We start from the raw sequence: 235,475 nt of genomic DNA on the forward strand, positions 1-235,475 counted from the left end.
TTAGGACCCCAGTGAGGTCTGCATAAAAAGTTGCAGGAAACATTTCATTCCAGCTAGTTAACAGTCTAGTGAGATTCCCTAGGAATAAATGACTTCTGCTGTGTTTTCCTGAGGACATAATTTGTCTCACAAGGAATCAGCAAATGTTGCTTTTCCTTCGTTGCTTGATAAGGTCAGGTTTGCAGAATTTCAATACTGGTCTCTGGCTACCAAAACCATCTTTCTTTGTAGCATGTTGCTGTGATTAATATATGGGACTGCTATGGAAAGACTCCAAATAAACTGGCAGGGGGCAGATTGAATGGTTCCTTTGCCTGAAAACAACTTGATTCTGTATTTGTTTTCCTAGTGTGTGTGCCTACTATTTCCCTCTGTCCTTGTCTTCCTGAATTCAATCATGGGCCATAAGGTAACATTTCAGTTTTTCTATCAATATTTGTTTTCTCTAGATAATTCTCAGGATAAACAGGATTCGATTGTGAGGTGTAGGGAACACCTATGCAAGATCTGAACAATTTACTCTGTAAAATTTCTAGAACGTGACCAGGAAGCTGGGGACCAGTGTACTATGGTTGGAGGCAGTCAGTAAGCACGACTTTTCTAAACTTTATCTGTGCTGTGATTAGAGCTGCTTGATGGTCTTTTGTTTCCAGGGTGGTTGTTGTGAATGGCAGACTGCCCAGGTCTTTGAGTTCTTCTATCCTGAAGCAAAAGACTGCGCCTAAATAACCGCCTAAAAATGTCCTTGGCCTCTCCCTCCTGCAGATGACTCACATTTGCAGCAGCTGCCCGTATTTTCAGGGCACTCCGGGCCCTGCTGGGTCCCTGAAGAGGCAGTTGCACATCTTGCTTCACAGGGCCTACCTTTGTGCAGCCGTTTCCTCCGCAGCAAAATGTTCTCAGCGGCACAAAAGCGGCCGCCAAAGGGAACAGCTCCTGGCAGAGTGAGCGCAGCTCGCGGGCTTGCGGCGCTCCTCTGCACCTTCGCCAGCGCTGACGACGTTGCTAACCCAGCTAGGAAACTAGTGGAGCGTCCCTAAGAAAGCCCAAGTCCAGCTTGGCTCTCCCCAGCTTTCTCCCCCACCTCGAGACCCCCAGGTGAGACTCAAACCAACCAACAAGCCCTGGGGGAAGCAGACGGCTCACTCAGCCTGCCCCTGAGAACTGAGGCTTGCAGCGGGCCGCGAATACCTGAATTCTTAGCATGTTTTGTTTTGTGGAAAGAAATGTTGTCACCATCGCTTTTCTTTGTTTCCCAGCACTTTTTATTTTCTGGTGATTCTGCAGGACATTTTCCTCTGGGATGGGGGAGATAAAAGGGTGCATTTTTTACAAGTGCAAAATACTTCGGCTTAATTCAGCTCCTTGAGACTTTAGAAATGCCTGGACTAACCAGGTTACCCCTGCCAGCCTTCCAACAGCCGCCGAAGAATGGTGGCTAAAAGCCAAGGGCACGAATGTGATGCCGCAGGTCCTGGGGATCTGTTTCAGCACTTATATTTAAATATATTTCCCTCGGATAATTTTTTAATTGGAGATTTCGCCTTGAGATACTCAGATAAATCAGCTAGGGAGCCAAACCGAGTTATTTCGCTTTGTAACCAAGCTTTATCTCAGGTCTTTCTTGCCCTGCCGCAGTTCTTGCCCCCAAGCGATCTGTAAAGCGAACCTACTCTGATACAGTTTGAAAAGTGCATTTTGTACTTGGCTCTTTCTTTGATCGAATTAATCTGGGCCTTTTTGTAGTTCTAAATGAGGCCTATGGGCTGACAATGTAGCTGTTTAAAGGGGATTTTAGGGGATAATAGCCAATGCAAATAGTGCCATGAGAATGGCAACTTGCTTTTGCACTTTCAATCACATAATAACAGCAAAGAAAGCTTTTAAAATGAATTGAAATTTTGTGGCATGCCATCTGGGATTATTTGGGGGAAACAGTTCTGAATACTGCAGTTGGGCTAAAGAATGGAGGTAGGGATTGCTCTTAAGCTGACATGTTTCAGATGGCAACCTTATGCTAACTGGTGCAAAGTTGGTTAGCATTTTTTTTTTCTTATTTTCTTTCTCTTGGATTATCTGCAAAAATTCTCTTTGATTGCTGGTATTTGGGTCTGAAAAACTTTTCTATTGTTGAAGAATTCAATTCAACCCCTGCAGCTGCTGATCCCGTTATTGTCCCCCCTCGTTATGTGTATGCGTCTCAGATGAATGTAGCCAAGCCTTTTAGTGCCTTAATAGGTGTCTACATAAAGGTCATTTCTTCTGCAGTACTTGTTTTAACAAAAGTTTATACACAAACAACAACCACAGCTAAAACATTCACATTAATCAATTTCCTACTGATGCAGAATGCAAAAACTGCCTCAGGCCATGGCTGGTACATGAAAAATGTTTGCTGTGTGTTATGTTGTAAAGCAGAAAAATAGATTAAGCAATTTCACCAAGGCCAGAACGCAATTGTTTCTGCACAGTTTTCAGCTGAGAGAGTTCGCCTTGGGGCTGGTGTGCGCACAGCCATACTCAGGTGAAGGTTGAGGGCAGCCAGGGGTTGAGGGTGGCAGTTGGTGAGGTTTTAGCTGTCTCCTAGATGTTTACCCTGGTTTGGGAGCTGTTCTGCAGGAACTTCTGGTGAGGGTGAGTGATTGAAGGTCTCCGCAGAAAAGGACAAAACAGTAACACCAGGAACTGGAGAAAGTTGCATTAGATGATACAACCAGGTATCTAGAATTTATTAAAAATTTTAAAATTTCCTCACAAGTATGAATTCCCATGTTAGATTAAACTGACTGCAGTCTTCTGTTTTGGTCTTCAAATCCTAGAGAAGGCTACTTTTAGGGTGAATTAAATAATGAAAATGATGGCCACTGATTGTAAGGGTATCAGTTGTGAGGAATGCTGGCATGCCAAATAAAATGCCAGATGGGAGAGAAGAGCAAGGATTTCTAAGGGACTGTTGGGAGGGGATTTCCCAGCACAGTGGACGTCATGTGGGAATTTCAAAACTCTGGCCACGTGGGGATGGGTGGGAGGGAGGAGGCCCACCCACCCTGCCTCCTGGGAGCAACCCCAAACTGCAGGCCTCAGCTGCTGGCTAATTCAGAGACACGGGCACACTATGTGATCCATTTTAGGATGATACCTTGTATTTGTTCTTGGGCCTGTCTTCCCTCAATCTTTCAGGAAATAAAACAAAGCATCTTCTATAGCAGTGGTGGCGAACCTTTGGCATGTGTTTTTTTTTTTTTGTTTGTTTTAAGACGATATTACTGTATGAGTTGTTTTATCTAATTCAGAGCTTCAATATTTGCTGTAGTATTAGCACTTGGTAATAAATAAGTGGGGCTGCGCATTCAGTCTCTGAAAGTTTAGTCACCACTGTAGACTGTAGTGTCTTTAGGTTGTCCTCCTCTGTTGTGTCTGTTTGCTTACTCATTCATCTTCCAAGGTCAAGGGTGGACTTGAGAAGCCTTAAAGTGCTTTGGGGTTTTGTGGAAGCTAACCTGCTCCATGACTTGACCTTTGTGTGGTCCCATTCTCCACTCACCCCCATCTGAGGGTCTCTTCCCTTTACATACTTGGGATGAGGACTGGGGGTGAGTGACAGCTTTCCTCCTTTCTGAAGATTGTCCCAAGAGCCATTTGATTCTCTCACATGATGACTTCTAGACCATTTTAGTTGGACAGGTGCTTCTCAAACTCCAGCGAGCACATGGATGACCTGGGGATCTTGTTACTGTGTATATTTTGATTTAGTTGGTCTGGTCTTGAAAAATCATTTCTAACAGCACCTTGGTGAGACTGAGGTTGTGAGGGACTCTAGATTCTGACTTACGTGGAGATAAAGTCCAGCTCTTACTGTCTAGGGCCAAAGTATTTACCTAAAAAATCACAGAAATAAAAATGCTCATTGATACAATCTTAACTTCTCAACTCCAACAGCTTTTTGGGAGATTACAAAGGGCTGGAGGGGACAGTGTTGTTTTACAGTCTTATCTTACATAAGGCGCTTGTTTGAAAATGAAGAATCAAATCAGGAGAGACAAATAATTTGATTGCAATCCTTGATTCTTTTTATATTATTTACTTGTTTAAAATATTACCACCTATATACAGATGCTCACTGTATGTGATCCTTGAGCTAGAACCCGTGGGTATAGGATCCACAAATCTCATCCGTGCCCTCCAACAGTTCATATGCCCAGAGCCTAGAACAGTGGGATGCAATGCCGGTTAACCATTGGTTACCTTGGGAGTTTTTACAATACTACATGCCTAGAATCTATTCCCGTCTTCCCAAATCAAATTTAGCCAGTTTGAGATGGGTCCCAGTCAATTAAACTTTAATTAAGTTTATTAGTATATTTTAGGCATACACAATGATCACAGTCATCATAGGGAATTTGTACCTGTATATCATATAACTTGATTCATGTTTCCCCCGTTGCTTTACTCTTCCTTCAACCCCTCTTCTCTTCCTTGTGTGTAAAGGTTTTGTTTCTATTTTTTCATTCTTTTCTCATTTTTTAAATTTTCCTTTCCTTTCTTCCTCCCTCCCCATTCCTAGTTTCCCTTCTTGTTTGAATATTTTCTTCCTATTTCACAGTATCTATTATATATTTTGGGCCTTATTTATACACTTGGTTTCTCATACCAGAGAAATGATGCAGTATTTACACATGTGTGTCTGATTTATTTCACTTAGGAGTATGATCTCAAGATGCATCCATTTACTTAGAAATCTCTGAAATTTATCTTTCTTTATGATTGAGTAGTACTCCATCACATAAAAAAGCATATCTTTTTTTCCATTCTGTGGTTGATGGGCATCTGATTGTTTCCAAAATTTAGGTATTATAAATTGTGCTGCTATAAACATGGGTGTGTATATATCACTGTAGTATGATTTTTTTTTTTTTTTTTTTTGTACCAGGAATCCAACTCATGACTGCAAGGCGGGTGCTTATGCCACTGAGCTAAATCTCTAGCTCCAGTATGATGTTTTTAATTCTTCCAGGAAGATATTAAGAAGGGGAATAGGTGGGTCCAATGAGACTTCCAGTCCTAGTTTTTGAGGCATCTCCCTGCTAATTTCCATAATGTTAGTCCCAGTGTATATTCCTGTCAAAAATGTAGAAGTGTTTCTTTTTTCTCAGTCTCTCCAGTATTTGTTATTGGTTGATTTCTTGATAATCACCATGTTTTCTGGAGTGACACAGAATCTCAGTGTTGTTTTAATTTGCATCTCTAGAATGACTTGTGCTGTTGAACATTGTTTCATATATTTTTTGCTGTTTCTACTTCTTCATCTGAGAAATGTCTGTTCATTTCAGATGCCATTTTTTTAATTTGGTTTTTATATTTGAGGGATCTGAGTTTTTCGAGTTCTTTATATATTCTAAAAAAAAAAAAGGCTTGAGGGATTTAGTTCAGTGGCATAAGGACCAGCCTGGCAAGTGCAAGGTCATAAGTTTGATTCCTGGTATCAAAAATAAACAAACAAATAAAAAACTAAAAAACCCTAAAGAACAAAAAACAAAACAAACAAAACAAAACAAACCACTACCAGCAACGAAAAAGTATATATATATACACTAGATAGCAGTCCTTTGAGACACCAGCTCACAAAATTTTTTTCCACACTGAGTTGTCTCTTCGTTCTGTTGGTGGTTTCTTTTGCTGTGTAAAGGTTTTTAATAAGTCATCATCATTTCTGAGGAGCTTCTTAGGGGATTTAGGTGCACAGTGAGCTCTGAGAACCCCTATCCCAAAGAATGAAAGTAGGTGTGGGAGGATGTGAGTGGGAATTGTGAGAAGAGCTGCCTCAGGTACAGACTCTAATGTAGGGGAAGATATTGGGGGCAGTTAGTAAGGGAAACTTTCTTTTCATGGCATTTTGTCTTTCTAAAACATCACACGTCATTAAAAGGAAGGGGGAATTGCCAAAGTTACCCTTGGTGCTCATCCTAACTCTCTACTGTCCCAACATGTATGCAATGATGTTATTTGTGGTTTTAAGTCACTCATTGTTATCATGGACTGATCAGGCTGCAACCTCCCACACAAGTGGACAGTGAAGATTTAAATAAAAGAGACAAGACTTCCAGGAGAACATGGCAGATAGATAACAGCAGCTATGGAGGCTGTCTGAGATTGCCAGCTTAGAATCCAGGAATGATGTGGTGCGAGGAGTCCTAAGCAAGGGGAGATATACCCTGCCGACCCAGGAATGAACTAAGCGGAGAGAAACCAACTGGAAATGCAATCCTGATGCTACAACAGGAACAGATAAAATCTCAGCGCAGAAGCTGGAACCCACGCCTCTGGAAGCCATGATTTGAATTTCCTGCTGCTGCTGCTGCGTCATGATTGGCACGGTAGGGAGAGAGACTCGCAAAAGCTCTGAGAGCGGGAATCGGTGAACCAAATGGAGTTGAGAGCGGGACTGGTGGGGAGCCCTGCATTGACCTGCGGTGAGTGAGAGGAACGGGGACCCTTTCATAGACTAGGAGGCTCCAACAGAGGACATTCTGGGACTGGGAAGACTACCTGGATCAGGATGCTGCAGTGACTTTAGTCACATATTCCCCTCTCTGGTGGGATTGGTGGGGAGTGCTTGGCCTGGTGACGCCATGGACTAAGATCCAGTAGGCTAGCCCAAACCAGGTCCTAGCACCTGGCAGTGTACCCTAGCAGTGAAGCCTTCAGTAGGTTGATCTGGAGGGCCCAGCAGAGGCCGCCCAGGTCTGTGTCTCCCTAGTACACTGCAGTAGCTGGCGGATTCAAACAAACTGTAACAGTCAAAGAGAAAAAAAAAAAAAAAAAAAAAAAAAAAACTGGGCCTCCTATATACGCTTGTATGGAAGGAACAAAAAGTATGGGAAAAGGGAGCAACAAGAAAGGGTCCTCAGTCCCTAATCCTGAGAACACTGATCCAGGAAAGGTAAATGCAAAAGAGAATGAAGACAGAAAACATGCAATATCAGAAACGGTACCAAAAGACATAAAGTGATATCTCTGGAGCCTCATAGACGAGTTCAAAAATGAAATATTTAATAAAATAAAGCAAGAAATAAGAACAATAGTTAGAGAAATGCTAAGCACCACCCAAGAAAAAACAGATGGTGGAATTGAAGAACAGAAAAAAAGGGGAGAATTGTTTGATGGAGAAAATAGAGAAAACATAGAATACGTGAAGCAGGTTCAAAGAGATTACCAGGAAACTAAAAACTCCATTGAAAGCTGGCATAACAGCTTGAAAGAAACTAAGGATAGATTATCAGAACTGGAGGACAAATTTGTAAGGTGGGAGTATGAAATGAAAAACTTCTTAAAAATAACAAGAAAACAAACAGCAACAATACAAAGGCTAGAAGATGATAAGAGGATCTATAACTTAAGAATTAAGAACATAAAAGAAGAAGTAGGGACACAAACAAATGGACTACAAAAGCTATTCACAGAAATGATCCAAGAGAATTTCCCTAATTTAGCAAAAGGTGTATGAGGCATACAGGACCGCAGCCACCTACAACCCAAACAGAGCTACACCCAGGCATATAATAATCAAAATTCCAGAAATCCAATATAAGAACAGAATATTAAAAGCCATCAGAGACAAGAAACAGATTACTTATAAGGGAACACCCATCAGAATTACAGCAGACTTCTCAGCACAAACCATCAAATCATGAAGAGCGTGGGGGGAAATAATTCAAGCTTTGAAAGATAATAACCTCCAGCCAAGATTGATATATCCTGCACAACTGTCCCTAGAAATTGATGGAAAAACAAGGTGCTTCCAGGATAAAGAGGAACTAGGGGAATTTGCAACCACCAATTCAACTCTACAGAGAATACTGCAGGACATTCTAAAAAAGAAAAATACCAAGATTCCAGAAACAGTGGCAGAGAGGCCACAATGAATGGAGCAGAAAGCGAAATGAAGAAGACAAACTGACAACTAATGACAGAAAAAGAGCTCAACAGAAATGAGGCAGAGAAGGTTGGATGGTAGGAACAGCTATTTTGGAGAAAACAAGACATCATAATAGGTAGTGCTGATTTAATATCCTCTTGTTTTAAAGTCCCATCAAGCTTTTGTTCTTCTGTCTCCATTGGTCTTAACATGTTGTATCTTATTGGATTTTATTATATGTGATAATATAAACAAAAACTTTTATAGACAAGGAGATTATACAGAAACCATTGTTCATTTTCTGTTAGTTGATTCTAAATACCCTGTAATACTGTCATTCTCTTGAATGGTTTTACATTGTCTTGATATGTTTGATGATACAGTATACAAAGTTATACTCAAAGACTTCAAGGAAAGAGACACTATGGTAACTACTTTTAAGTCGGGATTATCTTGTGGTGAAATACTATTTTGCTTAAATGGTTATGCTTTGACCTGCGCTGTTTTGTTGTTATGCCCTCTTTTATCTTAATCTCCTTTTTTATTATTTACTTTTTCATTTTTATCCTTTTAATTAAGGGAAAAATAAAAAAATAGCAGGATACATTATAGTAACCCACTTTGATTTGAAACCCTGTATTGCTTTCACCATCTTGTTTTGACTGATTTTCCTCTATTCTGTTTTGCTTGATAGTACCAGTTTGAAAGTATAGGCAACAACTATGAAGACAATAAGATTCATTGTGATGCCCATTCTGGTTGACTATTATCTTCTTCTGAAGTCCTCTACTGTCTCCAATGTTTTGGTTTTATTGGTTTTTTTTCTTTACTGTTTTGTTCAACTTTATTATAACTGATGATATAGGCAATTCTTTTTAAGATAGCAAGAGGCATTATGGTAACCATTGTTGATCACTTGTATTTTGTTTTTACATTATCTATTATGTCCATCCTTTTGATTTGACTGATCCTGTCCTGTTATGTCACATTTGGTTTTACTCTCTTCAAAAAAAAGTAATAAGAACAGTGGGAGTAATAAAACCCAAAATGTGTAATTGTCATTGTACAAAAGAGAGGAAAAGAAAGTGCTCTAAAGGACATAACTGCATACATATTTAAGTGTATAAGATAGGTAACCATATTACTGAGTTTTATTAGATCATTGAACAGAACTGTTTGCAGTCTCACTGTTTGTCTACTCTATATGCTTTAATTTTGTAACTTGAGCAACTATATCTAAGATGACAATATGTAATCCATTAACTAGTGACTTCCTACTGTTTATTTTTTCTGAAATTCTGTGTAACTTGTACCCTTTTTCTGTTTTTTTTTCCTTTTTTCTCCTTAAATAGAATTAAAAAAAAATAAAAGAGACAAGGGTATGATTTTAGGAGGATGAAAGCTGTCTAGCAGAATTTGAGATTTTCTGAAGGCTGTGACAAAGAACTTCTCTGGGAAGCCTGTATTTATTTGGTTTTCAAATAAAGGAAGAGGATACTGAGGAAAATGTAGACAATTAAATGTAGACAAATGTAGACCTTTGGAGACAGTTCAAAGACTTCCCTAAGTAGTAAATTATGCTAATTAGGAGAACTATCCTATCTCCAGGTAGACATTCACTGCAGGAGACACCTGCTGCTACAGTCTCTAATTGGGGTTTGTCTTGGTTACTTTTCTTTCATTGTTGAGACAAAATACCTGATGTCCAAAGTGAAGCAAGGAAAGGTTTATTTATCTTACAGTTTTTGGAGGTTTCAGTTCATACTCAGCTGGCTCCAAGACATGGCTGAAAGGCAGCTGTTCATGGCAGCTGCAAGTGACAAGAGCAAAAAGAGCAATAGGGGCAGGCACAAACTCCTTGCCTCCCTTACATTGTATGCTAGCTCTGCCCAAGAGCAGGTATAACACTCATACCGCCAAGCCCAGTGCTAGACAATGAACCAATGACAAATGCTAGTTTCAGCTGCTTCCATGACTGTGTGAGGCTTGAGGGCCATTTGAACATGAACCATAACAGGTTGGAGCTAAAAAGTCCTCAGCTGTGGGCTTATCATGTCCTTTGAGGGGTCACAGCATCATAGGCCTATAGGGCATCAGCCAAGACTAGTGGTACATAGCGATTCACTTACTATGAATCTGTTGCCCATCTCTAGACAAGGGTCCTAGTCCTGGGACAGATTCATATGTAAACACAGAAAGCCAATTGATTAATTTTAAATCCTCAGAGCTACTTCATAGTGGTCTTTATCATGACGTGGTGTTTCTCTGGCACTTAACCCCTTTATGTTTCCTCCGATGTTTCTATTGGAGCAAAAGAATTGCAGATGTCCAGTGGGTTATAGTTAGGATGATTAAGGATTAAGGAGTTTTACCAGGATTTGGACTTTTAGTGCTAAAATCAGACAAATACCAGGGAAACCTGGATAAACCAGTACCCTTGTTCTAGTGCAATGACTTTTAATGCAGAATTCTCAAATTTGACATCCAAAGCATGATTCAGAAAAGAAAAATTGATAAATTGGATCTTGTTGAGTTAAAAACTTTTGCTTTGAGGAAGTCTATGCAGATAGGTTGAAAATACAAGCTACAGGCTTGAGAGAAGCCATTTTCAAACCATATATATGTGATAAAGGAATAGTATCTAGACTATATCTGGACTTTAAAGTAATTATAGTAAAGAATCAAACCACCCAAATAGAAAATGTCCAAAAGACTTTGACACTTCATTGATAATTCTACGTAAATGGCAAATAAGCAAATGAAAAGATGTTCAGTATCACTAGTTGTTAAGTAAATGCAAATTAAAACCACAATGTGTTAGCAATGACAATGCCAAATGATAGTGAGGTGGAGAAAAATGCATTACTCATACATTGCTAGGAGAACATAAAAATGGTACAATAACTCTGGAAAAGAATTCAGCAGTTTCTCAAAAAGTAAACATGCTACTATCATACTCTGTAGCAGTGGCATTCTTCGACATTTATCCCAGAAAAGTGAGTATTATGAAAAATCTGTTAAAGAATATTTATAATAGTTTTATTTGTATGATAAATTTTATTGATTAAATAAGTAGTTAACAAAAACCTGTACTTCAGCAGATTAAGTCTTTTAAAACATGCAGTTTTTTTGAGCAAGAGAAAGGAGCCATGCAGGTGAAAATGTTGGAATCTACTATTCTGGTGCTTACTAGGTCTGCACTGGTTTTTGGGGTACTTTATTCAGGGATTAACCAGCCTGTGTGGAGATCTGGATAAAAATTGCATTCTCACAGAAAGACACAATAAGGTCCTTACTGCAGAGGCCATGAAAATGGAAAATAATAAAAGGTAGAAAACACACCAAATAAGAGATTTATTATATTAAAAAATACTTCAAGAATATAGTGGATACAGGTTTCAAGATGTTATCCTCCTGAATCTACATCTCTATAGTATAATGATAATTAATGTTCTTGATAGTAATTCTTAAGTATTATTGGATCTTGAAATGCTTTTTCAATTACCAAGTGTTTGGTAAATGACATTATAGGTAGATTCTACTGTATCACATTTTTCTGCAAAGTAGTGCTCCATGGGTGACCTACTAATGGTATATCTTAATTAATGTTTGATGACAGGGAGCACCCGTTCCTTTCCTCCAGATGTTTAGCAATTGAAACCACCTGGAATAAAGAGAACTCGTCTGCTAACTGAAGGGTTCTTTTGTTGGCTTTCCTCATAGCTTAGGTGTATCTTTGAATTTTAAGATCTTGCATGCCAAGCCAAAGGGCTGATTTGTGTTGGTCAAGCTAAGATGATACTTGATTGGAGCTCCCACTTTTGTACCACAGCTAACCTTATATATTTCTTACTATGTACTAGTCTAGGAAGTAGGTACCATTCCTCATTCCCATTTTACTGTTGGGCAAACTAAGACACAGAGAAGTTAGATTACCAGGATCAAAAGGCTTAACAGAATTCAATTCATCTGACTCTAGAGTCTTTCCTTTTTTTGAAAAGACACATAAATATTTAGCCTTTATAATAATCACCTATTAAATGCCAAATATTTATTTTGGTGTGTCCCAAATTTTCTGGAATTTATTTTGATTTTCTTTTCTGAATCAGTGTATTCATTGTGTGTCATATCATAAAGTCTGTGTACCTACATGCAATGTTTCAGTTTGATGATATAGTAAAGTCACAGTAGGATACATTAATTGCAGAATCTCACAGATGGCCAGACAAGATTAAGATGGAGTAATGTTATTCTAAACATCATTGTGCATCTCCTCTGTTTTGACTAGAACTTCGTAATTTACTGGCCCTATGGAATAATTTGTGGAATCGTATCATTTTTGTTTAATCAAGATTATGATTCAGCATACTGGGTCATTTATTCATATTCACTGGTTGTTATTTTCCCATGAGTACTTTTGAAGATGAAGGGCAAGCTTGCTTAGTCTCCCTAATATGTGTTAGAGGAACTAATCTGAAGTGCTATCTGTTTTCCCACTTTCCCAGGTTGGCAAATTAACTACAAGATAGCTGATGTATGAACCAGGACACTGTTTTATAGTATGTTCACGGACTTGGAGTGATTTGAAAGGCCCTAGATTGAGTCACATGCTGTTTTGTATCATATGTATTATTTAAAAATAAAGTGAGGTCTCATTATCCTATAGCTAGTTCTAAGGAAGTTTTCTTGCAAGAGTTTGTTGGTATTGTTGACATTATTATTATCATTACTGGGGCTTTCCTAAAGTCTTATTCTGAGACTTTTCTGAGAAAATTGGTAGTTGCACTAAAGGTAAGTGATACAATTTTCCTCTTTTCTTCCCTCTCCTCTTAGACTCTATGGGGGAGATAATGGTTGGTAATTAACTTCTGGATAAATTACTACTTGAAGGAAAGAGAAAACACCTCGAGAGCTAGAAGTCAGTCTGTCAAAACAGACTATGGAGACATCCCTGTAATTTTGTCATTTTGCAAATGAGGACAATAATGTTTGCTTGGCAATCTAAGAAATGGAATCTCAAGTACATGGGTATCAGATTAGCTGGGAAAATATCCTGAGCTATTATCAAAGTGTTTTCCTTCTAAGTCAGAACATAAGGGCAGCAAGAACAGAACCTGTCACTGTAGTTTGCCTTAGACTAGCATGTACACATATATCAATTTTGTGACCCACCACGGCAACCTTAAATATGATAAAGTCATGGCTCAAAATCTAGCCAGATTATAAAACATATTTGCATATTTATGAACAAGGGAACAACTAATCAAACTTTATGGACAATGTATTTTGTCTGAAAACTAGGCAACTAGCAAAAGATGAGAAAAAGACTGAGAATATATATTATTGTCATGGAAATGCTGTGCAGAATGGCCAGAGGACTTCTCCAACGTCTTATTATTTTAAGCTCTGTGTCATGTCAGTGTAAGCTATTATTCTATTTTCATTACTAATATGTAGTACTGAAATTATAATTCTATTAGACATCTCTGGGAATTTTAGAACTAGAAGGGGTCTTTGACATAATAGGTACAACTATACTATGCTTATTCCCCCCATTAATTGCTATATAGAATATTTCCTTCTCTATAATCTGTGAAGTGTGAGTATAATTACAGTGGATTAAATGAGGCCCAGTGAGGTTATATAACATGATGAAAGTCTCCCAACTGGAAGAGCTAGGATTAAAATAGTAGCCCTGCTGATACCAATGTATGTGCCTAAAGTCTGGGTTATGGCTCCTTTGGGGGAATATAATAGGAATCTGAGGTCAGGAGAAGCTAATTTATTTAAAGTAATGTAGACATGCTGCTAGTTTTCTGAATTAATGAGGAAAAACTAGGGCAAGGCCAGGGAAAAGGACCAAGTTCTCTTGGATGCAGCTCTATTCTTTCCTGGTTTTGTGACCATCTTCCCTCTGCTCTATGTGAAATCTCTATTTCTGAAAAGTTACTCATTAGAGTACAAACTCTTCCTACCAGTAAACATTCACAAAGATATAACAACCATATTTAGCTATAACTTGCATAGCCATAGTATTTAAAGTATACAATTTGGCCCTTTTTATATAGTCAGCATTGCATAGCCATGATCATTTTCTAATTCCAGAATATTTGAATCAAAACCTAAAAGAAACCCATATTCATTTATCCATTAGCTATGTTGATGTTTTAAAATTTGAATGATTTATGGATTTTTTTTTTTTTGGTACCAGGGATTGAACTCATGATCTCAAGCTTGCCAGGCAGGCGCTTACACTGCTGAGCTCCCTAGCTCATTTATGGATTTTTTTTTTTGTCTTTTTGAGACAGGGTCTCATTATGCGGTTCAGGCTGGCCTTGGGCTCACTTTGTAGTCCAGGCTGGTCTTGAACTTGTCACAATCCACCTGTCTCACCCTCCCAAGTGCTGGGATTACAGGTGTACCACCATGCCTGGTTCATTTATGGATTCTTGATGTTCTGTTTACTAAAGTGATATATTTTAAAAATATATAGTTAGTTACTTATAATTGTAGTTATCTATTAATCTGGTTATGAACAATATTGGAATTTTGGCTCCAAATTTAAGATTGAACATTGTCTTTTTCTAACTTCTAATTTTCTGAAAGCTAATGTTACTGTTTGTGTCTAGATGTCCCCTCACAGTCTCATGCAGTCATAGGAGTGGGCTTTTCAGAGATGGCTGAATGTACAGTTTGTGATTGATTCATGGTTTAATGCTGAGATTAAGAGTAGGGTGCCATACTCACCCTAAGGCAGGTAGCCTGCATACAATGTAAAGGACAGAAAGAGGCTTATTCTTCACCTTTTTGTGCTTGTTGTTTTTGCTGTCTTCTGCTGTCATGAACTGTTGTTCCTCTGCTATGTGCCACCCTGCCTCAGATCCAGCTGATTATGGACTGAACCTCCACAAACTGTGAGCTAACTAATTTTTATGTCCTTTAATTTTGGGTGTCAGGTAATTTGTCTCAGCAAGAAGAGAAAAGTAATTAAGACAGCAAACAATTGTAAAGTATCCTTTGACTTATATCTATTATTAATTCTTGGTCTTTTGGCTAAGACCAAATGTGATTCACTTCTATTAAACCATTATAATGGGGGCAGAAATAATTTTCAGTTTTAAGGAACTTTTGCTAACCTACAGAAAAAAATATTCAAAAGCCATAAGAATAAAATATAATTTTTTTTTTTTGGTCCTGGGGATCAAACTCATGACCTTGGGCTTTCCAGGCAGGTGGTTGTGCTGCTGAGCTAAATCTAAAATATAACTTTAATTATAATTTTGGAGAAAGTAGTAAGGATTTTTAAAAAGTTTAGCAGTGTAGTTTTTCACTTTAGGAATACTATTGTGCTGTTGTGTTATACAATGACCAACTGCTGAATAAAAGAAAAGGAAAGGATTGGAAGGCAAGAATGAAGTAAAATGAAGACAAGTGAGACACGGATGGTGAGGAGCACCCCACCCATAGGACTCGAGTAGCGTAGTGATCACAGGGCTTGGGAGGTGAGGCGTATGAGCAATAGGCAGTGGAGGTCTGTGGCAGAGGAGAGAAGGCTCATTCAAGTTATAACCTCCAGACATTCCTGTCAAAGACACAAAGTAGAATGGAAGTGGAAAAGTGAAAAAGATAGGAACACACACAAGAGTCAATGAAGAGAAAACCAACTTCATGAAGGAATGAGCATTTTGGGAGAATATGAGTAAGCCATTTTAAAGGTGGCTCCATTTATGTAATCAAAGTGTTATTAAAGGCATTCTATCTAGTTCTGTCACCGAGTAGGATGACATTGTTATGAACCATGTGCCACTCCATACTATGCCTTTATCCTAAGAAGGTCTCTGTTGCATCACAGCTGCACCACAGTGCATAATGGATGGCATTTCTTCCAGTGAGCTTTTAGACATCCTTATTGTTCTATATTATTTGCTTATTTAATATATTTCATCAGGGCAAGCACCTTATGTGCTTATTAAGGTCGTATGTAAATAATACCTTTTTGCTTTTAAGGAATTCATGGCTATAATGCAGGTCAATGGTAAAGAATTTAGGTCATCAGTAAAGCCTTAAACATGCAATATTATCTCTGTAAATAGTAAACTCACTAGAATTCAGTTGCACCGAACTGACATGGGCTACAGGCTCTGCAGCTTGTTCAAGGGGTTTGAAATGATTAAAATAAAATATTGATAAATAGCCAAAAATGTGAGACTCTATCAGTATATGACAAGTTTTTAATTTAAGAACATTACATTCTTTTGTATCAAGTCCTTTGATAATATTAATTTTCAAGAACATTAAATTCTGTCTGATGTACTGAAGCTGGTAATTATAATGCATAAAAATAGCTGAATAACCAGGGTAGTGCCAATTATTCTGTCACTCATGAGTAATCAATTATTTTTGTGCAGCACAATATAGATGATGCCTGCACACAAAGTAATAATGTACAGCACATAAATGAAAAATAATTTTCCAAAAGCAGGATGAGGTACGCCTGAAAGCTTTAACAAATTGACTAGCGAGCTCAGTCATGTCTCTTTGAGGAGGGCTAATGTGAGTGGTTTGAAAAAAATTTTAGTCCTAGGCAGGCCTGTGATTCAGGAATGCTGGGTGCATAGCTTGTTTGTGACCAAGACGCCCATGACAATTGGGCAGACCAAATGTCAGAACGGATGTCTAGACTGTAATGAGCAGAGCATGCGGAAGGATATGTTACAATGCTGACAGTGTAGTCCTATCAGGAAGAGGATTTCTCTGTAACTTCCCAGGAGCCACCCTACGTGGAATGAAGAGTCTTTCCTGAGTTGGATCCCTCTGGTGCCTCTCCTCCTCTTAAGCTGTTTTGGAATATTCACCAAACTGTAGAATATTTACTATGTTCTAGGCACTAATTTATTAGATATTACATCATTATTAATTGTTACTAATAATAATTATACTTTAGACCTAATTGGTTGTTTCATGCTTCCACAATCTGTTTTCCCTTTATGGAAAACTACCCAGCTACACAGAAAGTGATAGTAGAATGCTGTCTTTTTTGTAAATGCTGTATTTCATTTGAGGTACATGTAAAACTTCCACTAAAATCTCTCAAACTGAAGGATATTTAAAGAAAGGTTGGATCCAGAGGCATCCAGAGATGTTAGGTAGAATATTAAACAAAGGTAATTACTGGTTTTGGTGGGTGATGTTTATTGAGCATTCATCGAAGAGCTCTAATAAAGAGTGAGCCATGATTCTTCCTTAAGGAAATATGTAATACAGTAAGAAAGATGAAAATAATATGCAATGAACATGAAGGATTTATCATAAATGCAAGTAAAGGCTACAACAAGATAACTGTGTGTTAAAATTTAATTAGTCCTAAAAGAAGTCAATGAGAAACTTCTGGAAACTACAGTATAAGCAACTTGAAAGAAGAGTATGTTGGGAACTAAGAGGTGGGGGAGTCATCAGCAAAGAGGATTCAATTGAACTCTCTGTGAGTGACTGTGTGTGTGTGTGTGTGTGTGTGTGTGTGTGTGTGTGTGTGTGTAAGAGGGGCATTAGGTAATAAAAACCAAGAGTGGGGATCATGAGTGAGGGATAACTGGGAAGAAAAGATGCTAGTTATTTTTGTTGCTTACTAGAGACAGCCCTGTGTGATGGGTGACCCTGTAAGCAAGGATGAACTAAGCTCTGCTTAAATGAAATTAGCAAGTGGAGGGCATACAGCCAGGATCACAGAATCAGGAGGAGCCACTTGCAATAATGTACAGAAGAAAGGAAGGTGGCTGATCCAGGTGGTGGCAGAGAGTGTTTTACGTACTATGTCGGGTAAGACTTGACTTCCCTGTTGCTTGACATAATACAAGTTTTTGTCATGTTGTCACCCATGCTATGAGTATTCCTGATAGTCTTCCAAGTGCCTGTTCACCGATCCCCTTTACCTGATGGTCCTGGGGCCCCCAAAACTTAAGGCCCTTCAGTCCACTAGCAATCAAGAAAAGAGTCAGGGGAATGTACACTTGCTTCTTTAGTACTAAACAGTACAGATAACAGCAGCTTATACGCATGGTAAGTTATTGAGCTATTAATCTGCCCTCTTTTTTACCCCAGATGCTAGGGATTTGGTAAATATAATTTCTGACCAGACAATTCCACCCCAAATCTTAGGTTACATAGAGTTACCTAGGAGCCAAATCAGTTAAGCTTCTGTAATTGATTGGATATGGTACCAGAGGGACAGATAGGTATTATAGATGCTGCTCAGGATTTTATGTTGGACAGCAAAATCAGCGAATTTTCCATTTTCAGAGATAAGTTTGAGGGGAGGAGGCACATGTGGAGAAGAAACAGAAATTTGAAAGGGAAGGAACAAAAGTTTGATTTGGGATATGTGAATTTTCGGATATCTGGGGGTTATCCATGTGATGGTGACAAATGACTATTTGAATTATGTAGAGCTGACATTTAACTGAGAGGCCTGGGGTGGAGATGGGGGTTGGGGAGTCATCAGTACACAGAGTGACTGGTGTCATGTAAAAGGATGGATGCTGCATTATACTCGTTAAGAGAGAGGCAAAGGATTGAAGATCAGGACTCTCGTTGTAGGAATACACTGGGAATGTTGCTGAGCACAAAGAGGAGTCAATCACAGCATCCCTAAGAGGGCCAGGAAGACGATGCTGGAACAGAGGAACTGGAGAGGGATGATGATGCAGTGGGGAGATAATTCCTCAATTTTTAGGATGTGAAAGCTGCAGATATTGCTAGGGTATAAAAACTGCAATGGCAAAGAATAGATTCGGGTGATTTCTCTTATTCTATGTTTTTGAAACTTTAGGAGATACCAAGAAAGAGAAGGGAAGGTCAAGGCTGAAGGTTTTGATTTGTAAGTCTTATTTTATGTGACATTTAAAACATGCTTAGATACCGAGTGTTGAAAGACCTCCGAGGAGCTCAATAGGGAATGTTTGTGAATCCTCATAGTGATCAGAGGAAAAAGAGGAGAATAGCATTACAGAAAAGTGAAAAATACTCAATAGAGGATGGAATTCAAGAAAGGTGGGTTGAAGCAAGTCAAGGAAGAAAGCAGTCCAAGGTGTGAATGGCAGGAGACGTTCACCTGGGGGAAGGTGATGTGTCATAAACATGTTTTGTATAATCTCCTTATAATTTACATTTAAAAAATTTTTATCAGTAAAATGATAGCTCTTATTTGTATAGACTATGCCTGGACCAATGCAGCTGTTGTAAAAGGAGGCATTTGATTTTGGTTTAGAAAAAAAAGTGGCATTTCATAAGAGATAAAGGCTAACTGGAGAAACATCAGCCTGAGTTTGCAATCTATTAAGAGTGAAGAACATAACATAATGGTAAGAGATTAGATTTAGATGGAGCAATTCTTTAGCTACAGAGAAAGAAATCAGACCAGACAATGAAGATTCAGTATACTTGTAACCAACAGATGTCAGTGTTGTGATACAATACACAGTGAGGTTTGGGGATTCCTGTCATCCCATACTTTTGGCTTTGATTTAATGCATAAATGTTGCCACCTACCTTTCCCTCTTAAAAATAGTTATAACACAAATATATTACAATGAAAGCTTTTTCATATATGGAGAATAGCTTCTCGTACCTGGAAGCTTCATCTGATCAATGAAATGGAGGAGAGTTAATGTCATTTCAATGTATGTTTTGCAACATACTGTGAAGTGAAAACACTTGATGGTAACTGTCTCATTATGAGCTTCTCAGGGGGGTTATAATTCATATTAGAGAATAAACTGGCTCACTGTTAGCACTGATACAATCACTGGCTTTTCATTCCATATTTATTCTTCCATCAGCTCCATTATATCCTTTAAAAATTTGTGCTGATTTAGGAGACACGGCAGCTGTATGGACTTCCATCTTCATACTCAGGTGTTACAGAGACTTGAGCCCAGCTGTCATGTGGGGCTTAGGTGGCCGCAAGAGGACTAGGAGTGGAATAAGCAGTCATTTATTTCTTGTTCGGAGAGCCTGGTACTATAACCAAGAGCACATGTTATTAGAGGCTGGATTGCAGAACTCACAGAGGCTGCTCTTTTTTAGATCATTATCCAAAGTGGTGACTTGGATATTAAATTTTAATTGAATGAGGATAAGCTTGCAGACTGAATTCTTTTTGGCTTAGTCTAATTTCTCTTCAGCTTGGTTCCTGTGACCTGAAAGATTTACTGACAATGTAAGAAACTGGTGATAGCAGAGGTGAGGAGAGGGGATGGCCAAGGGTACAGAAGCTGCGTGGCTAAGCACCTGAAGAGGAGGTGGGGCTAACCCTCAGAATAGTAGTATGCTATTGGCAACAAATGCCTTTTACAATGTATCTATTGTTTTCTTTGGCAAATAAGAATTGTACGTATTTATATTGTACAGCATGATATAATGAAATATATACACTGTGGGATGGCTAAAACAGGCTAGTTAACATATGCATGAACTCGCATACTTAGCATTTTTAATGGTGAGACCACTTAAAATCTGCACTCAGTGATTTTTAAGTATGCAGTTCATTATTATTAACCTGTCACCATGTTGTACAATAGATCTCCTGAACCTGTTCGTATTGTTTAGCTGTAATTTTGTATCCTTTGTCCAATAGCTCTCTAATTGTCCTTTTCCCAGCTCTAGCAATAACTGTTATACTCTTTGCTTCTATGAGTTGGTCTTTTTTAGATTCCACATACTGTATACAGAATATATTTCTATGTCAGGCTTATTTTGATTATTTCAGTTAACATAAAATCTAATCATTCTTTTTCTGACCAAAATTTTGAGAGAATTATAGGTTCACATGAACTTATAAGAAATAGTAGAGAACCCATGAACTCTTTACCCAGTTTCCCCAATTGGTAGCATTCTATAGAACTAAAGTAGAATATCATGAGTAAGATTGATATTGATATATCTTTTAATTTAAAATTTCCCAGTTTTATTTGTATTTGTGTGTGTCTTGTTCTATATAGTTTTATCACAGGTTCATATAACTAATTCTACTCTCAAGATCTCGAGCAATTCATTCACTGTAGAGATTCTTTGCCATTTTATAACCGTACCTCTCACCTTCCCTTCTGCCTTAATCTGTTAGTTATCCATTTCTGTGATCTTTAATTTCAAGATGACACATAGAATTAATTCAGTTTGTAATCTTTGGAGATTTTTTCACCTAGTATAGTTCCCCTGAGTTTATTCAAGTTATTGCCTGTTATCTCTAGTTTATTCCCTTTTATTGCTGAATTGTAGTTTGTGGATACTACTATTTGCTTAGCCCACCTGTTAAAGGACATCTGGGTTGTTTTCAGTGTTTGACTATTATAAACGAGGCTAACACGACCATTGTGTACAAGTTTTTCTGCAAACATATATTTTTTATTTCTCTGGGTAAATGCCTAAGAGTACGCTCATTGTATTACAGATCAGTTGTATATATGGTTTGATAAGAAACTTCCTGTATTTCTTTCCTGTTGGTGCTTCAGAGTTAACAGTTCAAAACAACACAAATTCATTCTGGAGATCAGAAGTCTAAAATGAGTCTTACAGGATTGGTAGGGGGCTGACTGCTTTTGAAGCTCCAGGAAAGAATCTGTTTCTCTTCTTTATCTTTTGAAGGCTGATACTGGTCCCACCCTCCATGTTCAAAGGCATCCTCTTTTCTCTCTGACCCCCTGCCTTCTCCGTATCCCCATATTATACTCACCTATACAGTGTGGGATAATCTCCCCATTTCAATTTAAATCACATTTGCAAGGCCTGTTTTTCTGTGTACAGCAACATTTTAAAAGATGCTGGAGGATGACACGGGCATCTTTCAGGGTCATTATTTAATTCTATCACACTTTCAAGCTCCTTTCCTAGAGTAACAATACCATTTTACTTTCCTATGATCAGTGTATGAATAGCACATTTCTTTCTATACCTTCACCAGCATTTGATGTTACCTCTTTTTTTTTTTTTTTTCATTTTTAGCATTTCCGATGAGGTAAATAGGGATAGTTCACTGTGGTTGGTTCTAATTTGCATCTTCTAAATGATAACTTATATAGAATGCCTTTCATCTATTTATTTAGCACTGGTATATCTTTTCATTGAAATTGCCTTTCAAGTCCCTTGTTCATTTTTAATGAATTGCTCTTATTTTTATTTTACTGTTATATCCGGAGAAGTCTCTTTATTTTTTAGATCCTGTTTTTTTTTGGGTCAGATATAGTTTGCAGATATTTTCTTCTATCCTATAACTTATTTTTCATCTTCTTCATCTGGTCTCTTGTAAAGCAAAAGTTCTAAATTTGATGAGGCTCAATTTATCAAGTTTTTGTTGGATGAATCATGTTTTCCACATTATGTCTAGAACATTTTGCTTAACTCCAGTCTTAAAAGTTTCTCCTCTTTAAAAGAGTTTTATAGCTTGATGTTTACATTAAATTGCACGATCCATTTTGAGTTAGTTTTGTAGAAGGAATAGATGTTTTTAATAGGAAAAAAATTGGGTGATTTGAGCAGAATCCAGTGTCTTTTAGTGCTTGAAGATTGTGTTTATGATGTCACCCATTTAGTAAGACTATCAATTAGTGCCAAAATAGAAATCTACATTGCAGATTATTGTGTTTGATGGCAAGATTCAATAGCAAAAAGAAGTCTAAAATATTTCTGATTCTACTGCATGTACTCCTATGCTCTTTTTCATTTGTACATATAAAAGGAAATATCAAATTTTATAGTTATTTTCTCAAGAAACAGTGAAAAAAGATTATATGACATTTAAAATTTATATCACCTTATTCAATTTGTTTTGCTGTGGGCTTGAGTAACTGATACCTTGCATGAAAGAGTTCTATGATCAGATTTAATTTCCTTGATATTTTCGTTTCCTCTTTTGGCTTTGGAAGTGTGAAGTACTCTTTTCAGGGGTCAAACATCTAATGAAATCTCATGTTGTAGTGTTGGACTAGGGCTAGAGGGTACTGGTGATGTAAGTGACAGAGGGAGTTTTTGAGGGGAACTAACGGGAAACATAAAAGATTAAAGCGATCATCTTGATGGCTGGGACAAAATTATAAGATTTACATGAGTTAATCTGTATTAGTATTAATAGTAGATCATGCTGAGATATCAGTGAGGGGGAAAATCAGATGTCTTTGGTACCATAATACGTTATTTAGTAGGTTTGTATCTGCTTTGGAAACATTCAAGAGTTTTATTATCCTATTCAAATAACTCACTTTTGATTTCATTCATCATCAGTTCATGTAAGTCCTCATTTTGGTTTTTAAATTATAATTTTCATGATTTATTTCATCCTCTGCATTTGGAAAGACTAAGCCAGTAAAATATAATGTGTGAACTCTAAGTTTCAAAAAGTCAGGTTGGAGAGTGAAATGTCTTTTATAATATATATCGTAACTAAATTGGTAAAGATAATAATGGAGAGATTTTACTCTTGACCTTTGAAGATAGAGTCCACTAAAATCAATGAAATTACAAGCATGGGTCAAAGATAGAATGCTGATTAATTTTGCATGTCAAATTAAATCAATTCTGAAGCCAATAGTTACATGTACTAGCAGAGCTATTTAAAATATGTAATCAGATCTTTTTACTTTTGCAAAAATTGTTAGAGTTTGATCCTCCATACCAAAAAAATTATTAGTTTTAAAGAGAATGTTATATACATGTTATTTTGTTGTCAAGAATGTGATAAAACAATATGAATATTACCACTTCATACATATCTTGAAAATAATCAATGCATAACTTCAAGAACCTTGATGATGTATTTGATCCACAATTGTAGCTTGATGTAGATCCTCAAATAAATGAAAGAGACCTTAAAAGATAAAGACAATACTTTAAAATTTACTTAAATATTTTAAAGGATAGTCTATTATATATAAATTATATCTTCATAAATATGACTTAAAATAAGTTCATAGATCTCAAAAAAAAGCCAGAAAAATCAAGAATTTAAGCCTGTATAGCTAGAAAGAAAATTAAGAGGTTATCAACCTCCATGGAGACTGTCCTGCAGCTACCCCAAGCAAAGGTGCATCAGCTGACACCATTAACACAGTCCAATCAGCACCGGCCTCTACCATCATTTCTGCTCTAGATATTTATCTTGAGTTTCTGATTTTTATTTATTTGCATCCTTTTTTGTTCCCATAAGTTTTATCAAAGTTCTTTCAGTTTTATTATCCTACCCAAATAACTTACTTTTGATTTCATTTATCTTCTTTATCATCCTTGTTATCTGGTCCATTAATTTTTGCTCCTATCTCTAAGATAGGGGATTTGTACTGCTGTTTTTTTTCCAGCTCTATAGAAGTTCATTCTTTCCAGTTTTTAAAAAGTTTCCTCTTATTTAAAGGCACAAGTTTCTCTTTGACTTGTACTGCATGGTATGGAAGCTGCAAGCTGCATATGTCTATTTAACTTTAAATTAGTTAAAATTAAATTAAAATATAAAATATAGTTCCTCATATAAAGAACTGAAAAACATCAAGCCCCCCCCCCCAATTCAAAGACCCTCTCCAAAAATGGGCATTGGAGATGAACTCACAGTTCTCAGTTGAAGATACACAAATGGCAAATAAATACATGAAGAAATGTTCACCATCACTGGTCATTCAAGAAATGCAAATTAAAAGCATTGAGATTTCATCTCACCCCAGAAAGAATGGCTGCCATCAAGAAATCAATTGATAACAAATGGTGGGGATGCGGGGAACTCCATTGTTGGTGGTAGTGAAGACTGGTGCAACCATTGTGGAAATCAGTATGGAGATTCCTCAAAAAACTAGGATTGGAAATTCCATTCAATCCAGCTATTCCTATCCTGAATATTTTCCCAGAAAAATTAAAAACATCATGTCACAATGATATATGTGCACCCATGTTCATAGCAGCACAATTTGCGGTAGCTAAATCTTGGAAACAACCAAAATGCCCATCAACTGCAGAGTGGATGAAAAAGATGTGGTATTTTCATACAATGGAATACTACTCAGCTATAAAAAAGGATTATTTGAGGCCTTTATTTACCAATGGAGACAATTTGAAAATATCCTCATTAGTGAAATAAACAAAACTCACATGAGTAAATATCATATTGTCTCTCTAGTGTAAAAAACAATAAAAACTGACAGAATAATGGGATCCCAAAAGTATAATAGATATTGTAAATTTGAAAGGGAAGGAAAGTGCTCTAAAGAGTATGATATATGCATAGTGTGCAAGATAGATGACCATATTACTGAATTTCTGGTGGAAAACTGAACAGAAGGATTTGCACTGTCAATGTTTGAGTGTCTAGGCACTACTTGTGCTTTGATTTTGTGACTTTGGCAACTATTTTTTAAGATGACAATGAGTAATGTATCAACTAGTGATTCTATGATGATACTTTTTTTTCAACTTGGTATCGTTCTACCCTTCTTTTCTGTTTTTCTATTTTCTTTAATTTTCTTTTCTTTATTTGAAAAAAAGAGAACAATATGCAATATGACAACCATTGCTAAATTTCTTTCATTCTGTTTTGAAGACCTGTATTGTTAATGTTTTGAGTCTGCTGTTGTTTATCTCTTTTGCTTTTTGTTTTTCTTTTCTGACTTTTCTCTTTTTTTAAATAAAAAAATAAAATATAGCTCCTTTTTCATGCTAACAACATTTCAGGTGCTTAAAAGTGACATGGGGTTAGTGGCTACTGCATTGAACTGAGCCAAAAAGAACATTTTTGTAATGAAAATATGACAAAGTATACAGTACACTGTTCCTAACATTGCTTTAAAAATGTCCCTCAAAGATAATACTCAGTAATTAGTCATTTTTCTTTCAAGCAAAGAGGGAATCCAAGATACTAATGGAAAGCATAAACTTGGTTTGAGATAGCACTGTACAATAGGTTATTTCTTTTACTTGTTCTCAACTTGTGTGCTGGTTGTTTGTCCTCCTGAGTCTCAAAGAATGCATAGAAATGTCCCGGGGTACACAGATGTATTCATGTTACAACTTCCTTACATTCCACATCCAGATCTGGTGGGACATGATCATCCCTTCCAAACATCCTAGGACCTCCATTTAGAATTAGAGGCTCAATGTAAAATATTATGTGTGAGGCTATGTAAGCAAGATTTCTGCCTTTGTCTTTTTGGATAGCCCAACTGTATTTCCTGACCTTGCTTCACTCTCTTCTTTTTTTTAGACAGATAGGAATACCTGGTTGTTTTGGTTTTGTGTAGTTTATGAAGAGTTTATATTAATGAAGTAGGACCATCCCAATGATTGTGATAAATGTTCACTCTTCTCAAAAAAGCCCTTTTGGAGATTCATTCACATGCATGGCTTATTGGGCCATTTAATTGAGAGTGGCACTTGCTTCTCTGGCAATATCTTGCTTCTGTGAATTTCCTCAGCACTTTGATTGTCTTTCAGGGATTTTCTGACTTCTTACCTTTACGTAATAATTACCTATGCATCAGTGAAGTCTCTCAAAAGACCAGAAACCTCTATGCCTTGTAATAGTTACTTTTGAATCCTTGTAGATTATCTAGTTAGGTCCTGGAGCAGACTGTGCACAGGATAACAGTGGAGAGATTGTACTTATGATTTTCACATATTCTAAAGTCTGACTGAGGCAAATCTCAAGACAGAACCAATCTATATATTGTAGCATTTGAATGATGAGGCTTTTATTGGCCTGGACTATAGCTTCCAGATAAAGAATCTGATGTCTTTATGACCAAATTTTCTACATTTATGTTTTTAAAATAAGAAATAGCTATCTTCTTTCAATATGTTTTGATCTCCTAGGACATGAAACATGCACCTTTTGCTTTGAATGCACTTTAATGCCTTGAATTTATTTTGAGGGAGCTACTTGAGTATTTTTCTTTTTTTAATAGTAAGAAATCACTTGTTGATGAAATAGTTGTTCAAGTTACAAAATTAAAGCATACAAAGTGGACATTCAAACAATGAGACTGCAAACAGCTCTGTTCAATGATCCAACAAAAAGTAATATGGTTATCAATGTTACACACTTATACATGCAGTTATATCCTTTAGAGCACTTTCTTTTCTTCTCTGTTTTACAATAGCAATTACACATTTTGTGTTTTATACACCTACAGCTCTTATTACTTTTTACACTAGAGATACAATGTGATATTTATAAACATGATTCTTATTTATTTCACTTATAAGGATAGTCTCAAGTTGTCTCCATTTACCTATGAAGGCCTCAAGATCATCTTTTTTATAGCTGAGTAATATTACATTGTATAAAAATACCACATCTTTTTCATCCACTCTGCATTTTGGTTGTTTCCAAGAGTTAGCTATTACAAATTGTGCTGCTATAAACATAGATGCACATATATTACTATGATATGACCTTTTCAGTTTTCTGGGAAAATACCCAGGAGGGGAATAGCTGGATTGAATGGAGCTTCCAATCCTAGTCTTCTGAGAAATATTCATACTGGGCTGAGAATTTTTCTGAAAAAATAAAAAAAAAATAAAAACACAATCTCAATCCTTTTATTATTAATATTAGATGGTCCTTAGAAGCAACGTGTTGTATAGTAAGCATAAAGAAATAGCATATTCATACAAAGGAATTATCTTACATAAAAGAATGCCTCTAGTTTTCATGCACAAGTATAGAATATATGAAAAATATGGTTATTGTTTTATGCTTTAAAATGTTATTAAAAGTGGGTCTCTAAAGCCAGTAAGATTTGTGTTTTCCAAGAAAACAAGAAATAAATCTGATTTTGCTAGTTATATCTAGTAGAAAGCTGTTAATTTTCTCCCAATGATAAAATAAGATTGCAAATGGTTGTTTAAAAAATGTATTAAAATGGCAGTGTGCACGTAATTTAAATGAGCCAAGAGCTGCTAATTATTCTGGCCTGTGTTCATGTACTTTTGTACTGTTTTTCTCTAATGTAAACAAGAGAATTCCTACTAATTGCCTAAAATAGCTTTTAGTAGATGTTGCTTTTTTTCTATTTTTGTATGAAAATTGTACAGTTGGCACATTTAAGCACTAGGCACAATGTGTGATTATTTAGAATTTTTTCTAAAGGGAATGCACTATTACTTATATTTTTCAGCCTTTAAAATCAAATTAAGGTGCTAATTAAGCTATTCACTTAGCAGAGCGGAAAATAATTATACAGTGTGTATCTGGAGGAAAAAATAGCCTCATGTGCATCCAAATGAGCTAAAGTGGGCTTGGACATACTCATGTAGTGTGGTGCGTGAAATGCAACGCAGAATGAAGAAGACGGGGCTTCACTGCAGTGTACTTCATTCACCACAAGTGACACTGATTTATGGGTGCAACTACAGTATTACTCATTGTTCAAGGTTTTTGGTGTATGAACAAAAAATACTGCAACTTTAGTTTTAAGGGATGCAGGTACTTATGAAATTTGAATGAGTTAATTCTCATTAAGTTTACTAGAAACCTAAGAGTCTGTTAAGGCTCTTGCTTCCTCTAGGATGATAAACTCGGTATACAGACAGAACTTGGACAAAACATACTTACAATGAGTAACAGGATTGAATTTCTTCCCCTGCGTTTTGTCTGAAATACCAATATGATATCTACTGGAAAGAATGTGAAAATTTTGACAGCTCCATGACCTAGTAGTCAATGATATAGAAAAGGGTCAGTGCACAGAAAGAGAAAACATATTTAGTAGGGAGGATCTCTTTAGAGAAAAAGAGTGATATAAATTTCACTTATCCCTCTGTATGGAGATATGCTTCTCGTAAAACTTCTACTGAGAAGGACTTCTGTGGTGCCCGCAGAAATCGAATGTGTGTGTGGAATGGGATTTGACTTTGATGTTGGAAATCTAGAAGACATCAGAAGGCACTGACTAATAGTTTCCTTGGTAGATGTGGGAAGGGCTTGCATCTGAAAGGGGGAGGCTCCGGAGATAGAGGCTGGCTAGGTACCACTGTTATACAGAGACTACCTGAGAAATCATAAAGGATCATACAGTTATCAGTGCTTTTATGGGGGCTAGAAGTTGCAGGAGAAAGTTGTCTAATAATAGTAACCTTTGAAGAGCTCATTACCCTCAGATCATGAAGATGTTAATTCATGTAAGAATGTTTTGTTCCTTTCATTTTGCTGGCTCCTTCCTTTGACCCTAAGGACATCAAAACATCATCTGAGGAAAGGGGAAAGGAAGAGGGAGAAGAAAAACATATGGCAGTGCACCAGGGAAGGATCTAACAGCCCTGTTTCTGTAGACTTTCAGCTTGAAGCAGAACTGAGTTGGGAGGAGGGGGAGCAGATTTATTGCTAAGTCAGGCCAGGGTTAAAATTATTATCTGCAATTGGATGTTCTAGTTTCTGAGGCAGGACTGTTTTCACCCATGCTCAGAGTAATATTATCCATGCTACATCAAGGATAATGGAACAGAGGGAGGCAAAAATAAAGCTGTGCTTTGATTTTGTTGTGGTATTTGCTTAAGTAACGTTGCAATTTTATTTTTTTTATTTTTTGTTTTTTTAAATTTTATTTTGAAGTAATGAAATACAACAGAACAAGACAGAATAAAGCCAACTAAGATTGTACAGTGAAATTGGTACAGAACTTCACAGCAGGTTACCGGGATAACAGTAATAGGTATCACAGTATATTTCATTGTCTTTATAATAGTTGTTCTTTCAATCACGTATATCAAAATAAAATGAAATCAGAACATTATAGAACTTATCAGAACAGAATATTGAATAGAGCAGTACCATTAATCAGAATAGAGCAAAACAGTAATAAAAATATTTGCCCTCAAAGAGACGGTAGAAGGAAGTCCCCCTTATTTGCTATGGTCAACCTCCCAGGAGATGCTCAGATTTCTGGTTCCCATTTGCTAATGGGGGGACAGCAAAGGGGGTAGGGGAAGTAGGATGTTTGACTCTAGGCTGTGCCCCAGTAGGTTCACTACTGCTTAGCAGGGAGGCAGGCTGGTTGTTTGCTTTCCCAGCATCCTAAGTTCCAACATGGTGTGGATCTCAGAAGACACTGGTGGTTCTTCCCCTGGAGGGGCCGTAGTCTGCCACACTGCAGGCACTTACCAGGGAGGGGGGGGGCGGTGCTTGCTTCAACATTGCAATTCTAAATATGATGCTAGGTTTGTAGGCAGTGAGGGACGTGTTCAGGGCTTAAAAAGGATTTTGTTGGAATCTGAAGAATAGATGCAGTGGTTAGTAAGCCAGTTTGATCAGAAAGCTAAGCTTTGGGCTTGGTGCAAGGAAAGTGAATGGGGCACGGAAGTGGGAGACAGAAGGCTGCTCTGAGTCTGGAGCTCCTGGACCTTAGCAGAAGCAAAGGAAAATCCGTTCTGGAGGAAGGTAACCTCATGGTTCCTGAAGAGTAAGATCTGCTAAATAGAAACTCAAAAGCGAAGAGAACCAAAACTACTGAAGAAAAAAGCCTGTGTCTCACCAGGATGGCAGCCAGCAGAAACAATAAATGAAGGATTTAGAATCCTAATGAATTCAGATTTTGGAAGTATCAAATAATAAATATATGAAATGCTTCAAGAAATATCAAGGGGTTTCTCAGAAGTGAGACAGCAGTGGAAGTAACCAAAATATACATGATAAAGAAATCCAATAGATTACCAAAGTTGAAACAGGTGAGAAATTCTCTTTTGTATTGCTTCCTTGTAGTTTTGGGTTACAATAGGGAAATTTAAAAAACTCCATCCATAAATAATTTTTAGTTGTTTAGTCTATTGCCTAACCAACTATTTACTACTTAAAATTTCAACAGTTATACTTTGGTTTTCTAAAAATATCTGTTCACTGAGTTATATAGGTCATTATAGATGTGATTACACACATTAACATCATCACTGACTCATCTCATTAGAAAAGTCTGGGTACTATATTAGAAATCTGTTGAACTCACGGTGGCAAATACAAGTTTTCTAAAATTCTAATTTTTGCTTGAAAACTTGAAGGTTTTCATTGGCAACAAATTCTGCTAGTTGTTTTCCTTGAAGTAACAGGCTCGCTTAATTTGATTTTGAGAAAATGTCTGCCAATTATCCAAGTCTGAATAGGCATAGTTCATCTGTCAGTCACTCTTTCAAGTAAAGATGGTGTTGCCTGAAAAACTGGTGACATCAGCTTATAACTCACTCCCACAAGTGTTTTTGTTTGAGACAACCGTCATACTTTAGCATGCAGCAGACGTGTGTCTTGTACTTCCTGTTTGATTACAGAGAATATTAAAAAGACATTGCTCAAAGGTTAAGGTTTCATAAAATTAATATTTTTCCTGCTTTACCAAGCATATTGTTAAGTGAAAGTGACGTTTTAGAAATTTGCTGTGAGCGCGTGGTAGGGAAAAACACAGTCATTACTATCATCATCTGGTCGTGCCACTGCCTCGATTTGTGCAAAGACACCAGAAGTCTTACCAAAGTTTCACCATTGCATTTGCACCATCAGTGTATGTGTTAGTGCAGTGAAAAAGAGAAATAACATCTTGGTATTACTATGAAAGTAGTTTTGACTCCGTAGATTCCTGAAAGTGTCTTAGGGATGCTATAGGTTCATAAACTATCCTTTGAGAGTGCTTTTCTAGAGGAATAAGAAAAATACCTCCAGAAGTAAGATATGATACAGAAGGTCTGCTGAGCAAAGAAATTAGTAATTAGCAAATCTAACTTACATAATATAAGCAGGTCTTATTTGTGATAATTAAAGATTAGAGTGAAATTACAGACAACAGTAGCATATAAGTTGGGAAGGGTGGAAAGAACATGTAAGTTATCAAGAATGTTCTGAAGAGTCATGTTATTCATTAGAATTAAATTTAAATGTGAAAGAAAAGTTTTGAGAATGGGGAATGTTCATTTGAGATTATGAGTTGTATATATGCATTTCTTTTCTGCTCACCCCCTAGTCAACAAATTATAAGAAATGGACGTTTTTATAAGATATAAATTCATGTCCTTAAGAAATGGAGAGAAAGCTTTCTCAGGCAAACAAAACTGAAGGAGTGGATCACCACTAGACGTGTTTTACAAGAAAGCCAAAGGCAGTTCTTCAGGCTGAGAGAAAAGAATGCTAATTAGTAGTACAAAAACATATGAAAGTATAAAACTCACTTGTAAAAGCAAGTACCCAGTTAAATGCAGAATTCCCTAACACTACAATGGAAGTGTGTAAATCATTTATGATTTTAAGGTGAAGATTAAAAGACAAAATATTAAGATAATGATAGCTATAATAATTTAAGAGATGTACAATATAAAGGGATGTAAACTACAAGAACAAAAAAATCAAAATGGAGACAATGACATAAAAATGCAGTTTTAAAAAAATTCTGCAGTGCTAAGCATTGACCCCAGGACCTCATGCACACCAGGCAAGTGCTAGAGCCCTGAGCTTCACCTCCAGTGCTGTTTTTTTTCAACCAAGTTTAGATTATTATCACCTGAAATAACCCAGTATGACTTTAAGATGGTTATTTTGTGATAATAACAGCAAAGTAAAATGTTATGGTAGATGAATAAAAAGTAAAGAACCAACTAGTAGCAATAAAAAAAGTTACCTATTCACTAAGGGAGACATCAGGAACATCCACAAATGACTGGAAAACAACTGAAAACATGACAGTCATAAGTTATTATGTATCGAAATCATCTTAAATGTAAATGGGTTAAATCCTTCAATAAAAGGACACAGAGTAGCTGAATGAATTTTTTATTTTGTTTTGTTTTGAGACAGGGTCTTGCTATGAAGTTCAGGCTGTCCTTGAACTCACTATGCAGCCCCAGCTGGTTTCAAACTCAGGCAATTCTCCTGCCTCAGCCTCTCAAGTACTGGGATTACAGATGTGTGCCATCACACTTGGCTCCTGAATAGATTTTAAGAAAAGATCTTATATATGCTACCTTCAAGAGATTCCTTTTACTTTTAAAGCATATGCAGAGTGAAAGTAAAAAAAGATATATGGCAAAAGATATTCCATGTAGATGGAAGACAAATGATCAGAATACTAACTATACTTGATAAAAACAGACCTAGAATTGCAACCTTAAAACAAGACAAAGAAAGTCATTATATAATGCTAAGGAGGTAAATTCAACAAGAGGATTCAATATTTGTAAAAATATAGGTATCCAACATTAGAAAATCTAAATTTGTAAACTAAGTATTAATAGATCTGAGGAGTGAAACAAGCATAATATACCAATAACAGGGGACTTCAGTGTCCCACTTTCAGCCATGGATTGATTAGGTAGAAAATTAATAAGGAAACAACACCCTTACTTTGCACTCAAGGCTCAGTAGACCCAACAGATCTATTCCATTTAACAACATCAGGATGTAGATCTTCTCAAGTTCATACAGGACATTTTCAAGGATAGATCATATGTTAGGCTCCAAAACAAGTTTTAACAGATCAAAAAACTGAAATCATGTAAAGTAACTTTTTTATTACTAAAGCGATACAAAGCTAAAAATAATTAGCAAGAGGAACTTGGAAAACTTTCAAAATACATTGAAACTAAACCACATGTTCCTGACACCAAAACCTGAGAAGAACCCAATCATAAAAGAAAACTACAGGCCAATATCCTTACTAAACATAGGTACAAAAATCCTAAATGATACACTGGCAAACAAAATGCAGCAAATCATCAAGAAAATTATACACCGGCCATTTGGTAAATGGTGATCCATTTAAGCATCAGCTGAACTGAATCAGTGTGGTGCTGAGCGTGGATGGCCCGCTTGAGGACTGTTGCCAGCATAAAAGGAGACCTGGGGAGGAAGAGTGGCATTGTGGGTTCTCCTAAGTGTTGTTTGGAGCTGCTGGTCCTCCTGGAGGAGCTTGTCGTGCTGGCTCCCCTGTTATGAACTAGGCTGTTATCACTAAAGGAGCTCGGGACCTTGTTGCTGAGAATGGCTGCAGTTCACTTTGAGCATTGCCTGCTGGCTGCAGAGGGGAAGATGTATGCTGTTTAATCTGCAGGAGAAGTTTGTCACTCTGGCTTCCTGATAGGAACTCAACTGTTCTCACTGTCAGAGGAGCTCTGGACCTCAGTGTTGTTAAAGATGGCTGTGGTACTTTTCAGGGGGAGCCCTGGTTTTTATTTTGAGTGTTGCTTCCTGGCTCCGTACAGAACCCTCAACCTGCTGTCACAGATCCTTCACCCCACTGGCATAGATTTTCTAACTTCCACCCCTGACCTTTGGGCCTTCCCAGGGCAGATCCTTGTGATAGACTTGCATGGGTCACTGCTGTGGGCTCTAGGTTTTCAGCTGAACTCATGCAAGTTATTTCCATGAGATCCAGGCCCTCCACTGGATTTTCTAGGTCTACTGACTATTGTGAATTGTGCCACAATTATACATGAGTATGCAGTTATCCACAACCTTATATAGTATGCTGGCTTAATTTCTTGAAGTATATACCAAGGAGTGGTATAAATATGTCAAATGATAACTCTATTTTCAGTATTTGAGGAGGAACTTCCATACTGAGTTCCATAGTAATATAGTTCCTGTAGTAATTTACATCTTCACAAGTCATGCGGAAGTATTTTTACCCTCCTGCATCCTTATGGGGATTTATTATTCTTTGTATTCTTGATGATAGCCATTCTGATTGGGATGAAATGGAATCTCAATGTAATTTTGATTTTCATTTCCCTAATAGCTAAAAATGTGAAACCCTTTTCTCCCACATACTTACTGGCCATTTGTGCTTTTCTGAGAAGTGTCTGTTCAATTCATTTATCCATTGATCCATTTGAAATTTTGATGTTTTTTTGATTTCTTTACATATTCTCCATCACAAAAGTAGCTAGAAAACCTTTTCCCCCCCTATTTTATAGATTGTTTTTTCACTCTTTTAGCTGTTTCTCTTGCTGTGAAGTGTTGTCTTAATTCGATTTCTTTTTTTTTTTTTTTTTTTTTTGTACTGGGAATCAAACTCAGGACCTTGTGCTTATTAGGCAGGTGCTGTGCTGGTGAGCTGTATCCCCAGCACTAATATCTTAATTTGATATAGCCCTATTTGTCAGTGCTTGCTATCATTTCCTGTGCTATGGAAATCTTATTCAGGAAGTCTTTGCCTGTGTCTGTAGCTTCATGTGTTTCTCCTATTTCTTTTTTTCTAGCACTTTCAAAGTTTTAGGTCTTATACCCAGTGTTTGACCCATTTTGAATTGAAATTTTATACAGGATGAGAAATAGGAAACATACTTTTCTGTATTTGGATATTCAGTGTTCCCTAACAATTTGTTAGAGAAGCTGTCTTTGCTCCAGCGTATATTTTTGGCTTCTTTGTCAAGTTATAGTTGTGTGGACTTGTTTCTGTGTCATGTATTCTATTCCATTTGTCTGTCTGTTTTTGTGCCACTACCATATTGTTTTTGCTATTATTGTATAATTTTAAATTGGCTATTATATTGCTTCTCTCCTTATTCTTTCTGCCTGGGAGTGCTTTGGATGTTCTGGGTCTTTTTGGGTTTATATATACATTTTAGGACTGTTTTTTCTAGTTCTGTGAAAATAGCCTTGGAATTTTGGTGGGGGTTACATTGAATTTGTACTTCTTTTTTAGTAACATGGCCATTTAATGACATTAACTCTGCTGACCTATGAACATTGGCGGGCTTTCCATATTCTGGTATCTTCTTCAATTTGTTTCTTCAGTATTCTATAAATTTCATTGTAAAAAAGTTGATTTCTAGGTAGTTTTACCCTTTTTGAAGTTATCATGAGGGAAATTGTTTTCTTCATTTTTTTCTTAGTTTATTATTGGTATGTGGAAAATCTATTGTTTTTTTCTTAACATTGATTTTTACCTTGTAAAAACTTTCTTCTAGTACTTGGAACAAGACAAGGGTGCCCTCTCTTACCACTTGGACAAAATATAGTGCTGGAAGTACTAAAAAAGTAGGAAAGAAGAAGAAATGAAAGGCATTCAAGTTGGAAAGAAAGAAGTTAAATTGCCCTTTTTTGCAGACAATATGATTTTATAAATCAAATACCCTAAACAGTGCATCAAAAAGTCATTAGAGCTAATAAGTGAATAAAGTAAAGTTTTAGGGTAAAAAAATGAACATATAAAATTATCATTTCTATACACTAATAGCAAATTAATTTAAAAAATTTAAGCCCACTTATAATAGTTATAAAAGAGTAAAATTTTAGCAATAAATTTAAGAAAGTAGGTGAAAGATTTTTACATTAAAATCTATAAATATTTATGAAAGAAAGGTAAGGAAACACAAATAAATGAAAAGATACCCTTGTTCAGGGTTTGGAAGAATTAATATATATATTTTAGACTTAATCAAATGTTTATTAATTGCATACAGTATATTTATTAATTGCATATAGGAGTAGCATTAATAAAAATCCAAGTACTCACTTTGTTATTACTGTATAACACATCTTAAATGGAGATATATACACCCAAGTATGCACTATATGCAATAAAATATGGGACACTTCAGACTTTTTCAGATGTGAATATTGGAAAGAACATGCAATTTTTTATTTTAAAGACAAAAACAATAATAATGATACAGAATTTCAAAACAGGATAATGGGAGATAAACAATGGTTACTATATTACCTATGGTTATCTTTAAAGTAGTTGCTCAGATTATAAGACACAGGCATAGAAAATTGACCAAACAATATAAGCACAAACTGTTTTCAATGAACTAACAGAAATTAGTGCTATAATTATCTTAGCTATCTTGTGGTTTTTTCCCTCCCTTCTTTTCTCCTTTCCCTCATCCCAATTTTTCTTCCTTTTGAGCAGTTTCTTCCCCTTTCACAATATCTGTGCACATTTTGGACCTCATTGACCTCTTTCAGTTTCTTACACTAGGGAGACAGTGCGATGTTTAAACCTTTGAGTCATGTTTCCTGGGAATTTTTAGACTGTTTGTAAGGCTTCAATGCAAACTGTTATGAAACTGAATCTTCTGTTTTCTTTGTCTCTCTTTACTGTCTCCTCTTCTTTGAGTTAGAATGAAAAGGGATTTTATTGGGATAATGTCCAGATGAAAAGGAGTAAGGTAAGAAGCAGTATCCAAGGAGTATATATTGAGAAAAGGAAGAGAATAAATTTGGATTCCTTGGGTATGGAAGAGGCATGCAAAAGGCAAAAGGCATAAAAATCATTCATTCAACAAACCCCTATTTATTATCCATATTAGCAAATACCTCCATTTTCTAAGTACCATCAAACTTTTATAGTAGTTCACATCACTAAGTTCGCTGTTAATTTTAAATTCCTGCCTTTCTTCCTTACAGTTTTGGTAATTAATAGTCAAATGGTCAAAAACAGGGCTGGCCTGGAGAAAAGGTGGTGAATGAAGGTCCCCAGTAATACTCCAGGTTAGAGTAGGGAGTAACTTTATATTTCTATGGTTCTGGCTATGATTTAGTGTGAGCTTTCTGTCTTAAATGGTACAGTCCTAGTAAATGTCAAGGCATGCAGGCTGAAAATTAGTACAAATTTTATAAATGACCTTTTGTGAATTCTACTCTGGTTGGCATAGTTTTACTCATCTGATCACACACTCGACAGAGTGGAACTCTGAGAGGGAGCAAGTGAATTAAAAAGATACAAAGAGCATTGCTATCAACGAAGCCTTATGATTAAAGATGGAACTCTAGGATTTGAATAAGTTCAATTTCTGGAAGAAGCTGCTTTTGTATGCAACCTTATACGACAACGGAAGCATGAGAAATAGATGTCAGGCCAGAAAAAGTTGGGAGAGGTGGGGGATGCACATTTATAGGAAGCATAATGCTTAAATCTAAAATTTAACAATCTAAAGAAAAAAATACCTCTATTGTTGCAATTTCCATAGAAGTAAAGACTTTAAGATGAACTCTTTCTATTTTGAATATAGGATGCTCAAAATCCCTTAAAAATTGATAACTTGAGCAAAATGGTAAAGATATAAGTGTTCAGAGGGAACATCTGAGTTTCTCCTCAGCTAGAATCTGAACCTTCAAAGGATTTCTCCATGCTTAGAATTCTGTTAGGTAAAACAAATGTGTTATGTTGCCTTTTTCATCAAAGTAAATGGTACCAACAGGTCCCTGATATTCCAGATCCATGCACTGTGGTACTTTTAACTGACTATATATCTTCCTAATAGTTATTTTTCTAGAACTGTACTGCCCTTTACTATAGCCATTAGCTTTAGGCAGGTATTTAAATTAATTGAAATTAATAAAAATAAAATTTCAGTTTCTCAGTCATAGTAGTATTACAAATAAATATTCAATAGTCACCTGGCTAGTGGATGCTCTATTGGCTAGGACAGAAATAAAACATTTCCATCTTTGGAGGAAGTTCTATTGGACATAATGAAGAAGACATTTTTCAGATCTACTCTGAGTTTTTAGTTTTTTCTACCAATTAACATAGGTACTACCTGAATATGCCTAGGCTTGCAACAAGTGCCTTATGACCTTGTCTTTCTGATCTTCCTGTCCTTGCAATTTACTTTCATGCATCATCCAGAGTCTCAGCATTGTACCTGGGACTTGTCATCACTCACAAACACTTTGCCTCTGAATTGTTTAAATACAAGAACTAGTTGTAAGCTGTTTTGTTCTCTCTATTGCAGTGGCGCTGGGGATTGAACTCAGGACCTTGGCATTGAGTTACACAGCAGTCCTTTAAAATTTTTTTATTTAGTGTCTTATAAAGTTACTTTGTTGCCCAGGCTGGGCTTAAACTTGTACCTATCTGCCTCAGCCTCTCACAGTGTGGGAGTATAGGCATGCCCACCATGGCCAGCTGTGTTGCTCTCTTCTACCCAGCAGATCTGTCCTGCTGTTATACAGAGACCTCCAGTTTCTAGGTCTTCCCATTTGTTTGAATTTGCCTCTTGTTGTTCTCATTGAGCCTAATGTCCACATTTATATTCTCTTACTATTATCCTAGAGTATGCCAACTCTTATCCTTCTAATACAGCCTCCTTATTTCTTGGTCTCCATGTCACATAACTTCCAGGATTACATGATGTGTAAGTGGATTAGCAAAAGTGACAAAATTATATGTAACTGAGATCAGATGCTGTGTACTAGCAGTTTTTGGACATTGTACCATAACCCATTGATGAATCATGAACTAAATTTAGTAGATTTAAATAGTTGATATTATTTAAAGTGACAAATCATAATTGTATATATTTAAGAAATATTATGTGATATTTTGCTATATGTACACAAAGCAACTTGATTAAATGAAATTAATTAATACATCTATCACCTGGCTTGTCTCATTTTCTATGCTGAATGTTCAAAATTTATTTTCTTAGTTACTGTGAAATACAATGTATTTCATTGATTATAGTCACTTTGCTCTTACAGATCTCAAGACTTATTCCTCCTGTTTTTCTGAAACTTTGTATCTTTTAATCAACAACTTTTCATGCTCTCCCTCCTTATCCTCCTAATCTCTGGTAGCCATACTTTTATTTTCCACTTCTGAGTTCAGGTTTTATAGATTCTACATATAAATAAGATCATGTCGTACTTGTCTTTGTATTCCTGGCTTATTTTGCTTAGGGTGTCTTTGAGATTCATCTATGTTGTTGAAAATGGTAAGATTTCTTTCCTTTTAAAGTCTGAGTTGTATTCTATTCTCTCCCTCTCCTTCTCCTACTCCTTCTCCTTCTCCCTTTCCATCTCCTTGTCTCTCTCTCTCTCTCTCTCTCTCTCTCTCTCTCTCTCTCTCTCCCCCTTCCTCTCCTTCTGTCCCTCTCTCCCTGTCTCTGTATATATCACGTTCTCTTTATACATCATCTGTTGATGGACACTTAATTCCATTAACGTTGGATTCATGGAATTGATATCTAAAAATCAGGTGTTAATCAACTTTTCTTTACTATAACAAGTGTCTGAAGATAATTAACATATAAAGAGAAAAATTTTATTATTGCTCATGATTTTAGAGGTTTCAGTTCAAGATCAGTTCATCATTTTGCTTTAGGTCTGAGGCGAGGCAGTGTGTCATGGTGGTGATTACATGAATGTTGGAGCAAAACTGTTTACTTCATGGCTGAAAGAACTGGATGGGATTGGAAAAATAATGGGTCTTATAATCTAAGAGCACACTCTCCAATAATTGGAAGACCTTTAATTCATTCATCTCTGACAAGCCCCACCTAGGAGTGCATGCGGCTTTGGAGGCACATCTAGATACAAGCCATAAGTCCTGGTGTCAGTTCTTCCCTTTTACTGACACTGGTCTTGTCTCTTGCTAGTTACCTCCGTATCTTCTGGGTCTTGCTTTTCTTTTAGGTCATAGAAAGCCCTGTCAGTAATGTTCTCCTTTTCTAAATTCTTTGCCAGATTAACTACCGTGCTGTATTAGTTGGGGTTCTCTAAACAAAAAAATTATTGGAAAATATATGTATAATTATGAATTTGTTTTAGATAGTCTTACAGAATCAGAGTCAGGTGAATCATTGTAAGCTCAGAACCAGGAGAGTCCACAATATCCATCTGAACACTGGAGAAGCTGAGGATACAGTAGCTGTCTAAGTGAATTATACTGAAGACACAGAATAAGAGAGATCAAGGATGTAGTGCCAGTCTAGGGTCAAAGGCCTGAAAGCTCACTGGATAATCACCAGTGTGAATATGAAAAGGTGTAAAAACCAATCATCTGGAGACTGATTGCCAAAGGCAATGGCAGCAAAGGGTCCACCCACTCAAGAAGACTGGAGCCCTTGAAATGGGCACACTTCCTTCTTTTTCACCTTTTTATTTCACTCAGGTCACAAGCCTACGGGTTGGTGCCACCCACAGCATGTTAGGACTTCCCTTCTCAGCATTTAGGCCTACAAGTCAATCATCCATGGACATACCCACAAGTGTGCTTCATTAATCTGCTAGGCATTTCTGAATCTAGTAAAGTTGATGTATTATGCTTAATGATCACAGTCCACCTCTTTGCAACTTGACAACCAGACACATGTCCTTAAACCATACTTAATCTCCAAATTCAATAGCAAATTCCTTATTATGCCTTATGTGATACAACTATCTTGCATATGCATGGTAATACACTAATTCTCTTTCCAGCATAGGAAGCAAAGTTTTACTTTGGGTGATGCTTACTCTTGTCATGACATTCTGTAACTTAACTATTATAATGTAGCTTTAATAATATTTAAGCAGTAATATTGTCAATCAACTACTTTTATAAAGAAAGGAAACAAAGATATCTGCTAAGAACTAAGATTTTTATCACCCAGGTGACTTCAGTAGCCGCCCCTTTCTCTCACCCAGAAGAATTCAGCTGTGTATGGGAACCTTGGCCATCACTCTCCTTTACCCAGACATCTTCAGCAGCCGAGAGGGAGCTCGGCTGCCCCTTCCCCTCACCCAGAGGACCTCAGCTGAGGGGAGCTTTGGTTGTCTCTCCCCCACACCTAAACAACCTCAGCAGCAGAGGGGAGTCTTGGTCACCACTTCCCTAGACCCAGGAGACCTTAGCAGCTGGCGAGAGTATTGGCCACCCTTCAATCTAGACGACCTCAGCAGGCCATGGAAGGATCAGCAGCCACTTCTACCACTTGCCTCAGTGGGTGGGCAGGAGCCTTGCTGACCCCTCACCCCACCCAGAGGACCTTGGTGGGCTGGTAAAGTGCAGATACGCCATTCTTCCCCACAGAGAACCTTGGATGGGCTGGTGAGAGAACCAGTGAGGCCTATTCCCACCTGGATGGACCTGCAAGACCACAAGTGACACAGTAGGATCCTGCCTGGGGTATACATCATGGACAGGTGGGTCTGGTAACCAGACTCAGTCTGAAGCTGTAGTAAAAATAAAAGGTAAGGACTGGTTCACATCAATACTCCTAGGTTAGTCAGGCTAGCAACAATACAGGACTCACCCAACTGAGCCCATAGGAGGAATTCAGGTGACAGACCCCTCCCCTACACTGTAGGACCCAGCAGCTGGGTGAACATCAGCCACACGCTAGGACCTTAAGACGCACACAATGGACAGTTGAGATTAGCAGGTTTGAGAAGACCAAAATATTAATGAGGAGGTGAAAATGATACAGCAAAAGCAAAATACAGTGTCAAACTCCCAACCCACTGGGAACAAGTACAGAGGACACTGAAAGTCCTGAAGTTCTGAAAAGATAGCAAATGAAGTAAAGAAACAAATCCATGAAGCCATAGAGAAAATCAGATCAGAAATAATCTCTCACATGAAGAAAGAAATGACAGCTTTAATGAAAGAGGTGCTCATCGTAGTTAGAGAAGACATAGATAAGAAAGTACAGGAGCTTGGGAAAATGGTGGAAAATTTGAGTGAACCGTATAGGAAAGAAATAGAATGCATGGAAACAAAGGCAAAGAGATATCCAGGAAATTAAAAATTCCACTGAAAGCTGACAAAACCATTTGAATGAAACTGAAGATAGGTTTTCAGACTTTGAAGACACTATCATGGCTAGTGATCATCAAAGGAAAGAACTCTTAAAAGTAGCAAGTGGCCATGCAATAACAATTCAACAGCTCCAAGATGACGCAAAGAAAAACAATAAAGGAAAATTCAGGAGGCAATGCAAATGATATAAAAATCTATTTTCAGAACTAATAATAGGAAATTTTCCAAGCATGGGAAAAGAATCTGAAATACAGATAAGTGAGGCATATAGAACTCTAGACAGCCATAACCAAAATAAATCTACACCAAGATATGTAATACTCAAGATCTTAGAAACTCAGCATAAAAACGGCATACTAAAATCTGTTAGAGAAAAAAAATCACTTATCAAGGATAGCCCATTAGAATCACAGCTGATTTCTCCACAGAAACTCTCAAGTCAAAACAAGCTTGGAGTGAAGTATTTCAAGCACTGAAAGTACAACTTTCAACCCAGATTGATATACCCTTCAAAACTATCTTTCAAAATTAATGGAGAAATAAGATATTTTCATGACAAAGAACAACTGAAGAAATTCATGTCCACCAAACCAACCCTAGCAAGAGTACTGAAAGATATTCTAGATACAAATAAAAATAACCACAGTTACCAGAACACCAACAGAAACAAAACACTAGGCAGGGCAAGCAATTAAACAAAAGGGAAAAGCAGGGATTCAACAACAGGAAAACAACATAACAAAGATAAGCAAATATATATCAATCATAACTATCAATATAAATGAACTCAATTCACTAAATAAAAGAAATATATTTGCAGAATGGATCAAGAAACAAGGTCTAATAGTATGCTATATACAAGAAACACATATAACTCAAAAAGAAACTCATAGACAAAGTCAGTGGATGGAAAAGAATATTGTTATGTATATGTCCCAATTCTACACAAGGAGTATTAATATTGTATACTATATAAACATGTACTAATACAAATAAGTTTTAAAAAGATATCTGCTTAAAATGTGTATACATAAGTATATTAACTAAACAGAAAGCATACTTATAAAAATTACAGTTTTCTTATGTCTATAACTGATCATATAGTCATAGCTGATATTTATAACTATCTTACTCTGCTACTCATTTTGTATTCCTTTGGCCTCCAGCAAGCACTCAGTGAGTCTTGGGATATTTGTTATCCTCCCTGGTTTGGGTGGTGGTGATTTCTCAATGCCCTTAATAACAGGGCGTGATAATATTAGGAGATGCCCTAAGGAATGTCTTTCACTCCAGATGTATTCTTCCTTACCTCTATTGTGGAGTAGTAGACCAATTTCATCTTGGGTCACTCCCTTACAACTCTATAACTCCCTTTTTTAGCCTGTTGACTCTGATGCATGATCCCAAAATGGCTAGTGGGATATCTTAGCTTTCACTTCAATGGAATTATTGTTTCTTCTGATAGAAGTTTCCTCCACTCTGGAGCTATGACTTTTAGGCCAGAAGAGTATAATGTTTTGGGAACTGAAAGCAAAAATGTTGCTAATAGATCAGTAGTGATAATGGCGAATGGTACCATCCGTTTCTATTCCTTGATTCTTGGACCCATGAATGCTATCATACATTGGTCAATGATTCAGAGCATATATGCCTTCTAGAGAATCTTGGCCCAGTCAAGTGCAGGATATTGCCACCTAGCTGGCACTATAATTGCATCTTCAAACAACCAATCATAGTTCAATCAGTTTAGCTGGTTTTGAATGGTGAGGAACATGGTAGGGTCAGTGAATTCCATAAAGCATGAACTCATCTTTGAGCTTCTTTATCCATGAGGTGTATTAAATTTTTTTTTAGTTTATTAGCACATGTATAGTACATAATATTTACATTCTTTGTGGGAAGTTGGCACACATACATAACACGTCTTAATTTCTTTTATCATTTCCTTTCCCTTCCATCCCTCCCCATCCACCCCTCTCTTTTTCCCTTGCTCCCCCCATTTTTAGATATATATTTACAATACATAATGTTTGCTTGCCTTGTGTGGAGTTGCTACCTGTACATAACACACCCCAGTTCCTTTTTGTTCCCTACCCCTCCTCTCCTCCCTCTCTCCATCTCTTGATCGACTTTCCCTCTGAGAAACATCTAACTCCTACTTTTTATTCTCTCTTATTATGCGCTTCATAATTACTCTAAATTTCTCATATAAGAGAAACCATATATTGTGTGTCCAATTTATTTTATTTAGTTTTATGGTCTCATTTTCCTACAAATTACTCAAGTTTTCTTTATGGTAGAGTGACACCCCATTATATGAAAACATCACACTTTATTTATCAACTCATCTGCTGATAGACATATAGGTCACTTCCAAGATTTAGCTATTGTGACTTTAACTGTTTTGTGGGGACACTTATAAAGGGAATAACCAGGTCAAATGGAATTTCTAGTTTTAGTTTTTTTTTGAGGAACTTCCACATTGATTTCCAAAGTGGTTGTAGTAGTTTACATTCCCTCCAACAGTGCAGGATTCCTTTTTCTCCAAAGCCTTCCTAGCATTTGTTTGGTTTCTTGATGGCGATTGTTTCTAGGGGTAAGTTGGAATCTCTGAGTTGTTTTAATTTGCATTTCTCTAATGGCCAGTGGTGTCGAGCATTTCTGCATGTACTTACGGGCCATTTTTTCTTCTTCTGTGGTGTATCTATTCATTTTACTTCCCTATTTTTTTATTTGGTCTTTTATTTTGGTGGGCCTAATTTTTGGGTTTCCTTATATATTATGGATATGAGTCCTCTGTCTGAAGAATTGCTAGCAAAAGTTTTTCACTGTTGGTGTTTCTTTTGCATGCAGAAACTTTTTAATTTGATAAGTTTTCATTTATTGATTCTCAGAACTATTTCCTGTACAACTGAGGCTCTGGTCATAAAATTCTTCCCTGTACCTACGACTTTAAGAGTTTTACCTGTTTTATCTTACAGTAGGTTTACTGTTTCTGGTTTAACATTTAGTTCCTTGATCCTTTGATTCTAGTTTAGTACATGGTGAGAGATACAGGTCTAGATTCAATCTCCTGCATCTGGATTTCCAACTTTCCCCCATCATTTATTAAAGGGGTTATCTTTCTTCCAGTGTTTGTTTTTGGTCCCTTTGTTGAAGATCAAATAATTGAATCTTCTTGGGATTGTTTCTACATCCTCTATCTTGTTCCATTGATTCTCATGTTTGTTTTTGTGCTAGTACCACATGGTTTTTAAAAAATTACTGTAGCATTGTAATATAAATTCAGGTCAGGTATGGCAATGTCTCCTTCTTTGCTTTTTTTTAACCTAGGATTACTTTTGCTATCCAGAGTCTTTTCTGGCTTCATATATTTTATAGTTGTTTTCTCCAGTTCTGTAAGGAATGCTGTTGGAAGTTTGATTGGACTGTATTAAATCTGTATATCATTTTTGGAAGTATGGCTACTTTTACCATTTTAATTATGCTTATCCAAGAATAGGGAATATTCCTGCAGGGAAGTGAATTTCTTGATTAGAAGCAATGTTGTGTGGCATACCATGACAGCGTATAGGCATTGTATGAATCCATGTTAGTTTGGGCAGAATTAGTGCAGGGAAAGCAACTCTACCCAGGAAGACTGTATTCTGATGAGGACAAAGTGTTGCTCTTTCCAGGGGGAAGTAATACAGTATAATCAACCTGCCACCAGGACTCATTGTTAGTCTCTGTTTCTGGCAGACTGAGCATTTGACAGTGGCTATAGCTGGGTCAGCCTCCATAAGTAGAAGTTTATGTTGCTAAGTCCACGCATAATCTCCATCACTCCCACCATGACCATTTTGTTCATAAATCAGTGGGCAATGACAAGAGTGGCTGAGGGAAGAATTTGACTGCTGTCCACAGAATTAGTCTCCAATCCACTTGATTTTTAAATTTCTTTTCTGCTGAGATTGCTTTTCAATCATCATTTATGGGTCTTATGATGCATATACCACTTCCATTTTGCAATAGATTATTGCTATGCACATGCAGCTCTATGATTTGCTTGGTCAGGTAGCATCCAGTTCATGATAGGCAGCTCAGGTTGCATAATAAAATGGTATCTCATGGTGACACATTCAGTTTTCACTAAGGTGCAGTAGGACATTGCAGCTGTTCCTCAGAGAGGAGAGTAGTTGTCTAAAGGTAATGGTAGAACTTTGCTCTAAGATCCTAAGGGCCTCCAGTGTGATTCACTATGGGACCTTCCAGAGGCTCCAAACAGCATCTTTATCTAGGTGATACCTCAAGAACCAAAAATGCTCAAATGTATCATATAGAGTCACTACATTCCTTACATTTCATGAATGGTAAATTAATATAATCAAATGCATATACTTTGCATATTCCTTTAAACTATTTACACTGCAGACTATCAGTACTCTATATTATCAGAAGAAGAGATCATGACAACTTTAGGTACCATCAAATTATAGGTCCAACTGCAGGAACCACTAAACTGATTAGAGAAATCCATGTTTACATTTCTGTTTCTTTAAAACTACCCTTAGCACCAAAATCTTTATTAATTAGAGTTCTATATAGGAACAGAAGCAAGGAAAAAATATATATAATTATACAAGGGGATTTATTAGATACGCTTGCAGGATTAGAGACAGGATGGTTTACAATGACTGTGTGTTAGAGAATTGGCAGGTGCCTCTCCATTAGGAGATGGCTTAGTCCAAAAAGATAAAAGCCACAGAAAAAGAAATTAAGGATGCAGCACCAGTCTATGGCCAAAAGCCTAGAAGCTTACTTTGGAGTGCTTGGTACAATTTTGTGTTGGAGGACTGAAGAAATAAAAGACAGATGTCCACAGGTGATGGCAAAAACAAACGTTCTTCAAAATGGAGATACTTTCTTCTTATTTCCCTATAGATCAGGACTACCACAAGCAAGATGAATCCACCTCAGTTTGGTAGCCTACATGTCAATCATCCAAAGACACACCCAGAACTGTGTTCTGCTAATCTTTTAGGCATTTCTTAATCCTCACTCAAATCAACATATCATGATTAATGATCATATTTGTGTCCCCCTTTCCTTGATTTTTCTGTGATTTCCATAGTCATGCCTTTTCAGTCTTCCTTGTGGCTTCTTCCTCGAATCATTCCTGAAAACAGGCATCTTTGTGTGGTTTATATATAAATTGTCTCTCAAATTCTTACCTGTTTGGCAGGTGATTGGTTTATGGGAGAACTGTAGGTGACATGCCATTAGGAGATGGCATCTAGTCAAAAAAGTTAGGTCACAGTGGCATGAAATGAAAGACTGAATCTCCCTCCTGACTTTCTCTGCTTCTTGGGCACCATGAAGTGAGTTTTACTCCATCAGGTCCCGGTGCCATTCCATCTTGCCTGGGATCCAGAATACTATGTGCTGAAACATAAATCAAAAGAAACCTCTCTTCCCTTAAATTTTAGGTGTTGGGTATTTTGTCTGAGCCAGAACCCAACCTGATGTTGGTTCATGGCCTGTTAAGAACTGGACCACACAGCATGAGATGAGTGGGGGCGGTTAGCAAAGATTTAGCTGTCTTTGTAGTCACTCCTTATTGCTTGCACTACTGCCTCAGATCATTGCAGCATTAGATTGGCATAGGAGCATTAACCTTGCTGTGAACTATGCATACATGAGATTAGGTTGTGCATTCATTATGAGAATCTCAGGTACAGATGAGGAGTGATATACTAGTGTAAGAGGGCAGCTGCAAATATAGATTGACATTATCAGTAAAGATGGACTTCACGGAGACCGTAATAAGTCAATTGTTTGCAGACTGATGTGAAAATCCTATCAATGAGTTTTAATTGACAATTAAGTTGTGTTTGGTGGCAGGCTTTATAGTAGCAAGTGAGTTCATGTGCTGTAATTATACAGCTGTGTCTGGTGACAGGAACACAAGTTCAGAGCTTCCACTGATTCTATGGTGGGTTGTATAATTATGACGTATATTTCAATGTAATAATAATAAAGTACACAACAAATGTAATGATCTTGAATGATCCTGAAACCATCTTCCTACTCTGAGTCTGTGGAAAAGTTGTCTTGCCTGAATCTAGTCCCTGGTATCAAAAAGTTTGGAGACTACCACCATAAAGGTCAGTGTTTTTGTTTTCTCATCATTCTGCTGGATTTGTGCTTTTTCTCAATTACATGCAGTTCCTAGGGGATCTTATTTAGATCTGAGGCTTTAGGCACCTTCATGTATGGACTAGTTGTGTCTGTCTCCGCCTAATACCCAAGGAACACCTCCACTTCAGTGCCCCACAGCTCTGCAAAATATGCCTACACCTGAACTCATATTTTCTTTTCAGGCTGTCTGAGTAAATTGCACCTTCAGTCTAGAAAGTTGCTCCATAACTTGCATATCTTCCAATATTCCTTCCTCTTCATGCCCACATCTGAACAACCGTGAAGTCAACTTGCGCATCTCTCTTATAGCCATGCCTTCTTCATGGAAGGGTGCTGTCCACTCTGAGCTCGGTCCTAGTTCATACGATGACAGCACTTTCCTCACTCTTCTTTTCTCTGATGTTGGTCCTCTTTAATTTTTTTTCTACTTCATCATTGGAGTGCTTTTTTCTTTTTTTAAAATTGTAATGAATCATAGAAATAAACATTAGCACATTTTTGTTGTAAAATTTTAAAGCAAAACAGTGGAGTAGGAAATGAAACCCTCTTTTCCCAAACTCATCTTGTCTCCAAAGGTAACCTCTGAACAATTGGTGTTCACCTTTCTAGCTTTTTTCCTATACATTTAAACACGTACCTATAGGTTCATAAACAAAAATATAGGATTACATTTTTATATAAGTGAGGTAATACTGTTCACTGAACTTCACTTTTTCTTGTAATATATTTTAGTGTGTTTTCTATATCAGAATATACATGTCCAAAGTTTTTTCAAACTGTTGCATAACTTTACATAGTATGAGTTTAATTTTCTTTTCTTCTGTTCATAAACATTTAGATTATGTTTACTTTTTGACTATTACAGAAAATGCTGCCATAAAAATTTAGTGTGCATATTATATCATAGTTGACTATTTCTGTGGATAGATACTGAAAAGTGGAACTGCCAGGTCAAAGAGTATATGCTTTAACATTTCTTTGTTTTTTTTTTTTTTTAAATTTTATTTAAGGAGAAAAAAAAGCAGAGAAAGGGTACAAGTTATACAGATTTACAGAAAAAAATAAACAGTAGGAAATCACTAGTTAATGGATTACATATTGTCATCTTAGAAATAATTGTTCAAGTCACAAAATTAAAGCTTGTAAAGTGGACATTCCAACAGTGAGACTGCAAACAGTTCTGTTCAATGATCCAACAAAACTCAGTGATATCATTATCTATGTTATGCACTTATATATACATGCAGTTATATCGTTTAGAGCACTTGCTTTTCCTCTCTTTTGTACAATGACAATTACCCATTTTGGGTTTTGTTGCTCCCACAGTTCTTATTACTTTTTTGGAAGGGAGTAGAACCAAATGTGACATAACAGAACAGAGTCAATCCAATCAAAAGGATGGACACAATAGATAATGTAAAAGCATAATACAAGGTGATCAACAATGGTTACCATAATGCCTCCCGCTATCTCTAATAGAATTGCCTATATCATCAGTTATAATAAAATTGAGCAAAACAGTAAAGAGCAAAACCGACAAAACCAAAACATTGGAGACATTATTGGTCCTCAAAAGTAGATAATAGTCAACGAGAATGGGCGTTATAATGAATCTCACTATCTTCACAGCTGTTGCTTAAACTTTCGAACCTGGTACTATCAAGCAAAACAGAATAGGGGGACATCAGTCAAAAACAAGATGGTGAGAGTAATACAGGGCTTTAAATCAAGATAATGGAAAGTCAAAGTGGGTTACTATAATATATCCTGCTATTTTTAATTTATTTTTCCCTTAATTAAAAGGATAAAAATAAAAAAGTAAATAATGAAGTGGAGATTGAGATAAAAGAGGGCATAACAGCAAAACAGTGCAGATCAAAACATAACCATTTAAGCAGAATAGTGTTTCACCACAAGATAATCCTGACATAAAAGTAGTTACCATATTGTCTCTTTCCTTGAAATCTTTGAGTATAACTTCATATACTGTAGCATCAAATATATCAAAACAATGTAAAACCATTTAAGAGAATGACCGCATTACAGGGTATTTAGAATCAACCAACAGAAAACGGACAATGGTTTCTGTATAATCTCCTTGTCTTTAAAAGTTTTTGCTTATACTATCATACATAATAAAATCCAATAAGATACAACCTGTTTAGCCCAATGGAGACAGAAGAACAAAAGCTTGATGAGACTTCAAAACAAGATGATACTAAATCAGTATTACCTATTAAGACGTCATTTTCTCCAAAATAGCTGTTCCTATCATTCAATCTTCTCTGCCTCATTTCTGTTGAGCTCTTTTTCTGTCATTAGTTTTCAGTTTGTCTTCTTCATTTTGTTTTCTGCTCCATTCATTGTGGCCTCTCTGCCACTATTTCTGGATTCTTTGTATTTTTCTTTTTTAGAATATCCTGTAGTATTCTCTGTAGAGTTGAATTGGTGGTTGCATATTCCCCTAGTTCCTCTTTATCCTGGAAGCACCTTGTTTTTCCATCAATTTCCAGGGATAGTTGTGCAGGATATATCAATCTTGGCTGGAGATTATTATCTTTCAAAGCTTGAATTATTTCCCCCCATGCTCTTCATGATTTGATGGTTTGTGCAGAGAAATATGCTGTAATTCTGATGGGTGTTCCCTTGTAAGTGATCTGTTTCTTGTCTCTGACAGCTTTTAATATTCTGTTCTTGTATTGAATTTCTGGAATTTTAATTATTATATGCCTGGATGTTGCTCTGTTTGGGTTGTAGGTAGCTGGGGTCCTGTATGCTTCATACAACTGAGTATCTTCACCTTTTGCTAAATTAGGAAAATTCTTCTGGATTATTTCTGTGAGTAGCTTTTGTAGTTCATTTGTTTGTGTCCCTACTTCTTCTTTTATGTTCTTAATTCTTAAGTTATGGATCCTCTTATCATCTTCTTGTCTTTGTATTATTGCTGTTTGTTTCTTTGTTACTTTTAAGAAGTTTTTAATTTCATTCTCCCATATTACTAATCTGCCCTCCAGTTCAGATAGTCTGTCCTTAGTTTCTTTCAAGCTGTTATGCCAGTTTTCGATAGAGTTCTTAGTTTCCTGGTAGTCTCTTTGAACCTGCTTCACGTATTCTATGCTTTCTCTATTTTCTCCATCAAACAATTCTCCCCTCTTTTTCTGATTTTCCATTCCACCATCTGTTTTTTCTTGGGTGGTGCTTAGCATTTCTCTAACTATTCTGCTTATTTCTAGCTTCAGGTCATTAATAACTTCATTCCTGAACTGATCTATGAGGCTCTCTAGATGGTGCTTTATGTCTATTGGTGCGGTGTCCACTATTGCCTGTTTCTCAGGATTGGGGGCCGAAGGGCCTTTCTTGTTGTTGCTCCCTCTTCCCATATTCTTTGTTCCTTATATATGCAAGCGTATATAGGAGGCCCAGCTCCCTTTCCTGTCAGCCACAGTCTGATTGAATTGTGGCGGCTAGGGGTTCCCACCCACCGCAGCACACCAGGAAGTTGCAGATCAGGCAGCCTATGTGGGGCTTGGCCCTCCAGGTCACCCTCAGGCTCTGGGATCTGGGTTGTGCTAGCCCAGTGGGTCTCAGCCAGCAGTGTCACGTAGGCTAGGCACTTCCCACCAATCCCGCTTGAGAGGGGGGTATGTGGCTGAAGTTGCCGCAGCACCCTGCTCCCGCAAGTCTGCCCAGTCCCAGAATGTCCTCTATTGGAGTCTCCCAAACCGTGGGAAGAGTGTCAGTTTCTCTCACTCACCTCACTGCAACTCCGTTCGCCGATTCCCGTTCTCAGAGCGAGTCTCTCTCCCTGCCGAGCCGATGTAGACGCAGCCGCCACGTGGTGGGAAACCCAAATCGCGGCTTCCAATGGCGCGGGCTCCAGCTTCCACACTGAGGCTTTTCTGTTCCTGTTATAGCACCAGGATTGCACTCTAAGTTGGTTTCTCTCAGCCCAGTTCGTTCTTGGGTCAGCAGGGCATATCTCCACCTGCTCACGACTCCTTACTCCGCACCATTCCTGAATTCCAAGCTGGTTCTTTCAGAGAGCCTCCATAGCTGTTGCTATCTGTCCACCATGTTCTCCCAGAAGTCATGCTTTAACATTTCAATAGATATGTCAAACTGCCTTTCAAAAAGCTGTGGCTAATTTATATTTCAATAAAGAATGCTTCCTGACATTCTGCTACCAATATTGAAAGTTTAACACTTGTAATTATTATTCTTAAAAAATCCATCTGTTGTATTTTAGTTCCATTTGTCTGATCAGTAATAATACTAAGCATGTGTTTAGTCTAAAGAGTTTTGGTAAAATTATGTTCTTTTTGCCTATTTTAAGTTGTTTGTCTATATTTATTGATTTTTAAGAGCTGTTACAGATATTCAGTGTTTTAAAACATCTTTAAAGGCATTTTATACTGTATAAACATTTAACATTTTTGTATGGTCAATATGTATCCTTTGGGTCAATAAAAACCTTTCCCTAGATTATATGAAAATTATCTTGTATTTCCTTAGGATGCTTTTATAGTTTTGCTTTTACACTTCAGTTTTTACACAGAGTGTAATTTTGTAAAGCACAGCATGTAGGGATCTAATTTTGTTTCCAAATAGTCAGCCAGTTGTACTGGTGCCATTTGATCATAACAGTAATTAGAAATATGTGGCTGTTTCTAGAATTTCTCAGCCTCTGTTGACTATGTTACATATTTAATTTATTAAGGCTTTATGTTTTGAAAACCTGGTAAGCCAAAGGCTTCCTGGTTGTTCTTTTTCAAATGTGTTCTTACATATTTTCTCTTCTAGATGAACTTTGTAAACAGCTTGTATGTTCCCTAAAGAATCATATTTGCATCTTGATTGAGCTTATCCTGAATTTGTAGATTAACTAAGTGGTTTTACGATTTTGAGTTTTTCCATTCAGAAGCTTGGTATATTTGTTCACTTATTCAAGGTTTCTTAAGGTATCTTTTGGAAACACTTTGTATGTTCATTTACATAGGTTTTAGATATTTTCTTTTTAACAGGAAAATAGAAACATAAAAAATGAAATACATGCTTAAGGCAAGGCGGTATTAATTTAAAGAGGAACTACACATGTAGATCCTCATGTGGAGCTTAAGGGACAAGGACTGAGGCTTCTGGGGCTTCTGGGGAGCAGAGAGGCAACCCAGTCTTTGGGCCCAGTCTGTACAAATGGGTGTGTGTGCATAGTGAACAAGTGCTGTTCTGTTATGCAGATGAAGTCTCCTAAGTGTCAGCCACTTGCAGCAATTTCTATCGTGATTGAGGGGGCTGGTAACATACCAGATCCCCAAACCCTCTGCTTACTCTTTTTTTTCTTTTTGAGACAAGATCTTGCTATGGTGTTGAGATTGGCCTTGAACTCACTATTTATAGCCCAAATTGACTCAAACTCACGATGCTCTTGTCTCAGCCTCCAGAGTGCTGGGATCACAGGCATGCACTGACACACCTGGCTAAATTTTATTTTGTTTTGTTTCTAACCTCCAGGTTTATCAGGGCAATCGGTGGCACCAGATTGGTTCTGTTTGTCTCTAGACTGACACTGTGATGGGCATTGCCCTAACTGTAATTCTGAGCCTAGTTTTAGAAGACAGTGGTTTTATAAGCTAACTAATGTTCTGTTAATAAATTTCTTCATTGTTTAAGTTAGCCAGAGTTGATTTCTGTTACTTCCAGCTAAGAATTTTGATAGAGTACATGCTGTCATAGTTCATTTTTAAATAGTGTGTAATTGCATTTTTTAAAAATTTTATTTAAAAGGAAAAAGAAAAAACAAAACAAAACAAAGTGATGGTACAAGTAATACAGACTACAAAAAAAACAAACAAACAAACAGAAATCGCCAGTTAATAGATTACACATTATCGTCTTAGAGATAGTTGCCCAAGTCACAGTATCAAAGCATACAAAGTGGACATTCAAACAGTGAGACTGCAAACAGTTGTGTTCAATGATCCAACCAAAAACATTAATGTGGTCATCTATTTAACACCCCTAAACACACTTACAGTTGTATCCTTTAGAGCCCCTTTTTCCCTCTCTTTTTTACAACAAAATTTACACATTTTGGGTTTTATTACTCCTTAGTTCTTATTGCTTTTTTTTGGAAGAGTATAAAGTCAAATATGGTAAAACAAAGCTGTCAGTTAAAACCAAGGGTAGACATAGCACATGATGTAAAAACAGAGTACAAGGTTATCAACAATGGTTACCATAATGCCTCTTGCTTCCTTAAAAAGAATTGTCTATCTCATTAGGTACTACAAAGTTGAACTAAACAGTAAAGAACAAGACCAATAAAACCTAAACATTGTAAACATTACAGGACTTCCAAAGGAGATAATAGTCAAATCAGAATGGGCATCTTAGTGAATCTTATTGCCTTCTAAGTAGCTGCCTATACCCTCAAACTTGATACTATTAAACAGAACGGGACAGAGTCTAATCAGTCAAAACAAGATAGTGGGAGTATTACAGGACTTCAAATCAAGTTAATAGGAAATCAAAAAAGTTACTATAATATATCCTGCTAATTTTTTAAATTTTTCCCCTTAATTAAAAATCATAAAAAAATAATGAAATTTTTTTTAATGAATAAGGGAGAGATTGAGATAAAAGAGGACATAACAACATAACAATACAGGTCAAAGCATGACTGTTTCAGCAACCTAGTGCTTCACCACCAAATAACCTGACTTAATAGTAGTTAACATAGTGTCTGTCTTTTTCCTTGAAATATTTGAATATAACTTCATATACTATAGCTTCAAATATTTCCCTATCAAGCAGCCCAGAATAAATCCATTCCAATTAATAAGTGAAAACTTTGCAAGGCTTCAAGGCCACATAATGGGGAATAATGATTACCACATACTTTTATATATTTGAATCATTACTTACATTAGGGAAACTATTCAATATTCACACATGCGAGATTGATTTATTTCACTTATGAGTATGGTCTCAAGCTGCGCCCATTTATTGATAAATATCTCAATGTGATCCTTCTTTATAGCTGAGTAATACTCCATTGTATAGAGATACCACAACTTTTTTATCCATTCCTCAGTTGATGGACACTTAGGTTGTTTCCAAGATCTGGCAATTACAAATTGTGCTGCTATAAACATAGGTGCACATATATCACTGTGGTATGATGCTTTCAGTTCTTCTGGGAATATGCCTAGAAGTGGAATAGCTGGAACAAATGGGACTTCCAATCCCAGCTTTTTGAGAAATCTCCAGACTGACCTCCACAAAGGTTGTACCAGTCTACACTCCCACCAACAGTGTAGGAGAGTTCCTTTTTCCCCATAGCCTCTCCAGCATTTGTTGTTGTTGGTTTTCTTGATCCTGGCCATTCTTTCAGGAGTGAGATGGAATCTCAGTGTGGTTTTAATTTGCATTTCCCTAATGACCAATGATGATGAACATGTTTTCATGTATTTATTTGCCATTTGTATTTCTTCATCTGAGAAGTGCGTGTTCATCTCAGATGCCCATTTTTGGATTGGATCTTTGAATTTTGGGGGTCTGAGTTTTTTTTTAATTCTTTATATGTTTTAAACAAAAGTCCCTTGTCTGAGGGGGAGTTCACTAAGATCTTTTCCCAGTTTGTGGGTTTTCTTTTCACTATGCTGGAGATTTCTTTTGACATGCAGAAACTTTTAAATAAGAAATGGTCCCAGTTATTGATTCTGGGAAGTATTTCCCATGCGGTTTGAGTCCTGTTCATGAATTCTCTATCTACCCCCATGTCTTCAAGGTTTCTTCCCAATTTGTCTTCCAATAGATTTAGTGTTTCTGTTTTAATATTCAGATCTTTGATCCATTTAGATTTTAATTTAGTACATGGTGATAGACATGGGTCTAGCTTTCGTTTTCGGCAAATGGAGAGCCAGTTTTTCCAGTGCCATTTATTAAAGAGACTGTTGTTGTTCCAGTGAAACTGCTTGGCTCCTTTATCAAAGATAAGGTGTTTGAGTGTGTTTGTAGTTGTGGTTGTATCCTCTAATCTATTCCATTGATCTTTGTCCTTGTTTTGATTCCAGTACCATGTTGATTTTACCACTGTTGCTTTGTAGTATAACTTCAGGTCAGGGATTGTGATGCCTCCGGCCTTGCCTTTGCTGCTTAGAGTTGCCTTTGCTATTCTAGGTCTCTTCTGGTTCCAGATGAATTTTTGGAGTGATTTGTCTAGATTTACAAGATATGTTGATGGTATTTTTATCGGGATTGCATTAAATCTGTATAATAGTTTTGGGAGAATGGACATTTTTACAATGTTTGTTCTTCCTATCCATGAGCAAGGGATGTCTTTCCATTTTCTGAGATCATCTTCAATTTCTTTTTTCAGTGTATCATAATTTTCCCTGTATAGGTCTTTCACTTCTTTCGTAAGAGTAATTCCTAAATATTTCATTTTTTTGGTTGTTAGTGTGAAGAGTGTGTGATTATTTCCATCTGTGTGATTTTGTTGTTAGTGTATAGGAATGCTATTGATTTCTGAGTATTGATTTTGTATCCAGCTACATTACTGAATTTATTTATTATATCTAAGAGTCTTTCAATGGAGTTTAGGGGGTCTTCTATGTAGAGTATCATGTCATCTGCAAACAATGATAATTTAACTTCTTCTTTTCCTATCTTTACCCCTTTTATTTCTCTCTCTTGCCTAATTGCTCTGGCTAGTATTTCCAGTACTATATTAATAGGAGTGGTGATAAAGGACATCCTTGTCTTGTGCCTGATTTTAAAGTAAAGGCTTTCAATTTTTGGCCATTTGGTATGAGGCTGGCTGTTGGTTTGTCATAAACGGCCTTTATTATATTGAAGTAAAGACCATCTATTCCAATTTTCTGTAAAGTTCTTACCATGAATGAATGTTGGACCTTATCGAAGGCTTTTTCTGCATCTATAGAAATGATCAGGTGATTCTTACTTTTGGCTTTATTGATATGGTGGATTACATTTATTGATTTACATATGTTGAACCATCCCTGCATTCCTTGGATGAATCCCACTTGATCATGGTGTATAATCTTCTTGATGATTTGCTGCATCCTATTTGCCAATATTTTATTGAGGATTTTTGCATCTGTATTCATTAGGGAGATCGGTCTATAGTTCTCTTTTTTAGTTGGGTCTTTCTCAGGTTTTGGTACTAGAGTAATATTTGCTTCCAGGAATGACTTAGGAAGGATTGCTTCCCTTTCAATTTCATTGAATAGTTTGAGGAGTGTCGGCATTAGGTCTTCTTTGGATTTCTTGTAGAATTCTGCAGTGAATCCATCTGAGCCTGGGCTCTTCTTTGTAGGTAAGGACTTAATTACATTTTCAATTTCATTAAAAGAGATTGGGTTATTCAGCAGTTTTACATCCTCTTGATCTAGATTTGATACTTCATATGTATCTAAGAATCTGTCTATTTCTTCTGTGTTATCAAACCTTTGAGAGTAGAGGTTTTCGAAATAGGTGTTTATGATCTTCTGTATTTCTGTAGAGTCTGTAGTGATTTCACCTTTTTCATTTCTTATTGCATGAATTTGAACCAATGGCCCTCTTCTGCCTGTTTAGAACTTGGTAGTTCCAGATAAGCTGGGCTCCAGGGCCACTGTGCACCCGCCTGCTTGCTGGAGCTCCACAGTTCTTCAAGTGCAGCCAGAATGGGGTTGCGGGTGTAGATGCCTCAGACCCACTTAGCCACCTCACTGCACCTGGAAGCCTGGAGGGTCCCAAACAGTCTGGGCTTGGGGCAGAGTGCACTAGGCACTTACTGCAGGCCGCGGGGCCTCTGGAACTGGTGATGCTTTCCTGCTTGCTGAGATATCCACAGTCCTCCAGACACATGGGCAGGTGGATGCAGGTGCCCCAGATCTGCCCAGCTCTTCCTCTGCACCCAGACGGTGCAGGAGTCCCAAATAGGCTGGGCTCCAGGGATAGTGTGTGCCCACCTGCTTGCTGGAAGCTCCACCATGTAATTGCATTTTAAAAAATTGTTATTTAAAGTGAAAAAAAAAGCAAAACAGAAAAAAGGGTAGAAATAAACAGTAAGAAATCACTAGTTGATAAATTACATATTGTCATCTTAGGAACAGTTGTTCAAGTTACAAAATTAAAGCATACACAGTGGACATTCAAACAGTGAGACTGCAAATGGTTCTGTTCAACAATCCAACAAAAACTTAGTAATATGGTTATCTATCTTATACACTTAAACATACATGCAGGTATATCATTTAGAGCACTTTCTTTTCTTCCTTATAGCTCAGTAGTTTTCCATTGTATAAAAGTGTCATGTCTTTCCAACCAATTTCCAGCTGAAGCGTGAGCAACCCCCACTTTTTTCTGGTTCCCCTGTCACATAGAGCATTTTTGTTTATTTTAAAGAGATTAAGACCAAAGAGGACATAACAAAGCAGATCAGATCAGAACAATGCAAGCAACACAGCATTTTACCACAAGACAACCCATAATTAACAGTAACTACTATAATGTCTCTTTCTTTGAAATAGTTGAGCATAACTTCATATACAATAATATCAAACATAACAAAACAGTATAAAACTATTCAAGAGAATGAAAGCATTAGAGGGCTTTCAGAATCAAATAACAGAGAACAAACAATGGCTACTATGTTACCTCATTTTCCATAGAAAATTTGTTTGTACTATCACACATAATAATATCTGATAAGATATAACATGACTGAACCAAAGGAAACAGAAGAACAAAAACATAGTAGGACTTCAGAGTAAGATAATATTAAGTTATCACTGGCTATTCTAATGTCTTGTTTTCTTCAAAATAGCTTTTCATACTATCACAGATAATAAAATCAAACAAACCAGGGTAAAACCATTCCAACTAATGAATGCAAACATTATAAGGCTTCAAAGCAATGTAAAGGGGAATCATGATTCCCATCGTAAACTCTTATGTACTCTCACCATCTTACACTAGGGAGACTATATGGTATTTATACGTGTGAGTTTGATTTCTCTTATGAGTATGATCTCAAGTTGCATCCATTTATTTATAAATATATCAATGTGATCATTCTTTATAGCTGAGTAGTACTCCCTTATTTAAAAATACCACACCTTTTTTTAAAAAATCGATTCCTCATTGTAATTGTATTTTGATTTCCACTTTCTCCTAGGAGTTCTCTAGAAGGATGTTTCCAAGTTGATAAATATTTTGTTTTCTCTTCCTTGTTAATTTCTTTTTTGTGATGTGGCCAGTTAAACGTGACTTCTAAGGTTTCTGATTTTTGGAGTTGATTGAACTTTTTATTTTTGACCTAATATATGGCACATTTTATTACAGATCCAAAAATATATTTTTGATTTGTGAGTATGAAGTTTTCTCTCTGAATCTAACTATTCATGTTTTGTTAATTTTACTTTATATTTCAAAGTGTTACCAATATTCATGGTCAATTTTAACTTTTATTAGTGTAAAATGTTTTTTGTTCCGTTTACTGTTTTTAAACATTTTTCCTGCTTTAATATTATTACTATGTTTTTTTGTTAGCAAATATGCATTTCTGTATTGCTATTTAGATTTTTCTTTGTAAATGGTTTTCTTCTTCTGCATGAATTCTTTTTTTTTATTTAAAGGAAAAAGAAAAAAACCAAAACAAAACAGTATAAGGATACAAGTAATACAGAATTTCAAAAGAAAAAACAGTAAGAAATCACTAGTTAACAGATTACATATTGTTGTTTTAGATATAGTTACTCAAGTTATAGGATTAAAGTTACTCAAGTTATAGGATTAAAGCATACAAAGTGGATAATGAATTTCTGTCTTTTAGAAGAAGATGATTTAATGTATTTGTGTTTGCTATGATTTTGGATATGATTGATTATATCTCTATTTTATAAATACCATTATTTCTTGATATTTTGTTTTGAAATCTTTTGTTTGATTTGTCACTTTTTTATTCAAATTTTACTTTTATTAATTATTATCCTAGATATTTAAACAGACAAGTCCCTTCTACCTCTAGAGTAGCATTGTTCAATACAAATTTCTGTGATAAATGGAAATATTCTATATTTGTCACTGTCCACTGGCTACATGTGACTAAGTGCTTGAAATATGACTGGGGCTACCTAGAAACTACAGTTTTAATTTTATTTAAATAATGTAAGTTAGTCACACATAGCCCTGTTGACTACTACTGTATTAATGCCAGGGATGCCACAGCAAAACACCACAGGGTGGTTGGCTTAACAACATAAATGTATTTTTTCCCGCAGTTCTAGAGGTAGAAGTCTGAGATTGTGGTGTCAGCAGGTCTGGTTTCTTCTGAGATCTCTCCCCTTAACTTGCAGGTGGCTTCCTTCTCTCTGGGTCTTCACATAATCATATTTTGTGTGCTCATATCCTTGGTATCTTTTTCTAAGTCCTACTTTTTTCTTTAAGGACACTAATCAGATTAGATTAGGGCCCAGCCTAACAGCCTCATTTTAACTCAGTCACCTTTCCAAGTGTCCTATCTGCAAGTACAGTCTCATTCTGAGCTACTGCGGATTAGGATTCCAACATAAATTTAATGAGAACATAATATACCCTGAAATAATCACATTAGATGACATAGATGCATAGTTAATCCTTATTTAGTTTTTCCTCTTCAGATACATTGCTATTAACAGTAGGACATTTTAACTTTTCTTTTTCCTTTTCCTCACCATGATTTGCCATATTGTGAATTTTAGCTTACAATTTTTTCTTGAGTTTTCATTACCAATTATTAGACTGAAAATTTCCAGGTTTGTTTGTTCATCTTTTTTTCTTGTTTGCCATATATTTCTCTTTCTTGAATTCATTTCTCTGTCACAGTACTGCCTTCAAGTAATTCTTTAGAGAGGAGTTTAAGGACTAGATGTAGAATTTTAAGTTCAAAATCAGTAACTTGAAGACATTGTATTCACTGCTTGTGCCCCACTTAAACCCCCTGTGCCAGTAAAAATATTCATTCCTCAATTGTTGTGACCCTTGGCTGCCTATAGCTCACCACTGCCCAGCCCTCTGGAAACTGTCCCTACTCAAATGAACTCTAACTCTGCATAAATTACCTACCTCCCCAGTCTCCAACTGAATGCTGGCTGATGGGAGGGTACAAAGGGTGTTTCTCATTGTTTCAAGGTAGAAATGAATCTTTAGGGGAGCGCTCATGTTCCAGAATTTTCCATAGGATCAGGATGAAGCTAGATGCTTACTATTGCATCATCTCTTAGTTTCCTAACCCGAGTCTGTTTCCCATCTTTCTTCTCTTTGTAGAGCATTCCCTTAAAAAAGTCATGTTCTGTGCATGAAAAACCTTACCCAAGCTAATAGCATTTCAGTATTTTCCACTATTTCACATACTCATGCTTAGAACAGGACCCAGTGCCTACACAGTGTCAGAAAATATTCTCAAATTATCATCTGAAGTCATCTTCCTTGGGCAACATGCTGACCTCTTTACATGTTATCTCAAAACATAACTTGTAGTTTTGAAATTAAAACTCCTGATCTTGACTTTAAGGCTTAATTATTCTAATGGCTTCTTCACTTCACTCCTGTCTGCCTTTATTTATTACTATAATTAAAAAACTACTTTATGATCCCTAATACTTTTTATAACAATTAAATTTTATCCTAGTACTACATTACTTGTCCTTCTTGTTCTCTGGAGCAGAATTTTGTGGACTTATAGCTCTATATTATTCAATCACTAACTTTATATAATTTTGTATGGAAAGTTAAAAGGATTAGATTTGGACACAGATCTTTTCTTGGAAGTCTCTTCTCTCTTCATTATTGCAGAATCACTTAACCCTGTTTGGAATTAATTTCTAGTTCTGTAGCAATAGATTATTATAAAGTAAAGAAGATAATATGGTCTTTACTTTGAACAACTGTAACAAACGAGTTCTGAGAAGAAAACTTTTAATTGCAAAATTATGAATAAGGAATGAGTCATGCAGGGGGAAATAGGATGGAGAAAGATAAGTCATCTCTGAGTGCTAATAGTATTATTGTACATGAAAATGATTAAACTGGCCAACTGGATCCAGAAGCTTAAACATTAGTAATGTGCTAAACTTCAGAAGCTGAAGGCAAAAAGCATGAGGTCAGTCCCAGGAGTCTTTACTGGCTTCAGAGCCGTGCCCTCTGTTTGACCAGTGAGGGAAGGAGTCCAGAAGTGATTTCCTTAAGGATTTACAGTATCATTAAGTCTCCAATAAGCTTTTACCTGAGAGATGCCTGAGGTGACTTTTTCTTTAATTTGCAAAAAGTATTCGATATTTAAGTTGTAACAAATTGAAACTAATCAGCAAAGAAGGGAGAAAATAATGTAATAAAAAAAAAGCTTCTCTTTGGAGAATCTAAAGAAAGTGCAGGACAATCTTCAGCAGTTATATTCAATGAATATAAAACTTTATGGGACACATTTAAAAACTATGTTTGACATCATCAAACTGACTTTTGTCATGGAGCATGCTCACTTCATAAAGTGTAGATTTTTTTTTTTAATTAGAAAAAGGAATGCCAAAGACCATACCTAAAATTCAAAACTCAGCCTTGGGGGCACAAAGCAATGTGATTCAGGCTGAGGAAATACTGCAAAGCCAGTCCTGGGCTCTTTGGGTCTCAGTGACTACAGCTGTGAACTATGGAGATTAAGTAGTTACAATGATTATCTTTTAGGGACTGGACTCAGAAACCTCATAGTTCTCAATAAAAACAAAAGTTCTGATTATTCTCTATATTGCTAGTTGGAATTTTTCATATGCTGATTATTGTTTAAGTCAACTATTGTTCTTTATATATTCTAGATACTAGTCCTTTTGCTGGTTTTACATGTTTCAAATATCTTCTGCTCTATGGCTTGAATTTTCATTTGCTAATGCTGCTTTTTGAATATCAGAAGTTCTCATTCAAGGCAGTATTAGGAATTTTTCTTTGCCTTGAGGTCACATATATAGTCTCTTTTTCTTTATTTTTAAAGTTTGATGTTTTTCTTGTTACATTTAGATCTTTAATTTATCTGGGATTGATTTGTATATATGATGTGATAAAAGTTACAATTTAATTTTTCACTTGAATGTCAGTCTCAGACCTGTTCTGAATACTTGTATTTTCCTAATTGATCTGTTATGTTGCCTCTCCTCTCTATGAATTGTCCATTTGTGACGGTATCTTAACTGGACTCTCATTTGTTCTATTTGACTATTCCAAAACAAATAACTTATCATTTTATTTTCTTTGGCTTCATAATAGGTCTGTATCGGTTAGAACAAACTCTTGTGGTCCATTTTTTTTAGCCGTCAGGAATTAATGTTAAATTTTATCAAATGATTTTTTTTATTCTTCTTGGTGGTTTAGTAGTTAGGATCCCACACTCTTGTATGATTTTTTTATACCTGCTGAGACATTCAGATTGTTTTCTTTATTCTTGTTCACATAGTGCATTACACTCATCAGTTTTTCTAATGTTAAAATAAATTTTCATCCTGGAGGAATCTAGTTTTCTCAGCAACAATGGAGAAGGGTTCCTTTTCCTCACATTCCTATCAACATTTTTTACTATTTGGTGTCTTGATAATAGTTATTCTTTCTGGAGTGATATGGAACCTCAGTGATATTGAACATTTTTTTCATACATTTATTTTTCATTTTTATTTCTTCTTCTGAAAAGTGTTCATTTCAGATGCCCATTTTTAGATTGGGTCTTTAAATTTGGGAAGTCTCATTTTTCACTTCTTTATATGTTCTAGATTTTAGTCCTTTGAAGATCAAAGGAATAAAAATTTTTTCCACTCTGTAGGTTGTCTTTTCACTCTCTTGATAATTTCCTTTGACATGCAAAAGTTTTTCAATAAGATAAGATGCCAGTCATTCATTCTTTGTAGTATTTCTGGTGTAGTCGGGGTCTTGTTCAGAGTTTTACCTACCCCTATGTCTTCAAGACTTCTACCTATTTTCACTTGCAGCAGATTTAGTGTTTCTGTTTTAATATTTAGATCTTTAATCCATTTGATCTCAGTTTAGTGAACAGTGATAGACACGTCTGGATTTAGACTTAGGCATGTGGAAATTCAGTTTTTCTAGCACCATTTATTAAAAAGACTGTCATTCAAATGATTTACTAAAATGATTCTTGGCTTCAATTTTTGCAGCAGGAAAGTAACAATATGAAGTCATCAGCAGGACAAGAAGGAGCTGGGAATACTCTTATTCTCAATTAAGGGGTGCTGAACTTTAGTGTCTAGGTCAGCAAAGAAGATTTAGAGAGGACTAGGATCATTAATGACTATTAACTTATTGAATGGAAGTTGTTTGTATGCTGCTTCACGTGGTACTGAGATACTGAATTTGAGAACATAACTGAAGTTCTAATCCTTTTTCTGCTGTTTGGATAAATAATTGAATATTTCTGAAATTTGTATTCTTATTTCTGAATATTTTAGTTATGTCATTTGCATTGACTCCTGCATGTTTACTGATGCGTATTAGTCTTATGTTGTTTCTCTTGGCATCATCTTGAAACTGCTGGATTGTCATTTCATGCTGCTTTGTTATTTTTAAAAGTTCTGTCCTTTCACGATCACGAATTGTGATCCTGTCTTCAAAGTCTGAAATTTTATCCTCAGCTTCATTTGAAATGGTTTTGCCAGCTTTCAGTAGAATTTTTTATTTCTTAATGTCTCTTTGAGTTTGTTTCATGAATTCTGCTCATTTTCTATCTTGTTCATTCAAGGTTTCAATCAGTTTCCCATACTCCTGTACTTTTTTCTATTTTTTTCCCTAGTTGTACTGAGCAACTCCTTTAATAAGGTTGTTATTTCTGTCTTTACATGAGAGATTACTTCTAATTTGATTTCCTCTATAGCCTCATGGAGTTTTTTTTTTTTATTTCACTCGCTATCTTCTCAGAGATTTCCAATGTGTTACTTTTGAATTCCTCTACTTCAATATCTCCTGACTTGCTCCTGGTGGACTAGATGTTTGAGATTGCATTTTGCTTTTTTGTTTTGCCACTTTCCCCTTTTAGATTAATATTTGGTCCTTCAATCCCACTAGTGTCAACTGTTGGTAGTGTGTATCTTGGGGTCCTACTGTAAGGTTGATATTTGTCCATTTTTTGGCTCCCACAATGAAGAGGTGTTCAATTCACCTGAATTCCCCCTGAAGGGCCTGTTGGGTGAGTCCTATGTTCTTTCAAGGCTGAGAAGCCTAGGAGTATTGATAGAAATCAAATCCTAGTTCCTGCTGTTATTATGTCTTCAGGTTGTGCAGAGTCACCAGATCTCCCTGTTTATAGTGTTTGTCTCAGCTGGGATCCTACTGTGTCTCTGGGGGTACCACTGGCCCCCTTAATTTTCTCCAGATTTGGGGGAGGACTTATTGGCACCCTCCTCAACCTACCTGACATTCTCTGTTTGGAGGACTCAACCATGGACTTGCCAAGCTCACCTATGGCCTACTTCTGGAGGAGGCTTCTCTGCTGCTTCTGTTTACCCACTGAAGGTGGCAAACTCTATTCCTATTTTAGGGGCAAACTCACCTTACTGATACTGCATGGTTAACCCACTGCATTCCAAGGTTCTTGGGGGGAGGTATGGGAGCTGAAGATCAACAGCAATGCTAGGTCCAGGTGGCAGGGGGGTGGGGGTGGGTACCTGATGGCAGCAGTGGGACTGTGGGGGTGTGCATCATGGGTTGGAGTTCTTACATCCTGAGGTGGGTGGCCAGGACTGTGGGAATGGGAGGGGCCCAGTTCTGGCCTGGCTCTGTGTGCACCATTGGCTGGAGTTCCTGGGTCCCTTGAGGTGGTCTGCTGGCATGGCAGGAGTTGTGAGAGAAGACTGGGTCTAGCATGGCCCTGTGTATGCCACTGGCTGGAGTTCCCAGTCCTGTGAGGTTGTCTGTTGGGATGGTGAGAGTTGTGGGAGGGGCCCGGGTATAGCCCGGCCCTGTGCCCCTGTTGGCTGGAGTTCCTGGGTCCTGTGAGATTGTCTGAAATTTGTATTCTTAACTCATAAGAATAGTAATAATATTTCTCACAGTCACTCAGTGTGCCAGTTAGCTGTTGCTAAGTAACAAAAAATCCCAAAACTTAGGAGTTGAAGGTAGTAATTTATTTGCTCACAGTTTGGATTGGGTTCAGCCAGGCTGTTTTATTGGTCTTTCCTGAAGTTTATCCTGCAGAAATAGTGGTCAGGGGCTTGAATGGCTTTGGGTGATCCAAGACAGCCTTGTTTTCACATGGTGGTTAGCTGGGATGTCAGCAGAATATTTCAATTTTCTTTTTGGCTGCTTCAGCAACAGAGACTGGACTTTTTGTGTGGCAGTGACAATGATCCCAGGAAGGCAAGTCCCAGTGGGTTTCTGTTTTTGTTACTTTTGCTGATACCTTGTTGGCTAAAGCAAGCCCAAGGTCAGTGAGGAAAGGAAATATGCCAGGTGGAGAAGGCTTACATGGGACCATTAGTGTAACAATATACCCTTTCTGCCAGTCAAATGTCAACTGTGACAATGCTGGTTTTTAAAGTGTTATATCAGTGTCAATTTTGTATGGTGCATATACATGGGTATGGGTGGTAATAGTGGGGCAAGGCTTGGAGAGACATGTTTGAAAACTTTTAGTAGTCTTTGAATTTACTCTCATAGAAGTAATTAGTTATACCCCATCTTTGATTATCAAAGTGAAAGTATGCATTTCTGGTTTGTAAAAAAATAGTGTCCTGGAACTTGAGTAATGTGAATAATTGAGAGGGGAAGAGATTAGATCAGATGTGGAGCTGGGAGAAATGGACTCAGCTGCAAAGAACTGGTAGTTCAAATATCAGTGCTTCAAGAATATATGAAGCTTATGACTGACCCAGTCATTTATCAGTACAGATCTATTCTACATAGTTCAGCTCAAAATAAGAAAGGTAGTGATTAGCACCAGGAGAGCTTTTTACACATCTGAACTGTGGATGGAGATTCTTGAGATGACAATTTATCTGAGGTGTGGAAAATGGGAACTAGCCTAGAATCCAAGGGAATCAAAAGGGACCTAATGCAGAAGCATCTGATATAAATGTTTATTTCTCTTGACTAGACAAAAATGCAGTGGAAGAGGACAAATATGATATGAGATTGGAAATAATGTCACTCAGACAGGTTAGATATGCTAAGTTTTTTATATTTTAAAGATAATTAAAACAAAACAATAAAGCAAATTAGAACAGAACAATGTAAGTGATACAGGACTTCAAAACAAGACAACAGGAATTCAACAATGGCTACCATAATATTTCTTGTTTTCTTCAAAATAAGTGTCTATACCAGCACACATGATAAGATCAAACAAAACAAAATAGATTGAAACCAATCAAAACAAAAGAATGAAAGTATTACAGGACTTCAAAACAAGATAACAGGAAATCAATAATGGCTATCATAATGTCTCTTGTTTTCTTCAAAATGACTGTCCATATCGTCACACATGATAAAATCAAACAAAACAAAACAGAACAAAACCAGTCAAAACAAAAGAATGAAAGCATTACAGAGATTCAAAACAAGATAATAGGAAATGACTAATGGTTACTGTAATGTCTCTTGTTTTATTCAGAATAGCTGTCCATACCATCGCTCATAATAAAGTCAAACAAAACAAGACAGATTATAACCAGTCAAAATAAAAGAATAAAAGCATTATAGGACTTCAAAACAAGATAATAGGAAATCAACAGTGGTTACCATCATGCATCCCATAATCTTCAAGATTGCTGCCCATACCATCAGACACAGTAAAATCTAACAGAACAAGACAAAATAAAGCCAAACCTAAAAAAATTATGGAAACAAGAATTCTAAATAAGATAATGGAAATGAGCAGTGGTTATCACTTTTCCTTTTTAGGCATCTCCTCCACTATCACTTTCATAGTATCTGCTGTACTCTTTGGATACCACCAGCTCCTTCACTTTTTATGATAGGGAGATAACTCAGTGTTAACCCATAAGAGTCCAAACCATTTCACCCATGAGCCATGATGTCCAGTTGCATCTATTTACCAACAAGAGCTTTGAGATTATCCTACTTAATAGCTGGGTAGCTTTCCACTGCATGAAAATACCACATCTTTCTTATCCATTCTGAAGTTCTGAAGCAAATTACCTTTGCTTTTTTTCTGGTGTTCTGTCACATGGAACAATTGTTTTCTCTCCTTTGATTTTTCAGTTTATGGGTTTCCTTTCAACTTAAATGTGTTTCTTGTATACAGCATATTGATGGATCTTGTTTCTTGATTCACTCTCCCTGTGTTTCTTTTTATTGGTGAATTGAGGCCATCTACAATAATGGTTACAAAAGGCATGCATTGTTCATCTCTGCCATGCTATCCTCCTTGCTGTTGGCCCTCCACTTTTCTCCTTCATTCAGTTGCCTGTCTTGTTTGGTGATCCTCCTCTGTTCCTGGAACCATGGTCGTCTCTCTCTCTCTCTCTCTCTCTCTCTCTCTCTCTCTCTCTCTCTCTCTCTCGTATCCTGTAGGGTTGGGTTGGTGGTCATGAATTCCTTCAGTTGTTCTTTATCATGGAAGTGTCCATCAATTTTGAAAGATAGTTTTGCATGGTACATCAGTTTGGGTTGGAAACTGTTTTTTCTTTTTTCAGGATATGAAACATTTCATTTCAAACTCTTCTTGACTAGATGGTTTGTGTTGACAAGTTTGCTGTGATTCTCACTGGTTTTCCTTTAGAGATGATCTCTTTTCTGTAACAGCTTTTAATGTTCTTGTGCTGAATTTCTGGAATCTTGATTATTATATGTTTGGGCATAGGTTTATTTTGGTTATAGCTAGTTGAAATTCTATATGTATATGTATCACTTGTATGCCAGATCCTTCCCCCATGTTTGGGAAGTTTTCTGCTATTAATTTTGTAAATAGCCTTTGAATTTCATTTGTGTTGACCCCTTCTTTTTTGCTGATATCTATCACTCTTAAATTATTTTTCTTTGCATGATCTTGTTGCTGTTGAATTGTTATTTTCTGGCTCTTTGTTATTTTTAAGAGATCGTTCCTTTCACAATTTCTCTCTGTGAACCTGTCCTTAAGGTCTGAAAGTCTATCTTTAGTCTCTATCAAGTGGTTTTTTGGCTTTCAATTAACTTTTTAATTTCCTGGATATCTCTTTTAATCTGTTTCATGCATTGTAATTTCTTTCTATATTGTTCATTCAAGGTTTCTGTCATTTTCATATACTCCTACTTTTTATCTATGTCTTCTTTAGATGTGCTCAGTAATTCTTTCATTATGTTTATGATTTCTTTTTTTACCTGAGACATTATTTCTTATCTGATTACTTTTACAGTCTCATGAAATAGTTTCTTTACTTTAGTTGCTATCTTCTCAGAGATTTCAGGTGTGTGACTTCCATTTTTCTTCCATGACTGTATCTCCCAGACCTGTTCTGTGTGGGACAGAGGTCTGAGATGCCTTTCGTTCCTTTGTATTGACATTTTCCTGGGTTCCTCCCTCCAAGCCAGTTGTGGGGTCCTAGGAACTTCCCACATTGGCTGCCCCTCCACAGTATAGGGGAATGGGACAGGCACCTGGGTTTTCTGAACCTAGGTTCCCTGGGAGGTAGCAAAGCATTGGGTGGGATTCTACAGACCCTTGCAGCTACACTGAGGCTTCACTGCTGGCCATGTGTGTGCAGTGGTGGGACTGCTTCTTCTCTCACCCTGTATGTCTACAGTGGGACTTCCTCAAAAATGGTAGGCACACAGGGATGTGTTTGTCTGATTTTTTCAGTGGCCACTGGCTGCCCAAAAGAAGCAAGGGTCTCCAACAGTGGCCTGTAGGTGTGCTGGGTGTATCTGCCTGTGTGTCCCTGTCTGCACTGGCTGTTTGCAGGAAGCAGGCCTGCTGATGGTGGTAGCAGGCACGCAGAGGCAGATCTAGACACTTGCTTAGTGTTTACCTGTCATCGTTGCTCTTAAAGTTGGTCCTTAAAGTTGAGAAGCAACTTGGGATGCAGGAGTAGGTTGTGGAAACTGAGCAACCATCTTGAGTCTTAGATTTGACGAATGGCTCACAGTGAAATTGAGATTAAACTTGCCAAATCACAATCAGCTTGAGGACTGAAGTGAAAGTGACAGGTATCAGTGAGTCCAAGTGAGAAATTTCTGAAGGCTAACACCAACCCTCAGTAGGATGGTTCTCAGATGTCAGCAACTGCATGTATTTCCTGGTTAAAATACACATCCCTCGTCTCACCCTAGATATTGTGATCTTAATACAATTGGCATAATGCCTAGGAATGTGTATGTTCTATAAACAGTTTAGTACTGGTGATCTAACCTGTGCTTCCCAACAGAACACATACATATCTATTTAGATTTGGATTAGTTACATAAACTTAAATTTTGGTTGCTTATCTATTAGCCACATTTCAGGAACTTAATCTACCTATAGTTATGGATTATTATACTGAAAATTGCAGAATTATCATCATTGAGAAATTCTATTGGACAGTGTGTTGCTACATAACCTGTGATTCTTTTTCTTTTAAATATATGTGATTCTTCAAGACCTCCTTCATTTAGTGTCCCAGCCCAGTGCCATTACCACATTTGCTTCCCAGAAAGGCAACTCGGGGAGCGTAGTGCTTCAGGACCAAGGACAATGCCACACATGGCTGTCCATTCTTTCAAGTAGTTTTAGTTGCACTGAAGTTATTTTTATGCAGCTGAGTAGCCAGGACTGGTAGCTAAAGTAAGATAGCAAACTATGCTGACTCTAGAGACTTTGGCCTAGGCTAAAAATTTCTCTCCATAATCTGACAGCTCAGTTGTACTGACTTTGGCTCATCAGTACTCTGAAGAAGAAACCTTGCACTGCTATTTAGAATGTATCACTAACAAATATCATACATATTGAGGCAGGGCTCAGACCATGGAAAGAGTTATCCAGGATTAAATCCTGAGCTGCCTGTGATGGTCTCATGAAAATGTTATTGAATTTCTCAGAATCTTAGTTTTCTGACTTGTAAATTATCTATAATATTATGATGGCAATTTAATAATGCAAGTGATAGTAAAATATAAGTAAAGCACTTATCAAAACACATAGAATACAATTTTTTTATGTCTTTTTGAGACAAGGTCTTGTTATGCAGATCATGCCGACCTAGAGCTCCCTTTATAGGCCAGGCTGGTCTCGAACTTGAAATAATCCTTCTGCCTCGGCCTCCCTGAGTTCTAGGATTATGGGCATGTGCCACCACACCTGGCTTCCAATAAATATTTATTATTTTCATTCTTGTAAGTTCAGATTTATACTCCACAATATGACCAGCCCCAACTTATTGTCATCTACTTTCTGATGACAGAGTCTACATCTGAGTAGGGTATAGAAGAGCTATGGAAGTAAAGTACGCAGAAAAGCTTGAGCATATCTTCGAGATCTATTAAAAGAATTCTAAACGGTTATCTGGAGTTGGAAAGTGAGTAGAGTGTGCACCCCATCCCACTTCCTCTCTGACTTTTTTCCTTTCTCTGACTTATTCTTTCTTTTCTCCCTTTACCTCTTCCTCTTTACTTTCCTTTCCCTTTCATCTTTTTTTTCCATCTGCTGCAAAAACTGCAATATAAACAGAAACACGATCTTGTTACATACTGAAGGTTAGTGAGGTTTCTCAATTCAATAATTTGAAAACTTTAAATAATAACATGCTCATCAATTTGAGAATGTACTAATAGGCAGCCTGATAATTTTTCAAAGATTTTTATATTTGATTCTCTAGGTGTAAGCAGATCAGGACCAGTTTTAAATTATGCTTACATTCCTAGTAGATATGTAATCCCTTTACTGAATACTGCATTTCTAGTTGACTATTAGCAATTTATAAATATGTGCTGTCTAAAACATTTGCCTCTATCAATGTTAGTATTACTGAAAAGACAGCATCTATATAAGAGAAATCTATGTGCCAATTAAGTTTCAAATACCACAAAATACCTCTTTAGGGTAAAACATCTTAAAATGATGGTGTTAAAGGGAATATTAGAAATTGTCTCATTCAGAAGAGGCACTGCTGTGTTAAATCCATAACCTGTATTTTAATTGACTTCAGTATAATTATGTATAATAACACGAAAGTAGTGGAAAATCAGATTCAAATCCCCATCGACTTCCCAACAGTGCAGTGTTGAGTAAGTCTTTCAACTTCTCTGAGCCTCAGCATTCTCAGGCACCAAGTGGTGATAACACCAATCTTACATGGATGTTGTAGGACTTAGAGGCACTATGCAGTCGCTGGCACTAAAGTAGTGGACTTGATTTTACATTAGTTGTGTTTCCTCTTGTTTGGGAAAGATTCAAGGGATCTCATATAATCACAATGATAATGGATATCATTAGGGTTTCTATTAAATACTAATAGAAGTAAACATTAAACCCAGATAATATCATCTCAATTTCATTATTTATCTTAAAAATACTGACTTTAAGAATACATAAGAAAATACCACACAATTATGGACAAGATTATTATTTTGGGGGAGGTGGATTACTGGGAATCAACCTCAGTACCTTGTGCTTATCAGGCAGACACTTATGGTACTAAGCTATATCCTTGGCCCCAGATTATTTATAAAATTAAAAAGAACCTGGCCAGAGTGGCATGAACCAGAATTCCTATTATTCTGGAAGAATGAGGTAGGGAAATTGCTTGGTTGAGCCTCAGGAGTTTGAAATCAGCCTGAGAAGAAATATAGTAGGACTTTGTTTAAAAAAAAAACAAGTAAGTAAATGTATAAATAAAATTTAAAGATAAATATGTCAAATTATCAATTTTAAAGTTTTACAACTGGAGAAAAATCTTTTCCTTTCAAATTGCTCTAAGGATATAGTTTTTCTTAGCTTGCCATCTTTTTTTTTAATCTGGGAAAAATGTACCCACCAGAGAATATATTTTAATTTCCTTTGTTTTGACTTAATGTGTTACATGTTAAAGTAGTAGGATTGAATTTGATATGAAGGAGAAACAATTGTAATTTGAAGTTTTTCTTTTTTAGTTATTTTGACACTTACCATTAAAGAGAAAAAATGCCAAGAAGCCTTTATTTTCTTTTATGCCAACAAGCCGAAAGAAAATAGATTTCACTTGGATTTTTCTACTTATTATATTTATGTTTTGTGGGGGTGGAAAATCAATAATTTTAGAGATTTCTAAACTTTTTGTTCTAGCATATCTGTATAGAAAAACACAATGTATTACTTAAAAGTACTTCTTTTAAAATGATTTTGTCTTCTACCCTGGGGCTGTGGAATTTTCCTTCTTCAAGTGCAAACATATTCTTGTTGTCCTTTGCATATGATAAATAGAGACAATTGCTCACAATGGCAACTATGGTTACTCTTTCTATACAGGTGTTATGAATCTTTTGTTTCTAAAGTAATATATCTCCTTGGGGCATATGATAGTGATTTAAAAAATGAAATTCAAAGAAAAACTTGAGAAGTATAAAAAGTTAAGAATTACAAATATTTTTTGATAAATTAAAAATAACAATATTATTTCATGGAGTTATTAAAACAATAATACATCTTTTATATAACAGATTCTTTTTTTGGTCCCAGAGACTGAACTTACGAACTCATGCACTTGTACCACTGAACTAAATTCCTGGCTCTATATAATAGATTTTTGAGTGCTCATTAAAGCAGACCACCCAGGCATATTTATGGGCTTTCAGTGTTGGGAGGTCACTGTGGGAGCAGGATTAAAGAACCAACAAGTAACTGTAGCATGGCTGACTAACTTCCAGTACTGAAACATAGTAATACAATTGAGATGTTTATTTATGTTCATATGAATTTCTAGTGAGGAGAAAAATACAGAAAAAAAATCAATCACCCAAGTCCAAAAACCAGATTGCCATATTCTGGATGTTTCTTATGTGTTCCAATTAGATTAAATCCCTCTCCCTCCTGTTTAAATTTTCTGTTCTATTACCTTACTTCTTCAGAGTTTTATCCCCAGTGATACATTTTCACTAGCACATGTTTTTTCTCCTGCTTTTAAGATTTATATAAATGGAATTGATCAGGTTTTCACTTTTAGCTATCTCTTTGGATTGTTGCGGTTCATCTTTACTGATATATATTGTCCCCAAACTTACATTTTCATCACTACATATTATTCCAACATGGGAACACATTATTGCTTAGCTATTAGTGGTACTATTCATTCACATTTATGCTGTTTTATACTTTTTGGACTTGATACCAGAGTCATTATAAATATGTTTGTGTATGTCTCCTTGTGTACATGTTCATGAGTGTCCCTAGGGAATTTGAATAGTGATGGGATTACTGGGTCATATGAGATATGCTTCCTTTCTTTTCCTTTTCCTTCCCTTTCCTTTCCTTTGCTTTTTCTTTTGCTTTCCTTTCTTCCCTTTGTCTCTCTCTCTCTCAATACAGGGTAGGGTGTGTTGAACTTAGAGCCTTGTACTTGTTAGACAAGCACTATATCAGTGCATTACATCACCAGCTCTTTATGGTCTTGTTGAGTTACCTAGACTGCCTCTAAATATGCAGTCCCTCCTGCTTGAGCCTCCCAAGTAGGGATTTTAGGCAGGCATCCCTGGTCCTGATGGATTCACAGCTGAATTCTACAAGAAATTAAAAGAAAACTTAATGCCAACACTCCTCAAACTCTTAAATGAAATTGATAGGGAAAAATGCTCCCTAACTCATTCCTGGAAGTAAGTATTACCCTAATACCAAAACCAGAGAAAGCCGCAACCGAAAAAGAGAACTACAGGCCATTCTCCTTAATGAGCATAGATGCAAAATCCTCAATAAGACACTGGAAAACAGAATGCAGTAAATCATCCAGAAGATCATACACTATGAACAAATAGAATTCATCCCAAGAATGCAGGATGGTTCAACATATGCAAATCAATAAGCATAATACATCATATCAATAGAGCCAAAGATAAGAATCACATGATCTTCTCAATAGACACAGAAAAAGCTTTTTGATAAAGTCCAACACGCATTAATGATAAGAACCCTACAGAAAGTTGGAATAGATGGCTTGTACCTCAACCTGATAAAAGCCATCCACAAAAAACCAACAGCCAGCATCATATTAAATGGTAAAAACCTGAAAGCCCTTACTCTAAAATCAGGAACAGGGCAAGGCTGTCCACTATCACTATTCCTATTCAATATAGCTCTGGCAACATTAGCCAGAGCAGTCAGAGAAGAGAGAGAAATAAAAGGAATAAAGATAAAAGGAAGAAATTAAGCTATCTCTATTTGCAGATGACATGATGCTCTACATAGAAGACCCCAAAAACTCCACTGAAAGAATTCTAGATGTCGTAACAAAATTCAGTAATGTAGCCTGATACAAATTCAACACTCAAAAATCAATAGCATTCTTGTATACAAGTAACAAACCCACTAAGAGAAAAATAAAAGAAACCATATCTTTCACAATAACATCAAAATAAATGAAATATTTAGAAATCAATCTCACAAAGTTAGTAAAAGATCTATTCAGTGAAAATTACAGTACTCTGAAAAAAGAAATAGAAGAGGATCTCAGAAAATGGAAAGACACTCCTTGTTCTTGGAAGGAAGAACAAATTTTGTGAAAATGGTCATTTTCCCAAAATTATTATACAGATTTAATGCAATTCCAATCAAAATACCATTAGCATACCTCAAAGATCTAGAGAAATCATTCCTAAAATTTATCTAGAACCAGAAGAGACCTAGAATTGCACAAGCAATTCTGGGCAACAAAGGCAAGGCAGGAGGCATCACAATCCCTAACTTAAAGTCATACCACACAGCTACTGTGATAAAATCAGCATGGTACTGGAATAGAAACAGACATGGAGATCAGCAGAATAGATTAGAAGATACAACCACAACTATAAACATACACAGCCATCTTATCTTTGACAATGTGGCCCAACACATTCACTGGAAGAAAGACAGCCTCTTTAATAAGTGGTGCTGGAAAAACTGGCTTTCCATATGCTGGGAACTAAAACTAAACCTATGCTTATCACCATGCACTAAACTAAAGTCAAAATGGATCAAAGATCCAAATATTAAAACAGAAACAACAAATCTGCTGGAAGACAAAGTAGGTAAAAATCTTGAAGACATAGTGGTTGGCAGAGAATTCATGAACAAAAATCAAACTGCATGGGAAATACTTCCTAGAATCAACAACTGGGATCTCATCTTATTAAAAAGATTTTTGCTTGTCAAAAGAAATCTCCAAAAAAAAAAAAAAAAAAAGATTTCCAACAGAGTGAAAAGAAAACCCATGAATTGGGAAAAAAAATCTTAGTCAACTATCCCTCATACAAAGGACTTCTATCTAGAACGTGTAAAGAATTTTAAAAAAAATCAGATTCCCACAATTCAAAGACCCAGTCCAAAAATAGGCATCTGAAATGAATACACAGTTTGCAGCTGAAAAAAATACAAACGGCAAATAAATACATGAAAAAATATTCAACACCATTGAGAAATGCAAGTTTAAAACAACACTGACACTCCAACTCACTCCAGAAAGAATGTCCAGGTTCAAGAAAACCACCAATAACAAATTCTGGAGAGGTTGTTTGGAAAAAGGAATATTTCTGCACTGTTGGTGGGAGTATGGACTGGTGCAACCACTGTGGAAATCAGTGTGATGACTCCTTAAAAACTGGGATTTGAGGCCTCATTCATCTCAGCTATTCCCCTTTTGAATGTCTTCCTAGAAGATTTAAAAACATCATACACAGTGATATATGTTAACCCATGTTTATAACAGTACAATTTGTAAGAGCTAAATCTTGGAAACAACTGAAATGCCCGTATAATTCTCCCATAATGAGGGATAACCTTGGTTTATAGGTAAATGGATACAACTCGATATTATATTCATAAGTGAAATAAATCAGACCTACATGTATAAATATTGTCTTGTCTCACTAGTGTGAGAAATTGAATGAGTAAATAAGAACCAAAATGTTCAATAGATAATGTGAATTGGGAAGAAACTTCAAAAGAAAAGAGAAAATGTAATGGGAGGGATAAGAGAAAAGAAGTTAAAGGAAAAGGAAAAATATATACACAAGACAATATAGTTATACAGCTAGTTTGTCTTAGTTCATTGAAAAGAAAGATTTGAGCTAATATCTGGACAACATTTCATGCCTATATCTTGTACTCTGAGTGACTACTGTGAAGGTAACAATGTGCAATGAATTAATTACTGTTAGTCTCCTACTAGCCTGTTTTGATACTTTGCTTTATTTTTATCTTTTTGTCTTTAAAATAAAATAAAATAAAAACAAAATGTCTTCTAAACCTCTCCTCTTTTGTTTTTTAAAATTGTTTTTATTTTTAAAAGGCAAAACAGAAAAAGTGTAGAAATAATACAGAATTTAAAAAACAATAGTAAAAGAAATCAACACTAGTTAATATATTACCCATTGTTATCTTAGAAGTAATTGCTCAAGTTACAAAATTAAAGCATAAAAAATGAACAAATAATCAAGTAATGACAGCATAAACTATTCTTTTTGATGAACTAACAGAGAATTGGTAGTTTGGTCTTCCATATGGGTATTTTATTCCAGCAATGGGAAGATAACTAACACAAACAAGAAAGTTGAGCTACGTAAGACTGTTTATGTTTTTATTGAATATGCTTTTATTCCAGATAATTTCATTTCCTCAAAGGCAGAAAAAGACTGAGGTCATCTGAAGTAGACGAAAGCATATCTCAAGTTCTTTGACATTCTTCTTTGAGAGAATCATTTCTCTTCTCCTTGCAGCTGAGCTGGTCTGGATAGCTTTGGTTAAACAAGTACAGAGAAGTGACATGATGCCAGTGCTGAGGCTAGCCTTTAAGAGATCTGATAGTATCATCTGTTCTTGATACCCTGCTTAGAAGTCAGCCATCAGGTAAGAAGTCTAAATGTCCAACTCAGAAAACGTGAGATGACATAATGAAGGAGAGGGGCTTGGCTGATCCCAGTCTTCTGATCTTTACCCAGACTTTAACTATGTGCAAGAAACCATTTTGGAACATCCTGCCCAGTGCAGCTACCAGTGAAAAAGCACAAAGGAATTCAATTGATCCATCCTAGATTATATTTCTAAGCCTTCTTCAATGTGTGACCTCAAAACTCATGGAATACAACAAAATTAATGCCATTTTAAATCGTCAGGTTTGGGGATGAATTTTTTCATAGCACATTTTCAAGGATGGTAAGCTAAAGTGCAACAATGCTCTCTTATTCTTCTTCTAGATAAAATATATTCTTGTGTGTAACTCCAAAAATGGATACTTCTTGCAAATGTAAGGACTTACAGCCATTCTGACAGTGACTGACAGGTCTTAATAGCATCAGATGATCTGTCCCACTCAGCCTCTGAAATGACACCAATGAGTATATATTGTCTTTCTCCTTTTTTATCGGTACCAGGGATTGAACTCACGTCTGCCTGCTTGCAAGGCAGGCACTTATGCCGCTGAGCTAAATCCCCAGCCCCAATGAGTATATTTTAAAAACTTAAAGCCAGGGACTTAGCTCAGTGGTAAGCACGAGGTCATGAGTTTGATCCCTGGTAGCGTCAAAGAATTTAGTCTACTTTCTACAATGTATTTAGCCTGCTTTCCTATCTTTCTTTGAGTATATTTTATTGTTAGTGAGATCCTGCATTAGCATTTCCTGTTTTCAGCTAAAATATTCTTATAAAGTAATACATCCTTTCACTGGAATTAAAACTACACCTTTTAAGTTTTAAGCATTTTCTTCTAGTTCAAGTATCCTAAAACTCCGTATCTATGCCCTCTTTGAATTTATGGGCCTCGTTTCTTCTATATCATCATTTTTGATCTCCTGCTTTCATAGATTTTTTTTCATTGAATTTTTGGTAAAATAATTAGTTAACTTTCCCTGTTTTTTCTGTTTCCAATAAGAATTTTCCTGAGGCTTGGCAATTAATGTATAAGATAAAATAATTTTGTGTTCCATATTCTGTTTGATTCTTACATTCCCTTGGGTTTATATTTCAAAGTAGCCTGTTGAGATGATGGGGTGATTACAAATTTTCCCCAAATGATTTCTCATTGGCAGGAAAGCTTTTCCTTTCCCTCTCTTTTAGGGACAGAGAACTGTCTCTTAGGCTTCAGTTTCTGTCTGGTTCAAATAATACTGAACCAAGCTAGCTCAGAACCCCAAACCTTCACTCGCCAGACTTTGAATGTCATCTCTGCTGGGTGACACATGCTGAAGTCACCACCCAAGCAGATCAAATCCTCCACACAGGCCCTTGGCAGAGGGATAAGCACTCCTGATGTCTCAGCTGCCTTCCCCATTCCCTTGACTTGAAAATAACACTTATAGAAATGTTTTCAATTTCCCTCTTTTTTGGACCATGTAACAGAGTCTACGATAACTATAGGCCGAGCCCATGCAAGACAGGTTTTTTCCAAGAAACTTGGAAAAGGAATCAATCAAACAAAAAAAACCCATCTTTAATATGGAAATGTTCGAGCATACCCAAAATAAAGTGATGGAAAAAGTAACCCCTCTATATCCATCATTCAATTTCAATGATTGTCAGTACATATCCAATCCAATTTCTCTCTATATATAATTTCTACATATATAAATTATACATATAAATTAATATATGCAAATTATATAAAAATAAATTTTATATGTACATATAATTTCTAGTCATTCCTACTCCAACACTGCTGGATGCTTTTAGAGCTCACCCCAGATACCGTATCACTTTAAGTGCTTCAATATTTATCTCTAAAATTGTAACCACAATACCGTATCATAATTGCAATAGTTATCAATAATTTCAAGAAACAATTTAAAGTATCTCAAGAAAATTTGAACCCAAATACTATTATTAATATAGGTCTGAATTACTTTTCCTAAAATGTGTTACCTATACTTATTCATATAGTATAAAATCACTCAGCAATTCGTCTTCATTTACTTGACACAACCTATTGCATGAGGTTTAAAGCTCATCTACAGACTGCTTTCTATGCAGTCACTTTTTAATATTAACATTAAATAAGTTCAATTTGAGCATGAATATTTGGTGAAAGAAACCTTATTGATATGTATTCACTCAGAGAAAATTGTATTCATACCTACTTCTTCGTCTCCTAACTTTATGAATCCAACTCCCCATCAAAATAGTCTATCTAAATATTCATTTTATTTCCTATTTTAAAAGCGAAAAAGAAATTACCATTATCAAAAGAATTTTTAATCTACTTTATTGAGGTATATATTACATACAATAAAAATTTACTATTTTAAGTGAACAATTCAGTGAGATTTGAAAAATACATGTAATGATACAACAACCAGCAAAAAAAGCTATATAATAATTTCACCATGTGAAAAAGTTTCCACATAAAAATATAATAATTTCATCATGTGAAAAAGTCTCCACTAATCCTCTACTGTGTAGTCTATGACAATGACCATTGGTTTCTGTCACTACAGTTTTTTTCTAGAATATCACATAAATGGAATCTATTGTATCTGACTTCTTTCACTGAGCTTCATGCTTTTGTTATTCATTGCTTATGTCAGTGGTCTGTTCCTTTCTGTTGCTGAATATTATTCCATTGTACAAATATACCACATTTTGTTTATCCACTTATGAGATGATAAGTATCTGGGTTGTTTCCAATTTTGGGCTATTATGAATAAACCATTTACGGACATTTTTTGTATGCCTTTGTGTAGATATATTTTTATTTTTTTAGATAAATAAAGATAGAGGGATTAGGTTATATGGTATGTATTGAAAATTATAAGAAATTGCCAAACCATACAAAAACTTAGGTTTCCCAATATCCTCAACAATGATCTATATTTAACTTTAGCAGAGATTGTATAGCAGTATCTCATGATTTCCCTAATGAGTAATGGTATTGAGCATCTTTTTAGGTACTTACTTGGCTTATATATTTTATGAGTGTTGTGTTTGGATCTTTTGTTTGTTTATTATTTATTGGCACTGTTGCTTATTTAAAAAATTGTATTGTTGTCTTGTAGTTGAGTTATAAGAGTTATTTTTATTCTGGATAGTTTTTTTTAAGTTAGTGGCTTACTTTTTTATTTTCTCAATAGTAATTTTTAAAAAAAACATTTTCAATTTTTATGTGATCCAGTTGATAGATTTTTATTTATTTTTTTGTATTATTAAAAAATTCATTGCTTAATTTATGGTCACTAAGATTTTCTACATTTTCCTCTTGAAATGTTAGTTTCAGCTTTTACTGTTTGGTCTGTGATCCATTTAGAGTTCCTTTTTGTACATATATGATGTAATATGTATTGGACTAATCTATTCCTGAACATACACCCACATGACCCAGTCATCTCAAAGCCCTACCTAATGAGGCTTTGGGGGACATATAGATATAAACCTTATCAGGGCATGACTTGGACAGGTGTATTCTTGTTTCTGGTTTCTCTTTTCTTTCTTGTCTTCCAGATATCATCCAGTGAGCAGGTTTTCTTCTCCATACTATTTCTGCCCTGGAGCCAGTGACATGAACTGAATTTACTAAAACTGATCCAAACTAAATCTTTCTTCCTTTATGTCGTGGTGTCAGGTATTTTGCCCTAGGAAAATGACTAACACTTGATTACTAGTGACAATGAATATTTTGTTTAACTCTTTTGGTTATTTTTGTACTTATTTTGTGAACTATTTTTCTTTGTAAAGGAAATTGGATCAATTTGAAGAGTTTTATTTGTTTAGAAGTCACCATGTTAGTGAAGTATTTGGTCTTTTATCAAGAAATTTTATTTGTTGTGCTGCATTATGGTTCATGAAAGATACTTTAAATTTTTACTTTAAATACTAAATATTAAAGAATATTCAACTTTATGGGAAAGCCAGTAACTTCTAACATTTTACATTATAAAAAGCTCACAGCTAAACTAATTTGAACAAATAAAATTTTTCTGTCATTCTTTTTTCATATATCTTTGTTGTTTTAAAAAGTTTGTTACTAGGCAGAGAGTTGGTTTTCAAGTTGTTGATTTTGCTTCTTGTGTTTTATATTTATAAAATATGTATTTCTTATATGTTTGAGCATCATATATTTAACTGCTTTACCCTTCCTGTTCTTGGGAGCATCTGCTTCTATAATTTTTCACATTTAATTTTAACTTGAGAAATAAAAAATAAAACTAATAAGTTAGGGCTAAAAGAAGTGTACAGCTATGAAATGGAAAGCATTTACCATCTGTCACTAAACTGCTTTTTAAAAAAATAATGTCAGGATGTAGAAACATACTACATTGTTGTGTTCAAGGGCGAGGTTTAAGGATTGCTTCTTTACTTCCCAATGTAGTCCTCTGACAGAACCTTGAGTAAAATTTGAAAAAGCAGAGGGAGAAGGAAAAGAAAGAATTCAGAGAGGGAAAGCCAAAGAACTTTGGCAAATGCAGAGTGGGGTGTTCGTATAATACATTTGGCTTTAAGTGACAAGGGTGTGGGCACTGATGGAAGGCAAGGAAAAAGACTGGATGAGAAGGGGAAACCAGATCCCAGGAGCATTAGACGTCATGTCATGTTACAGTGATGCAAATTCTGTCTGTAGAAACTGATAGCAATGGAAGGATGTAAGTTGAGGAATAATGAAAATAATATAAATGATTTGTTGACGGCTCTTGTTTTATCCATAGCCAAGCTGTGAGGGTTCTTCAATATTTGAGTTAATCCTTTCCATGCCAGACCACTTATATTTGCTCTAATGCATTTGACCAAAATGAGAACATTTTCAAGTACCTATCACTGTTTCAAAAGCAGAGGGAGAATTAATGTTTTTAACAAAAAAAGATGCCTGTTACAGCCCAAAGCATTAGAGTAGCCCACAAAGGTGGACTCTAGTTTGTGGTGGCCTCAGTGAACTGTTAGTTATAAGCCTTGGTCACTTCTGTGTTACCAAAGCTGCACGATCCTTGTGGGTTTGCCTTCATCCTAAAAGTACAGAGAATTTAAAGCCCTGCTTTGATGATGTGGTGACAAGGACTTTGAACACCCTGTCGCCAGTGACTCTGAGTTTCTCAGATTCATTAAAAATTGGTCTATTCAGAATTAAGAGGTTTTAGAATCAGAAAATCCTTACTTAAAATAAAAGGATTCAACTATGTGACATACCTGTTTTTTGGAAGGCAAGCAATGGGCTATTGAAGTCCACTTTTTATTACATATTAGGCAGTAGGGAAAGGTCTGGGAGGGCTATTTCATTGTTACATTGCTTAACATCTCTGAGAACAGAAAAGGTCACCTACTGTGTGATATATTTACATGAAATATCTGGAATAGGTAATCCTTTGTTCCCTGTTTGTGGTTGCCTTATGATTGCCTAATGGAAAGGGAATAAAGTTAGGAAGTGAAAATGACTACTAACAGATTCAAGGTTTCTTTGGAGGATGCTAGCTTAGAGGATGAGATTGAAGAATAGAGGGTAGATGATTCTGTTGGTTTGTGCTTGACTGTGATAGTTCCCTAGTATTTCACTGGACTGAGAATCAGAGCATTTACCTTATTTTACAAGTCTGTACTTAAGAAAGGTGAGATATCTGCTCAGGAGGACAAACATTTAAGTGTATGTTAATGTTGTGTAATAATTTCTTCACTTGTCTGTTAGTGGTATACTATGTGCTGGTATGGTTTTAGATACTGATGCATTTAACAAAGCAGATAAATATCACTGGTCTAATAAAGTTTTATTTTAGTATTTTGTAAAACCACCCATATATAGGATTAATGGAGGGGAGAAAGAATTTTTAAAAGCAGGGCTGTGTTTGGGGGTGTAACTGAGGGGAAATGGAAAATAACTCCTAACAGTTCAGGAGTTCTTTTGACGTGATAATAATGTTCTAAAATTGATTGTGACAATTGTTGCACAATCTTGTCAACACACAAAAACTACTGAATTGTGCTACTTTAAGTGTCTGGATTATGTTGCATGTGAAATTATATCTCAATAAAACTGAATCTGCATCTATATATGTATATATATTTATATATCCATAAAATAAAGGAAAGAAGAGAGAAAGAGAGAGAGAGAGAGAGAGGGAGAGAGAGAGAGAGAGAGAGAGAGAGAATAAAAAAGGAAAGGGACAGGAGAGGAAAAAAGGAAGGAGGAAAGAGTCAGGGAAGAATACAGAGAAGAACCCATTACAGTGAGAATAAAGAGGAACTGACAACTGTGATCAAAACTATAAAAAGAAATTAGTGGAATCTGTGTCCATTTGCATCCAGTTCTCTATTTCTAGAAGAATGATGTTAACTGGTAGAAAGAGGAAAGCTTTGAAAGAGCTTCTTTGGGTACAAAGCTCTTATGGTTTAAATTTGGGGCAAGATAATTACAAGCAAGGAGAGGCATCACAGTGGAAACTGGAAATGTGTCACTGCGCACAGTAAAAAATTGGGCATGAAAATAGGGATTTCTGTCTGAATGCTAAGGAGAAAGCAGATTAACTCACTGTAGTGGGATTAGCTAAATAGTGTAGAAGGGAAAGCTCCAAGACCAAGGACATACATTTTAGGTAGTAAACACTGTTCTTATTCTCTCCCTGGCAGCTGAATCTTTGCCACTTCAACTAAAATATACTCGGTCAGTTCTGGAGTTGAACGGTTGCGTGTCGACCCCTACTCCTGCCTGTCTCTTTCCTGCTGTCACTCCCAAGCCTTCGGCCTTTACGCATTGTCTCCATTCCCTTACCTAACATTCAGTTCCAGGTCACCCACTTGCTGGCTTTTGTACTTTAGTGCACTGAATCTGCTGGAACCAAAGCCATTGATTATTATCGTCAGTCTGCCTTATTATGACAAAAATCCCACATACTGGGCAGCATAAGAACCAATATTTGTTTCTTTTGGAGACAAACAGCCACAGCAGGGTGTTGGCGTGTTTAAATTCTTAGTGAAGGCCCACTTGACACAGTCCGTGCCTCACACAATCTTTGTATGAGGGTTGGGGAGGAGGAAAAGGGTTTTTTGGTTTATCTCTTCTTATAATGTCATGAATCTCATCCATGAAGGCTCCACCCTTAGGATCTGGCCACTTTCCTGAATCCATTTCTTAATACCACCATCCTGGGATTAGAGTCTCGACATATGGAAATTGGGGAACCATCCAGTACATAGCACCAGTGGTTTTTTTTAATTGTTAAGTGTGATAAATTTTTGTCCTAGGTATACATGAGGGACACAGGTAAGAGGGGAAACAGGATAGCAGGGGACAAGAAAGATCAACTGGCAGACAGTGACAAAAGCAGCAGGTGCTTCTGCCCTGCCTTTCAGGTGTGTCTGTGTTTCTCCTTGCAAATCAGTGTTCACTACAGTTCTGACTTTGCATCACCTCTCTTATTTACACATATTTCCTGAGTGATCTCAACTCATTCGGTTATTTCATTTACCACAAATAGGTTAATGTTGCCCCAAACTCTACCCCACTCCAGGTATCTCTGTTGAGCCACAGGTACCGAAACATTGATAAAAGAAGTATATGGTTAGAAGAGTGCTAGCTCTTATTGAGATGAAATTAGATGTTTTGGCTAAAATATTTTATCTATGTAAATATGAAACTATGGTGCTGGTATTAAAGTCTAGGACGGTTTTGTGATACTATTCTAAAGGCTCTGGGAAATATTGTTATTTACACATGTAATCCAGGAATTCATTCTTGTCGTAAATCTCTATCCCCAACTCCAAACTCAACACAATTCATTAAAAGTAAACATCTCTGGCAAATGGCTGCATATTTCCACTAGAGTCTTGTAGACATATCTGTGTGCTTTATGTGTATATATTGAATTATATCACCTTCTTTATATCCATGCTCCCAGTATACATTTTAAACACTATGACTAGATAAGGAAATAAGCAACAGCTGCAGTGGGATCCTGATAGGCATGAGAAGAGGAGAATGAGGAGGAAGAGGATGATGCGAAGGAGAGGAGAAAGAATACTTTTCCTTGGAAACTGGAGGAGAAAGTCCTGAGAAGAGCTGTCAGAGACATACTCTGTGGGGAAGATGGTAAACATGAAGTTCATGCCGAGCTCCTCTGGAGCCCAGACAACTGATAAGACTGAGGCTTGCTGGGCGTGGAAAAGGACTGAGGGCAGTTGTGGTGTAGAGTATAGAGAGATTAAATGATTGTCACTTAGCAGGAGCTTCACCTTTCTTCAGTCTGTTATGAGAAGATGATTAGTGGAGGTGGGAAAGTATTTTTGCCGTTGTTTTTCTGTTGTCCAGAGACAGGAAAACATAAAATAGCCTGAGAATGAGCTGGAAACTATCACAATAGGCACTGTGATACTTAAACTGAAGGAGCATAAATGTTTAAATTGATGAAATGAAACATAGAGAGGCATTTAAATATAAGGCAAACAAAAATTCTGATTAGGTAGCAAAAAATCAGAGTCACTGCCCATGACAGTATAAACAAAAAGTCGACACATACAAGGGCAGGATCTTCATAGCATACTAAAGTCAGAGCCCAGAGGTAGAGTGCAATCATTGCTAGCTGAGTGAATGAATGAATGAATGAATGAGGCCAGCAGGAATTGCTCTGGAGATCTATGAATTATTAGATATGTTTTGGTGCCCTGTGATGAAGTCTATCATGTAGACTTCTGAGGATACCAAGAAATGGGGAACCATGAAATTCAGTTGCGTGCCAGACTCTACATCACACATGCTGGGGTTACCAGGAGCTCTGGAACCTAAGATCTGCTCTCCACTTTCCTAAGATAGATCAAGTGGGGCTATTTGCAGGAGACAGTGACTTTATTCCTACCCTCTGAGTTAAGTGATTGTCTCCTTCTGATTGGGAAAATTCTTTCTCACTAAGGGAGAGGGGCTGTGGAGAGGACTAGGGTGAAGTAGGTTTAGAGAAAGCACTGTGGATAGTGAGAGGGGAGCAGAGAAGAAGGAACCTGGTTATCTTCACTTTCTGATGGAACCCAGTCTTAGTGCGTGGTAGGGAAGCATGCTACCACTGAGCCATGGGCATAGCTCATTCCATTTTATTTTGCGACACAATCTCACTTAGTTGTCCAGATTCATTTAGAGTTTGTGGTCTGCCTGCCTCAGTTTCCTGAGCAGCTGTGATTATATGCATATGCCAGTGTATCTATCTAGGTTATCTTTTGATGAAGGAAAATTTTTGAGACACAGAGGAGATGATCTCTGGCCTCCTGTGTAACATATTTAAATATAATTATGAATTTGCTTCCAAAAGCCAAAATCAATACAGCATATTATAGGCTTTTCAAGTGAAATAAACTGTATATGGTTTTCTTTTTTAAAAAAAATTTCTTGGTACATTTTGGGTACACACAATGATCATGTTCATCATAGGGAATTTGTACCTATACGTGATATATTTTGATTCATTTTCTCCATTCGCTTCCCCTCCTTTTGACTCAGCTTTCCCTACCTGTTTACAAAAGCTTTGTTCCCATTTTCCCCTCTTCTCTTCTCTTGTCTCCTCTCCTCTTTTCTTCTCACCTCTCCTCCCCTCGCCTCGCCTCACCTAGCCTCTCCTGTTCTCCCTTCCCTTCCCTTCCCTTCCCTTCCCTTCCCTTCCCTTCCCTTCCCTTCTCTTCTCTTCTCTCTTCTTTCTCATTCTTCCTCCCCCCTCCTCATTTGATCATTTCCCCCCTATTTTAATATATCTATTATACATTTTGGTCTTTATTTACACTTTCAGTTTCTTATGTAAGGGAAACTATGTGGTATTTACACTTGTGTGTCTGATTTATTTCACTTAAAAGAATGTTCTCAAGGTCTATTCACTTATCTAGAAATGTCCCAAGATTATCCTCCTTTATGGCTGAGTAGTACTCCATTGTATAAAAAACTCAGTATCTTCTTTATCCATTCATTGGTTGATGGACATTTGGGTTGTTTCCAAGATTTACTTATATAAAATGTGCTTCTATAAACATGGGTGTGCATATATGGGTGTGGTAGGATGCTTTTTAATTCTTTTGAGAAGATACCAAGAAGGGAGAATATCTAAGGTCCAGTGGGACCCCTAGTTTTAGGCTTTTTGAAGAATCTCCACGTTGATTTATTAGTGCTTGTACCAGTGTACACTCCCAACTGTGGAGAAGGATTCCTTTTTCCCTACAGCCCCACCAACATTTATTATTAATTGTCTTTTTGATAATAGCCATTCTTTCTGGAGTGAGAATCTCAGCACTGATATAATTTGCATCTCTTGAATGACAGTGATGTTCATGTATTTATATGCTGCTTCTACTTCTTCATTTGAGAATACCCATTCTGGATTGGCTCTTTATATTTGGATCTGAGTTTTCTGAGTTCTTCACACATTCTAGACAGTAGTCCTTTGTCTGAGGAACAATCGTCCATTATTTTTCCCACACTGTGAATCATCTCTTCACTCTGCTGGTGGTTTTTTTTTCTGTGCAAAAGCTTTTCAATAAGGTGATTGATTCCTTGTGATAGTTCTTGTGCAGTTGGGGTTTTACTCATAAAGTCTTTGCCTACATCAGTGTCTTTAAGAGTTCTACCTAATCTCTCTTTCAGCAGATTCAGTGTTACTCTTTGCACATTTAGATCTTTGATTTCATTTTCAGTTTAGCTTAGTGTGTGGTGAAAGATATAGTCTAGTTTCAATCTTTGGCATGTGTAGAGCCAATTTTCCAGCACCATTTATCAAAGAGACTATCTTTCTTCCAGTGGATATGTTTGACTCCTTTATCCAAGGTAAGCTGACTCAATATGTCTGGAATTGTTTCTGCATCTTCTCATCTGCTCCACACGATTCTTTGGTCTGTTTTTGTTTGTTTGTTTTGTTCTGCTAGTACCATGCCATTTGTATCACACTAGCTTTAAAGTACAGTTTCAGGTCAGAGATTGTGATGCCACCTGCTTTGCCTTTGTTGCCCAGAATAGCCTTTGCTATTTTAGGTCTCTTCTGGTTCCAAATATATTTTAGGATTGTTTTCTCTAATTCTGTGAGATATGCTGTTGGAGTTTTGATTGGAATTACATTAATCTGTACAATAATTTTGGGAGTATGGCTATTTTTACTGTATTGGTTCTTCCTATGCATGAACAAGGGATATCTTTCCATTTTCTGATATCTTCTTCAAAATCCATTTTTCAGAGTAATTATCAGTGGAGAGATATTTTACTTTCTTTGATAAATCAATTCCTAGGTATTTCATCTTTTTTGGATTCTATTGTGAAAGGTGTTGTTTCCCTAATTTCTCTCTCAATAATTTTATTTGTGTACAAGAAACTATTGATTTTTGAGTGTTGACTTTGTATCCAGCTATGCTATTGAATTTGGTTATTAATTCTAGAAGTCTTTCAATGAAGTTTTTGGGAGTCTTCTACCTAGAGTATCATGTTAACTTCAAATAGTAATAATTTAACTTCTTCCTTTCCTATCCTTTTCTTCCTTCATTTTCCCCTCTTGTCTAATTGCTCTACCTAGTGTTTCCAGAATTATATTGAATAAGAGTGGTGATAGTGGACAGCCTTGTCTTGTTCTTGATTTTAGAGGAAAGCTTTCAGTTTTTGACGTTAGTATGATGTTGGCTGTTTGTTTGTTGTAGATAACTTTTATGAGATTGAGATAAACACCATTCTAATTTTCTGTAGGGTTTTTAAATCATAAATGGATGTTGACCTTTATAAAAGTCTTTTACTGCATTTACTGAGATGATCCTGTGATTTTTATCATTGGCTCTGTTGATGTAGTGTGTTATGCTTACTGATTTTTTTATATACTGAACCATCCTTGCATTCCTGGGATGAATCCTACATGGTTATGATGAATAATCTTGATGATTTGTTGCATTTTTTCTCTAGTAACTTACTGAAGATTTTTGCATCTGTGTTCATTAGGGAGATTGGCCTGTAGTTCTCTTTTTTGGTTAGATTCTTCTCTGGTTTTGGTATCAGGCTAATGCTTGCTTTCAGGAATGCCTTTGGGAGTTACTGATTTCCCTTCAGTTTTATTAAGGATTTTGAGTAATAATGGCATTAGATCATCTCTAAGTTCCTTAAAGAATTCAGCAATGAATCTGTCAGGATCTGGGCTTTTCTTTGTTAGTAAGGTTTTAATTACATCTTCAGTTTCATTGCCTGATGTTGATTTATTTAGAGTTTTTATATCTTAGAGTTTTTCTATCTTCTTGACTCATGTTTTGTAATTCATATATATCTCGAAATCTGCCCTTTTCTTCTTTGTTTTGCGTCTTATTAGAATACAGGTTCTTGAAGTAGGTATTGATGATCTTGATTTCTGCAGGATCTGTTGATTTTACCCTTTTCATTCCTAAATGCATGACTTTGGGTATTTTATTTCTTTTTTGGATAAGGTTGGATAAGGGTTTGTCAGTTTTATTTAAGATTTGAAAGAACCAACTCTTAGATGTGAGATGTAACCTAAGCATGAAGATTTTCCAATTCCCTGGATAATGCTCACATGCAGCAATTTATATTTTGGTCTTTTTTTTTTTGTCTTTTTCTTTTTTTTATCAGTACCAGGGATAGAACTCATGACCACACACTTGCAAGGCAGGCGCTTATGCCACTGAGCTAAATCCCCAGCCCCTGTTTTTTGGTCTTTTTGAGACAGGGTTTCTCTATGTAGTTCAGGTGGGCTTGGAGTATACTTTGTAACCCAGATTGGCCTCACACTTGCTGTGATCATCCTGCCTAAGCCTTCTGAGTGCTGGGATTATAGGTGTGTACCACCATGCTTGGCAAGAGTGGCAAAATTTTGGCACTCCTGTACTATGTTACAATTCAAGTCTCTGCCTGAGGAGTGATGACAGGGGAAGAGCATTAACCCATGCCAGTCTTATGATGGGGAAAATGTAACTATGGGATTGCACAGTAGTGTGTAAAGCAATGGCTAGGAGATATTCCAGAGACACCTTTAATTCATATTTATGATAATATTTTTATTTATTTTATCCATTGTTCTTAGCTCTGGACTAAATGCTTTCTATTTTTTTGGCATTAAAACCTTTTATATATTTTTGTAAATTTATCTCTTCACTAGATCATCTCTTGGAAGATTCTTTTTATGTATTTAATTTCTTGTTTCTTTTTTTGATGAATAAAGCCCTGAAGGTTCCTCTTTATCTGCTTTTCTAGATCTACTCTTTCCAGGTTCTCATATTTTCAGTTTGAACATTACATAGGTCTTGCAAGCAGTGAGGAATCAGTCTTTGCCTGGGTTTCCAGTTGAAATTGGTGCTGATCTGCTTTTCACTTACTTGACTGGAATCTAATCTCTAATTTATTTTCCATTATCATCCCAAGATCTCTCTGTGTTCCTCTGCTGCTGTTCCTCCTCGTCATTTGTTGCTTTCCAGGTTTCTCTATGATTGAATAACTGTGTAGAAAGAATTTCCCCAGAGGCACTGGATTGCATTTTGTAAGACTTAAGAAATGTTATGTTTATTAATGTACTATGTGGGCAGTTTGTGTCTGGGTTGGCCTGTTTCTGCAATCCTTGTTGCTTTGCCAACATTTTATTTGAAATATGACTAACATTCCTTGAACTCTGTTTTGTAGGCTACTAGTGTATTAAATGATGATAGAACCAGAGTATGAAGAGCCTTAACTGTGTGTTTAAAGTCTCTTATTTATTACACGCAATTCTACCTAATGCCTGTGTTTTATTTACTTAAACAATTTTATATTATAGAAAAATTTTCAAAATTATTCTAATTATATTATTTTTATCATCAGAGTTTTGATTGGAAGAGTTATGATGATAAAAATAATATAATTAGACTAATTTTGAAAATTTTTCTACAATATAAAATTTATTGGGCCAATTGTGGTGGCACACATCTGTTATCCCTGGCACTCTGGGAGGCTGAGGCAGAAAGATAGCACTTTTGAGCCCTTGAGAAATTTAGTGACTTAGCAAGACTCTGTCTCAAAACAACAAATAAAAAGAAAAAAGAACTGGGGATTTATCTCAGTGAGAAGGCCATTGGCTCAATTCAATTCCCAGTCACTACAAATACACACACACACACACACACACACACACACACACACACACACACCCATACCACCATTTGATAAGTAATCTGTGTAATACTGTTTTGGTACTTTTGAATATTTAGTCAATCATTTACCACATTAGATGACAACCTAACAGATTTAACATCCATTGAGATTCTTGTTTGAATTATTTCATTCAGCATTAAAACTGGCAAATTTTCTAACTCTTTTTTTATATTTATTAGTTGGAATTATTCTGGAAAAAAGTAAAGCTTTCCCATATGAGTTTTGATTTTTTTCTTAAAAAGTATCATAATGGCATAATTTCTCTGTATTCATCAAATTTTCAGAATAATTAGTAGAATATTGCATATTTTAAAGACATATGTAAAATCATATTGCATAAGCCACTTCTATACTTGTATGTAATTAATATACTAGAGTTAACATTTCCTCCCATCTGGGAAATACTGAGCTATAATTACTTATAAATATTTGTTTTGATGACTATATACATTTTTTGTGTGATTTTATGTTTTAGAACATTTTATCACTGAATTTTTATTTAAATTATTGATCATTTCCTTAGGATAGAGTCTATTTTCTTAAAATCCAAATTAACTGTAGGACTATGTGCAGTTCCCTGGGAGTGACCTGCTCATAGGTCTAGCATGGCCTTCGTTGAATGTTGGCTCCTCTTTCTTTAGATCTAATACCTGTCAAGTTTTATGGTTTGCATCATGTTTACATTTTTATCTCACTTTAATTTGCTTGTTCTTTTTCAACCACCATATAAGCCTATTAAGGTGAGATATTGTGTTTTATTTCTGTTATGTCCCTAGCATTATGTCTTACTCACCATAGATAATGATGAAGTAATTGATGACAGCAATGTAGTGCTATTTTACTTTGTTGTGACAAATTTAACAGGCTTAAGGTGATTAGAACTATCTTTGATTTTGGAGGCTTATGTCTCATGGAAAACTTGGGTTCCTGGTATAAAGGGCTCCATCACTTTTGTGTGTGTGTATAATATGGAATTGGACAGGGTCCTACCAGTGTGCTTTCTAAATCACTCCTATGTCCTTGATGAGACACTAGCAACCTTTGTGCTGGTGATTCACTTATTTTGACACACTATCTATCGTTTCTTTTGTGGTGTGCAGGTGAGGAGTTGTAGGTGTTGACCAAATAGTGAATGATGTGGCTGATGTCCCCATCCGGTATCTACTCCAGGGAAGTTTAAATTGATAAATGGGTTCATAGATAGGGTTAACATTAATTTTGGGTCAGTCAAATTAGGGGATATAAGTCTTTTTTTAAAGCCTGGAATGATTATTATTTATTTACTATTGCTAGATATTATAATATTACTCCCCAAACAACTACTTGATGATGGCTTATTTTCATGGAATATGAGTAGATAAAAGGCAAAACTTTCTTTGTGAAGGTCTCTTTTGGTTTCATCTCAGTTGAATTGAAGTTGACATTAGTTCAACATTATCACTTGTAAACTATTAAATAGTTTTTCTTGGTTAAACTTCATACCTGATTTTTAAAAGTTCATAATTTTAAAAATAATTTTTCAAAGTTTGAATCATTTTATATCCAAGAAGGTTTAGGCTTAGGATTATAAATAGTCTTTTAAACTAAAACTGACATGTAGAAAGACTCATTCTTCTCCATGAGCAAATTACATCTCTGCTGCATAGATAACAGACTAAAATTTGAAATGAGTGATTACATTTTTCTTTTATTATCATTTTAAAATGGATGAGAATTTCCTTAGTAGACTTCTACTGAGAATATGAACCATGGCATTTTGATAAATAGAATCATCATATATTTGCTCAATAAATGTTTCTCAAGTCAATGAATGAACTTTTCTCTGTTGTTTTTGGTAGATGTCAGAAAAGAAATACTTAGCTAGTCTATGACTATCATAAAGTGCTTTGCAATTAAAATAGATGGTAGTAATATGTTTTATAACTTAAAATATAAAAGTACTTTGATCTCTGTCTTCTGGGCCAATATAATGCATATTGCCATTTTTCTTGTTAAGGTGGGAAATATTCACAACATAAACATATCATCATAAAAAACATCAAAAGTAATTACTTTAAGTATTTTCATAACAGCCCTTTAAAATAGTTATTTCCTTTAACACATATGCAGAACAACTGAAGGATCATACTGCAATGTAAATGTGCTAGTGTTGTAAGAATTTTCTCATTCTTATATTAGGCTCATGGAATCTATTCATACTTTCGATGGGATGAAATTTCCCATTATTATTAGTTGGAATGTATAGTCCCATTATTATGAGTTGCAGTTTGTACAAAACAATTTTTAAATTTTTTTTTATTATTTTGAAGGTAGTAAAATACAACAGAACAAGACAGAACAAAGCCAACTGAGACAGTGCGGTGAAATTGGTACAGAACTTTACAGCAGGTTATGGGGATAACAGTAATAGGTACCATAGTATATCTCCTTATCTTCACAATAGCAAAACAATTTCTTATTCTGTAAAATATCAAATAGATCTCTTTAAGGAAATGAAACCAATATCCTCCAATGCAGAAGTGATTTAATTAGCAGGAGGAAAAAACAAAATGAAGTAGAAAAACTAACTGGTGAATTGCATCGCTTCATTTACTTGTGCTTATGACCAACCACCATGTCATTGTCAAACTCTTTTCAAATTGGCGGCATAGAATTGTGTTTTTCTTTTCTAGTTACTTCAAGAGTCAGACCTCCCTAGATGCATGTTAGTATCTGATTTGTCAAACTCTTAGAGGTTGCTCTAGAACAGTGTCTTTCACACGTTGTATGAAGTTCATCTGTTCCTTACTTACCAGTAGACTTACTTATTTGCATGAGAGTAAGGACCATGTTTATATCTACATACATGGCCATGGAGCCTTGTATCTATTTTTCTACTAGAGTCCCTTTCTGTACTCAAGCCAACTTGAAGAAAGATCCTGTAGGGGAATTCATTGGAGGAGAATTTCCACCAACAATTTCTGAAGGGAAGGTAGATAGATTGGATGGATGGTTACAGTAGTGGGGTGTATTTAAATTCTGCATTATTTTAGGATTTTCATTACTACTATCCAACCCCACCCTAGAAACTCTTCCAGTGTAGAACTTCTCCCATCCTTGGTTAAAAATCTCCTGACCAAACAATGAAAAAGATACAGCACAAAACTTAAAAAGCTGATAAGCTGAAAAAGATACAGCTATGTAAGTGTAGGGTGTATTTGTGGACGTGACACTCTGACTAAGTTGCCTAGGCTCTGTTCTGAAGGAAGATTTTATTTCTTTTGAATTATGCTCTATTCCCTTTAGTTATTTCGTGTTTCCTGCAATACTTGAATCAGGACAGAAAATAATAAAAACAACCACTCTAAAATTCTCCTGCATCATTATTATTTATTTTTACAACCCCTGTGAAGTAGTTAATATCACTCCCGTTTTACAGCCAAGAGAAGTGGAGCTCAAAGAAGGTAAGTGATTCATAGAATGTGAGTGGCAGGACTTGGATTTAATACAGGGCTTTTGACTAATTTTGCACATCCTTCACTAAGTCATAGTGGAAAGACAATAGCTCCCTATTTCAGAAATGACAAAAAGCAAAGACAAGAAAAAAATAACCATCTATGGGATTTCAAAGAGCTAGTCTAAAAAGACTAAAGACAGAATTATTTTTAGGGGTAGCAAACTGTAGAGAATACCAAATTTTCTGCTAGCTCACTTGATTGGTACAAGTCAGCCCTATAAAAGGCCTTGCTTCATTGGTTTCACAAATGACAACCACAGCAATACAAAGGATGGAGATTCATGAAATTCACAGCAAGTGCCCAAAAGAAATCTAAATGAAAACATTTAAAAGTCAATACAATAGATTGGTGTTAAAGAAAATATATCTTAAAGAATCAATAATGTAAAGAAAACTAAAATACTTCCATCTCTGTTGTTGCAGCTAAAATATGAATCTCTTTCATTACAGTATAACTGCTGGTCAACCAAAGAGAGCAGCAGCCTGTGGAACTGAGGATCATTAAGCATGACAAGGAATTATATACAGTGATTCTCTATATTATAAAAGGAACTTTTTTGTAGATTTCAGAGTATATTCTTCACTTATGGTAGAGAACATTTTAACATTAAAAGTTTCTGTTGCAATTAAAATAAATCTATTTGAACTTCTACCTGGGAATACTCTTCATCTAATTCCCATTTTATGAGTCAGTTCATGTCACATATTGCAAAGTAAGAAATTGTAATGGAAAAAATGTTTCTGTTTAATCTTATTTATTTAAAACGCTTTCTGTTCAGCTAAAAAAACTTTTCGTCACCTATTAATAGAATAGAATAGTGGGTCTTGATACAAGCAGTATGAATGATTCTATTGAATATAATAGAACATCATAAACTTAACCACACATTAATATTTTTTTCTGAAAATATAAAGTCAAAATAAAATTCATCCATAATTCCTCTGATCAGAGACAAGTATTGTTAACATTTTGGTGTATTCTTTGTTTTGTTTTGTTTTTTTGAGCCAGAGTCTCACTATGCATTTCAGGCTGGCCTTGAGCTTACTTTGTAGACCAGACTGGTCTCCAACTTGCAACAATCCTCCTGCCTCAGCCTTTCAAGTGCTGGGATTACAGGCATGTACCACCATGCCTGGAAGTTGGTATATTCTTTATTTAGATTTTAGAATATTTAATGTACTAGGTAGTGCTTCTAAAGGATTTTTTATAGCCATGGTGTTCTTTTTTTATTTTTTCATTTTAAAGAGGGTAAGATTAAACGTAACAAAACAGATCATAAGGAAACAATTTTAAGAAACATGGATTTCAAAGCAAGTCCACTGGAGATCTTTACTGTCTATCATATTGTCTCTAGTTTTCTTCCAAATAGTTGTCCCCATCTTCACACACAGTGAATACATACTGAACATTATAGTATTAATCTAATCAGAACAGGATGATGAAGGCTTTTTAGGTCTTCAATACCTGACATTAGGGAAGTCAACAATGGCTGCCATAATGTCTCTCATTCTCTTTGAAGTAGCTGTCTATATCTTTACATATGCTAAAATTAAACATAAGAGACTAGACCAATATCACTCTGAACAGTGAATAATAATATTGCTATATTTTATATTATAATGCTACAGACTTAGCACTGGGTATCTTAGTGTCTCTTCTTCTTCAGAGTATCTGTTCATTACATCGTGCATTATATAATCTGTTCCCATAAACTGTTTAGACATTCTCCACATGTGCGAATCTCTATATGTGTACCTATCATTTCTGTATTATAGGGAAAAACAGATCAAAATAAGACTAGAAAACAAGTTCCTAGAAAGACATGAAATAAAAAAGACATATAAAACCACAATATTAGGTGATCTACAGTATAGTACAGTACTATGCTCTCTCTTGTTATTTTCAATAGAATTGTCTACATTGTCAGACATAATATAATTGAACATAGCATTACATAGCAATTTTAATAAAAACACACATTGGAGACATTGTAGGACTTCAAAACAGTTAATAATCAAACCAGAATGGATATCTTATTACACCTTGTCATCTCCAGAGTAGTTGCCTCTACTCTTAGACTTGATACTATCAAGCATAACAAATTCAAATGAAATCAGTCAAGACAAAACAGTGGTCTAATAAGACCAGCTTCAAAGAAGATCAGTCATAGCTAGACAATATAAGTAATACAGGGCTTCAGTTTAAGTTTATAGGTAATTAAGGATATTTACAATAGTATATCCTGCTATTTTTGGGATAGCTGTCTGTGCCCTCAAATCTAGTATGAGTAGACAGACCGGAACAAAATAAAATCAAACTAAACAGAACGATAAGACTAATGTGGCTTTTAAATTCTGATACACTATTAACAATGTCCTCTGCCTTCCTTTTTTAGGCAATTCCTCCCCTTTCCCTTTCTCAGGGAGCTTTGTATATTTTGGGTCCCACTAACTCCTTTAGTTTTTAGATTAGGGGGCAACCCATTATCTATCTAAGTGATGTTGAACCTTTTTACCCCTGAGCTTGGTCTTCAGTTGTATTCCTTCCTTACAGCCGAGTAGTTCTTCACTGCACAAAAGTGTCATGATTTTCCAACCTATCTGCAACTGCTGGACAAGTTGTCTCTATTTCTCTTTGGTTCCCTGTCATATAAAGCATTGTTTTCTCATCTTTGATTTTTAGTTTATTAACCCTCTTTCAGGTTGAGTATATTTCCTATTCAGAGCATCTTGATGGCTCTTGCCTCCTGATCGACCCTGCCCATGTTTCTTTTTGTTAGTGTATCAAGGCTATCTATATTAGAGTTTATAGCCCACCTTCTCTGCCTCATCTCTGCTATTCTACTTTTCGGCTATTATTTGTCCACTTTTCTCCTTCATTCCACTGTCTGCCCATTCACTGAGTCCTCTCTGCCACTGTTGCTGGAATAGTGCTATTTCTTTTCTCTCTCTCTAGAATGTCCTTCAGTATTTTTTGTAGGGGTTAAATTGGTGGCCGCGAACTCTCACAGTTCCTTCTTGTCTTGGAAACACATTGTTTCTCCATTAATTTTGATAGAGAGGTTTTCAGGGTACATCAATCTGGGTTGGAGGTTATTTTCTTTTAGGGCTTGGACTACTTCACTCTAGGCTCTTCATGATTTGATAGTTTTGTTGAGAAGTCTGTCATTATTTTGATGGATTTTCCTTTACAGGTGATCTGCTTCTTTTCTCTGACCATTTTTAATATTCTGTTCTTGTGGTGAATTTCTGGGATCTTGATTATTATATGTCTGGATGTAGATCTGTTTTGGTTGTAGCTGGTTGGAGTTCTGTGTGCCTCATTTATCTGGATATCATGTCTTTTTCCTAAGCTTGGGAAGTTTTCCTTAATTGTTTCTGTGAATAGCCTTTGTAATTCATTTGTGGTTACTCCTGCTTCTTCGCTCACATTTTTTATTCTTAAGTTATAGATCCTCTTGTCATCTTCTAGCCTTTGAATTGTTACTTCCTGGTTCCTTGTTATTTTTAAAAGGTCTTTCCTTTCACTATCACACATTGCAAATCTATCTTCAAGTTTTGAAAGGCTACCTTTAGTTTCTGTCAAGGCATTTTGCCAGCTTTCAATGGAGTTTTTAATTTCCTGGTAATTTCTTTGGATCTGTTTCATGTATTCTAGATTTTGTTTATATTCTTCACCAATGTCGGCATTCATTAGAACCAAAGGCAACAGAAAAACAAAAGAGCATAGTAGGTCTTCAGAGTAAGATGATACTAAATCAGCTCTGGCTATTCTAATGTCTCCTTTTCTTTAAAATAGGTATTTATACTATCACAGATAATAAAATCAAACAAACTAGGATAAAACCATTCCAACTAATGAATGCCGACATTATAAGCTTCAGAGCATGTAATGGGGAATCATGATTACTATAAGTCTTATGTACTCTTACCATTTCTTACACTAGGGAGACTATATGGTATTTATACATGTGAGTTTGATTTATTTCACTTATCAGTATGGTCTCAAGTTGTGTCCATTTAGTTATAAACATCTCAATGTGATCATTCTTTATAGCAGAGTAGTACACCACTGTATAAAAATAACACAGCATTCCTTAATTGATGGACACTTAGGTTGTTTCCAAGATCTGGCTATTACAAATTGTGCTGCTATGGGTGCACATATATCACTGTGGTATGATATTTTCAGTTTTTCTGGGAATATGCCTAGAAGTGGAATAGCTGGAGCAAATGGGACTTCCAATCCCAGAATTTGTAGGAATCTCCAGGCTGACCTCCACAGTGGTCGCACCAGTTTACGCTCCCACCAACAGTGCAGGAGAGTTCCTTTTCCCCCACAGCCTTTCCAGCATTTGTTGTTGGTAGTTTTCTTGATCCTGGCCATTCTTTCAGGAGTGAGATGGAATCTCAGTGTTGTTTTAATTTGCATTTCTCTAATGATGATGAACATTTTTTTCATGTATTTATTTGCCATTTGTATTTCTTCACCTGAGAAATGTGTAATTATCTCAGATGCCCATTTTTAGATTGGGACTTTGAATTTCAGGGGTCTGATTTTTAAAAATTCTTTATATGTTTTAGACAGAAGTCCTTTGTCTGAGGGACAGATTACTAAGATTTTTCCCAAGTTTGTGGGTTTTCTTTTCACTATGCTGGAGATTTCTTTTGACATGCAGAAACTTTTTAATAAGACATGATCCCAGTTATTGATTCGGGGAAGTATTTCCTGTGCAGTTTGATTCCTGTTCATGAATTCTCTGCCTACCCCTATGTCTTCAAGATTTTTACCTATTTTGTGTCCAAAAGATTTAGTGTTTCTGTTTTAATATTCAGATCTTTAATTTATTTAGATTTGAATTTAGTACATGGTTATAGGCATGGGTCTAATTTTAGTTTTCAGGGTACGGAGAGACAGTTTTTCCAGCACCATTTATCTTCCAGTGAACATGTATGGCCCCTTTATCAAAGATGAAATGCTTGAGTTTGTTGGTAGTTGTGGTTCTATCTTCTAATCTATTCCTTTGATCTTCAGATCTGTTTTTATTCTAGTACCATGTTGACTTTATTACAGTAGCTTTGTAGTTTAACTTCAAGTCAGGGATTGTGATACCTCCTGCTTTGTCTTTGCTGCTTAGAATTTGCTGTTCTAGGTCTCTTCTAGTTCCAGATGAATTTTAGGATTGATTTCTCTAGATTGTGAGGTATGTTGATGGTATATTCATTGGGATTGCATTGAATCTGTATAACAGTTTTGGGAGAATGGCCATTTTTACAATGTTTATTCTCCGTTTCCATGAACAAGGGATGTCTTTCCAATTTGTGAGATCCTCTTCAGTTTCTTTTTTCAGAGTATTATAACTTTCCCCATATAGATTTTTCACTTCTTTCATGAGTTCAATTTGTGAATATTTCATTTTTTTGGATGGTAGTGTGAAGGGTGTGACTTTATTTCTCTCTCTGTGATTTTGTTGTTAATGATAGGAATGCTATTGATTTTTTAGTATTGACTTTGTATCCAGTTACACTACTGAATTTATTATTTTTAGGAGTCTTTTAATGGGTTTTTGGGGGTCTTCATGTCATCTGCAAATAATGATAATTTAACTTCCTCTTTTCCTATCTTTACCCCTTTTATTTCTCTCTCTTGACTAATTGCTCTGCCTAGTATTTCCAGTACTATGTTGAATAGGAGTGGTGATAATGGACTTTCTTGTCTTGTGCCTGATTTTAAGGTAAAAGCCTTCAGTTTTTGGCCATTTAATATGATTCTGGCTGTAGGTTTGTCATATATGACCTTTATCATATTGAGATAAAGTCCATCTATTCCAATTTTCTGTAAGGATCTTACCATGAGTGAGTGTTGGATCTTATCAAAAGCTTTTTCTGCATCTATAGAAATGATCATGTGCCTCTTACTTTTGGCCCCATTGATATGGTGAATTAAGTTTATTGATTTATGTATGTTGAAACATCCCTGCATGCCTGGAATGAATCCCACTTGGCTATGGTATATAATCTTCTTGATGATTTGCTGCATCCTGTTTGCCAATATTTCATTGAGGATTTTTGCATCTGTGTTCATTAGGGAGATTGGCCTGTAGTTTTCTTCTTCTTTTTTTTTTTTTAGTTGAGTCTTTCTCAGGATTTGGTATTAGAGTAATATTTGCTTCCAGAAATGACTTAGGAAGAATTGCTTCCCTTTCTATTTCATTGATGAGTTTGAGGAGTGTCGGCATTAAGTATTCTTTGTATTTCTTGTACAATTCTGCAGTGAATCCATCTGGGCTCTTCTTTGTAGGTCAGGACTTACATTTTCAATTTCATTAATAGAAATTGGATTATTCAGCAGTTTTCTTGACCCAACTTCCATACTTCATATGTTTCTAGGAACCTGTCCATATCTTCTCTGTTATCGAACCTGTGAGAGTAGAGGTTTTGAAATAGGTGTTGATGATCTTTTGTATGTCTATAGAGTCTGTCGTGATTTCACCTTTTTCATTTATTATTGCGTGAATTTGAACTTTTTCTTTCCTTTTTAAAATAAGGTTGGCTAGGGGCTTATCAATTTTATTTGTTCTTTCAAAGAACCAACTCTTTGATCCATAGATTCTTTTTATTCTTTTCTTAATTTCTATTGCATTAATTTCTTCTCTGATTTTTATAATTTCCTCCCTTCTTTTGACTTTGGGTTTGACTTGCTCTTCTTTTTCTAGATGTTTGCGGTGTAGCCTCATGTTGTTTATTTGTTTTCATTCTGCTTTCCTGATTTGGGAACTCAATGCAGTAAATTTTCCTCTGGGGACTGCTTTCATTGCATCACATAGATTCTTGTAAGTTGTATTTATATTTTTGTTTGCTTGTAGGTATTGTTTAATTTCTTCTTTAATTTCCCCTATGACACACTGATTGCTCAAGAGTGTATTATTCAATTTCCATGTGTTTGTGGGCGTTTTGCAGTTTCTTTTTTCATTAATTCCGAGTTTCATGGCACTATTATGTTATAAAATGCATGGGGTAATGTCAACTCTTTTGTATTTCCTTAAATGTGTTCAGTGGGCTAGAATATGGTCTCTTTTAGAGAATATCTCATGTGCTGCTGAGAAGAATGTATATTCTGATGTTGTTGGATGGAACACTCTATATATGTCTATCAAGTACATTTGTTCACAAGTGTGATTTAGTTCTGTTATTTCTTTGCAATTTTCTGTCCGGTTGATCTGTCCTTTTTTGTCAATGGTTTGTTATGGTCTCCTGTTATAATCTGTTATTGCTTATTTGATTTTTCATTTCTGTTAATACTTGCTTTGTATAGCTGGGTGCTCTGGAATTTGGTGCTTATATATTTAAGATTGTAATTTCTTCCTCTTGAAGTTTTTCCCTAAGTAGTATGTAGTGATCTTCTTTATCTCTCAGGATCATTCTTGGTTTGAAGTTCACATTGTCTGCAAACAGAATAGCTACCCTTGCTTTTTTTTTTTTTAGTTTCTGTTGCATAAAGTATTGTTTTCCATCCTTTGACTTTCAGTTTGTGAGTTTCCTTTTGGGTTAGATGGGTTTCTTGTAGGCAACATATGATTGGATGTTGTTTCTTAATCCATTCTGCCAGCCTGTTTCTTTTAATTGGTGAATTGAGACCATTTACATTAATGGTTGTAACTGTTATGTATTGGTTTACTTTTGACATGTTATCTTTCTGCAGTTGCATCTTTATCTTTCCATTCTGTTTAACTGTCTGCTTTGCTTTTTTCCTATGTGTGTCTAGAATGTCTTTCAATATTCTTTTCTGGGTTTATTTGGTCATAATGAAGTTCTTCAGCTGTTCTTTGTCATGGAAGTATATTATTTCTCCATCCATTTTGAAGGACAGTTTTGCAGGATACATCAGTTTGTGTTGGATCTCATTTTCCGTTAGGATCTAAAATACTTCACTCCATGATCTTCTTGACTTCATTGTTTGTGTTGAGAAGTCTGCTGAGTTTCTGAGAGATTTTCCTTTATGGCTGATCTGTCTTTTGTCTCTAACAGCTTTTAACATTCTATTCTCATGTTGGATTTCTGGGATGGTGATTATTATATGTCTGGGTGTAGTTTTATTTTGGTTATACTATTTGGAGTTCTGTATGCTTCACTACTCTGTTTGTCAGTTTTCATTCTCATATTTGGGAAATTTCAGCTATTACTTCTGTAAATAGCCTCTTGATATCATTTGTGTTGTCCCCTTCTTTTTCATTTATCCCTATGAATCTTATGTTGTTTTCTTTGCATCATCTTGCAGCTGTTGAATTGTTATTTCCTGATTCCTTGCTATTTTTAAAAGATCTTTCCTTTCCTGTTCACTAGTTGCAATTTTGTCTTCGAGATCTTAAATTCTATCTTCACTTTTATTGAGGGAGTTTTGACAACTTTCAAGGGAACTTTTGGTTTCCTGTATATCTCTTTGAATCTGCTTCATGTATTCTGTTTGTTTCTTATATTGTTCACCCAGGGATTCTGTCTTTTTGCTTTGTTCCTCTAATATTTATCTGTGTCTTCTTTAGATGTGTTCAGCATCTCTTTCATTACGTTTTTCATTTCTTATTTTACCTGGGAGATTATTTTTAATTTGAATTCCTTTAAAGCTTCCTGGAGTTGCTTCTTTATTTCAGTTTCTATTATTTCAGGTGTTTGGCATATATTTTCTTCTATGTACATGGTTCCTAGGTTTTCTTGGGATGGGCTAGAGGTTTGAGGTTACATTGTGGTCTTTTGTCTTGTCATTTTCCTATATTTCCATGCTTCAACTGATGTTGCAAAGCTTTGTCTGGGCATGTTGGGAATTGCCTCCTAAGCCCTTGGTCCTGGGCCTGAATGGAGGTTGCTGAGTGTGGTCCATTCAGGCCCACAGGACCTCTTATGCCACCTCCAGTGTTTCAGGAAGCTGGACGGGCTCCTAACCAGTGTGGGGGATGGTCCAAAGCTCTCCCTAGGTTAGAACCAATGCATTGGAACTCACCTCATGTGCCTTCAGCTCCCCTGATTGAAGAAGGTTTCTGGGCATGGTCTAGTCCAGCCTGCAAAACCTCCCAAGCCTAGTCTAGTGTAGCTGGAAGCTGGGTGGGCACTTAACCTCTGGGAACGATGATGATCTTAAACTCTCACTGACCCTGTCTGTACTGGTGTGCTAGAACTCCTTGCACAGTCCCAGTTCCCCAGATTGAAAGAAGATCACTGCACATGGCCCAGTCAGGCCGTGAAAACTGCAGAGCCCCGTCTAGTGTGACTGGAAGCTGGGCAGGTCCTTAAGCACTGGGAACGTTGATCTTAAACTCTCCCTAGGCTGGCACTGGTGTCTTCTTCAAACTCTTTAATGAAATTGGAATGAAAGTAATACTCCCAAAGTCATTCCTAGTAGCAAGTATTACCCTGATACCAAAACCAGAGAAGGATCCAAACAAAAAGAAGTACTACAGGAAAATTTCCCTAATGAACGTAGATGCAAAAATCCTCAATAGATTCTAACAAACAAGAAGATTATTCATCATAACCAAGTAGGATTCAAGTCAACGTATGCAAATCAATAAATGTAGTGCCCCACATAAAAGAGCCAAAGACAATGGTCACATGATCATCTTAATAGACACAGAAAAAGCATTTGAAAAAGTCTCTACACCCATTCTTTCATGATAAAACCCCCACAGAGAATTAAAATAGATGGCCTTCATCTCAATCTGATAAAAGCTATCTATGATGTAGCTAGCTAGCTATGATGCTAGCTAGATTTAATATCTAACATCATACTAAATGGTCAAGAAGTGAAAGCTTATATTCTAAAACAAGAACAAGACAAAAATGTTCACTGTTACCACTCCTATTTAATATTGATCTGGAAACATTAGCCAGAGTAGTTAGACAAGAGAAAGAAATAAAACAAAAAGGGGTTGGAAACAAGCGGGTTAAATTACCATTATTTGCAGATGACATGATGCTCTATATAGAAGACACCAATAAAGCCATCAAAAGACTTCTAGATTTAATAACCAAATACAGTAGTGTAGCTCGATACAAAACCAACACTTAAAGATCAATAGCACTCTTGTACACAAATAACAAATGCACAGAAAAAGAAATTAAATAAACAACACATTTCATAATAGCATAAAAAAGACATACCTAGGAATCAATCTAACAAAGGAAGTAAAAGATATCTACATTAAAAAATACAGTACTTTAAAATTGAGATTGAAGAGGATATCAGAAAATGGAAAGATATCCCTTTTCTTGGGTAGGAAGAACCAACATAGTAAAAATGACCATACTCTCAATGCAATCCCAATCAAAATATCATTAGCATACCTCATAGAGAAAACATTCCTAAAATTCATTTAGAACTTGAAGGGACTTAGAATAGCCAAAACAACTCTGGGCAAGAAAGGCTATAAATGGTGCTGGGAAAATTGGCTTTCCATATCCAAAGGCTAGATAAAACTAGACCCACGTCTCTCACTGTTCATTAAACTAAAATCAAGACAAGAAAAGATCTAAATATTAAAACAGAAACACTAAATCTGCTGGAATAGAGAATAGGCAGAGCTCTTGAAGACATCAGTGTAGGCAAAGGCTTCATGAGGAAAATACCAGTGGCAAATGAAATAATTATAAAGAATCAGCAACTGTAATCTTATTAAAAAGCTTTTGCACAGAAAAAAATCATCAAGTGAGTGAAAAGATGGCCCAGAGAATGGGAATAATTTTAGCCAGTTGTTCCTCAGATAAAGGACTAATATCTAGAATATATACATAACTCAAAAAAATTGGGAGCCCCTGATTTAAAAACCCAATCCAAAAATGGGCATTTGAGATGAATGAAGAACAAATGGCAAGTAAATATATGAAAATATGCTGAAAAACATTAATTATTTGAGAGACTCAAAGTAAAGCAACACTGAGATTCCATCTTATCCTAGAAAGAATGGCTATTATCAAGAAATCAGCTAATAGTAAATGCTGGCAGGGCTGTTAGGGGAAAAAGAGTCCCTGCTCTGTTGGTGGGAATGTAGACTTGTGCAACCACTGTGGAAACTGGTGTGGAGATTCCTCCAAAATTAAAACTAGAGGCACCATAGAACTCAGATATTCCTCCACTTGGTATCTTCTCAAAAGATTTAAAGCACAATACCACAGTAATATATGCACACCAATGTTAATAGGAGCACAGTTTGTCATAGCTCAATATTGGAAATGTGCCAAATGCCCAACAACCCATGAATGGATAAAATCATTTTTTAATGCAATGGGGTACAACTCAGCTATAAAGAATAATAAACTTGAGACCTTACTAGGGAAATGAATGCACCTTAGGACTATACTCTTAAGTGAAGTACATCATACACACATGTGTAAATATTCAATTGCCTCTTTGGTGTGAGAAACTGAAATGTAAATAATAAAATATATAATAGATGTTGTAAAATAGGAAGAATTCAAAAAGAATGGGTAACTAGGAGTAGGAACATAGAAAAGAATGAAGGGAAAAGAAGGAAAATAAAATATCAAAGATATAATGGAAACAAAGCTTTGTAAATAATGAGATGAAAAAGAATTGAAGGGAGGGGAGGATTGAAAAAAAAGAAGGAACTAAGATATATCATATACAGGTACAAATTTCCTATGATTAATGTGATTATTATGCATATCTGAATAGTACCAATAAAATTAATAACAAATTAAATAAAAACCCAAATTTAAGTCCAATTTATGTCCAATAAAATTTTTCTTTTAAAAAGTGTATAGTTTGAAGTTTTGTTTAATGTAGGCAGTAATATAACTATCATCATATTTGAGATATAGTATGTTTATATTCTCCTAAATGTATTGTGCAGTCCTTTGTTGTTATATTGTTCAACATTCTGTCCATGTGAGAAAATAGCAATGAGAATCAACTAAAAGGAGGAAAGATTTATTTTGGTTCATGGTTTCAAAGGTTTTAGTCCATGGCAATTCACTCCTTGGTAACTCAGTAATTCAGGTTGGACCTGAAACAATGCTGAACATCATGGTGGGAAGCATAAAATGGAACAAAGCCCTTATAGCATCCAGGAAGCAAGGAGAGAGGAAGGGATCAGGAACAAAATGTATCCTTCAAAAGAACATTCCAGTGGACTATTTTCACTAAGTAGGTTCTACCTGTTAAAATTTCTACCACAGTTCAAGGGTGCCACCAGCTGGGTCTAAGCCTTCTACACACAAACTTTTGGGGAACATTCCAGATCCAATCTACAACAGTAGTCAATTTCCTTTGTCTTCTATCAATTTCTATTCTTTAATTTGCCTTTTCCACAGTGTTCTATAATTGAAATCATATAGTACATAGCCTTTGTTTCTAGTTTTTCTTTTTAGTATAGTCCTATCAAAATTTCTAAAATTTTTGTATCACAGGCTACTTGGGCAGTCCAGTCAAGCCTCAAAAGTTTATTTTTTGAATAATGTTTACAAATGTGTAAAATATATAAAATTACATAATGAAAGTCATCTATATTGTTATTAAAACATTAAAAGAATTAAATTTTGTGTAATAATATATGCATTAAATAGTATGAGCTATCAAGGATCTAATAGCTATTAAAATGTCAAATAGTGATGAGAATACTTTGTATTTTGACATGTCTATGAAAGCTATAATAAATATAATATTGTAATTTTTGTTATGATTTCAATGCTGCTCATATATTGTGCTTGGTTTCTACATGAACAATGAACAAAAATTCTATATTCCAAATATGGCTAGTGAAAATAAAAATTTAAAGATTTTCCTCATTTAAATCATAGACTTTCTGAATTCTGCCTGTGGGTCACCATGTGGCTTGGTTACTTTTTTCCTGCTGTTGAGACAAAATACCTGACACCCAAATTAGGGAAGGAAAGGTTTATTTCTCACAGTCTTGGAGGTTTCAGTCCATTCTCAGCTGGCTCTGAGGCAGGGTTGCACAGCAAGGCCACCATTCATGGCCTCTGCAAAAACAGAAGAGTGAACTGTGCAAAGAAGAGACATGCCCTCTTTCTGACCTTACACTGCATGTTGGCTGCACCCCTGGGCATATGTAGCAGTCACACCACTAATCCCAGTGCTAGGCAATGCATGATTCACAAATACTGGATTCAGCCACATCCATGATTGCATGAGGCCAGGGTGGCCATATGAACACAAACCATAACACCATGTAGTCCTTGGTAAAAATTTCTGTTTCTCGGTCCTCATCATTATCTTTAACTAGTTACTAGCTAGTACACAGAAAGGACTGCAGGACATTTTTCTGGGGCTGGCCTGGAAGTGGCAGAGATTATCTGCTCATATTCTGTGTGAGAGAACTCAATCATATGGCTCTGTCTACCTATAAGAGAGACCCAAGAACCTACAGTACTGTGTACTCAAAGATGTAAACAGATTTTGGTAGACATATTTTACTTAGTGTCTGTCCATTGACCTTGTTTAATTTAACCCTTAAAGGATACCACCTATGAAACACCATCAATGATAAAAGCTTGGTTTTGAAATGCTGAATGACAATGCCATTTAGTAGATGTGAAACTCAAGAAACAAATCTAGATCTCATTTCCAAATTCTATGCTTTACAGGAAATTTTTGTGTCTTTTATGATTTATCTGATTGCAGGAATGCTAAAATATTTCTCCTTTTTGTATGGAGCCGCTGTGCTTAAAGTTTTATGGTTTGTGGTTACTGCCATGAAACTATTAGCAATGAGTCTGATGGGGAAATGGAGCATTTTCTGGGACTACGAAGCTTTGATCCACATAAAGTGCTACTTCTCAATCCTCTTAACTTTGTCAGGTTTAGACTTGCCTGCTCATTTCTCTTTGGAATTCTAGGTGCACCCTTCCTTCTCCTTGACAGCCTGCCCATGACCGTTGCCATTCTAAGCCTGAGCTAGCAGCCAGACTTCCCCAGAAGATAGAGGAAATAAACCCTCAATCTAGTGCTTCATTCTGCTCCTGTAGAGGTCCTGGGTTTAGGTGCAAAGGTAGTGAGAAGTAAATGTGCTGTTACCTCTTAGTATAGTACAAGGTGTCAGTCATCTCCATCCCAGAGTGACTCCACTGTGGCACACTTGTCAGGTGGCTAGACATGCGCTTCTTGTACACAAAGTGTAGGTAGATTAGCATGGAGGTTATATTCCTTTACAAGTTGAGTCGCATGGGTTAGTGTACTGGGTACAAAGTCCTGCATTTGCACTTTTGACTTAACACTGCACATTATATAGATGTCATGTCTGAGAGTTCCAATAAAGGCTGCTATGCTGCCTTAGGCAAAAGGTATATAGACACTATTTTGAGAAGTTCTTTTTTTGACACATGGGTTTACATTGAGGGTGGAAATGTTCTGAACTATTCTTTTATCTGTCTTCCACTACCACATTAGTATGTATCAATTCGTTCGTTTGTTAATTGTGATCAAAGAAAGCATCTCAGAGTCTGAGCCTGAAGAAATCCAGAAATATCAGATTTCTGTGAGTGTCTTAATAATAATTTTTGAGTGGTACAGGCAGGAAGAGCCTGAAAAGTTTAGGTAGAATGGCTAGGGGACCCCAAGGATGCTTGCCATGAAAGGCAGAGAAAATACAGTGCTATGCTTCACGCACACTATGCAGGGTAAGGAAGAAAGCAAGGAAATAAAGGGGAAGAAATACTCCAAAAAGCAATTTTCTTTTATTTCATCACTTTGCTTAGACTGAACTTGACTTTGAAGATTCTTTTTTTTAACTCAATATTCTGTGTATAAACTTTGAAGATTCTTAATCTTAAAGAAAATGAACTCTGTAAACCACACTGTGTATCAACAATGTTTATATGATCAAATGTGAAAGCAGTCTTTTTGAGACTGAAGTTTGATAATTTTGCAATTTTTCTATGACAAGTAACTGTATCTCTTTTGGAATTATATTATTTCTCACAAAAAGACTCTTGTTCAAAGACTTCTGACATTTTTCTTTCCCAGTATCAAGAAGAAAAATACGTGGGAGGACTAGAAATGGAAATTGAAAGAAATGGTTATTACATCACTTTTCAAAAATCATGACTGTATTTCTTTTTAAATAACCATAATTTCACTAAAAGAAGGATTATAGCTTTTGGAAAAAAGGCACATATTAGAGGCTGAATTGTGTCTCTTTATTTGAAATTTATATTTTGAAGTCCTAAACCTTAGCACTTCAGAATATGGCTTTGGAAATAGCATCATTGCAGGTTGATTGCATATCTAAGGTGTGACAGTATGTGACAGTATGTGACAGTAGGGAGGGTCCCTAATCCAATATGACCAGTTTCTTTACAAAAAAGGGAAATTTAAACACACACACATACACAGATGCACACACACACACAGGGAAAACAATATGTGTGGGTTGGAGCTATGCTAACACAATCCAGTGAACTATCAGAAGCAACTAGGCATGTTAATCTCTAGGCATGTTTTATTGTTTAAGTCACTTGGCGATCCTCGATAATGCAGACACAGGAAATTAACATAGTAAGCAAAAGTATTGCTGCATTGCTAAGATACAAAATCATATTGCATAAAGATTATTTGTTAAGTGTTTACTGATTTAGACAAGAAAGAAGAAACAGAAAGCAAGTGCTATTGACATACAAAGAATAAACTATCAATTTCAATCATGTAAACATCCAGCAACTCACCATAACAACCTTAAAATTTTAGCTACAATTCTTTTATTGTTGTTGTGGTCACTTTATTCTTTGAGATGAGATTTTGCTATGCAGTTCAAGTTGACCTTGAACTCACTATGTAGCACAGGTTGTCTTCAAATTTGCAGTAATCCTGATGTCTCAGATTTCCAATTCCTGGGATTACAGAATGTGCCACCATATCCAGACAGTTATGAGATAGTTACACAGCTCACCATAAGGCAGAATTAGTAGGAGACTTGCACTTATTTTCCTCAATCTAGGTGGTCCTATGTGGGAGTGATGGAAGACAGTGACCACTGAAATGTGTTACGTATGTTCTGTCTACTCTGTAATCTCATTTTGGTTGCCATTACTGAAGAAAATCCTACTTCACAAAAAGTGAATGTTGGAAATGACAGCAAGCTTTCAGTACTTTAGTAGCAATCTCAAGTTATTCCAGCTTGACTCTAATCCAGAATGTAGAATAATTTGAAGTTGTCTCATACATACTTTAAGGTCACTGTCACTTGTGACCTCAAGCAGCTGATCATATTTTAGCATAGATAAAGACAATTCACTTTGATTTTTCACAAATGGGTTCTGGATAAATTTCTTCCCAGTTTGTGGGTGTTCTGTGGTTGGAAAGTAATAGTTAAAGTCTTTTGAAAGCTGAGATAAGTAATAACTGGAGAAAGAAGACTCTGGCTCAGCCTCTTTAAAATCTCTCCTAATGTTTGAAACATATCAAAAATCCCAAAGTTCACTCTTTGTCTTATAATTCCAGTTTGACTTGAATACATCCACTTTGTCTGCCAACTTGAACTCAGTTGTCATTCTTCTCTGGAAGGACAGAATGAATTCATTGAGCAGGTTGAATATATCACATGAGTAAAGAAGCTTTACAACCCATTCTGTGTCACAGAAATGTGTTGTTAGTCATGACTTTTTTCCCCAAGAACAAATTCCTGGAGCATTTCTTAGACTTCAAAAACTCTAATCAGTGAACTAATTTGCTGCTGAATATAGGAGAAGATGTATATGTAATGCAGTCATCTCCTCACAGACCTACACAAAGAGATATGAGCAAAAGGCACACTCTTTAATGTGGTTGGTAAATTTAATCACATACTATGAAACATTACCAATTTCAGGCAACATTTTTCAGCTAACCAGCATTTTTATGTGGATGACACAGTATGTAGACTTATATTTCAAAGCAACTATCTCCTTGACTCAAACAGTGAAAATAGAAGGCTGTCCAGTCATTGCAGCCAATCTGTCCATGCATATACTGCCCCAAAATGATCAATTTAGATTTCTTAATACATATTCACTCAAAGACTTGGAATTATTCTTTAGAGAGGATGGTGGTTAGCAACAAAATTCATATATTTCTCATGCACATCTCCCTGAAAAATACATTACACAAAATAGTCATTGCTGCTTCATCAATACTAATAGACTTGTTAATTTGGATTTGTATCATGGTGAATCATTAATCCCAAAGATATCCTCTAGTATTTCATCAATTTTTCTAGTTATGGTGCTATCTAAAGGAATATATGCCACCTTTTGAACTGCAATCTCTCCTAAAAGTTCATGAGAAATGTCCTCAAGAGCAGGCAGGAGCAACTTTTCACCAATATTAAAGGGCTTTTTTTAGCCTTAGAAGTGGGGTTAGTTATTTAAAATGATGCTTTCAGTACAAGCATATTTGATTAAGTGGCAGCCTTCAATAATTGCTTCTGTTATTTGTGTTTGATTTTTTTCTTTTGAAAGGCTCCAAAGTCTTTTCTTTCAATGCAACATGGCTAGTTTCTGTGTGGCATTTTTGAAGGTTTTGTTGGATAGCCAATTGACACATATTATATAAAGTGGGCTGAGAGAATGTGAATCACCTATTGCACTGAGCCCATAATTTAAGTAAGACCATTGATATTTTCTTTTAAATGCAGCTTCCTTTTTGTTGGCAGTCTTAGAGGCTTCTGCTGTCTAACTATTGCTGTCTAACCTCCTTTTCAAGGAAGTTAGAGTGCTGTTTGTTTTTTCACTCATTTTGGCTAGGGTTAATAATAGGCTTATTACTGTGACTCTAACAAGTGCACAGTATAGGAAAGATGTGTCAGTGGAGGTGGTAAATAAAACAGAAGGTGGAAACCATACACAGACTAAAATCAGTATCAGATTCTGACTTAAAATCTGCCACCAGACACAACTGCACAATTGAAATACATCAACTCAATTGCTGCTATAAAGCTTGATACCAAATGGAGCTGAATTTTCAATTGCCACTCATTGACATAGTTTTGATATGTCTACAAGAAATTGATTTATTATGGTCTCTGTGCAGTTCAACCTTTCTGTTAATGTCAATCTGTATTTGCAGCCACAGCCTAGTACTAGCATCACAGGCTCAGCCCCATCTCAGATCATAAGGCATTATCTTTTTATAAAAATACATGCAACCTAAATCTCATCTATGCACATTTCATAGCAGGGTTTATACTCTATGAGATTCTAACACTGCAGGAGGTGGTACTCAGGCAGTATCTAAGTGATGAGGAGCAGCTATAAACATGGGTGAAGTTTTGCTTGATTATTCACTATTCACCTTCTGCTATATGGGCCAGTTACTAATAAGCCAGGATCTGGGCTTTGAGACCACTGGCTTAAATCTGATTTTGTTATTTTCTACCTCTGAATCTGAGCCTTGAGCCTACTGTGCTGGGGAGAAAAGGGTGGTTATTTAAAAGGAAAAACAAAAAAGAAAGAGAGAGAGGGTAGTTGCCTAACTTCATAAATTTCAAAATGAGGATTAGGTTAAAAATGATCATCTAAATTCCTTTAGCTTATCAAGAATTAAGTCTACTCTGCTGAGATCACAGAGCCTGACATGATGCAGAGGAGATACCCCTCCCTCCTCCTGTGAGAGATGGATGAGGATGTGATGTGGACCAGTACTTTTTAACCCTCACAGACACAATGTCCAATTTTTATAACTAATACCTTGTAATGGTGCCTTTATTTTCCTGAAATGAAAGTCTGAGATAATATAAATTACCTTCACATATAATTTCAAAATAATATAATAACCTTTGCCTAATAAAAAAGAGGAATAAAGTGAAAGTAATTTATTATAAAATACTAAAACTTTCAATGTGTGAATGCCGAGGCATGTCTAGACTAGAAGATATAATGAGGAGGTCAGATACTTCTGTCTTGAAATAATGAAAAATCTGAATTTAAGAGAAGAAACTTCTGTATAAGGAATGTAAGAAAATGAAATAGCAGAAGTATGAGTGGAAATGGAAATATAAACTAGAATTAGGACATGTAACAATAAATCAGACTTTCTTGTATATGGTAAGAGGAAGAAGAGAAATAACTGTGAGTGAAGAATGCCTAAGAACCAAGACAATTTTCAAGTGGTAGAAAAGGAGAAAATGAGGAAATATGATATCTTGGTACAATGTAAAAGTATATCACATTGTTATGATATTGGACATATAATAATAAAACATCACACACACGCACAAACATGCAAACAGGCTTCCTGTCTAAAAATCCTACTGTGTCCATATTTGGTATTTAAAAAGACTTTAGATAACATATCCTTACATATACAAATAGGAAGATGGTAAATTGAAAAAAAAAACAATAGCAGAAGAGACTGCTTAAGAGGATTATTTCAGACGTTTTTGGCAACAGAATCTAAGTAAAATTGGAAAGCAAAGGACTATTAACAAGCACAAATTTTAATGTGTAATATTTACAACCTGGCTAACTTATTTTTATACATTAACTTATGCTAAAAATGACAAATTATTTTCAAAAATAATTTATTATTAATACTTAATAAGATCTCTGAATTTCTCAGTCTGTTAAAAAGAGTCTCAAATTCTGTCTGAGACATATTTGCACATCACAGGAACAAGTGCAGATTGATAAAGAAAGACATGTTGCACTAGCAGTTCTGATGCCACAAAGGAACTGCCACTGGTGATCTGATGATCTCAAATAAGAAACAAATCTTCCAAATAAAAGGAGTTACTACTGACACTCAGTTTACATGGCAGTTGCACTTCTTGAATTCACTGTGTGTTATAACTGTGAAAAAATACTTTCTATGTGGAGTGAAAATAAATTCTAGGCTTAGAAAATGGTAAGAAATATTTTTATACTTTTGAAAGTATAAATGGTATATGTCCAAGTCAGTCATGTTATTTGATCAGCAAAGATATATAACCAGCCAATAAGCACATGAAAATATGCTTAACATCATTAGCCATTAGGAAATGGAACTCAAACACAGTGAAATATTTCCTCACATCAAATAACATGGTAATAATGAAGACAATACCAAAGGTTGGTAAGGACAGAGCAACTGGAATCTTTGCTTTCAATTTCTGGCATTATAAAAAGGCCAAATGTTTTTAACAAGCGGTCTGACTTTTCCTGAAAAATGCAAATGCATAGTTACCATGTGATCCAGCAATTATACTCCTAGACATATACCCAGGAAAAATAACAAGTGCCTTTACACGAATGCTCATAGCAGCTTTTTTCACAATAACCCAAAGGAAAGCAATGAAATTTCCATCAATAGATAAATGTTATATGTTAATATGGTTTTGAATTATTTAGCTATAAAAATTAAGTACTGATATATTCTGCAACATAGTAGAACTTTGAATGTATTTTGCTAAGAGCCAGATGCAAAAGGCCATATATTGAATGATGTCACTTATTTGAATGTGCATAATAAGCACATCCATAGAGACAGAAAATAGAATTCTGGTTGCCTTGGGATAGGGAGTTGAAGAAAAATGCAGAATGACTCTTAATAGATGCAGGATTTCTATTTAAATGTTCTAGGATGGTTGTGGTGATGGTTGAACAATTTTGAATATACTAAAAACCTTTAGGCGTAAGGAGAATGGTGTAAGGTTCATTAGGGGGAAATAGGTTATGGTTAGAGAGGAGCAAGTAAAACTGGGATCCAACAGTTGCACAGTTGGATGACTACAGATAATGATTACTGCTTTTCAAAAAGCTAGAAAAGTTCAAATACTACCACCATATAAAGATAAGTGTTTAAAGAGCTATATTTAAGCTGATTTGAATATTGCTGTGTTAGTTACTTTTTTCTCATTGTTGAGACAAAATACCCAATGCCTAAAATTAAAGAAGGAAAGATTTATTTAGCTCACAGTTTTTAGAGATTTCAGTCCATAATCAGTTGGCTCCAAAGCAGGGTGGTGTGGCACAGGGACAACTATTCAAGGCTGTAAAGACAGCAAAAGTCACATGAGCAAAAAGCGGGGCAGAGCAAGCTCCCTTTTCTCCCTTATATTATAAGCAGGCTACCCTCCATCACGTGGGTGTAGCACTTACACCATCACCATGTCCTTTTCTTGCACAGGATCAGGATGTTTACGAAGTGGCCCCTGCCATGTGACTTAGTTAAACTTCTAAATTTCTCAAGTTGACATAATGAGTCAACTATAACAATCCACTCCTTGTCAAATTGGCAATCAGACACAGTTCTTTAAATCAGTTCCCAGAAAGTAATGCTTATAATTTACACTAACATGTTATAAATATTCTGCATACAAATAGAAAAGCACTAATTTCCTCTCTAAAATAGAAGGTAAGTAGTCCTTGGATGATGCTTATTCTTACCATTTCAACGTTATAACACAAGTTTAACAGTCCTTAGGAACAAGTATTAAGTCTATCAACATTATATTACATTAGAATCATAACATTCTGCCCCTGCACCCCAAAGATTTGTGCACATCCCTGTACAAAAAGGCATTCAGTCCATGTCTAAGTTTCTAGAGTCCTAACAGTTTCAGCATTGCTGAAAAATTCAACTCCAAGTTTCCTCTAAAACATGAGGTAAATTCTTAGCTGCAAGCCCCTACACAAATGAAAAGTTAAACACTTCCAACATTCAATGGTACAACGTAAACATTTCCATTCCAAAAGCAACAAACAGGTGGATGATACAAAGGACTGGGGCCAAAGCAAATCTAAAATCCAGTAGAGCAAACATTATGTTCTGTAATTTCCTGTGCAGAATCTGAGGCAAGTTGTGGCAATTGGTGGCTCTACTCCCACAGAATTTCTAGTGGTTGTAATTCCTATGGCTTCTCTCTTAGGCTTGCTTTGCTTCCTTCTCGCAACTTTCCTTACACTTTATGTTCCTGGCTTTGCACACTTTTGGAATCTCCAATGCTCATTTGGCTTCACACTCAGTTTCACACACTGCCCTCTCAGGACACGCTGCCTAGCCTGACCTTCCAGGCCTTCTGAAATCAGGGTGGAAGCCTTCTTAACCCCACAACTCTTGCATTCTTCATGCACCTAAAACCAGCACCATGTGGATGATGGCAAGGTCTGTTGCTAGCTGGAGAAGTAGCCAGGCTTCCCTTTCTCTTGGCCATAAGGGTCAAGTGCCTGGTTCATTGGGCACTCTGAGTCCAATCAGGAGGAATAAATTTTCTATGCTGCTGCCATTCAGGAACATGGTGCATTGCAGCTTTCTCCTCAAGGCAAAGTTTTTCACTTCTGCAGTTTTGAGGCTGCAAAGGGTAGAATCTGCTGCTTCATATAATGTCCTCAGGCCATCTTTTCTAGTCTCTGCTCCTTCTCAGAAATTAAGATCTTCTCAGTTCTATCTTTATAGTCCACAGCTTTATTGGATTTTCTTTTCTGGTCAAACTCATATTTTTTTTTTTTGTCTTTTTTGAGACAGGGTCTCACTGTGCAGTTCAGGCTGGCCTTGAGCTCACTTTGTAGCCCAGGCTGGTCTCGAACTCCCAACGATCCTCCCACCTCAGCCTCCTGAGTGCTGGGATTACAGGCGTGAGCCACCACACCTGGCCAAACTCACATTTTGAAACATTTTGCTGGACTCTCTGTCTTGATTCTCAATATAAATATGACTAAAAATCCCCCAACAATATCCATGCCACCACCTCAATATTCGACTACCTTGAAATTTTTTTGCCAGATTAATTAATCCATTGCCCTTAATCTCAGTCTCAGGAAAAGTCTCTGGTCATGCGCAAAATGCAAACAAACTTTTCCAAGCTATAACACACATCATCTGGAGTCCAGCAGCCAACATAGTCCTCCTTCCTAGCAAAAACCTCCCAAGCCTGGTATTTACCAGAAGGATTTCTATAAGCCTTCTGGTATTCTGAGCTTTGACCAGAAGTTCCATAAAGAACAGTCTGAGGCATTCCAGTGCTACTTTTTCGGAGACATCTCTGAACCTTTCCAATCTCTTCTCACAAGCCAATTCCAAAGGCTCTGAACCAAATGGTCAGGTAATGTCACAGCAACAAACCCACTTCTCTGGTACCAAATTATGTCTTGGTTATTTTTCTCTCATTGCTAAGACAAAATACCCGATGTCCAAAATTAAGGAAGGAAAGGTTTGTTTAGCTCACAGTTTGTAGAGGTTTCAGTCCATAATCAGCTGGCTCCAAGGCAGGGTAATATGGCACAGGGACAACCATTCAAAACTGTAGAAATAGCAAAAGCAGCAAGACCAAAAAGGGGAAGAGTGGTCCTCTTTTACTTCTTTATATTGTAAGCAGGCTGCCCTCCCTCGGGCAGGTGTAGCACTCACACCATCTCCATGGCTTCATCTTGCACAGGCTTAGGATGTTTACAAAGTGAGGATCTTTGCCCCCTAGTGAATTACTTAGTCAAACTTCTAAACTTCTCAAGTCGACACAGTGAGTCAACAATAGCACTGTACACTTCTGTATGCTTCTTATATTTTTATGTATCATTTTTAAAATAATGCACATTTTTTAAAAAGAAAAAATGAAAAAAGAGGATTTTTATGTGTGTGTTATCCACGGGTGTGCATACATAAGAATGTATGGTATAGAATCTACGTTTCTTGATAGAAAGAAACAGATTTATCTAGGTTTTTTTTGCCCTTCATAGTTTTAGTAGTTTAAATTCTGACTAAATCAGTATAAAGCATATTAATTTTATATTGCTGATGTAGCCTAAAGCAGAGATATTTCCTAATTTTTAAAAATTTTTTTATTTAGAGAAAAAAGAAAAACATAAAAGGATGGAGATAATACAGAATTTCAAAAAAACAGTAAGAAAATCATTTTTTGATAAATTACATATTGTTATCTTAGAAATAATTGCTCAAGTCACAGAATCAAAGCATAAAATGTGGTCAAACAATGATAGTACAAACCATTCTGTTTGATTAACTAACAAAAACTTTTCAGTATGGTTATCTATCTTGCACACTTAAACATACATAAGGTATATCCTTTAGAGCACTTGCTTTCCCTTTCATTTTCTCAATATCTAATACATTTTGGATCCCATTATTCTTTCAGTTTTTTATTATTTTTTTATGTTAGAGAGACAATACATATTTACAAATGTGAGTCTGATTTATTTCACTTAGGATAGTCTCAAGTTGCCTCCATTTACCTATAAAAGCCTCAAGTTCATATTTTTAATAGCTGAGTAGTATTCCATTGTATAAAAATACCACATCTTTTTCATCCATTCTGTGGTTGATAAGAATTTTGGTCATTTCCAAGATTTAGCTATTACAAATCGTGCTGCTATAAACCTGGGTGCACATATATTGCTGAGATATGACCTTTTAAATTTTTTCTTGGAAAATATCCAGGAAAGGATTAGCTGGATTGAATGGAACTTACAATCCTAGTTTTTTGAGGAATATCCATACTGATTTCCACAGTGGTGGCACCAATCTACACTCCTACCAACAGTTGGAGAAGTGTTTCTTTTTCTCCACAGCCTCGCCAACGTTTGTTATTGGTTGATTTTTTTGATGGCAGCTATTCTTTTCAGAGTGAGATGAAATCTCAATGCTGTTTTAATTTGCATTTATTGAATGACCAATGATGGTGAGCAAATCTTCCTGTATTAGTTTACCATTTGTATATCTTTATCTGAGAAATGTGTGTTCATCTCAAATGCCCATTTTTGGAGAGGCTCTTTGAATTGGGGGGCTTGATGTTTTTCAATTCTTTGTATGTTCTCGATATATGTCCTTTGTCTGAGAAACTGCTGACTAAAACCTAATTCTGATTTAGACTTTACAAACTCTCACTGAAGAGAAGCATTATAAAAAGCAACAGAAAAACTAAATGATTATAATATAAATTTAAAAGATAATTTAAAGTGTGGCTTAAAACCAAATCCTAAGTACCTATGATTAAAGTTTTTAAAGAGAAAAATCCTTTATTTTAGCAAAATTTTCACAAAATGATCAAATTATTTTGCTTGAGATATTTCATTTGTGCTAATATAGGTGGTTGAAATCAACTATATGACATAATTGGTATGGTGGGGATATAGTATTCATGTTATGCTTTTGTTGAAAACTCAGGTTTTGAGAAAACTTACTTGAATAAGCCGTATGTTGTACCTTGTCTATATGACTTTTTTGGATTGAGTCTTATCTTCTCTCACAAATTTCTCCTATAAATCCATAAAGATGACTAAATTTACCACACAAACAAATTTTAAAAGATTATTATGGAAAGCATGATTTTAAGTTGCAAAAGATGGAGAGAGAGCATTGAAATCAAATAGCAGATCTATGGCCTAAAAATAGAAACAATAGAAAATATAACAGTTTTAAAATAAATTTCAGGTTTTCTGGATTGAAGAGAAACTGAAAAGAAGAATTTAAAACATATTATTGGAAATAACAATGAAAGTAAAATTAAAAACCTCAAGACATTTTAATACTGAATATCTGTTGACACATCTAGAATTGTCGCAGCTATGTTAAAAATTGCACATTCTATTGAATCTGAAGAGAATGCAAAAAACTCTTTGAAAATACTTTAACAGGTGAATTTCATACCATGTGAATTATATCTCAATAAAGCTGGTGCTAAAACAAAATTAAGATAGAATGTTGCAAAGAATGGTCCAAAGCACAACAAGACATCTAGTATTACTGATTGTGTTCAACAGGACACCAGTAACATCTCCCATTGTGACAACTATTTTTCTACTTTCATAGCACTGCAAAACATCTCCGATGGAAGCCGTAAAGAATGATAAACTTGAGACTTTTATAGATAAATGGATGCAATTATAAACCATATTTATAAGCAAAATAAATCAAACTTGCATGGGTAAACACTGTATTGTCTCACTAGTACAAGACAGAAAGAGTAAGTAAGATAAAAAAGTTATAATAGATATATAAAAGGGAAAGAAATCACTCAAGGGGAAATTATATTGTACGATCAATTTTGCATACATGTATCTGGTAACCTGAGCAACTACACTGAAGATAGCAATATGCAATATAATAACCACTGTTAAATTCCTATCATCTTGGTTTTAAATCCTATATTGCTATTGTTTTCTTCTTTGTTGTTTTGCTTTTGTTTTTGGTCTTTTATTTACTTCATGATTTTCCTGTTTTTTTCTCTTTAAAAAAAGAAAAGAAAAAATCTATTGAGAATCATTCAATTGTTGAAGAATTGAGAGAAACAATTTTGATGGACTAGAAGGGTAAAGATGAAAATGAGGATGGAAAGACTTTTGGAATTTCTCACCTCTATTCAGTAGTTTTGAAACTCTGGTGTGGAGATGGCACATGCTGGCCTTTTACTCACTTCTCCAACTGGGGACAAATATACTAGGTAAATCACCAAGGGATAGATCATGCTTCCATTCACTGTTGGAGTTCTGGGGGAAAGTGCAAAGTAGACCAGGCAGGCATCTTCTTGTAAAAAGTTTGGTGTGCTGTGGTAAGCCAGAGAGAGGGGTAGTTTGTGCTCCTCATTTTCTTTGGTTTTGTAAGGCCTTGATGCTGAGCTTAGTTGGCAGGCCTGCTATATACACTTTGGGCTAGGAGCCAGATGTAGTATGTGGCAAAACACATGGATGCTTGTCTGATCCCAGGAGAAGCTGAGCCTGAACCAGTAAGTGTACTAGGCTCTGATTAGGCAAAGTGAGGAACCGGCCAAAAGTTTATCTCCCATACATGGTAACAATGAACGCTGGCAGAGTATCTTACTGACTTAGAAATTTCCTTTTCTTGGAATATACCCAAGAGAAATTAGTATATACATATACACAAAAACTTGTTCACAAATCGTCTGGCCAAGATAATTCATAACAGCTAACAAGTGGAAACAACCCAAATGTCCATCAACAGATGAAAAGATAAAAAAGTGATATATTTATACCATAAAATACTGGGCATTCAAAATAAATGAACTACTGGTATATTCTACAGTGTAGATAAACCATGAACACATTATCCTGAGTAAAAGAAACCAAAAACAAAAGGCCACACATTATATAATTCCATTTATATGAAAAGTCCAGAATAGACAAATCCATGGACACACAAAGCAAATCAGAGTTTTCCACAGACAAGAGGTAGGAAAAAAATAGACAGTAAACACTAATGGATTCAAGATTTCTTTTTTGGAGTGATTAAAAAATTCTGCAGTTAGGTTGTGGTGATGGTTGTATAATTCTGTAAATGTATTAAAGCTTATTGAGTGGTTCATTTAAAGGGGTGAATTTATACATCAATTTATTGCAGTTAAAATACATACACACATTATAGACACACACATATAACAAAATGATACCATGTTGCATGGAATATTTGAGACTGTGAGTACAGCTGCATCCTTCTACAGTACATGCTCTGGTGCTTGTACTTTGCTCTTAAGACAGAGGACTTTTTAATATAGCTTATAAATTTCTCTTAACTTCATCCCACACCATGTTTCTAGGAAAGTGGTCACATCAGCTCTTATCCTTTCATGAAGTCCTTTGTACCTGCCAGGCCTTCTCCCTGGAACTCTGTTTCCAGTTCACTTCATTTGGGTATTCATTTTTTATATATTTTTATTTTAAATGGGGTAAAAGTAAATACAATAAAACAGAACAAAAGAAAATAATGTAAGAGACATAAATTTCAAAGCTAGACGACCTGAGATCTTCCCTATCTATCATATTGTCTCTTGTTTTCTTCCAAATAGTTGTCCATGTCTTTACATACAGAGAATTCAGATAGAACAACATAGTATAAAACTGATCCGAACAGAATGAGGAAGGTGTTTTAGGTCTTCAAAATCAGACAGTAGGGAAGTCACTAATGGCTATGGTAGAGTCTCTCATTCTCTTCAAAATAGCTCTCCATACTTTCATGTATATTGAAGTTCAACAGAACAAAACAGGCTAAAATAGCACCATTAATTAGAACAAAGCAAAACAGATAAAAGTATTTGCCTTCAACAGATGGTAGAAGGAAATTCCCCCTATTGGCTGCATTGTCTATGGTCAACCTCTCAAGGGATGTCCAGATCACTGCCTTCCCACTTGCTAACAGGGGTGGTGCAGGGGAGATGTGAGGTTTGATTTTCAGCACTCCACAGGCTCACAGCCGCTCACGGGGTGGTGTGGGGGTTGCTTCATTTCCCAGTGTTCCAGGTCCCAGCATGGCACAGGTTCTAGTAAACGCCAGTGGCTCCTGTCCTGGGCCTCTGCAGCCTGCCACGCTCACAGCTGCTTGTGGGGGGTGGTGGTGGTGAGCGGGGTTGCTTCCATTTGGGTATTTCTTTGTTGCTCCTTAAACCAAGTTTTCTTGACTTTCTTGACTAGGTCAGATCCCTCTGTTATACCTTCTCAGGAGCCATGTCTCTTATTCTACCATTTAACATTTTATACATAATTGTAACATTTGCGTTAATATCTTTTTAACTAGATAATACACTGCTTGAGGGTTAATGCAATTACATCTGGTTTTGCTTATTCCTGTATACCCTGAAATAGTATACAAAGTCTGATCTATTTATAGAAATTAGTAAATACTTAGTGAATTATTAAGTAATTTTTTCTTTAGTTCATAATGATACTACTTTTGAGTTTACTTTCACTTCTGCCCATTTATAAACTTATTCTGGAATATTCATTGAGTGCTTCCTCTATGCCAAATGGCTCATGAAATAACTTACTGCTTTAGTCAGCTTTTTGTTGCTCGGACAAAATGACAGACATTTACATTTACAAAAGGAAAGGTACATTTCTGGTCGTGGTTTTAGAGATTTCAGTCTATAGTTGGCTGGCCTGTAGGCAGAAACACTGTGGCAGCAAGGCCTAGCAGAGGAATGTTGCTCAGTTCATGGCAGCCAGAAAGCAGAGGCAGAGGAAAGTGCTGGAGACAGGATGTACTTTTCCAGGCCACATCGCTATTGACCCACTTCCACCACCACCATCTCCTAACAGCACATTCAGATGCTGTATGGATTCATCAGTGAATTAATCCGCTGAATTTAGCCCAACTTGCTATAATCATCTTCTGAAAGCTCCATTTCTGAACATATGGGTCTTTAGGAGGATATTTTTAGGCTTAAACCATATCACCAGTTTAATCATCTACAATTACAAAGCAGAAGTCATTTTACTTAGAGGAGTATGAATGGGCTCCTACAGGAATTTCTTCCTGAGAACAGGGCTGAATGTGGAACAGATTTAAGGTTCCATAGGCTTTTGGACTCTTCAATCTATTATTCTTGTTAATGTTAATCAGCTGAGTCACATGACAGCCTTGAAAGCTTTTTTTTCTTTTTCATTTTAAAACAATTTTTTTTATTTTAAAGAGATTAAGATAAAAGAGGACATAGCAATGCAGATCAGAACAGAACAATTCAAGCAACACAGTATTTCAGCACAAGACAACCTGATATAACAGTAGCTACCATAATGTCTCTGTCCTTGAAATAGTTGAGCATACCTTCATATACAACAGTATCAAACATAACAAAATAGTATAAAACCATTAAAGAAAGTGAAAGTATTACAGGGCATTCAGAACCAAATAGTAGAAATTGAACAATGGTTACTATATTATCCCATTGTCCATAAAAAATTTTGTTTATACTACCGCAAATGATAAAATCCAATAAGAGACTACATGATAGAACCAATGGAAACAGAAGGACAAAAGTATGGTAGGACTTCAAAACAAGATGATGTTAAATCAGTACAGGCTATTATAATGTCTTATTTTCTTCAAAATAGCTGTTCATGCCATCACAGATAATAAAATCAAACAACCCAGGGTAAAATCATTCTAACTAATAAATGGAAACATTATAAAGCTTCAAAGAAATGTAATGGGAAATCATGATTATCATAAACTCTTATGTACTCTTTCCATTTCTTACACTAGGGAGACTATATGGTATTTATACATGTGAGTTTGATTTATTTCTCTTATGAATATGATCTCAAGTTGCATCCATTTATTTATAAATATATCAATGTAATCATTCTTTATAACTGACCAGTACTACATTGTATAAAAATACCACAGCTTTTTTTATCCATTCCTCAGTTCTTGGACACTTAGGTTGTTTCCAAGATCTGGCTATTACAAATTGTGGTGCTATAAACATGGGTGCACATATATCACTTTGGTGTGATGTTTTCAGTTCTTCTGGGGATATGCCTAGAAGTGGAATAGCTGGATCAAATGGGACTTCTAATCCCAGCCTTGTGATAAATCTCCAGATTGAACTCAACAGTGGTTGCACCAGTCTACCCTCCCACCAACAGTGCAGGAGAGTTCCTTTCTCCCCATAGCATCTCCAGCATTTGTTGTTGGTAGTTTTCTTGATCCTGGCTATTCTTTCAGGAATGAGATGGAATCTCAGTGTTGTTTTAATTTGCATTTCTCTAATGAGTAATGATGATAAACATTTTTCATGTATTTATTTGCCATTTGTATTTCTTCATCTGAGAAGTATGTATTCATCTCAAATGCCCATTTTTGGATTGGGTCTTTGAATTTTGGGGTTTTTAAAAAAATTCTTTATTTGTTTTAGATAGAAGTCCTTTATCTGAGGGACAATTCACTAAGATTTTTTTCCCAGTTTGTGGGTTTTTTTCACTATGCTGGACATTTCTTTTGACATGCAGAAACTTTAGTAAGACGCAACCCAGTTATTGATTGTGGGAAGTATTTCCAGTGCAGTTTGATTCCAGTTCATAAATTCTCTAACTACCCCTATTTTTTTAACCCAATGTGTCTTTCAACAGATTTTGTATTTCTGTTTTAATATTCACATCTTTGCTCCATTTAGATTTTAGTTTAGTACATGGTGACAGACAGGGGTCTAGTTTTAGTTTTCAGTATATGGAGAGCCAGTTTTCTCAGCACTGTTTATTAAAGAGACTGTCGTTCTTCCAGTGTACATGTTGGTCCCTTTATCAAAGATAAGGTGGTTGAGTGTGTTGGTAGATGTGGATATATCTTCTAATCTGTTCCATTGATCTTCAGATCTGTTTTTATTCCAGTACCATATTGATTTTATTATAGTAGCTTTGTGGTATAACTTCAAGTCAGGGATTGTGATGCCTCCTGCCTTGCCTTTGCTGCTTAGAATTGCCTTTGCTATTGTAGGTCTCTTCTGGTTACAGATGAATTTTAGGAGTGATTTCTCTATGTCTATGAGGTATGCTAACAGTATTTTCATTGGGATTATATTGAATCTGTATAACAATTTTGGGAGAATGGCCATTTACACAATGTTTGTTCTTCCTATCCATGAACAAGGGAAGAGCATTCTGAGATGCTCTTCAACTTCTTTTTTCAGGATATTATTATTTTCCCTGTATAGATCTTTTAATTCTTTCATGAGATTAATTCCTAAGTATTTCATTTTTTTTTGGATGGTAGTGTGAAGGGTGTGACTTCTTTTATTTCTCTCTCTGTGATTTTGTTGTTAGTGATAGGAATGCTATTGATTTTTGAGTATTGATTGAGTTTTGAGTTTTGCTATTGATTTTTGTATCCAGCTACATTGCTGAATATATTTATTATAACTAGGAGTCTTTCGATGGAATTTTGGGTGTCTTCTATGTAGAGTATCATGTCATCTGCAAATAATGATAATTTAACTTCCTCTTTTCTTATCATTACCCCTTTTATTTCTCTCTCTTGTCTAATTGCTCTGCCTAGTATTTCCAGTACTCTGTTGAATAGGAGTGGTGATAAGGGACATCCTTGTCTCGTGCCTGATTTTAAGGTAAGGGCCTTCAGTGTTTGGCCATTTAATATGATTCTGGCTGTTGGTTTGTCATAGATGGCTTTTATTATATTGAGGTAAAGACCATCTCTTTCAATTTTTCTGTAAGGTTCTTATCATGAATGAGTGTTGGACCTTATCAAAAGCTTTTTCTACATCTATAGAAATATTTGATCATGTGATTCTTACTTTTGGCTCTGTTGATATGGTGGATTAAGTTTATTGATTCATGTATGTTGAACCATCCCTGCATGCCTGGGATGAATCCCACTTGGTTGTGTTATATAATCTTCTGAATGATTTGCTGCATCCTGTTTGCCAATATTTTATTGAGGACATTTGCATCTGTGTTCATTAGGGAGGTTGGCTTGTAGTTCTCTTTTTTAGTTGGGTCTTTCTAAGGTGTTGTACTAGAGTAAGGTTTGCTTCCAGGAATGACTTGGGAAGAATTTCTTCCTTTTCAATTTCATGGATGAGTATGAGGAGTGTGGGTATTAAGTCTTTGTATTTCTTGTAGAATTCCACAGTGAATCCACCCAGACCTCGGCTCTCTTTTGTAGGTAAGGACTAAATTACATTTTCGATTTCATTAATAGAAATTGGGTTATTCAGCAGATTTACATCTTCTTCACCCAGCTTTGGTAATTCATATGTTTCTAGAAATCTAACATTCTAGGAATGTTATTTCCATTTATTCTGTTATCAAATCTATGAGTGTAGAGGTTTTTGAAATAGGTGTTGATGATCTTCTGTATTTCCATAGAGTCTGTAGTGATTTCACCTTTTTCTTTCCTTATTGCATGAATTTCAGCTTTTTCTTTCCTTTTTAAAATAAGGTTGGCTAGGGGTTTATCAATTTTATTCATTCTTTCAAAGAATCAACTCTTTGATTCATTGATTCTTTGGATTGTTTTCTTGGTCTCTATTCCATTAATTTCTGCCCTGATTTTTTTTTTTTTTTGTCTTTTTCGTTTTTATCGGTACCAGGGATCGTACCTTGCAAGGCAGGCGCTTATGCTGCTGAGCTAAATCCCCAGCCCTGCTGCCCTGATTTTTATAATTTCCTCCCTTCTTTTTGCTTTGGGTTTGACTTGGTTTTCTTTTTCTAGATATTTGAAGTGTAACATCAGGTTGTTTATTTGTATTCTTTCTGTTTTCTTGATGTAGGAACTCAGCGCAATAAATTTTCCTCTGAGGACTGCTTTCATTGCATCCCACAGATTCCAGTAATTTGTATTTCCATTTGCTTATGGGTATTGTTTAATTTCTTCAATTTCCCCTGTGATCCACTGATTGCTCGAGTGTGTTATTTAATTTCCATGTGTATGTGGGTGTTTTGCAGTTTCTTTTATCTTCAATTTCTAGTTTCATGGCACTATCATCTGATAATATCATGGGATAATTTCAATGCTTTTGCATTTATTTAAATATGTTCTGTGGGCTAGTATATGGTCTATTTTAGAGACTATCCCATGGACTGCTGAGAAGAAAGTATATTCTGATGTTGTTGGATGGAACACTCTGTATAGGTCTATCATGTCCATTTGTTCACAGGTGTGATTCAGTTCTGTTTTTTCTGTGCTGATTTTCTGTCTGGTTGATCTGTCCCTTTGTGTCAATGGTGTGTTAAGGTCTTGTGTTATAATTGTGTTATTGCTAATTTGATTTTTCATTTCTATTAATACTTGCTTTGTATAACTGGGTGCTCCGGAATTTGATGCATATATGTTTAAGATTGTTATTTCTTTCTCTTGAAGTTTTCCCCTAACTAGTATGTAGTGACCTTCTTTATCTCTTTGGATCATTCTTGGTTTGAAGTTCACATTGTCTGCAAACAGAATAGCTACCCCCACTTTTTTTGGTTCCAGTTGCATGAAGTATTGTTTTCCATCCTTTGACTTTCAGACTTTCAGTCTGTGAGTTTCCTGTTGCATTAGATAGGTTTCTTGTAGACAGCATATGTTTGGATGTTGTTTCTTTATCCATTCTGTCAATGTTTCTTTTAATAGGTGAATTGAGACAGTTTACACTCATGTTTATAACTGTTACATATTGGTTTACTTTTGACATGTTATCTTTTTGCTATTGCATCTTTATTTTCCATTCTGTTTGTCTGCCTTGGGTGGTTGTTTTTTTCCTATGTGCATCTAAACTGTCTTTCAGTATTCTTTGCAGGGTTGGCTTGGTGACCATGAAGTTCTTCAGCTATTCTTTGTCACGGAAGTATCTTATTTCTCCACTGATTTTGAAGGACAGTTTTGTAGGGTACATCAGTCTGTGTTGGAAGTCATTTTTCCTTTAGGATCTGAAATACTTCACTCCATGCTCTTCTTGACTTCATTGTTTGTGTTGAGAAATCTGCTAAGTTTCTGATAGGTTTTCTTTTATAGGTGATCTTTCTTTTCTATCTAACATCTTTGAATATTCTGTTTTTATGTTGAATTTCTGGGATGGTGATTATTGTATGTCTGAGTGTAGTTTTATTTTGGTTATGGCTATTTGGAGTTCTGTATGCTTCACTAATCTGTTAGTTTTCATTCTCATATTTGGGAAATTTCCGCTATTACTTCTGTAAGTAGCCTCTTGATATCATTTGTGTTGTCCCCTTCTTTTTCATTTATCCCTATGAATCTTATGTTGTTTTCTTTGCATCATCTTGCAGCTGTTGCATTGCTATTTACTGATTCCTTGTTATTTTTAAAAGATCTTTCTTTTCCTGTTCACTAGCTGCAATTTTGTCTTCAAAGTCTGAAATTCTGTCTTTACTTTTGTTGAGGCAGTTTTGACAACTTTTAATGGAATGTTTGATTTCCTGTATATCTCTTTGAATCTGCTTCATGTATTTTGTTTGCCTCTTATATTGTTCATCTAGGGATTCTATCTTTTTGTTTTGTTGCTTTAATTTTTTAACTATGTCTTATTTAGATGTGTTCAGCATATCTTTCATTATGTTTTTCATTTCTTCTTTTACCTGGAAGATTATTTCTGGCTTGAATTCCTTTAAAGCTTCCTGAAGTTGCTCCTTTATTTCAGTTGCTATTATTTCAGGTGTTTCAGATGTATGGCATATATTTTCTTCTATGTGCATGACTTCTAGGCTTTCTTGGGATGGGCTGGATATTTGAGATTGCATTTTGGTCTTTTCCTTGTCATTTTCCTATATTTCCATGTTTCAAGCATTGTCCCAAGGATTCTCTTGGGTGTGTTGGAAATCATCTCCTATGCCCTTAGCTCTTGGGACTGAATGGAGGTTGCTGAGCATGGTCCAGTCAGGCGTCCTGTGCCACCTCCAGTGCTCCAGGAAGCTGGGCGGGCACCTAACCACTGTGGCTGATGGTCCAAAGCTCTCCCCGGGCAAGGACCAATGTGCTGGAACTCACTTCTCATGCTCTGAACTCCCCTGATTGAAGAAGGTCGCTGGGTGTAATCTAATCAGGTTGCAAAACCTCCCAAGCCTAGTCTAGTGTGGCTGGAATCTGGGCATTCCTTGACCACTGGGAGCAATGATCTTGAACTCTTTTGGGGGTTGGAATGGTGAGCAGGAACTCACCCTCACTGGCAGCCTAGTTCCCTCCTCTAGCAGCACTGTTCTCCTGATTGAAGGAAGGTCACTGGGTGTGGCCCAGGCAGGCCCTAAACCTGCAGAGCCTAGTCTAGTGTGGCTCAAAGATGGGCTTGTCCTTAACCACTGGTGGCGATCTTAAACTCTCCTGGGTCTCAGAATGGTGTGCAGGAACTTACCTTCTCCGGCAGCACAGTTCCCTCCTGAAAGTTTTTTTTTTTTTTCTAACTCTTACTCCTACTACCAAATTTAGTTTTATAGTAAATCAAATATTCAAATATTAGGAAATGTAAGAACTAGACATAATAACTACAGATGTTTGCATTTCTGATTTAGATAGGTATTACTTATCTGAAATCTGCAAAAATCCAGCAAATTAATTTTCATTGTGATTTTTATTTATTCAAATATTTGTATTCATTTAATGAATCAGATTTTATACAAATTATTTTTTCATGTAAATTAATCATAACTAAGAATATTATGCATATTTGTGCTCACTATAAGTGGAAGTAGTAGTGTATTTTTGTAAAAATATGACCTCTTGAATTATGTGAATTGGGCATTTTCTAAATTGACAATAATTTTACTGCTGAATGTTTAATAAGAAAATGTGTTTCTTTTTGTACAAATTTGATATTTTTAATCAGAAAGTAAATTAATGAAAACATATGCATAAAAAGAGATTTACAATACTTTGTGTGGAGGCAGCCCTTATACTAGGCTGGAAACACTGGTAGAGAGCTTATTTTTTGTTTTTGCCATTTATCATTGTATCTCCCAAACTGTAGTACTGTGATTGGCAAGTATTAGGTCTTGGTAAATATCTGTTACTCAAATCAATGAAAGTACTCTACCTACAAATTTTATATTTATAGAGGGTAACAATGATCAATACGAGGGCTGATATTAATAAGTCAAATTACTAGTTCGTGTCTCAGTTGATGAAAGAAACCAGCAATAAATATGTTCTATGAGTTAAAAATAGTTAAAAAATGGCAAGGAAAGTTAAGTGGTAAGGTTCATATGAGAAAAATTTATTTATATTTATTGTATTTCCATCTATGTGAGTTCAGAGGTATGATGATTTGATTTAATTGCTAGTTTACCCCTTTCATTTTTTTATAATGCCAGGGCTGGAGTGAACTTGTCATCCTATTTTTCTAACCTTCCATTTAATGTTTGAAAGCCCTTTTAAATATTTCTGCCACTGGCCCAGATAAAATTTCCAGTTGGTGTGGAACTGACTACCTTCTGAGGTGTGTCATCCAGTTTTAGAATGGCTTTGGTCAGACAATTATTTATTTTGTTGCACTGAAATTGACCTTGCTGTGTTTCTCATATTCCAGTAAGGATGGGTACATAGAACACAGATACTGTCTTTTCCATCCAACATCCCATATATTTTTGAAGCCTTTGTTAGTGATCTGAGATTTCTCCATTTTGTACATTCTACATAGTACATGGTTTCAAGTCTTGCCTTTTCTGAGTAATCTTCAAGTGAATGTATCTCCATTTATTTATATATTTCAAAGCATATATACACACACACACACACACACACACACACACACAGATTTCCAACTTTTCAGTATTTTATAAGGGGAATAATAAATCTAATATGCCTAGATAGTACCCGATATGTAGTCATAACACAACAAATCTTAGATTTCCTATTCCTTTCTTACTACTTTATATTTCTTTTTCTTGAACTATTTTTTTCCCACCTCTTTAATGCAAGGATAATATAGGGACAAACCAGTAGATGGTAGAATACCTTCTGTAGTCTCTCCCTTAATAAGACAGGATATTTTTGTTTTATTTAAATAGATGAGATACAAATTTAGATTTTGATTCAAGTATTTTCATATAAAACAATATTTTAGTAATCTTTAGGCCTTTATCCTACTTTATCTGGCTCGATCATGTGTTAATATGTGTTAATAATCAGGAAGATTTTAAAAATGAGGGGTCTCAATGATACATTTTCTCACTTTCTTGTATTTTAGTTATTGGTTTAACAAGTGACTGAGAGAGAAAACTAATGTTGATAGGGGATGTTTTAAATATCCTATAACAATTGTTCCTTAAGAAAAAAAAACTTTTGAGAAATATAAAGCAACTGTGTTTACATAAGTGAAACTATGAGCTCTGCCACAGTTTCTTACAGCACTAGATCATTAAAAGCACATTTAACTTTGACCTACTTTCCCCCCAAAGCCATTTATTTTAGGAAAGCAAGCAATAGAAGATTTAGGTATTCCCTCACAAAGTACCCAGAAGAAAGTACTCATGGATATGTTAGAATATATCTATACTATCAAAAGTTTGGACTGCTAAGGCAGAAGAAACTCAAGTTTAAGCCCACCTTGGAGTTTTAGCAACTTAATGAGATCTTGTCTCAAAATTAATAAAATAAACAAGGTGGGGGTACAGCTCAGGTATGAATTTCCTAGGCTCAATTCTCAGTACTGCCCCCTTCCCCTAAAAACAAGGAAAGGAAAGATTTGTTGCATACTAGTAAAAGCAGTGATGTTAAATCCAGTATCTCGACATGAATGAATGATTTACAATTGCCTGACAGCTCAGGACCTGCTTTGAATCTGGACACTGAATTCAGTGTACTTTCAACGACAAGCTACTGTACCTGACAGGAGGGAACCCTTCCCTAATGTCCTTTGTTAAGAACCTTCATCAATCTAACTTTTTCCTTCATGCACAGATGACAATTACAACAATTATAATTGAAATTGATGTACAGTTTGTTGTCATTAACTGATGATTTTCAATCAAAACACCTTATTTTATGTAACATATCTTCATATGCTCTGATTCTAGAGATTTTTCAGATTCAACTTTCCATTGAAAAATTAGAAAATCTGTAGGAGAAAAATTAATGTCAAATTAAAAAATGGTGTCATTTGTATACCATTTCATTTTTTAAAATTTTATTTTAAAGAGGGTAAAATTAAACACAACAAAACATAACAAAACAGATCACAAGATAACAATGGAAGAGACAAAGATTTCAAAGCAAGACAACTGGAGATCTTCACTTTCTATCATATTGTCACTTGTTTTCTTCCAAATAGTTGTCCATATGTGAATACAATGAATTCATACAAAACAAAATAGTATAAAAGTGATCAAAACAGGATGATGAAGGCATTTTAGGTCTTCAAGACCAGACAACAGGGAAGTCAACACTGGCTTCCATAATGTCTTTCATTCTCTTCAAAATACTCTCCATATCTTCATGTATGTTGAGATTAAAAAAAAAAAAACAAAATGGACTAAAATCACTCTGAACAAAGAATAATAGTATTGCTGGATTTCATATCATGACCCTACAGAATCAGCACTGGGTACCTCAGTATCTCTTTTTCTTCAAAGTAGCTGTTCATTTCATTGTGCATTATATAATGGATTCTGATAAACTTTTTAGAAGTTTTATGCATGCATGAATTTCTACATGTATACCTATTCTTTCTGTTTTAGAAGGAAAAAAAGACAAAACAAAACCAATTCCTAGAAAAACACGGAATGAAAAAGACATATAAACAACAATAGCAAAGAGCCCAGAACACTGAAAATATTGGCCTTCTAAACAAGCTGGTCTGAGTAAACTAGTGTTGTTATTTTACATAATGATCCTCAGGTCACTATACAATAATATGCACAATTGTCCCAATCCTATGAATGTTAACTATTTTGTTCCAAGAAATCACAGAATTTGTACATCTTAGCTATCCTAAGTGTGTTTATATGATATTAGACATTTTTTTCATATTCCTTCCTTTTTTTCATTTTCCCTGAGATACTACTTTTCCCCTTTAAGCGGATTCTTATCATTTCACTATAATTATTGAATATTTTGTATCTTATGTACGCTTACCATTTCTTACACTAGGCAGACTATATGGTATTTACACATATGTGTTTGATGAATTTCACTTATGAGAATGGTCCTGAGCTGCATCCATTTACTTGTAAATATCTCAATGTGATCATTCTTTATGGCAGAGTAGTACTCCATTGTATCAAAATACCACAACTTTTTTATTCATTACTCAATTGATTGACACTTAGGTTGTTTCCAAGATCTGGCTATTACAAATTGTGCCACTATAAACACGGGTGCACATATATCACTGTGGTATGATGTTTTCAGTTCTGGGAAAATGGAATAGTTGGGTCAAATGAGACCTCTAATCCCAGCTTTTTGAGAAATTCCAGACTGACCTCCACAGTGGCACCAGTCTATGCTCCCACCAAAACTGCAAAAGAGTTCCTTTTTCCCCACAGCCTCTCCAGAATGTATTGTTGGTAGTTTTCTTGATCCTGGCCATTCTTTCTGAAGATGGAACTTCAGTGTTGTTTTAATTTGCATTTCTCTAATGAGTAATGATGATGAACATTTTTTCATGTATTAATTTGCCATTTGTATTTTTTCATCTGAGAACTATGTGTTCACTTCAGATGCCCATTTTTGGAATGGGTCTTTGAACTTTGGGGATCTGATTTTTTAAAACTTTTTATATGTTCTGAACATAAGTGCTTTGTCTGAGGGACCTTTCACTAAGATTTTTCCCTAATTTATAGGTTTTCTTTTCACTACGATGGAGAGTTCTTTTGACATGGAGAAACTTTTTAATGAGACGCGATCCCAGTTATGGATTCTGTGAAGTATTTCGTGTGTGGTTTGATTCTTGTTCATGAAATCTCTACCTACTCATATGTCTTCACGATTCCTACCTACTTTGTTTTCCAACAAATTTAGTATATCTGTTTTAATATTTAGATCTTTGATCCCATTAAATTTTAGTTTAGTACATGGTGATAGGCATGGGTCTAGTTTTAGTTTTTACCATATGGAGAGCACCAATTTTTCCAGCACCATTTATTGAAGAGACTATCTTTCTTCCAGTGAATGTGTTTGGCCCCTTTATCAAAGATAAGGTGGCTGGGCCTGTTTGTAATTGTAGTTGTATCTTCTGATCTATTCCATTGATCTTCAGACCCGTTTTATTCCAGTACCATGCTGACTTTATACAGTAGTTTTGTAGTATAACTTCAAGTCAGTGATTGTTGCTATTCTAAGTCTCTTCTGGTTCCAGATGCATATTAGGAGTGATTTCTCTAGATCTGTGAGGTATGCTAATGGCATTTAGATTGGAATTGCATTAAATCTGTATAAGAATTTTGGGAGAATGGCCATTTTCACAATGTTTGTTCTTCCTATCCATGAACAAGAGATCCTTTCCATTTTCTGAGGTCCTCTTTGATTTCTTTTTTCAGGGCATTATATTTTTCCTTGAATAGATCTTTTGCTTTTTTTTTTAGATTCATTCCTAAGAATTTCATTTTTTTGGATGCTATTGTACAGAGTGTGTCTTCTCTTATCTCTCTCTCTCTTGATTTTGTTAGTGTATAAAATGCTATTGATTTTTGAGTGTTGACTTTGTTTCCATCTACATTACTGAATTTATTTGTTATACCTAGGAGTCTTTCAATGGGGCTTTGGGGGTCTTCTGTGTAGAGTATCATGTCATCTCTAAATAATGGTAATTTAATTTCTTCTTTTCCTATTCTTACTCCTTTTATTTCTCTTTCTTGTCTAGTTGTTCTGGCTAGTATTTCCAGCACTGTATTGAATAGGAGTGGTGATAATGGACATTCTTGTCTTGTTCCTGATTTTAGGGTAAAGGCCTTCATTTTTTGGCCATTTAATGTGATGCTGTCTATTGGTTTGTTATAGACATGGCTTTTATCATATTAAGGTAAAGACTATCTATTCCAATTTTCTGTAAGTTTTTTTTTTTTTTTTGTCTTTTTCCTTTTTATCGGTACCGGGGATCGAACTCACAACTGCCTGCTTGCAAGGCAGGCGTTTATGCCGCTAAGCTAAATCCCCAGCCCCGTAAGTTTTTTTTTTTTTATCAAGAATAAGTGTTATGCCTTATGAAAAGCTTTTTCTTCATCTATAGAAATGATCATGTGGTTTTTATTTTTGGCTCAATTGATATGATGGATTACATTTATTGATTTATGTATGTTGAACTGTCCCTGCATTCCCTGGATGAATTCCACTTGGTCATGGTGTATAATCTTCTTGATGATTTGCTGCATTCTCTTTGCCAATATTTTGAGAATTTTTGCATCTATGTTCACTAGGGAGACTGGCTTGTAGTTTTCTTTTTTGGTTGGGTTTTTCTCCAGTTTTTGTATTAGCGTAATGTTTGCTTCCAGGAATAAACTAGGGAGCATTGTGTCCCTTTCAATTTCATTGAAGTGTTTGAAGAGTGTCAGCATTAAATCGTCTTTGAATTTATTGTTAAACTCCAAAGTGAATCCATTTGGACCTGGGATTTTCTTTGTTGGTAGAGATTTAATCACATTTTAAATTTCATTAATTGAAATTGGTTTGGGCTGGGGATTTAGCTCAGTGGCATAAGTGCCTGCCTGGCAACCACGAGGGCATGAGTTCAATCCCTGGTTCTGGAAAAAAAAAATGGGGCTGGAGATTTTGCTCAGCGGCAAGTGCCTGCCTTGCAAGCAGGCAGTCGTGAGTTCGATGCCAGGTACCGATTAAAAAAAAAAAAAAAAAGGAAAAAGACAAAAAAAAAAAAAAAAAGAAATTGGTTTATTCAGCAGTTTTACATGTTGTTACCCAGGTTTGGTAATTCATGTTTCTAGGAATCTGTCCATTTCTTCTGTGTTATCAAGCTTATGAGAGTAGATGTTTTCAAAATAGGTAATGATGATCTTCTGTATTTCCACAGGTCTGTAGTGATTTTTATCCTTTTCATTTCTTACTACATGAATTTGAGTTTTTTCTTTCCTTTTTAAAATAAAGTTGGCCAGAGGCCTGTCAATTTTATTTATTCTGTCAAAGAACCAACTTTTTGATTCATTGATTCTTTGTATTGTTTTCTTAGTCTCTATTGCATTGATTTCTGCTCTGACCATTATAATTTCCTTCCTGCTTTTGGCTTTGGGCTTGACTTGCTCTTTTTCTAGGTGTTTGAGGTGTAGCATCAGGTTGTTTATCTTTGTTTATTCTGTTTTTCTGATGTGGGAGTTCACTGCAATAAATTTTCCTTTGAGGACTGCTTTCATTGTGTTCTATAGGTTCCAGTAAGATGCATTTATATTTTTGTTTGCTTCTAGGTATTGTTTAATTTCTTCTTTAATTTCCTCTGTGACCCACTGATTTCTGCTCAGGGGTGTATTATTCAATTTCCATGTGTTTGTGGGGTTTTTGCAGTTTCTTTTGTTATTAATTTCTAGTTTTATGGTGCTATGATCTGATAACATGTGTGGGATAATTTCAATTCTTTTGCATTTACTTAAATATGTTCTGCGGGCTAGTACATGGTATATTTTAGAGAACATTCCATGTGCTGCTGAGAAGAATATATATTCTGATGTTGGATGGAACACTCTGTACACGTCTACTAGGTCCATTTGTTCACAGGTGTGATTCATTTCTGTTATTCCTTTGCTAATTTTCTGTCTAGTTGATCTGTCCCTTTCTGTCAATGGCATGGTAAGATCGTCTGTTATAACTGTGTTATTGCTTATTTAATTATTCATTTCTGTTAATACTTGTTTTGTATAGCTGGGTGCTCTCAAATTTGGTGCATATATATTTAATATTATTATCTCTTCTTCTTGAAGTTTTTCCCTAACTAGTATGTAGTGGCCTTCTTTATCTCTTTGAATCATTCTTGGTTTGAAGTTCACATTGTCTGCAAACAGAAGAGCTTCCCCTGATTTTTTTAGGATCCTGTTACATGAAGTGTTATTTTCTACCCTTTGACTTTCAGTCTATGAGATTCTTTTGGGTTAGATGGGTTTCCTGTATACAGCCTATGATTGGATGTTGTTTCTTGGTCCATTCTGCCAGTCTGTTTCTTTTAATTGGTGAATTGAGGTCATTTACATTAATGTTTATAACTGATATATATTGATTTACTTTTGACATGTTATGTTTCTGCTGTTGATTCTTTATCTTTCCACTCTATTTAATTGTTTATTTTGCTTGGTGGTTTTTCCTATGTCTGTCTAGAATGTCTTTCAGTATTCTTTTCAGGATTGGTTTGTTGGTTATGAAGTTCTTCAGCTGTTCATTTTCATGGAAGTATTTTATTTCTCCATCCATTTTGAAGGACAGTTTTTTAGGGTACATCAGTCTGGGTTAGAAGTCATTTTTCCTTTAAGATCTGAAATAGTTCACTCCATGTTCTTCTTGACTTTACTATTTGTGTTGAGAAGTCTGCTGTGATTCTGATAGGTGATCTCTCTCTTCTCTCTAGAAGCTTTTAATATTCTGTTCTTATGTTGGATTTCTGAGAAGGTGACTATTATATGTCTGGGTGTAGTTTTATTTTGGTTATGGTTTTTTGGAGTTCTGTATGCTTCACTGATCTTTATGTCAGTGTCCATTCTCATGTTTGGGAAATTTTCAGTTATTACTTCTGTAAATAGCCTTTTGATAATTGTGTTGTCATCTTCCTTTTTGTTTATACCTACCAATCTTGTTGTTCATCTTTGCATCATCTTGCAGTTGTTGAATTGTCATTTCCTGGTTCCTTGTTATTTTTAAAAGATCTTTCCTTTCCTGTTCACTAGCTACAATCTTATCTTTGAGATCTGAAATTCTATTTTCACTTTTGTTGAGGCGGTTTTGCCAACTTTTGATGGGATTTTTGATTTCCTGAATATCTCTCTGAATCTGCATTCTGTTTGTTTCTTATATTGTTCATTCAGGGTTTCCATGTTTTTGCATTGTTCCTCTAATTTTTTAACTGTGTCTTCTTTAGATGTGTTCAGCATTTCTTTCATTACATTTATCATTTCTTCTTTTACCTGGGAGACTATTTCTGATTTGTGTTCTTACCTTGGTTGTTATCATTGCAGGAATTTCAGGTGTATGGCTTAATTTTCTTCTGTGTCCATGTCTCCGAGGCTTGCTTGGGTTGGGCTGGAAGCTTGAGACTGCAGTTTGCTCGTTCATTTTGTCATTTTCCTGTGTTTCCAGGTTTTATACGATGTATCAAAGCTTCTCCCATATAGTGGGAATCACTTGGGTCACTTTTGGCTCCTGGGGCAGATAGCAGTCAACTGCCAACTGCTTGGAGCTCACTATGCATAGGTCAGTTAGGCCTGCTTGGTCCTCCCATGTAATCTCTGTTTTTTTTTTGTTTTTTTTTTTTTTCCGGTTGTGGGTGTCATCTTAACACGTGGGAGCCAAGTTCTAAGGCTTCCCTGCATGCTGGGTTCCAACCCATGCATGCTCAGGGCCTTGGACTGAATTCAGGCCCCTGTCAGCTGCTTGGAATTTGCTGGGTGTGGGCCAGTTAAGCCCTCTTGAACCTTCCATGTGTCCTCAGGTGTTTTTAGACATGAGGCATGGTCTTACTGCCTGAGAGGGACTTTCCAAGGCTTGTGTGCTAGGTTTCAACCCATGAACGCTCACAGCCCAGGACTGAATACAGGCCCCTGTCAGCTTCTTGTAATTCACTGGGCATGGCCCAGTTAGGCCTACTTGGACTTTCTGTGCATCCTCTGGTGATTTCAGATGTGGGGCGTGGTCTTACTGCCTGCGAGCAAAGTTCCAAGGCTTCCTTGTGTACTGGGTGTCAACCTGCCCACGCTCAGGGCCCAGGACTGAATTTAGGCTCCTGCCAACTGCTTGTATACCATTTTAGAAACTGTTTGAAAGTCAGAGAAACATACATGTATTACTATAAGTCATGATTTTCTTATATTCTGTGTTTAACTAGAGCTCAAACATGAGGTATAGATATGGATTTTTAACATTTGGTTAACTTTCCACAACTCAAAAATGAGTATCTTTTTGGATACTTGGTCACCAGTAAGTGGGCATACTTACTTTTTCAGAAATTTCTGATGTGGTATTTTTGATCAAGATGTTAGACTGATAGTTGCATGTATATAAAAGAGCTAACTTCATTCAGTTCCATACATTTGTTCTTCAATCTTGCTTTGCAAATAAATCTCCATGCTCACTTGGAAAAGCAGTTGGGAAAAAAAAACTTGGAAGTGCCTTTTAATGTTTTGATAGCAAATAAAAAACTATGCAATGATTCCCTATTCAGATTGAATCTTATGACACTGACATGATTTAAAATGAATTATCCTCCTGATACTATATATAACAATAGATAAAACTATTATTCAGAGGCCTTTCCAAAACAGGACTTGGTAATATTCTAATATTTACTTCAAAAAAAGTCACACATTTTTCTTCATCATCTATTATTAATTCCTTAATTCAAATGAGTTGGAAGACTAATGCTATAAATACTCTCTTCTCACTGCCAAATGCTGCTGTAATCTCTAAGACCAACTCTCAGGCACCTTACAAGTTCCATAATTTTAACAGTCCCTCTTTTATCTGTCTTATTATGAAAAAATACACTTTTAAAATACCTTCATTATTAGACTGTGAATTCATTAATAATTGGACTAGAAAATGTATATACCTAAGAACTTTCTTTTTCATGGATATGTTCCTAAGAATAAGCACATAGTTGTTAAGATTTTGTTAACTAAAAGGAAAGAGACATTTTCGTTTTGTCTGGGTGTTTACAATGTAATATTCAGTAAATATTATTTGAATAGTTTACTGGTAATAAATTAATGCTCAGAGTAATTGTTAACTTTCTCTAACTTCCCATTGTGAGTTGATCAAAAGCCAGTTTCTAGTTACATAGCTGATCATTAATTCATTTTTTGTTTTGTTTTGTCTCTTTTTCTTCTTGAGACAAGATCTTGCTATGGAGCTCACTATAGCTCACTGTAGCCAGGGCAGGCCTCAAATTTCTGGTAATCCTCCTGCCTCAGGTTTCTTAGTGCTAGGATTATAGGAATGTACCACTATGCTGGGGATTATTTTCTTTTTATATTACAAATTTAAATTCCATTAACTTTTACTGTCTTTTCTTTCTACTTTTACAGTAATAATTTGGAAACCTAACTAGTATCATCAAGACCATTTTTAAGTTTTTGTAATTAAAACATTGTTTTATCCCCACAAATTACTTATGCATCTAAGAGGAAAAATAGCAATTATACAATGGAGAAGCTAAATACCCATTAAACTGGTGATCAGTACTAATAGCATTTTTTACATTACTTCTAAATATAATACCCCAAAAAGACATGACATCACTAATGTCACATTCTATTAAGAGTATACACTCAGAAATATATAAACTCAATCTCATCATGAAGAGACATCAGACAAACCAACATTAATTCATCCTATAAAAAGCTGGCTGTATTATTCAAAATCTTACTATCATGAAAGGCAAAGCCTCAAGTACTATTCTAGGTTAAAAGCAAGTAGAGACTAGACATCTAAATGTGGTATGGGTTCCTGGATTGGGTCTTATACTGAAGGAAAAAAACTTTATGTAAAAGGCATTATCAGGATAACAGCCAAAATTATGATACAGAGCATAGATTAAATAATACTTTTTTTATCAGTGTTACTTTCTTGATTTTCATAATTGTACTGTGGTTATGTAAGAGAACAATAACTCCTTTCAGAAAGTACACACTAAAATAATAAATAATAAAAGAGCATTATGTGTACAACCTCCTTTTAGATAGTTCCAAAAAATCATACGCATATATGGGAGCAGAAGTAAAAGTGGGGGGACAGAGAGAAAATTATTGTTAAGTTTAAGGAAGAAGACCAAGAACTGAAGGGAGAGGGAGCGTGGGGATGGAAAAGTGATGTTAAAAGAATTGAGATGTGTTACATGCATGTAACAACTCTCCATGCAGGAAATAATCATTGTGTTCTGAAAACATGTACTAATAAAATACAAATTTTAAAAATTAAGTTTAGCAACAACAGAATAACTACTTACTAAAAACAAAAGGAAAACAACATTTATAAGATGACCAGTAGTTTCAAGTGCTCAACTACGGCACATGTTCTATGGTATTTCTAACATATACCATAGTAGGTTCCTTTCTTTGTCCTTTTAGGACTGTTACTAGACAGAAAATGAATGTCATATCAGACCAAGATCTAACTAAATCAAACCACTAAAATTGATTTTCCCAACTAAAATTTTGTTTCATTAATTGCAAAGAATAACTATTATCAATATTTCTACTTAGTCTGGTAGAAAAGAAAAGTCACTCAAGATCATCCAGTAATTTAAAAATTATTCTTTAAAAAAAGAATAAAAACAATGATACAAGAATTTTGAAACAAAGTAAGTTATTATATTGTGTATTGTTATCTTCAAAGTAGTTGCTCAGATTACAAGATACAGGTATGAAAAACTGAGCCAATAATGAAAGCACAAACTATTCTTTTAGATGAACTAACAGAAACTAGTGGCATTAATTATCATATATATGTCTTTTCCCTTTTTTGTTTTCTCCTTTCCCTCATCCCAGTTGTTCTTTCCTTTTGAGCAGTAATGATTGCTTATTATGTGTCAGAAAATGTGCTAGATGACAGTCAAACAGAGAGAAATAAGTTATGGTTTGGGTTCTTGTGAAATTCAGAGTAATGACAGAGTAAGAGCAGACAATCAAAATGATGGACTGAAGGAGTGGGAGCATGCGACAATTAACTGTAAGAGCTAGAAGCGGGACTTAAAGGATGGAGTACGAGTTTTTCAGGTGAAAGGAAAAGATATTCCTGGGCATGAGCAGCACGAACCAAGGAACACAGCCCTAAAATTCAGTAATCATTTCTCATTTCATGCCAGATATATTTTAGAAGCATTACAAGCTAGTTCAACTACTGAAAATATATTTATTGTGAAATATCAAATGTTCTTAAAAGTGCATGCAATATCTTAGCTTTCTGAACTATTATAAAGCAAATATATACGTAACAGTTATTGTAGTAAAAATCTACAAAACTGGCAATAGCCCTACATGTTAGCTTTTCATCATTGTGGCAAAATATCTGAGAAAAATAGAGGAGAAAAGATTTTTGGCTCACCTGGCTTCAGTTTTCAGTTCATGGTTGACTGGCTCCATTGCTATGGCAAGGCAAAAATGGCGGAAGGGTATGGTGGATGAAAGCTGCTGACATAACAGAAGCCAGGTGGTGAGGGCAGAGAAGATGCCCAAAAAATGGTGCCAGACACAAGATATATCTTTTGAAAGTAATGACCTAGTGTCCTGACCTCACCAACTAGACCTCACCTCCTAATAGCCAAGCTGGCTAGCTATTCAATCATCAATGGATTCATTCATTCATTGATCAAGGTAGCTTCCTTTTGGTCCCGTTACCCATCTTGATCCCACCTCTGAGCAATGCTGCATAGGAGATTCAAGCGTTTAATACATGAGCTTTTGGGGAACATACCAGATTCAAACTATACCACCCCAAATCAAATCTCCCCATTCAGTACCACTTCCCAATCTTCTTTTCCTTATAATCAGTGTTATATTAATAGGTTTGCTTATTATGGTTTGCTTTCCAGTAATATACCACTTCACATACAGTATAAGTCACTATTCTGTTTTATTCATGTCTTCAATATTTCTAAACATATTTCTAAACACTGTATAAACATTTTCAAAAAAACATAAAAATGCACAATTGACAACTCAATGATCTGCTGTAAGAGGAATATATATCTACATACACACACATATGCACACAGCCACCACACTGCTACTGAGCTCAGAATTTTCCTTATGCTCATTTCTAATCAGTCACTCTGATGTCTTTCCTCCACAGCTAACCACTGATTACTTTTGTAGAATTCTATCATCTAGGTATGGAATATAGTTTACATATATTTTATGTCTAACTTCTTTTATTCCAAATTGTTTTTTGAGATGCATCTATGGTTGTAGGCAGAATTTTTTCATTTTCATTAAACTTGTTCTAATATATAAATTTACAATAATTTATTCATTGTTGATGGATATTTAGTTTTTGGATCTCATGAATAAAATTTTTGCATCTTGGTGTACATGTGCATGCCTTTGTGGTGTAGTATGCCTTAGCAGTAAAATTGATAGATCCTAAAATAGAGAAATCTTAATAGATTTAGTAGATAATATAAAACAGTTTTTGAAAATGATTGCCCAGTGTAAACTCTTGCCAATAGGGTTTGACTGTTTCCAATCCCATATCCTTGCACTGGGAATTACAGGTGAACAGTTAGAACTGTCTTTTTAGTAGCAATTCTGACGGCTATATAGTCATAATTCATCGTGGCCTTACTTTTCAATTTTATTAAAAAGATTGAACATATTTTAATATTTTTTCACTACAGAAAACTTTCAATGTATAAAAAACAAACAGAACTTATGAATTTTCTTATTTTACATATAATCTCACCTATTAACATCCTGATCAATCTATTTTCAGTACTTTCACCCATATTCACCCTCATTTTATTACTTTTTACTCCTTTTAAAGTTAAATGTCATATATTGAAAAACATTAACGCTACAATAAACTGAAACACCAGTGTAACCACCTCTAACCTCTGTCATCTTCCTCTAAAATTCCCTGTACCTGATATCCCCACCCAGTATTTTTGGCTTCATTGATTCTTGCAAAAGATAAAAAGCCCAGTGTGTTTGAAGCATAAAGTATATGGAGTTGTGAGGGTGCCAGGTATAATAATATTGTGTCCTGTGTTCTAAATCCTTTTAGGCACTTTCTGAATAAACTGGTTTCTTACCATTCAGGAGGTAGGCTGGTGAATCCACTGATGCTCAGGAGTTTCTCATTTGCTTAGAGACGCAAAACTAGTGAGTGAAAGAGACATAACATCTAGCTTTTTTTCCCTCACTCCAAAACATGTTCTTTAAACTAATGCTTCTTGTGAAGATTTGGATTGTGAATATAGCTGGCAGTCAAGAGGGATTTTGAATTGGGTTGAGTGGTAACAATAGATGTTTGAACTGTCATTCTGTGGACTACTACAATGAAAGAGTTTGGAATGGAGACACTATGGCTGAGAGATGAGATTTGGAACTAGAAGATTAATAGTGCATGTGGAGAAAGGAAACTTTTGTTGCTATAATAAATAACTTACAGTACTAGTATTGGGCTATATGCTGAGGATAAGTGAAAGAAACCTTGAATGTAGATAATTTTCATTACATTGCATCTTTGCATATGCTTCTCTGACTCTGAGGTTTCAACTTTTGAACACTTGAGAAGATAGCAACACTATTATTAAAATAGGGAAGAGAAACAGGTTTGGTGAGAAGATAAATTCACTTTTGGCTCTGCTTATGTTGAGAAGCCAGGGAAGATTCATATAGTTTCTGTCACGGACAATAAGTAATATAACTTAGGGGCTCCAGGGACAGATTTGAGTTGGAGACAAATTTTTAGGAATCATGAGTATAGGTATATGTAGCTTGAAACACAGGCTCTGTACTCAGATCTAGGATTAACTATGAGCTCAGAAATATTTCTTATGGTTTTTTTTGGTAAAGGGAAATAGTAGCTAACCTAGAATCATTGTAGGGACTCAATGAATGTTGTCTGAATGTAGTAATGAATTTATTATCAGCTAGTATTATGATTGCAATATAGACTTGCTGGAAAAAACTCCACTATAACAAGAAGCATCTTTTTTTCATGGAATTTACTAAGATGCTGTATGAAATGCATTTGAATGACAAGGTATGGTTTGGTGTTCCAAAGTAACATGGTGCATGGCCAGCAGGTGTCCCTTTAGTACAAGGTCATGTGTTCGCATCACTTTCCCACTGCCAAACAAAATAACACTCATAACTTATAGGTGAGGTGTACTCTGGCTCATGATTTCAGTCCATGGTTGGCTCAAAAAAAGAGATGGCATGGTGCTGGGCCTAACAGGGGGAAAGCTGCTTATGTCATTATGGCAGAGAAAGGAGGAGCCAGGTACAAGAATACGCCTTTCCAGGTCATGGCCCCAATGACCCACCTGTGAACAGGCCCCACCTCCTAACAGCACATTTAGCTACTGAATTCATGAAGGGATGAACCCACTGATGAGTGCAGTGCCCCTGTGACCCAGTCACCTTCTACAGACATGAGAATTTTGAGGGACAACTGTAGATCTAAACTGAAACATCATGCCAGGGGTTTCCCAGTAGGCAGCGGATCTCCATGGCAGATCTCCTTATTTGTCCTCTTTTAAAACAAGTATTTTTAAAAATTTTTATTAGTATATGCTTGTGGTACATAATTATAGTCACACATGTTGACATGCATACAAATCTTAATTTTTTAAACACTCTTCCCCTTTGCTTGCCCCTCCATCTCTTAGTCCCCTTTCCATTTGTAAAAGAGCTCCGTTTTCTACTATATTTTGCTTTTATTTATATAAAATGTTTTATGGAGAGAGTTATCTGTTTTCATCTTATGCTGTTATTTTTCTATACAACTGAAAACATATCGACACTTTAATATTTGTTCCCCTAAAGCAATTTGTCCATGGCTCTTTCTAAACTCTCAGCCCCTATTTTGGCCCATATTGGATCCCTACATTATCGTGGGTTTCCTTATATGTTGTAAAATGCAAGAACAGGGTTGCTCAGAAGTCAGTCTCAGGGTCTGTGTGACGGTGAGAACCAGTCCGAGAGAATCACAGTATGCAGATCCTATCAAACTATGTATATAAGATGTATACCTGATGTTGCCTTTTGATGCTGTATTTTACTGGGATTTGATTAGAGCAGAGGAAAGAATGGATCTTGAAAGCAACAAAACGAGAGAAGTATCTAGTGAGGTTAGAAATCGCTAAAGTTTGTCTATAGATGACCATGAAATCAATCTAATGTCAATTTAGAGAATAGATCTGACGGTATTTCCTTGTTTAGTGGTTCATAAAAATGTCACCAACCATGTAAAAATCAGTTGAAGCTGTTATCATTCTTGAAATGATTATGTCCTATGCAAATGGATTATATCATTTCAATTGTTCCTCTGACTCCTATAATGTGTTCCTCTTCATGTGACTTGGCTGCTTCTCTCATCAAGATGGGGAATGTATCTCCCCAGGCCCTGAATCTGTGCTGGCCTTCTGACCTGCTTTGACTAATAGCATGTGGTAGATGTGATGTGTAATTCCTGAGCTTGGGGCTTTAAGAGGCTTTGAAGGTTCCTCACTGGCTTGGCACACTGCCACCACATAGGGAGCCCGAGCTATGAGGAGGAAAGGCTCTGAGACAGTCAAGTCAGCAGTCAACCAGCTGCCAGTCATAAATGTACCCAGTCAAGCTACCACACGACGCCAGCAGCTGTGTGACACCAAACAAGCCGAGCCCAAATTATGACTGATATAATCAAACACAGATACAATGGTTTTAAGTCACAAATTGCAGGTGCTTTGTTATGTATCAATTATTTATATATGTATATATGTATGTTGGGATAGTGTTCTCTCATCTTGAGGATAAATGAGAATAATTTTAAATTGTAAAGTAGACTTGAGGTTAATCATTAGGTTATACTTCTAGGCTTAAAAATAATGCTATAATAATGTGTTAACCTAGGTTTTTTTCTGGGGTTGTTTGGGTGCAGTTTTAAGAGGTAAGGGTATAATTCTAGATTATGTCCAAAATTCCTTTAAAGTCTAGAGCCGTATCAGGCACGGTGGCATGTGCCTGTAATTCCAGCACTCTGGGAGGTTGGCAGAAGGCAACTACAAATTCAATCCCAGCCTGGGTAACTTGGTTATTCAGTGAGACCCTGTCTCAAAATTAAAAATAAAAAAAGGACTGGAGATATAGCTCAGTGCAAAGGCCCTGGGTTTAGTCTTTTAAAACACAAATAACCGTTAGAGTTCTGTGAAATTTCAGTTAAATTCTTGTGATTTACCAACTCTAGTTCTACTTCATGTACTTGTATACACCTATTTATCTTTATTTGCAGTGCTGGGGATTGAACCCATGGCTTTCACACCATTTCGTCCCCAGCTCTTTTTAAAGTTTCTTGAGCCAGAGTCTCAGTAAGTCACTAAGTTAATTAGGTTAGCATTGAATTTATGATCCTTTTGCCTCAACCTCTCAGAGTGCCGGGTTTACAGGTGGGCACTATACCTGGTTTGTATGTCATATGATACATGATTTTATGACTGAATTCTTTCACTGGTTCATCTTTAACACACAATGGGATCCAAAACAAATATGGTACAGTGAAATTAATATTACATAATAGCTAAATTCATGAGTTTCAGGGCCAGACTGCTTGGGTTCAGATGCTGACTCAACAATTTATCAACCTTGATAAATGATGTGCTCTCTGCCTCAGTTTTTCTACCCACAGAATGGATAGTACAAAACTCACTGGATTGTTGATAGGATAAAATGAACTAATATTTGAATTTAAATCAGTAACTACTCAATACATTTCAGATAGTAGTATTGTCATGAGTTTTTTAGATCCTGAACTCAGTTTTGTTACTGACCATGGGCATTTATTACTATAGTTTGTATTCTAAATTATAAAATGAGGTTCACTAAATAACTTCTATTTATTTTCATCATTTAAATCCTGATTGCTTGTTTTACCAAAATGCACTCTTAAATTTCAAATATTTAAAGCCACCTAAAACTTACCATAGCAAGCAATTCTGAAGGTGTTCTAATAATAGTTTCACCTCTGCAGTGGTGTGTTGGCACATGCCCATGATCCTAGCACTCTGGAAGGCTGAGGCAGGAAAATCTCAAGTTTAGGCCTAGCTCAGGGAATTCAGTGATTTAACAAGACCGATTTTTATACATATACATAGTCTGGGAATGTAGCTCTATGCTAAGGTCCTGGGTTCAATTCCCAAGACCATGAAAAAAATTTTGTTTTACAAAATGTGATTTTATTGGTTGCATAATACATACCATTATATAGAAATGTTAATATTTTATTGCACATTGCTTTACAATCTTTGTCATTTCATATTTTACTTTGATGTTTGCTGATGGTAAATATGATCTTGGATGGCCACTCAGTGCTGTGTGATCCTTCTAGCCTTTTATTGGCCCCATAATCAAGATGCTGCCATCCCCCCAAATGCTCCATTCAACTTAGTTTTCTTTCAGTGCCAGGAATTGAACTCATGGCCTCAAACTTGCCAGTCAAGTGTTGTGCCACTAAGCTATATTCCCTAACATTTTTGCAGTAACAATTCTATCAATTTACCAGTTTTCTTTGGGATTTTGAAAATTGACTAAGTCACTTTTTTCTCTTCCCAAACACACCGAACTGACGCACTAAAATATACTTGTTCAGGAGCCTGCGAACTGGCGGTTTGAACTGCGAAGGTGTACGGTATTCCTGGGGAAAGGGAGAAAAACAGGGCAAATGGGTTTTCTTTCATTTCAAAATTTCCTGACCCAGTGGACACATATTTGCTTGAAGTCACCAAGGCCAAGAATTTAGTACTCAGAGTTGGAAGAAAATGCGGCGGCTGCCCTTGGAGAAAAGCGGCCCGGGTCTGCACATTTGACAGACGGCTTCGCGCTTCAGGGGATTTTCCGAGCAGGACGCTGGCGCTTCGGGGGAGGGAAAGTGCTTACAGCTCCTGTGACCTAACTCACTTTCGGGTTCAATAACAGTGCCGGTTGGAATCAAAACTGCCAATAAACTTTCCCTCGCAATCGTCAGATGAAGAACCCACACCCCCAAATTCAAGGAGGCACTGTTCCAGAAACTGTTGGCTTGGAAAACACAAAAGTTCGACTTGTGCCATTGATAAACGCGCTGACAGCCTTCCGTATCCTTCTCCCTCAACGCCTCGCTCTTATCTGCCAAACCCTTTCGTAGGGCTTGCCCCGGCGCTTTTCCATGACTCCCCGACTCAGTTCTGCCTAAAGGGAGAGCAACAGTTTGGTCGCCGAGCAGCCCGCGTTCCGGCGCGGATGCGCACCGCGGACGTCGCACCTCCCAGCGCGCGCAGCCCAGGCTCGGGCTCTCCGAGCGCAGGCGGGAGGACGCGTACGAGCGGCCGGCCCGGCTGCCAGGTCCCGGGTCCCCCTCGCCACCCCGTCGACGGGGGCCGGCCAGGCGCATGCGCGCCTCGCGGCCGGGCGTGCCGGCCACACTCCCCCACCCACTCCGTGAGCTTGTCACTTCCTGCCCTCGCCCCATCTCCGTCCGGGGTCAGTCAGTCTCTCCCTGTCGCCGCCGGAGAGCCTCTGCTTCCCCCTTCCTCTCGTCTCTGCGGCGGTAGCCCGGGCTCTCCGGGGAGAGGGAGACGGAGGAGGAGAGGGGCTGACTTAATAAAGTTTCCCGAAACGACGACTACTACCCGAAAGGCCTGAGGCGGGGGGCGTCCCGTTCTTCCCCGCCCCTCTCCGAAAGCCTGAGGGACCGTTGCAGGTGGAGCGGCGCTAAGGGGAGCCCGGCTGTGGCGGTAGCCGTTGCCCGGCGAGGGGCGCCTCGGCTCCTGCGCGCTTCGGTTCCGGCTTCTTCGGCGGCGGCGGCCGCTGCTGCCGGGCGGTTCCTCCTGTCAACTGCCTGCGTCCGCGCGCCGCCCGGCCCCACAGCGCGGAGGGACGCCGCGAGCCGCCGCCCGGCGCTCCTCGGCCCACGGAGGAACGCGGTGAGCTGCGGAGCTTCCGCGTCAGCGCCGGCGGGGACTCGGGGAGCGCGTCGGGCCCAGACCCGCTTGCCTTCACGCGGCCCGCGGCGGCTGCGCCAGGTGGGGCCCGCGTCGCCGGCCTTCCTTCCTTCCGCCCGCCCGCCTGCCCCGGAGTTAAGTAAGTTGTGCGCACTCGGCGGTGGGGACCCTGGTTGCGCCGGCGAGACCCCCAACGCACGTGCGTGGCGGGAGGGCGCGGCGCGGGCCGGCCGCGGGCGGGAGCCTCACCTCGCCGCCACGGACCCCGGCAGTGCCCGCCAGCCCCGCGTCACGCTCTCCGCGCGCTCGGCACTGCGAGGCCGCTGCCGCCGTCCGCACTGCCGGCCGGGCCTTCGCCGTGCGCCGCGCGCGCCGGGCTGCGTTTCCGGGTAGCGCGGTGAACCTGTGCGGGGCGTTGGGGCTGCTGGCGCCTCCGTGCGCCTCTGGCTCTCCGAGACGAAGGCGGAGGCGCGCGAGGGGCGCGTATCGGGAAACTGCGGCCAGAGCCCCCCAGCAAGTTCAGGGTGTCTGACGCATTTTTGCTTCTTCCCACAGCCGAACGGCAATGAGGAGCTTCTTACAGTGAAAGGAAAGTAGGTCGCACCCACTGAAAATGCCTTTAAGGGACAAATACTGTCAGACTGACCACCATCATCACGGATGCTGTGAACCAGGTGTGCCCCTTTTCTCTCCTGGCGGCTTTGGCCCTGTGTCAGCACCACTGCCTTCTGGTGCTTTCTGGTTTGCTTTTCCTCCTGCCCAAGAAGTCATTGCTAAGTAAAGAGGGCTGTTCTTTTCCCCAGCGTAAAACCAGTTATGAAGCTAAAAGTTTGTACAACCAAGAGGTCTTCCTAGCTTGATCCCTTAAAGAAAGTGATGCAGGTGTCACCTTCAGTCATTTCCACAAGATCAATTACGCAGTCCTTTCCTTCTTGCAAGACAGCCTGCAGTTCATAGTACATATACCTCTACACACTGTTGAAAATGAGAAGCTGATACTAGCGTTCATGTTGGTGAAAATCATTTCATTTAAACGAAGTATCTCATGTATTTTTTTAAAGTTAGTGCATAGGGTTGAAAACCTAAAAATGGTTGGTTGAACTGGTTGAGAGTAAAGTTTTGTTAATTGTTAAAAAATCTCAAAATTTTCTTAGAACTTACATAGGATAAAAGAAAAAACTCTAGATAAAATGGAAACGTATTTCTAAGTTGTTTTATTTAGTGGAACTGTTGTTTTAGTTGAGTTTATGAAAACAAGAAGTTGTTTTTTGGTCTTAAGCATATTAGCAAACTTTGATAGATGTAGGTAACCTGTTGATACTTATTCTGCTTTGAACTTTGATGTCGTTTGTGACAAACATTTGGAGGTACAACTTATAAAGGAATCATAGACTGTCACTAAGCTAAATAAATACTTTTCCTAGTTTAGGTCAAAGGCAGATCTTGATTTATTTATTTTCCCTCTAAAAGTTACTGAGATTTTAGGTACTTGTGCTTTTTTTGTTGGTGTATATCCATTGCACTTGATCACTTGGATTTTATCACAAGAATTCATAGTAAGTAATTTTCTGATTAATGGGAAAAATGACAAGGTCAAAGAGGGTATAAATTTCCATTTTCAAAACACTGCTACACATGAAGATAAAATTAGTACTACAATTTCATTTCTACTCTGCTTTGTTTGGATCAGTAAATAACTTACCTGTACTAAAAACTGGCAGCTCCAAGATGGAATATGGCTTCTAATCAGTTGTCTCTTGACTTGTCTTTCAGTACCCTTTCACACTGCAAATTTTCTGTATTTGAAGTGAAGATATATTACTTAACGTTTTAGAACTGAGTGAAGTTTGCTAATTTTGAACTTTACAGATGTGAATGCTTTTTTAAAATTTGTGTTCTACTAACTGTTCTAGTTTTTCATTTTTGAGACTACTTCAAATCATTTAAGTTGAATTTATGAAATTATTTAAGAAGAAGATGATTTGCTTGTTCATTTCTTTAATTATTGAACACCTAATAAGTACCAGGTGCAGTCAAAGCAAAACTAAAAATGGACATGTAAACGGTGAACAACACAGATAAGGTCCTTCCCTTGTCAAACTTTTGAACTGGAAGAGAAATAAGTAAAGAATTTGTGAACAAGCCTTGCTTAGTTATATTCTGATAAAGTTGTAGAGGTTTTTAATGTGTTTTTAAAGAAGTTTTCTGAAACTTGCTAATTATGTATTGGAACTCTAGGTTTTTTTTTTTCTTTTTTAACAAAAAATGAGAAAAATTGTATTAAATTTTTCACCGTTCTTTTGCCAGAAACTATTTCTGTGTAGTTTTATATTTTTAGATTTACCAGGTTAAACATAATTAGTGTTTATTTTTTAATCTTAGAATTGATTTTTTTTTTTTATCGGTACAGGGGATCGAACTCACGACTGCCTGCTTGCAAGGCAGGCACTTATGCCACTGAGCTAAATCCCCAGCCCCTTAATCTTAGAATTAAAAGCTGTCTAAGGATTTAGTTCATTGGAAAGCTTGAAGTTAGTTAATTTGTAGGGTACTTAGTTCACCATCACTGTTTCAGGGAAAGGTACATACTAAGTGGGAGAATGTTTCCAGGACTGAAAGAAATATGGCCTGAAGTTTATGATACTCAGATGGGGGCAGGAATATAGCATGATGTTTGAGATTTGGTTTTCCCTTTGGCAGTACTGAAGATTGAACTCAGGACCTTTGCAGTGAGCTACAACCCTCCCATCTTATTTTTTAGTTTAAGATAGGGTTTTGATTAAATTCTCTAGGCTGGGCTTAAATTTGAAAACTTCCAGCCTTTACTTCTGGAAGTATGTAGATGTGTATCACCACACTTGGCTTGAGAAATTCTTTTTTTTTTTTTTTTTTGTGGTACCGGGGATTGAACTCACGATCTTGCGCTTGCCAGGCTCTTATGCCACTGAGCTAAATCCCCAGCCCCGAGAAATTCTTTAATGGATTGTCCTAAGTGGTCTGTTCTGATTTGGATAATTAAACACAAGTGAGTTCTCATTTGAAAAGCATTATTCCTGAGGTGACCATATTTCTTAATGGGATCGGTCAATTTATAGTGAATTTTTGGAAACTTATTGATGTATGTAAAGTATTTTTTTATTTGTGTTTTGAGTTTTCTTAAATGGAAGTTTTCAAAATAGAGTCCTACAAAGAGTTGGATGTAGCCACCACACAACTCTGTTAGTTATCAGTACATGGACAGTCTTTTTTTCATTTATATTCTCCCCTTCTCCCATAATTCGTTTCTCTACCTTATAACTACTTATCCACATTGTTTGTAAGTAAATAATTAGAATATCTTTAAAGAACTTGCTTTAAAACAGGCGAGACTGTTGTAAAGTGAACATTATTCTTGGAACTGTGCTCTGTGTAAGGATGGAAGGAAAGCTGTTTGGAGGGTTTGGTAATTTGTTGGAGGAAAATAATTTTTTTTCATGGTTGTGACATGGAGTCTGATTTTGGGTTCGGATGATAGGCTGTGTAAGAAGAAATTTTATGAAATACTAGTTTAGAAATGTTTCTAGAACTGGCATCTGTGTGTTCAAATGAAAAAGTTTTTTCTTCTTCTTTTTTTTAATATTGGAGCTACATAGATGTGGTACATCATCAAGTGGATGTTTCCAGGTAGAGCAAAGTTAGCCCTGGGCTTGTTTTTGAATGTGAAAATGGTTTTATAAGTGCCTCAAGATGTGAATATATTCTGGTGGATGTTCTCAGAACAATGGCTAAGAAACTGTTCTAGCTTTTAAGTCAGGCATTTTCATGTGAAAGTGGAAGTTGATATGTTACGAAGAGTTTTCTAAAACATACTGTACATAAATGGGATGATAGGGTTCTAAGGTGATCTGTTTTCCCTAGTATCCCTCCCTTGTTCATTCCTTTGGAGTTTGTTTTTCTCTAGTTCTAGAATTCTTGCTACTTGTACAGACAGACCTTGCAGTGTTTAGTTCTTTACAGTTGTGTGGATTTTTACTCTTTTGTGATTATTTTTCTAAACAGTTATTAATTGCTATAATGTATAAATAGTGAGAAATGATCCACTTAATTCAGATCATTCATCTCATTCAGTTAGTTTTATCAATCAGTTTATAATCTTTTATTGTTCCTTTGAAAGGTTGAATTTAGATTTATAGAAAGATTTTTTAGGTTTTGGTGTCAGAAAAGTTGCTAATCTGTACAAGGTGGTGATGCTGATGATAACAGTAGTTTATTGAGCACTTGCTGTATCCCAGACTCTGGGATATAATTATTTTCTTGAATTAGCTCATTTAATCTTGATACAACCTTTGATTTAGGTACTTTTATTACTGTGTTAGAGAAGAGGAAAAAAAGATTTAATTTGTCCTATATCTGGTAAAAGCAAGGTAAGAATATAAATGAAGGCAGTCCAGATCTGGATTTATTGCTAGTACTAGATGTTCTCCAAATGAGTTCTGTGTATGTTTAGATTCATTTGGAATACTCCTAAAGTGTTTGTTAAAACTGGAAAAATTTAGCTTATAAAATATGATCCTGAGATACAGTTCCTCTTCTTTGTATATATTGAGTACTTAAAGCATAAGGAGAAAAGGGATTCTAAGGCTGAATTTATATGCATGCACAGAAGGCAACAGCCCCTTTATCACAAAACTAATTATTATCCAAGCCCTGAAGCAATAGTAGAACACATTATTGAAGTAATCCTTATCTCCTCACACCAAGTAGATGGTCCTGGGCTGTGATGGTAATAGTTGGGTAGAATATTATAGCATGTTGAAAAAAGATATAATTAAAACGGCCATTTCTCAAAGCCACAACCACTCTCTTTATTTGATAACTGATGAAAAAGGTCAGTTTTATTTTCAGCTACTTTGTTTCATGTTAACATTATCTCATTCACATTAATCTAATTACATACTTATACAATTGATCTGAGAATTATGGAAAGTGAGGATGATACAGACCCTGTACATAAACTATTTTTAAAAATGCAAAAATTTTTACTTATAAAAACATGTTTTATTTCCTGCTAAAACTTACACTTCAAAAAGCTCAAGTTCTGGTGTAATAGTCAGGTAGAAAGTGAACATCATCTTTGTAACCAGCTGACAGAACTTTTGCTAAATTTTGTTGATATCCCTCCAAGACTGCTTTTCTGTTTATGTTAGGTATATTTATACACCAAAATAACATTACAGTTATGTATTTCTGTATCTATCTAAATATGTATTAATGTAAATGTGACTGTAGTCGATGGCCTGTTTTTGTAGCTCAACAGTTACCAATATCTTTTGTTGTTAGTACCTGTAGATCTAGCTTATGTATTCTGAGAATTGTGAGAGATTCTGCTCTGTGGATATTTCATAGTTTTAATCTGTTCCCCATCAAGAGACTTTGAAGTTGTTTGAAATGCCTTTTATTTATACACACTGCTGGAGAGTGCTACTGTGAAAATTTTTGTATAGCTATCATTGTGCACTTGTCCAGCTACTTGCTGAGGCAGTAGGTTTAGAGTTTTGCTTGCCTAATTGTCCAGAGAGCTGCTCTAGATTATCCATTTTAAAATGGTTTATTGGGTGTGGCTAGGCTATGTGCTTTAGCATTTATTATTAAATATAGTGAATGGTTCCTCTTTAAGAGGAATAAAAAGGCAAACATAAAATGTGTGTACTAAATGATACCAAAATGAAGTTTGCACTTAAAACTAATACTTATCCTTAAGTATAGCCTTTAATTTATAATTATTTTAGTTTCTTCCTCTGAGGTTTTGTCTTACCTGTGAAAGATGGTGAATTACACATATAAATATATGTAAATGTGATTGTTATTAACATTTTAGTAAACCATTGTTTTACTTCAGTAGTAAATGATTTAAATAACCCTTTTTGTGGGGTTTGGGGTGGGTATTTGTCTTCCATGTAGTTTATATCCTGGAACCTGGAGATCCTCCTTTGTTACAGCAACCACTACAGACATCCAAATCTGGTATTCAGCAAATAATTGAGTGCTTTCGATCAGGTATGAATGTTTTAGGATGTATTTTTTCAATCTTTACACAATATTTAAAAATAGTCTAGAAGTCCTTAGATGTAATTTAAAAAAATGTGTACATTGATTTTCTTTATAGAATATTTTTAATTGTCCTAATATTAGAAAGTAGATACATACTGATTTGCTCTGGAAGTTCTTTTTCATTACTGTATACTATACATTTTAAAATGAATTTGTTTAGTAAATTTGCTGGTAAAGTGCTGCTTCTTAAAGATCCATTGTTACCTTTTGTTGTGTTCTGTATAAACTTATACAAGCTAGTAAATTATTCTTGGTCTTTAAATATTTCGACATAGTAGATTATTTTCTCAGAAGGTCTGAGATATCACTTTATATCAATTACTTTATCATCGTTGTTTAGGTAGCTAACTTTTTTCTAAACTTCAATAAATTTCATAGAGCAACGGATAGAAAAAAGACACAGGCGAACCCCGATAGCCACAGATACATTTGTTTAGCTTTTATTTCCACTAACTTAATAATTGATAAATACATTCAGTTGCAAATTAATACTTTAGGCATTATTCACTATATATAAATGACTGAGAACGGTTGGAACTCTTGTGATACCAGTAAGGTTCTAGATTGCTGTGACTCCTATGATCCTCTTTTCTGTCTGTTAAGAATTAGGCTTCTCTAACATTGTAGACTATTCAGTCAAATGTGAAAAAGAAAATACTATAACTGAAGGATACCTAACTAATAGATGCTTAAAGAATTAGAATATTGTTATTATTTTAAAGTATACTATCTTAATGAAAATTTCGCATTTGAGAGGAAAAGATAATTTATGTGTAACTTTTGTGTTGGTAAAGTTTTTGAGGTAATTATTTTCACATTATTGTAAAGGAGGAAAACATATTTGTTTAATTTAGGATTCTAATAGGTTATCTCCTTACCTATTTTATAAAAATTTTTTTTTGGTTGACTCAGAGACCTTTATTTTCTCAGACAACTCTTTTGTTGTCTCTGTGACATTCACTTTATGTATACTATATTTAATTTAGTAAGTATTCATGTATATCATGTGCTTCTCATGTTAAATGATCTTATGTCCCACTTTAGAGCATTTTTTGTATCTGCTTGTTACTGTTGATAATTGTTCTTGGTTAAAACAAACAATTCATAGGTCCAATTTTCCTATGGTAAATACAATTAAAATAAAATTTTACTTAGTGACCGTATTTTTTTCTGATATTTTCTGTGTAAGTACTTACAAATGGGAATAAAAGTTCTTTTTGTTCTTTATCAAAATGACAGTAATACCTTTTTTCATTTAGTAGTACTATTTGTATATACATTTCTTTTTTAAAGTTCATAATTTGGCATATAATGAAGTTATTTGATTAAGAATTTAAAGTTGGTTAATTCGTAAATTTATCTTGTAAAAATAGCTTTTCAACAGAGTATTATGTGATTAAAATTTATATTTCTTTAATTTTGGAAGACACAGATTTTGTCCTTGTAAATATTTAATGATGAAATTTTTTTTATTGCATTGTGGTTGTATCTGTTTTTTGAATTTGCCATTTCTATAATGTACGCTAAAGAACAGAGACTGAAATGGGTAATTTTGAAATGGTGTAATTCCAGAGCCATTTATGTTTAACTTCTGAAGTGTGTTCTTTTTGAAATGTCCCCAGCTCTTTGAGGCAAATTCTTAAAATACTAAAATTCTCTTAAGTATCAAATAATTAAGAGATGATTTGGATATATGCTGTATGGTACTGTGAAAGTAATTTTCCATTTAAAAAAGAATTATTTTATTTCATTATTATGTTAATAAAAAAGAAATTTGCTTTATGTCCTCAAGATACTGGTCCTGTAGCTCTTTAGTACTAAAGTATTTAAGTCAAGGTCTACTAAAACCTTCAGAGGATGGAATGGAAGTGTGGGGTCACATGACTTAGGGACTAAGATATCACTGGGAGACTAATAGTTCTTGCCTATCCCATTCTACTCCTGAGCACACACTCACACGAGTCATCTTTTTCTAGGCTCTTGCCTTTACAAGTAGGTCATACACATTGTATTTAAAGAACGATTGTGGTGGTGCTGGATATAGTACTATGTTAGAGTATCTGTTTTTATTTTCTAGCTCAGATAGTTGTCTTCAGTTCCTGTATCATCTCTGTTTTAGTGTCTTACCTTCTTCCACCTATATGGAGCTGCCCATGAACTGGAAGTTTGTAAAAGATTTCTGTGTGAGGAAGTTTTAAAAAAAAAATTTTAAAACTTGTTTTGTATGTGTGTGATAGTGGGAACTTAATTTAGGGCCTTGGCTTTGAACTACATCTCTACCTCCCTCCTACCTTTTTATTTTAAATTTTGAGCCAGGATCTACCTAAGTTGCTAAGTTTCTTAGGCTGGGCTTGAACTTGTGATCCTCCTGCCTCAGCCTCCTAGAGTCCTAGAACTATAAGCGTGTGCCATCAGGCCCAGAGAGTTGACTCATTTTTAAGGTCTACCAGTTCCATGTGTGTTATTGACTACCTGAGCAGTTTTAACCTATTCTCTTTGCCTTATACCTTAGCTTTTGCTTTGAACTGTTTTTCTGGCTTTACATTGCTGATTCTTTACTTCTGAGAACTCCTTTCTGGTTGCTTGATTTGTACCTGAATTTAAATAGATTTTTCTTTTGGAATAAGTAATGTGCCTTTGGGTTAAAAAATAATGAAGTACGAAAGGATATAGGACAAAAAAGTAAGTCCCTTCTGTGCTCCAGTTCTTTTTGCTCAGGTAGCTGTTCCTGTGTGATTTATATGTCTTCTTCAGGACCTTTTTATACTTGTACAAATATATTCCTCATTTTCTTCCCAATACAAATGGTAGGTGACAGCTTACTCTTGTGTACCTGTTTCATTGACAGTAGATTTGATTATTTTTGTACATCAATTCCAAATATATATATATGGAAGGCTTCCTGTTTTGTATGTATACATTTTCTAATCTAAAATGCTTGATGGCTGATTTGAAACCTACTCTTTACTCTCAATTTCCGGTTTGTGGTTCTACCTTAGTTGTGTGTTTTGGTTGGCTGTTAGTACATCTAGAATCACATCTGTGATTTGATGTCTTCACATTTTTTTTGTATTTAGCACTTCTGTTTTATTTTTGTTTTTCTGTGACATCCCTCTTCCAACCAAAACAAAACTTTAAATAGATAAAAGGTGTACTACCTTAGAAATTAATTAAGTATATTTTAGCTACTTACTGAATTTGAGTTTAATATTCTTTCTTAATCTCATAATTGTTTGGTAGGGGCAAAGGGGCCATGGAATACTTTAAGATTAGAAACAGAAAAATTGGAACATGAAGAAGAATAAATGCTTTTTCCAAGCATTTAAAACTGGTCTTTGTATGAAGGAAGTTGATATTTCAAAAAATTTTTAAAATGTATAATGTTGTAAAAACAAGTAATACATAACACTGTAGAAAAAATTTGTATGTAAATGTACTAGACAACTATGTATAAGTAATTTCACTGTTTTTGACTCATAGAAGTAAGTTATAACTTTATAGAATAGTAGTAAAAAGTAAGATTTAAGTTTAGTGTGATGTTTGCTGTTGTAATTATCTTCCTAGTTTTGGTCATTTATTTTCTTTTAAGTGTTTTTATTTGTTTACTTATTTTCTGGTGGAAGCAACTTTAGTGTGAGCTATGACTGAATGGTAATGCTTCAATCTTGACTTTAGATAGAAGCTTATGAGGGAAGTGTGACTTAAAGATACACAGGAGAGGGTCGTATTCTACAAGGGGAATTTTGTTTTGGGTTGTTACATAGAAATTGTGGGAAATGTAAAATAGAATTAAATTTTTTTGGTTAAATAGGGAAAATGTAGAGTTATATAATTTATTGTTCATATGTTTATCTTCAGAGCATATTCTCTAGGCCTGTGTTCTAGGGGAGCAGCTATTTATATTAGTTCATGAATTTCTAAGAGGCACAGACCATACATTCTTAAACTTTAATATTTTCAATGAGTAACATTGTATCTGATATTTAATAGGTACTCAATCGTTTGTTAGATTTATTTGTTAGATTAAACAAAAAGATTCATAAGTAGGTATGGCCCTAAAGTAATTTTACTCTACTTTTAAATTTATTATTATATGTGGTAGTAGTACATCAGTGAAAGCCTTACCTTTTTGTTTTAAAGATCCTAATTGATGATCTATCAGTAAGCAGTAATTAGTGACTGTGAAGATAAGTTAAAAACCAAAGACAAAAGCAAAAATAAAACACTAAGGAAAGAAAGAGAGAAATGTATGAAAAGGAATACTTTGGTGGAAAACAACATGGTTCACTGTTTCTGCTGTTAGATGACTATGTATGTTGTCTTAGGTGACTAGCAGTTTTAACTATTGACAGAGGCATGGTTGACTGTATCTTAAGTATTTGTAGGTGAGCAAAGCAATCAGAAAATGGTAGCTGATTTTGAACAAAGCCACTATGTCCCCATGGGAAAAGCATAACGTCTGAAATGATAATGTAAATTAATCTAAGGAAAAACTTTTAATGTCTGTAGTTATGAAATGGGACACATATTTCTTATTTGTGAAATGTTTAAGAATTAGAAAACATTTAATCCCCTTTTTTAGAGTCCCCAGTCAATTATGACTAGATTAAAAAAAAACAATGTATTTTTGAAGGTTGAGAGCTCTCCAGTAGGTCATTCTACAAGTATCAATCAGGCATTTTCCTAAGGATTAGAAATACAATGGTGAGCAACAAAGATATCTTTTGTGTTCTCCTAGATCATCTTGTTGAATGGGTTCATAGAAATAATTGATTACAAGATTGTGGGAAACTGGTATGGATATGTAGGGTACAGTGGGAATATAGCTGAAGAGTTCATAACAACAAATAGGAAGGGGTCAGAAAAGGCTTCCTGGAAGAATAACATCTAACCTGGCATCTGAACCTTTCTAGCAGTGAGCCAGACTGATGATGAAGCAGGAAAATGTTATAGTAAGAGAAAAGCAATAGGTGTAGGAATGTAAAGTGTGAGGAGAGAGAGGACATTTGATATATCTGTCAACTTAAAGAAATTTGGTATATTTGGGTCAATAACTCTGTGTGTGGTAGGCTAGTATTTGTGATTGATAACTAAGATCGATTAGTCAACTTAGAGGCAGATAACTTTTTAAAAACATTTATTTGTAATAAATATACATCCTGTACCAAATATAACTGATTAACTAGGAGCAATTAAGAAATTTATAATATTATAATTGAGAGAAGCTGATGGACAAAATATGTATGTTTCATTTGGGGATATTGTCTTAGCGTTTTTACACCTATCTTTTTTATGTATAAATGTTTACAGGCTGATTTTTTTTATGCTTTAAATCTGCTACTGTGTACTTTCCATTTAAATCTTCAATTGGATTTTTTTCTAGTACTGGGGATTGAACCCAAGGATTTATACATGCTAGGCAAGCATTCTACTACTGAACTACCTCCCCAGTCCTTTTAAAAGTTTGCCTTATTTTGAGATAGAGTCTGACTAAGTTGCTCTTGTTAACCTTGAACTTGTAATCCTCCTGCCTCAGCTTCCTTAGTAGTGGGGCTTGCAGGTGTGTGACAGCATACCCCTCTTAGTTGAATGTTTTTTGTACCAAGAATCAAACTCAGGACCCTTTTGCTTGCCAGACAGGCACTGTACTGCTAAGCTATATCCCCAGCTCCTGAGTTGAATTTGTAAGTTAAACAGATTTCTGTATTTTCTTTAATCTTTTTAAAACTGTCTTTTAAGACAGACTTGAACCTCTTGGATAGATTTACCAATTATTTAAACTTAGAAACAACATGCAAAAATTTTCTTTTTTTTTTTCCTTCCCACTAGTAAGCTACTCAACTATACTTCTTAAAAACATGTAGGATCAATTAGAGAGGCTTAACTAAAATATTTTTATCCCCAGTCTACTTATAGTTTGTTAATCATTTATGAGGTTAACTGTGAAGTAAATACATTAGCTGTATATTGTTTAGATACCTTATAATGTAAAATGGATTAGAGGAAGATATAAGAATTTACTTTTGTGTAAAGAATATCACTCAAGGTATTCTCTAAATTACTTTAAATTTATGTTTTCAAAGAAAAAATTTATGTTTTCAGAGTAAAACCGGCAGTAGGATCTAGTGAAATAAACATTTGGATTTAGGCAGTGGTAGAAATTACTTCATATATATCTTTTCTAGTGGAAACTCAGTTGCATAATTTAATTTTTCTTTCATAATTCTGTGAGATAGTTCAGTTATAGGTGGTAAACCAGAGTTTATGTAGCTCTTTTAAGTTCGTAAAACCAAATAATACCAGATTTGCAATGTCTAAAGACTATAATATTCTGATAGCCTGGTAATTGTTTTTTTCTAATAGAATTTTGAGGACTGATTTATCTTTGAAATGATGATAAAATATACTTCAAAAGTTAAATGTAAATATGTTACAAAATATTGACTCAGAAACATTTAACTTTTATAGGCCCCAAAATATTAATTCTGCTTAGGGTAGTTTATACTCTTTTGTAGTGCCAGAGCTTAATAAATAGATTGAATGACAGAACACTTTGTGCCTGGATGGTTTTAAGGATATTTTCAGAGTACTTCGTCAATATTTAGTGACAAAAAATTTAAGTCAGTGTTGTTACCATTTTTTAAAATTTGAATAAAGACATAGTAAAATTCTGAAGATCAATTTTGTTAGCTTCCCTTTGGCAAATATCTATAAAGCAGCAACAGATATGTTTTATTCTTGGATATTTTTATTTTGATGATTTGATACTTCTTGCCATTTATTGTTTCTTTGCCTTTTGATCTTGTGCCATAATGTAATGCTTAGATTCTCTGGATCATTAATATTTCTTCAACAAATTCTTATTGACTATTATTAGAGCTAAACACTTATATTTATAAATAAGATAGGGTTGGTCTTGGCTGCTTTAGTAGAGAAGACAGACATTGAACTACTGATAAACAAATACTTAGTTGGAATTGGAGTAAGAATTCAGGGGAAGAAAGGCTTTTAATAAATTTATAGTGCTATCAAGAGGCCAAAATTCAGAATTATCTCTTAATACAGACAAAGATTCTCTTTCATACTAAATAGATATAATAGCATGTTCGCCTAGAACCTGAAATAACATAAAGTGAATTTTAAAAGAAAGTCACAGGCAATCTTGTGAATTGGGAAGTTGCACTAGGAAACTGTATTGGAAAACTACTTGTTCACTTTCTGGTTTAGAAAAGGGTGGGTAAGAGCAGCCAAACAGTTTGGCAGGAAGTGATATGAGAACATTTTCCTGCTCAGCCAGACTAATTGCGTCATAATTTCTAGGGAAGGGTTGCATACATCTTTATTCGCAAATTATTGTAATGATCAAATGTCAGAACTACTGCATTGAGATATTCCAAGAATTGATTGGTTACTGAAGTAGGAAAAGGGAATTGGTTTTAGCTATCTAGATTTTCAGTTTATGGTAGGATTTTGCTTAGAACTTAGTTTGTAATCTAATTCTAAATATACTGTGGTAGCAGTTGGCGATGCCTTTGTTTTTAAACAGTAACTATATTTTTAGATTGTTATCATTGGTTACCTAGTTTAAAGTTAAATTTTGTGTTGAATTTTCCTTTTGTTTTCATCCCAGGAACCAGACAACTTAAGCATATTTTATTGAAAGATGTGGACACAATTTTTGAATGTAAATTATGCCGCAGTCTCTTCAGAGGATTACCTAATTTAATTACCCACAAGAAATTCTATTGCCCACCAAGTCTTCAGATGGATGACAGTAAGCTTAATTTGTATATTCAGTTACTCATTTTACAGTTCTCTTACGCTGCTGCATTGTATATTGGCATTAAAATGGTATTGGTACCTAGTTATGGATAACAGTGATGGAGAATAGAAGTAAATACTCAGTGTTATATTCAGTTTTTAAGATAGGTACTTTTATATCAGTGCTTTCCTCTTGGAGTTCTATACATATTTAAAAGGTTAGATATATGAATATTATTTATTTGTATTAAAATATTGGATATTATTTTTGAACATTTTTATGGGTCATATAGTTTATAATCAGGATATTTGTAATTTAGAATATTAATGATATTTTGAAAAGACCAGTTTCTGGTAGTTTTCCTTTTTACATCTTTAATGTAACTAGATATGATTGGTCACTTACTTAGATTCCCATTAAGTGGATGAGAATGTTGGAAGTAAAGAGCAGAGTGAGTAAATTAGTTGATGTTTTGGGAATGTAGAGAACATTAAAATTTTTTTATTACACTTTCTAATGTTTTCTGGATCTTGATTTGAGTATCAGTTTTGTTCTCAGAAAAATTTATTATTAAAGGTCAGTTTCATCACACATTAATTTGAGGTCAGGAATAGCTGTTTGTGATGAAGGCATGTAGCAGAGTAAAAGTCTTTGTGGATCCAAATGTTTGTTAAGTGTATTGTACTTGTGTTAAGTAGCAATATGTATGATGGTATTGTTTTCCTGCTTTAACTAACTAACTAAATTCTTTTAAAATGCTTTAATAATAGGTTACTTTTTATTTAGGGATGGATTTAACTCTGGGGGCTTACAAAATGTAGAACTTTTTTGGCATTCTGATACCATACACTTGTTAGGGACCTTATGCATTTTTTCAACACAAACTTTTTGGCATGGGGATAAAATGCAAACTCCCTATATCAAAATGCTGCTTTACTTATTATTATGAAACTGACTTAAAGTGTATTATAGGGTGTAGAGAGCTGAATATTTCATATTTGTCCATAAACTTTTTCTACACTGTTTGATATTACTTTATTTCTTTTTATCATTGAGTTATAAATTATAGTGCATAGAAAATTAATTTTAGGTTCAGCCTTTTAATTAAAATATTAGTAGAAAGTTAGCTTATTTCTCGGTAGTTATTGTTTAGCAAATTTTAGTTTAGCTAATACTAGTTTTTATATAACATGTTTAAAAATATTAGAGGGAAAGAACAGGCCAGTTATTTCAGATTAAAATGTTGTTTTTTCCTTAACAGACCTTCCTGACGTAAATGATAAACAAAGCCAAGCCATAAGTGATCTCCTAGAAGCCATATATCCAAATGTGGATAAAAGAGAATATATTATTAAGTTAGAACCCATAGAAACGAATCAAAATGCAGTATTTCAATACATTTCAAGGACTGATAATCCTACTGAAGTTGCAGAGTCAAGTGGTACTCCTGAGCAAACTGAAGTTCAGATACAGGAAACTAGCACTGAACAGTCTAAAACAGTAACAGTTACAGATGCAGAGGTGGAAACCGAAGAACCTCCTCCTGTTGAGATTGTTGCTGATGAAGTTGCACCAGCATCTGATGAACAACCTCAGGAATCACAGCCTGACCCAGAAACTTCTGACAATTCTGATTTTGGTCACCAGTTGATATGTTGTCTGTGCAGAAAAGAATTCAATTCTAGACGAGGTGTTCGTCGTCACATTCGAAAAGTACACAAGAAAAAGATGGAAGAACTAAAAAAGTACATTGAGACACGAAAGAATCCAAATCAGTCCTCTAAAGGACGCAATAAGAGTATTCTAGTTTCATTAAGTAGGAGTTGTCCAGTATGTTGTAAATCATTTGCTACAAAAGCGAATGTAAGGAGGCATTTTGATGAAGTTCATAGAGGACTAAGGAGGGATTCAATTACTCCAGATATAGCAACAAAGCCCGGGCAACCTTTGTTCTTGGATTCTGTTTCTCCTAAAAAATCTTTTAAGACTCGAAAACAAAAGTCGTCTTCAAAGGCTGAATACAATTTAACTGCATGCAAATGCCTCCTTTGCAAGAGGAAATATAGTTCACAAATAATGCTTAAGAGACATATGCAAATTGTTCACAAGATAACTCTTTCTGGAACAAACTCTAAAAGAGAGAAAGGCCCTAATAATACTGCCAGCAGTTCAGAAATAAAAGTTAAAGTTGAACCAGCAGATTCTGTAGAATCTTCACCCCCTTCCATTACCCATTCTCCACAGAATGAATTAAAGGGAACAAATCATTCAAATGAAAAAAAGAACACACCGGCAGCACAGAAAAATAAACTTAAACAAGACTCTGAAAGCCCTAAATCAACTAGTCCGTCGGCTGCAGGTGGCCAGCAAAAAACAAGGAAACCAAAACTTTCAGCCGGCTTTGACTTTAAGCAACTTTACTGTAAACTTTGTAAACGTCAGTTTACTTCCAAACAGAACTTGACTAAACACATTGAGTTGCACACGGATGGAAATAACATTTATGTTAAATTCTACAAGTGTCCTCTTTGCACTTATGAAACTCGTCGAAAACGTGATGTGATACGACATATAACTGTGGTTCATAAAAAGTCATCTCGCTATCTTGGGAAAATAACAGCCAGTTTAGAGATCAGAGCTATAAAAAAGCCTATTGATTTTGTTCTAAATAAAGTGGCTAAAAGAGGCCCTTCAAGGGACGAAGCAAAACATAATGATTCAAAACATGATGGCACTTCCAATTCTCCTGGTAAAAAGTATGAGGTAGCTGACGTCGGTATTGAAGTGAAAGTCACAAAAAACTTTTCTCTTCACAGATGCAATAAATGTGGAAAAGCATTTGCTAAAAAGACCTATCTTGAACATCATAAGAAAACTCATAAGGCAAATGCTTCCAATTCACCTGAAGGAAACAAAACCAAAGGCCGAAGTACAAGATCTAAGGCTCTTGTCTGGTGAGGAACAGTTAACAGAGTTTTGCTTTTTTCTCCCCATCGAACTAAAAAAATCATTTGACCATAATTTATAGCTGGTTCCATTTTAACACGTATTTGCTTCCATATATCTTATGGCAGTGGAAACTGCAAGAGTAATGTGTGTATTACATTTACCTCTTCAGTGACCTTTATTCCAGTGGCTTGGGAACAAAAGTTAACTTCAGAATTTACCTTCTACAGGACAATGCAATGTAGTTATAGGTAGATGATATAGGGCCAGTGCTTTCTTTTTGATGTTGTAAAAATACATGCATTTATTTTGGCTTATGTTTACAATAGAAATCTTCTGTTTAACTTTGCACAGGTTTAATTTGATTCAGTGACTTAGTCTACTAATTCATACATTGCAGGAGAGTTAAATATATTAGGAGGCAGTTGAAAAGGCAATAATTATAGGAAAAAAATTTGAGGCACTGTAAATACTATAAAAATTAATCTGTGATGGCTGAATAAACTGCTGTACTCAGAAAAAAAAAATCCCCAAATTGAATTTAGAATGATTAGCGCTAACTTCTAACAGTGCTTCCAGGCAAAGGGGGAGAGTTGGTAAATGAAAGTTGGATTTTTTCCTTCTCCTTAGGAGTGTGTGTCAGTGACTTCTTTTTAGTTTTGATTTATTGAAAAAAAAATGATTATTTAGGTCTAGATACCCTTATTTTTCCCTTTCTGTTTAATAAGCCATTTTGGTGATCACTTCAACCTAGTTACTATTAAGTAGAGATTTTTTTGTTGGTTGGTTGTGCATTGCGAGAAATGTAAAATCCGTATTTGAAAGAAAAATCTTATTTTTTAAAGATTTTGGAACAAATGTAGATTTTAAAAATGCATTGTAAAATAAGGAATAGGCTCCCTGTATTTGTTTTTCAAAGTCTATTTTTAAGTTTTGCCTTTAGCACGTATTTCCCTTGTAAGGCCTTTAACATATTCAATGATAATTCAGTCTAAGATTCAGGTTATAAAGCAAAATACTTAGTTTTGAGTGCTGAATAGTTTATTATTGTGGTTTGATTATCACACATTTTACTTTGTGTGAAAAGTTTAGGATGACCAACCTTTAAAGTTACTTACTTATAATTTTGAGACCAAGTTTTAATGGTAAACTCAAAAAGTATTTGTTTATTCCCATTTCTCCTCAGATAACTTCAAGTGATATATGAAAAGATTTGGAGTTCATTTTTGTGGAAAGACTAAATTGGTTAGAACCACTAAGCATCTTCACATGATACTATGAGGAAAAGAAAAACATTTTCATAAACTTTCAACTGTAACTGCTGTTTTCTGACTAAAATGATAACCATCTAACTACTTGATTCTAAAGCAGTATCTATTTCCCAGCACTTTCAAGTAGTTGTGGCATTAAATATCACAATCAGCTATACCTTGACCTTGTATATTTGGTCTACAAAAATGTTGCAAATATTATTACAAATAATTTGTTGATTAATCAACAACCTGAAGAAAATACCTATTTTTAATTTGCAGAAATTACAGTATATTTTAGTGATTTTAGTTTTGTCTCACTTTATTTGGAAAAATTGTCACCTGGATTGTACAGATACATAGTTGTCTAGTGAGTGTATATTAGGAACAAAAGACAAACTAGTATCAACACATTATAAATAGTCTACTAAATATTTGTAACAATTTTTACATCCATTTAATTCTAACTTGTTTTCTAGCACTTAAATGTTTTGAAAGTTTTCTAAAATGTATAATACAGGAAAGTTACTGCTCATTTTCATACATGAGTCATATTTTTAGTTTGTAAACATTTGAGGTTTTTATGAAAAACATTTCCCTACTTTAAATTTTATATAAAGCACTTTAATGATAGATGCAACCTTATTTTTCAATTTCTTTTTTTAAAACCACACATTTACTAATGTTAATGTGAAAGCAGTAAATTACTTACTGATATTTTATGGATGCAGACAATCCATGCACAACCACTTCTTATAATACTAGCTAATTTCCTTAAATATTGTTAAAAAAGGAAGATGGGGCATAAATCCTGATTTTTTTTTCTCCCAAGAAAAAAATTAAAATTACCACTTCAGATATATTTGATTCCTATTGTAAAATATAGACAATAATGAATTCTTGTCCATTTTTGTAATCAAGATTTTAGGAAAAAGCAAAAGTACGTCTATATGAAATTTTGGGCAGGTTTTTGTGTATCAGTATTTTGTACTTTTTAGGGAATATTTTATTTTTTAGTAATGGGTATCAAATTATAATTTTAAAGGTACAGCAGAAAATATACCATGTTTTTACATAGGTTCACACCTGTACTTAGAAGGGACCCTGTCTATATACTTTTTGTATAAAATTTTAAAATGTTGAAGATCCATAAGGTTATAATAAAATGCTTCTATAGCTAGAAAATCATTTACCCTTCTCAGTGCTTTGCACTAAAATATACTGTGAAAGGAAATTAGAAAGACTGTAATTGTTGCTGGAAATGTTCTATATTGAATGTACATGCTCTTGTTGGAAAAAAAATGTACTATATGTGATGGAAATAAACCAGACTCAAAAGTTATTTCAGCTAAATGTGCTTCAACAAAGGTGCATTGGTTGAAACTTAAAATGTTTTATTATCAAATTTAAACTTAGTGATTTTGAGCAGATTCTTGAATAGTTTTATTTTTAAGAAATAGAATAATGATTTCTCTTTAAAAACAGATTACATTTAGGGACTAAATGCATAGGTGGTATTTCATTTATAAACCATCTTCATTATTATTGCACATTATTAAACCTGTATGTTTGACTTTTGCAAGTTGTTATCTTTTATGTAATTCTTACACGCAAGACATTCCAAAGTGATTTTCCAGACTTAAGTACCAATAACTGGTGAGAAGATAGTAGGATTCCTAAAAAACTTGGGATAGTTCTTTCCTGCACCCTCTCATGTGTAAGTCATCCTTTTCCACACTGCTTTATTTGTTAAATGCTATAGGGAAGAAAGAAAAACAGCCTGCTGTTGGAGGAGGGGACCTCAGTTGCTGGAAGTTACTCTACTTACATTCACAAGATGTCTCCTCTTTAATATTTCGTGAGCTTCAGAACAAGCTTCAGAACTTTAGAAGGAGAAAACGAGGTTTCCAGGGACCAAAACATTTCATCTGAATAGGTAGAAAGAATTGCACTGTTAGGACTTGCCTAAATTAGAATGGCCTAGAGAGATTAGGAACATTTTATAATAGCCAAATTAATGGATCATGGCAGACAGGGAGGCCAGTTTAGAAAAATAGAACGAACAAAAAATAGTTAAAAAGTATTAGTTCCTCTAGTTCTTTCTGATCCTTGTTTTTACTTTGACTGTCATTTCAGAGGCTCAGGCTTGATGTTCTTGAGGAAAAGAGGGCTGAGAAATTCATACCTTTAAGCTTTTCTATTCATAGGCTATTTGAATAAATATTTATGTGACTTTATTGTTCTGGTAAGGAATAACGAAATAGATAAAGAGCCTTCAGAAATTGTTTGTGTAATATAAATACCTGTCTCTGGTTATACATTTTAACCCCTTTTGCTGTTACCTGATCAATTAACAATTTTTCTATAGAATTCAACTTACTTTCTAAAGATGCCTTCCATTGCTAAGTGTGGTAGACAAGGAGAAAAGAGTAATGGTTTTAGCTTTGCATTTTAACTTCTAAGTTTGGGTGGTGACAGTAAGAACTGGATGAGGTCTAACTGACAGTGGACAAATGTTTATTGGAACCTGCAGATATACCCAAAATACACAGCCACCTATTTTTTGTAGTGGTTGTTGATGCCTCTGTTCTTCCCTTCCCCTCTTTAATTCCAGAAGGGGAAAACTTGAAAAAGTGTGTAAGTTAGTCATCCTTAATTTTTAAGCCCCGTTTTGTATATCTGAGCTAAGGTTTTTGGTTGACAGATTACTTTTATTGTTGAAAAGTTTTTAAAGAAAATATCTGTTATATTGCTTTATGGATGATAAGTTCTCAGTTTGCTTTATTGCTATGAGTGGAGTAACAAAGTTTTGTGCTTTTGCTACGGCTTGTAATTATGGCAGAGCCATTCCTCCATAGGTGATGAGGTTAAATAATGTATGAAAATAAGCACAAATGGGATATTACTTCCTATTGCAGAGTTGTAAAGTTGAGAATCTTTTCAAGTAGCATAACTACTAAAGCCAGTCAAAGATACGTATAGCATAGTTTTCTGTGCTCGTAGACAAAATCCTTGTGCACTTTTCTCTCCCCTCTCTTTCTGACTTTAGAAACTAAAAGGATCAGCAATAATTTAGCAAAATGTATAGGTGCATTTGGTTGGAAAAAGTTCAAAGTTAGAGATTTTGCTGTTTGTGCTCATTTAGCAGGACTAATTTGCTTACCTGTATATTTTTGATGGCACAGATTGTATCATTTTCATGTATACCTAGATACTTTAGGTATATGTTTGAAAATGGTGTTAAACCAAATGGTAGCCTTTTCTATCCAGAATTGTTCTGTCACATACTTGGAGACTTAGATTCTTAATTTCATATACTTTCATTATCTTAATGTTGATGGATCTTATTTTAGCAATATTGTGGTATCTTTATGAAAATAAAATTACTAGTAATAGCTAATAATACATTTGTGGAGTGCTTGTTTTATGCCAAGTGCTCTGCTGACTTTACCTACATAATGCTTCTAATCCCATCAGCAGTCCTAAGAAATAAGACTTATCTCTTCATTATTACTATTTTACAGAAAGAAAAGTGAAGCTTAGGGAGTTCAGTGAGATAATCAGGCTCAGTAACTAGTAGGAGAATTGATAGAATCATTGCCTTAACTTAGAACAAGTTACATTTGCACATTTCACCATTTGCAAAGTGCATCAGGACTTAGATCAATAGGTGAAATTTTTAGATCCACAAATTATATCCTGTATGACCTTGGACAGGTTTATTTAGAATGTTGCCCCTGGCATGTACCTCTGGTGGTACATGCATGACTGTCCCATCAAGTGGAATATACCACCCAGTGATACTATTTTATGTGGCTCTTTGGAAGAGTCATGCATGTGTCACCAGTGTCAGAGCTGCCTGGCAGCTAGACATGAATTACAGCCCCGTTGGGAACATTGTGTGTCAAATATTCTGTTTCTTAAGGATCTCACTGATAAAATAGAGGCATTTTTTACCTAATAGGTTTGTTTAGAGGATGAGAGGAAAAATATTTGTAAAACAAAGTGTTGCTTGTCATGTTACAGTAAATATTAGATATCATTACTAAAGTGACTCATGTACTCAAATGTGGAATTTTATTACTACCTACTAAAATTTAGATGGAAATCTACATCAAAACAGATGCCAAATGTCAGATTTTAGCTGGCGGTTTTGTATTTAATTAGGGCATTGACAACCAACTTCTCTTTTACTCAGATATTGTTTATCATTCTTACAAATTTTTCATGAAAAGGCATTAGGGAGTTTTAAACATTTATTTTAAGTGAGCCTTTGTTTTTACAGTTTTTCCCTAGAAAAAGCCATCTGTTTCAAAATTTTCAGTTCTATCACACAAATATTTTTGGTCATGCAGAAAATATTGACATGGGGCAAATACTAATTGAATAATATTGAAATATTTTTATGAAATAAAATATACAGACAAATACTATCTGAAAGAAAGCATTAAATTTAAGGTTTTATTTCTTTGGTGAATGTGTCATGGGGAGATAAAAAAGGAACGGCACTCACTGGAATCACTACCTCTGGTAGTCTTTAGTGGCAATACTCTGCATTTCAGCAAAGGCCATACTACAGTTAAATTATCTATTGGGAGCATTTACCCACACATCTGATAAATCTTTCTTGTTTTTAAATAGTAAGGTGATGAGTCTTTAGTATTCAGGGACTAGTATGATTTATATCACCAGAAAATGTTTGTCCCGAGGTTTATTCCTTTGTGTTTTGAACTTGAGATCTAATGCTGGCATTCCTACACCTGGATTGTGTGGCTTGTTGGTGGTTCTGATACTAAAATGGTTGTATGTGGTATCTGAGGCATATGCTTGCTACATGAAACATTATAATGTTTAAGTAATAGAATGATGTTAAACAAAAGGCCAAACCAAAATTTTAAAAATCCACTTTCATGCTTGTTCAATAACTTGGATTGTGTGTGATGGTTTTCTCTGTATAATATGGTAACACTTTAAGTACAAGACTATATAATTATGTTCAGATGAGAAATTACATCACAGTGAAATTTGAGTTCATACAGCTTTCATTACAATGTGTGTTTTGAATATTGGACTTTGATCCTTTCTATCTGTCGCATTATTCTAAAAGTAAATTAGCTCTGAGAAATGGAACTATATCTTTTAATCAGATCTTTTCAGCTGTAGAAATGTGTGTTAAACAACTGAGACTCTTGTTCAGTAGATAGGTACTTTGGCAGACCTGGATATATTTCCTAGTTCTGACTAGTTGCTTTTATTTTGGGTGCAAAAAAACAAACAAAAAGGATTATTTCTAAGAGAAACAATGACACTAGAAACACAGTGCCATGACAGAGTTACATGAAAACATACGATTTTTAGGGAAAGGATTTTTAGGTAGTTTGTTTCAGTTTTTGAGCTAGGAGTTGTTCGGGAGAAGGTACCAGCTTCTATAGGTACCATGTTTATTTCCTTGAGATGCAATCTGTTGAGTTTGTAAAATTTCTGAGTATTTGTTTTTCCTTTGTATAGTTAGCCTTTGAGTAGAGAGGATATGCTAGTGGGGATCATAAAGTTTAAGGACACATTTAGTGACACGTTTAATTTTCAAAACTTAGATCATCAAGTTATATTTTCTACAGAATATCTTCATACTTTTCCATAGTTGTCCTTTCTTTTCCTGACTGTCTTGACTAGCTAGCTGTTAAGTGTGATTCTAAGAGAACCAGTTCACTCATTTGACACAGGAGATGCCATTCCATTGTATACACATTAGAGAAGAAACTTTAAAAGGAGGTGGTTTTGTTTCCTGTAATTGCCCTGGATGTCCTCTAAATCCATAAGTACACAATTGTGATGCTACAGATAGTTAATTTTTAAAGTTTAGATAACTTTGAAGGCCCTTCTGAAAAAGTTAATGAGGGCTCAGTGTCATGGTGTCCAAACTACAGATGCCACAAAATGGAAGTGAGATTCACAATGCTTGGATTGCCAGCCACCACCCAGTTTGCCAGGTAGTCTAACTGCTGATGTATAACTGCATGTGCACCTGTACATACAAACACTGTGTTACAACTTTGAGGGGGAGAAGTTTGCAAGCACAGGATTTTACTTGGTTTGTTGTTAGCAAAGGACAGTTTGTTAGGCTTTCTGTGTGGGCGATAGCAGTCCTGGAAAATCTAGGGATAATTACACTACGTGGCTTCACTGTAATGATTTCAACTAGGTAGATGTTACAGACACTAGGAAAAGTCAGTGCAGCTCTAATGACTGGGTGTTGCTCTTTTAGCAGCACTATTGCTTCTTTGTGCTGTTAGTTCCTTTGGCACTGCTTTTATTTTAAAGAAGAAAAATATTACCTCCATATCTTCTTGATATGATCATAGCTCTACTGCTATCTGTCATCTGTTTCTGTCAGCTACTTCTCCTTCTTCATGTAGTTTGAATTCAGACTTACAGGGTGTATCTGATTGTTCAATTAGGTACCTTGCCTGGTGGGCAGATCTCATGCCAGGTCTCTTCATAGATTGCTGGCCGGTCTATAGATTGGCTGCTCTTAGGACAGGTGCTATCTGCTTGTCTTGTCATTTGTGATCATGGTGGCAGACTCAGTGGCATGCAGTGTGGCTCTGAGCCAAGTAGAAGTAATCTTTTGGTGAAAGGCATTTAAAAAGGACAGTGCCAGAACATAATAAGTTCTCTAACCTGTGAGCTTGACTGTTACATCTCTGCAGCCTTTAACACGCTTTAACACTCCTCATAAGAAGAAAGTATAGGAAATAGTCTCTGAATCAGTATCTGTAATTCCTTTTCTAAACAGCAGGGTGCCATTTCTCTTTGGCTTTGTAGATTGATAGACAACCTAAAATTTTCACTCTCAGTGAAAGAGCCATTTCATTTCCTGTAGCAGCATATTAGGGGATTTTGTCAGTTGCTGCTGTTTTTTAGACATCTGCAATTATGCCACAAACTTCAAGTTGGTGATTTAATAAATATTGTTCTTGCTTTCCTACTTGTATTTTTGGCACATAGAGGAATTTTACAGAATTTCCTCTGCAATAGCTGCTTTATGTCCTGTCATTTATTGCTTCAGTGGTCACTATCAAGTATTCATCTTGTACCTGGCATTTTGTTCCTTTGAAGAAAAATAAGCATACAATGGTTAAAACGTGGATTTTTTCAAGGGTCATACAGACCTGAGTTGTCTTGACTGCTTACTAGCAGTGTAGTTTGGGGAGCTGTACTGATGAATGTTTTTGATGCTACAGCAATCAATGCTTTTTTAAGCTTTACTTGTCTAAGTAAAGTGATAATACTGGAAACTACCTTGTGATAGTTTATTATTGGAATATGTCTGAGTTTAATATATTCAACATACTAGCATAATATCTCATTCAAGTAAAAGCTCATCAAATATTTATTGTTGTAGTAATCGCTAAAATTGATAGCAATTTGCTGCTGAAATATTTTTTAACACTTAGTTTCTGCCTGTCCTGCTTTTGCATTTGATGTTCATCATCACTTTGTTGGCATTAATCCCACCATTTAATGAAAAGTCAGATGTAACACCACTTATAAAATTAAGATACTTAGCAGGTTATTAGGTTAGAACATACCGTTATTTTATGAACTTTTAATCTGTGCTGGGGTTTGATGCCATTTTTTACACACCTGTCTGTTAATTATTCAGTAATTTACTGACCTTTTTGATACTTCGATTTCAAATGATTAGTGTCTTGTTGAACAGTATGTAGTTCTGAGTTCTCTGTAAACATTAGGCTGTAAATACATGAACTTTCCTGAGTTTACAAGCAAGAATTATGTCTTTTCTTTGTGTACAATGTTTTGCAGTGTACTGTCACATAATAAGTGCTAGGTGAATACTGAAGGAAAGAAGAAGACAGGAATGGTGTATCAGTTATCTTCAGGCTTATTAGTAGCTTGGTCTATCATTGCTCTTACTTTTCTAATTATTTCATCTTCTGAAATGTCAAGCTTCTCTATCTGTGAGTCCCTTATTTCTGTTCTCTAAGCCTCTCTGTTGCCTGCTTCTGTGTGAACCTTGTGGCTTCTGCCATCGTTAAGCAATGGTAACAAACTCAGAGCAATATTAATATAATATTGATTATATTAATCCATAAATAATTGCATACAATGTTGGTATACATTTAATGATTTTTGGATAATATTTTTAAGATTTACCTTTGTTTAATTCATGCCTATTGCATACTGTGAAATGCAGCTCATGTCGTCTCAGTAAATAGACATCTTGTTTTTCAAACTTGTTTCTCTCTTGTGTGGTCATTTAATTCTCACTGAACCCTCCCAGTTACTTTGGCTAATTAAAGTCTTGGCAAATACCATTACTTCTTTTACATTGTACCTAATCAGTGATCAGTGCCTATCTTTCTTGCCTCTGAATGCTTTTCATGTGTGGTTCTTCCTTGCCATTTTTACCTCTGGTAGTTTAGTGTGGATTCTTATCTCTTACCTAAACTATTGTAAGTATCTGGTCAGTTACAACTTTAGATTCTAAACTGTCTTTCATGATGCTGCCAAACTTATCTTCCTAAAGCATAGATCTATTTTTACCATACGTTGGCTTGACTGATTTATTCATTCTTCATGTCTTAGTTTTAAGTATCTTCTCTGAACGTGTTTCATAAACCATTTCCTATTATCTAACACAGTTTGTAATTATGCTCATACTGTATTTGTGGCATTGATTTGTGTAATGTCAGTCTTCCCTCTGAAGAGATTTATATAAGGTACCAGAGAGTTATGTAGACCTTGTTGTACCAATACTTGGGACATAGTAATACTGAAAAATTACTTAAAGATTAACTAGATGGGTGATAATTTAGCAATCTAGGAAAGTACCAAGGAGATAGCAAAGGCAGGGAAATTACAGGGTAGTAGAACCTTCTTACATTCTCACAGTCCTTTGTTTGTAGTTACAGCCTTTGTAAAATAATAATGACCTTTTTCTTTATGCATACTTTTGAAATGCTTCCCTTAAGGGTGAAAATCAGAAGTGAATCAACACTTACAGTAACCCATAGTTGCACTAGTGAAGGCCCTGCTGACCTTTTCTAACTGGGAAATGGAACTAGGTTTGATCATGCACAAAAGCATTTTTAGTGTCATACTTGTCTTATAGAAGCAATTTGCATTTCAAATCAAATAATAGATCACTAAATTGTTTTCTTATTATTTCTTTGTGTTTTCTCCAGAAAGATTTTTGGGAAAGATGGCTCTCAAGTTGGGGACTGGAGTAATTGTATCTCTGTGGAACTTGTGTATTCTGTTTAGTCAGAGGTCTTACATGGTGTATTCTATATGTAGATTGCTATTTACTTATTAGCATCTTAGGAGACAGTCTGTTAAATTGATACTTAATAGCGGCTTCCCTTAAGTTTTAAAACAAAACTATTAAATGGAAACCTTTGCAAAAGATACAGCTTCCTTCCTTCATAAACTAAATATAAACTTGAGTCATTTGGAGGAAAATGGATATACTGAGACCAAACCAGTGAAATGTATCATATGCATGAGCATGGTTTCTCTTATGTGAGAAACTCAAATTATAAACAAAGAGCAAAATAAAAGATAACAAAGGAAGCTAGATCTTTCTTAAAGGGAAGATCAAGAGATGGAGGGAGGGGGAAGGAAGGAGAGGAGAAGGGGATGAAAAAAAGGAATTAAAGTGTGTTATGTACTTGTACCATTTCCACTTAAGAAATATAAGCATGTACTGCAAACATGTACTAATGACAAAAAGAGGTTAAGTTTGGAACATATAGAATGAATAAATGCTTATGAATGCATAAATTTAGTTCATTGGTTAAACATGATTGGTCATTTAAATTTCTTTAACTTGTTAATCTATTCATTCATATACACTTGAGCAACTACTTTATGCCAAGGATTGTAGCAAGTCTTTAGGATTTAAAGAAAGATAAGCGTTGATTACTTTCAAGAATTTTAAAATTTAGGCTTTTTCATGTCTTTCATCTAAGACACATTAGCTGTCGGATTTTTATTGTGATTTCTTAGTCACTGTATCAAAATTGAACTTACCTTCTCTTTAAAATCTGTATTTCCTTTTATATTTTCTTTCTTATAAAGGTATCCTATCTTGTTACTCAAGCTTAGAAATAAAAGAGTCGTTATTGGCTTCTTTCTACCTCCAAAACACATTTCATTTTCTTGGTCTGTTATTTCTGCTTCCTGAGGGTCTCTTGAGTCTGCGTACTTTATTTTTGATTCCTTTTCTTAATTTAAATCATCTTTGTTCCTTACCTGCACCAGCATTGAGATAATAGCTTTCTAAGTGACCCTTCTTCCACTTTGTTTCTCCTTGGTTCATAACTCTGTGCTGAAGCCAGAGTGATTTATCTGAAGTTCAGATTATCTTTTATCTGAAATGCTTGAGAGTAGCAGTATTTCAGATTTTGGATTTTGGCAGGGTTGGAACATTTGCATGTACTTAATGGGATACCTTGATGAGGCAACTCAAGCCTAAATATAAATTTTATTAATGTTTTATATACATCTCCATATATCCTGAAGCTAATTTTATATAGTACTTTTAGTGTGCCTGAGTTTGACTACCCTCTCACATGAAGTCAGGTGTAGAATTTTCTATGTGTGTCAGTCATATCAACATTGAGAAATTTTTGGATTTGTGAGTGTATCTGATTTTGGATTTTTGGATTAGGCATGTTCAGCATGTATTTTGTGCTAGTAACCCAATTGATTTGACAGGTTAACCAGAACTACTGGTTAACTGGACTGTGTGAACTAGAGAATCTCAAATTTTAACATACATAGGTCACATGAGGTCTAATTAAGATGCAGATTCTGACATAGTAGGTCTGGTGTGAGTCCTAAGATTTTCCAGTTCCAACAACCTCATGTGGGATGTCCATATTGCTGACCTGTGATCCACACATTGAGCAATAAAGACCAAAATCACCTATATTTTTAAAGATTGCCCTTTCTTAAAAGTGTGGAACACCTGTACTTTTTACTTCAAAATAGTTTTGGATGTTACCTTTCATTAATATTTCAAGATGCATAGGATGAACAGTTTTTTTTTTTTATTCATGACCATTGAATGTATGGTAAGCATGAATCTGAAAGTAATTTGTCATTTCTGACCTTGTCACCTGTAGTCCTTTAAGATTAAATAAAGACAGATACAGGTAGAATAGGTTATCCATTCAGAGATCCTGCTGCTGTTAAAAAAAAAAACACAACTTGGCCCCCTGAAGATTGCAGGTACTTTATTTTCAGTATTATGTTATTGGAGGTGTGTTTTTTGGACTTCTGATGTTAACTAAACATTTTGGTTTTCAATAAGCACTGTTTTTGAAATATATTTTCTTTGTTTAAAAAAATCTGAATTGCTTTCATGTCCTTTTCATGTGATTTGGAATTGGGTGTTCAATATAGTTACATACAGCGATGGAAAGTAAGCCAAATCTTACTGAGATTAACTCAGGAAGTTAAGGGAATCTGGTGCTATGATATGTGATGTGAACTGATGAGAATACAGTGAATTTGGGAGCTTTGGTGGCAGCAAGGTATGTTTACGTGTTATTGACGCTTAGGTGGTATCTTAGGCATGCAGGCAAACTGGTACTTGCAAGGTTGAATTAACCCAGATGGTATCTTAGCTTCTTTGAGTGATGCAAGCCTTTATATTACATATTAATTAAAGAGTCTGTTACTTGTAGGACTAGTTGTGTTTGAGATGATGTATTTATTTGTTTGCCTTTTAAATATTGAAAATTTCAATTTAAACTTTATTGAAGATGAAGTTGCTTAAAATGTCAGGAAAGATTAGAAGTAATAAACACTTTTTTTCCTGTAGATCTTACTCAGGTATTGGAAAAATCAAAGAATTTTATGAGTAGTCTTTAAATTTAGTTGTCTTAGTTGGCTTGCTTCGTTAGAGGTACTGAATTCTAGCTTTGGGCCAGGCAGAGTTCAGTGCTAGGATTATAGAGATAAGCCACCGTTCTTCCTTTCAGGTACCTTGGGAGAAGAATACATTGTAAAGAAACAGAAGTGGAATGTGTATTGAGGCATTCTGAAGGTGTGGGAAAGACTTCTCATAATTCCTAGACTCATGCTTGAGTTTTGCGAGAAGTGAACCAAGTTTTTAGGGAGGTAGAAACACAGAGACTTAAAATTACATATAGACTAAGAAAAGGAATATGAGACAAGGCCAAATTAAAAAGCACCTTACGGGTCAAGTAACTAGTTTGAACTGTACTTCAAGATTAGGAATAGTTGTTGAAGAATTTTTAATAAGGATATCTCATAGCACTGAGACTGAATTAGAGTGAGACTGGAAGTTAAGATTTGTGGGGGGAAACCACTTAGGAACCATTGTCAAAGTTTTTAAAAAGTGACAGAAATTAAGTTCAGATAATGCGCATGAGGCTTTAGAAAAGGATACAGATAAAGTAATTAATTTGAAGCAGAATTTAGTCCCTGTGCCTCTGATGAAGGCTGGGACTGTGTTGTAATGTAGGCAACAAAGCTAGTGGGGAACCATCTGAGTAACAAGATCCTGACAGAATCAGTTATAATCCATATGACAGACTATCTATATCCAGAGTCCAAAGGGGAAAAAGATGCTATTAAAGGATAAACAGATGATTGAATTATATATGTACATATATATTTAATTTGTAAATTGCATATTTTTATAAATATGATAAATTCTTAATGTAGGTCTTGCATTGTCATATATGTTCTGTGGCTCTCAGTAGTTCTTTTTTACCTCTTTTCTGAAGAATGTACCAATAAAATATTTAGTGATCTTACTATTTAGACAGCCATGAGAATTTAAATGGAAAATGTTGTCCCATTAAGACGGAAATAAAGCAGCCTGTTCACCCCTTCCTTGGCTTGTGGCCCTTAGGACATATGTGGAATGACTTTAGTAGTCAGCCCTGCTTGCAATTGAGAATGTTGATTTAATACAGAACATTTAAGTCTATATACCTTTTGAAGTATCCAGATTTTTTGACTGAAAATTTGCCATTAGAAGAAAAATTTTCATGAAAATGAGAATGTGTGAAGTTTCAGTTGGGTAAATTTTGTGGAGAATTAAGACCCCTAAAAGCTTAAGTCAATAATAGAGATGCTGACAGACCTGAATTAGAAGAGGATAGCTGTAATAACAACAACTTTTTGTTACTTGTGTACTATGTATAGCAAAATGGGGTAGGGAGAAGATGATCCTGTTGCTTTAAAAGTACTCTTTGTTTAAATGTTTGAACTGTAATCAATATTAGTTATTAGCAAAAAAGCTCAGCATATAACAAGGCACAGAGCTATCCATAGATTTACTGATACCTATTTCAAAACTTTGTTTTTAATTAAACAATGATTTTTCCCCCATCAAGCCTCTAATACCAATTTATTATCCAGCAACTTATTAATAAATTATTGATAAAGGTAATTGTGTATTTAGGCGTTTGAAGTATTGTAATGAAAATGGACAGTAGAATAGAATGTTGGAATACATGCTTTCTGGCATTAAGGTCCATTTGTTTAATAGCCTTCTTGATACTTGTTATTCATTTTCAAGATAAATTTTGTTTAAAAATTTCTCAGAATATCTTATCAGTAGGTTACCAGTAACAACACACAGACTTGTAATAATGAATATCTTGAGTTTATATAGTATATTTTACTCAAATGGTGATACAGTCTCATATTTATAAGATTACCAAGTCACTGAAACATAGAAGATAGTTTTTATTTTGTTTTGACATTTTTTTTTCATGTAGTAAACCCTGTATTATTCTTTTCATCAACCAGGTTTAGTCCGTATTAGCAATGGAAAAGTAAAACTGGTATCTCTTGATTTCCTGGTTTTGTGATTTTGGGGTGGAACTGACTCCTCTATCTGAAGGTTATGATAGGAGATAATGTTAGGTGCCTGCAAGAAAATACAAGAGGAGGTTGCCAAGCATTCTGTGATTTTTCTGATGCCTTGGGTCTGCCTTATTAAAAAGTTGGATCCATATGCATGTTGATCTTTTATTTGAATCTCGTCAGCTAGTTTGGGTAGAATACTAGCTTGTCATTGTTCATGTGTAGTAATCTATAAAAAAATTGGGTGATTTATTCTCTCTTCCCTCCCCTCCCCTCTCTTCCCCTTCTTTTTTCTTTTCTTTTTTTTTTAAAAAAATAGTTCAGGCTGACCTTGAGTTCATTATGTAGCCCAGGTTGATCTTGAACTTGTGGCAGTCCTGTCTTAGCTGCCGAGTGCTGGGATTATAGGCGTGCACCACTATGCCCAGCAGCAACCAATTTTTGAAAAGCAATTTCTAACATAGGAACCAAAATATGGCTAAAATTAAATTCGTAATACCTATTACAACTACCAGTACTACTACTGTTACCATCCTACTAGAACTGACTTTTCTTGCTTGTGGCTTCATATTGTCCCTGTTGTTATTATCACTTTGCTTATTTCACAGGCATCAAAGTCCTGTTTCATCTATGAATCTGTTCTTTGCAGTTCCAATCCAGAACCTCTTCTTCTGATGACCTTGCACCATCTTCCTTAACCTTTTAAATTTTATGTTAACCCATCTGTTATTGCATTATTATTAATTGCATACTCCTTGTGATTAGAATCTAAGCCCTTGGAGACGCAAGATTAGTAGTTTTATCTTGCAGCATGTAGGGGTACAAGTGAATGGACCACCAGGCCTGTCCCTATTCTGTTTGTCTTGCAAGGTATCAGTGAGTTTCGGCTTCTAGTGTGTTCCACATATGTCACTTTCCCTGGGATAAGCCTTCTATTGATCTCTTATTACCTCTGGTTCTGTTTGTATTGTTGGTGTAGAAAGATAATAGATAATTTTATGAGACTCAGGATAGTTCTATGAGAACAAAGGAGTGATTTTGCTAGCCCTTTTCCTATCTCAGGACTCATTTTTGGACTTGGCACAGAAATCTACCTCTTTATATTTCCTTTTAATGTATATTCATTTATTAGGATGTTTGGAGACATAGCTAGGCTTTTACTTGATAAAGAATAAAAATAAAAACCTTGTTAAGCTTCTACACATGAATTTTCTTCTCAGACTCTTGCTTACTGTGCTGTTTTTATAGCCTATTGGGAATCGCAATCGTGTAGATGATTATAATATATAAGTCAGTGAAAAGTAGGGCTTGTAGTTGGTACAGTTTGTCACTTAGCATTTTTATACCTTCTTTTGAGCAAGTGTTTTGTGCAGATGGGGAATCCAGATACATAGTTTAACCTCATTTTAAAAGTAAAAAAATTAAGATAAGTGATTGCACAAGGTCACATCATAGTTAATGAAATCAAACAGTAGCTATTGCCTAAAGATTATTTTAATAGGTAATATATATATCTGAAAAAAAAACAGTATAAAGAGGGGTGTACTGTGAAAGGTAAGTTTTCTCCTTATTCCATCTTCTAGGTCTCCATTTGCTTCCCCAGAAGTAGGGAGTTAGCAGTTTCTTGGGTGCTCAGAAGCTGTTATGTATATATACAACCAAATGAATGTATTCACTGCCCTTCACACAGTTGGTAGTATATTGTACATACTTTTCCTATACCCTGCCTTTTTTATTTGTTTAAAAATATGTCTCAAAATTTTAGAGCCCAGATATTTTATTTCTCAGTCCATGAACTTTCCATGTTACTATACTGTAAATCATTTAGACATCTAATTTATGTTAACAGAATAAACACATTAAAGCCTTCTTTATTTCCAGAATATCACATTGAGTACTTTATATTGAACATAGTATTTGACATTTCTTTGAGAAAGAGATCATGGTCACTGATTTATGATAAATCATGCTAAAGCTAAAAAAATAAGAGAATTTTATGTAATAGCCTACTAGTTACCAGAAAATAGGCAATCGGGGCATTTTCCGTTTAAGAAAGAAATAGAAGAGAGAATATTTTCAGGAAAATCATTTGTCTTTTTTATATTTGTATAAAAGTCTGTATAGTATGTATAAAACAATTTATATTAGGGCCAGTGAAAAGCACGCTGTTAGAAATATCACAACACTAATGTGCATTTCATTTTCTTTTTTTTTTGTCTTTTTTATCGGTACCAGGGATCGAACTCACAACTGCCTGCGTGCAAGGCAGGCGCTTATGATTTATGCAAATCACAGAAATAGTTTTTCATTTGTTTCTAAAAACTTTGTAACTATATTATTTTAATCTTGACATAGCCCATGATTGTGTGTAGAAAGAGATATCTTTAAGATTCAGAGTTTATTTTGGCAATTTTATCAGTGAAATTATTGCTTTATTTTTCAGATATAATAGGGTCTGTTAGACCTATTTGATTTTATTCTTTAGAACCATAAAATAACAGACAAATTCATTTAAAATATGTGTCCCATGCTACATGTTCATGATGGATTCGTGGAGTCTTAAGTGCTTACATTTGAATTTTACTTTACTCAGGGACCTTACATTCTACCTAAAAGTACCAGAGCTTCTAGGTATTATTTGCTGGGTAATCCTGTGTGAAAATAGAGTAACTTACAAAAATATTGATCAGACTAAGTGCATATTTTCATAACTCCATCACAATAGTTATAATTCAGTAGAATAACAAGTCTGATTGTGTTGGAGATTTATATAATTAGTATAGCTTTTATGTATACTGTCCCCAAACCTGAACATACTCTTTGATAATTACTATGAAATAACAATACACAATGTATTAATTATTTTACTCTCCTACTACCCTGTTTTGAAACTGTCTTTTTTTCTCTTTAGAAAAAGAAAAAAACTAAAAACTACCCTAAACAAAATCCTAAGTAACCATGTTGTGGACATCTGAAACATTTTTATATTTATTCTTTGAAGTTTATATAGTAGTTTATATGTTATATAAAAATTGATCCGATTTCTACTTGAAACTTTTGGTTATTTATTATTTTAATAAGCAAAATAATACTTGTTTGCACCATTAAAAACACATTTTCAGCATTCTCTGCTATAAAAAAACTAAGCTATAAATTTACATGGTAGTGCTCAGGAACATGGAGAAACAATACTATATTTTGTTCTTTTTCTGTCATTTCCTTTTCTGATTGTGTGTGTGTGTGTGTGTGTGTGTGTGTGTGTGTGTGTGTGTGTGTGAAATCCCATGAAATTATAGTTCAGAGACAGTGCAGCAAGAAAGGGCAGGTTAGCCTACTGCCAGACCTCATAGGTAACTCTGACATGGCACTCCTTTCTAAGGCAGGTACTAGAGAACTATGTCACTCTAACCAGCATCTTAGATCCTGGTATGTATAAATATCACAAGGCCAGTTCTTTAATTTGCAGTGAAGAATGTTGGGCACAATGGTTTCTCATGATTATGGGTCAGTGCATTTAATCCTATTAGGCAAAATACTCAAAACTACAACTGGAAGGTTCCTGGGTAAGCATTGAATCAGATTTCAGTGTGACATACTCATTTTTCCCATAGGAGTATAGTTGCCCTTCAATTTTCAGAGGATTCTTTCTGTTACACTAAGCCAGTGATGGGGAACCTTTTAGACGTTTCTCTTACAACAAACTGCTGGCTGTGGTACACGTATCATAGATTCACCACCACTGGGCTAGGCTGCAGATACATTATGTTTCTTTTTATTTTCTTACAGAGGTACAGATTAATCTCATCACATTTTTTCAATTAGAGTTAAATAAAATCAGTTTCATTTGATAAAATTGAGTTAATATATGGAAAACATATTTGGTGTATAGTAAATTGTAACTATTAACGTAACTAGTTTTGAATCCACCTTGTTATTTGTAATGGCAAAGGCATTCTTTTGCATCATTTATATGAATGATCTATGTCATGTACATTTACTGTAATCTCAGCCTTAATGTTTTTTGAGCTAATCAGAATATCTTTAGACTTTATGATTTTACAACTATTTTTTATCTTTGAGATTTGTATTTTAAAATTTTGGATTTTGGCCCACAAATTTTCCTGTTTCCCACAGTTCTCTTTTCTGCAACATGAAGCTGTGGAAGAGATGATATTGAAGTTTCTACTCAGCTCTAGAGTGCTTTGATTTTATATATTATTTGAGTAGAAGATGGCATGTGTGACTCAACTGCTTTTCTTCATTTTAAGATCTACTGAAATTCTTCATCATAAGGTGGAAAGTTATTTTGAAAATGATAATAGCATTTTAGAGTAGTAAGATGGCCATGGTATTGGGGGATAATGACTGAAAATCCAAGGATAAGATTAGAATGCTGGTGAATTTAGCAGTCAGCAGTGCCATTGCAGATCTGAGAAACACAATTGACAAATCAAAAGTTCTTGTATGAAAATGAGTATATAAAAGAATGACTCAGATGAATCAGTCATACAAGTAACAATAAGTGCCTTTTCTCTAGCCAGAGGATGAGTTTTTGTCTTAATAGTGACAAAATAGATTTTCAAAATGGTAGAGATATTACCACAGCTCTTTCTGTATTTGTAAAATTACAGATCATGGTGCATATTGGAAATTTAGTCTCAGAACAACATCTTAAAAAAAATGAGACAAGAACCATTGTAGTTCAGGAAAGAAATAGATCATTTCAGACTGCAGCAATACAGGAAAACAATGAAAGAGAGACTGGCTTTCCTGTGGGTCTTAAGAGATGGGCAGCATTTCACTCGATATGAGGAGAAAGAGAATATTTTTGGTGGGTCAAATACTAAGAGCAAAAGCACACAAATACGAAAAGTGTGTGCTACGTGAATTAATGAGGTACATGAAAGGGTGGGTCAATTGATTACTTGCTCCAGATTTGGGAAAAAATTAGATAGCAATACTACTCTTCAGTGTGCATCTGGATGAAACTATTGATATCTCTCAGCAGTTTCAGCTTCATGTTTTCATGTGCTTTCTGGTCTCATCAAAGAATTCCATCTTAGAGCACTTTGAAAGCTGGAAACTCTCAGTATCTCAAAATATTCCTTCTCATTCTTGCTTTCACTCTCAAATACTCAGGGGGAAGGAAAAATCATAATAGATACCAGCGGGCAGATGGTATACCTGGCATGTCAGGCTCAGGGCATGTTTTTCTCTCTGGAGAAAAGGACTGTCTCATGCCAGTGTGCATCATTACTTCCCTGTCAGCAACTTTCACATCTTTTTAAACAGTACTGAAGAAATAGGCATAAAATCTGTTGTTTTCTTCCACCAAACAGAATTTTGCTAACTTTTCTGAGTTCTTATTTGGACTTGAATCTATATTGGGAGTTGACTCTTAACTTGAAAGTCTTGGAAGACTTTGGCATTCCATTATACAGACCACCTTAGTCTGGCAAACCATTTTATGAAATTCTGTTTTGAGTCTATATAGTTTTATGAGTCTAGGATTTAAGGATTTCTACCTCAGGAAACAAGTCACAGTTGATTATCAGAAATAAAAAACGCATTTGTATGTCAGAGGCCAAAGCACAGTTTTGATTCATTCACATCAAATCTCATAGAGATTAACTAATGAGCAGTTAGAATTTTTTTCAGGAAGTAGCTATTTTTATTTCATGAAAAATAATATGAGAGATGCCATCCCTTTTAACTCTTGCTTTTTAGGTATTGGTCAGGAAATTAGTTTCCAGGGTACTTCTATACATGTTTTTGGAGAAGGAAGGCTATATCTTTAATCAGAATTTCAGGCTAGTTTTTGGCTGCTCTCAAAGCTTCAAAACTTTTGAGTTAGCTGGTTGGAAACGGTGGGATGCTCAATGAATTTGAGCAAAGGAATGTCAGGAAATTAGAAAGCTCATCTAAAGACGATGAGAAGAAAAGCTTTGGCAGGACCTCAGGGTGATTTAGGGACTCAGGTTAGCTGCAGGGTTTGAGACGTTCTAATAACTGAAAAGTAATTTTCTAGATAGCACTTCTCTAAGATAGAAACCTCATTTTTTCTTTCTTGTTTATAATATCTGAGCATAGCACTTAAGACATAACAGGCATTCCAAAAATGTCAAATTAGATTGAAATCTGTTATGATCATGAAAGCTGCACTGTAGTACTAGGAACAAATTCTCTTCTAATTTATCTCTATTTAACCCTACTTTGTTTAATCATTTGATGAATAGTGTGGATTTGAGAAGTAATGCTTTACTAGAATTTGTTCTCTTTGTAAATTTTTTCCCGGTATATTTTATTTACTAAAGGTGTGCCTTCAGACAATAATTCTTTCCAATACCTTCAAAGGAAAGAAAAGTTGCAGTATGGTATAATTAATCAGGTCATCATCTAAGCAGAAACCAACATTTCAGTGAACAACTAACCTTTAATCATCATTAAAATAAATGAGTGTCACAACTTTCAGGTCACTTTGGCTTAAGATATCTTTGGAAATCATAATGGGTTTTCTATAAATTATAATGGGTTTTCTATCAAAACTCTGAAACCACTCTTCTGTATTACTTCATTATCACCTTTATGCATTTTCTTGGAGTCAAGTTTAGCCATACAGTTTCCCTAGATAATAATAATTTAAAACGTTAAATTCATTATGATTGAAAGACCAAGGTACTAGGTTTAGACTCTAGTTTCTTGTAATATTTTACTGTTTCTCCTATTGAATTTTTTCAAATAGAATAAAAATTGAGTTACTGTAAAACATAGGTATTATATAAAAATATTTGCTGAAAAATATGGTAAAATTTTTTCTTTTCTAGTAAACTTGCTGTTCCCAAGTCTGTGGAAATTACCAATTAAATTACACTTGTCAAAGTCTAAGAAAACTTTTTTTTTTCTCAAGTAGAAGAGAGGTGTAGCTTCATGAAAGAAAAGACAGTGGTTTCAATTAACTAAACATGTAAGCATTACTCTGTAATACTGTGATTTACTCAGAACTGTTGAGGAAGATTACTTCTGTGGAGACTCTCCATACTGTAGGGTATTGGTGTTTACGACTTCGATACACAATACTATATAATTAGTTTTATTAATTTGAATCAGGATAAAGATGGGTGTAGATAGAATGATGCAGAATTCCTTGTACCAAGTATGTTTTAACTATAAAATATGCCTATTACATTAACATCTGAGAAACATTAATAAATGAAAATAAACAGTACCCATAGTGGTAGTATGGAGATAACTGCTTAACATTTGGGCATGTTTCTCTTCAGTATTTTATACATGTGTGTTGTGTGTATTAGCACAGAAGTGGACACCCATCTGTACTACAAATGGAAATGAAAGTTTTTTCATTGCATAAAGTATACTTTGCCATGTCATTAGGTATTACTTTACCACATTATTGTAAGAGCGGGATAGTATCAAAGAAAAAGACTGACACTTGTTGAATATAGAATATTTCCAATTTTTCTTTAATGATCTTTTTTCCCCCGTTTTGTTTTGCTATTATAATTACTGCATTGAACACTGAAAATATTGCATACTTGTTCCTTAAGGGGGACTTCTCAAACGAATTTCTAGGCCGGATTATTAAACCCAAGGGCTTTGTCCGGCTTCCTGAATTAAGGACGCGAAGTCCTGAGACCTGGTCGCGTGCCGTGTTGGCGGGATCCCAGTTCTGTCTTGCGGGCGCGGAGAAGGGCGCGTGTGGCTGCCCCGGGTCGCGGCTCCTGGGTGGCAGCACGTGCGCATTTCCTGCCCCTTGCTAACCGGCCGTCTCTGTCTTTCCTCCCTGGGGTCGCTGTGCCCATGCGGGCCGAAGCCTGGGGAAGCCATCGCCCCGCAGCGCCACCATCCTGCGCCCGGCCGCCCCCGGGAGCCGCTGCCCGCCCGCAGGCGCTGTCACCACGCGCCAGGCTGCTGCCAGCTGCCGCGCCAAGCTCCGCGGCGCCGCCCGGGAGCGCCAGCACGCGCCGCGCGGCCTCGGCAAGCCCGCAGCCCCGTGAGCTGAGCGCAGCGCCGCCTCGGACCAGCGCCCGCGCAGCCCTGTACCTCAGGTGCCTCTGCCTCGCCCTCCGGACCTGCGGAGCGCCGGGAAGGCCACCATCGGCAGGCAGCTCCTGACCCTCAGCCTGTTCCCAGACCTCCTGTCACCGCGCCCTGACCAAATCTGTTTACCCCAAGCCCCTCAGGACCATGTGCCTTAGGGCCGGGGACAGGTGGCCCCTGGGCTGGTCATTGCTGCTCCTAGAGCGTGACTTCATCCTTCCTGCCAGAAGCCTGGCTTTGAGAATCTGTCACAGGACAAGTTTCTTTTTCTTCCTTGTCAGAATTTATAGACTTCCTGCTCCCAGTTGGTATCTTTCATTATTAGTGGTAAAGACTAGCTAAGACTAATTAGTCGTCTGCACCTCAAGTTCTGTTATCATGCTAGCTCCTGCCCCTCGTTACTGCCAAGTGGCAGAAGATTATTTTAATAGCTGTGTGTATCCCCAGTGACTATGAAGTGGTTGACATAACCTTGAGTTGTGTCATTTACAACTGTGATGAACTTGAACTCTAGAGTTCAGTCCTCTCCTACCTGTAACTTTCTCTTGGCCATTTCTTTCCTTTTGAGTCAGTCCTTGCTTCCACATTCTAACCTTGTCATTATTAGAATCGGTAACCTCTGTGGAATCCCATGTTCGGGGACCACAGGAATGTACCTCTCACATCTGCTCCAGGGAAGATGGGTGACTGACAGCCCCCTTCCTTCCTGGGAATCCACTGCGAAGTGCTTCTTCTGGGCCACTCCTTGTCAGTGACTGACAGCAGGCTGTGTACTGATGATGACCCGTTTATGTGAGATGCAAGAGGCCCCTATGAGCTATTTGGGCCCGGGGACCTTTTAACGCCTGGCTGAACTTTCTTAGAACTGTGTTGCATTGGTCTGGGGCTCTTGCCCCATCTTCCTCTCCTTTCATAGGTGGGTCAGACCTGCCTTATGGTGTGAAGGCTCTCTGCCCCTCTCTTGCTTCCCTGCCTTTATCCTTCATAGGTGTCCCCTCAGTAGGACTCTCGCACGTTGAACCATATCTTAGTGTCTGCTTCTAGGACCTGAACTAATACATTTCAGACATTCCACTTGCTGCTCACCAATTTCTATCCTGGACTTTTTGCTCATTGACAGCTAGTTCATTAACCTCATTTTTCTCCACTTTGGTCGACCCTTGTCTTAGGTGCAATGTCTTCTCACGCCTAGATTCCATGCTCCATTTTTATAATTCCATTCCTTGAAATGCAGTGCTCTCAGCTCTTAAACTTCAGTTCCTTCCAAGCTATTTCTTGAGAAAAATCCCAATCCTTGTTAAACCTTACCATCTGCTGGCATAGGCTTGACTGAGATAACCGAACATTTTCTTTAAGAAAATCACAAAATTCCAGCAACAACTTTTTCTTTCAGTCTGTTATCTGAAACCTAAAATTGGTGCTGTTCCTATATAGTCTCAGTTTCCTGTTTCTAAAACTTCTGCGCATGTTTTCAATTTCTCAAAGTGCTCTGGTCCCCTTCTCCCGGTTTACTTCATATTTCAACGAGAAAAATAGGAGTTACTATGTATAAACTTCTCATCTTTCCACAAGACTGGCCCAGCTACTTTGGGAACTGTCTTCCTTTTTTGTGACTGTAGAGGTCGTTTCTAAGATCAGTCCTTCCTTTTGTCTCTGAATTTTACCCAGGACTGAGTTTTCAGGAACTTTCCCTGTATGTTTTCCCTTTCTCTTTTCTGCATCCCTTTCTCCTCAGTGGATTGTACTCCAGCCTTGAAGCATAGTCCAGTATCTTCATTTGATTTTCCTTTGTGCAAGTCATCTCCATCCATAGCCAATTTTCAGCTCTTCTTTATAACCACACTTCTTTATGGGGTTGTCCTTTTATGCTGTCTGTGTTTTGTAATCTCTTTCCTTTTCAGTCCACAGTGACTCAGTGTCCTCATTATCACAGAGACAGCACCCTTATTAATGTCACCAGACATTTCCATACTTCCCAGTCTAAAAGGGTGCTTTGCTCTCCTCACCTTGATCACTACTTCTTTAAATGTTTTCTCTTCAATTCATGGTTCACTCCTGAATTTCCTTCTGTGTTACTACCCAGTTTTATTATACATCTTCTGTATTATATTAAAAAGTTGAGAGTTTTGCTTACTTCCCGGTCCTTCTTTTATTTCTGTGTTCTTTTTCAGGTATCTTACCAGTTTTCATAGATATAAGTACCATCTCTATCCTGAAATGATTTTCACATATATATATCTCACCTAGATCTAATTGCTTCCTTAATTTCTTCCTTTGGTTGTCTTAGATCTCTCAAACTGAACATTTGCAAAAATCTGATTTGCTTTCTTACCCCAAACCTCATTTCCCTATTGCAGTAAATTATACTACCTTTCAGCCAGTTGTCAAGCCAGAAACCTGAAAATCAACTTTGCTCCTTTTAATGACTTATTCTCTACGACAAGTAGAGCACTTAATTTATCAGTTTTATTATCCAGATATGTCTTTATGCTCTCTAGTTCTTTCCAAGTTCAGTACCATTACTTAGTCCGGATAGTATGTTTTCTCACCTGAATATTGTGACAGTCAGTCCTGCTTGGTCTGTCTGCTGCCACTCTTGATCCACTTCAATATGTTTTTGGCACAGTGGCAACTATGACCATTCTTATAAATTGAATCAAATAAACTGTTGCTTATGGGATAAAATCTAAACTCTTTACTGTGGTTTATTCATCCCAGCATACTCTGACCCTAACCGGTTATCTAACCCCACCTCGGCTCCCCTCGATTACTTGTCATAATGCAGCCACTGCTGACTCCTCCAACATGCCAAGATCTTTTGTGCACCTCAGGGGCTTGGTAAATGTGTTCTGTGTGACTGAGCTGCTCTTCATTGCCACCTGCTGCCCCATTGCGCTGCATCCTTTAGATATGCAGATATGCACTTGGATACCTTTGAAAAAGGCCTTCCTGGAGCACCCTATGGAAAGTATTCCCCGACTTCTCATTCCATTTGTTGTCTCAGTCTTTTGTTTGTTACCTTATTTATTTATCTATTTACTTTTTTTAGTGGTCTGTTTCCCATCCTAGAATGAATAAGGGAAGAGACTGTGTATGAATGTCTCCATTCTTCAACGTTGTATTCTCAGCCCCTCCATGATATTTGGCACATGTTAGGTGCACAATAAATATGAAAATAATGAATGAACACACATGCCAGTTTTTCTGTTGAGTGTTCACTTTATCAGTTTATAAGAGCTCATTATATATTAAAACCACTAACCCTTTTTTTTTTTTTTTCTGTATGCTGCGGACATTTTACCTGTCCTCAAATATGTACCAAGTTAATTCATGATATCTTTGATATACAGACATACTGTATTTTTCATTAGATTATTTTTTTCATGAATCATATTAATGTTATATAAATATCTGTCCATGTTTCTTTTTAATTTTTTTAGAATCTTTACTCCAAATGGAATTTATTTTTGATATAGATGTGATTTGTGATTAAGGGTCAAAATATTTATTTAGGTGTTACATCATCATGTATTGAAAACTCCCTTTTCTACTGTTTTGAATATTCCACATTTATCAAATATTAAATTCTTACATATACTTGGAGTGGTTTCTGGATTCATTGTTTTTTGGTAATCTCTGTTACTGAATGATGTTATTTAAATTATTGCTTTACTTGTGTTTAACTTTTCAGGGGGATAAATGTTACTCTTCCTTTTCAAAAAATATTTGGCTACATTTGTGCATTTATTCTTCTAGATAAGTTTCAGTTATATTTTGGTCAAGCTTTAAAAGAAATTCTTTTGATGGTTTTTAGCATTGTAGATTATACTTTAAAATAGTATAGTTTATTTGGGGAAGAATTGCTAATTTTGTAATACTGTTTCCTCTTCCAGAATTTGTCACATGTCAAAGTTACTAAAAGCATCCTTTATGTTCCTCAGTAATTTTTAAGTCCTGCTTATGCTTATGAGTTATATTATTAGATATTTCATGTCTTTGTTGTTGAGTGGAATTAAAAAAAAATAAATGTATGCTTCTTGGGGATCAAGTAATTTTTTTTATTTGGTAGCTTTTTGGAACTGATTCATTCATCCTCCTTATTGAGTAAATAGTCAATCATTTCTGTATAATGAATAATTTTTTCTTGTCCTTTACAATATTTATATCTCACATGCTAAATAAATGATGGCAAGATTTTGCTCTTATTTCTAACTTTTTAAGAATGCCACTAATATTTCACCAGCTTTTAATGTTAGCTCTTGGGCTGAAATAAAGGTCTTTATCAGGTTTTCCAGTTCAACTAAACATTTTGTTGGAAGTTGTTGATTTATATTAAACATATTCCAAGTAACTGGAGATTACCATGTGGTTTTAGTCTTACGATCTATTATCACAATACACCATGCTTATAGATTTCTCAGTATTGGGTTATTTCTGCTTGAGAAGTATCATTTTTCATCATGATAGGTTTTTTAAAATATAATGTTAAATTTGATTTCTTACATTTTATTTGGGATTACTGGATTTATATTTATGAAAAAGAAGAGCTTGGACTGTAGTACATTTTTGAATTCCACTTTATCAGCTTCAAAAAATGAAAATTTTCATGTTGGTCTATGTTCTAGATTAGTACATATTATAGGAATAGTCTATTTTTTGAAGTTTTGGAGGAACTCACCCATAACACTATTTAGGCCTCAAGCTTTTTCAGGGTGAGTGAGTGGAACTTAATTCTCTGAGAACTTTAAAAGAAAAAACTTCTATGGTTTTGGCCTAGACAGATTACTATTTCTTGAGTATCAATTTTAAAATTATATTTTTAAAGAAAATCATGCATTTTCATAGAATTTTAAAAATTGCTAGCAGATTTGTACATAAAATTATAACTAATATTTTCTCATCTATGATTATAGTTTCGGTTCTAATCTTTTTAGTTGCGTTTTTCTTTTATTAGAATTGCTACTCTTTTTAAAGAACCAATACTTAGATATTTTATGATTTTATTTTTTCTAATGTATATATCAGTATAACTTTTCATCTTTAACTCTTATTTTTATCCATATTGTTTTAAGAATGCTTCTTTATAATTGATGCCTTAGTTCATTTATTTTTATTTCTTATTTAATATGACACATAAGACTATAAGTTTATCTCTGGGCATATCTTGACTGCATCCCAAGAGTTTTGGTATGTAGTTTCTCAATGTTACTATTTAAAAATAATGGACGATAATTGTTGTTTCTATTTCATTTTTGACATGTTATTTAGGATAGTGTTGTGAGGTTTTGTTATTGTTAATCCTAATTTCTTTAATAAAGAGTAAGTTTATTAATATTTATGTTTCTATTCTAATAAAAAGCTAATTTTGTTTGGAAAAAATAAAAATTATTTGTGAAATGGTTTTAACTAAAATTGTAAGAAAGCACCACCCTGTTAGTTACTAGAGCCTATCAATAGCGCCAGCTAGTGGTTACTATATTAATTACAGACAACAGGGATCTAGAGTACTACTTACTAAGTGAATAATTTACTGGAATTATCATTTCTTTAATGTCTAGTTATCTAGTTAAAAGTCAAGAAGGAACTTTAAAAATAATTATTGCATCAGTAATTCTCAAGTACTGTAATATGAAATTTAAATCTAGTAATTAGAAAAATTCATCACAGTTTATAAAACCAGGAAGGATTTGAATATTATGAACATGAACTCTGCCACAAAATTTTGGCATTATAAAAATTTCCTTTAAGACTCAACAAAATATAGTTGTGTGAAATGAACCACAAATTGGTCAATGAGTGTGTAAACAGGGGCAGTGGACTACAATGCTATGAAAACTAGATGCCCTTACCATAAATCCCAGGGCCACAGAAGCCTCAGAATGGTTCTGTGGCTTAACAGGCTTAACAGAAAATTTTGATTTTTTTTCCCACATTGGTGAGTAGAAAGTTCATTAAATTTGGTTTTTTAGAAAATGAAGGTAATGACATGTCTCTTATACCTGTATACAGCAGTACAATCAAAGCAAAATTGTATAAAAAGAAGTGCAGAATGTCTTTGGAGCAAGGGACCTATGTTTGTCTGCAAATTCAGGGAAAGTTCCTGAAGAAGTAATACTTAGCTGAGAGGTAGAAAATGATCAGAAGTTTCAGGGTCAGTGTTCAAGAAGGAAAAGAAGAAGAACGTGGCAAACAGGAGAGAAGACCTCACAGGGGTGAGTGAAGATGAGAGAGTGTGAGGGTTTAGAACTGAACGAAGGGCTGTGTGGTGTGAGTTTACTGCAAGCCAGAGAGTGTGACTGAATAAGGTGAAGTGTGCGGTCGTGATCCTCAGGCTGCATGAGGCATGTCGCATCCAGAGAAGGAGTCAGGATACTGTCTCGGGAGGCAAGAGTCTAGTAACAAAACAAAACAAAAACAATTCAGAAACAAAGAGGTAAGTGCTACTACAGTAAAGACACACTTCCTGCTATCTGAGAGCATAGAAAAAGAGTAGTAAAGGGTTCCTGAGTGACTCAGAGATTTTCAAGGACTTGAATAGTTGAATTGAGGCTGTAAGGTGAGTGGGAGTTTTCCAAACATGACAGGGCTGTGAAAGGAGCAACAAAGAAGACAGCTGGAGGTAGAAAACAAATTCACTGTGGATGGAGGCTTATTAAAGAGCCTGTTTTTACTTTGGGTGATCTCAGGTCTTTAAAATCTTTTTTGAGAAAGATCATTTTGAGAACAATGTGGAAGAAGAGTTTGAAGGACACGAAAGTGATGACAGATGATATTTACGGCAAAAATGGAAGTGGAGTTGCCTAAAGAGAATTGGTAGTGGGAGCTGGGGAGAGAGAAGTCAATTTCAAGAAATGTTTTGAAATGGAAGGAACCAGATCCTTGTGTCTCTCAACCTCAGATGCAGCAGTGTTTTCATAACTGGCACGTCTGTAAGCAAGAAGTCTGATGATTCCTAATCACGCTAATGTACCATTTGACTGTTAAGAGCCCAGTGTCTTTTTCACAGAACTTTGAGTTACGTGAGTGGGTAGAGTGATGGTGTTTTAGATTTGGCTCTTGATAGGGAAGTATCAAGATTGGATGCACAGGCAGGAAGAATAGACTACACCTTTTCTGTATGGTGAACATTTGGCAATGCCTAGGGAGAGTTTTGGTTGTTATGACTTGGGTGGAAATGTGAAATGTTATGGGGAATGATGCTGTTGAGCATCCTACAATGCACAGAACAGACCACTTCCTCACAAAGAACTACCTGGTCCAGCAAGCCACAGTGCCAGGCCTGTGAAAGCTTGCTTTAAATCAGAATGCAGTGACTCTACAAGTAGATGTGCCTTGCCTATGAAGGTTATATAATATTACACAGAACAATCACACTTGAAGGATGAAATCACAGAGTACTTTCTATTCTGATCTTCACTTATTCTTTTAAGAAAGTTAGTTCTTATGGGGCTTGTCCTTGTCCCATTCTTAGGTAATACTTGGGCAGACCTCACAAGTTGCTCACTGTTACATAATGACAAAAGTCCTGTATGCATGTTAAACCATATAGCACATTCTCAACCCATTAATTAAAATGTCTAGGCTCTTGTGACAGTGGAAATCCTGACCTTAATTATAAGTTGAACATCTCCACTCTCTTGACTTTGAGAAGGAGAGTATGGCAGATGTTTGTTTCTCAATGCTCAATGATTAGAAGGTAGAACATGGGGTGAAAAGAGAAGAAAGAGCCCAGGAAACTTCTTAATGGGTTGATAGTGTAGTGAATTGATTCAGGACTCCAGGGCAGGCAGGTGTTCATAGCTGATGCCTTCTTTATAGGGTTTCTTTTTTTCTTTTTTCTTTTTTTTTTTTTTTTTTTTTTTTTTGGTGAAGTTTTCCTAGGGAACCTTCTACCAAGCATTCCCTTTTGTGAGTGACATTCTCCCTTCTGGCTCAGGTCTTCCTAAAACCAGTTGAATGGTGAACACTAGTGTTTGTATTTTGTTTTGTTTTAATTTCCAGTGTGCCATGATCTAGCGCACTGGAAATTTTGTAAGCATGTAATAAAAAAGAATTACTGAAAGAAAAATATACAACATAGAAATTCACATTTTATATAACTTTCAGCAGGCATAAAGTTAATCTGCCTAACTTCTGTAAAGTTGTCTAAAAGCTTTCCATCTTAGACTAGTAATGAACAATTTTTAAACTAGAACCAGTAGCCCTCCACCCTACATACACAGCCTTTCATTTTCTCCTTTCCTAGTGCTTGGACGATAACAATATTTGGTTTTTCTCTTCTGAGGCTAGTCTTTCCTTCACATGGAGTGGCTTAATCTCTCTGATGGAACATGCTGAAGCTTTGATGGCGAACCTTTTAGAGACTGCCCAAACTGCAACCCACAGCCCACATATCTATTGAAAAGTCCCAACACTGCAAGTAAACTTGAATACTGAGGTTTTACTTTAGAGAAAGACAATTGTTATCCCATGTTTGGCTGCTGGTGCAATGTGGCTCATGTGCAGCAGAGAAGGCTCTGCGTGCCTGCTATAGTGCATGTGCCATAGGTTCCATCACTGTGTGAAGGCGTCCTCTGGGCTGATGTGGTCTTGGTGTGCAGATTACCCAAGGAGGTTCCACCCTGGTCTTGCCTCCCAATTGCTAGGCAGCAGGTGCTCCTTAGGTGTGGTAGGCAGAATAAGTGCCCACTCCCTTCCCTTCCCAAAGAGATGTTAACACCTAATCCCTGGAACCTGTGGATTTGTGATTTTACATGTCAAAGGAGCTATACCAAAGGGGCTTGATTAAAGGACTTTAAATTAGGTTATCCTAGATTCTCCAGGTAGGCTCAGCGTCATTTTTGTCTGCCAGCATTAGATTTAAATCTTTATCAAATTACTTATTATAAACACAGATTAATAGCCAGACTTACACACCAAAAAGCATTCAAAACACATAATTCTCTAAATCAAGGTACACTTTTAGATACATAGTCCATGCTGAATTATAATAATTTCTCTTCCCCTATTATGTCTTTTATTTTGTACCTTTTTAAATTGGATTTTTCATATAAAAACCCATGTAATATTTAGCTTGTATGTTTTACTTCTACATCATTTTAACACCATTACGTTAAACTAAAAGCAATATACAATTAGCAATCTTATTTACTTGATTGCTTTAATATTTTTCTCTGTCACTCTTCATTCATTGAAATATTATAAAGTGCTGTATAGAAATTAGATTTCATGCAAGTAACGTAATTAATCTCTATGTAGGTTTTTAATACAGTATTAGCAGGAATCTGCAAATGATATATGGAAACCCAGGTTTCTTAGGAACACTTATAAGGAAACATAATTCAGTATTATTGTACTTCCTATCACTACTCCATGGTATGCAATTATTTTTCAATGTGCAGGACAAATCAAGCACAATGACCCAATAATCTTTTAAAAGCATATCAGTTATGACCTAGTTCCATTTTCTTGGGTTAGTAAAAGTTCTGTATTAAAGAGAGGTAGGCTAAGATTCTGAAAGAAGTAACAATGAGGTCAAGACTAAGTTCACAGTGCTAAGAAATGTTCCTAGTCACACTTCATACTGTAGGTGTTCAATGACTTCTAAAATGTATGACAGCACTTAGAATTCAGTAGAATGCCAGAAATTATTATTATGATGATGATTATTTCTCTTGAAGATAACTATTTCCAGTAGTTGCCCATAGCAGTATTGTATCACAGGCATAATAAAATCAAAGAAACCAAATGAGGAACTGGAGTTATGTAGCTTGACACAATCCATTATGAAAGGACTGATTCTGTGGTTGTAGCAAGTGCTTTAGGGTAGTGGAACTTTAAAAAAAGTGTTACACTTTCATTAATTTTTTTTTTCTGTTAGACCTCTGGGTGCTCATATAACTTGAAAGGACAATAAAAGAACTAAGTTAACAGAAGTAGTTTGCTTTTAAGCTGTCACCTTTCTGGAACTCTCAAAAAATTCAGTTCATTTTGATCAAACTAAGAAAAATGAATAACAGAATTGAAGTTTAGTTGGAAAAAGTGTGGTTTAATAGGTTATACAAAAAATTAAGACATGGACCTGATAGATAGTAGTTTTTGGTCACAGACACTGATTTTATCTTTTGAGGACATCTGATTCATAAACAGAGTCAAATTTGTGGAACTTACTTTAGTGTTCTTAGAAAACCTGAGTGAAATACTCTTAAGACATAATGAAGCATAGGAAGACTAACAGTTTTATGTTTTATGTGGTTTAAAGCCTAAAAGAAAGCTAATGTTTGACACTCAGATGGATTATATGTGGTTCTGTGGATCCCTATTAAATTTAGACATTCCTACAATTATTACACATATATGTAGGCAAAAAAAGTAGGGGAACTAGCTCCAAATATGAAATCACTTTCTGTTCTAGTTTCTGTCTCAATGTGTGTGTTACAGTTTGTCCAGAGGTTGCCCAAAGCCTCATACAGTCATGGGAGCAGGCTTCTAGAATCTGTGATTGAGTCATGGTCCAGTGCTGGGATGATAGATGTGAGTGCTACACTCACCCTAATGTGGGCAGCCTACATACAATGAAAGGGAAAGAAAGAATTTTGTCTGTGTGTCCCTCCCTGTTTCGTTCTTGTTGCTTTTGCTGTCTTCTGCCATACCACCCTGCCTTGGAGCCAGCTGATTATGGACTGAAACCTCCACAAATTAAGAACTAAATAAACCTTTCCTTCCTTAATTTTGGGCATCAGGTATTTTGTCTCAGCAAGGAGAGGAAAAGTAACCAATACAGTGTGGCATATCAAAGAGGCTAAAACCCCCCTGGGAAGAGACAGGCAACCACAGATGGTCCCACTGACATGTAGCTTTGATGAAATTACTGCCTAAGTTTCAGTAGCTTCAGCAGTACAATGTGATAATAAAGAAGTTCCTATACAGGGAGTTGGGTCCTTAACACAGTATCTGGCACATAGCAAACATCAAGTAGATATTATCATTAACATTAAAGACAGAAGGAATCATTGTTTTTCACCCTCCATATTATCAGAGAAGAAAACAGAAATTCTGTAAATTAATTTTATCTACTTCATGGACTAAATCTCTGATAACAGTCAACGTTGGTGAGCATACTGAACAACCAGAACTCTCTTATATTCACTGTTGCTGGAAGTGGGAAGTGATATAATTGCTTTGCAGCACTTCTAGAAGTTTCTGTAAAATTAAACATATACCTGATAACCCAGACATTTCAATTCTAGATATTTAAGGGAGTTCAAGACATGTTTGCCCAAAGACTTCTACAGTATATTCATATCTCCTTACGTATTCATAACAGCTAAATACTGCAAATCTCTTGGTGTTCCTCAAGAGAAGAATGAGAAATTGTAAATTGATTTACAATAGCATACTACTTAGCAAAAAAAAAAAAAAAAAAAGGAATAAGTTTCCAGCGTAGTATTCACAAAAACCACAGATCAGTCTCAAAAGCATGCAGAGTAAAACAAGCATTACCAATAAAAGTGTGTAATGTAAGATTTCGTTTCAGCAAAGTTGTTAGGCGGCAGGTTGGCTGGTGAGGGGCCTGATGGAACTTTCTAGGATGGCGAGAATGTCCTGTATCCATGGGGATGAACTTATGGCACAGGTCCCGCAGCAGGCTCTTTGTATTGTTGAAAACTCTAAAACATTTGCCATCACTAATTCTATACCAGGATAGAGTTTACACAGGTGTGTAAATTTATCCACACGCAATAAATGACTTAAAATTTTTATGATTTACTGTATATAAATTTAATCTCATAAAGAAAAAAACTATAAATAAATATGGAATTCTAGTTGATGATATGCATGCTCATATGTTTGGAAGTAACGTGCACTGATGCCTGAAACTTGCTTAGAGATGAATCAAAAGTAAGATAGAGTATGGCAAGGAGGATTAATATTTCAAGAAGCAAATGCAGTACAATATGAGACATAAATGTATCAAAATGTGAAGGATCAAACAAGTGGGTAGAGAGATATATGACAAATATAAAACAAATGTAGTAAAACATTGATTGTCAAACTTTGATGGGAGAATTCAAGTGTAAGTTGCAAAATTCTTTCAACTTTTTTTTATATTTGAAAAGTCCTGTAAGAAAATAGAGGAATTTGCCACATTAGCACTTAACTATGCCATCTTCTTCCCGAAGGGGAGAGATGAGGGCATGAATTTCTTGGTTAGACCTATCTTTCAGTTTTTCTCCCTCACATGTAGTTCTATTTTACTGCAAGTTCCTTGCTTGAATAGTTTGATTTCTGGATTCATTCAATGCAGTCAGGGCCTTTGCAAGTTTTGGATGCTTTGGTCTCTCAGTTTCTTAGCTGTTATCGATAGCAATTCATTGGGCCACTCAAACTCTAGTCCTCAAGGGATCCTACACATGCTAACCTCAGTCTCTTGAATTCTAAATGTCCCATGCACAGAATGGTTTTGACTTCACAGTGCATAGATGCAGCTAAGATGGCAGGTGGAGGGAAATGCCAGAGACTCAGGGGGTGGCTTAGTCCATCCAATGTGGCTCCTTCATGGATGTGTTTATGTACGTGCTTGATGTTCCATATAAGAAAGGTGGTCCCTTTCTCTTTCTGTGTGTCTGTCTGTCTGTCTCTTCCTCTCTTTACTTAATCCTTTTCTTTACCTCTCATTCCCCCTCCTTTCATACAAGATTTTACCCACAAAGAGTAAGTACTGTCATGATCATTGAAGACACTAAGTTAGAAATCAGGAGACCTGGTTTTTCACCCTACCTTTCTACTAACTCTAGTTATAAACAACTCTTGATTAAATCATTGTCACTCTAGGCCTTGACCCCTTAATCTATAAAATGAGAATTTAAATTAGAGACAATATAAGGACTACTTCATTCCTAAAATTCCTAGGTCAGGTAGTTAGATCAGAACCTGGATTCAAATCCTGCTTTACTACATTGTGATTATATGATTTTAGGCAATTCCATTCTCTTTTGAAGACTTTTCTTACTACAAATGGGAACAATAATAACAATAATAGTACAGTATTTCCACATGTCTGTGAGTACTTGCAAAAATTATATATGTACTGAATATGTACATAATTTTTTCTTGTCATGATTTCATAAACAGTATAGCATAACAAATGCTTACATAGCTTTTATATTGTATTAGATTTTATAATCATAAGATGATTTATAAGTATATTGGAAGATGTGCATAGGCTATATGCAAATTGTTATAATTTGGATCTTTAATGTACTCCAGAGGTACATGCTTTGAAGGCTTAATCTCCAGTTCATGGTGCTGTTTGGCAGTAGTGGAAACTTTGGTAAGTAGGGGCTGGTAGAAAGAAGTTAGGTTGTTGAAGTTATGCATTTGAATTAAATTTTGGGACCCCCAGCTCCGCCTTTCCCTCTCTCTTTGCTTCCCAACAGCCATAGTTTCCTTTAGTATGCACTACTGCCACAGATTCAAAGGACCGCGGACTGAAATCTCTAAACTATGAGCCAAAACAAAACTGTTCTTTCTGTAGACTTAGAGTTTGAACTCAGAACCTTTCCACTGAGATACATCCCTTTTGATATTTTTAATGTGAGATAGTGTCTTAGTTACTTTTTGTCCCTGGACTGTAATATATAACATCCACAATTTAAAGAAGAAAAGGTTTAATTGGCTCATAGTTTGTAGATATTTCAGTCACAATTAGCTAGCTTCAAGGCAGATCAGCAAGGCTGTGGGGCATAGCAGGCAAGAGCAGAGATGGATCAAGTGGGGAAGAAAGATATATAAACTGTTTCAAGCCATTTCTCCAGTGACCTCCCACTGGGCTTCACCACCCAACATTATACCCAGTTATAAACCCATCAGTGGATTATTCCAGTATCACACACCCATTACCCACTATCCAGTCACCTCCCCAAATCCCTCTCCATGAGCACATGAAGCTTTGGGGTGGACCTCTAGATAAAAAGCTGTAATTGACAAGGTTTCCCTAAGTCACTAAATTTTCCTACCTTGGCTCAAACTTGCAGTTCTCCTGATTCAGCCTCCAGGTACCTAATTTATGTATTTTTCTCTTATGATTGATTTGCATCAGGTATTTGTTACAGTAATAGAAATATGCAGTACTATGTCACTTTATATGAGAGACCTGAGCATCTGAGGATTTTGGTATCTGAGGGAGTACTGGAACCATTCCCTGAGGACGCTGATAGATGCTCCTCAATTTACCATGGTTTGTATTACCACTTTACAATGATATAAAAGCAAGCTTTGAATATTGATCTTTCCTTGGGCTAGAGATATGTAATATGATACTGTCTTGCGATGTTAGGAAGTGACAGCAAGATTCGATGTTAGAAAGTTTCCAGCCAGCCTTGAGGGTGAATAACAATCCTTGCCATGTGCTGTTCTGCTAAGCCACAATGTTGGTGCATTATGTGTATTCAATGACTTTTCAACTTACAGTGAATTTATTGGAACATAGACCCATGGTAAGTAGAGGAACATCTATATTTTATCTCTTAGGATTTCTTTAAGATTAAAGGAAATAAATGTGTGATGACCTCAGTATAGGTCCTGGCATATGGTAAGTAAACTCCTCAGTGTTATTGTTACCTCTGTTGTTACCATCACTACTGCTTCCACTGCTGCTCCTCCTGCCACTGGGATCAACTGGAAAGCTACCACAGACGTAGTCAGGTGCAAATGTCCTCCAACGGCTTCATGTTTCTTTCTGTCTCTTGGAAAGACCTTTATGGTTCTTTTTGTTTCAATATAAAGTTAACAAATATTTGCCCCTGATGTAGAATTGTGGATGTATTAGAGTAATAATTCTAAAGGGTGTGCTGTTAGCAAAACCATATTGATTTTTCAGAAAAGATATCATATTCAAAATGAAGACCCATTTTAATTCCACATTCTTTTCATGATCTTCTACAGACAAAAGTCTTTATATTCTTTCTCCTGAGAATCATAAAGACTAAGCTGAAAAGTCAGTTCTTTTTAGGAAAAGAGAAAAGAGCTATTATTAAGAAGTAAAGAATAGTTTGAGGATGGTGTGAGCAGAAGATCAATAGAACCATTGGAGATGTAGTTACTTTTTCCTAAAAACTAAACCATCACCTCAGGTTATGGGTAATGAATGAATGTCTGTCCTTACCAGAATCAATCCGTGGAAATACAGGCAATGCTTATCAACAGAGCTCTCAGAATCTCGGTCTTTACTTTTCACTAAAAACAAAATAAAACAAAACAAAATAAATACTCCATGACACAATGATTAAAAATATGAATATAGTTAGATAAATGGCAGAGGACGGGAAGTCAAGGGTAGAAGAGTGAATGGACTTGATCAGCACACAATGTGTACAGGTATGAAAATCATGTGACTCATTTGCACAATTAATCTATTAGTATGTATAATAATAAAAAATATTTTTTTCACAAGATATGAGGTGTTCTTAATGATCCAATATTTTATACCAATTAGAGGCCTTTAACTAGAACTTTTAGAAGACAAAGAATAAAACTTTATTCCAACATTTGAATTATATTATTTCAGGATGCTAGGAGTCTAGAATAATGAATGAAAGTGAGATAGGGATATTTGAACAGAAGTCCTTAATATTTACATAACCTTTATCATCTATATACTTACCATCTTTTGAAGAGACTGGAAGGAAATAGAGGCACAATGCACTGGAGCCTGCAAATGTATATGTGGCAACAGTTTGAGACAAACCTCAATTGTGATTTTTTTTTTAAATCTAGATCCCCCACTCCAAAACTTTGTGTAGTCATAGGCTGAGCTTTGGGGATGTGATCGGATTATGGGTGTGAGAGTCGACCATGGGTGTGTGATACTGGATTAGTTGTTCACTGATGGTTCTAGTTTAGGGTGTTGTAGCATGATCAGTCCTAGTAGGAAGAGGTGCTGTGGCCTGGAAGGATATATCCATTAATGTTGATATCTATGTATATCTGTATCTTTATGACTCCTTTTCCCTTTGATGGCTTGCTGCTTCCTGCCGCCATGCTGTGAGAAAGCCTGCTCTGCAATGCCCCTTAGCTATGCTATCCTGCCTTGGAGCCAGATGACTATGGACTAATCGTCCTATAAACTGTACACCAAAATAAACCTTTCTTCTTTTAACATGTGAATGTTGAGTATTTTGTCTCAGCAATAGGAAAGTAAGATACTAATATAAAACCTCATAGTGGAGGATATTTTAGACTCTCACAAGCAGCAGCTTTGAAGGTGTTCTAAGGCAGGTTGAAAGTCTACTCCTGTTATACTCACTCTGAGTCTGAGGTTCTTCCACTAATGCCAAACAAAGGCCTATTTAGAGCAAGTTGATGCTCCTCCTTAGATCTTCTTGGGCTGGCATTCAAGTTTGCCTATGAAGGAGGTTGTTGTTCAACTGGGGAGATGCCATATCCCGGTGGTCCCTGGCATGCTAGTCCAGCTGTACATAAAGAAAGCATGGGGTGGGTGGGGACAAAAATGGCAGCCAGACCCCAGCTATATAGCTAGGATAATAAGTCCTGAACGAGACTTCATTCTATGCTCAGGATGAGGAAGGTGGCTGGTAATGCTAATATTAACATACCTGTGGGCAACTCCTGAGCTTAAAGGTGAAGACCATCAGTCAGTCAGATGCAGAAGGGGCAGCAGAGGAGGTAAAATAGGAGTGAGTCCATTACAAATACTTCTTTCCTTTTTTAAGTTTCCATAGATCACTCAGGGAATTGATAGAGAATCTGGCTGTGTTCTGAAAGGGACACCAAGAAAGGTCTCATAGAATAAACTGTAGGATGCTCCTAAAAGTCTACCTGAGGAAGCATTGTTCAGGTGTGCAGAGATCTTTCTGGATTTAGAGGGTAAAAATCAAAACCCCATAGAATTATATTACTGCTATGACAAGGAGTCATCCTCAATGATATAGAGAGGGTTAGTGGTTTTTTTAAGGAAATGGATGCAGGTTTACTTATATAGATTTACAAAAGTAAAAGTACAAGAATTTTTCTTTTTTAAAAAACTTAAGCACCTTTAAGAAACAAACTTCCCATGCACATTTTAAATTTGATCAGTTAATTACTTAGCGTTTCAGGAATGACTGTATTTAGCCTGTGGTAAGAATTATTCCTGTGAGTGTGCATTTTGAATGCAGACTTCAGGCATTTTTAAAAAACAACAATAAAAATCATGACAGATAAAAAAAAACCTCCTAAATTTCCCATAAATCAAATGATAATACTAGTATGTTTCAGAGAGGTTAATCCAAAGCTTTGGTTTTTCACCACAGATATAATCATATAGGCCAATTTGCCTAGAGACATAATTCACCTGAATTCAGAATGAGATGACCAATCATGCTATTCCTCTGTCAAGCCACTTTAAAAATGAGAAAGTTTGTGTTAGACCCAGAAAATGAATAGGAGATGGCAGAATTCCTATTTTATTCTCATATTATTTCGAGAGCTGGGTCAAATCAACAATCACTTATTTGCTGTCTATTACCTTAGGTAGTAGGGGTAGAAGACAATTCTAGTTTCAGCTCATTAAAGATAAACTTAAATATAAAACTAGTGCAGTTTAAAGATGGGATTTAAATTCACTTATAAGATGCATAACTTTATTTAACTCATCTGTAACTCAGTTTCCCTGTTTTTATAAAGGGAATAATAGTAATGTTATTGTCTCAGAGTTCTGCAAAAATTAAAGAAGTTAGTATATATAGTTAGTATAGTATAGTTCCTAACAAATATATGTGAAACTCACAATACCTGTAGCAAGAGATGTTAGCAATTATTATTATTATGAAAATTCCATAGACCATTGTAATGTCAGTGATAGATTTGGTAAAGAATAAAGTGGTATTAAAGGTACTTAATTTTGCTCAAGTCATCACAAGTAGTTACAAGTCATTTAACAGGGAGTTAAAACTAGTGATTTCAAAAAGATTTGAACTTGTTGAGATTAAGTATAAACCTGCAAAATGACACATTTCATATTTTATTCCTCAAGATAAATAACACACACTATGACTCCATGCTTAATCTGCATCACACTGGAGAATGGCACTCGGGAGAATTTCATCTTTCTACCATGACACTGTCCAGGGGTTCAAGCATGTGGACTGTTATGATCCTGATGCCTTGCCCCACATTCCTGCCACTTCATCACTGGCACACGGGAGATGTGTCCTCTGTTGTCCACTACAAAGCAGGAACACAACTTAGTTTCTAATTCCTCTGATAGCTATATTCTAAATAACGGTGTAGTTTCTAAAAACTTTTTACCACTAATCACTCTAAGACAAGAGAGAGATTAAAAGCAATGTGGGAATTTTGTAGTTGAAAAGCAAAAGCCAATTAAATGTTCCTGTTACTATAAAATCAGCTTCTTAGCCTGCAGCTGAAAGAGAGGTGAGAACTGTAGATAAGGAAACTCCAGAGAAATACAAAAATCCACAAATAGTGGTTGGTTTGTAGAGACCTGGTGTTCCCATAGTTAACAAAATTCAAGTGGTCAAATACAAGTCTTTCACACAGAAAGTTAAGTATCATATGGACTGTCTTATATGAGAATCTCCAAATACAAGCATTTTAAATAGCAAAATAAAAGAGATGATAGAAAACAAAGAGACAGACTTCATAGAGATGGGAAGAGTTCCTGGATGGTAAGAGAAGCAAAAGCAGGAGTGGAAGAGAAAGAAAAATGGTTAAGATGTGATATGTATATGCATCAATTCTCCAATTACATAATTACTATATATAATTAATATATATCACAAATATCCCAATAGAAAATAACAGGACACCAATAAAAATAGTCTTTCATCCAGAACAAAATAAATAAAGAAAATGTATTCTCACCAATTCAAATTTACTCAATCACTGTTGAGTACAGTTCTTTCTCCTCACCTTTTCTTCTCTTTGGATGTGACTGAAGTCCTAGAAGAGCTTACCTTTCATCCTGGAAACCACAAGGGCATTTGGATTGCCTTATTCCTCTGTGTGCGTCTCCATGCATGTAGCCCATCACCTGTTCAGGCGCAGACCATACACAGCGAGTGTTCCCTGGAAGTTCAGCATCACCCTACCCAGGTTTGGTGCCAACCAGTCATGGTTCTTGTTGAGATTTACTACTCTGAGAGTCAGCAACCTCTTCCTTGTCCTCTCTGGTTCACCTGTAGTCTCAGCCATGAGTCAGTTTGCTTGGAATCACAGTAAATGTGCTGACTTTTAATGCTGAGCTATTTTCAATGCTTTCCTGGATTTCTAGGAGGTCTCAAGAGCGAGACCTCCAACTTGCCTCTGCTTAGAGGATCAGGTGCCAGTTTCTAGTCTACTGCTGTCCATGCTGGAGGTGAGTATGCTAAGATGGATCTACTCTAGAGATTTGTGATGGAAAACAGGGCCCAACTCCCATCTGCTGTCAGAGCTCCAACACACTGAAGAATTTCAGCTTCTTCCCTTAATAACAGCTTTTACACACAGAAGCACACAGCAGTGTGTGTCCTCTAGGGCCTTCATGAAATGATTATGAGCTATACAATAGTGTCACATCTAAGGGAGTCCTAGTCACATCATAGATATCATTGATTTGTGCATTTATTATGATGATTGCTGTAGTTATCTTTCTCATTGCTAAGGAAAAATACCTAATGCCCAAAGTTAAGGAGGGAAAGGTTTATTCAGTTTACAGTTGTAGAGGTTTTAGTCCATAATTGGCTTGCTCCACAGCAAAGTGTGGCACTTTGCAGAGGGGCAACAATTCATTGCAGCAGGAGACATCAAAAGCAATGGAGAAAGGAGGAGACAAACCTTTTTCTGTTTCTTATATCCAGTCTACCAGGATTAGGGTGGTGCCAGCCTAATCATCGGACTGATCCAAAAATCACCCACCCTTAATCTTAGCACTCTTAATCTCAGCATTAAGCCATGAATCAATCACCCATCCTAGATTCAACCACCTCCAAAAAACCCTTTGAGTGCATGAAGCTTTGTGGGGCTATCTAGATACATATACCATAGTAATAATTTTCTAGGTAATAGAAGTCATAAGTCTTTTTTTAACCACACAAATATCCACATGGTAAATGATAGCCCAGGTTGCCTGGATCAGTATGGAAATTCTCCTCCTTTTCGTTCTCACCCAGAATCTCTCTTTTGTGTGGGAGAATATTGTCTGTTATATTCACATGCATTTTTCCTCATTCTCTGTCTTACTGTTTAAATTCTATGCTAACAATCCCTTCAGTTTAGTTCTTGGTATTCAAGCTAAAATGTTGAGATCCACCCCCTTCAGTCTCTTATTCCTAAACATAGTATTTCACAAATAGCTGGCTCTTAAAATGAAAACCCTGAGTTTTCAAGGCTCTAATCTGGAAGTCGAAGTTGAGAATTTGACCCTTTGTTCACAATGGACATGATGTTTCAACATGGACAAAAGGCAGAGGACAATATAATAGATGAGGACCCATAGCTATTGGCTCATTGGAGATTAAAAAAAAAATCATGATTCTCTGCACCTGTTGGACTAAGTGACGGAGTCACTATCCAGTGACCAAAACAAGGTGGCATTGACTGGTGGGATGATGGGAAGGTGTTCTGTGTCCTGTGCTCCAAAAGAACTCAGACAGAGTAAGACAGAAATAAACCAAATCACCACAATGACCCCACTGATGCTCTGTGTAGGACATAAGGCCTTGAGACATGATCATTGGCTTCATGGAAATAGTCTTGTGGGAACAAGATGGTCTTAAGTAGCAGTAGGCTATTTTTGCACACAAAGGTGAGCAATATGAGACTTACAAAAGAATAGCCTCCAAGATATATAAACAACTTGTTACAGCTTCTATGGTTCACATTTAAAGTGTGATAACAGGGTAGCCTGCACAGCAGAATGTTGTGATCTTCAGTCTCTCACGGATCACAAACCACATTGCCAGGTGTTCCTTTCTTAAAGGGGAGAATGATGTTAAATTTTAATCACCTTTCCATACACCTCTGCAGCCATACCCAAGAGGAATTGCTGCCCAGCTTGCCTCTCAGTTATGTGAAAAGCATGGTCTTGCCTTTATCTCTGTTTTCTCTGTTTTATTTATTCCCTCCTCCCTCACAACTGATTCACATAGCTAAGTTGCATCACCTGGTCATACCCCCACCACACCTGCTCAGAAGGTTGGTGAGTTTTCAGAACTTTATTATAATCATCTCTACTTAACTGTAGGAAACCACAGAAAATCCTGCTATGTCACAACTAAAATTTTCTGTATGTAGTAACAGCCTTTCTAGAAAGTGAAAGTTTTTTTAAACAGAAGAAATAGCTGAAAAATTATGAGGTTATGTTGAGGTTATCTCTACAATTTTTATTTCTACTCATCTATTGAAACCGCTGATCACATGACTTTATAGCTGTATGTTTTAGAAGAGTAGCAGAGGTCAGTGTTAACCTCTCTTGTATTTAGAAATGCCAGCGTCTCATGAGTTTGTAAGTACAACTTATATATAATGCTACCCTTTAGTTGATGTTAATGGAGCCCTTTATTGGGGGAAAATGCCTCCATTTAGCCTTTAAAAGAATTTTGTTAACTATAACTGCTTTCATGAAGAAAGGATTACAAAAGAAAACTTAATAAGTATGTTTATATTTGCGGGCTGCTATGCTGGGTACTTAACAATTGACTCACTTCTTATCTCCAGCAGTTTTGAAAAGTATACATTACTGTAGCCATTTTATATATGTCAAAGGGATTGAGAAACTGTTAAACTGGATCAAGGTAAATCAGCCAGGAAATAGAATTTGAGTGTAGGACTGTCTGACTCTAAGGCCTAGGATATTATTATGTATGTGGCTTTAGGTGACCCAATGGCCCCGTCTTATACTAGATTTGTGTTCATAGAGAGGTTTTAGTATAACGAGAGAAGCATTGGTCCCTTCAATTCTTGGTTCTCAAAATTGTACTAGTCCTATTCTATTAAATGCTACTCCCTACTCATTCCCTTAGACACATCTATAAACTCTTATTTTAAAAATACCAATCTAAGTCTTTTTTAAAATTTTATTTAAGGAGAAAAAGAAAAAGGGTACAAGTTAAACAGAATTTCAGAAAGAATAAATAGTAGGAAATCACTAGTTAATAGATTACATATTGTTATCTTAGAAATAGTTGTTCAAGTTACAAAATTAAAGCATATAGAGTGGACTTTCAAACAGTGAGACTGCAAACAGTTTTGTTCAATGATTCAATAAAACTCAGTAATATGGTTATCTATCTTATACACTTAAATATATATGCAGTTATATCCTTTAGAGCACTTTTTTCTTTTCCTTTCTTTTGTACAATACCAATTACACATTTTGGGTTTTATTACTCCCACAGTTCTTATTACCTTTTTGAAGAGAGTAAAACCAAATGCGACATAACAGAACAGAGTCAGTCAAATCAAAAGGATGGACATAATAGATAATGTAAAAACAAAATACAAGGTGATCAACAATGGTTACCATACTGCCTCTTGCTATCTTAAAAAGAATTGCCTATATCATCAGTTATAATAAAATTGAGCAAAACAGTAAAGAATAAAACCAAAACATTGGAGACATTACAGGACATTAAAAAAAGATAATAGTAACCAGAATGGGCGTCATAATGAATCTTATTGTCTTCACAGTTGTTGCCTATACTTTCGAACTTGGTACTATCAAGCAAAGCAGAATAGGAGAAAATCAGTCAAAACAAGATGGTGAGGGCAATACAGGGTTTCAAATCAAGTTAATAGGAAATCAAAGAGGGTTACTATAATGTATCCTGCTATTTTTTATTTATTTTTCCCTTAATTAAAAAGATAAAAATAAAAAAGTAAATAATTAAAAAAAGGAAATTGAGATAAGAGGGCATAACAACAAAACAGTGCAGGTCAAAGCATAACCATTTAAGCAAAATAGTGTTTCACCACAAGATATCCTGACATAAAAGTAGTTACCATAGTGTCTGTTTCCTTGAAATCTTTGAGTATAACTTCGTATACTGTAGCACCAAACATAGCAAGACAATGTAAAACCATTCAAGAGAATGACAGTATTACAGGGTATTTAGAACCAACTATCAGAAAGTGACCCATGGTTTCTTTATAATCTCCTCGTCTATAAAAGTTTTTGCTTATATTATTACATATAATAAAATCCAGTAATATACAACCTGTTAAGACTGATGGAGGCAGAAGAATAAAAGCTTGATGGGACTTCAAAGCAAGATGACACTAAATCAGCACTAGCTATTATGACGTCTTGTTTTCTCCAAAATAGCTGTTCCTACCATCTTTTCTGCCTCATTTCTGTTGAGCTCTTTTTCTGTCATTAGTTGTCAGTTTGTCTTCTTCATTTTGCTTTCTGCCCCATTCATTGTGGCCTCTCTGCCACTGTTTCTGGAATCTTGGTATTTTCCTTTTTTAGAATATCCTGCAGTATTCTCTGTAGAGTTGAATTGGCGGTTGCAAATTCCCCTAGTTCCTATTTATCCTGGAAGCACCTTGTTTTTCCATCAATTTCCAGGGACAGTTGTGCAGAATATATCAATCTTGGCTGGAGGTTATTATCTTCCAAAGCTTGAATTATTTCCCCCCATGCTCTTCGTGATTTGATGGTTTGTGCCGAGAAGTCTGCTGTAATTCTGATAGGTGTTCCCTTGTAAGTGATCTGTTTCTTGTCTCTGACGGCTTTTAATATTCTGTTCTTATATTGGATTTCTGGAATTTTGATTATTATATGCCTGGGTGTAGCTCTGTTTGTGCTGTAGGTGGCTGGGGTCCTGTATGCCTCACACATCTGAGTATCTTTACCTTTTGCTAAATTAGGGAAATTATCTTGGATTATTTCTGTGAATAGCTTTTGTAGTCCATTTATTTGTGTCCCTACTTCTTCTTTTATGTTCTTAATTCTTAAGTTATAGATCCTCTTATCATCTTCTAGCCTTTGTATTATTGCTGTTTGTTTTCTTGTTATTTTTAAGAAGTTTTTCATTTCATGCTCCCACATTACAAATCTGCCCTCTAGTTCAGATAATCTATCCTTAGTTTCTTTCAATCTGTTATGCCAGCTTTCGATAGAGTTTCCTGGTAATCTCTTTGAACCTGCTTCACGTATTGTCTGTTTTCTCTATTTTCTCCATCAAACAATTCTCCCTTTTTTTCACCAATCTGTCTTAAAGCAAACCATTTCCGTCAAACAAGTTTGTGCGATTACCTAGAAAAGAAAGCTATTAACACCTCTTTTTAGCTTTTAAAATAGGCTACTTACATTTGTAGTTTTTTAATTTTTGTTTTCTTATTTTTACACAGAAAAGCAGAAAAAAGCGTAGAAATAATACAGAATTTCAAAAACAGTAAGAAATCAATACTAGTTAATATAGCACATATTGTTATCTTAGAAGTAGTTGGTCAAGTTACAAAATCTAAGCATAAAAAATGAACAGACAAACAATGACAGCACAAATTATTCTTTTTGATGAACTGACAGAGAACTAGCATTATGCTTATCTATCTTGCACACTTAAACATATATACCGTTGTATGTGTATGCCTACTAATTGTTCTTTCCTTTTGAGCATTTTTTTCCTTTCATTATTACAATATCTATTGTACATTTTGGATCTTATTATTCTTTCAGTTTGTTATTATTATTTATTTTTACACTGAGCAGACAATATGATATTTTAAAATGTGAGTCTGACTTATTTCACTTATGAGTACAGTCTCAAGTTCATTTATGAGTAAAGCCTCAAGAATATCCTTTCTATTGCTTAGTAATATTCCATGCTATAAAAATGCCTCATCTTTTCCATCTGTTATGTGGTTGATGGGCATTTTGGTTGTTTCCAAAATTTAGCTATTACAAATTGTGCTGCTATAAACATAGGTGCACATATATCATGTGACATGACCTTTTCAATTTTTCTGGGAAAATGCTCAGGAGGGGGATAGCTAGACTGAATGGAACTTCCAATTCTAGTTTTTTGACTAATCTCCATACTGATTTCCACAGTGGCCACACCAGTCTACACTTCTACAGTGGAGTGTGCTTCGTTTCCCCCTCAGCCTCACCAACATTTGTTCTTGGCTGATTTCTTGATGCAGCCATTCTTTCTGGAGTAAGATGGAATCTCAATGTTGTTTTGATTTGCATTTCTTGAATGACTAGGAATGGTGAACATTTCTTCATGTATTTATTTGCCATTTGTATATCTTCAACTGAGACCTGTGTGTTCATCTCAGATGTCTATTTTTGGCGAGGGTCTTTGAATTTGGGGGGGGGGCTTGATGTTTTTCAATTCTTTGTATATTCTGGATATAAGTCCTTTGTCTGAGGGGCTGCTGGCTAAAATTCTTTTCCATTCTGTGTGTTGTGTTTTCACTTTGTTGGTGATTTCTTTTGAAGTGCAAAAACTTCTTTATAAGATGAGATCCCAGTTGTTGATTGTCTGAAGTACTTCCTGTGGGGTTTGTGTTTGTTGCCTACCCCTATGTCTTTAAGATTTCTACCTACCAATAGATTTAGTGATTTAGTACCTTCTAATACATTTAGTGTTTCTATTTTAATATTTAGATCTTTGATCCATTTTGACTTTAGTGCATGGTGATAGGCATGGGTCTAATTTCAGTCTTCAGCTTGTGGAAAGCCAGTTTATCCAGCACCACTTTTATTAAAGAGGCTATCCTTCTTCCAGTGAACATATTTAACCCCTTTGTCAAATATAAGGTGGCCGAGTGTCTTTGTAGTTGTGTTTGCAACTTCTAGGTGTCTCGTAAGCCTTTCTGATTTCTTCTAGGTTGTGGGAGGCCTTATCGGCACTCTCTTTAACCCACCTGGTGTTCTCTGTATGGGAGAAGGACTCACCGACCGGCTTGCCAGACTCACCAAACACTGGGGAGGACTTTGCTCCTGTGCACCCACTGAGGACCTCTATCTGAGGACAAAACTCACCACACTGTTGCAAGCCCACTGAAGTCTTCTGTGTGGGTGAGGGGTTGCTGTCTCCCATCAGCCCAGCAAGGTTCTGCAGGTGCTGGAGGGGTCACTGATTGTCAATGGGCTGTTGTGGTCTTTTGGGTGGGGGGAAAGGGTGACCTGTAATCCAAGTCTGTCCAAGGTCCAGGGGGTGAGGAAGAGGAGGAACTGGTGATCCACAGCAGTCCCAGGACCGGGGGCGGGGGGTGAAGAGGAGGGGCAGCTGATGACCCTGTGGCCGTCCCAGGTCTGGGGGCAAGGAGGAGGGCAGCCAATGATCCGCAGCTGCCCTAGGTTGGGGGGAAGCAAGGAGGAGTATATTTCTATTTTAATGACTGGACTTCAATAATAATTATCATGCAGTTGAGACATGCTTAGTTTTCTTTAGTTCAATAATTATTATTCCATTACCAGCTTTAAAAGGTTTTGAAAAGCGACACACACACACTTATATTGCTTAAGAGACAGATGCTATCAAGTAAATACCCTATCATAATGTCTATTTTAACATAGATAATTGCACTTGTAAATGGTAGTAGCTCCAGAGATATCTGTTAAAGTGAATAGTGAATTGTGACCTATTTTGATGCTTGCTCTGTGAATTTTACTTATTTTTTCATTGATTGTTTCATTCATTCAGTTATTTATTTTGTTTTAAAAAGACAATAATGATACTCAGTAGGGTATCAACTTATTCTGTACCTGCTGTTGTTAACCTTAATCATTTTTTAAAATTTCTAATTCTTTCTCTGAAAGTTACTCGTTTCTCTTTTATAATTAACACGTATCTTATGGAGAGATACTTCAGAACTCTAAAACTATCTTGGCTCTCATTAAACTTTCACTCAGAAATTTAAGCATTTACTAATGATTTTTGCCTGAAACAATGATTTCTATGGTGTCTGCCAAATCAGTTTTCTATTTTCATCACTCCTTCATCCAACATTTATTAGCTGGAACATTCGTTTATTTACTTAATTCTTATAGGCCCTTACATTCTTATTTTAGTCTGCGAGTTGTAATACACTATTAACATTTTTTCTTGTTACTTAAATTGACTCAGATATGACCATTTGGAACCTCACCAAGTTGGGGTTCTTTGTCCTTTTGATGCATTTGAAGGTGTTTCTATCTTGAACAAGGACACGATAAAAATATTGACTCAGATCCTGAGAAATACCAAGCCAAATGTTTATTTCTTCCCCTCTTCTAAAGATTGGCAAGAAGCTGAGTCCCCAGAAGAGATCATTCCAGAATCTGAACTCAACAGATTTAGCCCCTCCCCATTCTAACAACGCCATCTTATCTCCATGATGACTTCATCATCTCAAAATTGCCTGAACCTTTCCAGATTCCCTTCAGTACCTCTGTTGCTATGTAACAGCTGCACGGGTTTCTGTGCTGTCTTCCCCCTCACCACCATGATGCCTCACTACAGGAAGGGAAGGCAATAGAGCTCATGACTTGCTGGTGCTTTGCAAGCTTCTTATAAAAAAACTTAACTTTGCAATGGACCTGGAGAAGAAGCCACATGCCAAGACCCCAATGCCATTGGGGTCAGGCACCCCTTACCCCCAAGTGAGCCTGCCATCATAAGCTTGGAGGAGGACCCACCACGATCAGGGGGGCATCGGTGAGCTGCTGCCTGTGTCTCTCCACCACCTGCACCTCTCCACCACTCCAGGAACCTCGAATCAGAGGAGCCCAGGTGCCTTGCCCAACTCCCTGCGCCACAGGACCAGTAGCCAGGAAGCACCTGGACTCAGCAACTGACTGATTCAGAGGAGCACAGGAAAATGTCTAGATGAAGGAACAAGGTGCAATCTCAGACCTACAGCCCACCTAGAACAAGTCTAGGGGACATGGACAAAAAGTAAATTGGAAGTCACACACCTGAAATTTCTGAAATGACAGCAACTGAAGTAAAGAAACAACTTAGTGTATGTACTGTTTGATTGACATTCATGACTGTGTCTGGTAGCTGAACAACTGTTTGGAGGATAACTGTGTATGGTATTGTAACTATTGCTGATGTTCTACTGTCTTGTTTTTGAAATCCAATATCATTCTCATTGTTTTGTTTTGTTCTCTTTAAAAAACCCCTATTTTGCATTTGTATTATGCAGTGTCCATGCCTTGTTTTCATAACAGTGTCAAAAGCAAGCCTATTGTTTATGTGATATTAATATAATAATTACATTATGAATGATGAAGTTAACTACTGTAAGTACCTTACAGACTAAAACATAAATTGGAACTGTGTAAGTTTTAACAATATAATGTGTAAACTTTTGTATTACTTTGCAGTATTTGTATATCAAAGGAAAGGAATGGGGCTGGTACTCACACATAATCTTATGAGAGGGCAAAAAATGGATGAAAATGAAAAGAAGTCAATAATTAATGAAAGTACAATATTTAGTAAAAAAGTCCACCTAGTACAAGTTAAGTTCTTCTTAGTACTTGACATTAGACTATTTTAAGAATGGGCTACTAAGATATAAATATTTGTATAAACATCAGTTATGATAAAAAATTTTGTTGAGTTTGTTTCTAATTTTTCATTGTATAATACAGCTTAAATTTTTAAAAAAGACTTTCAGAATTTTAATTTTTATTAGTACATGTTTGTGTTCCATAATGATTATATGCACCATGGGGCCTTGGTTTATGTACATAACATCTTAATTCTTTCTATTTTTCTTTCTCTTCCCATCCTTTTCTATCTTGATTTCTTTTCCATTTGCAAAATATCTATCTTTATGTTTCCCATTAATTATCTTTTATTTTGCTTTTTTATATTTTGGGTTTCTAATATAGGAGAAGCATTAGTATTTGATCTATTTCACTTTATGGTCTCAAGGTACATCCATTTTCCGACAAATGCCTCAAGCTTATTCCTCTTCATAGCATAGTAGTATTCCACTGTATATAAATATCATTTTTTTTATTCATTTGTCTGTTGATGGACATATGGGCTGATTCCAAGATTTAGATATTATGACTTTTGCTACAACAAAAATTCTTATGCATAGATCATTACAATATGATGTCTTTAACTTTTTAGGGAAGGTACCTAGAAGGAGAATAGTTGGATTGAATAGAATTTCTAGTTTTAGCATTCTGAAAACTCTCCATACTGACTTCCATAGTAGTTGGACTAGTTTACATTCTCTCCAACAATGTAGAAGCCTTCTTTTTCCTCCAAGCCTCACTAACATTTATTATTTGATTGTATGATGATAGTCATTCTTTATGGTATAAGATGAAATCTCAGTGTTTTTAAATTTGCATTCATTTAATAGCCAAAGATAGTGAACATTTATTTATGTATTTATTAGCCATTTGTACTTCTTCTGAGAAGTGTCTATTTATTTCAGTTGCCCATTTTTGACTGGGTATTTTCTTTTGGGAGGTTCAATTTTTTTGAGTTCTTTATATATTCTAGATATTTGTCATCTGTCAGAGATGAAGCTGGCAAAATTTTTTCCTAGTCGCTAGGTTTTCTCTTCAATCTGTCACTGGTTTCATTTCTTGTGAAGATTTTCAATTTGATATAATCTCATTTGTTGATTCTTGATGTTATTTCCTGTGCAGTTGAGGTTCTGTTCAGAAAGTCACTGCCTATAACTAATTGGGGACTTGTCCAGGGTCCCCAACTATCTGTATGGGGGACACAGCAAAAGATGAAATAAGAGACAATTTAGTAACATGTAAATACAGGCCGGGAGGGCAGGACCTCAGGACAGGCAAAGATCACCTTTCACCTGTCACTATGCTTCTTAGCCAGCGCGTGTGGAAAGGTGGTGAGTGATTCTATGAACAGTTACGGTAATTACGTGGGCTAGTAAAAGAGCAAAGCATTCTCGTAAGATGAGATGACAGCCAGTAGGCAAACTGTACTTTCTCCAGGTGAAACTTTTGCTACTGCTACTACACTGATTTAAAGATCTTCGTCGTCTTCAGCAGATCTTGTCTTGTCTTGGGTGTGCCGCAGTGTCATTAGCCATAGGGCGTCAGAAACTGTGCCCGGAGAAAGCGGAGTTTCTGTGTTCAAGTCTGGCTTACAGGATAAGGACAGACTCAGATGTCATCTAAACTCAATTTATAATTTGTAGTCTCCTACAATTACTGACTATGTTTTCAAGATTTTTATCCATTTTACCTTCCAGGAGGTTGTTCTTGCTTTAATATTTAGATATTTGATCCATTTTGATTTTACTTTGGTACATGATGAGAGATATGGGTGTAGACTCAACCTTCTACATATGTATAAGCAGTTTTACCCAGCACCATTTACTAAGGAGTTTATATTTCCTCCAGCCTGTGTTTTCCCTTCCTTTGTCAAAGACTGGATTTCTAAATGTTGTGGAATTATTTGTACTTCTTCTACTCTGTTCCATGGATCTGTTTATGAGTCAGTACCATGCTGATTTTATCACTATAGTTTTATAATATAACTTCAAATCCCTTAAGGCACCATAAGAGGTGCCTTTTGCTTTGCTCTTGTTATCCAGAATTATTTTTTTAATGTGTTTATCTTGTCTAACTAAAGGGTAATGCTCTTTTAAAACTTTGTTTATTTTTTTATTTTAATTTTTTTTTTTTATCGGTACCGGGGATCGAACTCACGACTGCCTGGTTGCAAGGCAGGTGCTTATGCTGCTGAGCTAAATCCCCAGCCCCCAGAATTATTTTTGCTATCTGGAGTCTTTCTTTTTCCAAATGAATTTTAGGATTTTTTTTCTGTATTACAAGGAGGAATGTTTTTAGTATCTTGGTTGTGATTGCATTAAACCTCTGTGTTACTTTTGGAGGTATGGACCATTTTGACAATTTTGGTTCTGCCACTTCAGAAATAGGGAATATATATCCATTTTCTGATGTCCTCTTCAATATCCTTTTTCAGAATACTGTAGTTTTCATTGTAGAGGTCTTTCACTTCCTTGGTTAGGTTAATTCGTAAGTATTTAATTTTTTTTCAAATCTACTATGAATGGTATTGTTTCCACAGATTCTTTCTCTGTGGGTTCTTTAAGGGTACACAGGAATGCTATTGATTTTTGTGTGTGATTCTGCATCCTACTACCTTGCTCAATTTGTGTATTTGTTCTAGGAGTCTTTTGGTGTATTGTTTAAATTTCTATATGTTTATATGTAATCTCTTTGATTTCCTGTGTTACTGATTTCTAGTTTCCTAGTACTATGATCTAATAGCTTGTATAGGATAATTGTGCACCTTTTGTAGTTACTTAGTACTGGTTTGTAAACTAGTATGAGATCCATTTTGGAGAAAGTTCATATGCTACTGAGAAGAATGTGTATTCTGTTACTATAGGGTAGGACATTCTGTAGATGTCTATTTCATCCACTTGTTTGAAGATGTGGTTCAATTCTAATATATGTTTGTTGATTTTTTTACCTATTGTTCTATTTGTGACATTAGAGTATTGAGGTCCCCAGTATAATTGTACTGATATTTTATATCCAGTAGTATGTGTTGAGTATATCAGTGTTCATTGCATATATTTTTATAAGTGATATCTCTGCCTGTTAAATTGATTGTTCTTTTGATCAATATGTGGTGACCTTCTTTGCCTCTTCTGACCTGTTTTACCTTAAAGTCCACTTTGTCTGAAGATAGGATAGCTACTCCTGCTTGTTTTTGAGTTCCTGTTGCAGGGAATATTGTTTTTCCTCCTTTGACTTTTAGCCTATGAATTTCTTTTTGTTTATATATCTTTCTTGTATACAACATAGTTTTTTTCTAATCCAATCTGTCAGTCTGAGTCTTTTGATTTAGAAATTGAGACCATTCACATTGAAACATATCGCTGTAAGGTACTGACTTATTTCTATCATTGGATTATTTTTTCTTTTGCTGATCCCTTTTCCCTTCTTCTGCTTAGCTGATCACCTTCCTGGTGCATTTATCCATTGTATGTTTTTCATTGCTGATTTAATTTCTCTTTTCAAAAGAAAAAATATCTTCAAGATATCCTTGAAACATTTTTGGAGTGTTGGTTTGGTGGTCATGATTTTTGTCAAGTGTTCCTTGTCATGGAAAGACTTTATTTTGCTATCAATTTTCAAAGATGCTTTTGCAGGTTATATTATTCTGAGTTGGAAGTTGTTTTCTTTTAGGGCTTAAAACAGTTCACTCCAAGCACTTCTGGGCTTAAAGGTTTGCACTGAGAAGTCTGCTGTAATTACAATGGGTTAGTCTTTATAAGCAATTTGTTGCTTTTCTGTGACAGATTTTAAGGTTTTGTTCTTGTTGTGGACTTCTGGGATTTTGTCTGTGATGCATCATGGAGAAGTTCGTTTCTTAGTATGTCTGTTTGGGGGACTATGTGCTTCACTTACCTGTATTTAAAATTCTTTCCTCATATTTGGAAAGCTTTCTGTTAGTATTTCTGTAAACAATTTTTATGCCATTTGTGCTGTCTTCTGATCTTTCACTAATTCCATTTAATGTTACGTTAGTCTCTTTTGCAACATCTAGTGGCTATTGGATTAATTTCTATGTTCTTATGTTGCTTTTAAAATTTCTATGAGCAGATAGTCACTTGCACAGGCCCTAACTTCTAGTTCTGATATTCTTTCTCTTACTGGTCACTTTTGCTGCTCATATTTTCAATTGAATTTTTTTATCTCCTGGATTTCTGTTGAGAACATCTATATGAACTCTAATCCTTCACTAAATTGATCATTCATGCTTTGTGTCATTTTATTTAGTTTGGCTAACTTTTATCAGTGTCTTTATAAGCTTAGCAACTATTTTGTTTAGTAAGTCTTTCATCTGTTTACTTTTATCATCTTTGCTCACCAAACACCTTACTGACATGGGTTTTTTGTCTTTTTTATTTCTTCTTATAATTCTGCTTTTGGATTTTGATTTCTTCTCTATTGATGTCCCATGTATCAGATTTGGGGAGCTAGGTGCTTGCGGATATATTTTTTGCCTTGTTTTTTCATGTTTCTATTGGTGTGTGTGTGTGTGTGTGTGTGTGTGTGTGTGTGTGCACATGTGCTAAGGGATGTGGGTTGGTTATAGTGGGAAGACTTTGTTAATAGTATGGAGATCACTTTAGTCAGTATCTTCTTTCACTGATGCACTATGTAGGGAGCTAATTTTAGGTCTTGCCTCTGTGCCAAGATCTAACACATTTATTAATTTGGAGAGGGGAGGGTGCAATGTAATTTGCTTAGCACCCAGTTACTGGAAATGAACTTCAGTATTGTTGATGATACAATGACAAACCAGATCTTGGCATACAGTAAAAACAAATTAATAGTAACAACTATGCCACCCTGGCAATAGCAATGAAATCAGCAACAAGAATAAAGTCAAAGACAAACTGGACTTTGACATAATGTAAGAATCTGGAAAAGTTACCAGTATACCACCTTTAACAAAAGAAAATTAATCTATAATTATTGCATAGACACAAATAGAAATCAAATATTATTGTACAATAAGTATCTGCTAAATACCACAACAATAATGATGGAAAGAAATTCAGCAATAATAGCACAGAATCAACTAAATATCAAATGATTTAAAAAGTTATAATAATACTAGTGAAGATGGAAGGAGCAGGAAAAGGAAAAATGAAAGAAGTAAAATTTGAAACATAAAGAAAAGGAAATTGATGAGGAGGAATGGACAATGTGATAAAGATTCTTTTAAGGAGTAAAATAAAATGGATAGGATAGATACAAGTAACAGAAAATAACAATAAATAAAAGAAGTAAAAGTAAATGAAAAGGAAAATAAAGAAAAAAAACAGAAAAATCCCCAAACCAATGAAGAAATAGACACATGAGTTCAAAATAGTCTTCTGTGTTTTTGAAAGAGTAGCTTCTCTCCAGGGTCTACAGTATGGGATGGATAGTGAGTCAACGTTAAGATTTATTTTGTGTCCACACTCACATGCTCTTGTGTGTGATTGCTGAATCCTGCCAGCTTTTCTTGTTGGCATTGTTGGTCAGTGATTTCTGCTCTATGCCTATTTCCACCTCATCCATTCCCAGTTTTGGAATCCTCTGTGTGCTCCCAGTCATAGCTTTTGATGCCTAACTTTTTAGGCTGTGGGTTTGTGAGGTGCTTTCCTCTCTACCCATCTCTAGAAGCTCCTCTATTCATATACCCAAGGCTGGGGAATCATGAAGCCAAGGCATATCCCTGATCATGTTGGCAGAAAATGAAAGCAAATAGACAACTTAGATCTGTTTTGGACGGGCAGCAGGGTGGGAGGGAGAAGAGTCATGTGCTCTGCTGGACTTAGTGCTAGAGCTTTCTGATTGGATCCTTTGAAAGCCACCTGCATCTGGCCTGGCTTTCAACATGGTAAGTAAGACCCCTGTGTCATTTCTGGCCTGAGCTTTAATGTTCCAGGGGGTCCACATCTAGTCTATGCCCTTTCCTTGACTTCCTCTTTTGGTTATCTCCTACCCAGTCACTATGGTAGTGTGCCCCAGAAACCCTGGAATAGTTGTTCTGCAGCTCAGTCTTAAATAACTAACTTTTCAAAATAGCTCCTGATTTAACACTCAAATATAGGAGATAGTACGCTGGACTTCCCCAGCCCTCAACTGATGTGCAGAAGGAGTTGCTTTCAGAGTAAAATCCTACTCTGTTTTTGTAGTTTATAATACCTGTGACTTTACTTAGGGCTAGCGTTGCTGTCCTGTTCCACTGTTTCTGCCTGCACTTGCTGAGCCTCTCTGGTCTAAGGACCCTGGTCCCCTCTCTGGGAGCTGGCATTAGCCTTCCAGATTGCTTCATTCTTTCCTCTGCATTGTGCTCATCTTCTCCAGCTGCGCTGTAGTTCCTAGTTTCCCTGTCAGCTCCCTCCTGATTTCAAGATCTACTGTTTTCCTACTTCCCAAGTTGTTGTTTTCTAAGTATCTCAATTCCAAATTCTGGAGAAACTATTTTGCTGCCAGTCTTTACACTCCCATTTTTTAAAAAGACTTTTTTAAAGAATCAAGAAGAAGAGATTTCTATTTACTCAATTTTTATTTGAGAATATTCATATGTATTAGTTTAAAAATAAATTTGTTTTAAATTTTAGAAAGTTCTCATATTTTGCAAAGTTTTGTGCTAATTTTTCAAGCGACTTGCAGGCTCAGATAAAATATATTATTTTAAAGATATTCTGTGGTGAAGAAGGTAGAGAATCTAGGCATTCAAAAAGGAGCACAGATTGTGTAAGGAGACAAAGAAATATCCTAAGAGCAAAAGGATGAAAAGAAGGAATGACTTTGTCTCCTTTTTCTTTTTTTAATACTGAAAACTAAACATTGGGTATTCATATTGAATACATCCCCAGCCCTTTTTTTAAACTTGGAGGCCAGATCTTATGGGGATCCAGGCTGGGGGAAAATTTGCAGTCCTTCTGCCTCAACCTCCTAGATTGCTCAGATTATAGACCTGCACCACTATAACTGGAAGACTTTTTAAGGAAGAAAATTTATCATCTATTAAAGGTCAAAACCTTAATTGGTGGGGGATTCTGAAAATGGCAGCGGGCTAGGGGATCGAGCGAAGAGTCTCTCCAGAGAATTCAAACTCGAAGCTAAAAAAAGACAGCATGGAGAGGGCCAGACAAATCGATAGCGATTCTTATTAACCAAGACAGTACAGCTGGAGGATTTAAAGTCGCGCTGAGACCTTCAACGCCAACAACGGGAGGCTGCAAATCTCACGCCCTTAAATCAACAAACAGACTTGTGGACCCATCACGAAAAGCTGAGTTGCTTTTGGGGACTGCGGGAAACGGACAGAGACTCCAAGTAGCAGCCAAGTCTGCACCGCTGCACCAGAGCGGACGTACAAAGCGCGGGTGTTTCAAATTTAAACGGTGCACAGATATCTGACCGGTCAGCACTGTGCTGGGAGCGCACGCTGTGCACCGCCCCGCGCTGTCCTGGGAGTGCGGGAAAAGTGGGCAGCTTGGTGTGCGGCGGTCCCGGAACGAGGACTTGCACCGGACTCTGGTGAGTACAGAGAACCCTGCGGATGCTGGGTTTGGCCAGAGAACAGCTGGCCCGCCACCACGGGGAAATCAATAACACAGAGTCTGGTGCAGACATATTAGCCTGGCGGCAGAAACTGCAGCTTGGTGACATCACCAGGTCCCCTTGTAGGGAGGGCTGGTGGAAGACATCTTGAGTCCTGGCAGAGCCTGATTACTTGCTGGCTTCAGCTCCACACAGAGAACTTAGTGGGAGCCATCTTAGTTTTGGGCAGAGCTGCTTTTCTGGTGCTCCTGTCACAGAGAGGTTTGGAAGAGAATGGCTGGGACTTGGGCAGAATCCTGTGCCATTACTCAGCTGCTTCTGATTCAAAGAGAACTGGCAGGAGCTACTGGGGCTAAACCAAGCCTCTGCTTGGGGCCCAATAAGCGGATACAAAATAGTCACAACTCAGTGACAACCAGAAAGTACAGCCTAATTTAGGAACTAACTGGCACAGAGGCTAGAGACTAGACTGTACCGCCCCTGCATCCCAGCCTACCCCAGATAACAGCAAATTGGGGAGGACAGCAAAAACTCAAGCCAGCACGCTTCTGAGAGGCCCTAAGCAATTCGGAGAGGGCCAGAGAACTCCAGGACAGTCTGAAAGAAACCAGAAACATGACAAGAGATAAAAATAAAAAAAAAATCCCCAGCTGTTCAACAGGAGAAAATAAACCCAAGAGAACTAAACACTGAAGAGAACAAACACAGTAACCATCCTCTACTCGACACAGCAGCATCAGCCGAAATTAAAAAGTACTTACATGATCTCATAGAGGAATTTAAAGATGTACTCCTGATCCAAGTGAGGCAAGATATAAAGAGATTAATTAAAGAAATGACAAGCCCCGCCCAAGAGAACACAGATGGAAGAACTGAGGAATTCAGAAAAGAAAGAGAAGCATCTGAAGAAGAATTTAAGCATAACTTAGAATACATGAAACAGATCCAAAGAGAATATCAGGAAACTAAAAACTCCATTGAATATTGGCAAAATGCCTTGACAGAAACTAAAGACAACCTTCTGAAACTTGAAGAGAGATTTAGGGCTTATGAACGTGAAAGAAAAAGCCTCTTAAAAATAACAAGGAACCAGAAAGAAGCAATTCTAAAACTGGAAGATGATAAAAAGATACATAACCTAAGAATAAAGAATGTGAGTGAGGAAGCAGGAACATCCAAAAATGAAATACAAAAAATATTCACAGATATATTAAAGCAAAATTTCCCACGTATAGACAAAAGGAATGATATCCAGATAAAAGAAGCATACAGAACGCCAGCTACCTACAACCAAAACAGATCTACGCCTAGGCATATAATAATCGAGATCCCAGAAATCCACCAAAAAAACAGAATATTAAAAGCAGCCAGAGAAAAGATGCAGGTTACCTATAACAGGAAATCTATCAAAATAACAGCAGACTTATCAACACAAACTCTTAAGTCAAGAAGGGAGTGGGGAGAAATATTCCAAGTCCTGAAGGAAAAAAATATGCAACCAAAGTTCATATATCCGTCAAAACTCTCTCTAAAAATTAATGAAGAAATAAGATACTTTCAAGACAAGGAGGAACTGTGGGAGTTCATGGCCACCAATCCAACCCTACAGAGAGCGCTGAAGGACATTACAGAGAAAGAGAGGAAGAGAAATCAGGATTACAGCTACAGTGGCAGAGAGGCCTCAGTGAACGGGGCAGACAATGGAATGAGGGAATAAGGTGGACAAAATATAGCAGAAAAGTGGAGTAGCAGACATGAGGCAGAGACGGTAAGCTAGTCTTTGGTAGAGACAGCTCTGAAACTATATGTAAAAAAAAAAGCAGAGGTCATTGCTAATGGTGTATAATGATTTAAAAGACACAGTAGTCCTAGTGCCATATTTAGATTGAATTAAATTTGTTCTGGTCTGTCCACTCATGTCAGATTTGAGGACACAGACCTCTAGAACCAAAAATAGCAGGTTATACCATGGTAACTATCCTTACTTTCCTATTGACTTAGGCTGAAATCCTGTATTACTTACATTGTCTTACTATGACTGATCTTAATTGTATCTGAATCATAAGACTATTGGTTGGCCTTGACTGATCCTATTTGAAATCGGCATGCGTGTTAGAATCAACCCTAAAAGTAGAGGAAACTACTCTGAGCATGACAAGATGTAAAGGATATCCATACTGGTATGAATCAGTAACAGCTCTCAAATGCTACAATGCAGTCAAAGATAAGTTTTTATAAAAATAGGTGTAAGTATGTTTAACTATAATAAGCCAGTGTTGTGGACAAATCTATTGAAAATAACAAGAGAAAACATAGTAGCTACGGAAGATCATTTATATTATAGTTTTATAAGTCTTATCCATTGCATGTTTTTCTAGAAAATTGTTTCGCTGTCTTGTTATGACTTGGTTTTCCCTATAATACAGAGAGGATAGGAACAAATACTCTGAGGAAGAGACCTGAAAAACCCGAGGCTTATTTTGTAGCATTATAATATAAATTCTAGCAATCTATTGCTTGCTGATTAGAATGACATTGGACTGGTTTCTTCAGCTCAACTTCAGCATATGCAGAGATGGGGACGGCTATCACAAAGAGAATGAGAGATGCGATGGTAGTTGCTATTGTCTTCCCTAATTTGGAACTTGAGGACCTAAAAAGACTCCATCATCCTGTAATGATTTGATTAGTTCTATAATATGCAATAAGTATATAAAGTGGGTGAAGTTAGGGACAACTATTTGTAAGAAGCTAGAGACAGTTAGATAAGGTAGATCTCCAGTGGACTTGCTTTGAAATCTGTATTTCTTTAAATTGTTTTTTATTTTTTATTTTTTTTAAATGTTCTGTTCTGTTTTGATATGGTTAACCTTACCCTCTTAGAGATGTAAAACAAATAGGTGGGACTGATAATCATATTACGGAGCCTTTGTTTGACCATAGAGCAGAATGGTTTGTAGGGTCACTTTTTTGAATGTCATTCTAAATACTTTAATTCTATAACTTGAACAGCCATTTCGAAGATGACAATTTGTAACTTATCAACCGGCAATTTCTTACCTTTTGTTTGTCTGTAATTTAGTATTATTTCTACTCTTTTTTTTATCTCCATGTATTTTTTTTTTCTTTTTTCGTTTCCTTTTCTTTAAATAAAAAAAAAAACCTTAATTGGTTATGAAATGAGAATTAGAGAATGCCGATCTTAGTGTTTAAGTTGTGGGACTTCAGATACGTGCCTGGCCTTTTCAGAGATTTGTGTAGAGTGGCTATGTTTATAGGACAAATTGAATAAACTCATAAATAGCTTAATGCAGTGAATAGGCCATAATAGACACTCTGTTAAGTGTGCGCTATTAGAATTATCTGAGACCAAACAATTGTGCAGAGATTTAATTATACATTTAATATCAGTCTGAGACTATAAGAATGAAAGTGTTGCCAATGAAAATGATCAATAGTTTTGTGGTTTCACAGAAACATGTAACCAGCTCCATTTACATACATAAATGAGTATGAAAATTTAAAAAGCTCCCTGCCTGGGGCATTCTCTTGGATCCTGCCTCTCATATATCATAATTAGCACTTATAACTACTGAGCTGAAACTGTGGCTTCATTAGTATTGGAAAAGCTGACATTTAAAACATGTGTTTGGATCAGACAGAGAGTGGAAAAGTGTTTCAATGAGATAGAGCAGAGCTGCTGAGAAAAAGATGTTACCTTTTCTTGTACAAAGTTTGACCACTTCAAGTTCAAGTGGATGTATGTTGATTTAAAATGCCCAGTGGTGTCAATTTCTTTAAAAGGCTTTTGAAGACTTTAAAATGTGACTTTCAAGCCTTTGGAGACAAATAGATGCTTTGGGAGATTGTGTGAGGAATGACCTCCTGGAACTAGGGTCATAACTCATCAGATATGGCCCTAGTGGTCTGAAAGAGGCAATATATCTCTGAGTATACTCCAAGAAGGTACTTTCATGCCAGAGCTTCTGCGTAAGTAACCAAAAGCATATTTAGAACTAAAAAATGAAAATATCAATGGGAAATCTATGATTTGAATAAATTTCTCCATTCACTCCCAAGGTGTGTGTTCCATTTTTGCTCAGAATAGAACAAAGCTCTTGTCAGTACAATGTTGTTACTAACTTTTCATTAAAAAAATTACTGTCTTTGCTGTAACAGTGATGATAGTTGAGTCTTTGGGGTGTGAATTGTTTATGTGTTGCAGGGGCTTCTTAACAGCTTGTTTGGGTGTACTTTGTGCATTTTTCCATGAGCTTCCTCAAATCATTAGGTTAGTGGGATATTGTTTTGGTTGTTGTTTAACTACTGTTATGATTTCCAGAAATATTTGAAGCACGGAACAGGAGTGCAAGTGCTGCCACTTGGTCCTCTTCTCCCTACAACCTATCAGACTAGCAGGTCAATGAAGAGGAAAGGCTGCCTGAGGAGCTAGTAGCTGCTTGATCAAGCGGGGAGGGTACACAAAACAGGGCTAATCCTTAGAGAACTGTAGTTCAATTCACCCACCTAATATTAAGAAAAATCCTCATTACTTATAGAAAAAAAATTAGGAAAAAAGTAGATTGACACGGCAGAGAAGAAGAACCAGAAATATACAAATGAATAAGCAATGTTCTCTAATCTCTGGAAATTTCCTAGGGAGCACTTTCAGTGAACTGCACCAATTCTTCCTACCCACTGTATTTTTTTTTATCTCTGTCTTCTGAAAACTTTTAAAGATACTTAAAAGAATAGAATAAAGTGAAAAGACAATACAATCTTTATTTCCCCATATTTAAAAAATAAGAAATGCTAACTTTTAAATTTATAGGTCTACCCTACAAAATACACCTGCTCATGGGGCTAAGGGTCATTACCTTAGAGAGAAACAAGTATAGAGGACAAATTATCGACTTAACTTCCACTAGTTCAATAGTTTCTTGACATTTATGACAGCAGTGATTTAAATGGGAGAAGTTCAGGTTTGTTTTTTAAAAGTTATTTTGAGTTCCAAAAGGTTAAGAGACTGAAGGAATCAGAGCACAATGTTCATACAATAGACATTAAGTTGGAAAGACAGCATGAAGCAACAGCTAATTCTTTTACTAAAATGTTGAGAGGTAGATGATGATACAGCTCTAGGATAAAAGAGCGCTATCCTTAGCGTCCATTACGGATTAACAACAATAACAGTAATGTCTCAGGTATCATTACTATGTGGCAAGTATTATTCTAACTGTTTATGTGTTTTAATACATTTGTTCTTTTCAACATCCATCTGTGATAGATTTCATTTTGGAAATTAGGAAACTAAGGCACAGAGGAGTGACCTAGGTAAGAATGAGAGAAAATTCAGACTGGTTTCAACATCAGAGTTGACACATGTCATGCTTTGTGGGTGTTGTAGTCTGAATCTAACTGTCCCCTAAAAGTCTTATATGTTCAGAAGTGGTGCTTCTGAAGTTGGATTATGGGGAAACTGTACTTATCAATGGACTAATCCACTGATGAGTTCATAACTGAACACTGTTAAGAAGCAGGACCTTTTTAGAAATAGGTCAATAGGTGCAATGACTCAGAAGAGTGTATTCTTGCCACTGAAGGGAGATTCAGTGGCAATTTCCCTTCTATTTCTTTCTGGGCTGCCAAGGGTTGAGTAACTTTCCCTAGCCATGCCCTTCTACTATGTTATTTTTGCCTTAATGTGAATTCCAGGTGGACTCTTACACATGGGCAGGTGTCAGTTTGTTTTTTGATGTTATAACTGAATACTACAAACTGAGTAATTTAAAATACTAGATGATTACTTACCTTATTTTCTGGCAGCTGCTATATCTAAGAGCATGGTGCTGATATGTGGGGAAGGCCTTCCAGCTGCATCATAACATGATAGAGGGTGTTATATGGTGAATCAGAGCATGTGGGCTAGCTTGGGTACATCCTCCTCCTATTATAAAACCATGAGTGTTATCATGGGGCACCATCTTGATAACCTTACCAAAACTCAATTACTTCCAAAGGCTCCTAACCCTAATTGCCTCTCTAAATATCATCAACATATGACTGTGGGGATTAAGTTACCAACACATAAGTTCCAGGGCACATATCCAAAGCACAGCAGCAAGGAAGGCTGTGGAGATACAAGGAGATTTCCAAGGACCGGCAGGTAGAGGCATCATTTGAGAACAGTGGGGAAGCTGTCTCATTCTCAACAGCATGATATATATATGCACCCGTGAAACTGCCGCCATCGCCAGAGAAGGAAAGAGAAAGCAGGAAATTGAATGGGACTTACTTTGTCCTTGAAATGACTGAAGAAACACTAATTTGAATTAACTTAAATTAGAAAGATTAACTTTCCTGCTACAGAGAAATCTAAGAGCTTTAGAGAGAAGCTAAGCTCAATTACAGAAAAAGTAAAGACTATATTTTTATACCCCTGATTTTGACTTGTTAAAAACTGTATTCAGTATGCAGTTTTACAGAAACAGTATAAATTCAGCACAGGAAGCCACCATAGGAACATTCTGTCACATTTTCAAATAGCAAGCACTTGGTATTGGGTCTTTCAGTCCCTTTCTTCACATTTCTAGTGCAGACATTGCTCCTTGAAAAGCAATTTCCACTCAATTGCATTTACTTTTCCACAGATTGGAAGCAGTTAAGGGAAATGAAGGATATTTTAGTGCCAATGCTATATTGGTTGCTAATACCAAATTATTTCTGCATTAGGAACACTGTGGATCTTATTGTGTTTGTACAAGTACTTTACACACCATCTATAGGTGAGTCTAACGTGTCAGTTTATAAATGGTGCATTCCCCAGAGTGTCTTATGATTCTGTGAATTGCTCCCAAGTGCTCTATTTTGCATTTGTATCCTTGAGAGAGCTGGAGAAAGAAATACACACACACACACACACACACACGCACACACACACACACACACACATTCCCCTCACACACAGGAGGTACCTGGTTAATTATGTGTTGCAGGAAGTAGATATGCTCCATATTTTTTTTGTTTTTTAAAAATAAAGTTTTCAAATTTTTTCAAAGCAGCATTTTCTGACTGAAAGCTTATATTTTCTGAATGTGAGTAAGCTAAATACTTCAATAGAACTTTTTGTCCCTGAAAGTGAGTTTAAATGGCCCAAGCAGGTCTGAGATGGGCTCCTAACAAAGCTAGATTGTTACTGTTGCTGTAGTCATTTAATAGTTATTGAGAATCACGACTGCAAAGAGCTCTGTTTTAGATGTACTACA

At 35.9% G+C, this 235,475-nt stretch overlaps 1 protein-coding gene across 3 annotated transcripts; it reads left to right on the forward strand.

Annotated features, from left to right (window-relative positions):
- Positions 1-868: 868 nt before the first annotated feature.
- Positions 869-197,495, forward strand: Znf800 (zinc finger protein 800). 3 transcript variants are annotated; one of them, XM_063241259.1, is made up of 6 exons: positions 152,178-152,319; positions 152,736-152,854; positions 158,121-158,216; positions 165,901-166,044; positions 167,294-168,986; positions 191,935-197,495. In XM_063241259.1, the coding sequence occupies exons 2-6, from the start codon at positions 152,794-152,796 to the stop codon at positions 192,116-192,118; spliced, it is 2,178 nt and encodes a 725-aa protein (XP_063097329.1). In that variant the 5' UTR covers positions 152,178-152,319; positions 152,736-152,793; the 3' UTR covers positions 192,119-197,495. The 3 variants fall into 3 exon arrangements, with proteins under 3 accessions (XP_063097332.1, XP_063097329.1, XP_063097334.1); XM_063241264.1 differs by lacking the exon at positions 191,935-197,495 and adding an exon at positions 170,165-171,806; XM_063241262.1 differs by lacking the exons at positions 152,178-152,319; positions 158,121-158,216 and adding an exon at positions 869-1,098.
- The last annotated feature ends 37,980 nt before the right edge of the window (positions 197,496-235,475 follow it).

The sequence above is a fragment of the Cavia porcellus genome, unplaced genomic scaffold (genome assembly GCF_034190915.1).
Source record: "Cavia porcellus strain 051 isolate PalLab524CR breed Dunkin Hartley unplaced genomic scaffold, mCavPor4.1 scaffold_2, whole genome shotgun sequence".
Lineage (NCBI taxonomy): Eukaryota > Metazoa > Chordata > Mammalia > Rodentia > Caviidae > Cavia > Cavia porcellus.

What these genes read in the sequence shown, in the direction of transcription:
- Znf800 (XM_063241259.1), top strand. Translation starts at nt 152,794, where the DNA reads ATGCCTTTAAGGGACAAATACTGTCAGACTGACCACCATCATCACGGA. An exon ending in TCACGGATGCTGTGAACCAG is followed by an intron (nt 152,855 to 158,120) that starts GTGTGCCCCTTT and finishes TCTTCCATGTAG; the next exon opens with TTTATATCCTGGAACCTGGA. An exon ending in AATTGAGTGCTTTCGATCAG is followed by an intron (nt 158,217 to 165,900) that starts GTATGAATGTTT and finishes TTTTCATCCCAG; the next exon opens with GAACCAGACAACTTAAGCAT.